Source organism: Camelus ferus, chromosome 35 (genome assembly GCF_009834535.1).
Source record: "Camelus ferus isolate YT-003-E chromosome 35, BCGSAC_Cfer_1.0, whole genome shotgun sequence".
Classification (NCBI taxonomy): domain Eukaryota; kingdom Metazoa; phylum Chordata; class Mammalia; order Artiodactyla; family Camelidae; genus Camelus; species Camelus ferus.
In genome coordinates, this window is record NC_045730.1 from 15,021,271 (window position 1) to 15,281,884 (window position 260,614).

Consider the following 260,614-nt stretch of genomic DNA (forward strand, 5'->3'; position numbering starts at 1 on the left):
TCTTTATGTGGTGGCTGGCTTTTAAGAAGGATGATAGCGGAAGCTACAAGATCTTTTAAAGCTTTGACTTTTCTCTTGGTCAAAGCAAGCCATTAGGCAGCCCAGATTCAAGAGGGAGGGGAATATAGTCTACCTCTTGATCGAAGGGATGGCCTCCATGTGCACGGATGGGAGGAATTGTTGGCGGCCATCTTAAGAAATGATGCACATAGCACATTATCACTTTCACTGGTGATCAACACCATGCTTTACCTCCTCTCCCAATTATTTAGCCTGACTTGGGCAGATTTTCTTTCCATTTTCATTGGTTCTTCAATCTACCAATGCCAATCCTTTCTAAATAATATGCCTCTTCACACATGTTCCACACGGCAGAGCAGAACCATTGGGCACAACAGTACCTCTTATACTAACAGCGTTGGTAGTACCCTTTGTAACAATTTCAAATAGTACCTTTTGTCCTTAGAAGTCAGATTAATTATTTGAAAACAAAACTTTGCAAACATCTCAAGGTAATATCTATTTTCCAAATGTCAACGAGTACCAGAAAAAAACTGGTATGGCTGTTCAAGTGTTCTTGTCATATAATCCTCCTCTTGTCATTTTGCAAGAGGCACATGTAGTAGGAAGTTAGAGCTGGCCACTTGAAAAATCAGCCTCCTTTTCCTGGAATTTTAATGGGTGAGAAATCTAAGAAACTTATAGTTGTACTTTTGGAGCTGCCACTTGAAGCTTGCTGCCTTGTCCTTGGGGAGATCTGCCAAGCATTTCTGTCTCATTATCTCCCAGAGTTTCTCCCAATGGAAAAGGACCATGGATCTTAACAATTTACCCTTCTTCCCCACCTCCGCGCCTTAGAGAGTCCTTGAATTAAAAACAAGCATGAGATGAGTCTTTGGCTAAAAAGTGTTTCTTTCTCTTTTATCATCCTCTCTTCTTTGTTTTTGTTTTTGTTTTTGGTTCTATTAAAAGATTGCCCTAGAGCCAAGAGAATTTTTGGACAGTGGTTTAGGGATTAATTAAAAAGTCACAGTTTCTGTATCTTTCGTACTAAATGAAATGAAAAGTATTTACTGTTTGCCCTTTTCTCAGCAGGGAAATCATTGCTCAGATGGCCGAAAGCTATGTTCTTTCACCTCATTTTACAGATATTTTCAAGCCTCTTTTTCCTCTAAGGAACAGTTTAAGAAGCAAAGAAATTTGCATACTTAATTTGTCATGTTATAACTGTAAAATAGAACCATCTAAACACTGGAGTTTTCATCCTCACATTACTGTCACTTCATTCCACATGACTTACTAGTCTCATCCACTGGATGGGGCGGACCCTGGGGAAAGTCCATGTCGGGGCAGAGGACAGGCTATCAACAAAGCGCCAAGGAAGCTATAAGTTGGGGGGTCTGGAAAGAGTGTTAGATGGCCCAAAAGGCTAGCAGCCTTGGCGAAGGAGAACACTGACACAATATTTGGAGCCTTAATTGTGGACCCTAGAGTTAGGGAAGTCTATCATAAATAGTAAGACCTCTGGACACTTCTTTTAAGAATTTTCCAAGCAGGTGATTAGCAGAAGCAAGTCAGGACCTTAGTCCAAGAAAAGCTTATATTGTAGGCAGATATTCTAACTTGGAAATGAGGTAAAGACCATTGATCAGACATGGAACACAGACATTAGGACGCTGTCGCCGGTGGAGCTAGTGCTCTTCAGAGTGCTTCTAAGTAAGATGCCTGCCATGGTGTCTTTGCATCGTCTACAGGATGATGAGGACTTCACGGATTAGAAACCAGGCAAGCCTCACCAGTCACTTTGTCTCATCTCTTGCACCAGCTGTGACAAAGTAGATGAGAAACTAGGGGTTGTTTTAATCCAATGGGATTTTATGAATCAAAGCCTTTCTTACTTGGGATCCATATAGCCCAACATTCCAGGTAGGATTTCGTCTCCAGAAAAAAACATTTTAAATAGTTTAGGTACAAGAATTCCTTTGTAGGGTCTTTGACTCTACACAATGAGATGTAGTATGTGACAGTAGTGGATAGGGGATGACAGTGACAAGCCTAGATCTTGGAGAGGGTTTGGAAGAGTAGAGGAGGAGGGAATAAACCTCACTTACTTCAGAGTTGCAGTGAAGGTTGGGATAGACATGGATCACTGTATTATCCATATCCCATATTTGCTAGACAGTAACCATCATTTCCTGAATTAACTATTATTTACAGAATACAAGTCCTTACAGTTGTTACCTTTGACTTAGCTGAGAAGGCAAGAATTAAATCAATTGCACAATCTGATTTCTCACCAAGATAAATTTTAGAATTTGATAGACTGCTATGGGAAGAATTGCTTCTTTTAATAGCATTAAAAAAATCCCTCTCAGGTCAGGAAAATGAGGTTGTAATATCTCTGCAACTTTATGTTTTTTGTCCTCAAGTCTGTAATCACTTCAAGTCAACAAGTATATATTAGGCATCTCTTATATACTAAATATTTTGAGCAAAGCAAAATAAGTTGAAGAGTTAGCCCTTGATAAGTCCCATTCACTGAGGGTTTATTTCGCCAAACATCAAGCTTGTTGCCTTATGTACACGTCTCAGTTGATCCTCATAATAATCCTTTGATGTATTGATCCAGTCACTACTGCTGTGCAGCAAGTAATCCCAAAACTTGGCAGCTTGAAACAACCGTTTTATTATGCTGACAGATTCTCGGTCAAGAATTTAGACAGAGCACAGAGGAAATGGTTTGCCTATGATTCATGAAGTCTCATGTCTCAGCAGTGATAACATAAAAGCTGGGGCTAGAATCCTCTGGAAATGCCCTTACTCACGTATCTGGCAGTTGATGTTCGCTGCCGGTTGGGGCTGTTGACAGGGACACCTACACCTGGCCCTGTTGTGTCGCCTGGCTTTCTTCCTAGCATGGTTGGTCTCAGGACCTCTAAATGTGAGTGTCCTAGCTAACAAGGAGGAAGCTGCGTAGACTTTCATGAATAGCCTCAGATGTCATTCTGTGTTATTTCAAGTGCATCCTGTTGATTACGAGTGAATTGCAAGGCTGCTCAGTACTCACAGGGAGGGTACATAGACCGCACCTCTTGAAGAGAGGGTATCAAAGCCACAGTTCACTATCATGCAGAAGTAGGGTCACCAGGCTTAAGCTTGAGGTGTACTGCCTCATAAGAATCAAGTCTATGTATTGATAAGGCTCCTTGGGTACAATTTCTCAGGTACGGCTCTTAAGAATGGGTCCTGTTTATGTGACAACCCAAGGACTAAAGAAACAAACTGTCTACCCTACACACACCAACGTACCGTGACCCAGTGGCAGGACAGCATCGGGTAATACATTCTGGTTCAAAACAGTAGAGAATGAAAGGCACACAGCAGCCACTGGTCCCTAGCAATTTTGAAATCCAGTCATGCATGAGCTGCCAAACCCTTGGTTAGGGCTCAGTTCTGTTTCTTGGGGATTTTTCTTGTGGTGCTTGACTTTTTCTTCTGAGCTCTTGGCTCCACATTTTGAGTCATTCTTCATTTTCTGTAACAATTGGCCCATGTTTATACCTGAGTAAACTTTTCATCCTACCCAAAGTAGTCTGGGAGTTCAGTCCCAAGGCTTCTCTTCATTTTGTACTGTTTCTGTTGATCCCTTAGTACAAGCTGACATGTTTTTATCAATATAACTTCCTTAAAACCTTGTGGGTTTTCTCTGAATCTTATTAGGTTTCACTACATTTGACAAAAGCCACAACCACAGATGTCTGTAAGACGAGCCACTCTTTATCCTGAGGAATGTGAGAGGCTGCTGAGTGACAAGATTCTTAAGATTACTCAAAGTCCTCTAAGACAGAAGGTCTATGAGATATGCCTTAGGAGTCCTTTTGTACGTCTGAAAGATTCCATGTGGCATAGCCTTAGATCTCCATAAGGCTTTAACAAATGATCTTACAGTTCTTCCTTTAGGTTTGGTCTTTGCCCTAGAAATACTCTTAATTTGGAAGTCACTTGGAGATGCCAGAAATGTGGAACAGTTTTAGTTTTGAGCCCAGCAACTTCCAGCTCCTGTGTCTTTCCTCGAAATTTCACTTGACACTAAACAGTTTGCCTGTTAGCGTGTCTCTCTCCTCCTGCATCTTATCATAGGCAGCAAGAAGCAGCCCGGTAGCCTTTTTAATATTGGGCAAAAAGTCTGCTTAGCTAAATCATCAAATTCCTTAGGATTATTTCCAATTTTTCACATTACCACATATGACAGTTTGGCTAAAAAAACCCAGTTTGCACCACTAGGTAATAAGATTTTGCTTACCATTTTCCTAGCTTTTCTTCAAGTTCCCACTAACAGCCTCCTCTAGCCTTGTCAGGCTGCTAATAGTCTCCTTAAGATCCATTCAGCTGCTTCTTAAGAGTGATCTCAAAGTCAATGTCTCGTGCTTTGGGGTTATGATATAGTAGCACTCTACTTCTAGGTACCAAATTTCTCTTCCAGTTATGGCTGCATAGTCATTTGCTCTCCAAATGAGCAGCTTAAAACAATTGTTTTTCTAGACTCCTGATTGTATGGCTCAGGAAGTTGGTCAAGGCCAATAGAAATGTCTTGTCTCCACTCCATGATGTCTGGGTCCATGAGCAGGCAATGACTTGACAGTTGATGGCTGGAATCATCTGGAAGTGACTTCATTCACATGTCTAGCAGCTGAGGGTGGCTGTTGGCCAGGACCGCAGCTGGGCTGCCATACTGAAATGTGTGAAATATGGCCTCTTTATGTGACTTGGGCTTCCTCACAGCATGGTGGCCTCACAGTAGTAGGACTTCTTAAAGTCCTCAAAGCTCCAAAAGTGAGTACCTCCATGAACAAAGCAGAAACGGCACAACCTTATTGGCCTAATCTCAGAAATCACCCAGGATCCTTTCTCCTGTATTCTATTGGTTACAGACAAAGTCAGAAACGTACCTCCCTTTAAGAGGAGGGCACGTGGAATCCGCCTCTGAATGGAAGGGTTGTCAAAGAATTTGTGAACATATTTAGAAACTGTAATGAGTGTTATCTTATTTTACAGATGAGATTGGGTTGCTGAACCCAAATTCAATTGACTCTAAAGGCAAGTCTTTTGATCATTAAGGGAGATTGCTTCTAAATAGTCTAGAGTATAAATCACATAATATTAATATTAATCACAGAAGGGAGATAATTTGGGGCTAAAAGATCCAGCTCTGGAGCTGAATTTGAGAGGAAGTGGTGAAACAAGAATTTTCTATGTTAATTAGAAAAAATGAGAAAACGAGTTTTTTGGTTTGTTTGTTTTAAAATTAAATGCTCATAACAATAATCATTAACAAATTGTATCTCAATATTAAACCGGGTTTGGAAGTATGTTAGATCAGTAAAAAGAGGAACAAGAGTTATTTTCTGTTTGCTTTGGAAAGAAGAGAAGGGGAAAAGGCTTCAGGGTGGGGAGGGAAGGGCAGGGTTTATTCAGAAATACATTGTACACATTTGCATGAGTGCAGAACACATTGGAGGTGGCCTGGGAGATAGATAAGGCTAGGCAGATAAAGCTAGACAGATTAGAGGTATCTTTAATCTGTAGGTAGCACTATCTAAGATGTCTGAGCAGAGGTGTGACATGATGTGATTTGTGTTTAAGAGAGACTATTAATTGCAAGGTGATAGATGGAATTAGAGTGTGGTGAGATTGGAGGCAAATAACTAGAGGATAACCATTAGGCATGATGTTATTGTATTTCAGGTATATTTTTCTATAAAAACATTCATTTTTTCATCTTAGTTATCCCACTTTAAAAAAACTCTAACTCTGAACTGCAGTCTGTAACTGAAGTAATTATTTATGTGTTTATATCCTTATTTATTCTCTGAAGGTTTTGATATGATGTAAAGGCAAAATAGAAGGTGAGAGTAATTTAATAAAAAAGATTGAGGTTAGAGAAAATACAAGTACATCAGTAAGATAAGCTGGAGAATATTATGGAACAAGGCAAGACCTCAGGCCCTTTGAGTTGACTAAACTGGGGTTCCAGGTGAACTCTGAGCTTCCAGGAAGCCAAAATAAAAAGGGAAACACAGACCACTACAAAATTCATATCATCCGTGAGATAAATCCAGATCACTCATGTCATTTCCTAAGGAGAAACAGGGCAACTCTAGTCATATGAATTCGAAGGCAGTTATCACACAGACATCAAATGAAATTAATCATTTGATTCTCATTTTAATAATAGAAGGAGCACATCTGTGCAGGTTTTTGATGAGAAATTCCCCAGTGAGACTAGTACAGACAGGACTGTGTTTTAAGCAGCATAAAGACAAGGAGCCACGTGAAGTATAAAGTCAGGGATTAGAGAGAGAATAAATCTGTCTGTCATGACTGGTCTCTTTCAGGGAACTATGAGAGGTCAGGAGAGACAAGGAGAGGTCTGTGTGGAAAGACTATATACAAACTGGTGAGCCACCAGTTTTTAAACATTTTAGTGGATATTTCGTGTGAGTTTGTTAAGTCTTTAACAAAAATGCACATATTAAATTTATAATGTCTATGAAATTAAAGGACATGTTGGTTTATTGACGGACATGAAGCACAGAACCCTATCAGTGATGACGGCATCTTAGCTGCAAATTTGACTTCATAGTAGAAATCATTCCAAGGTCCATAGAAAGAGACAGGATTCCTACAAAACCAAGTGTGTTACTGTGCCTGTTCTGCAAATCTTTGCCAGTAAGATATCTTTCATTAATATTCACACCTTCTTGCTTTTGTCTTTCCTTTTTTTTTCCCCAATAAATATCTTATTTTTGAAATATAGCTATTCAAGACAAATGGCCAGGGATAATTTTCAGGGAAACATGCTTAAAAATCAGACCTTTGATAGCCCAGTACTGAGTGGGAGTGATTATGCTGCGTGTAGGACTCTGATCTCTTGATTGACAGATTTCTCTCATCAAAAAACAATCTGTATCATCAGCATACAACCCAGACTTCATCCACTCTTTCCATTTGTAGCAAGAACAATTTGATGCCTAAATTTATGGCTTGTATTTAAAGCATAGGAATCTGAAATCCATAATTTGAAGTATACTGTATCATTGTTAACATCTTTTTTTCAAAGACTTCAAAGGAATGAATTTTTTCCCCTCTCATTTTTTTTTTTTTATGGTACATAAAGCACTTTTGGTTTGAGGTAGGAAAATTCTATTCTATGTGCATTTCCTAGATCCCTACCTACCAGGTGTAGGGAGCCACAGATAACAAAGGAGCGATAACAAAGGCTTAGTTCAGGAAATGTATAGTCTACTAAGGGCTGTGACAAGGGCCCAAACAACCACAACTCAAGAGAGGTACAGATGGCCATGAATTGTGGAGGAGTGGCTTTTGTTGCTTGAGTCCTAGGCAAGATCCCATCTGATTGGGAGAGGGAGCATCAGGAAACATTTTGTAAAAGCGGTAAGAAGTTTGGTATATAGAGACAAGAGTGACAACTTTAGGAAAATTAACGTATACAATTTGTCAACACGCTCATAATGGATATCTAATCCTTATGAAACATCTTCAGCTATGCTGCAAACTTAATACCCAACCAAATTTTAGGTGAATTAGCAGAAGAAAATATTTCCTTTAGAGTTATGGAAGCTAGTAAAGTGAATGTCCCTTCGTGTTGCTGTCAGGAATAAAACACCTCATTCCTCTTCCTGGATCAACTCATAGCTTTCTCTGGAAGAGAATTAAGTTGGAGTCATTGTATCTTGCACCCCCAACTGTGTAGCAGCTCATGGGAGGAACTGTTGTTCAGTCATTTTAAAATAGTAAGTCAGCTCTACAGTGTTTAAATTTGGGAAGATGGTTGAAATGCTTCCTTTAACGCCCATCTTCCTCCTTCCCTCCACTTTCCAGCACATATAGTTGTGGTAGCTTTTAAATTTTTTTTTGATGATCTGCAATGCAAGTAAAAACTATGCTAAGAATGACCCTACTTCTACTGAATTTTCAAGGGAAGGTGAACTCACAATCCAAGACAGTGTGACTTTTTATTTCAAACATGATCATCCAACTGAGGCAATTTCTAATGGAAGTTTTACAGATTTCTTGAGAAGAAGCTTGTAAAGAAAGCTTTAGCGCATAGATCTGTAGTAATGGAAGAATGACAGAGAAGAGAGTATGGTGCACATAAAAATGACTAAAAACGCTGGCTGGTCTTCCTTTTAGCAAGTCATTGACTGGCAGGACATTCATAACCTTAACAATCTGAAAAAGAAGGCTTAGTATGAAAGTAATAGTGTCTGTATAAGAGCGATCTGTTGGAATAAGAGAAAAAACCCAAAGGATAAGCTGAAGTCTTAAGCTGTAAGATAAACAAATCTGTACAAGTCCCCAGTCTGTGCTAAGATTCCTTATTTGTTCAAAGGTAAGCTAAAGTGGACCAAAGAGAATTGTGTGATGAGAGAAGGAAGGCTGAACAGGAAGCCAGGAGACTCTTTTCTTCTGTTCATTTCCTGTGCCCCTCCTTGAGCTCAAGTTTTCTCATTTGTCAAGCAGAAATAATAATAGTCATAAATCTCACAAATCTCTCCGAGGACTTTTGTTGGAATCAAATCAGATAAAGGATGCAGGAGCTTCTTTGAGAAGGGGAAAGGAAAAGCTAATAATAAGCATCACCATCTATATACAGAGTGTTGATACCAGGCACAGGCTTTAAATATGTTATCTGAGCCCCCGAACAATCTTGAGGTAGGTACATATATTAGTATTCAATAGGTTAGGACACTGAGGTTAAGAAATGCTAAGAATTTACATATGATCGTGGCAATAATAAATGGCAAAGCCAAGATTCTCTGATTCCATTCCTAACCAATTATATAAAAATTAGAACTGGAAGGATTTAATGGGTTACTTTATTTAATTCTACTACCTACAAGGTGCACCTCCTTTCTTATCTTCCTCCTTCATTCTAAATCATGTTTCTCCATTTTATACCCATTCTTTCCTCAGCATCACTGAACTTATCTTTCCCTGAACACTCCCCAACTCTCCACTCCAACAATTCTTAGACATCTCTCCAGTCTCACATGAAACACACTGCCATGAGGATGTGATCCTGCGTTTACCACTGTATTGGTAGCATTAGCACAAAGTTGCCCACTTCAGTAGGTGCGTAAATATCCACTCAAGAAAAGAGTGAATGGAGGAAGCAGACACAGAGAAATGAACTGAGCAGATCAATGCCATGCAGCAGAGCAGACGTCCAGACATCCAAATCTTCCGTTCTTTCTACTATCCCACTGGGTGAGTTTATTTCCCATCCAAAATAATGGATTTTGAAGCTGAATACTTTAATCATAATCCATTCATTAAAGCGTCAGTGGTTCCCTAAATTAGTCATGCGCTGTAAAAATAGAATGATGTATTATTTTGGTTAAGAAAAAGAATCAGCTGACAGAAATGTCGAGATGGCTAAAACAAGATTTGGGACCAATTAATGACATGAGAATGAGAAGCTGGAAGCGATATGCAGATATTAAAGAAAAGGCTCAAGGCTACTTCATATTAATTTTTTTGGCAGCATATGGAATACTTTGTGTCAACCCAGTTTGAAGACTATAAAATACTTCCTCCTACTTAACTATGCAAAGTTCAGTTTCAGCTTCTGCCTCCAGCCAGGGCACAGCTCTGTTAAAATAAACTGAAGGATGAAAAAAATATAAGAATAAAAATTACTACATACAGAGAAGTTTTAATAAATTATGTTTAGATGAGCTTGTAATGCAGAGGCAGAATAAAAAATTTTAGTGAAAAAAAGATTTTTTTCTATTAAGAATTGGGATAATTTCAAAAAGTAATGTCACCAGGCCATAGCATTGATGGGCGGTATTGTCCATGTCAGTGGGATAAGCCATTTTCTCTTTTGCCTCTTTAGTATAAAGCAATCACTATGCCCCCTAGTGTTTATTAAAATCTTTGACAAATGATATATACCAAGGTCAAAAGAAATGTGTCACACGTATAGTGTGATTTATTCCTTCAACTTAGAGCCCTTTTCAAGTGGCTTGGTAACCTGGAAAGTTAATCAATCCAACATGCTCATTGTAGATGGATTGGTTGAGATGAAATTGGAGTGAAAAAAAAACCATGGCCATGTGTGTGTTTTAAATTCTTCATGATGGGCAATTTCAAACTTATACAAAGGCATAGAGAATTACGCAAGAAACCCCAAGTTTCTTTACTCAGTTTGAACAATTATCAACTCAAGGCCAGCCATGGCTCATTTATATTCTTCTCCCTCAGAAGATTGTTCTGAGGCAAGTTCATTTTTTATTGAAGCAAATCTTATGATATTCTTTGATCCAAAAATATGTTAGTATACGTCCCTAAAGCAGAAGGAGCCTTTTAAAATACACCCAGACCTTCATTATTAAACCTAAAAGTATTAACAATAATTTCTTAATATTATCACCTATTGAGTTAGTGTTTACATTTGTCTGAGTCATAATTTTTGCACAGTTGATTTGTATGAATTAAGAGCCAAAGAAGGTCCATACGCTGCAGTTTGTTGATATATTTTTTAAGTTTCTTTTTATCCATAGATTTCTCCTTTCTCCTTCTCTCTTTCATTTTTCATTATAATTGATTTCTTAAAGAAACTAAACTTTCCATATTCTGAAATTTTCTAATTGCATCCCAGTAGTATATGGTTTCACATCTTCCTCTTTCTCGCATCTCCTGTCAACTGAGTGATGAGAGTTAAAGGTTTTTTCATTCAGGTTCATGATTTTGATGGCCAGACTTCTTAAGGGGCTTTGTGTTCTTTTATCAGGAAGCAGCTTTTCTGGTTGGCTCTCTGTGAATCAATAATCATTAATGATCATTACCTAGATTTATTTTTTCTTTTTTAATCTTTTTTTAAAAATGGAAGTACTGGGGACTGAACCCAGGATCTCACACATGCCAAGCACATGCTCTACCACTGAGCTGTACCCCCCACCTCCTCATTGCTTAGATTTAGATTCATTATTTCATTAAGGTTGGTGAATGTAGTGATATTCTGATTTTATCACTCTCTCTTCATTTATTATCTAAAATACTGTCAAATTACCCCTATCGATGATTGTCCTGAGGTGAGTTCAAGCATGTAAGGCAAGGTAACTACTTGCCTTCATTTTACCTTTATCAGTTTTCAAAATAACTATTTGATTCCTTAGATTTTTCCCAATGTGACCATGAGATTTTTTTTTGTAGTCTCATTACTGACTAATGGATTTAAATATACTTGACATGCTTCAATTCATTGCAGTTAATATTTCTTTGATGCTCAAATTATTTCACTGCTGGCCAGCTAAAGACTCTTCAGATTTGAACATAATATGTTAGGCTCATTTTGGCATTACAAGATATTTTAGGTTCAGCTTGTCCATTTCTTGCCCTAGACCTGGAATCAACCATTTATCCAAGAAGCCCTGGTTTCTTTTAGTACAAAATGGTATTTATAAACTACAAACCTGGACTGTATGGAAGCTCTTTGCTACTTTAGTCATTGTTAACAAGACCTTTTAATGGACAAAACTATGAAATATATGTGCATATGTATATATTTTAAAGTTACATTAATAGTATACATTAGTACTTTTTCAGTAGAAATTTTAGGTTATGGAGTTTTAACTTAATTCCTTGACTTTATCTTTTTTTCTCTCTTGCTGAAAATCTTGGATCCTAACAACAGTCATAGAATGACTAGATTTCCCCTATAGAATATGACAATAGCTACAGACTTGTATTACTCAAATGCCAATATTTATTTCGTTTGTTTTTAGAGTTTATGCCATCAGAGATGTATCACCAGATTGCCACATTTTAAAGTCACTTGAAATACTTTCTCTCTATAGCTTATGCCATCAACTGGATGAACAGTTGGGTTTCATTTCACTTTGCTTTCATTTATAGAGATTGCCCTTTAAAGAAAACTTTGAATTATAATTATTTATAGTTGGACTCTACCATATGAGAGTTATAACTGTACTGTCTTTCTCATGCTATCACATAATTTTACAGATTAAATATATATTCAGTGCTCACAGCCAGTCATTATGCCAAACCCTTTTTTCGTCATTTGGTTGTCCAAGTCATTTTCTAGTGGATTCTTCAGGAAGGGCCCAGGAGAAGCACACTCCAGAGTTCTTGCATGTTCATAATCATTGCTGTATGACTTTGAACCTGAACGCCTGTTTTACTGGATACAAAATCCTTGGCCACATTTTCTTAGCTTTTGTATTCTGAATGTTACTGTATTGTCCTGTGGCACAAAATGTTGCTATTGAGAAGTCTAATGTCACTTTATTTTCTTTCCCTAGTGAGAGGCTTGGTCCTTTTGCTTTGTTGTCCAAAGGGTCTTTATTTCCCACCTTTTTTTTTAAGTTCAAAGATTTACTAAAATACGTCTCATTTTGGCCACTCTGGGCTGATTTTCCAGGGTCCTCATGTGCTTTTTAAATCCATAGATTCAGATCTTCTTTATATCAGGGACATTTTTCTGAATAATTTAATACTGTCTCTTCAGTCCTTTTTATCTTTTTCTTTCTTTTCTTTCTGTTTTTAATTTTCTTCCCATTTGATTTTCCATCTTTTCTTATGATGTTGATTTGTCCTTGTGCTGGTCTTACTTTTGCTCATTTCTGAAGTTATTTTGTTCCTTTGCTTCTGATTTGTAAACTCTCTCAGCTCACTTTTCAAACTCTTGTCCAGTCATCTCATTTTCTAACCCTGGATCATGGCACTCTTCCATAACTTCTGTCATTTCCCTGAATTCTCTTAGCTCATTTGGAAACAGTAGGTGAAAGTGTTTACTGTTTTAGGCTCATGTCTTTATGACATGATTTCACCGTCTACAGGAATAGTTCCCTGTCTATTATTAACTTTAAAAAAAATTGAATAGATTTATTGAACCACTGTGCCTGGTGAGACATTTCTTGGGAACACAGAACTGTTGAGGGCAAAAGGGTCTTGTCTTTTGCAGAAAGAATTCAGAGACAAGATGCGGAGGTTAAGAAAGCAAAGCAAGGATTTTTTAAGGGACAGGTAGTATGCTCTTGAGGAAAGAGCGGGCAGACCCAGGTGGGTGGCTGCCTCGAGTCTCCTTGGCAGGCTCTTTATATGAGTGTAAAAATGAATGTGCAGAATATTCATTGGTGGGGAGGGGTTTGGGGTCATCTTTCCTGCTCTTCATCCCAGCTCCACCTTCCCAGGAGGGGAGGAAGGATTTTTCATCCTTATTTAGTCTTGATCAGTTAGTTGGATGAGTCATAATGAACAAAAGGTTACATTAGGATGGGGGTATCACAAGCAAAAGGTTACATTTGGATGGAGGTCATAATGATCGAAAGGTTACATTCGGATGGTGAGGATTCCTGTCCTGTCCCACTCTCCCACCTCCAGGACATTTACCAACCCAGAAGGTATGGATTTCTATTAGTCCAGAGAATCCTGCTTTTCTTGGCCTGTCCAAGGACCCCCGTTGTTCACAAGATGTATGACTTTCTGCCATTTGCCCATGTCCCCATTTCTCTGCTCTCATCTAGCTACCTACCTGCTCTAACAGAACGACAGGCCATGGAACCTAAGAACGATGTACAACAGAGATTAGACTCTGCAGGAAAATTAGAATCTGAGAATTAGCTTTACAATACAATGAAATTTCAGAGTGAAAATACTATTGCACTTGTCTTTTCAGTCTCATCTTAGGTATAGGCCTTCATTTGAGATTCCTTAATGTCTACCATCCATTGAGTTATTCAGACTGGCCTGCTCTTCCCCAGGACTCGACCTGTTCTGGTTCTTCCTGTGTTTTGTGCAGCCTGACAATGAGGGTGTTTTTCTCACGCCTTGTCTCACATGTACTCAACCTGCAAGTCTCAACTTAAATGTCGTTTCCTTCTAAAAGGGCAATCACTGGTCCTTCCTATTGCTTCAATTCAATCTAAATTAGTTCCCCTATGTTTTATAGTATCCTATATGTAGCTATAAAGTACATGCCAAGTTATAATTATATACTAAATTTTGTGACCTGTATGTCTCTGTGCTATCCTGTAAAATTCACAAAACCAGGTCTATTTTGTTCATTCCATATCCTCAGTATCGAGCAGAACTTGTCTCACATGGAAGATGTTCAGTGCCTATTTATGGCAGGGAGAGAGGGAGGGTGGGATTTTCTGTATGTCGTCATACAAGATACTTAATTTTTTTCTTAAAATAACATCATATGGATTCAACCCCAGTCACTGCAGTAGATCATCGATCATTGTTTTGTGCTCTTTGAGAGGACGGTGTCCAGAATATCTTTCCTTGATTAAACGATCTAGAGTTCCATTTTCTATTGTTATTGTGGTGTGTTCAGCTCCTTCTGAGACATGTTGCCTTTTTGCTCCCCCTCCTACCTTCATCTGGCTTTTTTCTCTTCCCTTTGCCTTTAGTGCCCCCAATCTGTTCTGTTTACATGCAATGCTCAGCAGTTTCTCTTCATTCTGGGGATTTATCCTGCAGTCTCTGCTTTATGAAAGCGGTGCTGAGTATTTGAGTGCAGAATTATTGATGCTTGTCGTCTCTTCATTGCGAGTGTTAGCTTTTGGAATTACAAAGACTTCTTTATCTTTTTAAATGCGTTGTGATCTGAGCAATCTGAGAGCTTACGGGGCATCTGGAGCCTGCAAAGCCCCTCCCAGTCTTGGCTGCTGTATCCCATTGACCTGAAGAGCTGTCCATGCTGGGAGAGGACTCCCTTTGCGAGTGGGCACCTGATGGCCATCCAAGTTCTGGGCTGTTGGTTGGAAGTCCCTTGTCTTTCTGCTACCTCCTGTAGTTGTCAACACTGTGTTGTTGCTGCTAGGGTTTTGGCCCCTCCTGCTCATGGGAATACCTTGTCACTTTCTTGTTTGATGTTGCACATGGTTTTTTGTTTTGCAGTCTCAATTTGTTCTGTCTATTTTTGCTGTGGGGTGATCTGGGGAGACTGAAAATCTGTGTGATTGCCATCCCTGCTATCTTCCCTCCTGTGAGTAATTTGGGAGCAAGTGTGCTGTTGTAGATATTTTTAAACATGTAAAACCTGAGGTGAGATTTCGTTTCCCTTTGTGATGGCTTTGTCCCTTCCCCAACCTAAACATTTCAGATAAGAGACATGATATTGTTTGAAAATATAATAAAAATCATTGAATGGGATTTGGAAAATATCAAGGATCACAGGAGAAATTGCTGTTTCATCTGTGTTTGTAATATTACGGAATAAATCATTCCAATCCCTTTCAAAATAAGTACTGAGAATTATGACCTTTTCCCCTATGATAAGCATCTTAGAAATTCGGACTTACAGAATGTATGAATAATAAGCCAAGGAACACAAACTGGATGAATTAAAAGAAAATGAATTTCCACATATTCAAGATCTGCCTGTTGCTATTCTGTTGCTGTGGAGCGTAGGATTGCCGAAATCTTATATCACTTATTTTCTATTCAAAATGATTAATGAGAACTTATAATTTCTTATCACATGGTATAACAATCAACTTATGTAACTGACTTCTTTTCTTTCAAATTTTTTTTTCCCTAAGAAGGATCTGATTCATTTTAGGGAGTAAATACACGTAGTATGCCGCATATAGAATCATTTCAGTCAACAACTTCTACTGTGTATACAGCTCGTGCCAAAGTCTCTTTGACTTGCCAAAGGTTCTCTAATTTCTAAACCAAAAAGACTCCATCAGGTGTTTTCTTCCCACTAAAATCCCATTTCCACTAAAGTACCTGGGCAGAATGCAAAATTTAGTCATACTTCTTTCCTAAAAAAGACTACTTATTTTTTTTCTCTTTTCATATTAGTCTTCTGTTTATTAATGGTTTACTCCTTGAAAGGCATTATACCAGATATTTTTTACATTTCCTATTTTTGCAACTATGCAATGTAAGTAATATTATCTCCATTTAACAGATGAGAAACATGAGGTTCAAAGACTTGGAGTATTTTGTGTGAGGTCAGAGAACTAGCAAGATGAATTTAGTTCTAACTTCCAAATCTGGGCCCTTGACATTGGACTAAGTTGTCTCATTTAATTTAGCCTTTCTTTACTTTCTTCCTCTCTCCCTCTCTCCCTGATCTCTCTCTCACTCTCTCCCTCCACCTCCCATCCTCCCATCCTCCCTTCTTTCCTTCCTCTCAAGAATATTTACTCTAAGTCTGGAACTGTTCTAGGTGCTGGAGAAAATAGCAGAGATTACACCATCCCTGCCCTCATGAAGCTTACATTTGAATTTGGATTGTATTTAGAGACAAACAATAAACAAATAAGCAAATCTGTATATTTATGTGTGCTTAGTGTATCGGATGATGGTAAGTGATAACCCTCACACCCTACTCCCCTACACCCTCAAGAAGGACAGCAGGATATGGGAAATAAAGAGGGTTGGGCAGTAGACGTTTGCTACTTTATGTAAAGTACACATAACTCTGTGTAGCCTAAGACTCACACATTTACTATTTACAGCAACTTTAAGTTCTTGCCACCAACTTCTCTTCCAGATGAATCTTTACTACAGTGAAAAAAAATGTGTCACTTTGTATCATTCTTGTCTGTATAAATTCTAAGTGCTTTTAATGAACATGTAGCCATATTGTATTCTCTTTTGTCGAAGGCTCCCTAAATAGGGTACTACACAACCTGTTGATAAGACAAAGTTTACTGTTTACCACAGTAAAGGGGAACACCATCTCAGCAGAGTTCTTATAGGGTCTCAAGGGAGAAAGGCAAGTCAGATTTTATTAAGAATCTGAAACTTGATTTAAGGTGGGTCTCTCAAAGTCAAAGCTTGATTAGGATTGTGATTTAACAGTTTAAGATTGGTGGAAACAGGAAGCAAGAAATTTCAGGCAAGGAATTTAGAGTCTCAGGGAAGTATAAACAAATGTTGATGCTTCTTAGGGAAGCCTCAATGGGTCTTTTGGGAGTTTTCTGTAATGATCAGTCAAGACATTCCCAGGTAATAGCATCCTGGAATAGTAAAGTTATGCTAATAGAATTATAAACACCAGGGGATAGTGAAGTCATGTTAATATAGATCCTCTGATTTATATGTAAGTTAAATACATAAAATCAGGGTTAAAAATTGTTATGGGATTCTGACACATCATACTATGGATACTTTAAAAATGTTTTTTGAAAAGATGGATTTTAAAATTATATGAAATGTCCTTATTAGAAATGACTGTCAGTTTCAAATGTGTTCTCTCTATTTTTGATCTGATAGGGCAAGAATTTTTGTTTCTGACCCATGTTAAATCTGTATAGATAGATGATGTGAAAATATATTGTTCTATTTGCCAATATTGATTGTGGTTCAAATAGGGGAGGTTCTAGGCCAAACTATTTTTCTTTGCCAACTTTGTAACTTGGCACTTGAATACTCCATCTTTACTTCTCACCTTTCCCCCTCTTTTAAACCTGGCCCTCAGTTTTACACACTGCTTCCTATAGTAGTGGTCCTTTTATGATGGTGGCAGTAGTTAGAATGGGGGTAAGGAGGAAGGATGGAAAAGACTTGGTTGGCAAGTTCCCCAAAATACTTTTAAAATGCTCTGGCCAATTTGGAGAAGTGGGTCATAATTCATGTGTGGTAGACTGGGTCATCCATCCTCTCTGATGCATTTCAGCTACAGAACAGCTGTCAGGACAAGGAAGTTATAAATCTTTCTACATGTTAACATCCACATTTAATTAATACTAATGGGCAAAGCTGTCTCTAGGGGCAGATGATATGATAAAGAATGAAGTCTGAGAAGCAGATAATAAAGGTAGCATGTGAAAGCATTCTTCCTGAATCAATCCAGTTTGACTGCCAGCAATGTTACCCTGGGTTGATATTTTCCAGATTTTAACTCTTTAGAATGGCCTTTCTGTGGTTTGGATTTGGGATTTTATAATGTTTATTTTAAAAGACTGAATAGCTCTACTGTTTCTTTAGAAAAGGCTGGAGAACAAACTCAGACCCATCAAATTTCTCACGCAAGATTTTAGAACTTTTACTCTCAGTCCTGACATTCGTCAGTTTCATATAGTTCCAGAGAGTTTCTTTTGGGCATTGAGCTAAGACAATGGCCAGAGGCTGTGATTTCTAAATGGTCCTTGGGTTCAGTCAAAGTCCTGTTGACTCAGCAGCACTGAGTTATGTAGGCATTAATTCATCCTGCACTTTTACACATAAAAAGGCAACCTAAATGATGACCTCCCTAAAATCCCTAAGACAAGCCCCTATTTAGATAATGGACAATCCATGTAGACTTCAGGAAAAACAAACACAGAGCACACCCAGGACCATCTTATTTCAGTTGTTTAATGTGCAATGTGCTTCTGAGATCTACTGATGGATGATGGAAAAGAAAGCTTTATTTCACTTCTCTTTCCACCATCAGAACAAGTCAAGGTGAAGCCTGGTAAGGTGACCCTCTAGGGAATTCCAAAATGTCGCTCTACTTTACATCATGTCTTTACTCAGAAGTAGCCTCACTGATGTAACTGGTAGCCACATGTAGGGTATGAATAGACTGCTCCAGCCAGGTCCCCCTTGGTTTAATTTATCTTCCTTTTCAGGATCTAGTTAAAGTCTCTTCCCTTCCTTCCAGGTGGATAAATTTTTCTATTAATATGCTACCATCTCCATAAGGCCATTGAAAAATTTTGGCTTCTCATTAGGATAGTGAACAAGGATGAGTTGCTGGCTTTCTCTCTTCAAATCAACCTTAGAGAAACTAGAAGTGAGAAGAAAGCACGGATTTAAGAAACTAACAAAAATGGCAGGAATTTTCCAGGGTCAGTTAATGTGTGGCAAACTCCTATGTGTGTGGTTGGGGTCAAGGTAGAGGGTGGGTTGGAGGGAACAGGGTTAGTTTGAGAAGGAAAACTTCAGGTGTGGTGAAAGGACAGGTCAGAGAAAAACTTTTATGTTCCGTTCTTGCTTCTTTCTTACGTGGCCTTGGATCAATCATTGATAGATCCTTAAGTACAGAAGTCCACTGTGACAGCCCACATCTCTAGTGCCAGGGCCTCTGGGGTAATATCAGGGCAGAGCGAAATCCCTACAGCAGTAAGGAATTCATAAAAATAGACAAAGAGTGCCAGACACACTCTGGCACTGTCTTCAGTTCTGTGCCACCAATCTACTACCACATGCAAAGGTGGGCTCCAGATGGATTAAAGACCTAAATGAAAGTATGCAATGAAAGCGTGAAATTGATATGAAGTGAAAAATATGCGTTAAAATGCAATAGAAGATAGTGTAGGAGAATATCTTCTTAACATGGGAATCAAAAGGACTCCTTACACTGTCACAAGCATACACCATAAAGCAAAACTAAGGATTTCCATTCAAGGAATCTCTTTCTCTCTCCTCTCAGGGTAGGGAGGGACCCCAGTCTCTCTTTATTTCCCCACCGGCCCTGGGTTAGGGAACCATTCCTTTCTCTGTTCACCCACCACTGCCCCCCACCCTGCCCTGGATTAAGAAGTGATCTCTTTTTCTCCACCCCGACTCCAGGTAGAGAGAGATCTCTTTCTTTCACCCCAGGATTTCCATTCAATGAAAGACACCATAGTCAAATTTAGACATGGTAGATATGGTGAAATTATTTAACAGTCCCTAAAACTGACACGGGGTGAAAACCTAGACTATAGAAGGAAGTGGGGATGTCTGCAGATTAACCAGAAGGTAGGAACCCCAACATAAAAAATGGGTCAAGAATATTAACAGCCAATTTACAGAAGGGCAAACTCCAAAGGTTAGGTAGCACCATTTAGTTCCCTAATGCCTTATTCATCAGAAATGTAAATTAAAATGATAGTGAAATATCACTTCCCACACACCAGCTTGGTGGAATGATAGGGATATGGAGTTCTAGGCGCTCTCATGCCTGGCTGATGGGAATATAGATTGGTGTGGCCGTCTTGGAGAGTATTCTGGCGGAAAATGATCAAATTAAATATGTATATAACCTAAGATTCAGAAACTCTCTTCCTTGGCATTTCTCAAAGGGATTCAAGCACAGGCCCACAGTGGAACATGCACAAAGAGGTCCATCATAGCATCATTGGTGGCAGTTGGAGGTAATCTGGGTGTCTATTACTGGGGTAGAGCATAGGTGTAATGCTCTGTATGGGAAGTTGCATGGTACAGGGCAGAAGGCAGAAGCAATGCATTGAACAGACAGACAGCAATGTGGATGTCGTTAAGACATAGTGCTGAGTAACTAAATTATGAAAGAATGATATCTGTAGCCCAATACCATTTATGTAAGACTTTACAAAATACACACAAAACCAAAATATCACTTTATAAGAATAAGCACAGACAAGAGAACATTCATCAAAGAAACTAGAAAGGTTTCAGGGGAGGGATGTTGGAGGGATAAGAGTGGGAATGATAAACAAAAAGATCACTAGGCAAAAGGAGACAGGTGCCCAGCATAGATCGCTCCTGAAGTGTTTCTTTTGTTTCCTTCAAGAATACATTAGAATGGGCTGGTCCAGCAAGAGTCTTGCCCTTGAAAGAACACGGCATTGAATATTTCAGAGAGCATGGTGGAAGATGCATTGATCTGAGCTGGGTGGAAGGATGAAGGGACCACTTGAAGGGGGATCTGCTACTGAGAAGCATCCTAAAGATAAGAACTGGACACCAAAGAGAGCACGATCTTCTTTCTGGTTCTGCCTGCTCTTCCATAAGGAAAGTGCATCATCTTTGGATTAAAAAAAAAATGCAAGGCCAAGTACCAAACCACAGAGGGGCATTTTTCTTTTAAGAAAAGTGCAGATCAATTATATGAGAAAAAGAAGCCAAATGTAGAGCACACGGTGGGGACGTTCAGTCTCACTCCACCGGGGAGTTTCTGGCTCCACAATTAATTGGCTGCACCTGGACTAATTTCCTCAGGTGTAATTTGTCTCCGCGAGTGGCCAATCTTTAAGATCTTGCAGTGCATCAAGTACAGCAGAAAAAGTGAAGTTGAAGGGGGAAAAAAAGTCATCCCAATTCTCATATCATCTGTGAAATAATGGTAAATGGTACAATACTAACACAGTGCTCTATCTGCTTCTCCAGATTCCACAGAAAAGCTTTGTGTTTATACTTCAAAAATATCCCAAACATTGGGAATTATAAAAGAGAAGACATGTTTGGGAAATGGTGAGTGGTCCCACCTGTTAGGTTATGAGGTGGGTCATAACCAGAAACACTGATAAAATATGTACTAAGTCCTTGGTGCCATTCTAAATGCTTAACATATATTAACTCATTTAATCTTTTTAAAAAAATTGTTGTGTCAATTTCTGGTGTACAGCATAGTGTTTCAGTCATACATATACATATGTATATTCATTTACATATTCTTTTTCATTATAGGTTACTACAAGATATTGAATATAGTTCCCCATGCTATACAGTAAAAACTTGTTGTTTGTCCATTTTATATATATCAGTCAGTATTTGTAAATCTTGAACTCCCAATTTATCCCTCCCACTCCCTTTCCCTGGTAACCGTAAGTTTGTTTTCTATATCTGTGAGACTGTTTCTGTTTTATATTTAAGTTCATTTGTTTTTTGTTTTTTGTTTTTTTTAGATTCAGCATATGAGTGATGTATGGTATTTTTCTTTCTCTTTCTGGCTTACTTCACTTAGTATGACATCCTCCAGGGCCATCTATGTTGCTGCAAATGGCATTATTTTTTATCATTTTTTGTGACTGAGTAGTATTCCATTGTATAAAGATACCACAATTTCTTTATCCAGTCATCTGTCGATGGACATTTAGGTTGTTTCCATGTCTTGGCTATTGTAAATGAGCTGCCATGAACATTGGGGTGCAGGTGTCTTTTTGAATTAAGGTTCCCTCTGGATATATGCCCAGGAGTGGGATTGCTGGATCATATGGTAAGTCTGTTTTTAGTCTTTTGAGGAATCTCCATACTTCTTTCCACAATCGCTGCACCAAACTGCATTAAGGAAAACTATTTGAGATAGCATGTGGGATAGATCAGAAGTAGAAGTAGGTAAAGTCAAGGGACCCCTTCTGATGCTGTAACAGGGACAGCAGTGACCGTGGGATGGAATTGAAGAGGTGGGAAGGGAGAGGGAGAAGTTTAAGATGAATCTGGGAAATCAAATCCGAGTGGCCTGCCAGTGATTTGATAGTGTCCTGATAGGAATTGGGGAGGCCATGGAGGAGGCTTGGCCTGGTGGGAGGAGCAGATAAACTGGTGGAAAATCAAGGTAGAAATATCCAGTAGGCTTCCAGAAACAGGAATTTTCTCTTAATGATAGGAAAGGTGAAATTAAGGTCAAATTTAGGAGTTATTCAGTTAAGGAGCAATGGAGCTATTCCATGTATGTGGATGTTTTCTAATATTCACAGTTGAGGGGAAAGGACTGAGAATTGAACTTTAGGGAAAAAGACGTCTAATTTTTTCAGCAGTTTTTGACCTTTCTTCCACCCCCCGAACTTGTTCATGTCACTGAACAGAGCCTTTAATTGATTGTAATGTGACTCACTTTGGTTTTAGGATAAGGTAACAGACACAAGCCATTGTGAAGGCCACTCTTGGATGGTAATAATGAAGCCCTCTTGTTTCTATATAAAAATCATTGTTTTTCTGCCTTCTCACACTCAGCCCTAAGGCACAACTGGGAGTGAATTTAACAGTGCATCCATTTCTTATCACAGTGGCTCTTCATCAACAAATTTCTATCTCATACTTTCTGGCTCTCCTGTTCCCAAAAGAAAGCTGCTCATATTGGTGCCATCACTTCTAAAATAGATTCTGTTTTTCCCCAGTAAAAATGGCATTCTAGTCTAGCTTGTCAGTGGCTACAGAAGAAAGTATCTTGCTCTGTGCGTTTGCCGCTCAAGTGAATTCCACAGATCTGCCATTTCTATGTTCAAGAAGTCACAAACATTTTTTAAAAGCTTGAGAGACAAAAGACTAAAAATAGACTTACCATATGATCCAGCAATCCCACTCCTGGGCATATATCCAGAGGGAACCCTAACTCAAAAAGACACCTGCACCCCAATGTTCATAGCAGCACTACATACAATAGCTAAGACATGGAAACAGCCTAAATGTCCATCGACAGATGACTGGATAAAGAAGTTGTGGCATATTTATATAATGGAATACTACTCAGCCACAAAAAATGATAAAATAATGCCATTTGCAGCAACATAGATGGCCCTGGAGGATGTTATACTAAGTGAAGTAAGCCAGAAAGAGAAAGAAAAATACCATATGATATCACTTATATGTGAAATCTAAAAAAAAAGACAAATGAACTTATTATGAAACAGAAACAGACTTACAGACATAGAACACAGACTTGTGGTTGCCAGAGGGGTGGAGGGAGGGAAGGGATAAACTGGAAGTTTGAGATTTTCAGATACTGACTGGTATTTATAAAATAGATAAACAAGTGTATACTGTATAGCACAGGGAAATATATTCAATATCTTGTAGTACCTTATGGTGAAAAAGAATATGAAAATGAATACATGTATATTCATGTATGACTGAAGAATTGTGCTGTACACCAGAAGTTGACACAACATTGTAAACTGACTATACCTCAATAATAAAAAAAAAAGCTCAAGAGAGTATGAAATTTATTTACACTTGGAAGACATCATAATAATGCAAATTTTGCACGTGAACTCAGTCTGTGTTTTGTATATGTCCTCTCATGTCAGTCATTCATTCTGCAAACATTTGCTGCTACCTACTTAAGTCACAGTGTGGTTCTGAGTGCCCAGGACAGAGGGTGACCAAGGGAGGTCACCTGCCCTCAGAGAGCTTGGCCTTACAAACAGAAAAATGCTGGGTTTTATATACTTCCTTAAGTGAAAAGCACTACTAAAAAGGAAAATTTTTAATTTCGTAAATATCTAGAAACACAAAAATCAATTCAATAAGGTTAATTGGTCACTCTTGGAAAAAAAGAGTGTGCGAGAGAACCCTCATTTATTGTATGTGGTTCAAATTAATTCAGGTAATTCCAGTGTCTCTATTGAAACATAAATTCTGACAGTGTGCCTTATTAAAAATCGGCTTATGAGAACAAGGCATGAGGAAGCTTCCTTCTCTCAGCAGTGTGGTAGAGGCAGCGTTGGATGATAGTTGCTGATCAGTTCTGCTTGAACTTGATGACTGACTATGAAAAGGTGTGTTCTTAAAATGACAACTCACCCTTAGTCTGTAATGTTAGATTTTGTGATCTCTTGTATTAAATTTTAATTCTCTAACCGTCCCTGCTTTTAAGTAAGTACCTAAACACTTTTCGGAGGCCCTGGTCTATTTCTAGATCTCTACCCCTGGATGACTGACAAATTCTTATAAGTTAGACTTACTTAAAAAAGAAACAAAAAAAATAACTCTGAGTAAAAATATTTTGATTTTTAAAGGTATTTTCACTGAAAATGTAAGTCCCAGTCCTAATGTTTTTGTACATATTTAAACTATTTTGGGGGAACAGATTTAAAATAATTAGGGCAAGATCAGTAATTCTAAGGTGGAATGTGATTGGTAACTGCTACAATATGCAGTTGTTTTCAGGAAGGAGCAGGGGAAAATGTCTCCTTCAACCCAGCGGCGTATGGGCTAATATTTGATGGGCATCCATGGCGTCAGTAGAGATGCCTGGGTCCACACTGCTAATAACTTGCTTTGGGACCAGGGAAAAATCATTTCACTTCCTTCTGCCTGGGATCTCACAGCTGGACTAGAAAGGGTAATTAGGCTGTTATTTGGATAAGGCAGAAAAGAAAATTCTGGCTCTTCTGGCCTTACTCCAATAATTCAAACACAAAACATGGTGTTGGCTCTGATGATCTGAATAACTCCTTCAAACTTTTATTTTATGTGCATGTGGGAAAATTAACTGAGCATACAATGTGGTCAAAAAAAAAAAAAAACTGTTGAAGAGAAACAAATAAAAGTGCCTACGGCAGAGAAACAGAGAAGTTAATTGGCTGAGAGAGGGTCAGCGTTAGTAACACGCCTCTCAGAGAAACCACAAAAAGACCGGGAGGGAGATGATGTGGGCTTGGGGAGATGATGCGGGCTTGGAGAGATGATGCCGGCTCAGGGAGATGATGTGGGCTTGGGGAGATTTGGGCTAGGGGAAACGACACGGGCTCTGGCAGATGTCACGGGCTTGCGGAGATGACACCAGCTTGGACACGTGACCCGGGCTCGGGAACATGCTGTGGGCTTGGTAGATGTTGCAGGCTTGGGGAGAAGATGTGCCTGTTGAGAGATGTGGCTTGGAGAGATGATATGGGTTGTGGCAGATGACTCGGCTTGGGGTAATGATGTGGTCTGGTGGACATGTCGCGGGCTTGATGACATCATATGTACTTTGGGAATTGACGGGGGCCTGGGAGATGTGGGCTTGGGGAGATGATGTGGGCTTTTGGAGATGATGTGGGCTTGGGGAGATGTGGGCTTGGGGAGATGACGTGGCCCATATCATCTCCTCAAGCCCACATCATCTCCCAATCCCGCATCATCACTCCAAGCCCACATCGCTCCAAGCCCACATCTCCCCAAGGCCACGTTATTTCCAAAAGCCCATATCATCTCCAAAGCATACGTCATCTCCCCAAGGTCATGTGATCTCCCTGAGCTGGCATCATCTCTACAAAACGGCATCATGTCTCCAAGCCTACATCTCACCAAGCCCGCAACATCTCCCCGAGCCCAGATCTCCCCAGGACCCCATGAACTTCCAAAGCCCCCGTAATCTCACTGAGGTTGCGGCAAGTCTGCAAGACTGCATCATCACCCCAAGTCCGAGTCATCTGCCACAGCCCGCGTCATATCTCCAGACCTACATCTCACCAAGCCCACAACATTTCCCCAAGCCCAGATCTCCCCAGGACCCCGTCAACTTCCAAAGCCCCCGTAATCTCACCAAGCCAGCGGTAGTCCGCAAGACTATGTCATCACCCCAAGCCCGAGTCATCTGCCACAGCCCGCATCATCTCTCAAAGCCCACATTTCCCTGAGCCCACATCAGCTCCCCAAGCCCGCATCATTTCCACAAGCCCGAATCATCTCCCAAGTTTGGATCATCTCCTGAAGTCGCCTCATCTCACAAAGCCGGTGTCATCTCCCTGAGCACGTGTCATCTCCCCGAGCCCACCTCATGTCCCCAAGCCAGTGTAATACCCAGAGGCCACGTCATCTACGCAGGCCTGTTTCGTCTCCCGGAGCCCACATATCTCCTGGATCCTGCATAATTTCCCCGAGCCACAATCTCCCTGAGCCCACATCATCTCCTCAAGCCCACATCATCTCCTGAGCCCGCATCACCTCTCCAGGTCTTCATCACTCCAAGCCCACATCTCCTCAGGCCCATGTCAACTCCCAAAGACTTAGGAAGAGGATGCAGGCTCGGAGACATGATGTGGGCTTGTGGACATGATGTGGGCTTGGGGAGATGTGGGCTTGTGGAGATGATGCGGGCTTCAGACATGATGCAGGCTCGGGGAGATGATGTGGGTTTTGGAAATCATGTGGGCTTGGGGAGATACTGCAGGCTTGGGGAGATGTGGGCTTGGAGAGATGATGCCGTTTTGGAGAGATGATGCCAGCTGGAGGAGATCACGTTGCCTTGGGAAGATGACATGGGCTTTGGAGATGATATTGGCTTTTGGAAATAGTGTGGCCTTGGGGAGATGTGGGCTTGGAGCAATGTGGGCTTGGAGTGATGATGCGGGCTGTGGGAGATGACTCGGGCTTGGGGTGGTGAAGCGGTCTCGTGGACACGCTTTAGGCTCAGGGAGGTGACGTGGGCTTTGGGAGGATGACAGGAGCTTGGGGAGATATGTGTTCTTGGTAGATTATGCTGGCTTGGGGAGATGATGTGGGCATGGGGAGATGTGGCCTTTGAAACATGATGTGGGCTTCGCAAGATGATGTGGGCTTCAGGAGATGTGGGCTTTGGGAGATGATGCGGACTTGGGGACTTGATGTGGGCTTGGGAGATATCACCGGTTTGGGGAGATGACGCAGTCTTTGAGAGACGATGGGGTTTGGGGAGATGACACAGGCTCCGGGAGCTGACGCAGGCTTGGTTAGATGACACGGGTTTGAGGAGATGACACCGGCTTGGGGATATGTGGGCTTGGGAAGATGATGCGGGCTCAGGGAGATGACTTAGGATCGCGGACATGATGCTGGCTCGCGGAGATGACACGGACTCGGGGACATGACGCTGTTTCAGGGAGATGACACGGCCTGGGGAGATGATGTGGGCCAGGGTGATGATGCTGTCTTGGGGAGATGATGTGGGCTTTGGAAGATGTGGGCTGGGGACATGATGCGGGTTCGGGGAGATCATGTGGCTTAGGGAAGATATGATCTCGGGGAGATGACGTGGGCTCAAGGAAATGACACGGGCTTGGAGAGATGACGCAGGCTAGGGGACATGATGCTGCCTCAGGAAGACGATGTGGGCTCGGAGACATGATGTGGGCTTGGGGACATGATGTGGGCCTGGGGAGATGTGGGCTTGTGGAGATGATGCGGGCTTCGGGAGATGTGGGCTTTGGGAGATGACGTGGCCCACATCATCTCCTCAAGCCCACGTCATCTCCCCAAGGCCACAATATTTCCAAAAGCCCACATCATCTCAAAGCACATGTAATCCCCCCAAGGCTGTGTGATCTCCCCCAGCTGGCATCATCTCTCCAAAACAGCATAATTTCTCCAAGCCTATATCTCCCCTGGCCCACATCATCTCCCAAAGCCCAGATCTCCCCAGGACCCCGTCAACTTCCAAAGCCCCCATAATCTCACCGAGCCCGCGGCAAGTCCTCAAGACTGCGTCATCACCCCAAGCCCAAGTCATCTGCCACAGCTTGCATCATGTCTCCAAGCCCACATCTCCCAAAGCCCACATCATCTCCCCAAGCCCATATCATTTCCCCAAGCCCACATCATCTCCCAAGCTTGCGTTGTCTCCCCAAGAGCCCTGTAAACTCCCAAAGTCCACGTTATCTCCCCGAGCCCACGACATGTCCGTGAGACCGCGTCACCACCCCAAGCCTGAATCATCTGCCACAACCCGAATCATCTCTCCAAGCCCACCTCTCCCCAAGCCCGCAGTATCTCCCTAAGCCCACATCATTTCCAAAAGCCCACATCATATTTCCGAGCCCGAATCACCTTCCAAAGGCAGCATCACGTCCCCGAGCCTGCGTCATTTCCACAAGCCCATGTCATATCCGCGAGCCCGCTTCATCTCCCCAAACCCGCGTCATTTCCTTGAGCCCACGTCATCTCCCTGAGATCATATCTCACCTAACACACATGATCTCCCCGAACCCGCATCATGTCCCCAAGCCCACATCTTCCAATGCCCACATCATCTCCCCAAGACAGCATCATCTCCTCGGCCCACATCATCTCCCCAGGCCGTGTCATCTCCCTGAGCCAGCGTCATGTCCGCGAGACCGTGTCATCACCCCAAGCCCGAGTCATCTCCCACAGCCCGCATCTTCTAGCCAGGCCACATCTCCCCAAGTCCACATCATTTCCCCAAGCCCAAAACTCCCCAGGCCCCCGTCAACTCCCAAAGCCCCCGTATTTTCACCGAGCCTGCGGCATGTCCGCGAGACCGTGTCATCACCCCAAACCCGAGTCATCTGCCACAGCCCGCATCATCTCTCAAAGCCCACATTTCCCTGAGCCCACATCAGCTCCCCAAGCCCGCATCATTTCCACAAGCCCGAATCATCTCCCAAGTTTGGATCATCTCCTGAAGTCGCCTCATCTCACAAAGCCCGTGTCACCTCCCTGAGCACGTGTCATCTCCCCAAGCCCGCCTCGTCTCCCCGAGCCAGTTTAATACCCAGAGGCCACGTTATCTACGCAGGCCTGTTTCGTCTCCCGGAGCCCACATATCTCCTGGATCCTGCATAATTTCCCCAAGCCACAATCTCCCCAAGCCCACATCATCTCCTCAAGCCCACATCATCTCCCGAGCCCGCATCACCTCTCCAGGCCCACATCGCTCCAAGCCCACATCTCCTCAGGCCCACGTCATCTCCCAAGCCCGCATCACCTCTCCAAGCCCACATCTCCCCAAGCTCACATCATCTCCCCAAGCCGGCATAATCTCCCAAGCCCACGTTATCTCCCCAAGCCCCTGTCATCCTCGCAAAGCGCACGTCATCTCCCTGAGCCTACAGCGTGTCCACGAGACCGCTTCATCACCCCAAGCCCAAGTCATCTCCCACAGCCCGCATCATCTCCTTAAGCCCACATCATCCCCCAAGCCCACATCATCTCTCCAAGCTCACATCGCTGCAAGCGCACATCTCCTCAGGCCCACCCACGTCATCTCCCAAAGCCTTAGGAAGAGGATGCGGGCTCGGAGACATGATGTGGGCTTGGGGAGATGACGCGGGCTTCAGACATGATGCGGGCTGGGGAGATGATGTGGGTTTTTGGAAATCATGTGGGCTTGGGGAAATACTGCGGGCTTGGGGAGATGTGGGCTTGGAGAGATGATGCAGGCTGTGGGAGATGACTCGGGCTTGGGGTGGTGAAGCGGTCTCGTGGACATGCTTTAGGCTCAGGGAGGTGACGTGGGTTTTGGGAGGATGACAGGGGCTTGGCGAGATGATGTGGGCTTCAGGAGATGTGGGCTTCGGGAGATGATGCGGGCTTGGGATTTGATGTGGGCTTGGGGAAATGTGGGCTTGGGAGATATCGCCGGTTTGGGGAGATGACGTGGGCTTTGAGAGACGATGGGGGTTGGGGAGATGACTCGGGCTCTAGGAGCCAATGAGGGCTTGGTTAGATGACACGGGTTTGAGGACATGACGCCGGCTTGGAGAGATGTGGGCTTGGGAAGATGATGCGGGCTCAGGGAGATGACACGGGCTCGGGGAGATGACACAGCCTGGGGAGATGATGTGGGCTGGGGTGATGATGCTGTCTTGGGGAGATGATGTGGGCTTTGGAAGATGTGGGCTGGGGACATGATGCGGGTTCGGGGAGATCATGTGGCTTAGGGGAGATATGATCTTGGGGAGATGACGTGGGCTCATGGAAATGTCTTGGGCTTGGAGAAATGTCATAGGCTTGGGGACATGACGCTGCCTTAGGAAGACGATGCGGGCTCGGAGACATGATGTGTGCTTGGGGACATGATGTGGCCCCATGGAGATTTGGGCTTGTGGAGATGATGCAAGCTTGGGGAGATGATGCGGGCTTGGGGAGATGTGGCTGTGGTGATGTTGCAGTCTTGGGGAGATGATGTGGGCTTTTTAAAATGATGTGGGCTTAGGGAGATACTGTGGGTTTGGGAAGACGTGGGCTTGGAGAGATGATGCAGGTTGTGGCAGATGACGGGCTTTGGGTGATGACGCGATCTCGTGGACATTCCGTGGGCTTGGGGAATTAACGCAGACTTTGGGAGATTATGGTGCCCTTGGGGAGATGACATGGGCTTTGGAGATGATATGGGCTTGAGGAGATGATGTGAGCTCGGGGAGATGTGGGCTTGGGGAGATTGTGGCTCGGGGAATTTATGCAGATCAGGGAGCTATGTGGGCTCTGGGAGATGACACAGGCCTGCTTAGATGACGTGGCCTCTGGATATTACGTCGGCTTGGGGACATGACACGGGCTCAGGGAGCTGACATGTTCTCAGGGAGACGACACGTGCTCAGGGATATGACACAGGCTTTGGGAGGTGAGGTGACTTCAGGAGACGATGCGGGCTTGGGGAAATGATGCGGGGTTGGGGAGATGATGTGGGCTTCGGAGATGATATGGGATTTTGGAAATAATGTGGCCTTGGGGAGATGTGGGCTTGGGGAGATGGTGTGGGCTTCAGGAGATGTGGTCTTGGAGCGATATGGGCTTGGAGAGATGATGCGGGCTGTGGGAGATGACTCGGGCTTGGGGTGATGTAGCAGTCTTGCAGACTTGCTGTGTGCTCAGGGAGATAACGTGGACTTTGGGAGATTCCGGGGCTCTTGGGGAGATAATGCGAGCTTGGGAGATGATGTGGGCTTGGGGATATGTGGGCTTGGGAAGATGCTGTGGGCTCAGGGAGGTGATTTGGGTCACAGACATGATGCTGGCTCGCAGAGATGACACGGGCTCGGGGACATGACACTGCCTCAGGGAGTAGACACGGCCTGAGGAGATCATGTGTGCTCCGGGACATGATGTCACCTTGGGGACACAATGTGTGCTTGGGGAGATATTGTGGGCTTGGGGAGATGTGGGCTTGGAGAGATGATGCGGGTTGTGGCAGATGACTCTGGCTTGGGGCAATGACACTGGTCTTGTGGACATGCTGCGGGCTTGGTGAGATCACATAGGCTCTGGGAGTTGTCGGAGTCCTGGGAGATGTGGGCTTGGGGAGATGATGTGGGCTTGAGGACATGTGGCAGGGGCAATGATGTGGGCTTGAGGAGATGATGGGGGCTTTTGGAGATGTTGCAGGCTTGGGAGATGGTGTGGACTTTAGATGATGTAAAATTTCAGAGAATTCAATTGCTGGGGTAGATGACGCGGGCACGCAGACATTTTCCAGGCTTGCAGACTAGATGTGGGCTCTGAGACATGACATTGGTTCAGGGACATGATGTGGGCTCAGGAGATGACTTGGCCTCTGGAAGTGGACGTTTGCTTGGGGAATTGTAGGCTTCTTAAGATATGCAGGATTCGGGAGGTAATGTGGGCTTGGTGAGATGTGGTCTTAGGGAGATGATGTGGCCTGCCGAGATGATGCAGGTTTAAGGAGATGATGTGTGCTTAGGGTGAAGTGGGCTTGGGGTGATGACGTGGGCTTCGGGAGATGACCTAGGCTCAGTGAGGAGATGCAGGCTTTGGGAGATGATGTGGGCTTGGGGAGATGATGTGGGCTTGGGAGAAGATGCGGGCTTGCAGAGATGACATGGGAGTTGCATTGACTTCATAATTGTAGTTACAATATCAATTTGACTAAATCTATATTTTAATTACGTACCTGTAAATGTCATTGAAAAGTCTTAATAGAGTTAATAAGTTGATAAAACAGGTTATAATACGTCAGTGATGTGGAATATGTAAGGTCCATTATCACAGTAAATGAAATGTAATAGTATCCGTCCTCTAACCCAGATAATCAACCCATTAGAAGCCGGTGCCTTTGAACACAGGTGGAAAATGGAACTCACTCAAATATGCAAAACATAATCAAAGGAACATTTTCCAAGGGAGAATTAATTAAGGTGGGTAAACATATGGTTATCTTCTAATTTAAAGTGAAATTACCATTGACACATCATGTAGATTTTAAGAGAATAAGAAATGCTAGTTTACAACACACAGGAGTTAGAACAGTGCAGCGAACCATGTGCTGGGTGTGGAACCAAATGTAAGACTGTAACAGAATGCTCTTTTAAAGGGTGGTGACTTTGAGCTGAAATGCCATGTAGGAGTCTCTACCCGTAGTTCTTCCGGGGTGAACACCATTTACATGTCTGCGTATAATGGAATAGAAAAGAAAATGACTGGAAAATAAAGAGTCTGTAATGAAGTAGTTCATTCACCAAGGATTTTTTTCGTTATCAGAATGGTTTTGACTTAAACACCAATTCTAGTACTGCTCTTGTGACTCTAAATTACAAGAGCAAAAACACTTCCAAATTGTAATTTTTCATCCCCTACTCTAGTAGAGTACAGAAGAATAAATATTTAATTTCTGTGCTATTTTCTAATCATACTAGTGCTGTTTGCTAATCCCTAAATGACTACCTTTGATTTCTCCATAGGGACATCCAGTTTTTCATATATAGCTTTTGGAACAATTAGATCTTCTGTGTATGTTTGATTTTTACCACATTGTGCTTTCCTAAGACCACAGGATTGCTTTTTTTTTTTTTTTTTTTTTTTGACAACATACCTAGTGATCCAAGAAACCTATTTTACCTGCGGAAAGAAAGGGTGAGATGTACTGAACTTTGAATAATTTACAGTATCTTTTTAGGAAAAAGTAAATATTTTATATATTTTATGGTAAATAAAACATGTGCTTAGAAGAACAACATAAATACTTGATAGGATCCTGGGTCTCTTACTTTGGAATAGCTTTGAACAGGATGAGTTATAGATTTAGATCCACAATAAAGTTCATAGATTTACTTATGATAAATACCTAACCCAGAGCGGTTTGTAAGTCACAGCGACTTCTGCATTTTCGTAGTTATTCTAGGTTAATCAATTCTCCTTTTCCAAGGACTTTCCTTTCCACCCCATGTTCAGTTTTCCCTTTCCTCTGTCGGTAATGGAAAAATGAACAGGTGGGCAAACGGGCTATTAATGGAGAGACTGAGTTGGTGAAATGGCTACTGGGAGCGAAGTGGGGAGAGCAATGGGATGACTTTAAGCAGGTGATGGTTAAAGAGTTGGAGAAGCTATCATAGGTGGCCATTTCCTAGTGTGTAAAAATGAGGGTGATTCTAGGAGTGCTAAAGAATTTCTTCTAATTTTCAGAAGCTCAGACTGGACCACCTTCACCTTGTAAAGGGTCTGAGTTCAGTGCTTAATATTTATTTTGTACCTATTAAACATTAAACTGTTATAGATTGAGGTATAAACCTGAGGACCCTCATACTTGATAACTTTTCTTGAAGATGATTTAGTGGTATGGTAACTTCAGCCTGATAGGTTCAAGTTCTCTGACTCCCATTCAGGGTAGACATGGAGAACTTACACACACACATGTATACTCAGACTAAAGCACATATGGGGGCTGTCACACACAGACGAGTGAGGTTTATGCAAGAAAGTCTCGAGCTTTCACATGAAAGCTGGATAATTTCTGTCCGCTTGCAAAGGGTAAGGGAATCAGGATGTATTAGAAATCTACCAGATGCTGGGTTTTCTTTGCAACAGCTTTGTGAGGCAGGTATTTGCATGCAATTAATTAATTAACAAGAATAGTTAAGACACATACCTAGTATTTAATTTTGAAAAACCACAAAGGAATATATAGAGGAAAATTAGTCTCGCTCCACTCCATTTCCACACTGTGGTCACCTGTTATGGTTGATGAATACACTGTTTTTGCTAAAAAAAGACAGAGGGGGCTATACTATCCACAGAGCTCTGCAACTTGCTTTGGGCATTTAGTATCGAGAATGGCATTTTATCCTTTTATTATAAATGAGGACATGGAGGCTGGGAGCAGTCAGGTCGGCTGACTTAGCAGTGGCAGAACTGACAATTCGAAGTCTGTCTGCTTTTCATCTCAGGTGCATTTCACTTCTTGGTGCCACCTGAAGCACAGGGACAAGTTTTCATTTACAACAGGTGGCAGCTGCGCGAAGCCTAAGTGGATTGACAAAGTGCTTGAAGTCCGTCTCCTCTCTCTCCACGGATCCTTCTCCCACCTAATACTGTAGGATTTGCTATAAGAAAAAAAAAATTCACATATTAGTGGACCTGTGAAGTTCACATTCGCGTTGTTCAAGGCGAACTATGAAATAGCTAGCTATTGGGCAATCCACTGGAGAAAGTACACCACTAGGGGGCAGCAGGAGAACAAAGGCCCTGCCCCCCAGGCCACACAGGTGGATGCAGGACCTGGGTGAGATCATCGCAGCCCCTTACCCTCATTATGAGAAAAGTGATCTCATGGCCCAGAATGGGTCCTGCACTAGGATTTTCCTAACAGCGGCTAATTAAGGGTCTCTTCGTGAGCCTGTAAAAATGCAGTTAGAGAGCTGCCTCTGACAAGTGCTCCCTGCTGGTTGAAGAGAGTCTCCTTACAATAGAAGAGAAGGAAGTTTGCACGCCAATGGAGAGGATTTTAAGCAGAGACAATAAAGCATGTCCAGAAGCAAGAGAGAACAAGCTGTTAGCCCAGAGGCAGGAAGGTGAGTGCGGCTGGTGTACAAAATCATAAGAGGAAGCTGGACTGGGGAGCATGCTTGAATCGCAAAACAATGCTAAGGCCACTGGAAGTGGGAGGAGAGTTTGCAGGAGGGGGTGGGTGTTTCATGATGTGCCAGGGTGGTGCTCCCGGTTGCCAGCTTACATAACGTAATTAGCATGGGCAGGAGTGGAATTTCGTGGACAGATTTTTTTTAAAGCAGTCTAGTTTTATTATATTTTTATTTTTGGGGGGGGGAGGGACAGGCAATTATGTTTGTTTATTTAGTGGAGGTACTGGGGATTGAACCCAGGACCTCATGTATGCTAGGCATGTGCTCTACCACTGAGCCATACCCTCCCCCGGGACAGATCTTTATTGGCTAGCTCTGGAAATATCTGGAGGGTTAGAGAACAGAGTTTGGAAAATGAATAGGAACCAAGGGAGACCGGGCAGCAGGGACCATCCTGCCAGGGCTTTGCAACTGACAGCGTTCCACATGGGCGCTAGTGCCGCCATGCTGAGCAACTTCCCAACTGTCCCTGCAGCTTGGTATTACCTCCTCAATAATCAGAGTTTTGGAGTTGAGTGTATGATTGCCCAAGCCTGGATCACGGGCTCATCAGACACTACTGCAATAATCCAGCTAGAGGGAGGTGGTGGTGACCAGGGTCACGGACGTGGCAGATGGCAGCCCAGATGGAGAGGGGTGAATAGACTCAAGAGATGTTAATGATGTAGAATTGAAATGGTCGATTGGTCAGGTGGATGTGGGGTGGTGGTGAGGAAGAGGAGGTGTGTGAAGGATGACAGTCAGTGTCTGGCTTGGGCATCTTGCTGGCTGCTGGTCCCCTCCAGAAAAACTTAGAAAACCCAGGAGGAGGAATTGACTTCATCTTAGCTGGGTTTACCCTACTTTCAGATGAGGGAAGTCAGAGAGATTAAATATCCTGCTGAGAGTCATACCCAGTGAGTGGCAGAGTCAGGAAACATACCAGATTGGTTTGAATGAAAACCTCACGCTCCTTCTTCACAACAGAGTGCTCTGCAAAGTGGAACAGGAGGATCTGGGCGTAATTTAACAACACATTAGTTCTTTATTTACACATTGCCATCTTTTCCAAGGAAACGTTTCCAAAGGAAATTTTCAATGGGAAGAAATGTTTTCATAGGAAAATAACTTGCTAGACAATTTCAGTCTGTGGCTAGTACATTTCTCTAGACTTTCATTATACTTTATTCTGCATTGTTTACTACTTAAGTCTTCTTCTTATATTTGTACTTGTGTTACTACTGTCATTGTGCCCAGCATTTTTAAAGGCGACTGAAGTTTTCAGCAATACTTGGGTTAGCTACAGAAAAATGTCGGCTATATATTCTAAATACTCTAGAATTTACATGTGTTTATTTAACACATATTTATTTTGTACCTTCTGTGTGTTCTAGGCACCTGGAATGCAGGAACAGGGTAAAACAAGTAACGTCTGTGCCTTCGTGAAGCTTCTCTTGTAATTGGGAAAGAGTGACAATATACGAATAAGCATGTAATGTATTTAGTGGTGATAAGTGCTCTGGAAAACATAAAGCAAGGTAAGAAAGTAAGAAGTGCTGGTCACCTGGGATTGAGGGGCAGTTCTTATTGAGTAAGGTAATATTTGGTCAGACTGAAGAAAGAGAGAGTAAGCTGTGGGCATATCTGGAGCAAGAGTTTTTCTGGCAGATTGAATAGAATCATCAGTGCAAAGGCACTGTGGTCAAATCATTTTACTTCATGTTTCACAAGTACATTGTATATACAGACGACCCCAGACTTATGATGGTTCGATTAAGATTTTCAACTTTAAAGTGGTGTAAAACCTTTTTTGAATTTTGAGCTTTTCTTCCAGGCTAGCCACACATGGTAGATACTCTCTCATGATACTGGCCAGCACTTCCTGTCAGCCATATGATCACAACGGTAAACAACTGATACACTTACAACCATTGTGTACCCAGACAACCACTGTGTTTTTCATTTTCACTACAGTATTCAATAGATCACATGAGATGTTCAACACTTTATTGTAAAGTAGGCTTTGTGTTAGATGATTTTGTAAGCTGATCTGTAAGCTAATCTAAGTGTTCTGAGCATGTTTAAGGTTGGCAAGGCTAAGCTATGACGTTTGGTGGGACAGGTGTATCAAACGCATGTTTGACTTAAAATATTTTCAACTTACGATGAGTTTATCTGGGAAGTGCAGGAAGATTTACATTCCTTTCATCACGGTGTAGAAGAGTGCTAGAAAGGAGGCAAGAAGGAAATTATTTGAAGTTTATGCCTGATTCCAAAATATTTCTAAATATTTCCCCTCAATTTTGAATTTATAAGATCATGTTCTAGAGACACGTCTGGAAGAAAGATGCCTTTAAGGATTCTGAATTATCAGTGAAAAACAAAAGTTGAATCACTAGTGCCAAGAGTGCTAGAAACTTTCTACTCGGTCTAAAATTTGCATGAATTCAGGTGGGGATCACGTTGGTCATCTAAATGAGTAGTGAGGAATATTACACAGGTATATTGCGACTGACTGTAAAATCAGACTGATTTTCAAATGTCCTCTTCTCAGGTTTTAGAGATATCTAGAAAATCAACCATAATTCTGAGGGCTAAATATCAAAATAGTGCAACTGATAACTTGCAGTTAGATGCTGGTTTTTAAACTCTGGATGAAAGTGTTGAGTATTTTTATGTGGTTCCATTTGGGTTCGAAGTTTTTAAACTTATGTTTAGCGTGTTCAGCAGTCAAAAAGCATGTCAGGAACCTGTGTGGAATGGCAGGTGCACTTTATTCAACGAATATTTACTAAGACCTTGTCTCATTCCTGATTAGAAAGAAATTGTTTTTATTAAATAATTAATAAAGCATGAGGTTGCCTTTTGATTCAAAATGTTTATTTTTTCTATCATTTTATTAGAAGCAGCTGTCAAATCCTGTTTTACTAAGGATTTTTAAAAATCTCAGAAATATTGCTAAATTTTCTTAAATGTCTCTTTCTTTTGCTAAAATGATTGTAGGTGTCCTGCTATAATCATATAATGATAAATGAAACTGGATTTTCTTGTGGTGAACCGTCATTCCATCAGGAGAATAAATGCCAGTGGGTCTTTTTTTTTAAACTTCATGTATGTATTTACTTCTAAAAGACTTGTTTGTTTAAAGCTCTTTTAGGTTTCGAGCAAAATTGAGAGGAAGGCACAGAAATTTTCCATATACTTCCTGCCCCTACACATGCACAGCCTCCCCTGTTATCAACATCCCCCACCAGAGTGGTACCCATGTTACAACTGAGGAACCTACATTGACATCATGATCACTCACAGTCCAGAGTTTATATTAGGGTTCACGCTTGGTGGTGTACAGTCTATGAGTTTGGACCAACACATAATGACTTGTATCCATCATTACAATATCATACAGAGTATTTTTATTGCCCTAAAAATCCTTTGTTCTCTGCCTATTTTTTTTTTTAATTCTTTTTTTTAAAAGGAGGTACTGGGGATTGAACGCAGGAGCTCATGCATAGGAAGTATGCGCTCTACCACTGAGCTACACCCTCCCCCTGTGCTTTGGCTATTCATCCTTCCCTCCCGACTAACTCCTAGAGACCAGTGATCTTTTTATGTCTTTATAGTTTTGCCTTTTCCAGAATGTCATAGAGTTGGAACCATACAGTGCTAATGGTTCTTTTAATGTAGTCCTTGAGATTTATGGTATGTTGCCTAGTTCATTCATTTTAATTGCTGAATGAGTAAGTGACAAAATATTTATCATTCTCCTTCTGAAGGGCAATTAGGTAGTTTCTCCTTTCCTACTTGGTATAAAATTCTAGGTTGGAAATAATTTTGCCTCAGAATTTTGAAGCTGTTGTTCCATGGTCTTCTCGCTCCCATTGCAACTGTTGAGAATGTAATAATAAACACCTATTTACATAGTGTTCACGATGTGCCTGGCATTGTCCTAACGTTACTCTTTCTACAAAATAGCTCATTTAATCTTTATAAAAACATTCTGAGGTATCCCCACTTCAAATATGAGAAAATTGAGGCACAGAAAGACAAAGTTGCTTGCCCCAGATCCTATAGCAGATAAGTAGGAAGACCTGTATGTGAACCCAGGTGGTTTATCTTGAGAATTGCTTCTCAAGCACGGGATTACATCACCTCTCATGACAGCTTAATTCCTGGTTCTTTGTGTACAACCTCGTTTTATATCTGGTACCCTCTGTTGAGACTGCCATATTTGTGCAGGTGTGAACTTAGCTGACCTCTACGTTTCCTGTTTTCTTCCTGGATCTTCTCTGATGCTGTGGTGTGATGGTCCTGTTCCTGCAGGAACCCTCCTGACCCTCACTTACGTGAAACCCAAGAGAGACTTTACAGCTCAGGAGACAACCCTTGACGCAGGGGGACACAAGCTGATGGATGAATACTTCCCCTGCCTGGCCTTTAGATGAACCATTCTCAGCGGCATCTCCAGTGGTTTCTTAGGGGGTTCCTACTGGGATTAATAAGCTCCGGATTCCCACAGCATGGACCAACCAAATCTATGATTTCTCTTTTCACGTCTCCTGCTTCGGGGGATCAATTCTCAAATAAGCTTTCTACTTGCAGGCCTTTGCCTCAGGCTTTCCTTGGGGATGGGTCAAGAGTTGTTATTAGAAGTGGCCCTTGGGATCGGGTTCCCAAACCGAGTCACTCACCAGTCAGACACCAGCCAGGATCCCACTGCTGGTGGTAGGTAGAATGGGGCAAATCCTTGACATCCCAGTTACCCAGACTGTCGCTGCAGTGGATGGGGGTGAAGTGCAGGTAAAGATGAAGCTTTCACTTGAGACAGATAAGGCCTTTGACTAGTCCGTGGCAATGGTAATGACATATCACAGATTGGCTGGTTTGGGTTAATGCTTTAGAAACTGACTGTCAACTCAATGCAGACTTTGAAAACTGGAAGACCTCCAAGGCAGGATTTAAAGGAGGGATCATCACTTGTGGCTGCAGAACATTTTTGGCCCAGGATTGAATCACATGGATGGTGGAGTTACAAAGAAGATTGGATCAACAGCCTTGACAGGTTTTCCGTGCAAATGCCAAGATTATGACAGGAAAGGAGAAGGATTTTGAGACCTGTCATGGGTCATCTGGGTGGATAAACCTGAGACTCTTGAATCCCCAGGTTCCCCTAAACTCTCTAGGATGGCAGAAACCACACCTCATTCCCGCCCTACCACCCTGATAAGAGAAAGAAGCTACACTTTGCCTAGATACAGGCAAAGACCTCAACAGAGGCAGATACCTCTTCTTACGATGTTTTTCCACCTTAATCTCTGCCCCTACCTCCCTCATTGCCTCCAGACTAATAACCAGGATCAGGTCATAGTGTGGCTTAAGCAAGAAAATAGAGTCTGTCCTCAGGAGGAAAGAGCATACACATCAAATTGTGGTACCTCCTGGCAGAAGCCAAGGGAGCACATTTGAGAGTGGATCTTGAAAATGCTGCAACAGACAAGGCAGCATATACAACTGAAGAGGGGAGAATTTATTAATAAGGGAGCATGCTCCTGTGATGTGAAGTCTGATGGGGTCTGGGTACCACTGCAGGGCACCTGTCACTCATCCTTGTGCAACCTGAAAATGCACTGTGCAGCAGAGGCTAATGGAGAAACACCAGCTTTCTTTCAGCTAGACAGTTCAGTCCGGGTTCTGTGTCTGTGGGTTCAACCAACTGTGTACTGAAAGCTGATCTGTAGAAGGGGCTGGAACATCTGTGGATTCTGGTATCCACGGGGGTCCTGGAACCAATCCCCCTCGGATACCAAGGGACAGGTATACTGAGACATGTTCTGTGAGGTTCATCAGAAAATCCCTGGCGTGTGGTATTCCGGCATCCACAGGGGTTCGCAGTTCAATGATGTACTTTTACATTGGCTTTCTTGCCTCGGCTTAACTTTCTCCAGTTTCTCTCTCCTGATCCCAGGGTTTTATTGTTAAACAAATTAGCTTCACAAAAGCTCCTGTCTCAGCTTTGCTTTTGGAAAGTAAGAGGGGAAGACCTGGGCTAAGATCATCTTTTACTTGGAAAATAGGTTCCTTAGATTGATCTATCAATTTTCTTTCCTTATAATGCCATTTTAGGGGTATATTTCCTATTCTTTGGGTTTGCTCTGCTGTTTCCCCAACATCTTGGTTTGGATGCTTAACTCATTGTTTTTCCTTTTGATTGTTTAATATGTACATTTAAGGCTGTGTATTTTCTTGCTTTCACTACAGCCTACCATTTGGTATGTTGTCTTTTTATTATTGGTTTTGTCTAAGTGTTTTAAAAATTTAGAGATGATCCTTTGACCAATGAATTATTTCAAAGTGTGTTTAAGAGTGAGGACAGTTTTATTAGCCTCTCTGTGATTGGTTTCTGATTTTCCTGCTTTGCGATCAGAGAATATGACCTCTGTCATATCCTTTCTGCAGGATTTGCTTGGACTTGTTTTGTGGAATCAAACGTGACCAGTTTTCAGAGGTATACTGGGTGAGCCTGAGGAGAACATGTTTTTTTCAAATTGTGTTGTTCAATCATTTTTTTCCAAATTTTTTTGTCCCGTGGAGAGAAAGGTGTGCTGAATAAATCAAATTCATTTTGTGTAATTTGAGATTATGTTGCTGTTTTTCCCATAGAGATTCAGGATTTTTATTTCTATTTAGTGAGTTATGCCTTTTATTATTCTGAAATGATTTTCTTTATTTCTAATAATACTTTCTACTTCTGGGTCTCTTTGTCTGATATTGTTAAGCTTTCTTTTATCATTTCTTTTGTATATAATTTCACATACTGTTATTTTATTTTTTTCTGTGTTATTTTGTTTGTCTTTACCTAATCTGTGAGTTTCTGTCTTTTAACTGGTAGGTTTACTTTCTTTATATTTATTTTGATAACTGATATCTTTGAATTTATTTATACCATCTTGTTTTATGCTTTATTTTTGACTTCTATTTACTTTTCCTTATACTTCCTTTCCATCTTCTGCTGAATGGGTTGATTTTTCTCTATTTCTTTTCTCCTCCACTGGTTTAAGAGTTATCATAGTTTTACTTTATAATGAATGCCATGTTTTCAGCTTTCTTGAGGTGTAATTGACAAATAGAGCTGTAAAATGTTTAGAGTGCACAACGTGATGGCTCGATATTTCTTACATTGTGCAAGGAGTCCCACAACTTAATTAACATATCTATCACCTCCCGTATTATAGTGGATGTCTTAACGTTGAAAAGGTGCATATTTGACCTAACAATATATAAAAGTAGTTACTATTTCTACTGACTTTCTGAATATGACAAGAAACCTAGTGTGCTTTAACTCTGATAGTTCTGTTCTTTCTTATTATTATCGTACTATTTTGATCAATCTTGTTTTGGAGTTCCCGTCACAGATGAATCATCGTTACTTTGTTTTATATAGTCCCTGCTGGCTTGCCGTTTTCCATCTTCACCTTTATTCTTGCATCTCATGCCTTTCTTCTGGGGCCAGTTTCTTTTCCTCTGGAATGTACTATTTATAGTTTTTCTTTCTAACAGGACTGTGGGTGGGAAGCTTTTTCAGTCTTTAGAAGCACTTTTTAGTTTACCCTCACCTTCACCTTTGCATGATAGTTTAGGCAGATATAAAACTTAAGAATGACAGTGTTTCCCCTGGCACTTTGGAGATTCAGTTAACTTTAGGTAGCTATTTTTGCTGATAGGAGTATGCTGCAATCTAATTACGATTTCTTTGTAAGTTATACATCTTTCCTCTTTGATTGCTTCTAGGACTTTGTCTTTGGGGTCCTGAAGTTTTATTACAGCGTTTCTAGACTTGGATGTATTTTCATTCCTCATGGATGGGGGCTGATTGATGGGGAACCAGTCGTGTGATTAGAGGACTGGAACTTTCAGTTCTATCTCCAACCACCAAAGAGGAGAAGTGATGGAGGTTGACTGGATCACCAGTGGCCAATGATTTGATCAATATTGTCTATGTAGTGTAGTCTCCATAAAAACCCAAAAAGATGAGGCTTGGAGAGATTCCAGGTTGGTGAACATGCAGAGACCTGGGGCAGATTGCATGGAAGTGCTCTGCCTCTTCCCACATACCATGCCTTATGCATCCCTTCCATCTGGCTATTCCTGAATTATATCCTTTTACAATAAACCAGCAATCTAGTAAGCCAAATGTTTCTCTGAGTTCTCTGACATGCTCTACCAAGTTAATCAAACCCAAGGAGTGGGTTGTTGGAGCCTGTGATCTATAGTCAGTTGGTCAGAAGCACAGGTAACAACCTGGACTTGTATTGTTGCCTCAAGTGGGTAAAGGGGCAGTCTTATAGGATTGAGCGTTTAACTGTGGGATCTGATGCTGTCTCCTGGTTGACAGTGTTAGAGCTGAGTTACTTGCTTACTGGTGCGGGAGAAAAAACCACACGCACACACTGGAGTTGCTGTCAGAATTAAATAAATCTAATTCCTCTTGTTGACTATATGCGAGGCTTAGCAACTTGTATGACCAATTGAATCCAGGAGAAGTAATGTCCTGGCACTTCAGAGACTAGATCATAAGAAACTTGCAGCTTCTTTTCCGCCCAGATCTTTTAGAACATCTTTTTGTTTGTTCTGTTTTTTAATTTTTTAAACTGAAGTACAGTCGGTTTACAATGTTGTGTTAATTTCTGGTGTACAGCATAGTGTTTCAGTTATACATATGTATATATTCCTTTTCATATTCTTTTTCATTGTAGGCTATGACAAGGTATTGAATATAATTCCCTGTGCTATACAGTGGGACCTTTCTGTTTTTCTGTTTCATATGTCGTAGTTAATATCTGCTAATCCCAAACTCCTTAAGTCCATTTGTGTGATTTTTTTTAGATTCCACATGTAAGTCATATCATATGGTATTTGTCTTTCTATGTCTGACTTTCTTCACTTAGTATGACAATCTCCAGGTCCATCCATGTTGCTGCAAATGGCATTATTTCATTATTTTTTAATGGCTGAGTAGTATTCCATTATAGTATGTAAACCACATCTTCTTTATCCAGCCATCTGTCAATGGATATTTATGTTGCTTCTATGTTTTGGCTATTATAAATAGTGCTGCTATGAGCATTGGGGTGCATGTATCTTTTCAAATTTGAGTTTCCTCCAGATATATTTAGAAGATCTTTGATGGGAACTGTTGGCCTCTAAGTAAGAAATCTGGCTACACTGAGATCACTGTGCTGGAGAGACTAAGGGTGTAGACACTCCAGTTGACAGCCTCAGCTGAACTCATCCTCTGAATTATCCCAAACAAAGGGCAAGATGTGTGAGTGAAGCCACATGGAACCCTTCAGGGCACATTCGGTACCTTATGAGACATTAGTATCACCCAGCTGAGAACTGCCTGAATTCCTGACCCACAGATATCTTGAGGGCTAATAAAACATTACTGTTTCAAACCACTAGGTGTTGGGGTGATTTGTTCTGCAGCAGTACATAACAGTACATGGGCTTCTTAGGTTTTTCTACAAGCCTTTTAGCTTCTATTTCAAGCTTTCCATCATTTTTTCTTTCAATGGAGAATTTTATCACAACAGTATTCCAGATCATGAATTCTCTCATTAGCCATGTTTAATCTTGTTACTTGACCTATCCTTTGATTATTTTTAAAATTATTTTTTTTTCTTCATTAATTATTTGGATATCGATGGCAATACAGTTGACCCTTGAAAAACACACAGGTTAATCTGAGTATAACTTATGGTTGGCCCTCCCTATTAAAGATTTCTCCACATCCTCAAATTCAACCAACCACAGATTGTGTAAGAACGTAGCATTAACACTTGAAAAATATCTGTGTATAAGTGGACCTGTGTGGTTCAAACCTGCGTTGTTCAGGTGTCCACTGTATTTTTTTCATAGTTCTATTGGTTCTTTATAAAAAAAATCTGCTTCTTTTTATCATAGCTTTTTTCTTAGTGTCTTGATTCACCCTTTCATGTCCCTAATGATTTTAAACTTGCTTATTTTATGTTCTCTTTCTGATTATTGTTTAATAATCCTCCCATTAGTTGCACGTACTGAGAATGTGCGTGGTGAATTCCTTACGTGTTTTGCAATTTTTAATTTTATGCTCATTCTTAGTGAGATTCCTTTTCTTTGAGTTTTTATGTAACTAGAATAATTAGCACTTTCCTGCCATGGACATTAGGCCAACATTAGCCAGGGACCAAGCTTTATGTTAACTTCAGGACCTGGTTAACACTGGGCCTCAAACCCAAAGGAAGCAAGGGTTTTAGATTAAAATTCTTTCACCCAGATCTCAGGCACAGACAAATAATTGTCATTGTGCACGTGTGTGGATCTTTGTTTTTCTAGTCCACCTATTTTGTTTTTAACAGCAACAACAAAAGCTTTATGCAGGAATTGTAATTCCAACTCTGTCTCACTGGGAACCCGGTCTTCCTCTTTCATTCCCTGCATAGATGTTAAAAGCAAACTTCTAGGTTACCAGGATGATAGTGTATTGCAGGTGAGCTGTTTTGGGTCAGCATACACACTTTCTGCTCTTTTTTTTTTTTTTTCCCAGTAACTGAGGTTTTCCCTTTCTTTACTGAGAACTTAGTTATGTATTCCCTTTTTACTGTTTTCTCTTATAAAACACTTCTAAGTGTCTGTAACATCCATATATTGCTTGAATAGGTATTCTTTCTATCTTTAGCTAAAGTCTGAGTTTCTTTTTCCCTCCTTCTTTGGAAAATATTTATATATATTTTTTCTCTTTTTAATTTTTTTTGTGAAACAATTATTTCACCCTGAAAGTCACTATATCCTTCACTCTTCTTATTTTATATTTTCCACTATATAACATGAACTGGAATTTTCCTTCCCAGATTTATTGTATCAATTTACTATCTTTTATTTCTGTAGCAATTTTAAGAAAATATAATGGTTATATTGTGGAATTCTATTATTTTGACTCACTTCCCTCTTTTTTTTTTTTTTATTAAGGTATAGTCAGTTTACAATGTTGTGTCTATCTCTGGCGTACAGCACAATGCTTCAGTCATACATGAATATACATATATTCATTTTCATGTTCTTTTTCACCATAAGCTACTACAAGATATTGAATATATTTCCCTGTGCTATACAGTATAAACTTGTTTATCTATTTTATATATATATATTAGTCAGTATCTGCAAATCTCTAACTCCCAGTTTAACCCTTCCCACCCCTTTCCCCCCAGTAACCATAAGTTTGTTATCTATACTGGGAGTCTGTTTCTGTTTTGTAAGTAAGTTCATTTGTCTTGTTTTTAGATTCCACATATAAGTGACCTCATATGGTATTTGTCTTTCTTCTTCTGGCTTATTTCACTTAGAATGACATTCTCCAGGAACATCCATGTTGCTGCAAATGCCATAATTTTTATCATTTTTATGGCTGAGTAGTATTCCATTGTATATATACCACAGCTTCTTTATCCAGTCATCTGTCGATGGCCATTTAGGTTGTTTCTATGACTTGGTTATTGTAAATAGTGCTGCTATGAATACTGGGGTGCAGGTGTCTTTTTGAAGTAAAGTTCCCTTTGGATATATGCCCATGAGTGGGATTGCTGGGTCATATGGTAGGTCTATTTTTAGTTTTTTGAGGAATCTCCATACTGTTTTCGACAGTGGCTGCACCAAACTGCATTCCCACCAACAGTGTAGGAGGGTTCCCTTTCCTCCACAGCCTCTCCAGCTTTTATCCTTTGTAGACTCACTTCTCTTTTTAAAATGACCTATTGCTCATCTGAGTTCTTTCTGATCACAACTTCTTTATTGTGAATTTCTTATGTTGACTCAAGTTTTATGACTGGATTATGGTTCAAGTTGATTTTTCCAGGATTTATGTGTAAGTATTGTATATTCTGAGTTCTTAAATATTTGAAAATGTCACATGCTTTTATATATGAAAACTCTTTGAGTTGGGTAAAGAATTTTTGGGTCACATCTTTTCTGCTAAAAAAAACTCACTAAAAATACTTTTGTTCCTTTTGAGTCCAATCTTGCTGAAGTGAAGTCAGAAACAAAATTAATTTTTACCTGTTTCTTCTTTCTGGATGGTTTCAGTATTCTTTCTTTGTTTTTGAATAATCTCTGCAAGAGGATAAACCATGAAGTTAGTTGTTCTCTATTAAATTTTTCTGGAATATCATGAGTTCACATAATGAGCTCAGACAATGAGAACATGAATTCTGCATATTTACATATTTCTTTATTTCAGTAAAGTTTTCTTCTACTATATTCTTAAATGTTTTTAATATTTCACTTTATGCTTTTCAAAAACAACCCCTAACCCCTACATGATATATATCTCATATCTGTCTTTACATATAATTGTTTTTCTAATCAATGTATTTTCCTTGTCCCTCTCCTTTGTGTATTCTGTAAATTTCATCAGTCTTATCTCTGTAACACTAATTCCGATTTTTTGCCATCTAAATTCTGTTCCTCAGTCTTCTAAAGATAGTTCTAAGTACAGCAATTTTTTTTTTTTTTTTTGGCTTCATTTTTCACTGTTGTCAGCTCACTTTGCATCCTTTTTCCTTGCTATCTTGTCTTTTAATTCTTATTCTTTGTGTTCTTCTTTCATGGTGTTTATATTATATTTCATTTCCTGGGAAGTACAAAATGATCCTTGCTAAAATTTTGGCTGTTCCCTGCAGTAAGTCTTGTTTCAACATATATTCTTCATTGGCTTTTCTACTGGTTGCATTTCCTTCCATTCTTCTTATATTTTGTGGAACTTTTGCATAATTTTTTTTCCTGCTAACTCATCTTTGAAATAAGTCATGCTTGTTTTTTTCCACCACTTGCCAGCAATATAGTGAATGGAAAATCTTTGGCAGTCCTTCTTTTTAGCTGCCTACATGTTGAAACTTAGTTTTACGTTCAGGGCTTACTATGGAATTTTTGTTTTTAAGTCATTTATCCTTTTAGTTTAGGTTGTATGGAATGAAGAGGTGCAAAAGAGAAGTTGAAGAGAGAAATGTGGCGGGTGTGGGTTTAATATCTTGATGCCTGCACCCTCCCCCCCAATTTTGTTGAACCTTTTGAAGTTCTGCCCAGTCTTGCAAACTCTGGAATTAGGCAGGATAGTCTGGGAGAGACCAGTATAAAAACCAATGTTTCAAGGGCCTTTTGTTTATCGACTAGGTAGAATAGGTGGTCTTTTTTCTTTAGTAAACTGACTTTAATCATCAGCCACAAAATTCTTTGACAGCGTCTCTCTTGAAGATTGGCACTCTCTCAAGGTCATCATTCCTCCAGCTAGAAAGCTATATTCACTGAAAGCAGGAATAAATACTGGTCACCATCCCTGTTTTAACTCTATAGCCCTGGCCATTCCCACTGATGTATTTGTTGTGTCCTGCTCCCAGCCTTTGGTCATCCAAATCGAGTATTAGTGGGACGTTCCAAAACTTTTCCATTTCTTTCCCACAAATCTAAGTTATAAATAAGGGAGATGAATCTTAAACTTGGTATTCTTGTCCAATTAGTTCATCTTTAGCAGGCATTGTTGGGGGGCTTGTGGAATGGGACTGTAGCCATTTTATAGTTGCAGGCTAACTATGTAGTTTCCATTTCTCTCTTTTGGTCCATTAGGATCTTTTATGTGGACTTCAGGGAAAGGAGTTTTAGAAATTTAAATGTTTTATGTATTAAAATCTATTTTATACTGTGAATAATAAGTTTATTTTTTGTTCTGTAATTTTAGTTATATTACAAATTGTTTTTCTTATATATTTAAGACCTATGTGGAATTTGTAAATCATCCTAGGTGTTCTATCTTTAAAGTTAAAATGACTTTATACATTGAATTGCTTCAATGTTTTTTGTATTCAATCAGCAGCAGACAAAATCTATAATAAAACGTATCTGGAAATAGAGCTACCCACCCCCAACAAAGTTGTTGATTTCTTGAAATTATTTCTACTTTCATTAATATCCTCTGATTTACTGGAAATATGTAGCCTTGGTTATGCTATCCTCATGAATTTCCTCTCCCAAGGAGCAGTTTAATATTTATGAATGTCTATTGTCCTGCAATCCTCACAAATCTCTGATATTACTAAAACCAATCAAACAGCCTGAAGACATCAGAAACTATCCATTCTAAACACAGAGATAAACATGTCACCCAAGTGAAGGAAAAATTCTTTGGTGCATCAGTTTTCTGTGTTTCTCATAGCCCTCCTTCCTTTCCCTATGTTGAAAGTTTCTACTCGTGTATACCAGTGGATATAATAGACACTTGATATTTAGGATTTTTCATGAACCCTCAAATGCATGCATATGGAAATGTTTAATACCTGACGTCAAAAATGAGCAACCCCAGCTTCCAAGAAGATTTTCAGTGACTTGGACATTTTTTAACATATCGAAACTTCCTGATCATTTTTATAAGTGACTTTATGAAAGTAAGGGCACTCATGATGGTGAATAAAAAAAAAATACAAAGATAAAATGAGAGGGAAATGCTGGGCAAACTGGGAGAGTGAGGTAGGTTCACACACCAGCATCAGTTTCTGAGGGTTCAGATCTTTGGGGTTGCTGGTCAAACTGGTCCATGTTAAGTGACCAAATGCCCATTTTTCCAGTATTGGTTCTCTAGCTGATAATATTAAATAACTCATGTTTTTGTCAGGTTCTTTGATCTCTCAAGGATAAGCAAGATAATTCATATTTTACCAACCTACATCTTCAATTACAATCCTTGTGCTAAAGATTCCTACTGTCAAATTTTAACTCTCCGTTCATAATTCCCATTGCACATTTACACTTGGTTTTCCAATTAAAATGGGCTTTTGTGGGTCCCCTGCTGATAGCCATTGGCTTGATAAAACGTAACTTCATTTGCAGCAAGGGTGTTTAGGGAGCCCCGTGCAAGGCTGACTCTCTTCCTGCTGCCTTAAGCCCAGCTGTGCTGAAATATTAAACTTTAGTAAATTAGTTGAAATTGTGGCTTCCTGGATGATACAATAATGCCCTCTACTTTCTTTTTCTGGAAACCGTCTTCAGCGTGAGTTCTCCACACAATTCTTCTGCTCTAAGAGAAAGAAAATTCAGGCTATCTTCCAAATCCAGACAACTTTTCCATTTTCAAGATAATTGTGCCCTCTCCCACTTATCTAACAGAATGGCTAAACTTTCAAACACGTAGAGTTGGAGTATGTTGTTATTTCAGCACTATCTGAAGACATCGTGACTTTATCATGCCATCCTCAGAGAAGCAGCTGGGCCCCTAAAAATGTCAGTCATAAGTAAAAGACTTAAGTAGCAACTTTTCCATCATTGATCAGTACACCTTTCAACAGCAACAGTGAGCTATGGGAGGAAATCATGTTTCTAGTTACATTTATTTTCAGATTTTTTTTTCTTTTTCTTTTTAAGAAGAACGTGAATTCTGAGGTGTTTTATTCATTGACCATTTATTGATCAACTACTATGTGCAAAGTTCTGGTTTGTTTTCAACCAAGTGTTTTGAATTGGAGTAAATGCGGAATTAGTAGAAAAGAACCAGGCAGCCTGGCATTTCTCTTCTTGACATATGTTGTTTTTCCTTCTGTGATGAACTCACCGGCGACAGCTTTATTGAGCTGTCTGGATGACTAGCTTCTCAAAGGCTCTCGCTGGCTTTTCAGGTTAAGACCTTAATGCCTCTAGGAGAGTCTAGTTAATACATTTTTGTTACTTAGGCCAGTTAACTGATTAAAACCTTTGAAAGTTCCTTTATCAAGGTCTTCACAAGATCGTAGAGTTCAAGGGTTGCTTTTGGAAAAATCAAATGTATACAAAAGCAAATTGAATAGTCTAATGAGTCCCCATACAACCATTGTGGGGGTTAGGGTTCACTGATGCCCGCCAAGGGGTCAGAGTCAGGGGCAAAGCGTGGGGAGGTGGCAGAGTGGGGCCACTGGACATGCGCAGAAAGGACAGCTTAGGGCCGAAAGAGGAGAGGCCCACTCCCAAATAAATAATTGGGAAGCCAGACTTTATACATTGTTATCAGATCACGCTCTTTTAGTACATAAGATACTAACTAATCAATGAGCTGCTAACCACTGTGATCTAGCCCAATACGACTTAGAGCCGGGGTCTGCCAACTTTTTCCGAAAAGGGCCAGATAGTAAATATTTTAGGCTCTGTGGGCCAACTGATCTTTGCCACCAACTTAATTCTGCCCTAGACAGAAACAACCGCATACAGCCTCTGATGACGCAGAGGACTGGGCGTGGAGGTGTTCCAACGGAACTATTTACGAAAAAAAAGGGCAGGGGACAAACTCGGCCTGTGGCCGGTAGTTTGCCCAACTCCCAAAGACTGCCTGGCCCCAGGGCATTCATTCGCTGTCCGTTTGAAACTGCCTTTAAGCAAGGGGATGTTCTTTTAAAGTCCCTCGCAGACTCTATGCGTGGGACGATCCAGCAGAGCGACTACACAGTTTTAAAAGTTTTTTGAAGTGGGCCCTTCCTTCCCTGCCTTTCCGCCGCTGCGAGCCCTCCTCTCCCACGCAGGGGCGCGGAGAGAGCTGCGGTCCCCCTGCGTGGGCCTCAGGGAAGAGCGCGCGGCCACTCCCGGGAAGGTGAGGGCGCAGAAAAGTTGGAGCCCAATCAGCACAGAGTCCCAACCTTCAGGTGACCCCGCGCGGCGGCGGCGGCGGCGGCAGCGGCGGCGGCGGCGACGAGAGCCCGCAGCAGCTCCGAGCGCCTCCGGGAGGAGAGGAGGCGAGCTGAGCGGAGCGTCACCGCGATCGGAGCGCCGGGCTCCAGCGGCGATCTGGAGCGGGGCGGGAGCAGCGGGGAGAGCCAGGAAGCGCGGCTGCTCCCTTTGCCCCCAAGAGCCGTGCGGGCCAGGCCGGGGGCGCCCGAGAGTGCGGGCCCGCGGCGCGCGCTGCCGCCGCCCCTCCGCGCCGCCTGTGAACGCTGGAGGTGTGCCTGGCTGCGGCCGCGGCGGCGGCGGCGGCGGCAGGAGCCGCGAGTCGGGGCCGCTCGGGCTGCGCTTCGCCGGGGCAGCAGCGGCGGCGGCCGCGCCTGTGGCTCAGGATGCGGCCGGGGGGCGCGCTCCTCGCCCTGCTCGCCAGCCTGATGCTGCTGCTACTGCTGCGCCTGCTCTGGTCCTCGACCGACGCGCCCGCCCGCTCCAGGTAACCCACCCCCCGCCCTCGGGCCGACCCGCGTGCCATGCACCCCCGCCGTGCGCCCCGAGAGCCCCAGCTGCCCAGCCGCTCCACCTGGGCGCGCAGACTTCTGGCTGCTGCTAGGACAAGCCGACGGGGTGGGGCGTGGGGTGGGATGGAGGCGTCCGGGAGACCTGGGTGGGTGAACCGAGGGTGGGGGGAAATCAGAGGGGCGACACGAGCACTGGCTGGGCACCAGCTCGGACGGGGAGGGGCCGGTCAGGATGCGAGAGCCCCAGCGTGCGTCGCTCTGGGTGAGGATGCTGCGGAGCTGGACCTGCCGTCGGGTTCCGCATCAGTCACCCGGGCTCTCCATTCTGGTCCGTGCTTTCCCTTCCTTCCCGCCATGGGCCTCTTCCAACTCCAATTGCTGCCGGAGGAGCCAGGGCGCGCGAGGATGTTCCGCCCGGGCTGCGAGCGCGATGCGGAGTACGCCAGCCAACTGCTCCCCAACATAGTTTTCTTCCTGGCTGTGCAGGCTGTGGGTGGAGGAAAGCAGGGAGGCTACCCACGGTACCCCCGCCGCGCTGAAGACGCTCAGGAGCCCGGCGACCCAGCCCCCGCGCACCATGAACAGGTACCCGCGGTGCCGGGCGGCCAAGGGGTGGGCGCGGGGAGGCTCCGTGGCTGCTTGCGGATCAGGGACGGCGCTCGGCTGCACTCGCAGGACTCGCTTTGAGTTGTCTGGCTGGGACCACACGATTGAGTGGATTTGAGCGTGTGTATGCGTGCGTGTGAGGGAGAGAAGAGAGAAAGACAATATGTGTGTGCACACGCGCGCGCGTTAACTCTCTCACACTCCCTCAACCTCCCCCGTAAAGCGTGTCCCTGGATGTGGATGTTCTTTGAACCAAGGGAGATATAAAAAACAGCTGCACTTTCAAAAAAAATGGGTACTGAGTGCCACTCTCCGTAACGGTGTGTTGAAAACCTGGAGAAGGAGCTCAGCCTTGTCTGTGGAGGGATTTGGTCGGTTTGCTTTGTGTCTTTATGTTTTCGAGTGCACCGGTGTTCAGATTGACGTTTAGGAGAATAGAATTCTGTGCACAGTGTTGAGAATGTTTTTGGCCTTAGTGAACGGAGACTTAAAAATGTTCTTTTTCACTCATGAGTATTTACCCATGGGCAATAGTTATTTCGGTTTTATCGGTTTTTTTTTTCTGATTATAAACATAATCCATTCTTAGTGCAGAAAGTTAGATGATATGAGAAATCTATTTAAAGATAGTCAATGACTTGAGACCCATTGCCCAGAGATCATATTAAGGTTTTGGTCTATATTCTTCCAGTAGTTTTTCCTATGTACATATATTTTAAAAAATACCCCTAAGATTGTATTTTGTTCTGCTTTTTTTTCCCTAAAAAAAGCAGACATATATGTCATTAAATTTTTTCCTCTCAAATATTGCTTTTATTTGTTGCATAATTCATCCTATGAATGCACCGTAATCTGCTTAGCTGTTTTTATTTTTAGACATTTAGATTGTTTCCTATTCTGTTTGCTATTAATAATTCTATGAAGTCCATCCTTGTATGGACATCTTTATCTTCATTTTAAATTCTCTGGGATGGATTCACACAAGTTGGATTATTAGGTCAAAGAGTAGGTACTTGCAGGTTTCTAAATACATCTGGCCAATTGCTTCCTAGATGATTTGAGTCAATTTACATTTACACCAGCAGAATGTACTGGTTTGAGCCTCAGCATGGCTCTTATTTTTGCTATTTTGTAATAGTGTACTGTCACTTTCCTGCTCTTGTGAATCCCTTTTCCTCTATGTATCTTTCTGTGTATGCTTGGCTCTTGGATCATCTGAATCTTCTGGCTGCTGCTCTGATGCAGTTCCTGCCTGATCAGGAGAAAGGTCTGGGGGAACCAGAAAGAAGTCTTGATATGCACAACATTGCTTCCTGCAAACCTCCTATTGAAATTTCACAGCAAATGAGAGGCACTAAGAAATCCTGGAGTAACAAAGCTTTAGAGAAAAATATTGGCCTATAGTTTTATTTTATGCAGGGTTGTGTATTATAGGTAGTAATTTTCCAATGAACTGGGGAGCAGTCCATCTTTTTGCATGTCCTGGTACTGTGGTTATGCATTCTGGGGTTGTCCCTTGGGAAAAGTTTGAAAGAATACACTAATTAAATTATCCAGACATAGGCCTTTTTTGGAGGTAATTCTTTGATCAATTTTTCAGCTTCTTTTGGCGTACTTTTCTACTTGGCCTACTTCTCAAGCTAATATAGGTAATTCATATTTTTTTCAGAATGTGGTACATTTTATTAAGATTTCAAAATTTGTACCATTCTGTTGTATTTTTAAAAACCTGTCTTTTGATCTATTTCTTTATCATGTATGATTGATTATTTATGTGGCAAGAGTACAGATGTTAATCTATAGTACTTGGTTGTGTGGAGAAATTATAATTTCTTGATTTTTCTGTAGCTGATCTGATCTTTTCTCAAGAGCCCCAGCCGTAGGTAACAGGTATGGGTAATAATGTGACAGTGATGCTAAAATCAAGACAGAGAGCCAGTAGTTATTGAATCCTTATTATGGGCACTGATCTAAGGACTATACATTTATTAGATCCCTTAATCCTTAAAAAATAACAATTGATACTATTATTATCCTCATTTTACAGACGAGGAAACTCAGGTGCAGGGAGATGAAGTAAACTGCCCAGAGTTGACAGATTGTGGAGCCAGGAGTCAGACCTAGGCCACGTGGACCCAGAATCCCACACACTTAACCTCCCTGCTGCGTATATCGTCTTTCACAGGTACTAGACAAGATGGTGTGTGTGTCCAGCTTAGTCAGATGTGCCAAAATAAACAGCTCTTTCTGGTAATGTTTATTCTCTGGGAGCAAATGCCCAGGCTTTCAGGTTGTTTCCACCACCTCTCCTTACTTTAAGATGATAGCCAGATGCAAGGGGGACAGGGGCTTAGATGGTGTGGCGGCAGAAGAGATGGGGAGTTAAGAGATGGAGTTCATGATCATGGTATCCTTTGACTCCTCAACCCTCCAGGGTCTGTTCGCTGAGTACCTTGTTGACAGCCAGTTAGGAAAGCTGCAGTTTGCAGTTCATTCTTTTTCCTCAGGCATTCCACCTGCTGCTACCCACTACTGTCTTGGCCTCACCTGAACTCCCATGGATGTTACTTTTCAGAGACCTGGTGAAGATTCTCTGTCCCGTCCTGGGTTGCCCTCTTGCAGCATTGGCCACAATGCTGTCTCACCCAGCTCTGGCTGGCTAGCTTCACAGTCAGTCTCCCCCCTATTTCCGGGCCCCATCAAAACACACAAGGACCAAGGTTGGTTCAGGAGACGTGGATGGGACCCTAGTCTAAGTAAGTTTCAGGATGGAAGGCTGCCCAAGAAGTGATGTATTTTCAGAGTCCTGAGTTGGGGAGGAGTCAAAGCCCCATCTACCCTTATTGTTACCCTCACCTTTCTCTCTTTAAGCCAAAGCTCTGATTTTCCTTTCTTTCTCTTCTTTCTGTCTTTGCTCTTGGCTGGAATTGTGCAGGCTTTCTCCCTGCCTCATATTTTCTTTGTTTTCCTGGCTCAAACCTACAGGCCTGGCTCAAACCTAAGCCTTATGAGTAAACTGTGGAGACTGGGAGTAAAAAAAAAGGGGAAAGTTCCAGAAGGTGGGTCTTCCAGGTGAGGCAGTTAACATGCTGGAGAGGGAAAATGGAAGGAATCTGGAAAATCTTTTCTTGGGGTTGTAGCAAATCCTATTTTGCCTGCCCAAGCCGAATATGACCTTATTCTTTCTCTTTGCATTCTTTCAAGAAAGTCTTTATGTCTTTATACTCCCTCCAAAGATGCTTCAAAATAACGAGGGAAAAGTCATGCCAAAGCCAGAAAGACAACAGAGAAAAACATACTAATAATTTTCAAAATATGACCCCATCACAATGGACTCTTTCCCTCTCTAATAAACTTTGTCAATGTGTATCACTGATTTTTGTTTTCCGAAATAACCATCTCTTGGATTTATTTCTCAATTCTGATGTAACTTCATATTCTGTTTCCTTTGTGTTATGTTTATCTTTTAAAATATCCTTCCTTTTTTTCCACTGTCATGTCTTGAGGTGAATGCTTCATTTACTGATTTTCCTCTTTTTCTTTGTAACAAAAATATTTACTACTATGGATTTCCCTTTAAATGTAGCTTTGCACCTGTTCTTTAAGTTTGGATACACAGTGTTTTGATTTTTTAAAATATATTTTAAATTGCTTTTAACTACATAAAAATGTAAAATTTATATCCATAGTTATTTAGGAGAGTACTTTTAAATTTCCAAGTGGTTGGAATTTTTTCTTAACTATTAACTTAATGTGTGTTCTTAATATTCATTTTATTTTGATTATAAATGAAACCAAATAAAATCTTGCCATAATGTCATAAGCAATCTCCAAAATATCCAATCATTAGAAATGAGAGATTGGATTATTGTGACATTAATGACATGGCCAGAACAAGTCTGTGTAACTAGCTGGCTTGGAATTCCAGGGTCCTTCCACAGGAACTGTCTTAGGTCCTGGTTCTACTTTGGCATCCTTTAGTGGCAGTGTCCCGTCTGGCTTTCATCTCCATGGTGATGATTCAGGATCCTATGTCTGGCTCAATTTTCTGGAGAGCAGCCACTATTCTTTGAACATCCTGATTAGTTGGTTCCTCTTTCATTGACCCACCTACGAATTCACCAGAGATGTGAGGACCCCACTTCCACATCTCTGCTTTCCTAGAGAGGTTTGCCTGCTGACCTTTCTTTCCACTCCCTGTGACCCTTCCTCCCTGCAGTAGAACTTGACCTGTCCCTGTTTGAGAACTGAGGTTCAGTACAGGGCCGACATCAAAAGTTAAACATGTTATATCCCAACTCATATTATTGTAGGGAGCATTTCTGCAGAGATTTTATCGTATGTTTTTACAGGAACACAAAGAAAAGGAAAACCACCTGTCATTTCAATGCCTAAAAAATGTTAGTATTCATATTTTCAATAACTTTTGTATGTACAGATCTAGTAATTTTGCTATGCATATTTTGGTGTGGGTTAGTAACTTTTATTTTTTTTACTTGTATTTGCATTTATTTTGTGCTGAATTTACTCCTGGGCCATCAGCTTTTGTTTCTTCAGTTTCTTCTGGGATATCTTTTACTTCTGTGCAACCTCCTCTTCTGGTTTAGGAACAGTCTGTTCTTTTTTCAGTAAGGATCATCTCAGTGTGGCTCAAGGATCGTCTCAATGTGGCTCACATAAGGGGTGATCTGACCATGAGCTCTGTTAAGTTCTACAGCACATCTTGGAGGCTTTGTTCAGCTGGGAATGCTCAATGACCAGAGAATCTACATTTAAGCCCATAAATTCAGCATTACTCTCTGCATTTTTGAGCATGTGCAGTAAAAAGCCAGCACTCCTTTTTTGGACCATAAAACCTGCATCCAGCACCACTGTTTGGCCTGGGCGCACCTGCCAGCTCCACCGTCTTAAAGACGGAATGGCACACGTTGCTTGTGACATCCTTCTGATACTTTGTGGCTTTTCAGATACGTAGACCCTTAATGGCTTGGGCAGTTTCACAAGTATTCTGAAGTTAGCACAAAGACTTGAATCTCTTGACTTGCATGATGTTGTGGGGTTTTCTGGGTCAAGTGAACAGCGAACCATTTTCTGAGGTCACCTCAGGCTGCTTACCAGAAAAGGAAAGCAGTAATACATATTTTTTTTTTAACAGCATCTGAACTTTTCCTCATCACGTCATTAGCGTTCTTCTGCAACAATTTTCAGAGTGTGGTTTTGCATGTATGCATGTCATCTATTTATTCTTCCCTTCTGCACACTTTAATACTTTTGATTTTGATGTGTCCTCTAATATGAACAACTTTATAGCCTTACACACATTCTTGATTATTCAGATAAATTCTAGCAGTGAAGGGGCTTGATCAAAGAATATATGAAAAGTTTAAAATTTTGCTATGACTCGTCCAACAACAATTGTTCCAATTTATTCTCCTGTGAGGAGTCTATGAGAGTGACCATTGTCTCAAGTTCTTGCCGGATTTGTGCATTAGAGTTTCTTTCCACTTTTCCTACTTTCGTACTCAAGAGATAGTATTTTTCTGATGTCTTAATATGTATTGATTTGTTCACCATTGTATTTAATTTGTAACATATTTGTTGACTGTTTAAATTTTTTCTTTTCTAAGTTGACATTTCATACCTTTGTCTATTTTTCTTTCAAGATAGTCTAGTTTCTGGTTGATTTACAAGAGGTTTATAAATATCAAAATTATCATGCTTGTATTTGCCATGCATTTAAATTGACTTTAATCTAATTTAGTTAACATTTAATTATGTCTGTGGTTACTTAATCTGTAGAAGTTTTTAACCTTTTTGTGTTCATGTCACCTATATCTACTTTTCATTATCAATTCTTTTGAATTAATACATTTATTGAAAATGTATTGATATATTTAGTACCCTGAGGTAAGTGGACATCTCTCATTTTAAAATATTTAAACCTTTCCTCCTTCTAGAACTTCTTTTACTATATGGTAAAAGGTTCTTTATTAAGTTATTTTTATTCTATTATAGACTTTCTCCTTCGAAAATTACTGGGTTTTTTAAAATTTGAATGAAGTGATTGCTTAGAAGTCTAGAAATACCATTTAGATTTTCTTTTCAGTGCTTGACATTTGTCACTTTAAATGATCCCCTCCTCATTTCCATAGTTTTTTGTTTTCACTCCTTTCTTGGTCAGTTGGTTTGTCTTCTTTTTTCTAATATTTTTAGCCTCGGAGTGTGGAAAATAGCATTTCTGAAACTTCAGATATTTAGGGTGAAATTACTATTTTTCACTGATGAGTACTGAATTATTGCATCAGAACTCCATTTAAAAATTGTTTTTCATCTTAAAACTTTTGTAAGATGTTGTTCCTCTATTTTCCGAGCTCTGAAAGAGAAATGAAGGCAGTCTTAATTTTATTTCCTATAAAGTAATCTGTTCAATGATTTGTTTTATTGGATCCTGCTACAATTTTTTCTTAAACTGGAAATTTTTAAAATTCATAGTGATACATCTTTGCAGTGACTTCTTTTGATTAATTTTGTGTATAAGCCTTTTTAATCCACTGGCCTGGTTATTTTTAAATTAAAAGTTTTTGGCATCATACCCTTGATATGTTCCATATATTCTGGTTTTATTTTACCACATATCTAGGTGTATCTGAGTCATCATTTTCATCTTCTTTTTCCTTAATGGAGGTACTGGGGATTGAACCCAGGACCTCATGCATGCTAAGCATGTGCTCTACCACTGAGCTGTAACCTCCTCCTGTGAGCCTTCATTTTCCCTCTTTTATCACTTTACCTCTTACCCACCATTCCCTTCTCATGTAAACAACTTAATTTCTCTTTCTGAGTTTGGTTCTCTTTGTCCTTTTCCTCTGCCCTCTGGGGTGGCTGCTCCAATTTGTCCTCAACTTTCCTGAATTATTTTTCTGTAGCGTCAGTTCTCTGTTTTGCCCGGTCTAAAACAGTGTGTCGTTTACATTTTTATTCTTTACAGTTTTTTCCTTCTTTCAGCCTGTTCCTTATCACCTTGGTTTATATCTTAGAAAGCATCTGTGTAATCTTTTAAACCTCACCTTCCATTTCTTTGTATTTTCTTATATTTTATGGAGAACACAAAACAAATGCTCTCTAAAGATTTCTTCTGTTTCTTATAGAAAATGTTTCTCTGAAGTATGATTTTTCTCTGCATCTTAAGAATAATATTCTATCCCTAAGTTAGAGAATCTTTTTAATAAGTTTTATCATTTGGGGGGCTTGCTTTTAGTTTATTTGTCCCCAGACAAGGAGTCCTTTCTCTGGCCTTTTCTGGCCTTGTGCTCATCAGACAGGACACCTTAGAACTCCTAGTGGCCCCCACCAGGAGACCAAAGGCCCCCCTTCTTAGAGCATACCCTGGAGAAGAGGTGGAGCCATGTGGCCAAAAAAAGTTTGGTTTTTAAAATTTTTGAATGAAAAACAAATGTAAAATACAGATAACATAAAATTTACTAATTTTATTTTTTAAATACTGGACCTCAAAGCTATCTCTTGCTCCTGTGTCTTGATATCATGATTGTCAGAAAGCCATGTATTCCTAGGTCCACACAAAAACTAGTAGAGCTGATCGAATAATTCAGCAAGGTAGCAGGCTACAAGATTCACATTCAAAAATCAGTTGCATTTCTTTACACTAACGATGAATCAACAGAAAAAGAAAGTAAAGAAACAATCCCCTTTAAAATAGCACCCAAAGTAATAAAATACCTAGGAATAAATCCAACCAAGGAGGTGAAAGAATTATACACAGAAAACTATAAACCATTGATGAAGGAAATTAAAGACTTTAAAAAACAGAAAGATATCCCATGCTCCTGGATTGGAAGAATCAATATTGTTAAAATGGTCACACTGCCCAAGGCAATCTACAGATTTAATGCAATCCCTATCAAATTACCCAGGACATATTTCACAGAACTAGAACAAATCATAATAAAATTTATATGGAACCACAAAAGACCTAGACTTGCCAAAGCATTACTGAAGAAAAAGAAAGAGGCTGCAGGAATAACTCTCCCAGACTTCAGACAATACTATAGAGCTACAGTCATCAAGACAGCATGGTATTGCTACAAAAACAGACATGTGAGCCAATGGAACAGAATAGAGAGCCCAGAAATGAACCCACAAACTTTTGATCAACTAATCTTCAACAAAGGAGGCAAGAATATACGATGGAATAAAGACAGTCTCTTCAGCAAGTGGTGTTGGGAAAACTGGACAGCAGCATGTAAATCAATGAAGCTAGAAGACTCCCTTACACCATACACAAAAATCAACTCAAAATGGATCAAAGACTTAAACATAAGACAAGATACAATAAACCTCCTAGAAGAAAATATAGGCAAAACATTATCTGACATACATCTCAAAAATGTTCTCCTAGAACAGTCTACCCAAGCAATAGAAATAAAAGCATGAATAAGCAAATGGGACCTAATTAAACTTACAAGCTTCTGCACAGGAAAGGAAACCATAAGCAAAACAAAATGACAACCTATGGAATGGGATAACATTTTTGCAAATGAAACCGACAAAGGCTTGATCTCCAGAATATATAAGCAGCTCATATGACTTAATAAGAAACAACCAAACAACCCAATGCAAAAATGGGCAGAAGACCTAAACAAGCAATTCTCCAAGGAAGAAATACAAGTGATCAATAGGCACATGAAAAAATGCTCCGTATCACTAATTATCAGAGAAATGCAAATCAAAACTACAATGAGGTATCGCCTCACACCAGTCAGAATGGCCATCATTCAAAAGTCCACAAATGACAAATGCTGGAGAGGCTGTGGAGAAAGGGGAACCTTCTACACTTCTGGTGGGAATGTAGCTTGGTGCAGCTGCTGTGAAAAACAGTATGGAGATTCCTCAAAAGACTAGGAAAAGACTTACCATATGACCCAGGAATCCTGCTCCTGGGCATATATCCAGAAGGAACCCTACTTCAGAATGACACCTGCAGCCCAATGTTCATAGCAATACTATTTACAATAGCCAAGACATGGAAACAGCCTAGATGTCCATCAACAGATGACTGGATAAACAAGAAGTGGTATATTTATACAATGGAATACTATTCAGCCATAAAAACCGACAACATAATGCCATTTGCAGCAACATGGATGTCCCTGGAGAATGTCATTCTAAGTGAAGTAAGCCAGAAAGAGAAAGAAAAATACCATGAGATCGCTTATACGTGGAATATAAAAAAAAAACAAACCATAAATACAGAACAGAAATAGACTCATAGACATAGAATACAAACTTGTGGTTGCCAAGGGGGTGAGGGGTGGGAAGGGACAGACTGGGATTTCAAAATGTAGAATAGATAAACACAATTATACTGTATAGCACAGGGAAATATATACAAGATCTTATGGTAGCGCACAGCAAAAAAAAATGTGACAATGAATACATATATATTCACGTATAACTGAAAAATTGTGCTCTACACTGGAATTTGACACAACATTGTAAAATGATCATAACTCAATAAAAAGTGAAAAAAAAAGATGACACATTAAAAAAAAAAAAGAAAGCCATGTATTCCTGAGTGATCTGAGTCAAACTGGACTTCTGCTGCTGCCAGGAATGGTGCATGACAAATGTCATCTGACATCTAGAGAGGGCCAGGCTCCTGGAGCTCTCCCTATATGTGGCATCCCTTTACATCCCAGGGTGCGATGACTGATTCCCTTTCTGTCCCCTTCCGTTCCTTCAGTGTTGCTTTATGATATGTTATGATATGATACGATATATGATGTGATATTATACATGATATATATGATATGATATGGTATGGTATGATATAGTATGATATAATATGATATATGATGTGATAACGATACACGATATGATAGCAGTTTTATCTCAGGAAGATGTAGGAAGACCGCACTGCCTAAGCACCCAAAACAGCTTCTGTGGCCTCAGGAAGTGGGTGCTTCCTGTGTGGGAGCAGCCACCTGATTTTCTGGTTGAGGCAGGCTCTCCACGCCCAGGGAAATAAAGGTAGACAGTGGGAGGAAGTTCAAAGCCACTCGAATTTTTTTTCTCCCTAGACTTGCTCTGTTTCTGGGGTGAAAATTTACATCAGCTGCTGGTAATTTCTCCATGCGAGGCACTATTGCTGATAATATTTCTTCCCCCAAACCTGACCCATTTTTGAAGCAGCAATCTGTTGCCATCAAAATGTGTGGTTGTCATTTTGTGTAGTCTTATGTACTTTCGTAAGAAAGTAAGTAGTCTGGAAGAAGGGGAATCAGGCACTGTTTACTCTCTACTGTCTTACAGTGTAAGTTGTAAATTATTGTTTTATTGGGCATTTTCCTGTTCCCTATGTTCACCCTGGGATCATAACTGTGAGCTTCAGAAGATTCAAGATGAGTGCAAACTAGAGCTTGTACGAAGAGCCATAGAGCTAAACATAACTCTCACCCCTTTCCTCTGCACCCCACCCTCTTACCCTTTCCTTCTACCCTTTTCCTCTGCACCCCACCCTCTTACCCTTTCCTTCTACCCTTTTCCTCTGCACCCCACCCTCCAAGTAGATGAAGGCTATTAAATTTTACTTTTGAGAACAATAGAACACACTTTTATGTCTTTACTTCTTCGCTTCTAGAAGTAGTGATACTCTAAGTGCCTTGATTTTAAAAATTCAGTACGTTTTAAAGTTGCCTTGAGTCTGGTTGCTGAATTAATTTAAAATGAAGCTTTAAATCTTGCATTCTGCCTCTTTTCCGACTTCCTAATCCTACGTCTTAATTGCAGCTCTTCTTTGAAGGGCTTACAGGGAGCTCTCCTCCATTTCTTCTCTGGGTTGCTTGCCTCTCTCCTGGTGTCCCTTGTTTGTAAATGGGTTTATGGTGCCTTCCAGATTGGCATTTTTCAGTCCCTTCATTCCCTGCTGCCTGTGTTACATCTTTGGCTGCTGCTCTGGTCTGGTGTAAGCTGCAAGGTTCAATTGTCCAGGGTAGGCGACCCAGAAAGAAGGCTTCAGAACTCAGGCTATAGTCCCTGACAAGCTTCTTTGGGCACATTGACATGTGGACGGAAAAGCCAGGATGAGCTCGAAGGACATGAAGAAATGTCCTGCTATTTTCTTTGCTTTGGGATACGTGGATGGGAGGTCAGGAATCCAGGGAGAAATGGTGTCTGATTGGTCCAGCCTTCACTTCGGAGGTGGTTGAAGGTGGAATTTAATTTTCCATTATGCTCATATCACTCCACTGCCTCCGTGACAGGGCCTCTGTTCACAAAGAGGCTGGGTGTTTCTTTTTGTGGCTTTGCAGATAATACTGTTCACACCCGTATGTTAAAGTGAAGATGGTTCCATCACAACATAAACCAGGGTTGCCTTAGTGTTGTCTGGCCTTATGTATTAATTCCCTGTGCCCTTAATAGACAATTTCCCTTGAACCAACAGGCATTACGATGAAACAACAGAAAAATATTAAACAGCCTGACTGCCTAGGGGAGGAATAAAGATTTTTTTTTCCCCAGGAGTTATAGAGACGCGCAAACACTTTGAAGGATTATGTGCTAACAGAGGAAAATAGTGGGAGGTGAGGCTGGGACACAGCAGAAGGGCTATGAAGAGAAGAAAAGAGAAGAAATTTATCTCCTCATCTGCCAGGGGAAGTCAGTCTTTTAGAGCCACTGATATAAGCTGCTTTGTGGTTTCAGGGTGCAAAGGTTCTGCAACCTCTCATTTGGAAACCAAAAAAGAGGCTCTTTTAAAGAGCTATTGATGCTCTGAGTAAACTTGAGGAAAGTGTTCTTGTGTCCTGATGTCTTGTTTTATAGCTTCTTTTGCCATTAAGAAGATGAATATGGCTGTGGTATACTTATCTGTATGAATTGAGGGAGTTAGCTTATCCAGAGCAGTTAAATCTATCTCGTCTGTACTTTCAGATTTAAAAAAATTATTTTGTTTCATGACGTACTAAGAATACTTTGTACATGTTGTAGATAGTCAGTTAGAAATTTCTTGGGAAGATTCATACCCATGGTCATAATTATTTCTAAAGAGAATTTTATAGAGCATCACCTGTGCTTTTGAAATTATTGTAAAATAATTTTCATTGTCAGTTACTGTTCTTAGTTGTTGTAAAACATGCTGGATTCACTAACATATAATTTTTGAACAGTCGTATTCCAAAAACCTGAAGTTGTAGGTTGTAAAGACCATTAATTTTGAAAATGATTAAAATCTCTCACTGGTTGCTGGAATCTTAGTTGGATGCAACTGTACCTTCTGTCACATGCTGTCTCTGAATATATTTAATATTCTATATATTCTTTTTGAGATTATACCTTATTATTTCCTTACTCTATGGGATATAGTATGTTATCCCTAAACTTTGTGTCTGGAATGTATCTTTTACTGCTGCAGTATATATATTTATGACATACATGCTAGTTTGTTACTTCAGGGGAACACCCTTTTTTTACATATTTGTATTTGTGGACATACCTTTACTATTTGTGCATTAAGTTAGTGGGAAGGTTTTTGTGGTTTTGGTTTGAGAGTTTATCCAACACTCCCCATTTATTTCAGGGATACCAAAATATTCATGTTTTCATGTCCAGGGAATATTATTCATACAATTGATTATAGTTCGATGAGGTCTGTACCTTGTCTGTTTCTTTCACCAGTTCTCTGGAACCCCCAATGTGTTAGGATTTCAGTCCTGTTGTCTTGTCTCAATAACGGCACCAGGTTTTAGAAGGTACATTTTACCATGTTGCATTGCCAGAGAGACACAGAGCGAGTTTCACATGGTAAAATACCAATGATAACAAAACCTGATTTAGAGTTGTGTGCTTTTGTGTGGGATTATAAAATAAAATTTAATAATTGGAGGAGGATGGATTAAACCTGGAGGGTTGAAGTCTCATATCTGTAATCATTTCTTAAAGGATGAACATACATTAAGAAATAATTTGAATAAACAGACAGGAAGTCTTATGATACGTGTACTTAGGAGATTTTTTTCTAATAAAACATTTAGAGATTAGTGATCACTTATCTCTGCCATCCATCATAGAGCTTGTGCTTCTGTGGGGTTCTGAGAACTCTTTGTAAAGCCACAGAGCACTGGAAACTTTTTACAGAAATGTAACTTTTGATAAATAGCAATTTAAAAACACATGTCCGAAGCAAAGATTTCATGTTACTCCTATTTATACTGGCCTTCTGCAGGAAGATCCTTTTAAATCAAGATTCATATTCTAAGCTAGGAGGTCTCCACATAAAAATTGACTTATAGTGTATTAACTGCTCATGTATATGGGCTGGTTTCTTAGAAAAAGATCTATCTAAAAAAATCTAGATTTTACAAAATTTTGAATGCTGTAAGATTTCCTCCATTTTTCTCAAGAGTGGTGAGAATAAGACATGTATCATTTTTAAAAGATTGTTTTATGTCATCTTCACTATAAAAACAAAAATCAGAACAGGTCTGATGTCTGGGATAGTTTTAAATGTGGAATTTTTGGTAAGTTTTTTTGATAAACGTAATTTATAAATGTATGAATTTTATTTGGTGTAAAAATTCTTTGAAATGAAACATTTAGAGGTGGGACTTCTAGATGGTGGAGTGAGGGTGGTCTCTCCATGCCATTGGATGGCTACATGCAAAAAGATGAATTTAGACTCTTACCTCACACGATACACACAAAAAATAACTCAACATGGATCATAGACTTAAGAGCTAAAACCATAAACCTTCTAGAAGAAAACAGAACATTTTCATGACCTTGGATCAGGTAAAGAGTTCTTAGATACAGCACCAAGAGAGGGAAAAAAATGGATAAATTATATTTTTAAAAAGTTAAAAGCTTTTGTACTTCTACCTACATCCTAAGGATATGAAAAAATAAGCCACAGATTATGGGAAAATATATGTAAATCATATATCCAATGAAAGATTTGTATGCAGAATATATAAAGAGCTCTTACAATTCAATAGCAAGAAGACAACGCAATTTAGAAATGGGCAGAAGATTTGAATAGACATTTCATCAAAGAAGGTATACAGATGATATAAATGTCCAATTAGTCATTAAGGAAATACAGATCAAAAGCTAAATGAGATCTCCACTTCACACCTTTCACAATGGCTTTTCTAGTAATTCTGCCATGACGTGGGGCAGCTCCCTCCGGAGACTGGATTCTACTACTGAAGTTCATGACATTAGTGCTTGGTGTAATCAAAGAAAGGTTTATTACGCAGACTGGGAAGTCCTGAGGTGGGAGGAGGGGAGGATGCTCTCCAGGAAAAGGTCTGGAACAGAGAGAGAGGTAGTATGTGCACAGGGGTTTTGTAGATTCCTTAGGAGTCCACGGGTAACACTAAGACCTTGAGGCAACTTACATTTGAGGAATTATCACAAGAGTGACTAAAAATCAGTATCTCTTTGGCTTCAGGGGACAGAGAGTAATTTCTTTTTTTTTTCTTATTATGAAAGCCATGAACTTTGCCATCTGGAATCCTGTAGCCATCCCTCTTCCAAATTGTCATAAACAGTGGGGCCAGAGCTGACATGCTGGGGACTAATTTAAGATCTTCCTTTTCCTCGTGGAAAGATGCACACGAGGACTGATTGTTATACAGCTGAGAATACCTAAACGTAGATCTGTTATACAGAAGATTGTGATGGGACCTGCTGTTACATTTAAAAGAAGGCATGAAGACTTCTTTTTCCTACAAAGAGGGACCTCTAGTTAACCAACCTTTAAAATTGTCATATTCAGGGTGGGAGAGGACAGCAGGCTTTGGCAGACAGCTTTCTTAGAAATAGAATAGCCTGTTTAGAGGGGTGGGTCCCTCATTTCCAGTGGGTCACATAATTTTATCTACCCCTATCTGGGCTCCAGGTTTCAGAAGGGATGGCAGAATGGGGAGTTAATTGGAAAGGGGAATTCTATTGGGGTTTTATAAATGTAGGCATGAGTTCCCTATTATATCTGGACTGAGAAGAGAGGCCCCAGAGAGGATTCAGGAGACCTTCCAACTGGCCTCCGGGGCCAGGTGAGGGGCCACCTTTCTTGAACAAGGACACTCCAGAAAGCATGAGAATGACTGGGTAGGGTTTTTGCAGTAAAGAAACCACCAGGTGCCACTGGTGACATTGTTATCTGGCTGGCTTTTTGAGTGGCCTCAAGGTCCTGCTGTTGGGGTGACCTCCATTCTGATTGAGCTGATTTTCTTGTGAATGCCTTAATAGATCTTAATGAAATGTGTAGATGGGAGATATGCTTTTCTAGAAATCAAAGAAGTGAGTAGATGTTGGGCTTGTTGGAGAGGGCGGGAAGTAGGGTGATTGATGGGAGATGGTTGGAGCAGCCTTCTGGAGACCAAATGATGCTCCCAGATTAAACTGAGGTGGTGGAGTCTTGGATCTTTTTGGGGTGACCCAACTCTGGTTAGTCAGCACCTGGACCACAGTTCGAACGTCCTGAGCAACAGCTTCATGAGTTTCTTCCCTTGGTACAACGTTGTCAGTGTAAGGTCGTAGCTGGGTGCTTGAGAACAAAGCAAACCCACGAAGGCTCTGTCTGCAAAAATAAATGGTGAGGATATTGATATACTCCATAGGTAACTTAATGAGGGTGTATTGGGACATCTCATAGGTGGATGCAAAGTGTGGTTATGGTGCTGGAGAAACAGGGAGTGAATAAAATGTATTAGCTAGATCAGTAGCTCCAAGGATCTACATTGTGGAGTGTATCCCCCATCAACCCCCCACCCCCAATGATATTTAGGTGATATTTATAAGCTTTCTTGTCTAAAGAGTCTTCATCTCAATTGTCAGGATTTGAGTTTTCGCCCTTGGGCCTCTCTTTAGTAGCAGAATTAATTTGTGAGGTTTCCTTTTCTACAGTGGAATCAGGCTGTGATGTGTGGAAATGCTGGGGCATTCAGGAAGATGCATTATCTTTGTTGATGACCTTTAAGAGTGCATTACGGTTTTTTTTTTTTTTTTTTTTTAGTTTAGCCTTTGTTTTTGGATCTTTAGGAGGCAAAAAGATAGAGCACTTAAGGCTGGTTAACATTTGCATTTTAGCTCCTGCAGGCCAGAGGTGAGTCCCTCTGAAGCCCTGAAGGTCGGGATCTTTAGCGCAGAAGCATAGGCAGGAACAGCTGCAGGTATATTTGATGCCCTCAGTGTTCTAATTAACCATTTCCCCTGGGGGATAGGCCTCAGCAGGCCACAGAGTGATCGCTCTGCTTCCCAGTTCACCTGCCCCCCCCCCCCCCCCCCCCCCCCCCCCCCCCCCCGCTCACTGGGGTGCTGGTGCTGGCGGAGTCAGCCTCGTTACTGTGCTGGAGGCAACAGACGCTGGTGGGAGGTGAGACTTAGAAGCTGCTGGCACTAGATCAGCCATCAGTGGAAGTCTGAATGCTACTACTTTGGAAAAGGGTTTGACAGTTTCTTAGAAAGTTCAACAGAGACTTGTCATATGATCCAGGAATTCGACTCCTGGGTATCTCCCCAAGATCAGTAAAAACAGATGCCCACACAAATGTCTTGTATGTGAATGTTTAGAGCAACATTATTCATAGTAGCCAAACAGTGGAAACAATCCACACGCCCTTCAACTGGTGAAAAGATAAAACACAGTGTATCTGTACACGAAATACTGTTCAGCAATAAAAAGGAATGAAATGCAAATACATGCTACAGCATGAATGAACCTCAAAAGCATTACGCTAAGAGGAAGAAGCCAGACACAAGCTATTGTATGAGACAGAGATCCAAGCAGATCAGTGGTTGCCTGGGATGGGAAGTCGGGTAGAAATTAGGTACCTTTGCACCTAATCTTTCAGGGGGTGATGGAGACATTCTAAAACTGGATTGTGGTGATGGTTGTGTAAATCTATAAATTACTAAATATCATTAAGTTGTGCCCTTCAACTTTCTATATTCAGGAAACTTCATGAGAAAATACATGTTTTCACCCGTGGTGTTGTACTCTGTGCATAAGCTTTGTAGTATTTGTGCTTCTGTGTGGGTGGGTTTTAGGCACAGGAAGCTTATGCATAGAAATAATGTTGTGCGGTTGGGACGGGCAGAGGATTGAAGTATTTCTAAAGACTGCCAACTTTAAAAAGTCTTTTTAGGTAATCTACATATCCACAACATGCTCAGCTGAGAACCAGACAAATGTGCAAGGTTCCCCATGGGTGGTGGGAGAGTAAGAGGAACAGATTGTTGGGTGTAAGACAGGTTCCAGGACGTATTATACAACACGGAGAATAGAGCCAATATTTTGTAATAATTGTAAATGGAGTGTCACCTTTAAAACTGTATAAAAATGAAAAAATAAAATTAAAAAAAAAACTCCAACCCCTCCACGAAGTTCGCCATGACCACTCAGATTTCCTGCATTTTTTCCTGTTTTCTACACAGTTCAAGTCAGGTTTGAAATGCAGTTGATTTAAGATAGAGAATAATCAGTCACTCGGATGTGAGTACCTATGAATCCCAGGGAATTGTATTAAGGTTCAACAAAATCAAAGTTTTTTTTTTTCAATAGAACAGCAATTATTGAGCTGTTCCCAGATGCTGGACTTAGCAGCCCTTATTTGTACGACTTCATTTAATTCTCTCAGGGACACTCTTCTGTATGTAAGACTATTAGTGTCCCCACTTTACAGATGGAGACACTGAGACCAGAGAGTTTAGTCACTTGTCCCAGGCGCAAAGGGGCAGATGCCTGACTTGTGAGGCTGTGCTCCAGAGGTAGGTCGCACTGTGTCCCATGTTGAAGGCAGGGTGATCTTTCTGGACATTTAGGGAAGTGGCCAAGAATGACTGAGACTTGTGGGGATGCAGGACCTCGAGGACATGTGAGGATGAGAGCCTGGGAGGCAGGGGACTGGCCCAGAGGGGACCACTGAATCCCTTCGGACCACAGAGGCAGACTTGATGAAGGAGGATGCGGAGTAGACCAAGTGTGGAGGGCGGGGTTTCCACAGCTGGAGTTGGGGCAGGGGTGGGCACATCCCTGAGCTCAGGATGCTAAATCCAGGCTCCAGACCATTCTTGAAAAGAACCCTGCCCCTCTCCTGAGAGCTTCCTCTGTGTGGAGTCCTTACCATCACGCTGGATGGGAGATTAGAGCCGCCCCGGTCTTTGTGGGTGGGCAGAAAGTCTGTGCCTGGCTGGAGGGCTGAAGCTGCTGGCTGGTGCCCACCGTCAGAAAGCAGCCCTCTCAGCTCACAAGGAAAACCACACACCAGGCCAGAGAGAGTGCACGGAGCCCGGGTGATTTACTTTCCCCAGGTTGGAACTAACCAACGCAGGCAGCTTACTTACGCCCAGCTTTATTTAATGCCTCTGTGTGTGTGTCTGCCCTGCGGTCATAAACACAGGTTCTCCTTTCTCCCCATCCCATAGTTCATGTTTGTGCGGTGGTCCTCTGCATGGAGGAAGATCCTAAGAACACCCCCCCACACACAACCACCCTCACCATGAATTTTATTAAGAGCAACTCTCCTAAGAATGAATTTGTATCCAAACGATTCTGTCCTGACTCACTCGAAAAAAGATGCATTTCTTTTGAAACTGTTCCTCCCAGCAGTGACTGATCCTGCACACAGTCAGAGGTTATTAATGGCTTCATTCATCCATTCAGTAGATATTCATGCTACAGGAAACCTCTGCTCTTATCTCAGACCTGGGTGCCGGGAGGGTGGATATGCTGGTGGTACCTAATTGGATGTGGGTAAAAACAGCCTTCTTTCCTTTGGGAGCAGTTGCTAAGTTCAGCTCAGTGTTTGCAGCAAAACACATCAGTCGTCAAATTCCACTTGTTTTCTGAGGCCTCACTCTGGGGAGCCAGATCTGCGAACACCCTGAACAAGCACCGGTCACTGTTCTCAAGGAATCCTTAGCCTAGTGGGAGTGGCAGGCACCCATGCTGACCATCCAGTGTAAGTGCTGTCATGGAAACATGTCCGGGCTAGTGTGGCAGCCCAGGGGAGGTTGGACAGTGAAGATGCTCGCATTGAGCCTTGAAGCCGAAGTAGAAATTCCACGAGCAGGCCAAGAGGGAAGAAGACATTTGTGATACGTGGAAGGCATGGGGATGTACAAACAAGATGTGTTTGTGAAGCTGAAACTCTTTCAGGGCCTGTGGACCCTGGAGCGTGAGCAGGGGATTGGTGGACAGGCGCTAGACGACAGAGGGGTGCTCTTAGTTAAATAACTCAGGTGTTATCTCCCAGGTTGGGGGGACCCACTGACGGGTTTTCAGGAGGGGCGATGTAATAAGCCTTGTAATTTGGAGGGCGGATTCAGGCTAGTGTAAGGCAGAGCTGACGTTCGGCCAGGATGGCCATACCTGTTATTCAAGGAGTAGGAGAGCCATGGTCCCTGCCTCCTGCCTTGTCTCCCAGGGACTACCTGTCCAGGTGGCGACCTAGTTGAGCAGGTATCTGTACTGTGGGTACCTTACCTGCCACCAGGGGCTCAGCATTTGAGCTCTGGATGGTGTGTGTGTGTGTGTGTGTGTGTGTACATGTGTGATGGATTATTTTGAGCCAAAAGAGATAAAAGTGCTAACGAGGCAGGGGGAAGTCAGATGAACCTAAATTCTCATCTTTCATCAGCCCATCAGCCCATCAATCATACCAAAATATCATGGATCTGGGGCTTAAACAGCAGAAATTTATTTTTCAGTTTTGGAGGCTGGAAGTCCAAGATCAGAGGCCAGCATGGTCAGGTTCTGGTGAAGGCTTTCTTCCTGGCTTGCTGGAAAAGATGTATATATGTGGTTTAAAATAGTGTTCGTGCCTGGCATCTATTAAGTGCTATTTGTATATATTTCATCTATCAATACTAAATGACATAATGAAAATTAGCAAGTCTCTGCCTCGTGTTCCCTACCTCGCCCTGTGGCAATAACTTCCAACCCCATTAGCTATATTTCTTATATTTACCTCCGTATTTCTCTATAATGTGCCCCTACTTCTGCTTCTTGAGTTTTGAAATTTAATTAACGTATAAAGTTTATTTCATTTCATTTCATAATTGAATTTTTAAGTTTAGTTGTCGTTGAAGTCTATTTATGGCAGAAAAAGATTTATTCCTCTTACTTTCCATCCTCCTCACCGAAAGACAGAAGGACACACACAGACCTCACTTCTCATTCCCCCGTTTCCCAGTACAGTTTAATCAACGTTCAAGTTAGTTCTGTATTTAGTTTATATTATCATGAGTTTGTAAATATTCCTCACAGCTGAGGTTTACACTGGACTGTGATTACATTTCCTTTTTATTCTCCTTGTGTGTGTTTTAAGTCTTTCTTTCTTTCTTTTTTTAGAGCAGTTTAGATTCATGGCAAAATTGAGAGGACGATATGGAGGTTTCCCATATGCCCCTTTCCCCTTGCCCAGCACGCGCACGCGCGCACGCACACACACGCACACACACGCACACACAAACACACACACACACACACACACATACATATGCAACCTCCCTCATTGTCAACATTCCCCACCAGGTGGTACATTTGCTACAATCGATGAACCCACAATGACATGTTATAATTACTGAGTCCATAGTTCACATTAGGGTTCATGCTCGGTGTTGTACATTCTGTGGGTTTGGGCAAATGTATAATGAATGTGCCCATCATTATGGTCTCATACAGTGTGTTTTCAGTGCCCTAAAAGTCGTTTGTGCTCTGCCCATTCATCCCTCCCTCCTCCCCAACCCCCCTCAACCACTGATCCTTTTACTGTCTGCATAGTTTTGCCTTTTCCAGAATGTCATAGAGTTGGAATCATACCATATAGCCTTTTCAGATTGTCTTCTTTCTCTTAGTAACATGCATTTAAGGCTCCTTCATGTCTTTTTGTGGCTTGATAGCTCATTTCTTTTTAGTGCTGACTAATATTCCACTGTCGAATGTACCACAGTTTATTAATTCACTCCCTACTGAAGGAGATCATGGTCACTTTCAAATTTCAGCAATAATGGAAAAATCCACATTCTCCAAAGGAGCTGTAAAATCTCACCAAAGTAGTCCAATGATCAGATAATCTATCACTGTAATTTGTTTTTGTAGAAAATACCCCTTTTGTAGCTGCCTGCTGTCATACTCCAAACAAGACTGACCGCTCTCAGCCTGCTGCCTCATTGTCATACTAGAATTTCATTTCAGCATCATTCTGAGAATTCTCTTGGTTGCTCCCTTAAACTAGGGTCCCTGTCTCCTGAATCTCAAACTTTTCTTTTGTAAATTCCCTCATTTTGATGGCTACATCCTCCAGCAGCTTCCTCAGAAAGGGTTCACGGAAGACAAACTCTTTGAGACTCTGCAAGTCAGAAAACATTTTAATTCCGCCCACCATTTCGTGAAAGTTAATCTAAGACTAGATTGGAAATCACTTTCAGTCAGAATTTTAAAGGTTTTGCTCAATTGTCTTCTATTTTCCAGTGTTGTTGTCCTTGGAAAATCTGTTGTCATTCTGATTGCCTTCACCCGGCCTCCGCTAGGCCACAGCCGTCTTTCTTCCCGGCTTTTTTTCCTTAGGATTGATTTTAGACGGATAATCCCTGTCAGCAGATATTAACAATTTTAAATCTTTGATACACATTGATGTTTTGTCAATTCTAGAAAAATTGTGCCAACTTAGACTCCTACTCCTGTAAAAATTCTTGTTATAGCAGACCTTTCCTACATGAAGTATTATGTTTTTATTTTTGTAAGTTAAATGGGTGAAAATGGTATCTTTGTTTTAATTTGAATTTCTTCGATTATTAATAGTTGAATATTAAAGCTATGTCTTATTTTTTGGTAAATGAAAGCTGTATCTTAAATCTTCACCCTTACAAACAAGTTAATGATGCCCTGTGATTTTTTTTTTTTTTTTGGTTGTTGGTATTCAACAATTATTAAAGCAAGGTTTTCTCTCTCTCTGTATGTATGTTTAATAAGTTGATATAGAAATGTGGTTATTTCTATATCATAGATGAAAGGTAGAGAACCTCTATTATTATTTTTCTCAGATGTAAAATTTTTGTTAATTTTTTAAATTTTATTTTTTAATTTTTTATTGAAGTATAGTTGATGCATAGTATTATATAGCTTGCAGGTATATAGTATAGTGACTCACAATTTTTAGTTATTATAAAATATTTGCTATATTCCTTGTGTTGTACAATATATCCTTGTAGCCTATTGCCCACTTGCTCCATGGATAACCACTAGTTTCTTCTCTATAACTGTGAGCCTGCTTCTTTTTTGTTGTTACAGTCACTAGTTTCTTGTAGTTTTTAGATTCTTCATATAAGTGATATCATACAGTATTTGTCTTCCCCTGTCTGACTTATTTCACTTAGCATAATGCCCTCCAAGTCCATCCATGCTGCTGCAAATGGCAAAAGTTCATTAGTTTCTTGAGTCATACAAAGAAGCCAGAAAAGCTGGGACGCGACCTGTTGGTGATCTCAGACATCTATTCCCTTGGGCCAGTAAGCAGGCTCCAAATTTGACACCCATCTGATGTCCATTCTTTAACCAGCTAAAAAGTGCTTCTCCATCTTTTTTTTTTTAATGAGCTCATCCTACAAAAAATTTGTTGGCTGCATTTTTTTCCTGCTAGCATATTTTTTAGCACAAAGGTCATAAACTAACAATAATAGTAAGCCCGAGATGCATATGCTGTTTTGAAATGGAGGCTTATGTGCATTACGTCTTAGGGATCTGGTGGGGAAGAAGAGGCCCACATCCACCCATCTCTCCGGACTGTTGTCATTGCCTCTGAGCCACCCAGTGCCCTTCGGAGGAGCAGAGTCTGCAAAGGATGAGCTGAGTTGTCCTTTCAGTGTAAGATCCTTTCGCATAAACTCCATCATGCCACTCTTTTCTCGTAACTCCCCATCCTGCTCAGAACAAAAGCCGAAGTCCTTCCAATGGTTTATGAGTCATAAAATCTGACCCCACTGCCTCTCTGACCTAATCCCTTTCAAGTTTCTTCCTGGCTCACTGTACTCCAGCCACACGGAACACCTGGCTCTTTCTAGAACACGCTGTGCTCTGGTGCCTTTTCTCGGACTGTATCCTCTGCCTGGACCATTGCTTCCCAGCACTCACCCCCAGACATCCACCCATCCTGTTCCTTCCTGTCATTGAGACCTTTCTCCAAGTTGCCAGCTCACGTGAGAAAGCCTGCTTCCCCCACTGATCACTGAAGTCCCCCCTTCCTAACCCCATCGTCCCATCACTTTGTCCCAGCCGTATTGCCCTTGGGCCACCTCATATTACATACACATTACTTCAGTCACTTTTGTCCATCTCTTCTCCTGCAGAAGTAAGCTCCACGTGGGCAGGGGGATGTGTCTGTCTCATTTATAGCTGTGCCTGGAATAATAAATACACGGTAGAAACCGAATACACATTTTCTGCGTTCATTCCTGTTCTACAACTGAAGAAAACGAGGCACTTTGAAATGATTTGCCCCACATCATCCATCACACAGGTGGCAGGTGTAAGACTCAAGACTTGGGCCAGAACTCTTTCCTCCAGGGATGTTTTTACGACAGAAAGGGACTAGGCACTGGCTTTCTGAACTCTTCTTTGTTTTTATGGTGGGCTCTGCTGTTTTTCTACTTTATCATTTCCTCGTTGTAGCTTGGATGGCCTATTGTTGTCCAAAATCCAAGTAAATCTAAATTACAATCCCCTCTCCCCTTTAAACTGTCCTTGTTTACTATAATGACCGCTTTCCAATCAGTGTATCATTATTCTGGTCACACCAGAAGTGATGTGCTTAAAACACCTTTACTACAGCCCCATGAAGACATCCCTTCTGTGAAAAGGTTATATAGATGTGCTTTAAAATATACGCCCCAGGGGAGGGTATAGTTCAGTGACAGAGTGCTTGCTTAGCATGCACCTGGCCCTGGGTTCAATCCCCAGTACCTCTGTTAATAAATAAATAAGTAAATAAACCTAATTACCTCCCCCTACAAAAAACCAAAAAATAAAAGAAAATTATTAAACAAACAAAATATATACCTTTCTTTTCTTTATCCTCCATCTCAGGATGGAGTCTTCTGAGCAAGGACCACAGAGCTTTCGCGTAATTTACGTGTCATTCTGTTAAAGCCACGTCTTCACTGGAGTGGACTCAGGAGGCCACTTGGCCTGAGATGCCAGGAGCCTCAGGCTTCCTCAGAGGAAGGCGATGGGGGTCAGATGGCACTGTGGCTCCCCAGGCTGTTTCAGATGGAGATGTGTCTCCTTCATCAATTTGATGTATGAAGCATTTGTATTAAATGACCCTTTCTGCTCTTCCCTGTTAGACCGTCATTCCGTCCCCTTCCCTTGCTTCTCCCCAACATCTCCGCTCCTTCAGTAGTTTTTTATTCATGCGGTGTGGGAGGAGGAGAAGCCTTCTTTTGTAGGTGTGACCCATGCAGCTGTATGCTTTCTCACCCAGGCAAGTTTCTGGGTCCTTCTGGGATTTTTGCCCAGAAGTCGAGCATCCAGAACTTGTCAAATTGGACCTCAAGGTTGTCGGATGCAGGGTCTTCTCAGCAGAAGCTGTGGGTGTACCAGAGGCAGCAGGGTAGCAACGTGCACTTTCATTGTATACACGTGGTGCTGCCAACTGGTGGTTCATAGCGGGGAGGTTGGGGGGGCTCTCCATCCTCAAGGGGCCCCACAGAACAAGGGTGACTTGTCTAGGCCTGCCTTTAGCAGGTCCTCACTCAGCAACAAGTCCCGGGGGAGCAATCCAGACAGTCACAGCTCCCCAGTGCCACCGGAGTCCCAGCGTCCTTCATCCCTGCTTTGCTCCATCCTCGGGCCTGTGGTTCTGGCCCTCGTGTCTGCACGTGGCGGCCGCACTGTCTGCACTGCAGTTGGGAGGAAGAGGGGAAAGGGCTTTGTCCTAACGAGGTTTCACCTTCATCCTTGGAAAGGAAGTCCCTGCCCGTAATTGTCACACGCTCAGCCTGACAGCAAGGAAATCTAGAAAGATAAATGTTGTGAGTTTCCCTCCTGCGTACTAGAGGAAAAGCAAGGAAGGGGCTTTGTGGATGGCCCCGGGTGGGGCTGTCCATCCACTTCCCGCCACAAGGGGAAGCCCCCGGTCACATGGAGCAAGAGTTTGGTGGACGCCTGTTACAAGGAACACAGATGGGGAACATAGATACTTTGCTGCAGAGCAAAGGGACAAGATGCTAAACGAAGCCGCAATGAAAGATGAGGTTCTAGATTAAAGTGGACCAAGGACACAGGAGGATGTGGGGGTATCAGTAGTGAGGTTAGTGGTGGTAGCGGTGTCCAGCCCTAAAGGGGAAACTGGCTGTACACACGTGGAAGGGGTCATAAACTGTAATCGCAGGAGACACACTGCAGAGTGTGAAGTATGGACGCCAAGGGCGTGTCTGCAAACACCAGCCATGAGCCTAGAGCAGTGCGCCTCTGGGCTTAACTGTTTGAGGTGCTGGTGTAACCACAACACCCCCCAGCAGGACTGGAGGTGGTGGGGACTTTGGTGCGGCTTAAGCCGCAGAAGCCACCTAGAATGTTTATGCTCAGCTGCAGTTTACTTCCCAAGTGACCGCAGACTGACTTCTGCCCCTGCAGCTCTCCGGCACTTTTTGCTGAGATGATCAGCAACACAGCCAACCAACCCTTACCCATTCCTGTCTTCCTTGCTCTTACAGATTGACCGGGTCCTTTCTTCTCTGAATCGTTGTCACCCTTGTCACCATGAGGCCAGCCTGGGGGCTGTCGTCTGCGTCTCTCATTCCTTGCTGCCTTCCAGCCCTGCTGAGCGCCTTCGTAGGTGCCCTGTGCTCCGCCCTCTGTGCCTTGGTCTTGCTGTTGCTTCTACAACCTGGCCTGCCTGTTTGATTCCTCAGCTTTGCCCAGGAGACCCAGCTCAGCTGCTCTTTTCCGTGGGAAGTCCTCCCAGCTGCCTTCCCTCCCGCTGTCTGACCTCCTCCCTCCACGTGTCTTTGGCTTATCTCATCATCACTTGAGAAAATGGATTCTATTTCTCCATCTCCTGGGTAGACTGAGAGCTATGGGGAAGCAGGGGCTGACCAACCTGTTTCTATTTCCAGCATTTACTGAGTGTCACATCACAAACTTCCTGTCAAATGAACGAATGAATGAAAGTATTAGGATTTATAAGCACTCCTAACTCTACAGGGAGAAAACAGTCATCAGCTACAGCTGAATGAGGGGGGGGCAGGGCGTGAGAGAGGAGGGGCAGGAATGCTGGCGGGTCGCACTGAGCTACCAGGAGGCAGGTGGCACCTGCTACAAGCTACACTTTACTCGTATTGTTAACGTTATCACCACAACAGCCTATGGAATACATGTTAGAGCGTTTGTGTTACTGGATTGAAAGAAATGGACATTCAGAGAGATTGAGCTGCTCAGCAAGTAAGTGAGGAAAACTTGTAGGAATAATACTAAAAATTAACAGAGCTTAAAATGAAGTCAAAAATGCCTCGAAACACTCTGACGATAAACAAAATGATCTTATTTCTTTGTGCAAGGAGAAAAGGGAGGTTTCACAGGGGTAGGGAAAGCCCTTCCTATGATTCCGTCCCTCGTTGGGTCTGCCTTTTGTTGAGACAGACCTCCCAGAAGGTACACGGTGTTGCCTCCACGGGCGCCAGGCGGCAGGAAGATGTGCCCTTGATCTAGAGGAAGGATTGTGAAATAGATCATTCAGAGCCTTCCTTCCTCTCCACAAGCACCCTGTGCTCCTTGGGTCGCCCACCACCTCTAGCTTCCCACTGGCATTTCGGGTTCTGCAGGAAAGCTCTTCGCCCAAGCCTGATCACTCACTGCTTCTCCTTGGTTTCTGTGCCCCATCCTCCCCACCCTCAAACTTCTTTGTTTCCACACCAGCCCAGTCTGGTCCTGTGCTGAGCCATCCACCACTTGGCCAACAGGATCATATATTAATTTCCGCCGAGGTGTTTCTGCAGGATTCTTGCTGAATGTTGGGGTACTTACCAGGCCTGTCTCACAGGCCACTGGGGGTCTCATCAGGACCCCGTGCCTCACTGGCAAAGCATGAATCTGAAATTGGAGAATGTCACATGGGTTGGATGGGTCTATTTGGATACAGAGGCCCTGGCAAGAGTCTCTTGGAATAAGAAGGCACATGGCCTATCACACACGAGGCACTCAATCAGCATTTGAAAAATGAAAATTGCAGGTATGATGATACTGGCCTTTGTGATCAGTGGCATTAGAAGCTAGAGCTTCTGCGGTCAAATTCTTTGAGGGGCTGAATTCTGAGTTTCAGCAGAGATTTGGCGGAGGAAAGTCTCCCTTCTGCTTTTATCAGTGAGCTCTCTCTTTCTTGTGATGGACTTCCTTCTTCTTTCTTTTCCCAACAGTAACTGATCTGGGAATAGATTCTTGAACTTGAATTCAGAGGCAGAAGGATAAAGGGCTAATCAGGGTTTTCCTGTTTCATGAGCAAGTGGCTTTCCATGAGACCAAGACACCAGGCTATTTCCAAAGGCAGGACTGGACTGTGGTTGGACTCAAGGGATAAAGGCACATGGGAGGCATTTGCTTGAAGACCTTTGGGGTCAGAGCCTTGGTCTAGAGCTCTGTGTGGTCTCTGGACGAGTAGCATCAGCTACCAGAGAACTTGTTAGAGATACAGATTCTCAGGCCTTACCCCAGGCTGCTTAATGAGAGACTCTGGCATTGAGACCCAAGCCATCCATGTGATTCCCATACGTGCTGACGTCTGAAACCCACCAACCTAGGCTGGCTCGCTCCTAAACGCTGGATGTTAGAGAAATGAGTGGGCCCTGTTGTTGATCAAACCATGGCATTCAACATTTTTTTTCTTTAAAAATTCTCTTTTCTTGAGGGGTGGGTATAGCTCAGGGGTAGAGCACATGCCGAGCATGCACAAGGTTCTGGGTTCAATTCCCCAGTACCTCCATTAAAAAAAAAAAAAAAATCCTCTTTTCCTGCAGAGAACTTTATCTGCACTAAAAGATGGAGTCTTTCTGAGTGCAAATTAATGAATTTTGTAGGAAAACCTGGAACTAGCAGGATTTTGGCATAATGGCCTGTACTTTTCTCACACCGTAGCCCATGTCCCCTCAGGCCTTAGCACTGTGGCGCCTGCAGGCCATCTTCCACCTGCAGGCCTCTCGTCTCTCTGCCCAAGGGCTGTCTCTGGCTGGCTGATCACATTGCCCATTTATAACGTGCTCCAAGTCTGGGAGAATGAATGCCCATGGGGCAGCTCTCAACTGGCAACTGACGAGAGTTGGCTCAAAAAAAAGAAGCCCAGCTCTTCTGCCACATGGGGTGGGTGTCTCTGAGGCTGGCTGTCCGCTGGCTTCTAGAAGTCTCCAGAGGCTTTCAGCTTCAGTTTTCCCGTGGCTATGGCAGTAACTTGCTTGATAATGCGCATTTTATGAGATCCATTTTCTTCTGGGTCTGTTTTAATTTTCTCCTGTTCACTCTACTGGTGAGGGCGGCAGATTCCTGACGGGACACACATCACCCCTGTAGATGAGGTGGACGGACAGCAGTTATAGTCCCCTATGCTCAGCCCAGGTGAGGACACTGCCTGCCACACAGAGATTGCAACTCTGGAACCCTGGTGACCCAGCAGGGGCTGTGGGAGGCGGGCTTTATAGCACCAAGAGGGTGGGGTGACTCCTGGTTCTTGTGGAAGGATGTGATTTGTTTGAATAATTCCATGGGCTGACTGGGAACTGAAGCCCACTGCTAAGGGATAAACAGAGACCGCACCTGACTCTGTGACCAGGAGGGCTCTTTGGCTAAGGGACTGTATCTGTGGGCACAGAGTGGGGAGGAGGACCTGCCATCAGGCTGCTCGAGGGCCCCGGGTTTTCCCCACATGTCAGAGCACACATAACACTGGGACTCAGTTTGGGTATTAAAGCACAGTATCTCAGTCCCCTCCCATCTTACCTGGGGTCGTCTCTCAAACCTACACTCTCCATTTGAATCCTTGTCTCATGGTCGGCTCCCTGGAGAACCTGAGAGAACCCCATGTAGAGCTCAAGCAGGTTCTGCTACCAGAGTGTTCATACACTAATCAGTAATTTCCATCCTTTCTGAAAGTAATCTTGCCTTATAAAACAATCCTGGTTATTACTCCAGTTTTGTGTCTCAAATAACTAACGGCAAGTAAGATAGTTCTCAAGATCACCACTTATTTACGATAGCCCTGAAGATGTTACACTTATTTCTTTCTGAAAGAAGAACAGAAAAAAATTAGTTGCTAGATACAAGTTGCAAGCAAAAACTGGAGATACTGAAATAATTATGAATGATTGGAATGAGAGAAAGTCTCTTGTTAGACCTGTTGAAATGTCTGTAAATTAAAATCCATTTTCCCCTTGTTCTGTAATTGATAAGAAGGGAAAAATCTTTTTTTTTTCTTAATTGAAGTATAGTCAGTTTACAATGTTGTGTCAATTTCTGGTGTACAGCACAATGCTTTAGTCATACATGAACATACATATATTCATTTTCATATTCTTTTTTACTGTAAGCTACTACAAGATATTGAATATAGTTCCCTTTGCTATACAGTATAAACTTGTTTATCTATTTTATATATGCCAGTCAGTATCTACAAATCTCAAACTCCCAATTTATCCCTTCTCACCCCTCTTCCCCCCTGGTAACCATAAGTCTGTTTTCTATGTCTGTGAGTCTGTTGATGTTTTATAACTAAGTTCATTTGTCTTTTTGTTTTTTGTTTTTTGTTTTTTTTTTTTTTTTAGATTCCACATATGAGTGATATCATATGGTATTTTTCTTTCTCTTTCTGGTTTACTTCACTTAGAATGACATTCGCCAGGGCCATCCATGTTGCTGCAAATGGCATTATTTTACTACTTTTAATGGCTGAGTAGTATTCCCTTGTATAAATATACCACATCTTCTTTATCCAGTCATCTGTCGATGGCCATTTAGGTTGTTTCCATGTCTTGGCTATTGTAAATAGTGCTTCTGTGAACACTGGGGTGCAGGTGTCTTTTTGAATTAAGGTTCCCTCTGGATATATGCCCTGGAGTAGGATTGCTGGGTCGTATGATAAGTCTGTTTTTAGTCTTTTGAGGAATCTCCATACTGTTTTCCACAATGGCTGCGCAAACTGCATTCCCACCAACAGAGTAGGAGGGTTCAAGAAGGAGAGAAATCTTAAAATGAATAAATTAGCAGATGACAGACACACACGAAAAATAGTGTCTTTTGCAGTGACAGTCAGGCAAAAGCAGAACTTGGAAATACTGCTATGAAATTTGTTAAGGGTAAGGTAATCAGCATAAAGCGTGAGGTGGGGGTGATGGAGGGGTGTGGCTTCCAAACCAGGAGTTGGAAAGTGTGAGAATGACCATTGCTGGACCAAAGGATCCAGTGAAAATCTGTTGTATCTCTGTTCTGATTTTGGGTAATTTTGTAATAACTGGCCATAGCAGGGGCTCAATTAGTACCTGTGATTTCCGCATCACTTTAGTTAACTATAGAGGCCCAATAGAATATATGTGTACTTATATATGTAAATATATTATTTATATATATATATAGAGAGAGTATCATTCTGAAGATAATTTCAGACAAAGATTAAGATTCCCATTAAGATTACTGCTTATGGGGGAGGGTAGAGCTCAGTGGTAGAGCACCTGCTTAGCAGGCACAAGGTCCTGGGTTCAATCCCCAGTCCCTCCATTAAAAGTAAATAAATAAACCTAATTACCTCCCCCACTAAAAATAAAAATAAAGATTACTGCTTACGTATGTATATCAGGACCCGTCGCAGGTGCCTGAATGCACTTGAACAAGGGGTCTGTTTTCAGCATGCAGAGGGGTGGAAGAAATGTGTCCCTTTCCTGTCAGTGTCACTTTGCTCCTGGGATGCTGTCTGCTCCTGTAGTCTCATCACAGTGGGAGCAGAAGAGAAAGTAACACTGTCTAGAGGACAAGGCCTGCAGCCACCAAAAGAGACGAGAAAAGGGAGAAAACCACTGATGGTGTCGAGAAGATATTCCCCTCATTTAAAAAGTGCATTTGGAGAGGTACAGACTACCAGTGGTAAAAATCAGTAAATCACGGCGATATAGTGTGCAGCACAGGGAACATAGTCACTGTTTTATTTTTGTTGCTTGAGCCAGAAAAAAAAAGTTCTTTTTACACTCTACTATTACATGTGCAAAAGCATTCTCTAAAAAAGCCATGTGCATACCTTAATTTAAAAATACTTTATTGCTAAAATTTTTTTTTTTTAATTAAAACTGTTTTTGGAGCACTGGAGTCTATCCCACACCCACTTGGCATTGCAGGGAATGGAACAACCGTGGGGTCTCCAGCTTCATGGAGCTGACAGTCTGGCTGGAGGAGGGAAACATTCATCACAGAACCCCAGAAATTACACAGAGGAAAAAAAAATAAGGGGTATGAAAACATCTAACAAGGGGGTCAGCTCTGGAGAATTCCAGAAGGTTCCCAAGGAGAGGATCAGAATTTGGACAACAGGAAGGAGCGGTTGTAAATACATTAAATTTCACAAGCATCCTCCTCCCTGTTTTCCATGGTTGGACTTCATGGAGTGGCCGCTGCTTCTGGTGTGGTTTCCATATTTCTATCTCATTACCTGCTAATTTGCCTGCATCATATGTCAGACACATAATGTTTGATACCAAACTCTCTCTGAGTATCTCCTTGGCTCCGGAACTGCCGAACGAATGGCAACAGTATTCTATTAACAGTTGCTCCCATGCGCATTTATTTTCTGTTGTGTTGAAAGAGATTTTCATCATTTTCCAGGTGGCTCTATTCAACGTGAAATTACAACTGTCAATCATCCTGTCTGGTCCATACTGTTAAACAATTTCTGTGTTTTCTTTCATTCCCCTCTCTCTTAGCATGCTTTAAATCATTCCTTTTTTGGGGGGTGGGCACTTTTAGCCAAATGTAGTGGACTTTAAGTGGTGTCACATCCACGAAACCGAGGCACTTTTGATCGTTTTTAAGTGCCATTGCCTGTGAAGACATAGATACAGCACTGCCATTAAAGTAGGAGAAGATAAATTGCTGTCCCTGAGAGTCAGTAAAATAGTTTTTTTCCAGTCCATTTCACTAAGTGTTTAGAATGTGTATTACCTGATTAATCAATGTGTTGTGAGCCGTAACGACATCAATGCATTTTACCTGTTCAGCCGGGGATGGTGGAAAGGGAGGGGCAGAATTATTTAAGGCTCTGTTTGCCGTGGAGCAGTACGTTATCCTCTGTTAATGTCGAGAGGGGCTGTGGGCCTGTGGGCCACCCTTCCGTAAAGAGAAGATCAGTATTGTGGCAACACAGAATATGATACGATAGGATACATTTTGTCTTTCTGATTCACAGCCCTTGCCTCTGACTGGCTAAATTCTGTCCCATAAAACAACTCTTAATTGCTACTTGTGGGGAGTTACTTTAGGGGAAAAAATAACCCAGAGTATATATATATGCAGTATTTTGGAGATTAAAAATGATATTTCCTAGAAGTTTTAGAGTTGTTGACCATTTTAAATAGGAGCTTTTTCCCAAAGTTTTGTTTGTTTGTTTTTTCAATTTATTTTAAAATACCATGTTTCTCCTCATGTGGCATGATTTCTATTGGCTTAAAGACTGTTGTTCTCTTGAGTAAAAGTGAAATGAGGGACCTGATATCATTAGTAGGTGCTCATACTGTATCCCAATTTAAAATTTAAATTATATACATGAAATTATAAATTCTAAACTGTTAAAATTAACAAAATCTAGAATAGAGTCTAAAAAGGAATGTATAAAGCAAACATTTGCAGAGTTTTTCATTTCTCCACTTGTTTTCTTTATATCTAGGGGCTGTATACCCATGGAAAATGTCCCCAAAAAGAAATAAAATTCAGTTGAAGACTTGTTCTAACTTTGTATGCATCCTTTGAATTCTTGTATCTTATTAGGTCTAATTAATTGGACAGTTTACATATATGATTTTTTTTGCATACCAGTTAGAAGCACGGATGAATTAAACTCCATACTATATAATTTTGATTGTATTAGGGATCCTTGGAAGTTGGGTTCCCTGAGAAATAGACTCTGGGATGGAGATTTGTATATAGGACATTTATTAGGAAGTGATCCCGGGGACAATGCCTATGAGGGGTGAGGGAAGCAGGAACGGCAGGGGCAGAGCTCACACTTTAATGCTGCTGCAACAAAGGTCTTGGCCACAGGGAACTGGGAAGCTGGAATGTCTCCTTGGAGTTGGGCTGGATTGAGGTAAGGGGCGAGGCACTGATCCGCCATGGGATGCAGCTGCCTTCTGGGGCCATGTGATCTCAGAGGAAGCAGCTCCTTCATCCAAGAGTAGTTCCTGAGGAAGGACCCACGTGGGTATCAGCAGACCACGGTTCTGGCAGCTGGAGAGACAAATGCCCCAGTTCTGAAGGTGTCCCGACACCACGGCATCTTCGACACCTGTGAGCACTAACTTCCTAGCACTTGCATATTTAAGCATTTAAATTGGCTCCAAGAAGTAGTTATCAGGATCTGTTCCTGGGGTGACCCTCATAGAGAGATTTGGGGGATGATCATGAGCGATGAAAATATTCACGACTTCATCATATGAAAGTGCACCACCTCTTTTACAAAGTATTTCAGAGTCCTTAGTCTTTGAGATGATAATTTTTAAAGAATTATCTGTATCATGGTTATCACTTTATCACCTCTTCCTTATCTATTTGGAAAACACATATGTCTATGTAAGGCTTGCCAGGCAGAAAAACTCTTTAAAAATAAAATTCTTTTTTTTTAATTGACATATAGTCAGTTTACAATGTTGTGTCAATTTCTGGTGTACAGCATAACATCCCAGTCATGCATATGTATACATATATTCATTTTCATATTCTAAAGGTTATCACAAGATATTGAATATAGCTCCATGTGCTGTACTACTAATAAAATTCTGATGCTATAGATGCAAATGAAAAAAAACTAGGAAGCATCTTATGAATGAGAGCATGATGACATGATCTCAGATTCAGAAAATTTGTGTGGAAAATTAAAGGGTGTGTACAAAAATTTATGCAGAAGAGGGGCATAAAGATGTTAAAAGGTCATGGAAAAGGCTAAAAAATAGAATGAACCTCTGCTTTTTTTTTTGGTAGCCGTGTTTTAAGTGAAAAACCAAGGAAGGAAGGAATATGCTTGTTGCTTGGGGCAGCTTGGCTTTTGTTCCCAGAAGTTGGGGAAATCAGAACTGCTCCATTCCTACTTGTTTCCAACTTCTGTCTCAAGAACCATGATATTCAAATAGGAAACATCAGGCACAGTGAAGAGACTGGACACCCCAGACAGTTGAAGAGCTAATCAGAGATCACCTTGTCACTTTAAGTAAATTCTGTTCTCCAGATGGAGACAAATTATCTGCCAGGAACTAAGTGTTCCTTACCCATGTAATTGGATGCCCACTACTGGTCATCTCTGAGGGATCTCAGGGAAGAGGAGAAGTGATAGAAAACTAAAGATGGAACAAATGTTATTGTGATATTTGGAGGGAGGGTACAGATACATTTTGGGAACCGTAAATTGGTGAGCTTGGCTTACATTACCCTGAGCAATTAGAAGGAAAAGGGGTAATAGAAGGAGGCCACGTTGTTGGAAACAAGACATGTCCAATTAACCTCATTTCTTGTTTTGGAAAGAAGCAGATGGTGTAGGAATATAAGCCCAGGCCATGTAGGCAGAAGTCCTGTGTTTGAACCTTTGTTTGGCATTATTTACTCAGTGACTGTGGTTATGGCCCATAACCTCTCTGAACTTCCCTTTCTTCGTATGTCTGTAATTCTCTTGGAGTCATGGTCTCAGATAGTTCAACCTTGGGCTGGCGTTTAAGGAAGTGAAATTCAACAGGCAAAAAAAAAAAAAAAAAAAAAAAAAAAAAATGTGTGTGTGTGTAAATTATGTCCTTAATTTTCCTTCCTCTCAAGATACATGAAAAGGGGTCCAAGTCAGAATTCCTAGCTCTGCTGCTCATATCCCACTTAAGTGTTTCAGTTTTTTCTGTCCCACCTGCTCCAGAGACTCAAATTTGACAAGTCCTGAAAAGAGCTCACTCACACCTGGACCCACATGGGTTTTTTCCCCTCTTTTCAGTGCTCCCTCTCTTCCCTTCCTCACCCAGACCTCTATTCTTTATTATTTCTGGCTGACAACCAATTTCTCTAAGTCTTTCCCTTCCTAAGCCTGAAGGATCTATCTTCCATTAATTCTCTGTCAGCTCTCTGACTCAGACATACAAAGAGCCCAGGACCAGCCTGGCTGAGATAGCCTTCCTTAGAGACAGTTGGAGCGGGGACAAATGAAGGATCGGGGGAAGACAATTATGGGCTTCTTTTGGCAGCTGGGAGGGAGACAGTCGGTGATCAATTTCATTTTTTCAATGAGTTTTTATTATTAATGTGCCAGGAAGGTGCTTGGTGCTGGAGATACGGCAGGGAGGTGACGGACCAAAGCTCTGCCCTCTTGGGCAGATAAGTAGTGATAAGTAGCATGCGAAAATAGAAAGTCAGTGCTAGAAATGGGAGTAGGCAAAGTCACTTTGAGGGGATGACATCTGAGTTAAGACCTAAAGGATGAGAGGTAATGTTCAAGGCAGAGGGGACCATGAGGGCCCAGATGCTGGTTTGGCGTGTTCAAGAAGCAGAAAGAAGGGAATGTGGAGGGCAGAGGGGAGATGCGGGGAGAATCGTGAGACAGCTGGTGAGTCAGACAACCGTGTAGGATGCTGGCCTTGGTGACGACTTTGAGTTTTATTCCAATAATAAGTGAAATCACTGAAGAGTGTTGAGCAAGGGGACAACAAAACATGATTTACATTTTGAAAAGTTTCCTCTGGTAGGTGCATGGAGAATGGATGGGAGTGGGGCAAAAATGGAGACAGAAAGGTAGGTTCAGAGGCCCTGGCTCCAGTCCAGACAAGAGAAGATGTGCCATGGGCTGCAGTGATGGAAGCAGAGATAAGGAGATGTGGATGGATTTGGGGCAGAGCTGCCAAAAGACTGGAGATAAGAGATGAGGAGAAAGCAAGGGGGATACAGTTTTGACTTGAGCAGCTCATTGCCATTCACTGAGATGGGGAAGCCTGGAAAAGGAAGTCAGGGGTGTCATTTTGGAACCCCTACATTTGACAAGACTATTAGGTGTCCAGGAGAGACCATCAGATAGGCACTGGGACTGTTTAAATGCATCTGGAGCTGAAGAGAGAGGTCAGAGCTGCACGTATAAATTCAGATTTATGGCCAGAGAGGGACAGTGTTCAAAGCCAAGGAATGGGATGAGATCACTTAGCACTAGAAATAGCTGGAGAAGAGAAGATGAACTTTGCGGGAGCAAGTTCTAAGGCATGCCAGTATTTAGAGGTTTGAAAGAGGAGTAGAAGCGAGCAGAAGAGAACCAGGAGGGTGTGACGTAGTGGATCTGAGAATAGGAGAGTTTTCAGGGAGGAGAGTGGTCACCTGGGTCAGATCATGCTGGAAAATTGAAGAAGATGAGAAAAGAGACGTGCCCATTGAATTTGGAGCATGGAAGATGTTGAAAGTTTGAGGCAAGCAGTTTTAGCCAGATATGAGTGGTCTAATGAGTGAATACATTGTTGGCAAAGGGAGGCAGGGATTTTAGATAATTCTTTGAGAATCAGTGTTTCAAAGGGAGGTAGAAAATTGAGTTGGGAGATGGAGAAGGACTATGGAGTCAAGGGAGGAGAATGTTTAAATTCTGGTAAGAATGATCCAGAGAAGAGACTCTGGTTATGCAAAAGGAGAGATGAGTGGGGTCAGTGATATTCTTGTGAAATGATACAGGCTGGGGATCAGAGCAGGTTGGGGAGGGGCTACTGGCTTTTGATGGGAGCAAAGGACTATTTTCTGTTGTAACTCACGGTAAGAGAAGATGAGCAGTGTTCAGCACTGATTTGTGTCTTCACCAAACTTTGTATGCTGAAGCCCTAAGTTCCCCCGACCCCAACGTGTGACTGTATTTAGGGACAGAGTCTTTAGGGAGCTAATTAAGGTTAAATGAGGTCATCAGCATGGAGCTCCAACGCAGTGGGACTGGTGCCTTTGTAAAAAGAGGAGGAGACGCCAGAGAGCTCTCTCCTCACAGGCACAAATAGAAAAATGGCCATGAGGACACGGTGAGATGGTGACTTATCTGCAAGCCAGGAAGAGAGGTCTTACCAGAACCCAATCCTGATGGCCCCTTGATTTTGGACTTGTAGCCTCCAGGACTATGAAAAAATAAACATCTGTTGTTTAAGCCACCAGCCTCTGGTATGGTTATGGCAGACAAATGGAAGCACAGAAGGTAAGAGGGTCTTGATACATTGGAAGATGTATGAAGGGGCTACCCTTTGTGGGCTTCTGTTTTCCCAGTGAAGTGCAACATAAGGCCATCAGCTGAGAGGGAGCCCGGGAGTAGGGGGTGTAGGAGGTTGGGGCAGAGAGAAGAAATGAAGTGATGATTTTGAAAGAGAGTGAAATTTAGTAGGGACACATTATAAGATTGGCAATTATTACTAAATGCCCATTTAAAGTCTGCAGAGCTGAATTTAAAGTGAAATCATCCAGCAGAGTTATATAATTTTTCTCCAGAGGTAGTTGGCTGGTCTGGGGTGGGGGGGGTCATCCCATTTGGTAGAGTTGGGTACATCCAGGGCTCTGAATTTGCCAGGCAAGAGTGACAGAGAGAGAGGCAAGAGAATTAAGAGGGTGTTTTGAGGGTGTGAGTCGAAGGAAGGAGGGAAAGAAAACACATAGGATGTATGTGTTGGGGGAGGTCTCAATGAGATTAAAGAATTATTGCAGAGCAAATATTAGAGTAAGTGAGCTGGACAAACAGAATATATTAGATTAACAGCAATGAATTATATTTACTATATGAAACTGGTGATAAAAATATTTGACAGCGTTGTTCCAGAGATTAAATGTAAATACTTGGTAGATTATAAAGTGAATTATCCTGGTATTATCCAGCCCAGTAGACTGAAGTAATGTAATAGATAAGATCTTGATTTCTCAAGGCATTCCACTATAGCTGTCATTCATAAACTAGATTAATGGATGGCTGCGTAATTGCATCGCAAATTGTTGATTTCTGTTTATTTTTAGCTCCGTGCCTACTCCCTTGGCAAAATGGTCAGTACTTCCATGTCAGACAACCCGTAAGTGAGAAGTTTCAGGTCGGGACACAGACTAAGTAGGGCTTCTGGTGTTTTCCAGAAGCCAGCAATGACTAGACGGAAAAGATGTCAAAGAATCGTCATTTTAATTTCAGGAATCTTAAGCAAAGTGTTGCAGGAGCACTGAAGAAATGTACACAGGCTGTACTTTCTGTATTTAGAGTTGCTCAGGCAGAATGAGACTGTGATAAGACTTGTAAATTCCAAATTACATTCAATTGTATCTCATAGAGAGATTTAAGAAGTTGAGAAAATATGTATTATTACTGGGAAAAAATACAGAAGAGTCGAGGGAAAAAAAATGATAAGTAGTTGAATTAGATGGAAGCATTCATAGCCTAAGAAAAACTCACAGCTATAATAAAAATCATCATTCCAAATATTGTATTTCTTGAATTAACAAATACATTCAAGTTTTGGTAGAATTGAAAAGAAAGAATGTTAGATAACAAAATGCTAACATTGTGTGGGCATTTATCTCAACTTCTTGGTTCTCTTACACAGGCAGACCTCATTTTATTGAACTCCACAGATACTTGCATTTATTAAAAATTGAAGGTTTGTGGCAACTCTGCTGAGCAAGTCTATTGGCGCCATTTTTGCAACAGCATTGGCGCACTTCATGTCTCTGTGTCACATTTTGGTGATTCTCACAATATTTCTAACTTTTTCATGATGATTGTATTTGCTATGGTGGTCTGTGATCAGGGGTCTTTGATGTTACCCCTATGACTTGCTGAAGGCTCAGATGATGGTTAGCATTTTTTTGCAATGAAATACTTTTTAATTTAAAAAGTGTGTACTTTTTTTTTTTTAGACATAATGCTATTGCAAACTTAATAGACGACAGCACAGTGTAGGCATAACTTTTATAAACACTGAGAAGCCAAAAAATTTGTGTGACTTACTTTATTGGATAATTGCTTTATTTGGGGGTCAGAAACCAAACCCACAGTATCTCCGAGGTATGCCTGTATTCACATACACTTAATGCCTGTAAAATTCTTGTAGATTAAGTTCCCTGAAGGTCTGTATATCAGGAAAATGAACAGTTCAGACCAAAGGAAGACACTTTGATGCAGCTGTTTTGATGCAGCAGTGGTTGGGTCCCCTGGGCTCAAATTAAGAATCCACAGCCAAATGGTTCCCACTCAGGGTCATCCTGTTCATGGCCTTCTTAGCTCACACCTTGGCCCCTGCCTGTGGCCTGACATTTATGGAGGAATGAGGGCTCACATGGGGGCTTGAGGAACCCATTTCTCTCCAAAACTTGGCACCTGCTTCAGAGGCCAACTCCCGACTTTAGGGCCTTGGCTTAGATGACTGACTTCTCTGAGTCTCAGTGAGGGGGCCTGGGGCTGGCTTGGCAGGGGGTCAGGTGACGGGATGGAGTGAGGCTCTGGGAGGCCAGAGCTGAAGGTGGACAGAGGACACGTGTTATCCAGGGCAAGAGGAGCCAATGGTGGTGCTGTGAGTGTGGTCACAGTCATTGTGACCCATGGCCAAGAGAGATCCCCACGGTGAAAAGTGAGAAAGGCCAATCTATCCAGTGGAGTTGGGGGGAAGTTGAGAATTGGGTGATGTAGGCACCAGAAGTGGAGGAAGAGGGGCTGGAGCATCTCTAGGAGGCTCCAAGTCGTTGCAGTACTAGACTAGACCAGAATGGGGCTCTCGTTGCCAGCAGGGTTGGATAGGAGGGCAGAAAAACATTCCTTAAGGACACACTTTTAAATGCAAATATGTTCATTGTGAAGTGGGAGCCGTTAAAAGCTCATTAGAACTCATTACCATGTATGATCCTACTCACAAACTAGTTTTTCGGAGGAGTCAGAAATGGGAACGAGGAATTAGTCAACCAGCAAGAATGAATATCCTCTGGGGGGGGGGGGGTGCTTTAAAGGAGAACCGGGATGTGGCAGGAAAGAGGTCCTGTCATAAACGGAGACAGAGCCCATCAACTCTGCCCAGTTACAAAAAATTCCTAACCAGATGCAGCAGCTCTGATTTAACTAGGTTCCTATTGTTCCAAATTTTCAGTGAGATAACAGCAGGACACTTTATCAGCTGGGAGATTGTAAATATGAAGATATGAGATTAATACACGTTAATGTAATCGAAGAGTTCAGTTTTGTTGAGTAGGTATATTGCTCCTGAGTTTCGTGGAATGAGACTTGATTGACTGCCTGCTCAGCTGCCAACACCTCATTCGAGTAACTGTATTTCCTCTTTTCAAGGATTATTACGTTGTGCTGTTTCCTTGTTGAATTTCATGTGTAATTATATTGCTCCATTTTGAGATGGACTGGTCTACGACACTCATAACCCTACTCAATTATGGTTTACCTAAGCACAGTAAATCTGGTTAGCTAGTTTTCATATGCTTTCATTCATTATTAATGAGAATATTTGGACATCATTTTAAACGCAGTAAAATCTCAATTAAATAGAATGAACAGAGACTGGGCTCTTCTGGTTAATTAAGTCTTGTAATTAGCTGGGGGGTTAATCGGAAGATCCTTTTGGTTCTAATTCTTCCTGTTGACATTTTTTTTTCCCTAGAATTTTATTTTACTTTTTCTGACCAGCTCTGGAATCTGTTTTTCCCTGGATAAGTTATAATCTCGAAGTATCTCAGGCTCGTTGATCATTTATACATTCATCCATTTGTGCAAATATATTGGGAGGGGGCTACTAACAGATGAGGAAGACACAATTATGTTCAAAGACAGATGTAAAAATGTATAACAGGAAACTAAGGGAAAATTCTGGAAGTTGCTTTTTGAACAAATTCTAGTTTATAGTTTTCTCATCATTGTTTTACACAATATGAGCCACAGAAAAAAATCTTTATTGATAGCAGGATTCTAGCATGTTTTCTGTTGACTGAGTGAAGTAGGTCCCCTCTTTGCACTTCAGAATTTCAAAAATCATTGTTATTCTGTGATAGATCATCATGATTTTGCCTCCTCTTACATTTATAAAATTGCTTTAGTGAGATGAGACATTCCACCTGCTGTTTTTTATTTTATTATGACATATTCTTCTCCCCATTTTATTTCATAATTCAAGTGCCCCCAGATGTCTGCACATGATTTCTGAAAGTTTTTTTTTTTTTTTTTTTTTTTGCACTGGTTTTCCTTCTGATAACACTAACCTGAATTCCACAAGTAAACTCAAACTGCCTTTATAAGAGCCACCGGTTTTGAAGAGATCAGTCAATTAGGAGTTTGCTCGCTGTCCAGATGTGTTCAGTGACTGGCTTTTGGCGAGTTTGTGTTTTGATAGCATGTAACTTCCTTGCAGCCTCCAGCATTGCCTGGGCAACTTCGCCACATTGGCACGCCGTCTCAGCATCAGCTTTTCATTGCTTCAGAGTTTCCTTGCTCTGATGATCAGAAGCCATTGTGCCGCCCTATTAAACTTTGTTTTTTTTTTTTTTTTTTTTTTTTGAGGAAGAGTCTGTATGTAAAATTCTCTACACGATGTCCCCAGTCTTTGAACCTAATGTTACCAGTTGGGATCTGCTCGCCCACCAGGCAGCAAAGCTAATCTGCTGCCACTGGGTTGTGGTGAGAGGAATATAGCATTTATTGCAGGGCGCCAAGCAAGGAGCACAGTCAGATAATGCTCCAAAGACCTGGACTCCTTGATGGCTTTCTGATGGCAGGGGCTTTTCTTTTTATTTTTTAAATTTTCCTTTTAAAATTATTTTTAAAACACTTTATTTTATTTATTTTTATTGGTTTTTGTTTGTTTGGGAGGAAGGTAATTAAGCTTATTTATTTACTTACTTATTTTAATGGAGATACTGGGGATTGAACCGAGGACCTCATGCATGCTAAGCATACACTCTACTGCTGGGCTATAATCCTCCCTCCTTCTCAGGGAAGGATTTTTAAAGGCAACATCTGGGGCGAGGGGTGCAGTGTGCATGTCTTTCTTCTGATTGGCTGATGGAAAGGTAACAGGGTGGTGTTTGAGGAATCATAATCATCGACCTTCTGGTGCCAACCAGGCTGGGGTCTGCGTGCTTGTTCTCAGCTTGGAGTCACCATCCTCCACCTGGGTGGGGGTGGGTCTTAGTTCCCGAAGAACAACTCAGAGATATCCTTCAGACTGTTATCTGGAGGAGGAACAAGTGAAGGAGGAATAGTAAAATGGCCACACTTAGGCTAACAGGTTCTTACCTTTATGGTTGCCCTTAAAATGGTCAACTAACCTGACTGACCAGTTGCTACTCACAGCTCCAGGCCCACAGTTAAGACTAAAGGTATTGATCTTACTGTTTCTATTTCATTCCCGTAATCAAAAGTTATAGTCGTGCTTGGCTTCTGAGTTGCTCTCCAGGTAGAAGGTCATGGAACTGTAACCCTGCAAAAATAGGCTAAATCATCAAAAAAAAAAAAAACAAAAAAACCATGCCGCAGGCATTTGCAAGATGAAGAGATTGAGAAAGTGACAGTCGCTAGCCTCTGTAGAATTGTCTGCCTGGAGACACCATGATGTCGCGCTAAACCTTATGACAAGAAAATGATTTTGCTCATTGTTATCAATGTTTTATTGTTTGAGCTATGGCTATGTAACCACCCTGCCTCATCCCCAAGGTGGGTTCACCGTTTTGAAGGCACTAGCCTGCTGTGGGTCCCCTTTGCCTGACAAAATCATAAAGCTGTCTTTTTTCTTCTATGCTCTAAAACCCTGTCTCTGAGTTTCAATTTGGCTCGTCAGGGATGGGGGCCGATCTTTTGGCAGCACGAGGACTCTGACCCTGAACTCTTTTCATTACTTTCCTTGTTTAACTGTTTTTCCTTGGTTTCTGTGTTCCCTCACCCCCCAGTTAGTACCTGAGTGTGCCTCCTCTTTGGAACTCAGGGAAACCCTAGGAAACTAAAGCATTTTTCTGCAAATAAGAAATGGGGGATTCAGAGGGGCTTTTATATCCAGGAGGGCCCCACAAAGTCCTGCTCAGTTTCACCAATGCTTTCTTGAAAATGAGTATGCAATATGAATATATAAACATGAGCTATGGACTTACAGGTTGTAAGATGGCTTCCACTCTTTGGTGGTTAAACTTATTTTATAGCTGTTGTTATGGTTCTAATATTTAAGCATTTTTAAGTTCTCAAGTATTATCCAGTGCCATGTGGCTATCTCAAACACCATCCTGGAGTCAATGTGGAATACGGATAAAAGTTATTTTCTTGTTAATGGTCTTATTTCAGAATTCACTTATCCAAGTTTGTTGGAATAAATATTTAGTTGACAGAAATTTCCCTTTATTTTTTGGTTGGGATAAAGAACGGTTTGATTGGGACTTTGATTTGGTTTGAGTGGGATTACATAGCTAGTATGGGCACTTAAACATGGATTTTTATCTGATATGTTCGAGTTATTTCCAACTCATGTCCTTTGACCTTCTCTCAGAAGAGGCTGAATCAATATGGATGGTCCTGAAGATTGTCATTCTAAGTGAAGTAGGCCGGAAAGAGAAAGAAAAAAAAAATGCCATATGACATCATTTATATGAGGAATCTAAAAAATAGTAACAATAATAAGGACACAAATGAACTACTTATTATTTATAACTAAGATGATGGATTTCTTAAATATGTGTAAGCACATCTTGATTAGATTATTGCATTCTGTTGATTCTTATTTTGTGGTTGGCACTATTCCTTTGATAACTATGTAAGTTTAAAAGCTAAAGCACTAATCTGTTCTTAGAAACAATCATCAGTACATACATGTAACCTAAAAAAAATGTGCAGTATACTGTATATATGCATTTGCATGCAATTTAATGTGTTTGTGCAGTCAAACTGTAATAATTCTACCTAGTAAAACTGAAAAAGGAAAAAAAAAGAGGCTGCAGCCTCCAATTATCATCCCGTTTGCTTGAATGATGCCCAGTGGAGGGCTGAATTTGATGGGCGGGTCAAGCCTGAGTGGAAGTGTTAGCAACAAGGGGGGCTACTTGTGTGTTTTCTGTAGCAGAGCTCCTGGGGGCATGAATCCCGCATGTGACTCAGAAAAGCAATTATGTTAAATATTCTCCGTTCCACAAATCTCCTCTTAGATTGTTTCCTTTGTCGAGCCCTTCATCTGGGAAAAACCAAACCAAAATGAAACCAAAAACCCACCTCTTGTTCATTACATGGTAACTTAGCTTGTTTTACTCTTGTAGATTTTCAAAGTGTTTCTTTCTTTTTCCCACTAATGCTTCTGGCTGTAAGACCCACCCCCATGTCTTGAAAGTTTTACTCTAGGCTGTTACAAAACTATCAGTGCAGATGAATTTGATCCATGAGGGTTTTAAGACTTTGTGACACAGAGCGTGAGCCTCAGTCCAGCAGGAGTGGCGTCACCTGGAAGCTGGTTAGAAATGCAGACAAGCAGGTCCCATCTCGGAGCTGCTGGACCAGAAACTGCATGTTAGTAAATTTCCCAGGCAATTCCTGGGCACATCACAGTTTGAGAAGGACTGCTTCCAGAGGCCGCCTGTGACAGTGACAGCCACCGTGAGGACTCCTGCTGAGGGCTGCTTGTGTGGGCTCTCCGTTCCAGTCACTGTACTGAGTGTTTTAATGCATTTTCAGTCATAAACTTTGCATCAGATTTATTGGGGAGATAGTATTATCTCCATTTTGCACACGAAGCTGAAAGCATAGGGGGTGCTAAATAATTTCCAAGGGGCTAAGCATGTAGTGCGTAGCGGGGCACCTGAACTGTGCTCAGTTTGCCACCGAAGTTTATCCTCTTTGTCAGGGTAATCTTTATTCAGTTTACAAGTGCTTCTGGCACTCTCATTCAGAGTGTTGAAAGATAACTTTAATAAAAAGGTAAAATCATGTCTCTTCTACAGATAGGAAAATGACTGCTCTTTAAAGAGATTATTTAATTCATCAGTGAGAAGACTGGCAAAGTGTTAAAACCAGTTCAAAGGAACAGACACATTTCTAGCTTAGGGATATTGAGATGAATCTGCCAAGGGAGGTAAAAACAGACCTTCTGGCTGTGCAGGAGGGATGTGTCTCCACTGGACATAGCTCATTTGCATACCTGTAGACAAGGGTTGTTTTATGTTGCTATCCCTTATCTACAGTGTATAAAGTTGCAAAACAGCTCTGTTAAAGGAAAAGTTATTCATGACACTTGTTAAAACGATAAGGCAGACTATTCAGTTCTGTTGCAATAGGTGTAGAGACTGCTGCAATGGAGTTTTTAAAGGTTTAAATTTTTTTTTAACTAAAAAAACTTTGGGAGAGGTAATTAGGTTTACTATGTATTCATTTATTTTTTTAACGGAGGTGCTGGGTATTGAACCCAAGAGCATGCACTCTTACTGCTGAGCTATACCCTCCCCACTGCAATGGAGCTTTGCAGTAGGGGAGAGAGATTGGACCAACTCTGAATACAACAAGAAAATGTGGGAATTTATAGCCAATGCACAGGGCGAGGGGCAGTGGAAGAAGCATCAAAGGTAATGGGCGATTCTTTCCAAACCGGCCTGATAAGACTCTTGCTGAAGGCAGACCAGGGTGGTTGGATATCACCTGGGGGATGGCGGGGATTGAGGAATTTGGTCAACTATCCAGGGTGATCATACATGGAGTGCTGACTTAGCAGGGTTCTTGTGGAATTGGGGTGCTTAAGGACACACCCACAAATGGAGCCTAGTTGAAACAGACCTCAGAGGAGCCTGAGTTTGGTCAAGGAGAGAATCTTTGTCAGTTCCTTTAGACTAAAGAGTCAGGTAACCTACAGTGGCAGGTGCTGTGGACAATGACTGGCTCTCCATTGAAAGACAATTTTTCCCTCTAAGGGAAGGTTGAATAGCTCAGTGGCTAAGAACACAGACACGTGGTGTCTGGATTTGAAACTCTACTCCAGTTCTAACTAACAGAGTGACTTTCTGTACGCCCTTTCATCTTCCAGTGCCTTATTTCCCTCATCTGTAGAATGGGCACAGCCCCTGTCTTGTGTATTCATTGGAGTAAATGAGATGACACGTGTATAAAGTTTGAAACAATACCTGGCACCTAATGACCATCTACTAGATGTTACTGTTATGATCTTCATGCATAACCAGGAAAGCAAAGCAGAATCAGGGAATGTGGCTATTAGTATTAAAAATATACTCAGTTTATCCAAGGTTTTCAAATTCAAAGCATATTAAAGAAAGACCAGAATAATCTTGGCTCTACCAAGTGAGAAAATGTTGGAGGTGGGTTTAAAAAGACTTTTAGAAACACTGCATTGAGACCAATTCCACCCTAAGTCTACACTTTTGAGTTGATCTCAAGCCCCTAAAGATCTCATACTTAAGAACCAATGAAATGAGACACAAATGGTCCAATGTTAGTCACTTTTTTTCTTCCATTTGTTTCCAATCTGCTCCTCTTTTATTTTATCTCTACTTTGACCCTACTCTTGCCCATCTGGATTTGACGTTTTAATAAGTCTCCATATCAGACTTGTCCTTTTGGACCAGTCTTGTCCTTACTTCAAGCTGCTTAGATAAGCCAGTGCTTCCTGAGTACTTCAAAGGACCTTACACCTACACCACGTCCACCTGTTCGCCTTGGGGAAGCTGTGGAGTGAACGGGACTGAAATTCAGACTAAGTGAATGTCTCTTAGGTTCATTATTACTGACCCTTCCTTTAGCGTCATAGTGATGGGCAGTGATACTGTGAATGGTTTAGGGAAAATCGTGCGCTTCGATGAATAAGTTTGCATTGTTCAGATAACACAGCTCTGAGTTACCTGATTCTAATTCTCCTGGAAGCAGTTTTACAACTCTGAAGGCTGTAGTTAAGTCAGAGTAACACAAAATAATTCTTATCTATAAATATGCAAATTATGTCCTATCTGGTGGAGGTCCAGTGGACCTCCCTCTGTTTGCACATTCATTTCAGTATTCCTAATCTATAAATTTGTCTATTCTACGAATTCTCCTTTGAACTGGTTCCCTCATGATGAGTAAAATAAAATAATGTGTGTTCATTTTAGATCTATCTTTCAACAATGGTAGAGGGGCCAGAATACATCAGGGTAACCGAGTTAGTAGTAAAGAGCTAGCTAATTAATATTTATCAAGGGTAACCAAAGACAGGTCAAAGTTAAGGTAAAAAACCAGGTTAGCAGAGATTATTTGCAGAAAGGCCTGCAGTTTAAGGTGGCTGCAATGTTTATGTTTAAAGGAGTGAAGTTCTATGTCATCATTTGAAAAGCAGTTCCTGTATTCTGAATTAAGTGACAACCACCACAACACAGATTTGTGGTTTCTTGAAATTAATATGATGGTGGGAAATAGCCAGCATCCCTTCTGCAAACTCAGTGTGGTAAGTGTCTGCTCATTTGTCTGTCCTCCTCCCCAGACTCTTCTTCGCTCCAAGCAAAAGGACACTGTTTTGGCCACTGTCCTTTCTCCAGTAGCCCCTGTTCTCTGTGGCACAGATGCCTGGTGAGTGACTGAACAAAAAGGCAGGCTGGGGTCTGCCCCTCATCTCTGTGGGCACCAAGACTTGATTTTGCCAGTTCTTGAGTATGATTGGTATTTCAAAGGCAGACTTATGCTAACAAAACTCATAAGAGGGTGATTTATAAACCTGAAAATTAATTTGTCAATTAAAGAGAGCAATCCAACTATCCCAGTGGGCTGGGATCTTGCCTTTTTCCTTCAGGGAAATTACACACCAGGGGGGTGCACATTCTAATTAAATGTTTGCTTGATGAGCTTGAAGTGAACACAGTTGGCCACTGTCCCCTCTATCCTGGAGCTAGCAGGCCAGTTGTTACACCAATCTATGGGGGGGAGGGGTTTCCTCTGATGATCAGGATGCACTCCTGGCTCTTCAGTGCCTCTTCGCAGGAATGGGGAAGGAGCGGGAGTGGTACATATATGGATGAATTCCTCTTCTTTGGGCTTTCCATTTTTAGCCCGTATTCCCCATCTGTTAAGAAATTCTTTCTTCAGAGACATTAAAATTAATTCACTTAAAAGCTTTTCATTTAGATTCTCAATTCAGATTTGTCCCCTTTCTGGCCACTGTAAGTAGAATTTGGATGTTCTTGAAACTCCTTGGTCACTTACAAGCAAATTATTCTTTGGGATGTTTGACTTGTCCAGGGGGCTGATTGCATGATTGTAGTAATTACAAGGCATGCTCAGAAGGTGACACTAACTCTGTGTTTTAGAGGTCCTTGTGAATACCCACTAAATACTGGTGACATTACTTTGCAGGGATTGAACCACTCGTTTTATTTAAGAGATATTCTTTGCATTATCAGGGCCTTGGTTATTATTATTTTGCAGTAGCCATTGTAGTCTCCAAAGCTTCTTGCTACTTTGTGAAATCTTGCCAGTCGGTTTTCAGCTGACTTACGAGGAGAGCATTTCTAAAAAGCAGATCAGCCACAAGATAACAATGATGGCAGAGATGCTTGTTTTTTGTGTATCTTTTCCCCTCAATCTTATTAAAGATTTTTCCCCCTGAAATACTGAAGTGATGAAAATGTGCCTGAAGGCTTGGTTGCCAGACCAAACAGATAAATTCTATAATTATGTAATAAAAGCAGGCAGCATCCACAATATAAAACTTGCAAGGAATGGAAAAAGAGGAATTTGTACCATTTAATGACTAGCAAACTGTCAGTAAAAGGTGAGACTGCAATCATGGTCAGGGGCCAGCTTGTGCATGGCTCAGCTAAGGAGCATGTCTTGAGGCTGACAGAGAGGTCACAGAAGGTCCTGAGCAGGGAAATGACAAGATCAAACTTGCACATGAGACTGCCCACCTTGGGGGCCATGAGGATGGAGCAGAAGGGAAAAGAGTTTGGCTGAGATGTTTGGAGGAGACAGGCAGGCTAAGAAGACAAGAGGTCTAGAGAGTGTCCTGGGGAATACTGTAACTGGATGCCAATCAGTTGCTTTAAAATAAAAGGCAGGAAAGGAAGAACCATGGGAGACACCAGTGCTTACTGGACGGGTCCAAGAAAGAACCTGCCAAAGAACCCTGATCAGCAATCAGAGGCAGAAGAACAAAGAGAGGACTGTGATGGGGACCATGTGCCCAGCAAGTGGCCAGCCACTCAGATGCTGCGGGGAGGGAGAGTAAGAGCCCTAACATCCCCTGGACTTGGTGATGCTTTCCAAGAATGGTTCAGTGGGTTTGCAGGTAAAGAAAAGAAACAGCTTGTGGGAGGAAATTTGGAGAAGCAGGGCAGTAGGCAGAGGAGAATAGCAGAATGAGTTGTTTTGTTTTTGACTTTGAGATGGTAGAGAACTGAGCCTGAGGAGCAGGAGACAGTCGCAGGGAAAGGGTGAAGGTTCAGGAAAGAAAAAAAATGAAGGGATGGACCTGGATCTTTGAGGAGAGAGGGAGGGACAGGATGGCAGGTGTAACAGAAGTGTCAAGGGACAAAAGGCCTGGCAAATTGGACACCGTAAATCTATCAAACCATCTACATGGGTGATTTTTTTCCCCCAGCCATCCTCAGGGGACAGGTATAGAAATGTATTAGGCCAGAGGCTGTATTTCTCCCTTGCAGCAGATTTGCAAGGTGGATGTGGCAGAATGTTGAGGGAGCAGGGACCTGACAGTGTTGGTGAGATGCTACAAACGAGCAGACAAGCAGTCCTGCAGCGTGACGTGTGAGCGGAGGCTGTGACCTTGTAATGGGGCAATGAAAGGGGCCCTGGCAGGGCAGTTAGAGCCCCCTCCACTCTCTGGTCTGGAGTCTTCAAGGCCAACTTGATGCATCAAGTTCAAGCAGATGTCCAGGAGGAGAGCCTCGTCCCTGTCATGACTTGTCCTGGGAGGCTCTCTCCACTGTACGGTTTGGCAGACCATACATGGGCTGGTTCTTTTCTCGTCTTTGGCTAATTCTGGTAAGACTTTCTTAAAAGGGGCTTTCACCAGAAAGTTGAAATTTAAAAAAAAAACAAAACACAAAACTATCAGAGGTGACAGAAACAGAATTCTTATTTTGAACCCATGAGCATCTGGCCCCAGATTGTGGCTTTTACAGCTTATCTGGCAGCCTTTCTGACTCTTGTGCCTTTCCTCTTCCAGATCTGACTGCTCAGGCTGCCAACTTGAGTTCCAAGTTTTAGGGGGTCCCTCGCCACTTATATCCTGGACTTCTCCCTAAATGTGAGATCCCCAGCCGCAGATCTCATGTTCTTCCTCTGTTACTTCGGGTCCTCCCTGACATCCAGTCCTTTTGAATGGGCCCTTCGAACCTGGTCCCCAGTATTCCTTCCTTGGGTTACAAATCAGCCCACACGTGTCTTGTAGCAATCTCTTCTCCTGCCAGGTTCCTTGTGACTCCGGGTCTTGGAAATTCCTACTTTCGTCTCAGTCAGTTTCTCTCTGTCCCTTTTGACTCGTCTAAGAGATGTCCCCATATCAGAAATTCAGGAGGGTTTATTCCAACTTCTTCATCTGTGGTGGATGCCAGCTTCTCAAACAGGATCTGTCCACAGGGCATGACCTCTCTCAACTCAGAACTGGGAAGTTTCTTTTTTCTCTCTCAAGAGCAAGTAACTCCCTCATGGTTCTCTTCATGGGCTCAGATGCAGGAAACACCTAATTCTCACTTACTCCCGACAGAGAGGACTGACGATCTAACACTTTCCCTCCCTAGGTCTAATGCCTTCTACTGGTCCAGGGACTCCTGGCATCTCTTACAGTGTCAGGTCTTCAAGCATTTTAAAAGCATGGCAATTCTACTGTTAACTGGTATTTCTTTCATTCCAATAATCAACATTCTTGGAAACAGCATGAGCTGGGAGTCTTGTCTCAGAGACACTGAAAGGTGCTGCATTGGTCAGATGTCTAATGTAGACAAACATTTGAAGTTTATGTATTCCATGTGCATTTTTAATGTTTTCCTGGGAAGGTTTTAATGACATTAGGTGAAAAGGAAGAGAACTATGAAGTTTCTTTGAATGAAATGAATGAAGCAAAGAGAACTCGAGGGGCTTCTCTTTCGGCTTCCTTCTGCTGTGAAGTGACTTTCTGTGGGTGGGAGGAGTTTCTGACCCCTAGGGTAATGACGGCGACTGCTCCAGGAAACAACACAGTGATGCATTGACGAGAACACAGCCTTTACTGAGTAACGTCCATGAGTCAGCTGTTTTTATACACATCCGGGACAGTCCTTCCATGCAGTCGTCGTCCATTCAGGCTGCTGTGCCTGGACTGGGTGGCTCTGACATAGCGGAAATTTATTTCTCACAGTTATGGAGGCTACAAGTCCAAGATCATAGCACCTGCAGACCTGGTGTCTGCAGAGAGCTCGGCTCACCATAGACAGTTGTCCTCTCACTGGAACCTCACGAGGTGGAAGGGGACCAGGAAGCTCTCTTGGGCTGATTTTATCAGGGCACTAATCCCATTCATGAGGGCCCCCCTCATGACCTCCCAAAGACCCCACCTCCTAATACATCACCTTGGGGGCTAGGATTTCAACATATGAATTTTGGGGGGATACACACATTCAATCTATAGCATCCCTATGGCTACATTATTGAGTAAAGATTTAAAAAAGAAAACCCTTGGGTTCAAAGGCCAAGGTCAGAGAGTGGAGCTCAGATTCAAGGCTGACCCTGCTGACATCTAAGGACCCCCTTTGCCCTCTGACTTCATTCTTTATTTTCTCCTCTCTGCTTTACCCCAAATACCCTCACTTGCTTTCTATGGACCTTCTGTGATTTCAGATGGGCAAAGCTGTTTGGACTTTTTAGTAACAAAGATAACTCTCCAATTTAAGGAAAGTTATGTGACTGTAAATCCTATCAGAGGCCTGCTTGTCACCATTTCACAATTCAATCTTGCAAAGCCATCATAATTCAGAGCACTGCTGGCTTGGTAATTCACTTCATTAACGGGTGCTGCCTGAGTGAAATACACAGCGAATTAGAAATAAACAAATCCTTGGAAAGAATGGTAATACATTCAGAAAGCACAGGAGGTGGGGCACGCAGACAGAAGGAGGAAGGAAACGGGGAGGGGGAAACATACCTTATCGGGGCAAAGAGGGATTTTGTGAGCCCATCTGTACTTTGTGCTCCGTGGTTTTGGAAGGCTCTTCTGGAGGATTAATTATGAATCTGTCTTGTTTATATCTTTACCTTGATTCCCCTCCTGCTCCCTCACCTCCTGTATCCAATTGATTATGAAGTTCTGTCAGCTTTATCTCCAGGAGAGATCTCAAATCTGTCAGCTTCTCTTTCGGCTGATGGACAGGGGGTGAGGACTTCCGGTGCCCTCCTGTGTCCTGGTCTCCTCTTTTCTCTGGGCACAGAGGATGGTTGCCCTTTTCTGACAGTAGGGCATGCAGCTAGTTCTGGCCAGGCTGAAGCCTTCAGACAACAGACTAAGACCTGCCAGCCCTTTCTTCTCCTGACACAGCAATTATGGAAGCAGTTTGCTGAAACCAAGTGGCCCCAAGACTGCAGTACGTGGTGTTTCTAAGTCATGTGGAACATAGCCGCCCTAGAAAGCCACTCAGATGTCTAGTGGGCATTTCATGAAACAAACCTTTGTGATGTAAAGCACCTGCCAGTGAGTGATGTCTGTTACCACATCATAGTCTATTCTATCCTGGCTGGTAGAGCAATCATCTCTCTCCCAGCACCCAGCAGAAGCCTCTCACTTTCCCATCCTTTGTTGTTTGTTTGTTTTCCCTGATTCTCAGGGATTTAAAAAAAAAAAACAAACCTCACAAACCCAGATGTAAATTGCCCCCGAAATCTTCCTGAAAGGTTATTCCCTGAGCTTTCCATTTCTTTACTTTGCACTTTTAAAGTCCCCTCCTTATTTGAATATTCTTGAAAGTTCTTGATTCTCGAGCCTGATGTGTTTGTCTATTTTTCAAAAAAGAAAATATTAAAGCATAGAAGTTTAGCCACTACAAATGTTCAACTCTAAGTTATGTTTCAAACTGTGAAAAGCAAACTGTTTTTAAAGGCTGAAATAAAACCCAAAAACAAAACAAAACAAAAACTCTGTAGTCTGGCCTTCTCTCATTTCATGTCTCTGCACAGTCACCTTCTTGAAACATACATGAGGTCACACACATACATCACTCCCTTGCCCCCAAACCTACTATGGCTGCCCACCGCATTGTTATTAGGGTGAATTGTAAACATGGATTACCAGGTCTGTGAGCTCTGGCCCCTACTTACTCCTCCACACACCCTTTAGCCCTTCAGCCTTGAGCCCCGCCTGCCTTCTTTCAGTTTCCAAACACTCTGGGGCCTTTGCACCTGCTTCCCCCTCTATCTGGAAAGTCCCCCCCACCTGCCCAAAGTAGCTCCCTTGGATTACCCAGGGGATCTCCACCTAAATGACACTGTCCGGAGGCCCCCTCCATATGCAGGTGGCTCCCCGTTACACTCCTGCGTGGCATCTACTGCTGTTTTAATGATCCCAAGCACAGATCATAATTCTGCCTTCATTTGTGTGGTCCTTTGTTTGATATATATCTTTCTCCCTAACCAGATTGCAAGCTCCACCAAGGAAAGGGACCTCCTTTGCCTGGCTCCCAGCGCATATTAGCTCCTCAGCAAATACCTTCAGGGTGATTAAATCAATGCGTTAATAGGAAGTCAGAGTTGTGTGCCTATTTTTGAGGTGTAAGGAAAGTGATAGTTGCTTTTTGGTTTTTTTGTTGTTGTTGTTGTTGTTGTTTTTTTTGAGCATTTATTGTGGCAGGCATGGTACCAAGTGCCTTTTATTGTTTCCTCTATCATGTACATATCCTGACCATGACACTGTGAGGTAAGGACCAGAGATGCAGAAACTGAGACCTGGATCGGTTAAATAGCACACGTGTGTCTCCAAGGCTCGTTAGGCAGCTCGACTCCATAACCCATTTCCTTAGCTTGCTTTTTGATTTGGTTTTGTTCCAACTCCAGTTTTTTCCAGTTTCATAAAACAAAAGCAACAGGCCCTGATATCACAGATGTTGTAATCATCAAGGGCCAGATTTATCTTGCCTTTGTTTTTGGAGAGAATTATTGATCTCCTGTGTCTGCATGCTTCCTACCAGAGACGACATCTTTTAAAAAATAAGGTCTGTTTATATACACAATGATTAAAAATGTCCAATAATCTGTTCATTGCACATATGAACCTGAAAATATGAAAACCTGAAAAAATAAAGTCTTCCAAATGGAGAGTTCTTTTCCATTTGACTTTATCATGTCAAGTTTCTTTGTTTTTTTGTTTTTTAATTTAGACCCATCGTTGGAGGTAAAAATATCAATTTCCTTTTTCATGGACACATCCAATAATGGAATGAAAATCATCAGACTTCATTTGGGCACACTTTATCAATTAAATCTGATTTTTGTTAACCGTATCTTACAAGCTCTCCTTTTAAAGCAATCACTTTGAATAGATGGAGCACTAGGGATTTTTAGGGTAATGAAATTATTTGGCATAATACTATAGTGGTGGCTACATGCCATTATGCATTTGTCAAAACCCACAGAAAAAATGTGATACATCAAGAGTGAACCCTAATGTAAACTACAGACTTTGGTTGATAATAATGTGCCCATGTTGGTTCATTAATTGCACCAAATATGCCACACTGATGAGGATGTTGAGGGTGGAGGAGTATATATATGTGTGAGTGGAGAGGGCTGTGTGCAAACTCTGTATTTTCTGCTCAATTCTGCTGTAAACCTGAAACTGCTCTAAAAGAATAAGGTCTATTTAATAACTAAATAAATAAAGCAATCAATTTTTAATCTCTTTCATGAAACAGCACATACCTGAATGAGAAGTCACTCCAGCCGTCAGAGAGATGCAAAAATCTGCAAGCCGGCTTGGAGACTTTATCTAACAAAACGAAAAAGTAAGTTCTATTCTTTGCATTTAATTTAATTTTCAAATAAGTGTTTTGTACTCAAAACTGTTTCACAGCTCTTTGAAATCATTTGGAAAATAAGATTGTTTATGCATAGGCATGACCTTGGGTTTGGAGAAGCCCCAGTGGGTCAGGACAGATGGACCAGAGGCCGAAGAGTGCAGACCAGGGTCGGCCCCTGGCAGTGGGGACTCTAGCTATCTGTCTCTGGATCCACACAGTCACTGGAAATTCGGTCATTTTGCCAGCTAAACTTTTCTAGGCCCTCACTCTTTTTGAGAAAACTTTCTAGGTGTTAATGGAGTTGCTTACAATCCCTGAAGGTAAACAGGCTGACCCCCAGTCCCAGCTGCGGTTCACGCCATTTCCCCACACCTGCGTACAGTCGGAGAGCTTCCAGCACTGTCTTCTCCAAACTAGGGGAAAGGAGATCTAAAAGCTCCTAGCTTCCTACAGAGAAGAGTCACAATCAGTCTGACGGGGAGGAGGAAGTGCGTGTGTGTGTGCACTGGGCCTGTGGTCACACCTGTCAGTCTCCCTCCCAGGAGCTCGCGTTGCGGATGGCGTTTGGCTGAGCGCTTGCCTGGCAAAGTTGGACAGTTGTTCAGGGTACGAGGTGTAGCAGATTTCCTCACAGCAGCCTCGTGCAGTGGAGACCCAGAGAGCTTTCTCCTCCGTATTTTTCTCCTTTTCTTCCTAATAATCAATCTCTCCCTCTCCCCTTCTCATTGTTCTCCCCCTCTCTCCCACTCACGTGAACTGACACATCTCGTCTTCTTTTAATGTTACAAAGTGTTTGTGGGAGGAAGCAGGTAAAGCTGCCCTAGAATCCATTTCTTTTTTATTTCTAAACATTTTGGCTAAGGAGAATTATATTTTGCTAAGCTTTTTTTTTGGTGGGGGTGCGTAGAGACCATTAAGTCTATTTATTTATTTCTTAATGGAGGTACTGGGGACTGAACCCAGGACCTCCGGCATGCTAAGCATGTGCTCTACCACTGAGCTATACCCTCCCCTCAATGGTGTCTTCATACCCAGTTGAGAGATTGAACTTGGTAACCATATCAGTAAATGCTGGCCCCAACAACAACCTTGATAAGGTATTTAACCTCCCTGGGTTTGTTTCCTCCTCTGTAAAATAGGAGATTAATGTGTAATTCATAGGACTATTGTAACATTTAAATTTTTATTTATTTTAAATGGAGGTACTGGTGATGGAACCCAGGACCTAGTGCATGCTAAACATGCACTCTGCCAGTTGAGTTATACTCTCCCCCCAATTACTTTCTTCCTTGGTTGACCTGGAGGAAAGGAAACCAGGGTAGACAACCTGGTCTAAACACCTTTCACCTGGACCGCTGGGTAATAGACTAATGATATTTGTTGGGAGGAAGAGACCTTATGTATTGAAAGTCCTAGCAGGCTGCTCCCTGCCTGAGGTATTACATACATTAAATGGAACCCAAGATCCATGATCCAGGTGTCCCTGGAGAGTGGCACACAGGGTGGCTGTCTAACTGTCTGGACATTCAGGGAGATGTTTCAGACTTTAAATGTTCCTGCTGTGTAAGGGACACCATGGATCTCACTTAAAGACCTCATCTGCTATTCTGGGCCAGAGAGGTGCACATCCAGTGCAGGAAGACAGGACCCAGACGGCCACGCTTGGTGTCCCAGGTGCCTCTCTGCTTTGTCTGAGCCTCCTGACTGCCTGGATCCTCGCAATTATTACGAAAGCCTGATACCTGGTTAGAGCTCTGATTTGAGAGAATCTGGTTTGACAATCCAACGCTGTATGTCCAACACTCAGTTTATTACAAAGGATAGCGCTATTAATATTTTTGTTCTCTTTTCCTTAAATTCCAACTGATGGGCCCTAAGCTTCTGAGAGAAATCCACTGCGCTGAGTTCCTTTGATTGGCTGCACCTGATGCACTCCCCCCCCCCACCCCCAACCACACTTGAGTCTTTCTTTGCCCTGAGAGGCCCACTGACAGGGACGTCATATAGGCCCCTGGCTCCTTTGTCATCTGGTTTTCTTTGGATTTGACCCAGAGAGGTGGGTACTAGAAACTGATCAGAAAGAAGGAGCAAGGGAAAGAAGCTTTCTTCTTTTGTGGTGTTGCTGCAGGTGAATGACATCCTTGAAGGAAGGTGTTAGTTACATCCTGAATGAAGGCCATGACTTTTGTTAAGTGTCTCTCTCTCTTCTTTTTCTCTCCTTTCCTTCCATTGGACTCTTGCCAGCACAGGAGTAGCTCTTAATAGTCCCCTGATATTGTACTTGCCTTTTCCTACATCCAGTTCAGGCCTTTGGAAAAAGTCCCTTTTTTTTTCCTTTTTTTCTTTTTTTTTGTATTGAAGTATAGTTGACTTACAATGTTGTGTCAGCTTCTGGTGTACAGCATAGTGATTCGGTTATACGTATCTATATATTTTTCAAATTCTTTTTCATTTAACTTATTACAAGCTATTAAATACAGTTCTCTGAGCTATACAGTTGGTCCTTATTGTTCATCTATTCTGAATATAGTAGTTTGTACCTGCTAATCTCAAACTCCTAATTTATCCCTCCCTACTCTTTCCCTTTGGGAACCATAAGTTAAGTTTTTTGTGTCTGTGAGTCTCCTTCTGTTTTGTAAATAAGTTCATTTGTGTTTTTTTTTTTTTTTTAGATTCCACATATAAGTGATATCATGATATTTATCTCTCTCTATCTGACTTATTTGACTTAGTATGATGATCTCTAGGTCCACCCATGTTGCTGCAAATGGCATTATTTCATTCTTTTTTATGGATGAGTAGTATTCCACTGTGTGTGTGTGTGTGTGTGTGTGTGTGTGTGTGTGTGTGTGTGTGTGTGTGTGTGTGTGTACACGTACACCATGTCTTCTTTATCCAGTCATCTGTCAGTGGACATTTAGGTTGCTTCCATGTCTTGGCTCTTATAAATAGTGCTGCTGTGAACATTGGGGTGCATGTACCTTTTTGAATTGGAGTTTTTTCCAGATGTATGCCCAGGAGTGGGATTGCTAGATCATATGGTAACCCCACTTTTGGTTTTTTAAGGAATCTCCATACTGTTGTCCATAGTGGCTGCACCAAATTACATTACCACCAACAATGTTGGAGGGTTCCCTTTTCTCCACACCCTCTCTAGTATTTATTGTTTGTGGACTTTTGAATGATGGCCATTCTGACCAGTGTGAGGTGATACCTCACTGTAGTTTTGATTTGCATTTCTCTGATAATTATCGATATTGAGCATCTTTTTTTAAACTTCACTTTTTGTTAGTTTGCATGCTTTTTAAAAAAACAGTCTTAAAAATAAATTTATTGTTTTATTTTTACATTTTATTTTTTGAAGGGGACAAGGTAATTAGGTTTTTTTATTTATTTACTTATTTTTTAATAGAGGTACTGGGGACTGAACCCAGGACCTCGTGCATGCTAAGCATGTACTCTACCACTGAGCTATACCCTCTTCCCGAGCATCTTTTCACGTTCCTATTGGCCATCTGGATGTCTTCATTGGAGAAATGTCTGTTTAGGTCTTCTGCCCATTTTCTGACTGGGGGGAAGTGCCTTCTCTAAGCTTTTCTTAAATGATGCAGTTTGAGCAGGCCATTGTTTTTGCCGGGACCCTCGCTTGTCATAGATTGACTCGATTGAATGCTTATAAATGCTCCTCTTCTTACACAAGAAATTAACTGAATTTTCAGGTGGACCTAAAGTAGCTCATGCATCGTAGATGACACTGCACACCTGTTTTGATCATGTTGGAGGCATTGTTTTGCTTGTTGTTTGTGGGTATCTTACTGAAACATTTCTCTAGGGACTCAAATTTCCAAACCTCTTGCAGCGTCAGACCTGTGGCACCACGCCTCATGAAAAGTAGAACTTGGGAAAATTGGTCCTTGCCCCACCATTCCCTGTGACAAGCCAGTTGTATTTCTTGCCCGACGTGTGAATCAGTGTGTGGAAGTTACAGTTGACTCTTCACAGGAACTGCTTTTTCTCTCCCAAGGTGGCAAAAGTTCTCAACATAAAGGTGACCCATAGCTGTGCTTTGGAGCAAAGCACTTGAGTCGATGTGGCAGAAAGTTCCTTAATCACGGAAGGTGATTTTTGTTTTTTTCAAGGCAGAGAATTTTACAACTCTTTTATATGCATCAGCAAGCATGGCTAATTGCAGTATGCTAATGAAATTTCTTGTGAGTATCCTCTTATGTTTTCCCCTGTCCGTTAAACCATTGATGTCGCTCTGTTGCTGACTCTGGGCTCTTTCTTCAGTCTTCATTGGTCTGAAACATTGTGGACTAAGATGGACAGCTTGAATATCCACACAATCATTGTAAAAAAATAAAACCAGCAGAAAAGATTACAAATAACCTTTGCCATACTGAAAAATGAGCAAACTGTCAGTGATAAGAAGGCTAGGTAGCATTTTTAGTACAGTATAATATTTTATCTAGGAAATAACCTGGTGAAAAGGAGTGGGATGGAGAAACACAGAGAAACATTCAAGGGAAAATGATGAGGTAGGAAAAATACTTAGAAAACTTTAGATTTAAAGTGAGACAAAGAACAAGAGAAGTTAAAAAATCTGCATAGTGGCTGCACCAAATTACATTACCACCAACAACATAGGAGGGTTCCCTTTCCTCCACACCCTCTCCAGTATTTATTGTTTGTGGATTTTTGAATGATGGCCATTCTGACAAGTGTGAGGGGATACCTCATTGTAGTTTTGATTTGCATTTCTCTGATAATTTACCAATATTGAGCATTTTTTTAACTTTACTTTTTGTTAGTTTACACGCTTGCTTTTTTTTTTAACAGTTTTAAAAATGAATTTATATATTTCATTTTTACATTTTATTTTTTGAAGGGGGTGAGATAAGGTTTCTTTCTTTATTTTTTAATAGAAGTACTGGGGATTGAACCCACTTTTTTCCGGTTGTTTTGTATTTGGTGCTAAGACTTATTCTTGGCTATTCTTAAGGGGGATGCCTTTCCCTTAAGCACACAGTTTTCAACCAGCTCGCGTAATTAGCCTGAACTGGTATTCTGTTTGGCGAAAGTCTAGAGAAAGTAAGCATGAATTGCCCCTTGTTATGAAAGTATTATTTTGCACACAGGAGACTAATTTTTTCAATTGTATTGTCTGTTGTCAGGATTCGTGCATTTTACAATCAGTGCTATTACAGCCTTACAGGGGACAATCGGAAAAAGCCATTCAGTGTGTGGTGATAAAAAGCAATTTCATTTTCTTAGAAATAATTATTTGGCTCTGTTTTTGTCACGGTCTGTTAAAGACTTAGAATTTTGTGTTTCTCCAGCCTGTTTGTCCCTTTCTGATTGCTAAAATAGAATTTAGGAAGGCACCATTAGAATGGGAGGGAAACAGTCCTCTTTTTCCACTGGTCTTGACTACATTTTTTGAATAAAAGAAAATTAAACATTTGCCTTTGAGAAGATCGCTGAGATGGGGTACTATGTATCACAACCCTTTGTTCTGTGTTTAGGACTGTGAGCTCATGGTGCTGTCCATGCTGCCATTAACAGGGCTCCACACATAGTAGTTGCTCACTAAATATTTGTGGATTAAACTAATGAATGAATAAATATACCTCTTAGGTCTTCAGAGCATTTTCTCTACCATCTCTAGTTTCTAGCTCTTAAAAAATTATCCTTAAACTTCAACTCCTTGGAGCAGATTTTTTAACTTCTCTGATTCTTTCTCTTATTTTAAATCTAAAGTTTTTAAAGTTTTTTCCTACTTCATCCTTTTTCCTTGAATGTTTCTCTGGATTTCTCCATCCCAGTCCTCTTCACTACGTATTTCTTAGATAAAATATTACTATTTTAAAATGCTATGTAGCCATCTTATCACTGCTAATTTGTTCATTTTTCAGTATGGCAAAGATTATTTGTAATCTTTTCTGTTGGTTTATTTTTTAACAATGGTTATGTGGATATTCAAGCTGTCCGTCTTAGTCCAATGTTTCAGACCAATGAACTGATTTTTCTAAGAGCAGATACTTCCCAGGGGCTGACCCAGTAAATGAACTCATTTCTCTCCATCTTAGGTTTTCCTGCCTCTGTTGCTGTGCTTTTTTCTTCCTGTGTTCCTCTTCCATTTTCCCAGATGATCCTGCATCCCAAGAAAATGTACTTCTGTATTGGTTCAGGGTAGATGAACTGCTCTAACAAAATCTCCCAAAGCGCGATGTCATAATGCAATATTGTAATCTCTCTTCAACAATGAACGGTATCCATATTCCTTCCTGATCAGGCAACTCTCCTCTGAGTATTGATCAGGGATTCTGGCTCCTTTCCGTCCTCCAGTGCAGCCCTTCTTCAACAGGTGACCCCAGGTTCCTGCTGAAGGAGGTGATACGGAGGAAGCACACAAGGATTGGAGGGGACACACATCACTCCCGTTCACATTCCACTGGCTGAAACTAGCCCACCTAGATGTTTGGGGTCATGTGGGCAGTTTCGGCCAATAGAATGTGAGTGGAGTTGGTGTGTGGTTGGTGTTGGGGAATGTAGCGCTTGGCTGGGAAGCTTCTTAACAGCAGCAACTATATGCTGTGGAAAGGGTGCACCGATCAGTGACACCAATCAGATATTTCTGCACCATGTAGATTAAGTGGCTTTACCATCCTCATCCTTCTGTAGGCCCCTCCAGTGTTTCTTAAAGATGAAAGGAAACATTTTTCTTAAACAACAGCCATCTCTTACATCTTTTGAACACTTGAGTAGTTTAAATAGAACTTCTAGAGAAAGGAGAGATTTCAAGACCCGTTCCTTAGAGACAGAGGATGAGCCACTGCCCTGTGACTTCCTGCGCAGTCACTAGGGCGTGAAGGGTTCACTTGCATTCAGATAGTTTTTCCTGGTAAGCTCCAAATTCTCAGAGTTAAGGTCTGGAACACAGCTTCACGCAGGCTAGGTGTGGCTTGAACCACACACTACCTGATGAGTGTGTATGTTCGATGAGCTGTGTCATGCCATGCCGTGTAAAATTGCTGATAACAGTGGAATTTTCTGAAAAGATCACCTTAATGGGGCAATGAAGATGCTAGTTCAAAGGCTCTGTTTTGCAGGGTGAAAGGCAAAGTGAACTGAAGACTAACCTCAAGTTGTCTTCCTGTTTACTGTTTCAGAGAGTACAATGTGACTTGAATTGCAGCTCAAAAGGAAGAAATATAAATTACGGCATATTAGACTTCAAAAAAAAAAAAAACCTGACTCTGAACATATCACTTGACAGCCTGCTAACAAAGCAAATATTCCTAAGTTTTCAGTCTGTCAGGAAAAGTGGTTTGTGGTCATCTACAAGATTTTCTTGGCATAGAATGATGTTTGACTTGCTTCTCCTCACCTTGAAATCTGTAAGCTTTCATTGCTTCTTAAAGAGATATTCATTCTTCTGTCTGTCTTTTCATTTCTCACCTTTTAACTTGCCTTTTCTGGTCAGCTTTTAAGGACTCCAAAATCTAGCATTCCTTCCTTTCCTTGGTTTAGAGGTTAGAAAGACATTAACACAAAACAGCTAGTCATACCAGCATAGTCCATTAGTATCTTGGAAAATATCTCTTGGTAACCAAAGCAGTGACTGACACAAAATTTTAAGTTGGGGCAGGTGAGCCACTATCAAGGTGATGGTAGAAGTCTCTGAAATTTTTTTTTTTGCATTTATGCCAAACTAGTTATGCCAAATCTATCAAAAGATGGTTTAACCATCATTCTGTATCTCAAAGAGTACATAAGAAATAAACAATCATACAATTTAAGAACTTGAAGGAATAGTCTCTTGAATTTTTCTAATCCATATGCTTTTTTTCTGTTTTTACCATGAGCATATATAACTTTTCTTTTTCTAAAAAAAATCTAATTCCCTCAGCTTAAAGATTAAAATGGGATTATGATTTGTTCAAAGTCAGGCAACCAGTTAATGGGAGGGTGGGAAATAAAATATTTTGTCTGTAGTTGTTGATGTTGGGAGATAACCAGCATAATTCTAATCTGAATTCTTTAGTTAGTACTTGGCAAGAGTTGCTTAGTATTATTTGTTGCCATGTTGAAGATTGAAATAGGGTATTATTTTGTTACAAGTGTTTGTCAGCAGAAACAAAGCTGAATGTTCCCTTAGAGGAAAATTGAAACACTGACTTTCAAGTTATACAACAATCTTGATTATGTATTCACATCAGAAAGCTTCTTCACACTTGCTCAAATAGCAAGACATTTGAAAGAAACCTTTACTAGGAAGACAATGGCAATAAATATAATCACACTTATTGAAGGTCATTAAGAAATAATTGGAATTATTTCCAGTTTTAGAAGTGAGATGGAGAAAGAAAGCAAATCTATTACTTCCATTCACCATTTTCAAAGGTAACAGGTAACATTAAAGGTATAGTTTAGTTACTGTTTGTGGTAGCCAGACTTCCAAGTTGGTGCCCAATGATCCTTTCCGCCTGGTGTTTATGTATTTTCCCCTACCTCACTGAAGGGGGCTGCCCTGTGTAACAAATACGATATGACAGAAATAACGATTTTTTATTATATATTTATAGCGTTCCTATGTTGAAAACTTTACACAGTGAATACCTGGAGCGTCTGGCCCACCCGTCTCCTAGATATTTATCTCCACCTAACAGCCTGCTCAACCCCTATGGCACAGAGACACCCTGCGCAGTGCCCACTTCAGACTTTGGTGCAGAGCCTGTCCAGCAGGGGGAAGGAAGTGAGAATATCCAGCAGAGGCACAGCACAGGCAGGTCCTTGTCCCAGCGAGGAGGAAGGGAACCCACCAACCCCTATCGCCTTTCCATGCCAACTGCAAGGCCCTGGCGTGGAGGTGCCCTCAGAGTGGAGGGCGGGCACTCAGGCCTGGGAGCTGAGGGTCAGGGGTGCGGAGTGGCGCTGGCGGGCGTGCTTCTCACAGTACAGCTCGTCCCCCACCCAAAAGTGCCCGCGCATCTTCAGGTTCAGCCCACAGTCGGTGCAGGTGTAGAAGCTGGGATGGCGGTACCGCCCCTCCTGGATGCGCACAGCCTGGTTCTGGATGCTGGCACTGCACTTCTCACACGTGTGGAGCTTGGGTGGGGTGGCCAGGGCCCTGGAGGTGCGCAGGGCAGACTGGGGACTCAGCGAGCTGAGCAGGAGGGCAGGCGTGCCACCTCTCTCCTCAGCCTCCAGGGCCTCCTGCAAGAGCCGAAAGGAGCTGGACTGCCGGGGGGGTGGGGTGTGGAGCCGCGCCTCACGATTTTCCTGCAGCATCTTGAAGACTTCTGAATCCTCGCTCAGGAGATGGCTTTCCCCTTCAGAGGCCACACTGAGCCTGGGGCTGGAGGAACGGGGACCTGGGGAAGGCGGTGGCGGCAGCACCAGCGCAGCCGAGTCGCCAGCGGCCTGTTGGCTTCCGGGGCGACCCCCATAGCACAAGCGGCCCTCAGCAGCGAGTCCCGGTGAGCGGGGCAGCCTCTGGAAACTGTGGCTGGTCACAGCCTCTCCAGCGAGGGCGTGTGGGCTGCTGGTGGGCAGGGTAGAGAAGGAGCTGCCTGGCCGGGGTCCGAGGGAGGCTGGGCTGGAGCCTGGTGACCGCAGGGAGGACTGGCTGTCTGTGTGCGTCCTCGGGGCCCTGGAAGCGAGTGGCCAGCACCTCCACGGAGCTTTCCCCGTTGGTCTGCCCGGGAGAGGCAGCTCGGGACCGGTCCAGCTGCAGCCTCAGGAGTGAGGGGCTCTGGCGGATCTTGCTCTGGGCCTCGGCATGAAGCATGCCCTCTGCACTCTCCCCACTGATGGCCACAATAATGTCACCAGGCCGGAGGTCAGCAGCTTCAGCCTTGCCCCTCTCGGTTACCTTGGTCACCATGATAGGCGTGTGGAAATCCCTGCCCCCGGAGATGCGGAAGCCCCAGGGCGCTGGCCCCACCACATCCACCATCAGCGCCATACCCGGCGGGCTGGGCGGTCAGGCCCAGGAGGGAAGGGAAGGAGGGAGGCAAGGAGACTTTAAAGGCCAGGTTGTAGAAGAATTTGATAGTTCTGCCTTGCCTTCTCTTGGATTGCTTGCTCTGCGGGAAGCCCCCTACCATGTCATGGGGACACTGGGAGGTCCACAGGGCTAAGGCATCCAGCCAATAGGCAGCACCAGCTTGTCAGCCACGTCAGTGAGCCTCCTTGGAAGCCTATACTTCAGCTCCAACCATTATCTTGACTTTACATCCTAACAAGAACTTCTCAGCCAGAACCATTAAGCTAAGCTACTCATGAATTCCTGACCTACAGGAACTGCAGTCATAGTTCATTGTCATAAAACAAGTAAGCCACTAAGTTTTGAAGTAATTTATCACATAGGTACTAATTGCCTACTCAATTCACAATTCTTTACATTATTATATTTTTATCATAATGACAATTATGATTACCAAAATTGTCAATAGTAATAACAATGACCATTTTTGTGAGTCTGCTCTCTGCAAGATAATTTAAGTCTGTCTGTAGTCTTTGCAATATTTTTCAGAATAGGTTTCATTATTCTAATTCCACATGTGAAAGAGATGAGCCCAGAGGGTTTATATGGGTTGGAGAGCTTCAGAAATGGCAGTTAGAAATGGCAGAACCAGGGCTTGGATGAAAATCTGACTGTTCTATTCTTACTACTCTATGCTATCACTCTTAATGAGAACAGAATTACAAGTCACAAATACAGGAAGTGAAAGGCATTTGACTATATAATGTGAAGCTAGTTAAAAGCAATCCATCTCCAAAATATTATATACTTCCCTTGCTTTTTGTTACCTCTTTTTCTGTAATAGAAATATGCATAGATTTTATTCTCTTGCACAGTGGTTACCTTAATTGCAACTCGGGGATCAATGTGGCTTCTCTTGGTAAATCATGGTGGATAGCTAATTATTATCATAGTTCAAAATTAATACCTGAAACCTTTGGGTGTTTTTGTGTTCTAATCATACATTCAGTTTCAGTTTCAGAAACACACAGCAACTTCTCTGTGCCCAGCACTATGACAGGCACAGAGGCAATTGTTCTCAACCTGGAGGTGTGTATCAGACTCACTGAGAGCTTTTTCAAAGTTTGCATGGTTGAGAACGCTTACATAAGGGACACAACGATTAATAGATTATTTCCGCTCTTAAGCAGCTCACAGCATATTAAGGAGGTCAAGTATTTATAAAACTTTGGCTTTTCCTTCTCTTTCTTTGTAGATTCCTCCGCATCTTCCCTTGCTTCTGACACCCAGAACTCAGCCTCATTTCTCTTCATTCTCAGACCTGAAGGAACTCATTTAGTCTCATAGATTTAAATACCACCTGTATACTGATGATTCTCAAATTTATATTTCCCACCTGGACCTCTTTCCCGATTTGTATGATCTCTGCCCAGTCAACACCTCCCTGGGGTAGTCACAAGGAGTCTCCAACCTTATACATCTCACTGAATCTCCTGGATTTCCCCCTGAACATCGTACTTCCACACTGTTCCCCATTTCAGTTAATGGCAAGTCTGTTCTTCCAGTGCTTAGTCCTAAAAGCTTGGGGTTATCCTTGATTCCTTCCATCCCATTATCTGTCATTAAATCTCACTGGCTACCTTCAGATCATATTCAGAAGCTGATAATTTCTTACAAACTCTACTACTTCCAGCCTGGTCCAAGCCATCTTTATTTCCAACCCTGGATTATGGCAGACATCTCTAAATTGTCTTCTGACTCTTCCCTGCTCTCTTAGAGACTATTCTCAATGAAGTATACAGTTGGAACCTTTTTAAATGTAAGTCAGATCAGATGGCTTTTCTGTTCCAGAGTCTTCCCATTTCACTCAGGAAAAAGGACAAAATTCTTAACAACAACCTACAAGTTCCTTATAGGCATCCTCTCAAATATGCATGTAATGTATTTGCCAATAACAGCACAAAGTGGATGGGTGGGAGTAAAGTTGTATTGGCTAAGAAAATGACTAAAAATGGTAAAGTAATAATTACAACAATGTGTAATTGCATTATAACATTAGTAGGTGTAATACTGTGTGACAAAAATTCCACAAAAAGAAGAAAAAGGAATGAGAGCTATATAAGAATAATGTTTCTGTATATCAGTGCAATTAAGCTAGTATAAATTGAAAGCTGATTCTGATAAGATTATGTGGTAAACCCTAGAGCAACCACTAAATATATATATATTTAAAATAATTAAATATGTTAAAATGCTACATTAGAAAATTTTCACTTAAGACAAAGGAAAGCTGTAAAGGAGAAATAGAGGAACAAAAAATACATGAGCCATAAAAACAAAAGTAAAATGGCAGAAGTAAATCTCTATCAATAATAACATTAAATGTGAATGGATTAAATCATGTAGTCAAAAGGCAGAGATTGTCAGACTGGATTAAGAAGCGTGATCAAACTATATGTTATCTACAAAAGGCACATTTTGGATTCAAATATACAAATAGATTGAAAGTAAAAGGCTTGAATAATATATATCATCCAGACAGCAGCCACAGGAAAGCTGGAGTGTCAATCCAGCAGGAAGCTATAATAATTATAAACACATATATATCCAATAACAGAGCACCAAAGTACACAAAGCAAAAACTGAGAAAGGAAGAAGTAAATAATTCAACAATAATTGGAGACTTAAATGCTCTATTTACAATAGTAGATACAACACCAGACATCTATAGAATACTCCACCCAACAACAGAATATACGTTCTTCTCAAAGGCACACAAAACGCTGTCCAGGATAAATCATATACGAGATTATAAAACAAACCTCAACAAATTTACAGAAATAATAACAAAGTCTGTTATCTGGCCACATTTTAATGAAATTTAAATGAATATTCAGGAAAAAATTACAGAAACTCATAAATATGTGGAAATTAAACAACATACTCCTAACTCTGCAGTGGATCCAAGAAGCAATAGAAAGGGAAATCAGAAAATACTTCGAGATGAATGAAAATGAAGGCACAATGTATCCAAATTTATAGGATGCAGGGGCAGTGATAGCTAAAGTGTACAGGACTTCTTTTTGATGTGATAAAAATATTCCATAATTGACCTAGTGATTGTTGCAAATACCTGTGAATATTATACAAAACCTTTGACTTGTATGTTTTAAATGAGTGAAATGTATGGTGTACTAATTATACCTTAATGAAGCTGTTAAAAACTTTAATGTGCCTGCAAATCATTTGGGGATATTATCTCCATACAGAATATGATTTCGTAGGTCTGGGGCAGGGCCAGAGAGTCTGCATTTCTAATAGTCTTGTATGTGATGCCAGCACGGCTCGTCTGAGGTCCACACTTTGAACAAGGTCTTTACCATCAGATTACTTTTTATCTTTCTGACCTCATCTCCTGTCATCTTCATGCGTGGATTCCTGAGTGACTCATATGTGATTTCTAGCCAACCTGACCATCTTGTAGTTCCTTGAACATACCATGCCTGCCTCTACCTCTGGCCTTTGCCCTTGTCATTCCCTTTGCCTAGAATGCTCTTCCCATTCCCACACCCCCATAAGTGCAGAGCAGGCTTAATCACCTTCAAGTCTTTGCCCAGCTCTTCCCTCCCAGTGAGGTCTTTACTGACCATCCCACATCAGTTGCAACCCAGTTTCCCATACTTTCTTTCCCTCTTTTCCTGTTTTATTTTTCTACATAGCACTAAGTAAGTAATATTTCACCATGCTGTTTATGTGTTATTTGGTGTATAGTTTGGTAGGATGGCCATAACAAAGTACCATAGACCAGTTGGCTAAAACAACAAAAATCTATTTTCTCTCAGTTCTGGGAGCTGGAAGTCCAAGATCAAGGTGTGAGCAGGTTTGGTTTCTCTGGGGTCTTTCTCCTTGGCTTGTAGATGGCTGCCTTCTTGTGTCCTCCTCACATGGTCTTTCTGTATGTTTGTCACACTCCTGGTATCTCTCTGTAGATACAAATTTCCTTTTCTTAGAAGAATGTCAATAGATTGGATTAGGGATACCCTAATGGCCTCATTTTAATTTAATCCCCCATTTAAAGACCCTTTCTCCAAATATATTCTGAAGTTTCTGGGGGTTAGGAATTCAGCATGTGAGTTTGGAGGAAGACAGTTCAGCCTTACTTTGTCTTTTTTTTTTTTTTTTTTTTTGCCCATCATCCTTTATTATGATATAAATTTCATGAGAACATGGATTTATTTTTAATAATCCATTATTGGTCTAATACTATTGACCTAATACTAACACTATTGTATTATTGGCTTCTAGAACAGTACCTTGCACATAGCAGATGCCCAATAAGTATTTATTGAGTAAAAACATGAAAACAAAAGGGTAAGTGCTGTAGAGATATTGAGTCAGTTTAGGTATAAAGGACTCAGGGGAGGTAGAGGTCAACTCTACTTATGTGAGTTAGGAGAATTTAAATTCCAAAAGGTAGTCACTCAGATGGTTTAAAAATCTTATCATATGTACTCTCCACACTCACTCCTTCACTCTTGTAACTCACCCTGACTGTATACTATATTACGCTGTTGCTAGCTTAGTGTGCTTCACCACTCTGTGTAGCCTTCCTGATACCACATCCCATCCCCTTATAAATAGACACCCCATTCCCTCTTGGTTGGCCAACATTAGCCAATCAACTAATTGGTTGCAGTATTTCCTAGCATGTGTCTTAAATATGTAATTACTATCCAAACCCTAAGATGTAGTGTTCCAGGACAGAGAAAGTGTTCCCTTAAAAAAAAATTCAATATTTGACTTTTTCAAATGTGGCAATTTAGAGGTTTGGAGATTTCACTGGGACTATGAAGAATTACATTGGCATCATTAGAAATTAATTCCTCAAGCTGTTTTGGAATGTTTAACTTGTCTTAGGGACACTAAAAGGTATAGGGGGAATAAATTTGAGATCCCTTTCTCCTATGCCAATTGACAGGAACCACAGCATTCTACTTAGAAGAGTTCATCATGCAAAGTTAAAAACAATGTAAATTGAATTCTCTTAACTTTAGTGGATGAAATGTCAGTATGTCAGTTCTATTCGTAGCTCAACTCAGTCTACCTGCTACCTACTTCTCTTTTTTAGCTGTCATACAGTCATCAGTCATTTCTTTAAAAAGTATTGCCCAGTGGAAATGATTGGCTGCACTGACTAAAAATCTTATGGCACTGTATTGATTCGCAGAATTTATTCTCATGTAGACCTGAGCTCTTCTGGGGTTTTGTAGAAACTAGCTTCAAAAGACTGTTTGGTCTACATAGAACACCACTTACCAGCCTACTGACTTTTTATTCCCCACCCATTTCAGTAGACAAAAACGTTGGCTTTCACTGTGAAGAATGTTTTAGGAAACCAAATCAGTATCTCAGCTGCTTAAATAGGACTAATAAATGAACGTCCTCAAGATAATGTCTAGGCATCTAATAAGCACCCAAGAAATATTTAATGATTAAATTAATTAATCATAAATTATAGCTTTTAAAGAGCCCCTTAACTGAGATAAAACTAGTCACAGAATGTAGGTCTTCATCTCCAGAGAGACACTTTTCTAGAAAAATATTTCATTATTTATTATTTTTTTTATTGAGGTATAGTTGATTTATAATATTAGTTTCAGGTGTACAACATAGTTAGTGATTCACAATTTTTAAAGATTATACTCCATTTATAGTTATTATAAAGTATTAGCTGTGTTCCCTGTGCTGTACAATGTATCCTTATAGCTTATTTATTTTATATATAGTTGTTTGTGCCTCTTAATTCTCTACCCCTATCTTGTCCTTCCCCCCTTCCCTCTCCCCACTGGTAACCAGTAGTTTTTTCTCTCTATCTATGAGTTGGTTTCTTCTTTGTTATATTCACTAGTTTGGGTTTTTTTTTTTAATTCCACATAGAAGTCATATACAGTATTTGTTTTAGAAAAATACTTTAAATTTTAATATATTTACTTAGTATCACTTAGCATGTTATTTATAATTTGTAACCACTTTGAGTATTATTAATAATGATTTAAATAGGCATTATTTATTCTTTTGAAAATAACTTGCTGTGTTATTTAGTATGATTTACTGTATGTCTTGGTACCAGAAAATATTTCTGAAGGGATTAATTTTCAGTTTCATTAGGAAAATAGATGAGATGCAGCATGATATATTGGAAAGAGAGCAGACTGTGAATCAAAAGCCAGTGAGTTGAATTCCTAGCTCATCTGCTTAAAATATAATATTGAGCAAACTGTTTATCTTCTCTGAACATTTAGCTTTGTCATCCATAAAAATGGGGGTGAATAACATTGGAATAGCATAGGGTGAAGGCTGTACTTTGCAAATGAAAACCAACTATAAATGTAAATTTGCAGAAAGTAAGATGTGATTTAGATCATTTTACTCAACAGGAAACTTTAAAAGAATCACATTTATTTCACCAATTAGCCCACACTTACAGCTTATGTGTAATTTTTCCTTCTCCAGCCAGGCTCCCACCTTGCAAATCATAATGTTACTGTGGTTATCTTAATTTTCTAAAAAAGCTGGTTGGTGATTTATTTTTCAGTAGAAAAGGGCAAGCATGTAGGGGGGAAAAAAAGCCCTCCATTTGATATTCCTTATTCTTTAGTCTTCCCATATATAATATCAGAGGATAATGTATCAATTCTAGGCTGGACCTAAAAAAAGATTCTTTGAAGACCACAGTTTCAGGAAATAAAGTAGCTTGAGTACTGTCTTCTGATTATAAAATGGCCAGGAGTATTTCTTCCTTTACAAGAGATAGTCTGCTGCAATGTGTTCAACTTGGTTTTAAATATCAGAGGTTGTAAATTCAAAAGCACTTTTACGCAGCTAACTTACTAGTATAATTAGATACATTATGATTTGACATCTTTCATCATTAAGCTAAATTGGAGCCAGCCACAATTTATTGGGGGGTATATGTCATTAAAACAAAACGTTTTAAAAGACCGTATGTATTTTACAATGCATTTTTATTCTAATTGGCAATGGATGATCATTTTAATGTTCTAGAGTAGGCTTGATATAAAAGGAAGAATGATAACAAAATGGCACAAACTCTGCTTTTCAAGTAAGCCAAAGTTAATGTGTAATATACATAAGAGCATTTGCTCAAAACCTTGGGAGAAATAAAGTCACCTTTAATTTCCTAAGATAGATCTAATATGGTCATTCTGTTTCACTGGGGCTCAGGACCACTCTGAATAAGCCTTCTTGATGAGTCAGGTTTGGCAGCAAAGTCTCATCTGGCCTTCTCAGCAGACCTCCATAGGGCTTAAACTGGGGAAAAACTGGAAAGTTTGGAGCCAGACTAAGGGTTTGGGGGATAGGGGTGGAGAGGTATCAGAGCAGCAGTGCACTCATGTTTCACAACTAGCTTGGGGAGGAGGGAGCCTGCTAGGTCGCATTTGCTGATTCCCACAGTGTAAAAGCTCCCACCTTGGCTGATTTCAGGCTCCCGGGTTTTACAGTGTGCTCACGACGTGGTTCAAAGTTTGACAGGGGACTCTCCCCAGCTTGTATGAGCCAGCTCTAGTACAGGGCGGACATTTTCTTTCCAGTGTTTTTTGAAAAGTCACTTTTTAATTTTGATGAAGTTCAGTTTATAGATGTCTTCTTCTATAAACTACATTTTGTGCATAGTATGTACAAAATCTAAGGTCATTCAGAATTTTTTCTTCTATTTTCTTCTAGATGTTTTCCAGTTTTAGTTCATACGTTTAGATTAATGATCATTTTTGAGTGAATATTTGTAGATGGATGAGATAAGACTTGATGATTTTTACAAAAATAGATAGCTATCCACTTGTCTAGCAACATTTGTTAAAAGATTTTTCTTTTCCCATTGAATTGTCTTGTTGAAAAACTTTATTTGTGGATTTTCTATTATTCCATGAATTTATTTGTCTTGACATAAATAAGAAACTGCTCTGATATTGTAATACTGTAGTAAGTCCTGAAACTGGGTAGAGCAACTGTTTCAAATTTGTTGTGAATTTTAAAATTCTTTTGGCTATTCTAGGTCTTTAAATTTCCATATGAATTTTTGAATCAAATTCTCCATTTCTACAAAAATTACTGCTGAGATTTTTGGTGTAGTAAATATATTTTGCAATTAGAATCTATTGAAAATTGTCATCTTAATAATCTGGGGTCTCCTGACCCATGGACATGGGATATTGCTCCATTTATTTAGGTCTTGTTTAATTACTTCACTAATATTTTGTGCTTTTAAAGTGCACAGGTCTTGCACATCTTTGGTCAGATTTGTTCCTAAGTATTTCACAATTTTGATGATGTTATAAATGGAATTGTTTTAAATTTTAATTCTATTTGTTTCTTGCTGGTCTATAGAAACATAACTGATTTAGTAGGTTGACCTTATATCTTGAAAATTTCCTAAATTATTAGTTCTGATAGCTTCTTTTTGTAAAGTCTTTAGATGATCATATCCTCTCTGAGTAAAGACAGTTTTACTTACTCCTTTGTAACCCGGATGACTTTATTTCTTTTTCGTGTCCTGTTGCTCTGCTTGGACCTCCAGAACAACATGGGATAGAGATGGTGAGAATGGACATCCTTGCCTTGATCTTGATCTCAGGGGGAAAGTGTTCAGTCCTTCACCATGATATATGATCCTAGCTGTACAATATTTTTTTGTAGGTACCTTTTATCAAGTCGTGTAAATTCCCTTCTATACTGGATTTACTGAGAATTTTTGTCATGGCTGAATATTGAATTAAGTTAAATGCTTTTTTTCCCTCATGTAATGATTGAGATGATTATTTGGTTTTTATTTTTTATAATGTTAGTTTGGTGAGTTGCATCGATTGATTTTCAAATAAACCAACTTTCCATTCCTGAGATACACCCTGTTTTGTCATAGTGCCTTATCCTTTTAACATACTGTTGAATTCAATTTGCTAATATTTTATTCAGGATTTTTGTATCTATATTTATGAGGAATATTGGTCTGTAGGATCTTTTGTTGTTATTTTTTTTAATGTCCTTTTCTGGTTTTGGTATCAGGATAACACTGTTCCCATAGAATGAGTTGGGAAGTATCCCCTGCTTCAGTTTTATAGAAGACTTTGTGTAGAATTGGTATTAATGTTCTTTAAATGTTTGATAAAATTCTTCAGTGACACCATCAGGGCCTGGTGTTTTCTTTGTAGGACAAATTTTAATTACAAATTCATTTATATTAATGACTGTAGGACTATTCACATTCTCTCTCTCTTCTTGAGTGAGCTTTGGTAGTTTGTCTTTTGATGAAGATGTCCATTGCATGTAAATTGTCAATTTTTTTGGCATTAAGTTGTTGTTATACTTTTAACATCTGTCGGACTGTTAGTGCTGTACCCTCTCTCATTACTAATATTGGTCATTTGTACCTTCTCTTTTACTAAATCAGTACAGTAAGCAGCTTATCAATTTTATTGATTTTTCAATGAACCAGCTTTTGATTTCATTAATTCTTTCTTTTAAATTTTATCTCCTTCTGCTGTTAGCCTAATTTTCATGTTAATATTCCTTGCTCAGAACTCTGCTTTGTCTGGTGTGAATATAGCCATTGCAGTTTCAGGTTAATTAGTTCCACTGTGGTATATACCTTTCTCTATCTGTTTACTTCAAATTTATTTGTTTATATATATGCAGTTAGTTTCTTATAAACAATATGTGGTTGGTTCCTGCTTTGAAAAAAAACAGTCTGATATTCTCTGCCTTTTAATTGGTACGTTTAGATTACTAATATTTAATGTGATTATTCATATGGTTAGATTTAAATCTACCATTTTGTGGCTTGTTTTCTATTTGCCTGCTCTTTGTTCCTTTTCCCTTGGATTGAGTCATTTTCTGATTAGATTTTATCACTTTCTGTGGTTTGTTTTCACTAGTTGCTTTAGGTGAACAGTTTACATCTTTCTCTTACCACAGTCTGCTTTTAAGTGATTTATATTATACCACTTTATTCTCCTCTCCCCTTTCTAGCCTTTCTTCTATAGTTGTCATGTATTTATTTCTACATATGTTAATACATTCCTCAATATTTTATTACTGTTATTACTTTAAATAGCCAATTATCTTTAAAAGGCCTAGAAAAGGAAGAAACAGTCTTTGATATGTATTTACATATTTACCATCTCCCAGTGCTCTTCGTTACTTTGCTTTCAGTTCGCCTTTCAGTCTGATTCCATTTTTCATCTGCCTGAAGGATTTCCTTTAGCATTCCTTGTACTGAAGATTTGCTGGTATGATTCACTTCAGCCTTTGTACAACCTGAAAAAGTCCTTAATTTATGTTCATTTTTTTGAAAGGTTTGCAGACGGTAGAATCCTAAATTGACAGTCGCCCTCACCCATTCCTGTTCTGTATTTTAATGGTATCATTAGGCTGCCTCTGACTTGCACTGTTTCTGACAACTATGCTGTAATTCTCATCTTTGTCTCTGTGTACACAAGGTGTCTTTTTTCTCTACTACTTTTACAATTTTCTCTCCATCACTGGTTTAAAGAAACTTTATTATTATGTGCCTTGCTGTAATTTTCTTCATGTTTCTTGTGCTTTGGGTTTGTTGAGCTACTTGAGTCTGGGTTCGTTGAATTTGGAAAATTTGCCACCGTATTTTTTTGAAATTCTTTTTGTCTCTTCTCTCCTGCTAGGACCATAATTTCTTGTATACTGGGCTCAATAATTATGTTGAGTTGTCTCACAACTGAATGATTCTCTGTAACTTTTTCATTCACCTCTTTCCCCCTTTACCTTTCATTTTCAATGATTTCTATTGCTATGTCTTCAAATTCACTAATCTTATTATCTTAGCTAGATGTCATGAGAAATGTAATTTCTTTTTAATCTAATAAATGACATTTAAATAAAACTTTAGACTCTGACACATTGGGTTTTTATGATGATAATAATTTCCTATTTACTGTACTTCATGAAATATTTTATCTTGATGACTTAAGATACAATTCCAATTCTCCTTGATTTAATCAGTATTTGTATTTGGCCCCTCCCTTTCCATTTCCTCTTTAGTTGAGCTTTGTGGGACAGCAGTTTTTTGTTACTTTGCCTGATGAACCCTGGTACACACAGTGCTCTGATTATTGTCCTGTTCCCAATATGGTCAAATGGCTAAAAACCATGCCTTGATGGTAGACAAGACTTCTCTGGACAAGAGTGGATAGTCATAATGTTATGTCTCTCTTGAAGAACCAGACATTGGGAGAGCTGTGAGTAGGCTGCTGGATGTGCATGTCTTTTATTTTATTTTTGAGCTTAATGCTGCTTTGCAGAAGGTCTTTGGCTATCTTCCACCACATGGACATAGGCAGTCCTCACTCCAGCTAGGAAGTGTCACATCTAGACAAAGCTTTGGAGCCAGAGTATATAGATCTCTCAAGCCACCTGGTGTACCAGGACAAGTCTTAAGGCCCGTGGGAGAGGTAAACCGGTTAAGGTTGGACGCCTGTATGCAAGTACAACTATTTTTCTTCTCTCCTGTGGTAGCTTTTCGCTTTGCTTCTCCTTTAATATTCAGCACAGTCTTCCAAGATTCTCAGCTTTTCTTAGCTGGTCCAATGAGAACCAGGAGAAAATGTTTTTGATTAACCTTGATGGCAACATTCACAAGAGAGATACCCAAAAGGTTGGTAAATTTCAGGGGCAAAGGAGTTGCTTGATTGACTATCTTCCCCACCTATAATAAATACCTCCTTTAAACTTTGGAGGATCCACATTGTACTGTGTTGGGGTGGGTAAGGAATGTTCCTGACAAGATTCTTTACTGCCTTCCCCACCCACTCACCAACACACACTCTTTCTCTTTGTTACAGAGCCTTGGTCTCAGCAGCCGGCAACTAATGACTGTGATATTAATCAAAGGAAAATTTAAGGGTGGTTTTTTTTTTTCCACTCAAAAGGATATATGCATTTAATTGCTAACCCTTAAATATGAGAGGCTATTCTGTGATTAAAGGACTTATTACCTAATGACAGAGTATCAGGTAGAGGAAGATTGACTGGGGACTGGGATCCTGACCAGCTCTACCACTGTGCCTGTAGAGTTTTATACCAATATACATCTCTTTCAACTTGGCCTAATCTAGTTTTTTAATGTACCATTCAGAATGAACATTTAAGATGATTATTTTGGGGAAATGTTATCCATATAGCCCAAGATAAATCTATCAATGTAGAGTCTGAAAAAAATGATTGACTGTATATTTATGTTAAACATCTAGAGAAAGATCTACTGATTTATTAATGAGATGCTAAGGTGAAATGGCCCTAAGATATGAATGTGAACTTGTGTGCTGTCATGGTTTGTTTGTAATACTACACTTGGCTTCTGATACGTGCAAATTATACATTCCCAAATCAACAGAATAATTCCTTAAGAATTGCATGTTCCTAGGAGTTTCAAAATGGGTATGATATTTACTTACTTCCACGTCACCTTATTTCAGAAAAGATGTAAAGGGCTAAAGTGAATAGATTATAAGTGTCCTTTGGGACACATATATTTGTTTAGCAAAAAAGTGAGATCTTTATTTTCTAATTTCATTAACATTTGACTTTTAGGTATTCAGAAGATGACTATCTTCAGATTATCACAAATATCCAGAGCTGTCCATGGAAACGACAAGCAGAAGAATATGAGAATTTCAGGTAAAAACATTTCTTCATAAATAATAGGTGATAAAAAGTGTTTTGTCCATTTGCTTTCTAGGGAAAATAAGCAACAGTGTTGTTAAAAAGAAAAGTAGCAGGGGCCAGGTGACAATCAGGAAGATGTCATTCCAAGATCGCCTCATAAGGCACATGGTCCTCTGTCTCCTTCTCTTATATGGAAGTTTGTATTTGTAATTATGTGACTGAAATTAATTACAAAAATCCCATGTTCAAAATGATAGTTTTTGTTGTACTTTTTATTATATTTTAGAGGCTACTGCTGCTGCTCTGTACCACTTGTATTTGACATTTATTTATTTTGTAAATAGAATGTAACAATGTTAAGGAATGTTTGGAAAACATAGAAGGCAAAATAATCATCTGTGGTCCCATCGATTTAGAACAAAAACTATTCCTTCCTGCGTATTCCCTTCCAGTTTGTCTCATTAGCTTTTCGACACCAGCAACGTACAGGGACATGAGATGCCTCAGGTAATTACCTGGGAGGTGCTGTCAAAAGCCTGACAAGACCAGGTTATCCATTGATGGTTACAGAGCTATCCTGTGCGTGGATAACTTGGAGCCCACCCGACAGAAATCAGTTGTGTCAGAACAGTTCTCTGCGGCAGGTGCCTGGATATTTCCCTGGCACCTCTTCCTCCTAACACCTGCTCATACGGTGCCACTGGGCCATGATCTCTGTGCTTGCCTGGGCTCCATTTTCCCTGCTTTTCTTTGCCCACATTCTGATTCTTTGTTTTGCATCAGTACAAGTTTTGTCGTGTGCTAAGTTATGACAGTATGGAAGCATGTGTTTTTCTTTACTGGTTCCTGTTTTCAAAACTGACTCGAAATAGCAAGCGTTTTCAAAACCCTATTAAAGAGACTTTGCTGTCCTCTGAGTTTCTCTAGCAAGTATCTGCTGCTGCACTGTCTTTACTGTGGGAAGGCAGCTCTTCTTGCTTGGACAGGGCTCTGGCTTCTGCCTGCACCTCATCCAGTCAGTACGCGCAGGGGTCCTTGGACCAACGGCCTGTGATTCTGTGGCCAATTCAAGAGGAGGGAAGGTTCTGGTCAGCTCCCATTGGGTGAAGGAGTAGCTTCCTGATTGCATACAGCTAAAAGTGAATATCCTTCCTCCACTGGGCAGACACATGAATTGTCATGACTTCCTATGAGATGCCATTACGTATTTTTCTGAACTGAGGGATGAGAAAAAGGTTGAGATATTTAGCTATTTGATCTCCAGAGTATTTTATGCTACCTAGTCTCCTGTAGACTGAATGGGTCCCCTCAGAGTCATAAATTTCATCAAAAAATAAATTAAAAATTGAAAAACTGAATCACCAGTATGATGGTATTTGGAGGTGGGACCTTTGGGAGGTGACTGGATTATGAGGGTAGAGTCCTTATGAATGGGAGACATGACCTTATAAAAGATGCCACGGACTACTTCTCACCCCTTCCATCAAGTGAGGACACAGTAGGAAGACGGCTGTCTCAGAACTAGGAAGTGGATTCTCACCGGACACCGAATCTGTCAGCACCTTGATCATCTTCTACTTCCCCGCCTCCAGAATCGTGAAAATAAGTTTCTGTCTTTTATAAGCCACCCAGTATATAGTGTTCTGCTCAAATGAACTAAGACAAGTTCTACTAAACAGCAGACTAGATTTGAGAGATCGTTGTAACAGGAAGACCAGGTAGAAAGTTGCACAGGCAATTATAACCGAATTGATCACAGAGTCAGTGAACGAGTGGCAGGCGAGTCTGGTTTTGAGAGACCTTTCTACATGTGCAGAGTAGGCAAAAAAAGAAAGAGAATATGGAGGTTTTGAACCATTGAGGATCAATCCCAGATCATTAGCTGGAAAAGACCAGATGAGTGGTGACGCTGATAATTAAAGTAGGGGGTCAAGGAGCTTCTACATCTGACTGTAAAGTTGGTGTAGATCAAACCTCCTGAGAATAACACAAAGGATACCAAACACCTCTTTGAGGCCAGTGGAGAGCTACCAGGGCAGATCCAGAAGAAGAAAGAAATCTAGGGAGGAGGGACCTGCATTTGGAGCTGCTTTTCCTCACCGAGAGCTTGCGGGATGCACAAGCCAGAGGAGGATGGGCGCCAGAGAAGCTGAGCAGTGCTTCTAGCAATCCCTAGAAACACCCAGTTTTCTCAAAGACTGATGCCCAAACTGGAGTCATCTCCATCCTCAACTGGATTTCGATCTGCCCTTGGCCTGGATGCTTGATGAAATCAAAATAAATCCTCTCTGGAAGAAGGTAACCTCACTCTGAGTCTTGGGTGATCTCTGTAAGCCTTTATACACAGTCTAGCTCAATTAAAAAGAGAATTTTTTAAAAGGGTTTTTCCTTGTGTGTGTGTGTGTGTGTGTGTGTGTGCTAAAAATCTGGAGTCTCTTCGAATCCAAAGCTGCATGAAAGTCACTGGGTGCAAATTAGGATGAATAGATGCTGTATAGATGGGGATATGCAGACATAATGGCCATTTCCCCCTTAGTACCATCTCAGTACAAAAAGTGCATCTATAACCTTGATGAGTACCCAGTGGCCCATCTATCCCTTCAGGGCGAATCTAAGAAAACATCTGGGACTATAACACTTACTGTTTATTGTCATTCAAGAGAACAGTCATGGTGACATTTATGTATTTCTTTGAACATTTATTATATCAGGATGTTCTTTTTATGGGCATATTTGTAAACTGAATTATACAAACCCACAACAGAAATGTGTGCAATTAAACCATAATAAACTATCCACTTTTCTCAATTTTTAGTAATATAGCTGGCCAAATCTGGAGAGTTTCTAGCTTATTTATAAAGTTGGTGTTATGGAAATGTCCCCGAGTTTTATAGATGCCAAGTAGCTAAATTGTTTCCTATTTTATTTATTTATAGCAATTTATACCAAATTGAAGAAAAGTGAAAGGTGGTAATATTCTTTAAGCAGGAATTACTAAAGTTACACTAAATTCTGGAGAATATGTGCAAGTAAATATATTCTAAGTCCAGCTTGATTGTTGAAACTCCCAACAGTTGCTACCTAGGAACTATTTGAAGATGGCCTTTTGTGGTCACATGATCTAAAAATCAGACAGCTTTCCACAGGGAACTATATTCAATATCTTGTGGTAACCTATAATGGTAAAGAACGTGACAACGAATATACGTATGTATAGGTATGAATGAAACATTATGCTGTCCGCCAGAAATTGACACAGCATTTTAAACTGACTATATACTTCAGTTAAAAAAAATGCAGATTAAAAAAAAAAAAGCAGAGAGCTTTTCTTAAGTAAATATGCTGCCTGCTAGCAGAGAGCATACATTTTATTTATCAATAAATATTTGTTTCGGGTTTACAATGCCAAAGCACAATAGACCCCTTGAGCCTGGGACGGTATGAGACATGTGCTAAGTAGGACCTCAGTAAATGTATATTAAATAAATGGTTGCATGAAAATAAACCAGAAAAATGCAAGGTTTTCTTACTGACTTTGAAGAAATTGTAGCCAGTTTGGTGAGACAAGAAATAAGAATATGAATATTCATGATTTAATGTCAAAATGAGTGAGGTTTACAAATACCATAATATATCAATGCACAATCAGTGCGGGATGTAATTTCTTGAAACATTTTTGTGGAAAGAAACAGGACTTGAGCTGTAGCTCTGAAGATAAGTGGAAAGGGAGGGAGAAACCAGGAGCGATGGGACCAGGATAAGCATGAATAATTTTGAAGACCAGCTTCACTGGAGCTGTGAACTTGTACTAGAGGGAACTTGGGAGGAAGGGGGTGCTTATAGGTAGACAGGGGCCGGCCTGATGAGACACAGGGCTCTGATTATCAAAGTCCACAGGCTTTCTGTAGATACCAGGAACCCAACAGAGATATTCCCAGCAAGGGAATTACATGATGAATTTATTATTTTAGGGAATGTATTCAGTCAGCAAAATGTTATGCAAATTAGAATCTTAGGAGGGAGTGAGCAGACGGAGGGAAATCAGAGCAGTCAGGGTTGGTTATAGAAAGATGACTGCAGAATGATGATCTCAAACATCAGTGGTTGCTATAGAACTATCAAGAAGGGATACTTGACTGTCAGCTCCTTGAAGACCTGGTATGTTTTATTTATCTTTGTGTCTCCTGTGACCATCACATAGATGGTACCCAGTAAATAGCCGTGGTATACATGACTTGAAAGAGTGGGGAGGGTCTGGTTGCTTACTGATTCCTGGTTTTCTAATTGAAGGAGAAGAAAAATAGAGTCAAGGACACACAAGAAAATTTGGGTTTGGTTGATTGGGATATTAGTGGTGCTAGGGACAAGTAGAAAGATTTCAAAGGGAAGTTGCTTTTGAGAAGATAAGCTGATTTGGGGCAGGCTGTGTTTGAGATGACATTGGGACAACCAGATGCAGAAGGAGTTTTCTTGGTCTGGGATCAACATTTAAGTGTTAAGAGAAAATGGGCTCTCCTGGAAAAGGAAGTTTAAAAGCTAGATTATATAAGAAATAAGGCTCTCTAAAAGCCTATCTTCTCAGCAGTCTTTTTTCCCCTTGTTTAACAATGTTTGTCCTCTTTTCATAGATTCCTTAGCTTTTAATCATTCAGTACTTTAATTGTGAGTCTGAGAACTTATGCCTGGGGTTTGAGTCCCTGACTTCCCTCAGCCTTTACCTGGGAACATCTGAGGTGTATATCGGTGGTTCCATGAAGCCCTTGAAATTGTGTGTGACATTTTGTACATGTTTCTGGGAAAAAGATACCTAACTTTCATCAGATTCTCTAGGAGTTCTGGGAGCCCCAGAATGGACTAAAATATTTCTAAGAACTCCTCCAGACTTGAGGCTCTGTTTGCTTTGGCATTTGTTTGTTTCACTTTCCCTGTAAGCATTCTTATCATAAGCTTAAGTGTGGCCATAGCTCAGATTTATCCCTCCTAAAATCCAGACACTCTAAATTTCAGTTATGAACTGACTTTTCTATGAAATCTTAGTTGAACCTAGCAACGTACTTAAGAATTGAAGATGTCCTACCCACTGTTTTTTCCTTGGTATGTAGTTCGATTTATGCATAGCTACAAAGTTAAGAATGTTGAGCTGTCTGCCTTCTGCTTTTAAAATCATTGAGTAGAGTAGCTCTCCTATTATACTTATTTCCCACAAGTGCAATTTGATGCACGTATAATTATTTGTGTAAAATCTAACCTGGATTTCAGTTTAAGAAGTTCAAAATCTTGTAATAACCTTTAATGGAAAAAAATATGAAAACAAATAATATGTATGTATATGCATGACTGGGACATTGTGCTGTGCACCTGAGATTGACACATTGTAATTGACTGTATGTCAATAAAAAAAATAAAAATTAAAAAATTTTTAAAAAAGGGTTTAAGAAGAAGTAGAGGAGAAAAAGTTATAGGCAGTCCCCAACTTACAAGGATTCAGCTTAACAATTTTTTAACTTTACGATGGTGCGACCTTGATACACGTTCGTTAGAACCTGTACTGAATTATGATCTTTTCCGTGGTGTCTGAGGACAGAGGGAACAAAATGTGCCCACCAAACTGAAAAGGTACCTTGAGATTGGAAAGTGAGGCAAGCAGCTCCATATAATCAGTGGATCTGTTATTCTGTGCTAACTTATATCCATGGTCGGAGCTGGTGGACCATGATTCAGGAGCATTCACAGCTGCATTCTGCATCTCCGAGGGGCCACTGGGACAATTTTATAGTTAACCTAGGGTGTGAGGGTATATGCTTGGAGACAGCAGGTGCATCCTAAGTCAAGGTCAGTGATGAGCAGCTAGTCCCATGTGAGCCAGGAATATGTCAGCGAAGGTTTTTATCATTACTCGGAGACTAATATAGCATAGAAACCACCTGGATCTAATGATTATTAAACAATGTCTGTTAACTACAAAGTCCTTGACAGCAAAGAAGAGATTTACTCACAGTACAGTCCTAGGTAGGGTCAGTAGAAGGACAGGAGGAAATGAACAAGCCTGGCATGGCGTCACTATGGTAACAGCCATTCACCGGGATTCTGACATGTGCTCTGATCCTCTCTCGTGATGTTGGGCAGTGGCAGCAGCCACAGCTCCCAGTCAGCACGACAACACAGCTCCCTGACAACACGACATCACGAGGGTGAACAGCTTGACAACCATCCTGGACCCAGACGACCATTCTGCTTTTCACTTTCAGTACAGAATCCAGTAAGTTACATAAGCTATTCAGCACTTTATTAAAAAAGAGGCTTTGTGATAGATGATATTGCCCAGCTGTAGGCTAATAATGTACATGTGTTCTGAGCACATTTAATGTAGGTGAGGCTAAGCTATGATGTTGGGGAGGTTGTGTGTTAAATGCATTTTCAACTTAAGATATTTTTAACTTACAATGGTTTTATTATTGATGTAAACCCATTGTAAGCAGAGAAAGATCTGTATTGCTTTTCACGCTCTCGTCCTGTCATTTTTAGAAACTGATGGGTAATCATTGCTTGAGCAGGACACTCGGATATTTGAGGATAATGTTATTGAGTCCAAGCTCATACTGCTTGCCATGTGACAGGTCAGTAATTGCTGGGGCAAGGAACAGTGTCTTTATTCAGAAAGTCAACAGACCAAGAAGATAGTGGACCCAAAAAACCACGATTCTTGGTTTGGATGTTAGTGAACTATAGAACAAAATGGGGGAGGTGAGGGAGTAAAGTAAAAAAGTGGTAAGTTGTTGCAAGTGTTGTGTGGTTCTGCTAGACTCCTGAGGGGGGTATGTTAATTTCATCTTGCCTGCAGCCATTCACAGGTGGGCCTGGTCAGGATGTTTCCTGTAAGTAACAGAAGGTATTTTGGCTTAATGTGGGGGCATGGGAGGCAGGGTTCCTGGAGATGGGCCATTTTAAGCTCTAGGCAACATCCTGTTAATGACTAACTTGTAGCAAATGCAAGACAATACAAAGGTTAAAGTAAAAGAAACATGGAGTCTATGGAGAACAAGATTTGTTCTTGTTTACTACAATAACATCAAAATACTTAAACGTGGTAGGAATTGCTCCCTACTTCTCTCTTCTTCAGCCTTGAAAATTCCTTTGTGAGAAGTCTGGAAATGTTTGGAAAGCAAGTTTTATCCCAGCAGATGATCTTTGAGGGTCGATAATTAGTTTTAGATTCCCTAGGTAACTTGCTTGGTAATTACTGTATTCACATTCATGAATCGTTTTTCTAACTTAAAAGAACTGTATTCATTTGTGTACTCAATTACAGAACGCTAACAGGTATATATACACAACCGTGCTTAATTTTCATTTTACTATCATATTTTTTCAGAAATAGTCATACTATTATTTTGGTTTTGGTTTCTTTTGGATACTCTAGTATTTGATTTCTTTAGACATCCCTGTGTTTCAGAGACATGAGTTTGAATCCAAAAGTGGCTGAATATTGTCAACCACATATTTACTGAAAACTTAGTGGCAGAAAATGGTGCTATTATATAAACGCACTTTTATTTTAAGACTCATGCAAATGAGATACCTTTCAAATTACTTGTAAAACAGGTATTTTGTGCCTGATTACTTTGTTACAGATAACTATTACAGGGTAGCAATTTTATTAAATCTCAAATTATCCCCTCAGGTTTGGTTAGATTAAAATTTCTTGAAAATAACTTCGTCTTTCTTTATGTTGGGTATATAAGAAAATATTCCATTGCTGTCTTAGTAGATTCATTGATATTTCTAAAATAACAGCCAATATATTGCTTTCATTTTTATTGGCGCTCCTTGGAGGAAAAAAAAGCGTTTTAAACAAAATGAACTTCCAGATTGCATATCACATATGTTAATTTTTTTACTGCATTATACTGTCGACTGAAATAAATGCACAGCCTAAAAGTTGAGAGTTATGGGGTTTTTTTTGGCGGGAGGGCTTGAGCCAGGATGACAGCCTCTCAATCGCTCTGAGAAACTGCTCCAAAGAGTTAGGGGAGGAGCAAGGATATATAGGAATTTTATAACAAAGACCAGGTAGTCCGAACATTGAAAGATTACTTGTTAACTGAAGAAAACCAGACATCTCAAGTTAAGGAATTTAACGCTTTTGTATATACGGGAGGGCACAAGCGTTTGGGCTTATTGAATTCATTCCTTTGACAAGCATCTAGCTATCTAGGGCCAGTATCCTGTCCTTTCTTATTCTGAGTCCCCTCAGGGTACACCACTGTGAGTGGCTGCAGAGGCTGGGCTGCAGGCCTGTCCTCACTGGGGGGTGGCGGCAGCCGCTGATGACTTGGTGGCTTTAGCATTCTTTGTTTATTGATAGGCTTGCAGTAGTTTTCGTTCAACAATAGTTACATGATTGAGTGCCGTTTAATGCTTTAGCTTTGTGAAAGGATATAAATTGCACAAATGGATAAGTTAATCAGTATTTTTCAAGAAATCGTAAAACTGAACAACCAAACTTCATTTAACTAGCAAAGTTTTCAACTGTTTTCTGAAATATGGCTCCCAGAAGCAATAGCTATGGTTTGATTTTGGTTAGCATTTGGTGAGTTTAAACTACCCCCCCATTCAATCAACACTTAACAGCATTATGCCCCAGGCATTTTGTTTTGTAGCACAGATTTCTTGGAGGGAAGCAAAAGTCATCTCTACCAGAAGCTTCTTTTGATTATACAAAACTGTGTTCATTTTTCTGAACCTATGTTCTCCTCCTCCTCATTCCCTTTAAATGTTTGTGATTCATCCAGGGTGACTATGATGACGGCTCAAAGCAATACTTTTTTTTTTTTTTTTTTTTTTTTTAATTTAAGATGTTTGCACTTGATGATAGGTGTTTTTGGTCAGTTGTCAGATTGAAAAAGCTTCTTTTCCTCGTTTCCTCTGTATCAAGACCATTTTTCACTGTTAATATCCTGTCATATTATCTTCTATCCATCACGCCGTACAGCATGCCTGTGCATTAAGAGAAGCAACAAAAACCACACCATGTCATTACGCCTGCCGTATTTAATGATAGAAACTGGCTCTTGTACATTTAAGGAACTCATTCCTCTATTAGTCTTCAGAATATAAACTTTGCCATAAAAGTGCATCAGACCCATACGGGATTCACTGATCTTCTGAATTTTATTTCAAAACGTGTTTCCAGATTGCCCTGCCTTTCAAGCCCTCTGCTCCTTGTCACAATGCTTGGGGCTGTCTTCACTGGTACGTTGACATCATTTAAACACTGTTACAATGTTCCTGAATACATATAGATCTTTCTCCAGTGTTTCAGCATGTCTCCTTCACGTCTCAGTTGACATTTCAATTGAGCTCCTGTCCTTTGCCTTGACAATCATATTCTTTTGTATTTTATTTTACCTTGGGTTTATTTATGTTCTACTCAAATATATGAGCTCATCTCTCATAAACTTCAAAATAAGAATGTACACGTATAAGGGGAAAAAACCTCAGTCATCCAAGATGCAGACTGGATTTGGTCTTTATTCATTCTCTTCCTTAGCCTGAAACTAGGGTTAATCCCATGTCAAACATGGAATCACATACCTTCTTGGATTTTTCTGTGAAATAGAACTTGGAGTGGGTTGAGGTAAAGCTAAAATTGTGAAATGAAATGTTCACTTATTTATTTTATATTTTATATATATTTCAGACTCGATAAAATATCCATTCTGGGTCAAGTGCCCGGGTTTCCTGCCACCTCCTTTTTTTTGATCTTCTGTAAATTGCCCCAGTTCCTTCTTTGCTTCTTCTCTTCCTTCTCAGTGCAGTGCCTCAGGGGTCCAGGGACACCTTGTGATGTCAAGTTTCCATGTTCCTTAATGTTCTCTCCCTCATCCTTCCTCAAAACTCTTTCTCCATGCTAGACTTCTCCTGACATGGGATGTACTAATTCATGTTACAATATGAATGATTAATGGAATGGCTTTTCTGTCTGGCATGCCTTGCATTCTGTATCTAATGGGATTCATTAAGGACCATCACTGATGTCTGACTTTAATTCTAAATGTATGGGCCACCACACTTCCTAATTTTGTGAGAGAGCCAGTGATTTGAAGGTAAAGCTCTATGATTAGTATCATGAATTAACCTGACAGCTATCAATTCTTCCATCCTACCTTTCAGAGCAATTCCAAACTGATCATCACACAAACTAACTACAGATCCCCTCTGGGTTGCTGGAAGTTCTCCGAGTGTTCTGGGAGGCTAGCTCAACCTCATGGATGGTTCTATTTTAATTTAGGCATAGGCATGTTGCTAAAAAGAGGTAGCGTCTCTTTGAAGCCCTTAATTTTTCCAATCTGTTGGAGCTGAAACAGAATGTTTTCCTGCCTTGTGAATCCCTGAGAATCCCTGGAATTCTTAGATCATCATATTCTTTTTTTTTTTTTTAATGGAAATACAGTCAATTACAATGTGTCAATTTCTGGTGTACAGCACAGTGTCCCAGTCACGCATATACATACATAGATTTGTTTTCATTTTTTTCATTAAAGGTTATTACGAGATATTGAACATAGTTCCCTGTGCTGTGCAAAAGAATTTTTAAAATATATTTTTATATATAGTAGCTAAATCTCAAGCTCCCAAACTTATCCCTTCCCATCCCCTTTTCCTTGTAACCATAAGACTATTTGATTTAACAGTCTTTCAGTGTGAAACATTCTCTTAGTGTGAAACCATTCATTGTGAGCCTGTTGATTCTTAACTTTCAATATTTTGACATGGCAGCTTGATTTTCTTTTTCTTTCACTCCTCACCCAAAGACTGTTTCTCCTCCACTACCCAACCGAACCCTGGAAAGAGTTGTCTGTACTTGCTCTGTCTTCCACCCATATCTTTAAGTACAGCATTTCACCTGTGGTCAGCAGTGACCACGCCCCCCAACAGCTAAATCCAAAAGGCATTGTTCCCGTTTTGCTTGACCTCTCATGTCTCACAGTATTTTGAAATTGTAGCCTATTCCTTGCACTTTGAAAGATTCTCATACTTGGTTTCTGTGTCACTCCATTTGTTTTTTGGGGGTTTGGTTTTGTTTTGCTCCTTCCTCCTCATCTCCATATCAGTCCATCCTCGGGTTCTGTTTGTTTTGGAAAAGTCTCTCTAAAATGTGGGAATCTTTGTCAGCACATAGCAGATACTCCATGACTGACTGTGGTTAGGGGGAGTCTTTTGGCTTCATCGCCATTTCTCCTTAGGATTATTGCAGTGACCTCCACCCTGGTCATCAACCACCACGCTGGTATCCTTCTTGTCCGTTCTCTATACAGCCGCCAGATGGATTTTTTTTAATGGAAATTGGGCAGTGATCTGTGGTCACAATTCACTTCCATCACGCCACCTCTGCCCCAATCTGTTTGGAATCTGCTGCTTTTTTGTTTCTGTTTTTCTTTTAATTGCATTTAAAACAGAGACTAAACTCCCTTAGGGCCCTATATTGCTTGGCCGCTGCCTACTTCCTTGGCATTACTGGACCCCACACCCCTCCTGGCTCTTTTCTGCTCCACCTGTGTTGGTCTTCGGCTTCATCAGATGTCCGATCCTTGCTTCAGCCACAGAACTTGGCAGTTCTGTGCCCTTCTCCCTCCCCCACCTCCCTTGCTCATGTGTTCTAATCTTTCAGACCCCAAATCAGCCACCTCTTGCTCAGGAAGGCCTTCCCCAAGCCACCTGATGACCTCTTGGCCACTGTCCTGTAATGAGATTTTTCCTTCCTAAGACTGGTCCTATGTGAGTTTCCATCTTGTGTGTGAAATTAATTTACAGACCTGGTTACCTGTGATCCATGTTTTATAGAGTGCAAAATGATGATGGGAAAACATTTTCATCAGAAGGAAGCAAGACTCTTTCTAGATGGTTCTAAAAATGGGTCAAGACTCAGTACAGGAACTAGGAGTTGGAAAGCAGAGTCAGGTTTCTGGGCTCAGAGCGTAGGCTCAGCTTCATGCTGGCTTCATACATCTTATTTTATTGACCTTTCTTGTTTGGTTTTCCATCGTCTTTGATTTTATGTTATATTTGGTCTCTCTATGAATGCTGAGTTCCCACTAGAACATGTTCAGGGCACTGTTTTACCTTGGACAGGAGACTTTTGGGCAGTTGGTTATCTGTGACATCGTTATCATTATTATTAGGCTAAACCACTTCTCCCAGCTAGTCTCTTTACTGGTATGGTGGAGATGAGATCATGCCTTCTTCCATGAGCCTTCATGAATATTCAGTGTGTAAAATGTTCAGTACAGAGTCCGTTATACGTTACAGTCTCCATACTTGATCACTATTATCATTATTATCATGAGTTTGTCATTTTCCTAGCTTACAATGAATATTTTACTTAAAGTAGTTTAAACTCTTGGCATCTGTAATAAATACAGCAAGTCCATGAGTAGCAATAAAGCTGTTTCAGGTTTGATTCTCTGCCTGGGGAGACATGTAAACATTTGTAAGCCCCATGTTTGCTTTTGTGATGCATTTTTTAGGGATTAGACAGTGCATTTGATGAGGACCAGCCCTTCCTATTCGGTTTGCTTTATTTGAACTTGTCTTTGATCTTTTCTTGATGGAAAATAGGTCACACAGAGCAGGAAGTAATAAGCTTCAACTTTCTGGGTTGCAATCTTCCTTTGCATTCTTCTTTGCAGCAGAAAAGGACTTACCTTTACAGGAACAGTCTGTCTCTTGTTCCTCCCTTTCAAGACAGCTGGTCAGATTGTTTGGTGACTTGCTCTGAGGTCCCTCAAGGAATGACTGAGTTGCCTGGAAATTAATCAGCCTGATTATAGGCAGAGCACAGAGCTACACATCTTGTTCTTTTCACAGAATAGTTAGTCCCCTCCCTCCCCTATTTGGAACTAAATAAAGGGCTGGCAAGCTCAGGGTAGGACTGGATAATTCTTTTCTATTGGGTGAAGCCTGAGAGAAGAGATGAAAAGTCAGGATGTGGAGGGAAACCAGAGGCCAAAAGCCAGAAAATAAGTGCACCGTTCCGAGGCCAGGTGGAAATAGAAGCTGAGTTTGTGTCTGAAGCCAAAAACACAGAAGATGCTGAATTCCTCAGCGAGCTGTGGGAGTGGTCCTGGAAGAGTGCTTGAGATGTAAGCCACCACAGTGGCTTCTGGGAGCACGTACGGCTCATTTGTCCATGTGAATCAGGCTCATTTAACAACCTGGCCTCCTACCTGTCCCTCCATCCGTGCAAGACAGCAACTCCCACCTGTAACCCAGAAGAAACCCTTTGCAATAACACCTGCATCGCTTGTCAGTGAAGTGTGCAATTAGGACTTGGTTTGGTTAAGTTTAAAGATCAGGAAATAATGAGACCTTTTATAAAAGAAAGTGGTGTAAACGCAAAATAGACAGGAAACATTTTTCCTTTGGAGATGCTTCACTGAACAGTGTATTGGTGCAATTACGCGTAAGACTGATTCAGCATTAGAATAATAAATCTCTGTTTTCGTCGGATTCAGAGTGTAACTTCAGCATCTGAAATAATGTTGCCAGACGATGTCTGCAAAAAGGAAAAAAAATTTTCTTACTCCTCTTTTTTCTTCCTCTACGAAATATCTCACCAAATACAAGTATCAACGAACAGCTTCCCATTTTCTTCACACACTGAATAATAATGGCAGTGACCTTGATTTTTTTTTCCCATCTGCAGAGTCAGATATTTTCAGAAATCCTAATGTTCATCTTAACAGTTGATTCTGTATCTTTAGAACTTGTTTTTTTCCACACTTATGTCATTGGCTGTTGATTTGAATGTAACACTTTTTTAAAAAGGCAGGAGCCAGTCCTGTGATCGGGCAGCAGGAAGGACCTGAAGAAGTGGTTTTGGTCATAGTTTTTGCTCATTCACAGTGACTCTGAAGCCAGCCAAATGGTGGGACATCCCTCCTGTTTTGGGAGACCGCACAGCCCTGCTTTTTCACAGTGTAACTTCTGGTTCCACTGCTGCGGTGTGATCTCATTTTCTGAGTCTTAGGATGAATGAAGATGATCACAGGTCACTCCTGCACTAGGAAAGGGCCATTCCCACCCTACCCCGTTTTGTTGAAGCTTCTCCCTGTGTCAGGGAGGGGACCACCCTCTCCCAGGATCAGAAACTTGTGTATCACCCTTGACATCTTTCCCTTCAGTGCCCATCTGCAGTCTGTCAACAAACTTCAAGTTTCACATCCTAAATATGTTACAGAGTGATCTACTTTTTTTCTGTCCCCTACCATGATTTGGGTCCAGTTTACCAGGATGGTTAATTTTACATGTCCCCCTGACTAGACTGTAGCCCTCAGTTATTTCATCAAACGTGCATCTAGGCATTGCTGTGATGGTGTGGTTAACACCTACAATCAGCTGACTTTAAGTAAAGGAGATGACTCTGGATAATGTGGGTGAACCTCATCCAATCAGCTGATGTCCTTTAGAACAGACACCGAGGTTTCCCAGAAAAGAAGAAATGCTGCTTCAAGACTGCAGCCTCAACACTTGCGTGAGTTGCCAGCCTGCCAGCTGCCCTGCAAATTTTAGACTTGCCAGCCCCCACGTTGTGTGGGCCAATTCCTTAAAATAAATCTAGATAGATGGATAGATAGATATCAATATTGATAGACTCTTGGTTCTATTTCTCTGGAGAACCCTGACATAGTTACTCTTTTTTTTTTAATTGAAGTATAGTCAATTTACAATATAGTATAATTTCTGGTGTGCAGCGTAGTGATTCACTTATACATACATACACACACACATATATACCACATACATACCTGTATATGTGTGCGTATATATATATATATATTCCTTTTCATATTTTTTCATTATAGGATATTACAAGGTATTGAATATAGTTTTCCCTGTGCTAGACAGTAGGACCTTGTTGTTTTATCTATTTAATATATAGTAGTAGCTGCAAATCCCGAACTTCCTTTTTATCCCTCCCCACCCGTGTCCCCCCTGAGTAACCATGTTTGTTTTCTATGTCTGTGAGTCTGTCTGTTTTATAAATAAGTTCATTTGCATTGTATTTTTTTTATCCCATATATATGTGATACTATATAGTATTTGTCTTTGGTTTACTTAGTATGATAATCTCTAGGTCCATCCATGTTGCTACAAATTGCATTATTTCATTCTTTTTTATGGCTGGATAGTATTCTGCTGCATATATATGCCACATCTTCTTTATCCTGTCACCTGTTGATCCCACTCCTGGGCATATATCCAGAAGAAACTCTAATTGGAAAAGACACATGCACCCTAGTGTTCATAGCCACACTACTTATAATAGACAAGACCTGGAAGCAACCTAAATGCCCATCTAGTTGTCTTTTAATTGTTACCTAGTTATCTCTTAACTGGTGTTCTGGTTATCTATTGCTGCATAATAAACATCCCCCAAAACCAAATCTTGATGACTTAAGGGGACAATTTCATACTCTCTCACGGTTCCATTGGCTGAATGGGCTTAGCTGGAGCTTCATCGAGGGCTTTCGTATGGTTCTAGTCCAGTGGTGGCCAGAGCTGGAGTCATCTAAAAGCTTGCCTGGGCTGACATCCGTGATGACTCCCTCGCACAGCTGGCAGATGACCTTGGCTTTGGTAGGAGTTCAGCTAGGGCTGCCAACTACAGCACCTTAAAAGGAGCCTCTGCTGGTGACTTGTGCCTCTTACAACATGGTGGCTGGGTTCCCTGAGTCCAAAGAGTGAACGTTCTAAGAATCCCAAGCAGAAGTCCCAAGACTTCTTACGACATAGCTTCAGAAATCCTAATGCCACTTCTGCTGTGTTCCCTTGGTTGAATAATCATGAAGGCCAGCCCAGATTCAAGGGGAGGAGCTTTCAATTTCACTTCCTGATGTGAGGAGCAATGGGAGTGTGTAGGGACAGAAGGGATTGGTGGTGACCATCTTTGGAGACCATCTTCAATACTGGATCACTGCCATGTCCTTCTCACTGATCACACCACCTTGTTCAGACCCTCCTAATCTGTCCTCCTCAGTGAAGCCAGGGGACACTCCTAAAATACGTATCTTATTGTATCACTACTGTAACTAGACCTCCAACAACTTGTTCTTTCCCGTAGAAGGAAGCCAGATTGTTCACTTCCTCTTGCTTATAAGACTTCTGGTGGTGTAGTTCTGCAGCATTCTCCACCTAGTACTTTCTCTCCTGACCTAGACAGAGTTTCTTTCAGCATTTTTGCATGTTCAGTGCTCTTTGTGCCCCCGGCTTTCACACTCCTTGTTCTCTATTTCTCTTCCTCACTCTCTTCTCTCTCTTGCCTTACCTAGCTACCCTCTACTCATCTTTGGTTTTCAGCCTAAGCTTTGCTTCTTCTGGGGAGCTGAGCCCTGACACCCCAGGTTTAGATTGGATTCCTATGTCTTCCTGCCTGGAGGGTTGGCCCAGGTCTTGGGTTTGCATGAATGTGTAATTGGACTTAGTTAAACTTGCTTTCACTTTGCATTATTACTGAATTAGCAAAATGAAAACACAAGATTAAGGATTCAAGTGAGCGGATGGTTCTATTCAGATTAGCACTTAAAGTTCTTGTAGTTCGTGCAGCCCTTGGGAATGAGTGAGCTCACATCTCAAACTGCAGGCTCCTTGCCTTATTGGCAGCTTGCCAGTCTCCAAAGTTCGTGCTGCAGTCACAGAAGGAGGTTCCATTGGGCTGCAGTCTCACCCTTCCAGATTGTTTTTCTTAAGCATCAGGGGTAACAGCAGGCCCAGTTGACCAGCCCAGGTCCTCAGCCTCTGCTTCCCTCATCACAGTGGAGGACTGATGGCATAATGATGTAATCGTTGGCTCTTGTTTCTCTCCCACTAGGTGACAAGCCTTTCCTGGGCACTTAATTTTGCCTATTTCCTGTCATATCCCTGGTACTGAGAACAGTGCTAAGAGCTTGACTTGCTGAATAAATATACACATGAATGAATGAATAAATGGAAGGAAGAAAGAGAGCAAGAGAGAGGGAAAGAAAGAAAGAAACAAAAGAAATGGAAGGAAGGAAGGAAGGAAGGGAAAGGGGAAGAAAGGAAAAGAAGTCTTTGGCTTACCCTGAACACTGTTCCATGTCACTAAACTTGGTTCCCAACTCTACCTTCTTGGTGTTTGCTGTTCATATCAGTTCTTGTTAGCGTCACACTCGATCATTTTCTTAGGAGTTGTGTTTGGTTCCTAGCCCTAAGCAGTCTGTTGCCTGGGCAGGAATTTTGACCTTGACCTTGACTCAGTGGACCCCAGTTCCAGACCCTTAGCCCTTTAACCTGTGGCCAGCTGGGCCTCCTTCTGAGGGAGGGATTTGTCTTCACGATGTTCTTCTCAGTCTCCCCCTAACCCTCAACTTTCCTGGTGGAATTCATCCATTTCACAAGTATTCATCAAAAGCATCTTGATATTTAGTTCTTATTTTGCATATAACCCTGGAAATTCAGCACAGTTTAGAAATATTTAATCACAATTTACAGAATGTCTCAAGATGTAGCTATTTGCCCATGAAGGTCATGGAGCTTATCTACATGTCTTGTGACAGTGGCTGTGTGGGCTGCAATTTTAGTTTGCTTTCTCCTTAACCTTGTTACCTCTCTTCTGCAGTTACTCATAATATAAAAACTAGAATGTAAAAAATATTTTCTGAATTCATTGAATAGCTTTCTCTTCTTTTTCATGAATTTAGAAGCTTAAGACTACAACATTCTCATTGCTCTCTAGAGAGGGAATGAGATTGTCCTCTGCTTATACAGCCTTCTGTGGATAGACTTTTCCTTGCAATTCAGCGACACTTTACACAGAAAAGATCCCCTGATTTTGCTGACCTTTCCCTCTTGAACAGAGTTAACCAACTGTTAATCACCTTTGTGGCTTTGCCCTGAAGCCTTCTTCCGTTTTCATTGTGGTGCCCCACGTTCAAGACGACAGGAAAGACAGGGTCTCGTTTATTCCTTGAGATAGTCCCAGGGTCTAGCATGGTTCCTGGAGCCCTGGCTGCTCTTGGTGAATAGTTGTGAGATGCATGAATCCCTCTGGGGGACGCTGAGGGCTAGGGGGAGCCTGAGGAGGGCATCGTGTGACGGAGCCATTGTCCTGTCTCCCGCAGCCTTAGTTCATCCCTTACCCTTGTTCTGTCACCTACCCAGTAGATCTTAAATCTTCCCCACCCAACCCTTTTCACCCTCAGATCACTTGCTTACTGTGGGCCCTTTCAGTCTTTAACTGGATAAACTCTAACAACAGTTGGCCTTCCTGCTTCTGGTCTTCCACCACCAACCATCCTCCATTACCCCAGTGACTGTTCCCGAACACCAGCTTATTCATTCACTGAACAGCTATTTATCCCGTGACTCCTGTGTGCTGGGCAGGTACTAACACCTTCACGAAATCTTCCCTTTGCCCCCCGGTTAGCTGAAGTGCCCTTCCTCTGTGTGCCTACCACGCTTCTTCTCACGTCAATCTGTGTCATATTGAAAGTATGTTGAAGTACCCGTTACATTTTGTGTCTGTCTCTTCTAATGTCATTAAGCTCCCTGGAGAGCAGAGTCCATCTATGCTTTATTCATTTTTGTATTTAATAACTTATAAGTTGCAATCCTCATGACCTTGAACCCTAGAGAATGGATCCCAGGAAAGGCAGCTTTTTCTTAATACTTGGAAGGTGCCTGTAGCCTCTGCCTCACCCCGGCTGCCCCATATCTCATTAGGGAGTCTTATAGAGTCTGATAAACAGAAGAGATTCCTGTGAGCTCTGGGCTGGGACACTTAGGTGGTTAGTATTCAGAGTGTCCTATAGTGTCTGGTACACAGTAAGCCTTAAGCAGTCATTAACATTTCATGGAAATCCAGGAAGCATCCCATTTAGAACTGAAGAAGAATTTTGACCTGGGACTTGAAATGACTCAGAAAAAAAAATCAAAGATAAAAACCAAGGAAACACTCAGCATCCACGGTGTGAAAGAAAAAGGAACTTCTCCAATCTGAACAACAATCTCTTTCTCAAAAGTTTATCATTAGACCAACTGTGATACAAAGATGATTTTGCACATTCTCAGATTCTGTCTTTATAGATCAAGGCTTAAAGTATTAAGCCAGATTCTCCTGGGACCAGCTGACTACTTGAGCGTTAAGCCCTTTTGGAAGTATGTGGACTCTTTCCAGTTCTGGAACTCAACACAATGTAGAGGGTCCCCATGCTTTTCCTGGGGGTGGAAGAGAGATTTCCTTTTGGAACTGGATTGCGTGGAGGAGCTTGCTGAAGGTACGACACAGCAAGAGTAAGATCATCATCGTCCTCCACGAGACCGGCGCCTGGCCCTCTCAGTGCCAGCCCGCGGCCGCGTCCACCCAGGAGGCTCTGCGGTCACCGACGGGCCGATGGAGGCCGAGGCCGGATATTGGCGCCCCCCGCCCAGTCCCGGAGCCGGCCAGCGGCGCTTCGGGACCGCAGCAGGGGGGCCCTGGCGTGGGGCTTGGCCCTGCTGCGTGCCAGCGCCGCGCCCTTCCTCCGGCTCTGCCCCTGTGGCCGTGAGTTCGGGCGGGCGGCGGGCGCGGCGGGGCCGGGCTGGAGGACGTAGACTCCAGTGTGCGCGCGGACCAGGAGGTGCGGAAGCGGCGGGAGCTGGTGAAGAAGCGGAGAAGCAGAACGAATAGCTGAGGAGCCGCTCCGGGGCCGAGCAGAGCAGCGCGCCGGCTCCCCGGGGCCCGGCAGCCCTGTTCGCGTCGGCGGGTCCACGCCCTCCTCTGGCGCGGCGGCCCCTCGGGGCTTCCCCTTAGGCCTCAGCGTCAAGCCGGGCAGCGGGGACGGGGCGGGCCCAAGGTGGGCGAGGAGCGAGGGGCTGCGGGACGCCACCTCCTTGCTGGCAGTGGGCGAGGGCGGCTTGCTGGACGAGGTGTAGCCGCTGCGGCCCGAGGAGCTGGAGCGCCTGTCAGGCTGGGAGGAGGAGGAGGAGGAGAGCTGGCTGTATTCATCACCAAAGAAAAAACTTAACACCAATGCAGAAGTCAGTCCATTAGTTTGGTGCAGGCAAGTTTTGGATTACCCAAGTCCTGATGTTGACTGTGCTAAAAAAAGTCTCTTATCCACAAACTTGATCAAACTATGTCAGCTCTCAAGAGGCAGAATTTATATAATAATCCTTTCAACTCCATGAGTTACACAAGTCCTTGCAGTCCAAATGCCAGTAGCCTCATACAGCAGCAGTTTTAATTCTCCATCCTCAACGCCAGTGCGACCTCCTATAGTCAAACAGCGAATACTTGCTGGAAATTCAGGTAATTTGAAAAGTTCATCAGACAGAAATCCTCCACTCAGTCCTCAATCCTCTATAGACAGTGAGTTAATTTCTTCAGAATTAGATGAAGATTCAACTGGATCCAATTATAAGCTAAATGATGTAACTGATGTGCAGATTCTAGCTCGGATGCAGGAAGAGTCTCTGGCAAGAATATGCAGCCACCACATCTCGTCACAGTTCTGGTTCATCTTGCAATTCGACGAGACAGGGTACTTTTAGTGATTGGGAACTTGATGCACAAAGTTTAAATGATGAAGATGACAATATGCATCATGCAGTATACCCTGCTGTTAACAGGTTTTCACCATCACCACGCAATTCTCTTCGACCATCACCTAAGCAGTCACCCCAAAATTCACCTCGTTCTCGATCTCCTGCTTGGGGAATAGAATATAGTAGACTGTCCCCACAGCCTATGATTAGCCGCTTACAGCAACCTCGGCTTTCACTTCAAGGCCATCCCACAGATTTGCAGACAACCAATGTTAAAAATGAAGAAAAACTAAGGCACAGTCTTCCAAACCTGTCCTGGACATCTAATACACAAGTTGACTCAGTGAAAAGCAGCAGAAGTGACTCAAATTTTCCAGTGCCAAATGGAGGAATACCTCGCATGCAACCTCAAGCTTCAGCCATACCTTCTCCAGGCAAATTCCGCTCCCCTGCAGCACCATCTCCTTTGGCTCTCCAGCAACCAGTAAAAGCATTTAGTAACCATAGCTCTGGTTCTCCTAGTAGCCAAGAAACAACATAACTTACGCAAACCACCTCCTCGCCTGGGCCTCCCATGGTTCAGAACACAGTCCCAGCAAATCCTCCCAGCAATATCAACAGCACTACTCTAACCAGATCTGCAGGGACAACCATGCTGAGAAGCTGCTTGCCCAGACCCAGTGCCCCTTCTGCGGGGAGTATACCAGTGCCTCGCAGCAAACTTGCACAGTGTGTTCACAGATCCTTGCCAGCTCCTAAAACCTATGGTAGCATGAAAGATGACAGTTGGAAAGATGGCTGTTACTGACCAGCAAAAACAAGAATGCAGAGGTCCACAGCTTCATGGATACCCCTTCACCAGGCTAAAAGACAACTTTTATATGCAGACTGTTCAGGTAACACTCTTCCGATTTATAAAATCCCAGCTCTCTCTGTCTTAATTAGCACAGACTGACAGACATGATCAAGCATCACTTTAATGACATTTAACAGCAGATGTGTTTGGTAATCATACAATCACTCCATGGAATCACTTTTAGTTTTGTTACTAGAAACTAAGTTGATTTTTAATATTTGAAAGAGGCCGATATCTGGGCAAAAAACTTAATGGATGCCAAAGAGAAATGCCCATTTATAAATGAGAGAGTACCTTTGTGCACAAGAAAATGGTGTATTCAAGCTATCCAAAACGTTACATTCAACCTAATTTACTGTATAAATAGTATCAATAAATATTTGTGTTAATGAGAACTAAAAATAAATAAAGTAAGATCATCATCAAGCCACAGGTTTCTTTTCCATTAACTCCTGGGGCATGTTGACTGGACCACGTGATAACCTTGATCCCATTGGGGACCATGTACATCCTCCATATAAAGCAAGAGCCTTGAATGTCTCAGTTATAGAGAGAGTTTGAAGCATTTATATGTAAAATCTTTGGGTTTTGTCGGGGCCAGTTTTCAAAGAGGTGTGACCAGCATTATTTGGGGAACCACTGTGTTGTCTTAGTGTCATTATGGAAAGAACCCTAAAGGAAGAAACTCAGGTGAGAACGTTAACCCCCATTACAGTGTACTCTGGTATAAACTGCAGAGATGTGATTGTCAAAAGACATATCTTGGAGTCGCTAGCTACCTGGGTGCCTTGGTCCTATCATGTAAACTCTCTCAACTCCAGTTTTCTCATCTCTAAAATGGGAATGATTGGATGGACCTAGAGATGATCATACTAAGTGAAGTAAGTCAAAGAGAGAGAGACAAATATATGATATCACTTATATGTGAAATCTAAAAAAAAAAAAAAAAATGAAACAAATGAACTTCTTTACAAAACAGAAACAAACTCACAGACATAGAAAACAAATTTATAGTTACCAAAGGGAGAAGTGGGGAGGGATAAATTAGGGGTTTAGGATTAGCGGGTACAAACTACTATATATAAAATAGATAAATGACAAGGTCCTACTGTAGAGCATAGGGAACTATATTCAAGATCTTGTAGTAACTATACTTTAGTTAAAAAATAATAAAATTGGAATAATTATATTTTCTACCTCCCTGGTTGCTGTGGGAACCAGATGTCATGAAAGTTGTGAAAATTATGTGGGAAGTGTACAGTGCTTTACAAGGGTAAGCTTTGTGCATACTGATCTGGTTGGATAGTTAACTGTGCATTGGAGAGAGTGAGCCTTTTGACTCTGTGTACCAATTCAAATGCTAATCCCTACTGGAAACACCCTCACAAACACCCCCAGAAATAATGTTTTAGCAGCTATCTGGGCATCGATGTGGCCCGGTCAAGTTGACACATAAAATTGACCATCACATCTCGTTAATACCAACAGTGTCCTTCATTTCTTAAGGTCTCTTGCTCTTTTTACCCAGGAAGGAGGAAACCACCATGTCGGTTATTGTGAACGCATCTAGTTGACTTTTGAGTCACCAAGGATCAGAACTGACTCTCTTCTTAAGGATGATGGGAAATGGAAGAGCAGACATAGAATTCTGTTTTATTTTGTTTATTCTAAGCATCTCAGCTTTATACTAAACTCTGGCTATTACAGGGGTCTTTACCACGTGGATGAGCTGAAAAGTGACAAAGAACATAGATTTGTAATTCTGCTACTGAATATTAAGGTTTAAAAAGTCCGGTTGGTCAGTGACTCCATGTAAGCTTCAGAAATGACATCTTGGATAATTATTCTGATGTTTTTCCTGGGAAGTTACTATGAGTAATTTGGTGTTTAACATTGATTTTTGATAGTGATTTCTTTAAAAGTGCAAGGGAGAGATGGCTAAATCAGTTCTGGCACATTCATGCACTGGAACTCTACTCCAGCAATAAAAAGGAACACATTACCAATAAACACAGCAAAATACATGAACTGCAAAAACATTTATGCCAAGTGAAAGAAGTCTTACACAAAAGCATATATACAATATGATTCTGTTTGTATAGATTCTAGAACAGGCAAAATTAATCTTTGATAAAAAATAATCACAAACATGGTTGCCTTGAGGTGAGGGAGGGCTGGAAGTAAACTGGGAAAGGATTTGAGGGAATTCTCTGTGGGGTTGGTAATATTTATATCTTGATAGGGAGTTGGGTTACAGAGGTACACACTTCTCAAAACTCAATGAACGCACTTAGAATTTTGTTGTATGTAAATTCTATCCCAAAATACAAAACAAAATAATTATATACGTGCTGAAGTAATTAGAGGTGAAGTGGACCTGTAATCTACTTTGAATTGCAATAACTATAATAATAAAAATGGATTGATGGGTAAATACACAATAAAGCAAATATAGGAAAAAAATTACTTGCAGAATCTAGCTAATAGTTTTTCAAGTGCCCATTGTCCAATTCTTTCAACTTTCCTGTAGGTTTGAAAATGTTATAATACAACCATTGAAAATATAATTTCAGGGGAAAAAAAACTATTTAAAAACACACAAAGGGTACTCTGTGTTCTTTTCGTAATGCAATATTCTTTCAAGTACCAAATATCCTTGGAGAAATCAAGTTACTTGTAAAAGGTGAATGAGAATATTCTGTTGCCTTTCGCAACATCCTGCATGAAAGAGACATTTAAAATTATAAACGGGGTAGGGAGGCAGAGAGGGTATGTCTCAGTGGTAGAGCACATGCTTAGCATGCACAAGGTCCTGGGATCAATCTCCAGTACTTCCATTAAAAAAATTAAATAAACCTAATTATCTCTCCCCACCAAAAAATAAAATTATTAACACATGAAGATTTGTGAGTTTGCAATAAATCACATGCATTGTTATGAAATTAAATTTATAATGAAAAATAACATGTTTCTGACTACACATTTAATTTTCAATTTTTTTGTTAATCTTCATGAACTATCTTTTAGAAATGGAGGTTGTATAATACAAAGTGAGATAATAAGGTGATAGGATTCAATTAAGGTACTATTTTAAGTATAAGGTATAGTATAAGCTAACTAATAAGTCTTTTGGAAAAATCTTGATTTTAGGGTACAAATAATATCACAGTACTGACTTTTCATACCCTGAGGATTATTGGAATTCAAGAAGACTGGAACAGAATTGGAAACAACCATGACAGATTAGAGCACTGTATTCTTTCAGCAGAACCAAATTCGGTAGGAACGTATACAAAGCATACCCTCAGGAGACCCCCCCAAAAAAAACAAAAAAACAAAAACCAATGAACGGTGTGGGCTGGGGAAGGAGCACCGATGAATCTGTCCGTGTGTCAGTCCTGACCGCAGTCAGCTCTGCTCACTGACTGTTCAGCATTCCTTGTACTGTGATGGGACCCACCTTTCATACATATTTTTAAGTGAAATGGAGAAAGAACTAAATGTTTACAGAGGGGCAAGGTGACTTAAATAAATGAAAAGCTGGTCTTAGGAAAATCTGAAGTAAGAGAATAGGAAATTCTCTCTAAATTCCTTCAAGATTGAAAAGGTTCGAGTTTTGCTTGATTTGTTACCACTTTGAATTACGTGACGTGTTTGTATGGAGAGATTCTAGGAAGAGCCGATCAGGGAAATGGATTTAAGTTAAGAGAATTCAGTTGTGTAAATGAAAGAGTCTCTTGACTTTAAGATGGATTAAGTTCTAGAATAGTTACCAAGAGATGCGGTGGAATCTCCATCCCTGGAGAATTACGTTAGCATAATATAAATTCTGAGTGGTTCTAGATTCCCCTGCCAGAGGTTGGGGGCAAACTTAGATGATCCCTGGAAGGACCTTTGTGGATCTGCATTCTAACAATAATGTAATGGTTTTGAAATACAGGTTGATACTAAGTTATGTTTTTCTGGGCTTTCTGTAAGGAAGGGCAGCTTGTATTAACATCACTTAAAAATTCACTGTATTGATGAACAGCACGGTGATTATGGTTAGCAGTACTGTATTGTATACTTGAAATTTGCTGACAGGGTAAATCTTAAGTATTCTTACCGCAAAGAAAGAAGGAAAAAGATAACCGTGTAAGGTGATGGATGTTTATTAGCTTGATAATGGTGATCACTGTATGCATATCAAAACATGAAGTTTACAGCTGAACATAAACAATTTGTATTTGTGAATTATACTTAAGTGAAGCTCAAAAAAAATCACTGTATTGAATGGTTCTTTTTTTTTTCATTGAACTTGTCTCATGATAAATGATTACATATCACTTTGGTGATGATTTGCTCTTAATTGAGTTCCTGTACTTTTTATTGAAATAATTATAAGGTATTCTGTCATTTTCTCTTTGTTGTTACAACATTAAATTAGAAAGACATTTTTATATTTAAACCATTGTATAATACGTTATTTCCTGTTAGGGAGACGGTCTCTACCTGAATATAAGTATGTTTATATTCTTTGCTGTGTTTTTTTTCTGACCACATCACCATTTCACCATCCGGGGCCAGTTAGAATGGCATGAGATAAAAATGTCATCTCTGTGAATGATTTAATCATCTTTCTGAAATTAGATATATGGCAAAATCGTCCTCTGCATTTTTCCATTGTAGTCTCTATTTTTGGCTTCTTAATCTTACTCCTTGACTAACTCTTATCCTTATCCTTTGCAGAGCCAAACTTGCTTCCTGTTGTGATGCCGTTCAAAACTTCATTGTTTCTCAAAATAACACTCCAGTTGGGACTAACATGAGTTACGAGGTGGAAAGTAAAAGCGAAATCCAAATCAGAGAGAACGTTTTTGCTATGTTGCCAGTGGTGAGTGAAGATTTGTGTGTTTTGTTCTATTTGTGTCACCTTTCCAGGTGAGCGTTCTGTCAGATTAAGTCCCAGCATAACAATGGACGAGCTGATGAGTTAAAGTGCCACCCTCCGTTGTTCTGTTGTCTAACATCTGTATGGTGGTCCATTTTCACAGGGCAGCTTTGAATGCTTGTGGTGCTGCAGGGGATGGTATTTACCTAAGCTCTTGGAGCCCTTGTGTCTTGATGGCTCATCCTTGAGTGAGACGAGTTAGTTGGGCTTCCTACACAGTAATTACTAGGGTATGGGAAGTTGACCATTTTTTTCACCTGGAATAAGATTCTTCCAGTTGTCAGCTTTGGTGACTGAATCAATACCTTCACAAAGAACTGTAGGTTTATGTGGCTAATCTTTGGGAAGTAAATACATAAGAATTTGTGGTCAGTAAACATAATCTTAACAAGACAGGGATTTTTACCTAGTGTGTTCCCTGATGTGACTCAGGCTCCTAGGACATTCCTCAGTGCATGCATACATTCATTACCTAGTTGTTAATTAAACTAGTGAGCATTGATTATATTGTAATGAGTACTGTTACAATATAAATCCAAATCTTGGGGGAAATTATTCTCATGAAGGATATCCTACTGCTTATAAACTACACTCTCAGGCATCTTTTTATGATATGATTAAGAGCAGTGAGGCCAAGACAGTCTGGTCAAAATGGGATCATTTTATATCTGCAGTTTACCAACTGTAGAATATTCAGTTCTTGCAATTAATTCTATTTTGTTGGACCCTTGACTTCTTTCAACTATTTTACTGTCATGTAAGTTGTTCCAATTTTTAAAAAAAAAATTACAGTTCAAAGGAAGTATGATTTGCTGAGAATGAATGGAAAATCAATATAAAATGTTAGAGAAAAAATATTGCAAATTTTCTGGGAGGAAACGAGGGCAAAAAGGTAACTCCTACAGCATTCTAAAACTCCCCTTGTGATGCACTGAAATTACCAGTAGTTGGAAAGATATTAACTAAAGAATATTTATGTCGTCCATCAGTGAGGGCCTTGGGGAGTTCCACAGAAAGCAACTCTTGGCAGTTTTTGCTAGTGTTTTCCTTGCTTTAGGCTGGCCAGGACAGAGGAGTGGCAGGTATTTTTGCTTCTAATTGACATTTTGAGAAGGATAACAACATAGGCTCAGTAATTCTGGCTGCAGTTAACAACAGCATCCATTTTCCAAATTGATACTAATGTTTAAAAACTGGGGGGAGGAAATTCTGAAGTCAGTGCAGTAAAGATCGCAAAGGGAGGTCAGTTTTATGTGTTGCTTCAATATCCCTCCCCATGGACACAGCATCTGACCTCTTTCCCACCTCGCTTCCTGCACCCCCCACCCTGCTCCACACTGCGGGGCTCACAGAGAGCAGATCAAAATAGATACTTCTGATTAAGTGTTGTGGAGTCACTTCCTCCAAAAACATCACAAAGTTACTTGAGAAAAAAACACAAGGTTGGCTTTCAACCAGAGTGAGAGACCAGCAAGGCAGCTGAATTGCACAGATTCACGTTTTCTTAGGCAGTTTATTTTAAGGAACATTGAAATTCTCTTTTATTTAAACTCTTCCTGAATGTGAGGTCCCGAAACATATGGATTTTGTTTTCTCCGAGTTGACCAGGAAACCAGAGAAAAACATTCATTATTCTGAGTGTTTAATTGGAGATGCTTCCCTCAATAGTCTTTTCTGTTGTACCATAAAGAGCCTATTTGCAGCCTGCCTTATCCATAAAATTCAGCATGTACGGTGATCCTGCTTAGTAAACACTGAAGACGTCTTGAGCTTGAACTTCAGTGACTTGAAATAGCCTGAGGTGTCTGGGAACCATTTATTTAAGAGCCAGGCACTCTGCTGGGCATTGCAGCTATACAGGGAAATACGGCACACGCTTAAATTAACACTTCACCCCCGAACAAGTGCAGTTGTGTGATGTATAGTTGGTTAAGACCATGGACCCTGAAACAGACTGCCGGGGTTTGAATCCCAGCTCTGCCACTTTCCATCATTCTGTCTATAAAATGCTCACCAGGTTGTTGTATGGATTCCGTGTATTGATAAGTTACCCACTTGGAAAAAAATGCCTCTCACACGAGAAGCACATGGTTTTTCATCTTTTAGGGACAAACCTCGACGTCCTAAAGCAGAGTTATCATCATATGGTTAGAGTGAGGTAGGATCTCATGGGCAGCTCAGAGCCACACTGGTCCTGGGGTGTTGCCAGTGAGGCTGGTACACTGGGCAGGTGCATGCTCTGTTGAATAGCACTGTAAATACCCACACTGTGGCAGATTGTAGTTTACTAGTGGTTTAACAACCAGATGACAGAATTCTGAATATGTACTGGGTGGCTCCCATAAGCTAGTACCACTGGGTTCCAGCACAGCATTGGGGTTGCACCAACGTGGCCACTGGGCCAGCAGACATCATTGAGAAGTGACATCCTTCTGGGCTAGGTCTGTAGGAAAAGGGAAGAGAAAATTAAAAGTAATAGACACACTCTGTGCCCTTGAGGACCTACATTTGAATTTAGAGACCAGGTAGGTGAATCAGGACCTGTTCACTGTGGACGTCTGAGCTGGGCCCCTTCCTTCTGGTTAAGGTCACATCATTATTTCTGGAAAAGTGACCCACAAAGGCAAAGTGCACTGTCAAACTGAGCAGTTATGTTTCAGACTGGGGAGGATTTGGTAAAAGTGGGAAGTCTTTTGGGGTCAGCCAGTTGGGTCCTTGGAGGAAACAAAAATGATTCCGGCCTTGGAGATGAACTTGAAATAAATCAGCACAGAGTTACTAGATCTCCCTGAAGCACCGTGTCTGGTCATTTGTGGAGATGACAGGCATAAATCCCCTGTCATCACCCAGCCTGAAGGTCCAACTATTTAAGAAAGACAACGAGCTTTCACTAAATTAACTATTAATTTTATGGCCAAGAGTAGAGAATTTAATGCCCCTTTCTAATTGCTTTATTTTCTGGGGTTTTTTTTTGTTTGTTTGTTTGTTTGTTTGTTTTGCTGAAAATGGTCCTGTCTGTCGGAAAGACACCATGTGGGATTTTGCCTTTCTCATTTTATTTACTTAATTATGTGATGTCATATGTGTCAAATTACATCTTATAAACAAATATATTTTTATTATTACATTATATTGTGGGTGATATGCTGTATACTTCTTGCAAGAGAAATGAAATGTAGGTTTGCAGGATTTTTTAGGAACTTTTAGTCATAAGTTGATCAGTGTACTGTGGTGTCGCTACTTCTGCCCCTCTTTCTTGTTCTCTCTTGTTCCTTAGCAGGTGTAATAATTAAGCTGCTTGAATTAAGCTGCTGCTTTTTATGGTCCTAAAACTAAAGACATCTCATGGCAGTTTTTCACTTTCTCCTGATAGTCTCAGCCTTTTGTGGAGTACCCCTACAATCAGTGCGCAGTGGTCGGAAATGGAGGAATTCTGAATCAGTCTCTCTGCGGAGCTGAAATAGATAAATCTGACTTCGTGTTTAGGTAAGATCTGTCAAATGGGATTCTTTGAAATCCCAGATGAGTTGGATATTTGAAAGGAATAGGGTAAAGACACTCCATGTCCATTTTGACCTTTGAGCTGTGATGCTTAAGGCTACAGCTGATCTAGTGTGTTTCTTGAAGTATTAAGTGGATCATGAGTTCCTCTGAATGTTGATATCAGAAGGGTAATAAAAATGTGCTACAGTCAATTTCCAGAAACCCTGCTTGAAATCATGGTGAAAGAGGGTCTTCACTGCAGAACTTGTCAGAGCCTCCAGTGTATTAAGGATACCTTCCTTCCTTCCTTTCTTTTCTTTCTTTCTTTCTTCCTTTCTTTTCTTTCTTTTCTTTTTCTTTCTCTCTTTCTCTCTTTCTCTCTCTCTTTCTTTCTTTCTTTCTTTCTTTCTTTCTTTCTTTCTTCTTTCCTTCTCTTCTCTTTTCTTTTCTTTTCTTTTCTTTTCTTTTCTTTTTTTTCTTTTCTTTCTTTTTCCTTTCTTTCTTCTTTCTTTCTTTCTTTCCAGAGCATTTCAAGTAAGTTTTGTTCTCAGATAATACTTGGAGCATGCTGACCTAGGCATTTTACAGCCACACAATATCATCATTTATTTAGGTTTCTGGCTTGAAATATTTTTTAAAAATTGTGCAGCTTCTAAATTCTGGTCTTGTTACATGTTTATTTCTCAGTACAAGCAAGCTTGCAAAAACAGTAACAAAAAATGGTTTCCGTGTGTGTCTGTACTAACAAAGCAAGGGATAGAGCATCTCCACTTTCAGAATATATGGACAGGTGACTCATCCCTGTGAGGGTGGATTTCAGTTGAAATGCACCTTTTTTATAAAGTAAGTCGAAATCTGTTTCTTCCTATTTGGGGAGCATTGACTGCATACATCAGAAGAGATCCTTTGATCCTGATCGATTTAATGCTGCCCTTTTTAGCACATGAAAAAGAATTATAATTTTGAATCAGTAGCTCCCCTGACTTTAATCTTATTTAGAATTTTGTGCTGAAGGGAATGCCAGAACCACAGACCTGGCAATCCAATCATTATTGAATATGTTCCTCGTGATTAATGTGACAGTGACCAGTACCTGCGTGATTTAGCCATTTTGTTAAAGTACTCAGTATGAAAAAGCCATAATGACAATAAATAATTCTTCTTGTAATAGACATTTTATAGACTGAAAAATCCCCAAAACATCTGTGGTGAGTGTTATGTCTAAACATCCATTTTACTTTATAGCAAATACAGGAAATACAAGGTTTTTGTTAGATTTAACAATCAGGGGAGAGGAAAAAAAAAAACCCTAAACAGCTACTTAATTTATATCTCCAAAATAAGCGCATATATTTCCAGATTCTACATTTGCTGATGTCAGGAATTTTTCTGAATACAGAGTTCCTTTTGAAGTTGACCTTCCAACCTGAAAGGCCAAATGAAGGCTAGCTGTGGTTGGTGTCATTATAATTTATTTACTTTTTTAAGCCCAAATTTATTTTGGCCATGCATGTATTTCATAGTTTATAAAACCATCTGGAAATTACTTTTTTTTAAATTTTCCATTTCAAAAGATCAAGAGCTGTCAGCTAAGTGTCTAGGAAACAGGAATAGGTGATGCATGGCTTTGCTGTACCGTGTGTGTACGGTACCTAGCAGTTCCCCTAGGAGCCACATCTGATACTATTGGGAAAATCACCTTTGAGTCTTCAAAAGAATGTGAGACTGTTCTAGAAAGTGGATTTGTTATAGGAAGCCCACTGATAAAGACATTTCTGTGGCCTATTATCTAAGATTTTCCCCAAGGTGCCACATTTAATCATGTTCTGATGTATTTTTTAAATCAGTGAGGGAAGTCCATGTCTCATTATCTGTATGTTTTATATCACATAGAATAGAATCTTTCTGCCTCAGTCACATTACAGAACACCTCAGGTTTAAATAGCCTTCCTCACTGATGCTCCGTTTATATGGGCAGCTTTAAGGAAATGGTCTTCTTGAAATTCTGTAAATGATACTTTGGGATCATAACCAACTCCCCGCCCCCCCCCCCTTTTTTTTGTGGCAGGAATGTATTTAGCCCCAAATTACAATTCTCAATTTGTTTTCCAATTTAAAAACAAATTAGCACTCAAAAGGAGATGAGAACATCAGTAGGAAAACATCATTATAAGAACATTAGGGTTTTATTTATTAACAGCATGATTTGGTGGGAAAGTCCATATGGGAATCAGGAAGTTGTTTTTTTTGTTTGTTTTTTGGGGGGTTTTTTTTGTATAGCCTTTGCTTCTGGCAGACCCTATAACCCTTAGTCACAACGCCTTCATTTTTAAATATCTGTAAATTGGTGATCATACTATTGTGGGACTATAATTAACATAAATAATAATTTTAATAAAAGGATCATGAATTCTTCAAAAGCTACACGAGGTGTAATTGTCATTTCTTGCTTTGTTACTTATAAAGGTCTTAATCAATATTGAAAGCCTTTATCAAATTCATATATTTCATGTAGTGTTGAAATGCCAACCAAAAGTTCAGTACTTATTAAATGGTTTTAAATGAAAATCAGATGAATTCTGAGATCTCTTAAGAGCGATGATTTTTCTCCAATGAGAATGATCACATGTATATGTGTGAATGTGTGTGTATTGTACTTTTTTTTTTCAGAAGTTATATTTTGAAAATAGTTTTTCTTTCAAATTCCAGGTGTAACATCCCCCCGACCACAGGGAATGTTAGCAAAGATGTTGGCAGTAAAACCAACCTGGTAACTCTAAACCCTAGTATCATACGACTAAGGCAAGTACCTCCAAGTTATGTTTCTGTTCAGGAACGTTTTTCCATGAACTCTTGGTCTGAACATTAATCTTGGTGCTGAGAGTGACTCCCAGTACAGATGGAGTGGCTTTGGGGGAAATACGCAAGAATACGTTATTGGTAATTTGGGTGTTGGCTCATAAGACATATGACTTCCAATGTCATAGTTGCTGATCAAATGAGAACTTATTTTACCTCCTCATCTTTTTTTTAACAGCAAAGTCCCTTTTTTCAGTGTTCTTTCAGAATTTTACTGCTTTACTTTTATCTTGATAGCACTTTCTTGAAGAACACTTAGTCTGTTTAGAAGCTTTGGAGAGCAAGCCTTAGGAGAACCTGGCAAAAATCAAGTTTTCGGTTTGGGTAGTTTCTTACTGAAGGATAATTTCCATATTTCCTTTTCCCCAATGTAGCTACTAGAAAATGTCAGCTGTTTAATAAAAATCCCATTCGTAGTTTTATTCTACAGTTTTCATCAAAAGTGACTCATAATTGTTATTAGTAGTATGCACCCCTCAAATAGTTCTAGTATGTCTTAAGAGAATATAAAATATTGTTCCCATCTCCCCAATGTTTATTTTCTAAACACACATAATCATAAACAGGATATTTACTGAGGTATTATTTAAATCAGACATCACAATCTCTGGAGGAAATTTTAAGTATGTGTGTGTATGTGTGTAGACATTTTAGGTTTTCTAAAGGAAACATTTTATAATAACATTTGTATAAGTTTACAGCTCAATGAATTCTTAAAAATGTATAGATATTTAAATATTGTCCTATGTTTGAGAAAACAGTTCAGCATTATAAATTTGGGAGGTGTTTCAGCATCAAAAAGTAACCCTAGGAAAAAATGACGTGAGTTGGAAGATAAAATAATATAAAACAATGCATGCTGAGTGAAAGTATTGCCTCATAAGAAAGTAGGAAGCATAGATGTGCCGAGAGAGAGAAAGACCAGCCCCGATATGCACATGATGTTTGCTTAACATGTGTCTTCTCTAAGTCTCCAGTTTATCTCAGTGATATAAATGGTTCTGCTTTTTGGCCAGTGGTGAATTCAGCCTCATGTCACCAAACCTGCTCATTTGAGTATTATTGTTAAAATTATGATTTTTTAAAAATTTGGCAGATATGGGAACTTAAAGGAAAAGAAGGCAATGTTTCTGGAGGACATGGCCACCTATGGAGATGCATTCGTCCTTCTACCGGCATTCTCCTTCAGGGCCAACACCGGGGCCTCTTTTAAAGTGTACAGCACACTGAAGGAGTCTAAAGCAAGACAAAAAGTTTTATTTTTTCATCCCAAGTACCTGAAAAACCTAGCCCTTTTCTGGAGGACTAAAGGTGTGACCGAATATCGCCTGTCCTCCGGCTTGATGATCACAAGTGTGGCGGTTGAACTGTGTGAGAGCGTGAAGCTGTATGGCTTTTGGCCCTTCTCTAAAACTGCAGAGAACACATCTGTCAGCCACCACTACTACGACAACCATTTACCTAAACGCGGTTTCCATGAGATGCCCAAAGAGTATAGCCAAATTCTCCAGCTCCACGTGAAAGGAATCCTCAAATTGCAGTTTAGCAAATGTGAAGTAGCCTAAGCAGAAGGTCTTAAAATGGGAATAATTTTTATATAATGCAGTAGGTGAATATCAATGTTCCAAACACCAAAAGACGTGATTATAGGGAATAATAGGAAAAGTCCTGAAATTTGGTTGGATCAAAGCTCCCTGCTATGTTTGCAACCTCAGCATCTCATTTAATTGTTCTAATCATCAGTTTTTCTTCCTGTAAGATGGGGACCATGATATCTAACTCATATTAGGGAAATGTGATAATCTTTGAACACTCTTGGCAAGTATTTGGCGTTAGGTAGGAACACAATGACTATTTCCTTGTTGATATTTGTAATAGCCATTTCCACCCTCACCAGACATAGTAAAAGGCAGGCTGTCTCGAAGACCCTTTCTGGAGAGAACAGCTGAATTGCCAATATTCACTGGAGTTCTTTCTCCAGCAGATCGTTTTATTGTCAATAATATCTTTCTCACCTTTCTTCATGTCTTAAAGGGTGCATATAAGAAAATTGTGGGTGATCTCTTAAACAAGAAACCCTTGGTTATTTAGGAATGAATTCTGTCTCTTTGTAGGCCTAATTACATTCATTTGTGTCTTGAGCTGTGCTGACATGGTGGTTAGATTAAGGCCAGTTCTTTTCCTCTTTTATCTACATTTTAAAGTCACTCTTTAAGTTCTACTCACTTTCTGCCTCACTCCCAAGCCTTTTCCTCTCCCACTGACAGGATTTGCTTTACGAGTAGGAATAGTTACAATACTCAGTTATTCTTACCTGTTGTCTTGCCTCTGGGGCCCCTCATTCAATTGATTTGTTTTTAATGATTGAGCAGTGACTTCATGAGCCTTTCACAGGCTCTATGAGAGGGACGTGAGATACTAAGTTCTGCAGGGGGACACAGATGTGTGTATTGTGAACTGTGATGTGCTGTTCTAATCGTTACCACAAAAGCTGAGTAAAGCACTACAAGGAACGGAGGCAAGAATCATCCAGCCAATTTCAATGGAATCAAACAGTAAAAGTTCTCAAACAATACCAAAACACATTTTCTGTTTTGTTCCAAGAGGAAGAGGACAGATATCCTTTGGTAGAAAAATAACAGTGCTAAGGAGGTACGTTTTACAGAAGGGGAGACACTGCACAAATGAATAGGAGAAGAAAATACATATGTGAAAATGAACATTTACATGGTGCCAAGTACTATGCTGGGTATTTTATGTATGATATCATGTTTAATAAAGCAAACCTTTGACACTTATGTTCTTATCCTCACATAACAAATAAATATAGAAGAGGCTCAAATAGGTAACTTTTGTAAGGTTAAATTATAAGAGTGGAGCTAGTATTCATTCTCCTGTCTGACCCGAAACCCATGTGTTCACCCATGAAGGCATCCTCACACTCAAGATAATATACATACCCATTATCCCAAAATGTTTTCTTATGCTTCCTTCACTCAGCGTGATAATACTAGGATTCACTCATATTGTTTGCGTGTCAATAGTTTATTCCTCTACTTACTGATACGGATGTACCACAGTTTTGACCCGTTTACCCACTGATGTACATTTCAATTTTCTCCAGTATTTGGCTATTACAAATACAACTTATCATGGACATTCATACAAAGTATTTGTGTGGACGTATATTTTCATTTCTTTGGGGCCAGTATCTAGGGTTGGAATGGCTGGGTCACCTGGTCAATGTATGTCTCATACTGTTTAAAACTACCAAACTGTTTTCCAAAGTTGTTGTAACATTTCATGTTTTCTATCAGTAGTCTATACAAGTTGTTAAGGCACATCTTTGATAAAATTTTGTATGGGCAGTGTTTTTTAATTTTAGGCATTCTTTTGGATGTGTGCTTGTTTCTCATGATTTTAATTTTGATTTCCCTTATGATTATCTTTTCATGTGTTTATTTGCTTCCTATCTATCTTCTTTGGTAAAGTGTCCATTCAAATATTTTGACCGTTTTTGATTGGATTGCTTTATTATGGAGCTATAAGAGAATTTTATATATTCTAGATACAAATCTTTTGTCAAAAGTATGACATTTTTCTAACAATTTTTAAATTTCACTAAAATCTAATTTATTGATCTTTTCAATTTTATGGTTTGTACTTTTGTTTCAAATTTAAGAAATCTTTGCCAAATCCAAGGTCACTAAGATTTTCTCCAATGTTTTCTTCTAGGTTTATACTTTGACTCTTATATTTAGTCTTACGAAACACTTTGAGTTAATTTTGTGTGTCTATTTACAGTGTGAAGTAAGAGTCATTGGATTTCATGACTTTTGTTTTTATAGTTGCTTAAGGTAATTAATATGAGACCTATTTTTGTTTTTAGCATGGGAGTTTAGTGCTATAGATTTCCCTCCAAATACTTTAGCTGCTTTCCACAAATTTTGATATGTCATGTTTTGTTCTTCATGCAGTTTAAAATACCTTCTGACTTTTTTCCCCCTTTAAAAAAAACTTTATTGAGATAAATTCACATACCACACAGTTTACCCATTTAAAGTGTATAGTTCAATGGTTTTGAGTATATTCACAGAGTTGTATACACATTACTATAACCAATATTTTAAAATGTTCATCACCCCCTTCCCCCACAAAAAAAAATAAACCCTACACCTATTAGCAGTTACTCCCAATTTCCCCTCAGTCCCCCAGTCCTAGGTAATTTTTTCTTTGTACCAAAGTTTATTTAGAAGCATGTAATTTAGTTTCAGATATTTCTGAATTAACCAGACATATTACTGTAGATTACTTTAAATTTCAGTGTGGTCAATGGACGTGCTTTGCATGATTTTAATCCACCTAAATTTATTGAGACTTTTATTTTTATGACCCAGAATATGGTCTCTCTTGGTAAGTGTTCTGTGTGCACTTGAGAAGTATGTGTATTCTGATGTTGCTGAGTGGACTGTTCTAATGTCACTTAGATCAAATTGATTAATATTATTGTTTCAGTCTTCTGTATATTTCCCGATTTTCTGTGTATTTGTCCTGTCAGTTATTGGGAGAAGAGTGTTAAATCCTTGACTATAATTATGGATTTGATTATTTCTTCTTGCAGTTTTATCAACTTTTGCTTTGTGCATTTTGAAGCTCTGTTAATAGGTGCTTGAATGTTTAGGATTGTTATGTTCTCTTGATGAATGACCTCATTATCATTCTGAAATTATCCTCTTTATCTCTAGTAATATTTTCTCTGACATCTACTTTCATATTATTATAGTCACTCCAACTTTTTAAATATAATGTTAGCATATCTCTTTTAGCATGTCATTTTACTTTGAACTTATTTCTTTATATTTAAAGGGATTTTCTTACAGATAGCAAATAGTTGGGTCTTGCTTTTTTATTTAATCTAAACATTTGCCTTTTACTTCGTGTGTTTATATCATTTAGATTTACTTTCACACATTTTACTTCTACATATATGGTAAACCCAGCAATACTTCATTACATTTTTTGCTTTAAACTGTCAATTACCTTTATAAATTTTTTTCTTAAAAATTTTTATACTTAACCCAGATATTTCCATTTTCAGTACTTTTTATATTTTTAGATCTGCATTTTCACTGGGTATAATTTCTCTGAAGGATTTCCTTTAATATTTCTTGTAGTGCTAGATGGCTCAATGATAAATACTTTGTTCTGTATATTTGAAAAAATGTTCATTTCACTTTCATGAAAAACATTTCTTTTTTTGTTGAATTGATAGTATATGTTCTCTCGGTACTTTAAAGATGTTTTTCCACTCTCTTCTGATTTGCATTGTTTCCAATGAGAAGTTTATTGCCAGTTTTACCTTTGTTCTCATGTATATAATGTATCTATTTTTCCCTCTGGTTCCTTTTGATTTTTTCTTTCTGTCACTAGTTTTAGGCACTTTTATTATTATGTGTGTTCATATAATTTTCTTCAAGTTTTTTGTACTTTTTTTTGTTTGTTTTTGGTTTTTGGTTTTTGAGCATTTTGAATCAGTGGACATACGGCTTTCATCAAATTTGGAAAGTTGGGGCCATTATTTTCAAAGGTTTTTCTTTCCTACCTCCTCTCCAGTTTTCAGAATCTTCAGTTAACATAAACTAATCCACTTGAATTTGCTCTGCAGGTCATTGATTCTCTATTAATCCTTCTTCTTCTTCTTTTTGTTTTTGTGGTCTGTTTTTCATTTTGGATAGTTTCTATTTCTACATCTTCAACTTTACAAATACTTTCTTTTACAGCATCTGATCTGGTGTTAATCCCATCCAGTATGTTTTTCATTTTAAACATTGTAGAAGTTTTATTTGTGTCTTTTTATGCCTTCCATGTCTATATTTAGTAGGCTTGTTTATTTCTCTGTCTTCTTCAGCATGTGGGATATACTTATAACCCTTACAGTGTCTCTTTCTACTATTTCTATCACCTGTGTAATTCTTTGATCTGTTTCTACTGATATCTTTTTCTTCTCAATCTGAGTTGTAATTTTCTGCTTCTTCGAATGTCTGGTGATTTTTTATTGAATGCCAAATATCATAAATTTTACTTTCGTATGTGTTAAATATTTTGGTATCCTGTAACTAGCTTAAGATTTGTTCTGGGAAGAAATTAAGTTACCTGTAAAGTGTTTGTTCCTTTAGAGGCTTACTTACAGCCTTTGTTAGTTGGAATCATAGCAGTGCTTATTCCAGGGCAAAGTTTTTTCTCCTACTGAGGCAATACCCTTATGAGGACCCTATTCAGTGTCCCATGAATTACAAGATTTTCCTTTCTGTGTGGTGGGAACATGAATTATTCCTGGCCTTTTTTTTTTTTTAATTAATAACTCCCTTTGGTAACTGATACATTTAAGTTTTATTTTGTCCTTTAAGAATGGGCAAAGAGGAATGTAATAACATTCACCATTTCTGTGAAAAAGACCGTTCCGATACAGAGGCAGAGGGGACTTTGTTAGCATATTCTCCAGAATGCTCTCTAGTGAGTGGATATTTGCAGATGACTTTGGAGCAGAACTTCTCCTGTGTGTGTCTCTGCCATGGGCCTGTGACGTGGTGTTGCCCACAGGGCCTCTCCATGTCTAAAGCATGTCTCCTGGTTGTCTCCGCCTTTCTCCAAAGAGCAGTATTTTCAACTCTGCATCTTGGTGAAGCTGTTTCCACCAAGCCCGTAGGAACAATGCATATTCCATCCTGGATTCCTAAAAGCCTGCTTTGTGCCAAGTTTGCAGTGGCCTGCATCACTGTGGCAGCTGCCTCCTGTGCCTTACAGTTCATGGTTGGGATTGGTGGCCCCATTCCTGGCCCTCCCTGCTGAGACATGCCAGGAGAACTGGGGGTCATGCTGCTCATATTTCGAGGAAACGGTCTGTTCTGCATCGCAGTTGATGGCATTCGTCCCAGGGAGCATAGCACCACATGGCTGGCTTGGCCCTTGTCCATGCATCTGGTTCTTGGCATTGATGCCCATGCCGGGCCCTGGGCTGCTGTAGCTTGCACTGGGCACCCCACTATACGTTGGGAGTCTGGAGTAGTTACTTTGTGGTCCATATTGGCTCATCTGTGGACCGCAAGTCCCACTTGAGTTACTCTGCTGAAAGCTACTGGTTCCAGGATGCATCTGGCCTCCAGGACAGGGATGAGGCGACATGGATGGTCCTGTCTGTTGAGGTCCATATTGAGACATCTGAGGGTTTCTTTGTGTGCCTGCCATAAAACCTCTTTCCTGTGGCATAGGTGACTGGCTCAAGGCAGGATGGGAACTGGATTCTGACTGGCTCCCAGGTGGCTGAAGAGGTATCTGACTGCCTGGAATACTTGCAGGAGAAGTTGGGCCAGACTGGGACTGGTTGCTTCCTACAGGAGAGCCGACAGGAGAAGGCGATGGGCCCCCAGGGATGCTGGAGAGATGGGGAGATGCATGCGGAGAGAGAGGTGACTGAGCCAGATTGCTCTGATCTCCTTGGCTGCTCGTGGACCTGGATGCACTGGCTGCTGAGCTCAAAGTTGCTTCTGTTCCAGTGGGGAGGTCATCAATGGAGCCAGACAGATCCTTGATTCCAAAGGCGGTATCCTCCGAGGTCAAGACTTCAGCTGGTAAACTTGATGGTCTTTCTTGTTGTATTAAGTTCAAGTCTTCGTGGTTAGGTTTTCCGGGAGCCAGAGGAGGTTGAGACCTAGTTCCATAGCCTTCCTGACACATGTCCTGCTGCGGCTGGTACCTCTGCTGGGACTGGGATGGCGGGTACTGCTCCTGCTGGGGGAGGTGCGGAGGCTGTGGCTGCTGGTTGTAGTAAGGCTGCTGGCCCTGCTGGCAGTAACCACTCACGCCTTGCTGTCTGTCCATACTGAGGTGGCATCTGCTGCTGTGGGTACTGCATTCCTCCGATGGCCCCTGGGGTCCAACCTTGAATGCCAGTGGGGTACTGCTGTGGGCCTGGGGGGCTGTAGGAGCCTCCTGGGTAAGGGCTGCTCTGCTGTGGCTGAGAATGAGGGTTGCTGCCCATCCCATACAGCTGAGGTCTCTTCATCACCATGGGATCCATTGGGCTGCCCTGGGATCTGCCCACGGTTGGGCCAGGGGTGTCGGGGCTCATCGCCGGGTGGCTCCTTTGTTGCGTGGCTGCCCGGGCCAGGCTGGCAGCAGCGTACTGGGTGCCCATGTCCTTGCCGAAGCCCATACCTGCGGCCGCCTGCTGGCTGCCCGCCCGCTGGCCGGCTGCCCCTGCCGCCGCCTTCAGCATGCAGCCAAAGACCAGAGGAGAACATCTTGCAGATATTTCTCTCCATGAAGCCTCCACTCTATACCTACCTTGGCATCCCCAGACTCCTAGATCTATATAACCTCTACTTGTGGAAACCACTGGACTCTACCTGAGTTTCCCTTCCCTGTGGTTTGGCCTGGAAACCACTTAGCAATAAGTTATGGCATTTGTAGGACTGCCCTCATTTTCTTCCCTTTTCTCAGGGATCACCACACTGAATTGCCTAATGTCCAATGTCTGAAAACCATTATTTCACTCATTTTGTCTGCTGTTGCTTTTTAGCTTTTCAAATAGGCAGTTAAATCAAGTCCTTGTTACCGTCTTATCCAGAAGGAGAAATTCCCACGTGATATATTTTTATAGTGTTTGTCACCTGTCTTTTCTTGGAGTTGCTGGAGGTATCTTTGAGGATTTCCCTTTGCCTATCTGATATTTGAGCCTGGTTTTTTCAACCCAGCATTCTATAATAGACTACCAGAAGTCAGTGAGCTCCCATGGAAGTAATTTTATTATAAGAATATAATTAATATATTTTATTAAGTGCTTACTCTATGCTTGGCACCATTACACAAGAACTTGCCTTACAGTTAATCTTATTTAAAACCAAAGTTTACCTCCAATTTATATATGAGAAACAGGCTAAGAAGGCTGAGAAACTTGCCCAACGTTATACAGTATACAAATGTCAGAGCCCATTTTCAAATTTAGGTTGTATACCCAAAGCCTATGTGTTTAATCAGTATTGTATCCTCTCTTTAGTTTATTATTATTGATGGTGTTTTGTTTGGAAAAATGAGGTTATCTAACATTTTTAAATTTTAGACTTTTACCTTCATTATATTGGGTCTTTTTTAATCACATTCTTCTTCTTGATACCTTCATTACATTGGGTGTTTTTTAATCACCTGATTCTTCTTGACAAGTTCTAAGTTTTAACTTTTCTAAATTAAGAAATTATGACTCAAGCTTACACTATAAATTTTACATATTCTACCATATTCATTTTAAAGTTGAATTTATTTTGGAAGTATCCAATATGTTAAATTCCCCTGAGTTCTTTTTGAAATGAGCATTTAATGCGATAAATTAATGTCTTTTATCAGCCTGAATTCTATTTCATCTGCCTTGAGGTATGTGCACATACGTGTGTGTGAAATGCAATAAAATGCCAATGCGTTATTATTCTGTTCCTCATCTTTTGGTACCTCAAGGAGACTTAGAATCCTTACCTCAGCTATAACAATGTGTTCATTGGAGGCTAAATATCCCCTGTTTTCTTTTGTATGGAAATGTGAGCAATCAGAAATTGTTAAAGATTTGCCAAAGTTAATTATTAGCAAGGTTAACAGCAGGTATTCAGTGTGCCAGGCAAGCAGCACTGCAAGCCTGATACCATTTATTGAAAGCTTGAATTGCACCAATCACTGTGCCTAAAACTTTACATGTATTATGAATTCTTGCAAGATGGTAATGTAGCTCTCAGTCTGATTTTCACAGATAAGAAAATGACTCAAAGATCAAAGTGCCTTCAGCTGAAAATATCAAAAGCCCCATCAAACTGTCTTAACACATGTAGAATTCTTGAGCACCGATCTGGAAGTGCAGAGATAGCACAGTCTGAGAACTTTGGTTCTGGCTTCACTTCCCTGCTAGAGTCTTAGTCTGGCTTCCTTATCTCTGTGTTAACTTCATCTTAAGACTAATTTTGAACAAAAGCATCACATGTAGGCCTCATACATGTACATTTATACATCTGAACATGTCCAGAGAAGAGGAGAGAGTCTCTTCTTGACACTGTCCCAGAAGAAAGAGGAAGAACTTTCCCCAAAGTCCCAGCCAACCTCTCCTTGTTTCTTTTTGGCTTAGAATGGTCACATGTGCATACCTGAACCTACCATTGACAGAGGGAATAAAGGGAATTTGGAGTTAACCTTTATAATCAATCTTATTGCTGGGAAGTGTGGACTTCAAGGGGGACAAGCGTGTACCTGAGCAAATTCAGGGTTTTGTTGGGAAGGAGGAAAAAAGGGAGGATTTTGGATGGGCATCTTAACAGTATTTGCTACAGTTTTCCCTGTCTCACTCATCTCCCAAGTGACTGAACTTGCGTTTGAGCCCAAGTAGTTCTGACTCCAAATCCCGTAGTCTTTCTTTCAAGCGCTGAAGCTTGTTAGTATGCCGTCATGCTGATAACAGAGAAAAAACACTAACTTTTTTTTTTTGTAAAATAAGTTACTGGGCACTAAATGTATTCATTCCAGAAACAGTTCTTACACGAGTGGCACATTTTTCGTTTTCATTTCAGGCACCGATCCCTCTTCTGTATTAATCAAAATGTAATATGTAGGACCCCTCCACCCACCCCGCACTCTTATTTGTTTTACTTGTAAGACAATGACTTGATTCACTTCCATCAGATGTGTGAAATGAAATGTTCGCTCATGTGTGAAGTATGAGAAATCGCTATTAAGACTTTTTCCTTTTGAGTAGACTTTCTGTGCTTACTGATCTTTGGATAAAGAGAGTGATATTTTAACAACTTTGTCTAAAGAACTCAAACCTGATGGCTTCCCAGAACAATATTTACCCATTAGGTATTTACCCAAATTACTCTTCCAAGAATCATGGAATTCTTTGTATATTAGCAACCCCAGAGTAGTTCTAGGCATAGAGTCTAGTAATAAACATTTTTGAAGAGAAAGCTTCCTTTCATTTGCCATCTAAGGCTCATTGAAAGTTTATTCTTTTATTTTTTAAACTCATACATTTTTTTGGTTGGGTGGGGGTTAATTAGGTTTATTTTATTTATTTTTAGAAGAGGTACTGGAGATTGAACCCAGGACCTCATGCATATGAAGCATGTGCTCTACCATTTGAGCTATACCTTCCCCCCTGAAAGTTTATTCTTAATAATCATTATGTCTTGGTTCGCCCAGATGGTCCTAGTTTATCCCCCTTTATTCTCGTAAGTGTCCAATTTGATGGCAACATATGTGGTCACCTGGTTCTTGGAAGTTAAAATTTCATAAACAGGATTTGGTGGGGCTATAAACCATATAACTTAGTCAAAAGTTTGAAGTTTGGGTTTTGAAAACTTAGCGATACTCTACTTTTACCTCTCTGAGAGTCAGGAGAACAGTGGTACCTCGTCCTACTGGAGTGTGAAGTTGATGAGAATTTCTTGACTTTTAAATGCTTTTTGTCTCCATGGTGAATGGATTTTGTTTTCTGAATGTGAACCATTCTAGACAATGAAATAATTAGAAGGCTGTGTGATGAGTTCTGGTACTACCCCAGTCCAATCTAATACCAGCTTTCTATTGGGGTCTTTGAATATATTTAATCTCCTCCTTTTCCTGTGCTAAGAAATCTGGATAGAAGTCCCTGTCCCATGAATACTGTCATAGATTAATATGTTCAGTGTTTTAAAGGCAGAGCAACCTATCATTTTAACTTTTAGCATATTTAACTATTGCCAGTCTGGCAGAATATTTCTAGGTAGAATTAAAGGTAGACACTGAAATGCTAGAGTAATTATAGCTCTCATAAGGATAAGAAAAGTTATCCATTATATGAAAAAGAGCACTGATCTTTAATATAATGCTGGCATCAGCTTACTCAAGAGAAGGTATTGAAAGTTATTTTCTCTATTGGTAAAATATTTCTTCCACCACCTTGGCATAGTGATAACAGTAAATGGCTTCATTGTCTATAAATGCTGAAAGCAATTATTAACATTTCAACTGTATCTAGGAAAACTTAAGGAAACATTGCTTCCTGTTTTTGTCTGTATTTTCTGGGATTTTTTTTTTTTTTTTTTTTTTTTTTTTTAGAAACTGCTAAAAATTGCATGGTTTCAAAGTAATTTTTCATGCCTGATAAATTTCCAATCCATTCAGTTTCACTTAATAAATATCTCTGGACCTATATAATTGTTTTATAATTAAACAGGCCACTTCAATAATAGATTGCTTTATAATGTTTGTAATTTAAAAAATTGAATATTTTTGAGCATTGATGATGATTTAATAAAGCATCAGCATATTTTATTATCATCGTGGATCGCATAGGGACTCAGCTGCTTCTAACTGGCCAAAACCAAAATTCATGATCAAGCATATGTAGCAAATAACTTTTAAGATTTGTGTTATTCCTACCTTTTTTGAGTTACTGATTATTTCATTGAATTCTTTGAGGGTGTCACCAGTATTATTCTCATTTTATCGATGAGAACATTGAGATTTCAGAACAAGAAGTAACTTGAACTGGATTATATAACTAATACACAGAAGATTACAGAAAACTACTTCTTTTTAAAACTTTTTATTTTGAAATACTTCAATTTACTTACAGAAAATTAGAAGAAATAGCATGATAAGTACCCCATATAACCCTTCACGTGGACTCAACTATTGATTTAAGGGCAAAGTGAAGATATCATGATTCTTTGCCCTAAGTCAGCACGTATTTTCTAAGAACAAGCACAACGTAAGTAGTAATGGGTTTCAGGAAATAAATTTCCTTCTTAACCAATATCCTAGATTGTTTCCCCAATCTCAATGAACAAGACTGTTATTGACATATCCAGCCATTGAGTCAGTGCACTGATTTTGTCTTTGAGAACAAGGTTTCCTAGTTTTTGCTGCACTTTGGCATCTTCGTAGTCAACCAGTGAGCACTATTTTGAGCTGTCAGTAAGTGCAATCTAAAACCTGTTCACAAAATTTGTATTATTAGAATTCACTTTGAGCTGCTTTTTAACAGCTTATATGGTCTCTGGATGTACACTTGGGAACTGGGTAAGAGATGGGAGTCCATGGGTTTCCTCTCCCACAATGTTATTCAGTAAAGTTAACTGCAGTGAATCAAAACTGAATCCTTGAGTCTTCAAAAGTCTCTGACTTATGTACCCGAAGAAAATATTAAGGGAGCTCATTTTTGCCACTGGTTGACTGGAAGGATTTATGGTTCCCCCAGTGCGACTCCCCTTTCAACAGAACAGTGATTGTGCTTTAACTGTTTCCTTGAGCAGGGAACTCTGAGAAATGTATTCCGGGATATTTCCCTTTCCTCTCCATAACGTATGTTGGCACCAGTGTGAATTGTGACCTTCATGACTTCGTAAAATGTCCTGCGTCAAGCCACAAACTTACTGGAATTTTGTGATCTCAACATTGGCACCACTGCAGGGCAAAACACATCCCCAGCTCCCCACATAATTCATCCCAAGTGACAAATCTGACTTTTAATCCAAGCTCCTCAGTACATATGCAGTAAAAGTGTCTGTTTAATATCAGACATGTAGAGGTATGGCTTGTTAATCTCAGAGACATATGGGGCTGCCAAGCACCTTTGTTTAATCATGAATAGCAAGAAACAGCATTTCTGACACTACCCATAACATCAGTCCTTCCTCAGACACTTCATGTAAGGTAGATTCCTGCGTAGACAGTGTATTTTTCATATATCTAATGTCTCAAAGCTTAAAGCTGTCATATTCTGTTTCCAGTGTTTCTACCCTGTATCAGATTCACTGAATTTGTGAAACTCCTTTCCCCTGCTTAGCAATCTGCCATTTCAGAAGAGATCTCAGGGATGTGCTGTCCTGACCTCTGAAGTTCTTAACTTTATTCCAAAAAAATTAGGAAGGCAGGGTAGAGTATTTTGTCCCAGGCAAGAACAAACAAACCCCACACAAGGGACATTTCAGAAGCAAGATTGCACTTGGAATAATTTTAGATACAGCTCATTATTTCCTCAAGTTGCCTTCAAAACTTTTAGAAATAGTTGGCTCTAAACTGTAAATGAATACCTTTTCTTCAACACTAAATAATCTGAGAGCTAAAATTAGTCCAAACTTGAGGAAACGAAGACCTCTAACTATAATAAGAGAACATATTGGGGTTTTTTTTTTACTGTTAAGTTTGTCTTAATGTGAGATATACGATAACTGGTTTTTTGTTTTTTGTTTTTGTTTTTTTTTTTTTTTTGCCAAATAGCCATACATAGTCCAACTCCTGGGATTTCATGATAAGGGCATTTGTTTAGAAAGCTGTCTTTCATGGTCAAGTAACATTTTCCTCAATTCCCTTTCAGCTGACTTCTGAAATGTGTTGAGGTTTTGGGTTTCAAATGTGATGGATAGAAAACCAGTTTTTAAATACACCATTGTTCTATGTAAATACTAACATCCTTTTCATTAATTTGCAAAAAAAAAACTAATAGAATATCTGTTACGGTCTTTTTTTAGGGATACAAATATGGGATGGTTCTTTAAAAATTCAGATTGTAGAGGGAGGACTGGCTGGTTAAAGAATGACAGTATAATGCAGTGAAATGCCCAGAGAGCTCTAGGAACACGGAAGAGGTGCCCTAGCTTTTCCAGTTGCTGGTCAGTAGATGAAGGTTGTCCCACTCACTTAAAGGCACGTGTCCAGGAATGGGCAGTGGGTATAGACTCTTGCCAACCTTAATTGTATTATTTTAATACTTATTAGCAGCACAGCCATTGTCTTTTCAAAATGAATTGATTTCAGTCCTACCCCTCAAAGACAGCGTCTGGTTTAGGGTTTACTTTCTTAAGAATTTGTTTTCTTCTCTCCCTGTATGACCCTCAGTTTCCTCATCTCTAACGTGAGAATAATAGAAGTCAGGATCACCACATGTGGCTTTGGAAGCTGTGCACTGCACAACTCCAAGAGGCAGCATGTACATGGACCATTATATGAGTGGCACCCCCTGGAGTTGTGCAGCTGTAGTAAATGGTACTTACCCACAGGGTTGTGGGGAAGATTTTTTTTTTTAGCAAGGTGGAATCCAACTTTTGTTTTGGATGTACAGTTGATTTACAATAGTAGTTTCAGGTGTATAGCATAGTGATTCAGTATTTTTACAGATTATACTCTGTTAAAATTTATCACAAGATAATGGCTACAATTGTGCTGCACAATATATCCTTCTTGCTTATTGATTTTAATCATAGCAGTTTGTATCACTTTATCCCATACCCCTATCTTGCCTCTCTCCCTTTCCCTCCCCCTACTGATAACCACTAGTTTGTTTTCTGTATCTGTGGGTCTGTTTCTGTTTTATTGAAAAAATACTCATTTGTTTTATTTTTTAGATTTCACATATAAGTGATATCATATAGTCTTTGTCTTTTTCTATCTGCCTTATTTAACTAGGCATAATATTCTCTGGGTCCATCCATGTTGCTGCAAATGGCAGAATTTCATTCATTTTTAATCGCTAAGTAATATTCCATTGTGTGTGTGTTTGTGTGTGTGTGTATGCCACATCTTCCTTATCCATTCATCTGTTGATGGACACTTGAGTTGCTTCCATATCTTGGATATTGTAAATAATGCTGCTGTGAACATTGAGTGCATGTATCTTTTTGAATTAGTGTTTAGATTTTTTTCCACCCAGGAGTGGAATTGCTGGATCATATGATAGTTCTGTTTTCAGTGTTTTTGAGGAACTTCCATACTGCTTTTTATAGTGGCTGCCCTAATTTACACTCCCACCAACAGGGTACAGAGGTTCCCTTTTCTCCACATCCTTGTCAGCATTTGTTCTTTGTGGTCTTTCTGATGATGGCCATTCTAACACGTGTGAGGTGGTGTCTCACTGTGGTTTTGATTTGCATTTCTCTAGTGATGTTGAGGATCCTCTCATGTGTCCATTAGCCATCTGTACATCCTCTTTGGGAAAATGTCTGTTCAGGTCTTCTGCTCATTTTTTTGTTTGGATTATTATTATTTTTTTAATATTGAGTCGTATAAACTGTTTATATAGGTGGATATTAACCCTTGTCAGTCATAGCATTGGCAAATATTTTCTCCCATTCTATAGGTTGTCTTTTCATTTTGTTGATGGTTTCCTTTGCTGTGCAAAACTTAAATTTAACTAGATCCCATTTGTTTATTTTTGCTTTTACTTATTTTGGCCTTAGGAGACAGATCCAAAAATATTGCTGTGATTAATGACAAAGATGAAATGATCTATGTTAAGTGGTGAGCACAGTGGTAAGAACATAAGGACTCAATACATGCAGCCATTGCTGCTTTATTTCTATAATAATTATTATTAATATTTCACATACATTCTTTTTATAGCCTTTAAAAACATGAAACAAAGATGTGTCAATGAAGAAATCCTAAAAGCTATGATATATAAACTTAAGTTCTAATGAGATAAAGCCAATATTATGTATTTAAAGGGACATCTGGGATTATATTTACATTAGAGTTAATCACGACAACATTGTAAGATGTCTCATACTTTTTTGTGGTTTATAAATGATTGCCTTCTATTTTTTATTTCCAAGTGGAGGAATTTTAGTAGGTACCCTCAGCTTCTCCTGCATAATTTTTCTTACAGTGTAACCAACTATAATAGCAGCTTCTCATAGGTCTTAGAAATCTATACTTGTGTTATTTTTTTAAATAAATGAATAGTAACTGACCTCAAAGACATTAGAAAAAAAGATATATTAGGCTGAGTTTTTAACATATGAATATGTGTAAGAGACAAAATTAATTGCTGCTTGCTTTTAAAATATAAATCTAATATTGTTAAACTATTTCAGTAAATGTAGTTTGTGCTTAAATCCTTGAAGAGCTATGAAGATGCATTTGTTTCAGTATAGATCATTTCCTTATAACTCCCTACCTATTATTGTTACTTTAGAATTTGTTTCATAATAATAAAGATGTGCTAAACATACTTTGTGCTTTCATTGATGTAGTCTAAAACAGCATGTCTGTGTAATGAATTTTGCCAGGTATTTAATTTCATGGACTATTGCTAAGTAGAAAATACATACTTTCTTGCCATTTACCTTTCACGAGGTTTCTGACATGGAGCACATTCACTTTCATCAGAAAATTACAACAAAAAATTAAATGAATTGGGAACATTAAATACTGATTTTGGATAAGGATAGCAAGTATAACCAACAAAACTCACAATGTATAATGGTTCAAATAATATTGAAGTTTATTTCTAATTTTTGTGAAGTCAAGAGCAGGTGTTCCTGATTGGTAGGAAACTCACCTCCAAGACAGTTATTCTAAGACTTTGACTCTGCATTTTGTGTTCTGCTGTCTTCAACACATGATTTCTAAATGTGTCCATCCACGTATATTCAGCTAAAAGGGAACAGACATGGAGGAGTACAGATCAGTGTATTTTTTATGGCCCAGATGTAAATATGGTGCCTAACACTTCTTCACATGTCATCAACATGGTAACCTGGCCATACCTAACTGCACAGGGGGGAGAGAAATGTCACGAATGTGTCAAGGAAAGAAGGAGGTTTGGGTGAGCAGTTGGAAGTCTCTAAAAATCAGACATCATTTTGGCATACTTTTCCTCCATATGAGAACAACCTCAAATATATTCATATACACACACACACACACACTCATGTAAATATGTATGTATGTACCTATATATCTATATCTATATATGTGTGTGTTAATGGGTTATTGAGGAATTCCTCTTTGGGATGTGTTGCTTTTGAAGTCCATTTACTACTTGTGTTAATTGAGGAGATGAAGGAGTATCTTAAGTAATGAACAGTCAAGGGCATTCTTTTATTCTGGGCCCAGAATTTCTCTGGCACTGTGGTTCCTTCAGAAACTTTAGAAGCCTCTGATGTTTGTACTTCTGATCAGTTCTTTGTGTTAGGAACCAAACCCTAATTCTTTCCTGGATACAATCATCAAGACGAATTTCATTTTGCTTCCTCTCTTGCCTCTTTCTCTCCACTTTTTCTGGCTTACCTTGAGGCCATGAGAAGCAGACACGACAGGCTGGAAGGCGGGAAAGGCTTGTTTGGCAGAACCAAACATTTGGCAAAGCTGACCCTGCAGGAACTTGGAAAGCAGACCAAGTACTGCTGCAACTCTAGCTCTCAGGCAAGAATTTGGAAAGCAGAATATTAGGAGTGTTAGTTGTTACCACTTACATCTAGCAAAGTATTTGAGAGGCTCTCAGGCAAGAATTGGCTGGTTGGAGACACAGATGGAAGGGAATAGAATGAGATCAGAAACCTGGTGACTTGAAAGATGGGGAAGCCCCTGCTTTTGAAGCCCCTGTGCAGTAGGTGATCAGATGGAGACTTTTTTTGAAAATTGCTGCTGGCCAAACATCATGATTTTAAAATACTGACTGCTGCTGCTGACTACTTAGTTTTAGTTGAAACTTTTCACATTCATAAATATAACTTTTGTAATTCCAGTTAGTGATTGTATAAAATGGAATAAGCATATAATGAAATCTAATGTCATATTCATTAGATGATGTTCACCTGCCCTTATAACAGTAATCTGAATTCACTAAGTGATGAAAGTGTATTATCTTCATACACACGCGCACACACACACACACACACACACTCACACACAAATGAGATCCCTGTGGCCCATTAGCAGTGCCATTGAGAAAGACAAATTCTGGGTTACTAAGAAAGTATGTTACTAGCATCAATTATAATTATGTTTTCTACCAATTTACTATGGTTTCCCTCTATTAACATACTTTAAAATCTCTCTCCAATATTTGTCTTTTCTTGCAAATGTATTCCCATTTTGCTCAAGGAAGAGTGACATAATCACAGTAGCCATCATTTATTGAATGTAACTGAGCTGGCATTTTACTTACATAGTTTAATGTTCACCATTACCCTTATACATAGCCACTATTTCTATAGTGGGCATGGTTACTTTCATTTTTATTGGCAGGAAATTCATTTTAAATCTAAAACAAAAAAGGGAAATTTACTGCAATTTACAATCTCACTCGAGCAATGTGGCCTCACATGTGAGTTAAGCCAAGAACTTGAAAGCTGTCACATGACAAGACAGTCACTTCTTTAGTCCTTAATCCCTGGTTCTGAACCACATAGACTTTTATTTCCCTCTCTGGCTCCTAGTGTCTTTTGCCTTTGCTGTCTTTTCCTGCTTCTCCTTGTGTGGGCTACCCTACCAACCTCTGGTTCCAGCTGCCAGCAGAGGCCTGTTGACTGCTACTCCATCTAAATAATACACAGAGAGGAAATCGATGGTCCTGGGTCAAGTATCCACTCCAGGCATTAGCCCCCAAAATGGCCTCTGATGCCCCAGGTTGAGGAGGGGCATAGAAGGGGCCCAGGGGGCTGGTCTCTGAAAAAGAGTGTGTTACAGGCCAAGCAGACACTGTAAAAATGTGCACTACAACCACCATTCTGAAAATAAGGAAACAGAGACACTGGGAAGGTAAATCATTTAGCCAAAACTGCAAGTAAGAGGAGAAACCAGTGGGATTTCAACTCAGGTCCCTGTGACTCCAAAACTCACATTGTTATATTTTGCTACTCAGCCTGCTGTGTAGAGTATGAATCAGCAGTTCTTTGAACCACTGCCTTCTGCTTTCACTGTCTCTGTTCAGGTGTGGTAGATCTTAAATGAACAGATAGCCCATTGTGGTCATAGCAATTATTGTTAGAGATCTTAATTTTTCAGTGAACTGGTGTTCTCCTTCAGGATTTATCTGACACTAGTATGTGCTGAAAAAAATAGGTAAAACTTATGAGTCTTTCTGTTAATTTATTTTCCCATGAAATCCAGTTTGTTTCCCAGAAATTAAATGCAAAAAATGTTTAATTCATCAATAGGCAGAAATATGAGACCCCTTGAGTGGGTTATATGGTTCCCCATGTGAAGACGCTTTAATTCTGGAGGCTGGTTGTTGGTTATTGTTGGAGCTTTGTCATTCTTTATAAACAAAATGAAGGACTACACTTTGAACCATCTGGTTTCCTAGTTATGATACTTCTGTTTTACAAGAGGAAGGCAAGGTGAACAGAGGGTGAAATGTTTGCTGTCATCAGGAAACAAAGATCTTATGATTCCAGGAAAACCAGGGTAATAGGGGAGCACCAAGTGAAAGTGTGTTTAAAAGTGGTTCCAGTTTTAATCTAATGAGGAGGAGGGAAGTGATTCTGTTCCTTGGTACTTGAACCTGTCTAAATGGAAACAGGCTGTCCCATAAAGTCAGCACCAGTTCATACATACAATGACTTTTGATCTGAATTTACTATCCTGTAGGGCCCTCCATGGACTGCGTCACCATCTCCAGAGCTCATTTCAATCAGACTCAAGAATGAGAGGTGAAATGATAATGTTTCAAGTCTTGTGGGTCTTCAGCTCAATCTTGCCATCAAGAGATTTTCCTCAATATGTTATTTGACTTCGTTCACTAAGTGCAAAACAAATATTTGAGGGATGAAGGAAGGGAGCACAGTCTTCTTTTCTTAAAGGATTATTATTTCTTAGCTGAGAATGGCCATCAAGGGACAGAAGTTTCATAAATCACCACTGTCTCCTAAGAACTTGCACTGTGGTTCAGTCAGATTCGCTACTCTCCTGAGATGAAGGATTAGCGGGATTGCAGGGGTTGAAATGGCAATTTGATGTAAGCTTCTATTTTCTGCAGTTTAATAGGGGTGAGAGTTGGCACTCTGTGGAATGCCTGGTCAAATGCAGAAGGCTGACAGCCATGTGGAAATGGGTCTGCTCGAATAACAGAAGAGGCTTCTTCCTTGTACACAGAATGCTACTAACAAGCTATAAACCCTGGATAGTCAAACAGTTGGCACCACTATTTCTTAGATCCTCGTATTAGGACTCACTAAGAATTAAACCAAGCTCTCTAGACTGCTAACTAGTGATTTGGGATAGCAGAAATCTCCAGCTTCTGATTTCCTAAGGTTTCTGAAGATGTTTTAGTTTGCTTTGGGCTCAGAATTCCTGTTTGGTTCACAGGAAAATGGAATTCTCACCTCTGTGAGGTGGGAACAGTTTTATATCCTCCGATATATGTGCAAGAGAGGAGATATTTCCTTTCCACTTGCTCAGGCTTTTGCTTATCAAGCCCCCAGGATTGATAAATTTCAGCTCATAGATCTGTATTGTAGACAGTTAAGAACATTCTAGCCTAGATCCCTTTTATGAGATGGGTCTTCTGTGTTGTAAACGATTTAGTGGGAACTAAAACATATTTACGGATTCATAATTGCATGTGATGCCAGCGACGGGGTTGGGAAATGAAAGAAGTGTTTCTTTTCAAATAAAATCACACTCAATGGAATGTTAGCTTCTTCCTTCCTTTCTCAGGCTAGATGTTAATCCTGCGGTGCTCCTGTCATTCTGAAATTCAAAGGAAATCTTTCCATGCATATACATATACTTGAATGTAGGTAAGCTACCTTGCGTGTTTTTAACTGATGCTGAATGTTACTGGCAAATCAGTAATAGTAAGTGAGATGAGGAGCCATTGGACCAGAATAAGTAATATTGACACCAGACTGTAAAAAAGAATTACGGCTTCTTACCCTTCAGTTCTTTCCATGAAGCCTTCAGGGTGGCAGCTCTTAGGAGTTAAAAGAAGAACTTTTACATTTTGACTTAAAAAGGAAAAATTAACTATAGACCCCAACAATAGTGACCTAATATTTCTTAAAGGATCATAGAGAGGACAAATCGTTTGACTTGCCCCAGTGTGTGTGGCACCAGTCTGCTCTTGCAGACCAGATGGTGCAACTACCATGTGAGTACAAGCATGCCTTGTTTAATTGTGCTTGTATTAGTTTCACGGATAATGCATTTTCTACAAAGTGAAGGTTTATGGCAATCCTGCATCGAGCAAGTCTGCGCCATTTTTCCAACAGCATGTGCTCACTTTGAGTCTCTGTGTCACATTTGGGTAATTCTCTTTTTCATTATGATCCTTTGCAATGGTGATCTGGGATCAGTGATCGTTGATGTTCTTGTTGCAGAAAGATTATGACTCCCTGAAGTCTCAGATGATGGTTAGTGATTTTTAGCAATACAATAGTTTTAAAGTATGTACACTGTTTTGTTTTGTTTGTTTTTGGTACAATGCTACACTAGAGTGTAAACAATATTTTTATATGCACTGGGAAACCAAAAAGCTCCTGTTACTCACTTTCTTGTGATAATTTGCTTTATCAAGTGGTCTGGAACCAAACCCACAATATCTCTGAGGTCTGCCTGTACAAGGAAAAGTTGAATGTGGTTTATTCAAACTAGAAATATTTATCGAGTGCCTTTTGTAGTCTGTGTCAACTATATATCTAACTTGAATGCTTAACAAGTTCATAGTAAAATGTTGATAAATGTCTAAAATTAATGTACATGCGTAGTGTCAGATGGAATTTGGGGCTGAGTGGATTGGGAAACGTGGTATAAACTCTAGCTTAACCTCACACCACTGTCAAAGAAGGAAAAGGATTTAGGAGGCAGGTCAACTCCCTAGTAAATAAGAGCATGCAGTCAGGATGGTAAACTGTGTCCTCAAAAGGTGCTGAAGGCAATGGAGAAATCATAGTCACCGAGGAAAACCTGACTTCACACCATAAGGCATTACGTATCAGAGAAGTGATTATTCCTGCAGAAAGAAATTACTGGCAGTTTGTTTTGTGTTATAGTCTCTGGGTCCCTCCAGGCATATCACAGCTTTGCACATTACCACGAGTAAATCAGATATGGAGCTTATGCCCAAGTCCCTAACAAGCTAGATGGGGAAGTACGATATATAATAAATGATTCTAATAATGATGGAAAGGAAGATAAGTCTCATGAGCTATAAAGTGTGACAGTCATAGTGCGCTGCCCAGATCTTCCTTCTGCAAGGCATCTGTTGCGGAGAGGGTAGTTAACAGGACCCACTGCTGGGCTTCTATCCCGTCTTCCTTCCTCCTCCCTCCATCCCCTCCTATCACACACTAGGTACCAGACTCGAATCTTGGTCTGAAGCCTCCTGTCCTCACCTCTTTGCCTTTCAAAGGAGAGTCTCCTAGTAAAGCTCTTGCATGTCTTTTTTTTTTTTTTTAATTGAAGTACAGTCAGTTTACAATGTTGTGTCAGTTTCTGTTGCACAGTCATACATGAACAGCTCTTGCATTTCCAATTCTATCTTGACATCTCTTTTCTGGAAGCCTGAACTGACATTTAAAGCTGAATTACTTTGAGATTCAGAAAATAGGTTTGTTCCTTCAAGTGTAAGGATTAGGAAAGACTACAGAGATACGAACCCTTTCAAGGTCAACCTTTTATGAAGTAGGTATAAGTAGGAATAGTCTTTGAGCTATTGAAAACTAAGCCTGAAAGGGTTCATAACAATGCATCTTAACACGATTCATTAAGACTCCTGGAGTGATTCTTCATTCACTTCCACACCAATAATAGAAAAATTCCTCAGTGAAATTCCATGAGGTCTCTTTCCCACCGTGGATGCTAGCAGATAGTTTATATTAACTTAATTTCTCCTCTTCTTACTCCATAGATAAGGAAACCACAAAGTTGCAAAGTTCCATAAATCACTAGGGACAACCAAGTATCAAAGTGAAGAGAAAAAATGTTCCACTAATGATCTCAGCCTGTGAAATACCCAGATATAAGCCTTTGAGAAAAGAGAGCATTTGTGTCTAGAACACCACTCTTCATTAATTTTCCTAGAACATGTATCACTTGCTCAAAAATCTTCAGTGGTTTTTCATTTCCCCAAAGAAGTTTCAGGGAACTTCAGAGTTTCAAAGTGCTCCTCACCCACAAAAAGACAGGGGTGAAGAGTTCTGTGGTCAAATGAGATCAGGAAACTTTTTGTACCACGTTCTGTTCTGGTTCTGAAAGTTCCAGAATAAAGTCATAAGACTCCAATTGATTTCAGTGTTTCCTAAACTTACTTGATCCCAGAGTTCTTAATTCAGCTACAACAAATAACTAGTTCACAGAATTCATCTCTTTTTTTTTTTTTTTTTTGAGAAATTCCAGCTTAGAAAAGAAAGTAAAATTTACTGCATGCCCACGGATAGATAGATATTTTTACTTCACAAAAGTTTTGTTTTATTCTAGTCAAAACATAATACATATTAATTAATACTAAAAAATGAAAGAAAAAAGTTAAAATTATCTCTTGATATCCCATCAACCTACACCATTTAATGTTGGAGACTTTCCTTCATATATCTCTTGATACCCACACATACAGAAAATAATACAGAAATACCATAATACTATTTAATCATAATCACCACACCTCTCTTTCCTCCCCTCCCTCCCTCCCTCATTTTCCCTCCTAAATGGTGCCATTGCCCCATTTCTCCCCCCACCAGCTGGGTGACCATGGTAAAATGCTGCTGTGTAACTTTTGTACCTTCTCCAGGATTTTGTGTAAACATATACATGAAGACAGTATTTAGAAAAACTTTTCTTACTAAAATGGAGAATTACATACACACCTCTATATTTTAGTTTTCACACTTAATAATACCTTGAGAAAATCCTTCTGAGTTAATCATTGTTAAATGGCTGCACAACTGTATATGGTATGAAGGCACCAATATTTCTTCAATTGTTTTCTTATTGATGGGAATTTGCTTTCAAAGAAAAAAACCATCTACAACATTGCTTTAAAGTCATCCTGAATATATATTTCTATAGACTTTTGCACTTACTTCTATGAGATGGATTTTAGGATGACTGGGATTTCTAAAGCTTCCAGGATTGGGATTGCTGACAAAAAAAAATTCTATATATGTATGCTTTGAATTTTAATGGGTGTTATCAGATTGCTTTTCAAAATGTTGTAACAATTCTTATTTCTACCACCAAGTATAAGAGAGCCTTTTCTCCTGTGGTGTCTTTCATTCCTTTTTATAATTGCAAATATTACGGGGTTCTCCGATATCTGTTATTTTAATTTGCATTTTCCAATCTTCCAGGGCAACTGAACATGCTTTTGTGTTTAATAGTTGTAGCAGATAATATTAGTGTCCTAATAAATGCCAGCTGGACTTCCAGATGCTAACACCTGCCTTTCTTTATCGGGGAACTTTCTTTGGCTGTGAGGATCCACGTGACAGGCCAAAATGCTGGGGACGTAACGGTCGCTGGGAGCAGTCCTCCATCAGTGAGGGATGAGAGCCCTCTGCCCTCGAGTGGGATACTCTGCAGTATGTGTCTGGGCTGTTTCCCAGAGTTCCCCAGCAACATTACGCTCCGGTTCCTAAAGGTGGTGATTTACTTAATGGTGTACTTTTTACTGGCCCCTTAACTTCCCTGTCTTACTTCCCCACTCCCAGATACGCCCCTTGAACCCTGGTGTCAGAGTCTGTGTCTTGGGGAACCTAGCCTAAAAGAAAAGTCATTTGTATTATCCTCTAGGAATTGTCTGTTGGTGCATTTCCTCGACTGAAGCTTGAGTCCCCAGGAGACCTGTCGCACAGGAGCTGAAGCTATTATGAAGATGACAAGATGCAGCTGCTGCTGGAGATGCCCCCTGATGCAGAGAAATACCTTGTCTCTCCCTTCCCCCCTGAGGCCCAGGTATCACCCACAGCCTCCCCCTGGCTGGAACCCAGCCAGACTACTTGTCAAAGGAGAATGGAAAAGGCAGCCTGGAAGGGCTCAAGGAGTAACAGAAGGACAGGAAATGAATCTGAGACCAAATGGACCCAGAACTGACACGAGATTTGCAAATATTAACTACTATATATAAGATAGATGAACAAGTCTCTTCTGTATAGCACAGGGAACTATATTCAATATATTGTAGTAACCCATAATGAAAAAGAATATGAAAACAAATGTATGTATGTATATGTATGACTGAAACATTATGTTGTAAAACCAGAAATTGACACCATGTTGTAAACTGACTATACGTCAATAATAAAACAAAGCATTACAGTATGTGAATCATAAATAAAATAAAATGAAATTATGGATAGCCGGTTATGTCAGCACCAGTTATAAAATAAATCGTCTTCTCCCTCCAGTGAACTGAATGTTTTTATATTAAACTTTCATACATCCTACCTAATGAGATCTATATCTAAGAAATCTGTTTCATGAATGTATTTGTCTAATCAAATGCAAATAGCATACTGTTTGGGTTACAATGACTGTTAAATACGTGTCAGTCAAGTTTCCTCTCACTGTTTCTTTTTATAATCTTTGGACTAATTTCAAACTCTTGTTTTTTCATATGAACTCTAGATTATTTATGTAAATTAAATATACAAAAATTATATTCATATGAGAATTGCACATATAAATTGTTTAAGGAGTTACATCTCTATGTCTTCTCATAGTGTATCTTTGTTCTGATTAGCTTTCTGTCCTTCAATAAAACTTTATGGGTTTTATTACATTATAGGTCCTTTGCTAGAATAAATTTATTCTACATATTTTTTTACTTTTGATACAAATGAGAATTCAATTTTCCCTGTTTCAATTTCTAGCTGGTTATTATAACACAGAGATGATTATTACTATAAGGACTTTTGTATATTTTTCTTGTCTCTGTATACCTTAACCTGATTCCTTTATTAATCAAATTTTTTTTTTTTTTAACCAGGGCTTTTGGGTTTTCTAGGCATACAATTTTATCTACGACAAAAACTTTCCTTTCTTTTTTTCAAACACAGTCCCAATTTGTTTTCCCCTGGTACTATTCTATTTACTAGATTTTCCAAAGCAGCATTACATCTTCATCTAAATAGCAAGTGTCCTTGCCTTGTTTCTGGTTTTAATGAAAATGGCTTTAGTGCTACACCTTTCAGGTTGACTGTTTTTTGTAAATACAATTTATCTTATATATGTACTTTTTTTTCCCAAGGAAATTAACTTTATTTTTCTTAGGATTTTTTTAAAAAGCAACGTTTCCCTAATCGGCAGTAACACTAAAAGTAATTCAGAAAGTAAAACTTTATCACTTGAGTACATTTTACTCATAATGAGGTAAGTTTTTTTTATTCTTTCTACAGGACTATGTTATATAGCAACACGGGTTATGGAGATGTTAATTGTGCTTGAGGGTTACACTGAGTTACAAAAGTATACATTGCTCACAATTTCTCTGCTTGTCCCTCCTAAACCAATCATGTATTTACATTATTTCCTAATACCTAAAAAGACAGAAGAACTGGACTTCACTCCCTGCTCTGTGAGTCAGCGTCTCCCCATGCCGTGGGGAGGAAGAGATGCAGATTCCTAGGGCCAGGGCTCTGAAGCCCCTCTAGAACCTTGGGTCCCTAGCCTAAAGGAAAAAATGACCTTTGCAATCTCTCAGGTTTCTCCCAACTCTAGAGCGCCATGATTTGAAAATAAAGCTACCTCGTGCAGTGGCTTTTAGTTCTTTTTTCTTCCTCTTTCTTAAATCTTACCCTCACCCATTTAATAGACTTATCTGTGTGACTTCAAAAAGGTTACATCTAATCTTTCTGCTTTGGTTGATCTACTATTAGCTCCTAAACAGTATCTGTCTAAAACTACTATAGAAATAATATAAAACTGAAAGAAATAAACATTCATGCTATATTCCACTTAACATTTCTATTAGGAATAAAAAGTTAATCATGTTATAATTTTTAATTTAAGAAGATCTAGGGTTTAAAGAATTCAAGTACTATTACATGATTCTATTAGGTTCTTTAAAATTTAAATTCAATCTGAACATGGTATTTTAATGTATCAAAAGTAGCTAACATGTCAAATCCAATGCTGACAGAGGGAAAAAAGCAGAATGATATCAGAAGCAACGTATTTTTGGGGGGTGGTGGGGCTACTAGCTTTGCTGACCAAAAAATCTCAGGTAGATCACAATATTTTACATATTGCTACCAGTTGCTGTGAAGGCATTAATATGACAAACAAGTTTAAAATGAACATTTTCTTGTCACTCCTATAGCCCAAATTTCTCATGAAACACATGAAAAAAGTATACAAATTCTAACATTACGTAAGCTCCACTCCCCCAAACATAAAACCTCTAACCCCCAAGCACACCAAAGTCTATAATTTACATTTACTAGTTTGACTTTTTATATAATAGTGAGAAGGCCTTTATAAATCCCCAGTAAATCTTTTAACTACCTTTAAAGAACAATATATAGAACCTGAAGTTTTATGTGCATGTTATCTTAGACAACCATATAATTATGAGCAAATATATTGGCATTTCAACAGGTTAACCTCCTCACAAAGAAGGGATATTTGCTCATGAAAATAATGCACTTTATAATGAACAGGAAGTTTAATATACACAAATAAAATAGAAAAATTAATTTCTTACAGACTGGTTAGTGTTGATATGCCACTCAAAAACTGCCTTTCATGCCTGAAAGACTTAGCCTGCTTTATTATTTTTTATACTATCAACAAAGGTCTTGCCACAAATGCATAATGGACAAAGAGACAGGAGGCCACTGACATGTTTACAATTAGAAGTATCTAAAACCTATTTACAGTTTGCTAAAAAAAATAGTTAAAAGTAATTAAAACAATGATTTTAAAGGAAAAAACTAGTCTGGTTACAGTTGATTTTTTGTTACATTTTCAGAGTATGCGTGGTGGGGAAGTTAAATTGCTTGAAACATTTTATGTTTTCATTTAAGAGTATGAAAAAAAGAAAATGTGCCTACATGTGGCTATATTGTTAAAAGTCAGAGGAAACTGTCAAGTCATGACCCTTAGCAATAAACAAACAAAAGCAAACCAAACAGACTCCCTCAGCTGACATACTTTAGAATCTCTTCTCAGGAGTTTCCATCATGTTTCTGGTTAATGGTAACAATTCTACAAGTGTAAATAGAACAAAATACATTTTTCACTGGCTAGGAAACCTGCTATTTAGGTGGTTGTAGAAAACCGTTAAAGGAATTTGTAAAAGTCATTCGTAATTTAATTAAGTGTTGCGGTTTTTCCACTCCCTTGGTATAAAAGTTTATAGATGGATTTTCATATTCTATCACAGTCACATGGTCCAGTGCATTTCAGAGTATTTGGACATTACCAAAGCTGTCCTTTCCCGATGAAAACACTCAAGAAACCTTTAAGCATTTCTCACACAAGTGACATGATATGGAACTACCTACATTTTGGGCTCTCACTTCTTTTAAGTACAAACATGATTATTCACCAAAGCAAAACGGTCTTGACTATTTCATAGTGTCTATCAACAATAAGTTCTCTGTTGGACAGAGGGGGCTACAGTGTATTCTGAAGCTACTTCCCAAGAGCTAGTTTAGAAGACAGAACTTTGGGTTCATCTTAACTTTTCCTTCTTTTTTTTTTTTTTTTTTTTTTTTTTTGGTGAGATAAACTTTCCATGATACACATACTATACTGTTTACTATCTTTCATTGGATTAAGATTAGCTGGGAAGCAGCTTCGGATTTTTATCGTGATAACTGATGGCGTGGACCTCTTAAGATTGTGCTGGTGAAAGTGCCTTTTTTCTTTATACAATTCATGGACCTCTTTCTAGCCCTTTGTAACATATTTGGTGACAACAGCAAGTCCTTCACTGGAAGGTTTAAGATGCAACAATCTTAACAGATCTTTGTGAGACCAGCCATTTCTTTGTTTACACTTAGTCAGGGCCAGGGCCATGCCACCTTTCTCATTGTACCAGTCTGCTATAGCCTTTCCTTAGCGCACGGCCCCACATGCCACATTTCATGCTTTCCTTACGCTCTTTCTTGAACTGGATAAAAGTGAACAGGTGTGTAGGAATGCGACTAATTTCAGAAACAGCTCTGAAATCGGCTTGCTTGGTGCTCCTGTCAGGACACTGGGAACAAATGGCGAGGGCGAAGAGCAGAGGCTCCTGCTTTGCGGTTCTGTCTTCTTGACTGAAGGACTTTACTTCCTGGACCACTTCACATCCCCTGCCATCTTCAGTCAACTAATTAAAGCTTCAGCATTCTCAAGGCCCAGCTTCTGTTCTTTGATATAGTAAATCCCACCTTCAGACCCAAAACATAAGAACCGGTGCAGGCGATTCATATGGGTGACTTGCCGCACATACCCGTCCTCAGAGTTGGCCACCTGCTGCTCACGCAGCCGCTGCGTCTGGCTTAGCGATTCCTCCATTCCTCTGTCTTTTAGGAAACCTTTTCCGATGAGAGGACGCCGAGGCTGAGGTTCAGAGTTCCATCTGGAGAGCTCTGCCTGGAGGCCGACCCTCCGAACCCGACGCGCCACCGGAGAAGCTGTGCACCGCGCCGCGGAACGTCGACTAGCGGCGGCCTGATGGGCGGCGAATACTCGGCGGCGGCCGCCGCCGCAGCCCGCCCCCCCACCTCCCGCCGCCCCACCTCCCGCCGCCGCCCCACCTCCCGCTCCCCGCCCCCCGCCGCCGCCGATATGTACTTCTTTCTGCTCCTCTTACATTAGTTAGAATTTTGTTAGACTAAATTGTTTAATTTTATTAAGTAACTTTTTATCATCCAATGTCATGATATATGCTTTTACTTTTTAAAATGATTAATGTAGCAAATTATGTTGATAGATTTTATAATATTAAAACATCCATGAATTTATGAAATAAATCCTACTTGATCACAATGTATTATTCCTTTGATATGTTGCTGGGTTCTACTTGTTAGTAGAATGTTTTACATTTGTGTTCATGTGAGATTTGTCTGTTTTTCCTTTCATACAACTTTTTATCAATTTTATTTTTTTTTTTAGTGTGTTAAATTCATTTATTAATTTAAAGAAAAATATATGACCCCCATCACAAAAACAGATCATTCTAAATCTACTTTGAAGCTGAATCAATCAAGGAGTATCTATTTGGAAACTATGTACCCATCATATCATATCAAAGATAAGGCTGCTGTCCTCACAGAAGATATGGACCTTTGGTAATCATTCATTAACCTAGTCAATGTTCTACTATTTTGGAAACTATTGGAAAACTAACAAATTTCTCTGGACATGGTTATCTTGCCCTTCTGAGAGTCTTGTAGATCTAGATGAGATTAGTGTTGAAAAGGGGGTCTCATTTAGTCCAGAAAATTTCAGAGTCCAATATAATTCTGGGCTAATCAGAGACTAAAGAACCTGTAGAAGGAGAAGTAGGCTTGGAAATCAAGCAGTGTTATTTTGAATGAGCAGGTTTTAGTCAAAGATACGGAATTAATGATCACGCATCAATTAGGTATTTCTGCAATGCACTCCAATGCCAAGTGACCACTAACATTCTATTTCCTATTCTGATGCCTCCTGATGAGAGGTAGAGGCTTAAAAATACTGCCAGCTATAAAATAAATCATACTCTAATGCTTATAATCTCTGAAGATACATCTTTTTTTTAATATAAGAAACTTACTAAATCAAGTGAATGCCAATTAAAGCAAAGATACTGTAAGAAACTTCTAATAGGAAATCCATGAAAGGAGTAATCATTTTAAGAGAAGAACCATTTTTCCAGTAGCGCCACTGCTGTGAATGAGATCTTCATGAGCCTGGGACACCTTCTTCAACGGATACTGAGAACCTATTACAGGTCTCAACCAACCGATTTCCATTCCAGCTTGAAAGGCTGCTGCAAACTGCTGAAATTCCTCCTTGGTTGATGAAAAGAGAGTAACTCCTTTTATGCTAGATTCCTTTGCCATGGTGTCCCGTGGATTTATTTCAATAGGACCTTTGCTGCCAACAATTATTACTCGTCCTCCTTGGGACAAAAGGTTCAAATCGTTGCTAAGATTTACATTAGCTAACATTTCAATAATCACATCAATTCCTTTTTCACCAACAGATTTCTGAATTTTATCAATATAATTATCTTCTCTGTGATTAAACACTTCATGGGCTCCATTTTGCAAAACAACCCTTTGTCCTTCCTCAGTAGCGGCCGTGCCCAAACCCTTTAAGCCATAAGCTCTAGCAATCTGGCACACTGCTAGTCCAACTCCTCCACTAGCTCCGTGAACCAGAACACTTTCTCCAGCTTTCGCGGAGGCGCTGTGGAGCAGAGCGGGATAGGCCGTGAAGTACAGGACCCCGATGGCAGCTCCTTGCTGGAAGTCCAGCTTCTCCGGCAGCTTGTAAACGGTGTGATCGGCGGCCAGCTTGTACTCGGCAGAGCCGCCCAAGACCGTGCTGGTGGTGAAGACTCTGTCACCTTTCTTGAAAGCAGATACACGCTCTCCAACAGCTTCTATCAGCCCAGCCACATCTACACCAGGAGTAGCGGGGAGGCGCGGTTTCCCACTGTAGGTACCAGAGCGAATATATGTGTCCACTGGGTCCACACCACAGGCTGGCACTTTGATTAGAACCTGATGTTCTTCTGGAATCGGTACAACAACATCCGACTGGAGTTTCAGCACTTCTGGTCCACCAAATTCAGAAACTGGAATCGCTCTCATCAACCTCTGGCCAGTTGCCATAGTGATCTAGATACCAGTTCTAGACTGGGAAATCAAAATCTAGGAGGGCTCGCCCAGATTCCACCTATCAATTTTAAAATAGAGGTTATCATAACTTCATAAAATGAATTTGGAAGCTTTTAATATTTTCTTGTGGTCTAGAATTGTATAAATAATATCCAAATTAGGCTTTTATTGTAAGAACAACTCAGCTGAGACAATACATAGTGTTGCTGTATTTTTTATAGTAAATATTTAATCATCTTTTCAATTTCTTCTATTGGTAATTTGTTTAATCTGGGATCAATTTTGGCAGTTTATATTTTGCTCAAAAACTACATTTCCTCTCGGCTTTGAACTTTATTGCTATGAATTATATCTAGGATTCTAAAAAATGATTTTAATGCCTTCCTTATCTTGTTTTCTTTCTCAGTCCTAATTCTGTATATGTTTTTGATCTCTTTTATTTTTGGAAACTTTATTTTTAACAGATTTACTGAGGTATAATTGATATACAAAAACTGCATATATTTAATATATATGTATTTGATGAGTTTGAATTCATACATACACTCATGAAATCATCACAGTCAAGGTAATATATATACACATATATGTATATAACCATCACCTCCGAAAGTTTCCTTCTATCTTTACCCCCTTTTTTGGTGGTTGAAAACCCTTGACTTGAGGTCTACTCTCTTATCAAACTCTTTGTGTATGTGTGTGTACGTGTGTATGTGTGTGTGTGTGTTTGTGTTTCAAATATTTATTTTAAGTAGTAAAGGCTTTTATTATTCTGAACCTTGATTACAAGTCACATGATCAAGAACAACTGAAAAAGGAGATTCAGGAGCATGTATATTTAAAAAAAAAACAAAACAGCATTTTACAAATATCCCAGAAAGATAAGTGCTATTGAATAGTTCATAGTAGAACTACTATATAATTGACTTTGTCTAAAGATGAAAACTTTTGGGTTAATTTTCTTCCCTTGATATAAACAGGTAGAATTTATTTAAGAGCTGCCAAAGACTATCAGTGGGAAGATAAAAAAAGAAAGGAACCGGGAAGAAAGAATGGGTAACAATTTAAATTCATTCCATTAATTATCATGGCGTCTATAAAACAAGACTCTGTAAAACCACAAGATTATGAAGAGGTTATAAAAAATGTGATACTATGCTTATAAACTAGCCGATTTAAAATGGCTTGTGGTTATACCATCAGAGGCTGAATTTTGAAATAAATATTCAGTAAATTTCTCTGCATAAGCATCAATGTTCTTATAAAAACCCTTCAGTGTACAATACAGAATTGTTAACTACAGGCACCGTGTTGTACAGCAGATCTCTAGAACTTACTCATATTGGGTAACTAAAACTTTATACCCATTGAACAATTTGCCCATTACCCCCACCCCCAGCCCCTGGTCACCACCAGTCTACTCTCTGCTTCTATGAGTTGGACTATTTTAGATACTTCATATAAGTAGACTCATGCAGTATTTGTCCTTCTGTGACTGGATTTTTTTCATTTAGCATAATGTCCAGGTTCATCTATGTTGGTTGCATATGACAGGATTTCCTTCCTTTTTTACGACTGAATAATATTCTGCTGTATGTATCCACTACATTTTCTTTATCCACTCATCTATCAGTGGAAATTTAGTTTGTTTCCATATCTTGGCTATTGTAAATAATGCTGCAATGAACACAAGAATGCTAATATCTCTTTGAGATACTGATTTCAATTTTTTTGACTAAATACCCAGAAGTGGGATTGTTGGATCATATGGTGGCTGTATTTTTAATTTTATTGAGGAAATGCCATACTATTTTCCATAGCAGTTATAATATTTTACATTTCCACCTACAGTGTACAAGAGTTCCAATTTTTCCACTTTCTCACCAGTATGCTATCTTTTGCTTTTTGGATAATAAGCATCCTGATGTGTGAAGAAGTTATGTCTTAATGTCTCCTCATAGTGTATCTTTGTTTTGATTAAGGTTTTAACTTGCATTTCCCTGATCATTAGTGATGTTGAGCATCTTTTCAAATGCCTGTTGGCCATCTATAAGTCTTCTTTGGGGAAATGTCACTTTATGCCCTTTGCCCATTTTTTAATTGTGTTATTTAATTTTTGACTATTGAGATGTAGGAGTTCCTTGTATTTTTGGGTCTTATTTTCTCCCATTCCATAGGTTGCTTTCTCACTCTGTTGATTTTTTCCTTTGCTGTGCAGAAACTTCTTAATGTGATGCGGTCCCACTTGTCTAATTTTGCTTTTGTTGCTTGTGTTTTTGGTGTCATATCCAATAAATCATTGCCAAGACCAAAGTCATGAAGTTTTTCATCTGTTTTCTTCTAGAAGTTTTATAGTTTTAGTTCTTATGCTTAGGTCTTTAATTCATTTTGTATTGATGTGTGTGTGTGATGTAAGATAAGGGTCCAATTCCATTCTTTTGTATCCAGTTTCCCAGCACCATTTATTAGGAGACTGTCCTTTCCCCATTGTGTATTCTTGGCACCCTTGTTGAAGATTCGTTGCCTGTATATGCATGGGTTTCTTTCTGGACTCTACATTCTGTTCCATTGGTCTATATGTCTGTTTTTATGCTAGTACTAATCTGTTTTAATTACTATAGCTTTGTAATATACTTTGAAATCAGGAAGTATTATGGAAAGTATTATGTAAGTATTAAGTAAAACTTCTTTCTCAAGATTTGGATTCTTTTGTGATTCCATATGAATTTTAAGATTGTTTTCTCTAGGAAAAAAAAGTGCCATTGATATTTTAATAGGGATCGCATTGAATATGCATAGAGTTTTGTTTTGTGTGGCCATTTCAACAATAGTGAGTCTTCCAATCCATAAACACAGGCTGTCTTTCCATTTATTTGTCTTTAATTCCTCTCATCAATGATTTGTAGTTTCCATGTACATGTCTTTCACCTCCTTGGTTGAGTTTATTCCTAAGTATTTTATTCTTTTTAACTGTAAGTGGGACTATTTTCTTAGTTATCTTTTCAGATAGTTTGCAATGGATTTTTGTGTGTTGATTTTGTATCCTGCAGCTTTACCATATTTTGTATTAGTTCTAACAGTTTTTATTTTTTGTAGAGTCCTTAGGACTTTCTACATATAAGATCACGTCATTTGCAGACAGCAATAATTTTACTCCTTCCTTTTCAATGTGGATGCCTTTTATTTCTTTTTCCTGCCTAATTTCTCTGGCTATGTTGAATAGAAGTGGCAAGAGTGGCATCCTTGTCTTGCTCCTGATCTTAGAGGAGAAGTTTTCAGTTGTTCACTGTTGAGTATGATGTTAGCTATGGACTTTTCATATATGGCCTTTATCATTTTGAGGTACATATCTTCTCTACTTTGTTCAGAGTGTTTATCATGAAAGGATGTTGAACTTTGTCAATTTTTTCTGCATCTAATTAGACGATCATCTGATTTTTATCTCTCAGTCTGTTAATATAGTGTATCATATTAATTGATTTGCATATATTGAACCATCTTTGCATTTGAGGAATAAAATCCACTTGGCCATGTATATGATCCTTTTAATTGCTATTGAATTCAGTTTGCTAGTATTTTGTTGAAAATTGTTGCATCTATGTTCATCATCAGAGATATTGACCTGTAGTCTTCTTTTCTTATAGTATCTTTGGCTCTGGTTTCAGAGTAATAATGGATTTATAAAATGAGTTTGGAAGTGTTCCCTCTTTTTCAGTTTTTTGGAGGTGCTTGAGAAGGGTTGGTGTTAATTCTTTAAGCCATCTGGTTGTGGGCTTTTCTTTGTTGGGAGGTTTTTTAGTACCTTCATCAATTATTAGTTTGTTCAAGGTTTCAATTTCTTCAAGGTTCAGCCTTGGTGGGTAATATTTTCTAGAAATGTATTTCTTCTATGTTATCTAATTTGTCAGTGTGTAATTGTCTCTTAAAATCATTTTTACTTCTGTGGCATCAGTTACAATGTCTGTTCTCTTTCTTACTTTATTAAGCTCAGGAGACTTTATCTATTGTACTGGTCTTTTGAAATAACTGGCTTTGGGATACATTCAACCTCTTATTATGTATTTTTTCTATATTATTTTGCTATCTGAATTTCTTTTTGTGCTCTTTTGTTTTTGATTTTGTTTCTAGTTTCTTAAAACTAACATTACACCTCTTTAATTTTTTCCCCCTACAATCATGAAGGTATTGTGCAAGAAACTTAGCAGGTCTGGCTGCTCAAGCTCCACACATTCCCAAGGAAGGCTATCTTCAGGGCTGGCCCTTGGCCAAGTGCTGGGAGATGAGCTCTGAGCCCTTAGAAAATTCTGCCTAATCAGAGTGTTCCTGCATGTCTGGAGCCCTGGGCCATGCAGTACCAAATTTCATCAGATAATTTATGCTAACAATGTGATTTTTTTGTGAATGCTTGTTTTTGCTCTGGAATGCTGGAGTCTAAGTAGCTGAGATCAGTCATGCAGACACTGTGTGCCTGTTTCTGATTCTCAGTAAAACCCTGGACACAAAGCTCAGAGGAGCATCCCTGGTTGACAACACTTTGTGTGTGTAGTCACACATCAGTGCTGGGAGAATTAGGCACATCTGTGTTACTCTACTGGAAGAGGATACCTGAAAGCTTGCACCTGGCTTCTCCTGGACATCATCCCATTTCCTTTTGCTGATATTAATCCACTTCTTTTTCCTGCACTAACTGTGAGTATGATCTTTTTTTTTCTGAGCTCTGTGAGTCTTTCTGGTGAATCATTAAGCCTGAGAATGGTCTTGGGGACGCCCTGCACAGTATTCAAGGTTAAAATTTTACACCAAGGACAGTTTTCATTGTGTTCCAGAGGCTTTAGAATGCAGTGGCCTTCCTTTCATTGCTTTCTCCACCGTCCATGGTTTCATTTTAATTGTTCTCTTTTATCTGACTTGTATTTAGAAGTGAATTTCTTATTTTCTGAGTCATAGAGGCATGTTTTTATTTTTTGTCAAATTTTATTGGATGATGATCAGAGAATATGGTCTTTAAATTTTCAGCCTTTGAAAATGTCAGGTTTTTTCTCTTTGTGAAAAGTACATTCATAATCAAACATCATGACTTTACTATTATATGAAAACAGAATACTATTCCTTTACACTTAAAATACTCTATTTTACCACTGTTTTTTCCCCATGCACCAGAAAGAAGATATATTTAGAATACTTTTAATTTTACTTAACCCTCTCCTCTCCTCAACTCCTAGGTCTTGCTGAATTTATAACTTTTAGTACAAGACTGTTATTAGCATTTTACAGTGTGTGGAAGAAAGAAACTCTGTGCTGTATATGAATTGGATCTATCAGAAGCGGCTTGGATTATTTCTATAGCTGCTGAGAAAAGAACTGATGGGGGGACAAAACCTTTCTGAGAAACAGGAGAACATGTAGTATGATAGGTTCATTATCACAAGGCCAGAAAAGTTCACATCCTGAGCAGTACGTCATTTATCCCAAGTCTGATGAGTTAATTCACAGCTGAAGTGAACAAAATCAATTTCCTACAACAATGTTTTCAAGCTTTGTGGTTAAACCATTATATTTCCAAGTCTGATTGTCAAATACTCATATTTCTCAAGAAGTCTTATTTTTTTCTCATAGCTATTAGGAAATTTGAGGACTGTATCTCTAGCTGAGTTACTTTAACCTCAAAGACTGTGGACATTTCTAGGTAGTTTCCAACACTGTTGTTTGTTTGTTTGTTTGTTTGTTTGTTTGTTTGGAGTGCTGTAGTAGCCAGCAGGATGTAAATATTTTTCTTCATTCTCTTTCTTGTCTTGCAAAGAAAAGCAATATCAACATAACCCTTGAAGACTTATGTCATCAAAGACCACCTTCCTTTCAAGGCTTCTCTTATCAATTAAAATTACAAATTAGATTTCCATAACTATGGTCAGTCAAATAAATGAAGTCTCTGATTTCTAATCTTCATGTTCTACTGTTCTTTATTTAGGTGTGATGATTTTTCAATTTCAAGGTTCATTACTGAACACTCTTTTCTCTTTTTATTTTTCTGATCTCTATTCTGAACATTGTTTGGCTAAAGGTTTTTTCCTTGAATATTGTCCTTGGATGAAGTTCATGGAATGTATTTTTGGAACCCTTGCATATTCATAAATAAATATCATTATATTCCTTGGTGGGCAAATGATGTCTTAGAAGGACACACATTTCTTGGATTGTGGGGTGTTCCTTTCCTCGGTAGCCTGCAGATGTCTGTCATTTTCCATGTTCATTCTACAGATAAACTTAATACCAGTTGGGAGTGTGTGTGTGTGTGTGTGAATCACTATAACTTCCATCTAAAATCTTGCAAAATTTACTTCTAATTATAAGATTCAGGAATTTTGTCAAGATATGCATAAGGTTGCCTCCAGAACTCTCACTTATTGAATTCTAGACTCAGTTAATGTAGTAGGTGGAATAATGGCCTCTCAAAGATGTCCCCTGGAACTGGTAATTATGTTATGGGGGAATTAAAGTTGCAGGTGGAATTAAGGTTGCTAATCAGTTGACCTTGAGATGCAGAGATTACCCTGGATTATCTGGGTGGGCCCAATGTAATCACAAGGATGCTCCTAAGTGAATGAGGGAGGCAGCAGGGTCAGAGTCAGACAAAGACTGAAGATTTTACTGTGCTGCTTTGAAGATGGAGGAAGGGGCCATGAGCCCTGGAATGCAGACAGACTCTGAATGCTGGAAAAGGCAAGAAAACAGATTTTCCCTAAATGCCTCCCTGCTGACTCCTTGATTTTAGCCTCGTGAGCCCCCTTTTGGACGTCTGACTCCCAGAAATGTAAGATAATACATTCATGTCACTTTCAGCCACTACACTTGTGATCATTTGTTTCAGAACAGCAGGAAATGAATACAGGAGATCTTGCCACAAGAGGAGAAAAATCTTGCTTAAGCTTTTCCTTATTGGCCTGGGCAGAGGTTTGCTTATGTCCTCCAGGCCAGCTCATGGCTAGCAGGTGCCGGGCTGCAGAGAAACAGCTGGAAACTGGAGTTAGGAGGAGAGGACACCAGGAAAGCACTCACCCGCCTGCTTGCTACAGTCCTCACCACTTACATTTTCACCCTTGTGTCCTGCCATCTCCAGCACAGCATCTGCACCTCAGACTTCATTTCTCTAGTGAAGCCCGCTCCTTATTCTTCTTTTGTGTCCTTTGTTTGAATTTTAATATTCTATTAGGTTAGAAATGTAGAGGTTCCAGGCAAAAGAGAAAGAGAGAGAAAAAAAAAAAGAATAAGACCTGAAAAACAAAGCCATGGTCAGGTATTGCTCTTATTGCCTGGGAGATAAAACTAGCAGAACTATGCATCAGAGAGTCTGACATTCCCTGAGCTCTCTAAACTTAGAGGTCCTCTACCTGCGATAAACAAATACATTAGTGGGAATAATTAACATGACCTACAGGACAACCGAGATTAGATTTAAGAAAAGAACTGATTGGATGGGGATAAAGCCAAGCCCAAGACTTCCAATCGGGGAATTAAAAAGCAACAGATCAAATTAAGTAGTCTGGCACACCATTTAGAATTCAGCATTTGTTAATTAGAAGCCTTGCTCTATTTGGCAATAGTTAGTGATGGCTGGAAATTTTACAAACACAGTAGTCCTCATTTAATGCAGGAAATGTGCTTTCACTTAGAAAGTTCCCTTCTCTAGCCAAAGTGTGTATCACCATGGGTAGAAATAAGACAGAAGTCATAGGAATATGTTCCAGAATATCAGACTGAAGGAAAACAGCCATGTAAGAAATGTAAATGAAGCAATATCAAATGACCAGGAAAAGAATTATCTATGTATTGGGGAGATTCTGTTTAAAGAGGAGAGGATGGTATATTGAATAGAAAGGGAGAAGGCCACCAGAGATAGGCCAAGACTGGATAAACTGGGAAGCAGTCCTATCTTGAGTCTGAGAAGGGGGTGAGAACTAGTTAGAGCCCATGGGTCCAGCGCAGCCTCCTTCTTGTTGTAAATAAAGTTTTAATGGAACACGCATGCTCATTCATTTAGGTCTCATCTATGGGTGGTTCTTTGCTACAATGACAGTTGAATAGTTGCCACGAAGACTGCATGGCCCACAGAGGTGATGATATTTACCCTCTGGTCCTTTGCAGAAGACACTGGCTGATCCTTTGGTTAGAGGAAGCTTTCAATGGAAACACTGGGGATGGCTCTGAGGTCCATTCTGAGTAAGTTGTAACTAACAAGAGTTAAATTGCCCAAGTTGGCAGATGATTTACTTTTTAAAAAATAAAATGGCTTGTAATCATGGTTATCCCCATGAACAGCTCTAGTGTGCTTTCTGTGGGAGAGAAACAGATCGTTACAGCTACCAAGCAGAATTTCGTGTTTCCTGGGTCACCCTGAGAGTGAGTCACAGGAGAGACAAGACTCGTATTTATCACAAACATCCGCTGAAAAGACAGAATTGACAACTGTTTTCCTGGAAAAGCCTGTGTCTAGGGCTTGGGGATTTCATAAAAAAATGTTTTAAAGATGTCACTGACGATGAGAGCCAGCGTCTTTCTTCTTTAGCAACACAACCTGGAGTAGGACTCTACCAGCAACACCCCCACCACCCCCAGCCCCCCTCAGCTCTGCTGGGGACACAGCCTCAAACTACTTGTACAAGGGAGAGAGATTTTGGAGACTTTAAGAATTTTAAGTCTCAAGTACTGCCCTATTTCCCTTCAACTGGACCAGGGCAAAGAGAATCTCTAAGTCGAAACGTTGTGTCACAAAGCAGATCCTCTGCTTTATGTGACTTAGATATTTGGATCCGTATCTTTATCTACTTCAGACCTGTTTATGCATTTTTCACGTGTGTGAATTCCAAGTGCCTTAAAGGCTAGGGATGCTATCCTCCCTCACACTAAGTGCATCTTTTTCTGGTCTTCAAAGGACACTCAATGAATTAGTTAATTACAGTTAATCGCAGAGCCTTGCAAATGAACATTTAACCAGAGGACGTAATACTTGTCCAGGTGGTTAATAAAGAGAAATGTTTTCATTCCTAGAGTGAGGGTGATATTACTATTTCATTTGTGAGAACTGAAATATTTTTTGGTGTCTACCTCCATAAGAATATTGTTACACAATTTCCCTTAAACTTATAGCCTAAGAAAAGAAAAAGTAAGAATTCAATGTATATTTTTTGATTTCATGTTAGCAATATTTTAAGTGAGCCTGGAGGGCAAGGTCTTTGTCTTGTTCACTGTGTATTCTCCCCCACTTAAAATATTATCTAGCACACAGTAGAGACTAAGTATTTTTTGAATTTTACCCATGGACTTTTTCTTGTAATCATCTTACTATAGCTTTAAATCTTTGAGTCAAAAAATTTGATTTTTGAATGTCTTCCTCAATCTACAGGGAACTCCTTGCTGCATATTAATATGCATGTCAAATTTCAGATGCTAATAAAACAAGAATGGAGTAGACTCTATATATTTGATGTCTCAGTAAAGCTTTCATTTGCTTGCTTTGTGTTTCAACTTATTTTTATTCATTTTCCTTTATCAATTCAAGTATATCATTTCCAGCATTTATTTTCACAGGAGAGCCCACAAGGTCTGGGTAGTTACTCCTTATTTAAAGAACAACAGTCAGCAACTACAACATACAATGGATTCCTTAATTTAGACAAAAATCTGGTGTAAACAGAGAGTGAGCAACGTATCTGTGGCGTTTATAGAAGTCTTGGGGATGAGATCCTAAAAACTAATTTTCTCAGGCTTCCAAGGAATTGTCACTGTGCCTCATTTTTCTCTCTTTAACAGGAAATAAATATATAAAAGTGGAATCTATCATGAAGTTGATATTTTAGGAGTATTGTGATCCTGTCTGTTTGGTAAGAGAGAAATAGGACAACCTTTCACATTTTAAAGTTCTTTTAAAAGGATTTGAGGTAAGTGCAAGAACATTAGTGAACTCCATAACTTTGATCTACTGCAAGTAATAGTTATTTTAGGGTTCTGAGGAGGAATGATGTACACCATGGTTAAGCATACAGAAACAAAAAATAAAGAATCTTTCATGATCATATATGTGTTAGTTTACCTCTAAATGTGAGATACCCATCAACCTAAGATTTTTATATTTACAGTTCAAGATGGCTGGAATGAACAAGAATCCACACAAAATGGGGATAAATGTGGAATGATTGTTTTATGTTTGGACCAAGGACTGGATAAGATCTCAGATTTGAAAATAGCCAAACTAAGATTAATAGAATTTTAATATTAAATTGGAGCCCAGAAGATGAATTTTAAAGAATGGAATAAAAATGCTTACATTTCTAAATAAAATAAGACTACACTGTTACTTTACTTTGAATTTTTCTGACTTGATCATGCCCAGCTCTTCTTGTGGTATCAAAATAAAGTGGGAATTTGAACCTTGTCAAGATACTGGGCTTTCTACATTCCCAAAATAAAGAGTTCAAAAGAATATGAAAATGAATATATGTATATATCTGCGCATGACTGGGACATTATGCTGTACACCAGAAATTGACACATTGTAACTGACTATACTTCAATTAAAATAAAAAAGAATTGTAAATATCATCTCATTCTAACTTTGAAATTGATTTCAGGTAAACTTTATATTTTATTTTATTTTTTATTAAAGTACAGTCAATTACTCAGGTAAACTTTAAACTTTAAATAAAAAATCATTGTAAATCAAATGGAGCTCAAGTTTAAGGAAGCAATTAGAAGGTTTGGAAGAAAGGAAGGAAATAGCTATTTTGACTGAGCCAGTTTCTTTCTGAATAATGCTAAAATTGGGATTTAATCTTCTGGCAGTGTGGCTTATTATGCAGTAGGCTGTAAGGCTTTCTCAAAATATTGAATATTTTTATAGCGTTCTTGATATGCCAACTATAGATTATCTCATGGTAACATGGTTTTTATTTCTTAGGTTAAAATGAAATTCTTATTCTTGAAGAAAGAAAAATTCATCCTGTTGATCCTTTTTCACTCATGCTTTAAGCCCTGCACCATCACAGTAAATCATGCTTGCTTTGTTTTTTTAAAATATTAGGAGTGTTTTGATATAAAATGCCTTTAATTATCAAGCTAATAGAGCAGCAGTGTGTTCTGATTGGAAATGAGGCCGCCCAGCTCTCTCGTGTGCATTTGATAGGAAATAATTGCCTTCCCTGCACGTCACCTCAGCTAAATGGATTTCATCTTATTTCTGGGGTGCTTTCTGTATCATGATCACACAGAACTTGAAAGGGACATAACTGTATGATCTCACTCATATGTGGAATCTAAACAAACAAAAACACAAGCTCAAAGATACACAGAACAGATCAGTGATTGCCAGAGGCAGGGGGGTGGGGAAGTGAGCCAAATGGATAAAAGTAGTCAGAGGTAGAAACTTCCATTTACAAAATAAATAAGTCTTGGGGATATAATGTATAGCATGGCTCTAGTTAATAATACTGTATTGCATATTTGAAAGTTGCTAAGAGAGTCAGTCTTTTAAAGTTCTCATCACAAGAAAAAAAGAATTCCGTAACTATGTATGGTGACAGATGTGAACTAGGTTTACTGTGGTGATTGTCTTGCAGTATATACGAATATCGAACCATGTTGTTTACTTGAAACTAATATATTGTTGTATGTTGACTGTACCTCAATAAAAAAAATTTCTAAAATAAGTAATTAAAAAAAAGAGGTGGGGGGGCATCGAAGTTTGCCTGAGCTGGCCAATCTCTCCATCCTCGATCATTTAAATCTCTACTCCTCATTAATTTCCTTCTGTGAGTTTTCACTCTTGAGGGGGGATCATGAATCAGTCTTTTCTTTTTTACTTACTGGTCATCAATAATAATGAGATGTTGATGAGGGGTAAGGTGGAATATTTATGTTTTTGTTGATTTTAAACATGTCATCACCTTAGTCGGCCCACTGGGTTGGGGGGGGGTCTTCTCCATTTTGCAGAAGGGGAAGTTGCCCCCTGGTGAGGTTCAGTGACCCTCATGTCAACCCCACAGATGACGAGTGGCTAAGCCTGGACCAGGGTGTTGAGTTTTAAGATGTCCACTATAAAATGCCTGCAGTGATAATCTGTGTTCATCACTACTGAGGTTGGAATGAAGCTTCAATATTCTAGTAGCCTTTCCTCCAAAGGAGGCACTGCTGTATCGCACAGGAAGGTTCCAGTTCCTCATTCAGTGTGACCCAAGAACCAGAGGCTTCGTCCTGGAAGTTCTCCAGAAGATCCTAAATTCTTTAAACCAGAGAAAAGCTGTCCCAAGGAGAGCCAACAAGCCACCTGAGAGATTAGATTGATGTTGAAGAATAATGGCACAATTTGCTGTATTTAAACCACCACATTAACAAACCAGGTGCAAAGCTAATAAAGCCTCTAGGACCATGGTTCACCACTGCAGACTGAGGCCTGTTACCAGGTGTCTGATTTCTGTTCTTCTGCTTCAAGAGTCTGCATTTCTCCCAATGCACACGTGGACCACTTCATCTTGGGGAACTGCCTGCCGCTCACCCTCATGCTGTGCCCTTTTGTGCTTGATAGTCCCATTAAAGGGACTCCCGTCTCCTGCCACCAAATTGTCTCTTAAGAGGTATCTAATGCCTCGATTGTTGAGACACACGCACACTTTGGCGTGATGAACTGTGCATTTTCCAAAAAGATGGATCACTGTTGTAAATTCCCTGCCTGCCTCTGTTGTTCTCCACAGAGTATGTGTGATAATTGTTGAATGGTTGGTGATTAAGATTCTCCAGCTCCCTGTGGCAGGCACAGATGTGAGAAAAAGGTTTAGAGCTCAAGACTGCATTCTGAAATCAACTCTGCAGTCTATAAAAGTGAGGTCAAGAGAAGGCAGTTCAAATAGCTTTCTTCTTCTAAAGGAATCACTTGTTCACTTATCCATGAGTGTTCTTATTACAGAGGACCTGTCCATTAGAGATGATGCTCCTTGATACATTTAACTTGTGAAAGCACCTCTCACAGAATTCATGTCTTGACACTAATTTCTAGGAAATATTGGCTCTGAGCCTGGCTACACCCCAGATGCCACAGAACAAAAGATAAGTAAAAACGAAAGAAGCAGTGGAGGAAAGGGTTCCTTGAAGAATCCATGTCATAAACCATCCTACAAAATACCAACTGAACTTCTTTGAGGCCTGAAAGCTCTGAACCAGGCCCCTAGACAATCAGATACGTGTACCCCCTGGAGTCCTACTTTAAAGAGGAAAGAATGGTAAAGAAATCAGATGGGGATGAAAATCTAGCTAGTTCACCAGAGATAGAAAACTAATATTCTTTTTATCTTATTGTCCTTTTTTGAAAATCTTGAGCAGAATTTCTTTTCAAAAATCATCATTCCCTTCTGACAAAGTCCATTTCCAGGAACCACAGTATAGGATACAGCAAGTCCATGAAACTTCAAGCCCATGAAATTCACAGATGAACTTCTTTTTTTTAAACCTTTGGATCATAGTCATAGAATTTACTCTGCCCATGAAGGGAAGGAAAGCGGTAAGGAATCACATCGGTGAAGACCTCACTGAGGCTGGCCCTGTGTTAAATGCTTTCATACATCTTTGTCTTTAAAGTGAAGAACAAGGCTTGCAGGGGGACAACGAGGAAAGATTACTGGGAATAACCAGAGTGCAATATGCCTGCTTGAGTTTAAAGCTTTATTGCAATGTGCAAGGTATAATCTCAAACCAGAGAACAATCTTTCATATTCCTCCCCTCTCTAAAATACAATTTCTATTTAGACGACTAATGGTCCTTAAAATGTCTCATCAGGAAGCTGCAAAACATGTTTCAAATGTAGAAATGTTTTTCCTTTATTTTTTCCAGGTAATAAACACTTGACATCTAGGAAATGTACTTCTAAATTTACAAAAGCACATAGACCTTTTCAACTATGCTCACTGTAAGGTGCCTGTCACATCCATAAATATATCTTATTGAACAGATTTTTGTTTATTAGTGTGGTGGTACATTTTAGAAAGGAACATTAATGCTTGATTCACAGAGGGTGCAGTGGCATTCAAATTAAAATTTTTAAAGGAAGGATCACTACTTTTTAATTCCTTACCCCTCCTTTCCTAGTGTCCTGTGTATATTGCATAATTATGAGTGATGGTTTGAATTGTTTGCTCAGCTTATCACAAGAATATTGGCCTTAGCTTTAGCAAAGAAGAAAGTACAAGGGAGATAATAGTCTCTTGTGATGTTAGTCTGAGTCTTAGTGGTAAGTAAGAGAATTTAATTCTGGTTTCCTTCAGCATAAAGGGAACTTACTGGGATGATATGGGAGCTGGAGGACCAAGTTTGGAAAAAGCCAAGCATCACAGAATCATGAGAAAACGAGAGAGCAGGAATCCTATGAGAGGTCACGCGGGAGTCTGGTTCACCATCGTCAGTGATGAGGCCATGACTATGGACCTGCCATCCCTCTGCTTTCCTAACACTTCCTGAAGCCCAAGGAGAGGCTTGGTTCCCTGACTGCTTTGTAGGGGGAAAGAGGAAAGACCTGGTCATGCAGACTACAGTAGGAAGGTTTCCGTAGTATGGGAAGTTCCCTGAAAGGGAGGATGGTGGGCTAAGGGAAGGGCAGTGTGGATGCCGGACATCCCCCTGGATATGTGTATCCCCAACATTCAAGGAGAAGCGATAATGGAAACTACGATACATTCTTACATTCCACCTTCTCTCTTTTCTGCTGCCAATGACTACCACCCTTATGACCAATTAAAAACAAAAAATGAATCTCAAATATCATCCAGTTCCAAGTCTTATCAGTTGGTCATGCCAACCAAGTCACAACCATCCGACCTTAGGCTGCAATTTTAGTGGTGAAAACATAAAACCTCTTCATGAGCTCACTGAAATAGGACTTTTTGCTTCACAAATCTTTATTATAATTTCTGAGAGAATGAGGACACTTGAGTTCATTTGTTTATTTATTTATTTGCCAACTCCATGGTCTTAAACAAGTTACTTAATCTTTCTGAACCTCTGTTTTTTTTAATCTGCCAAAGATGCAAATATACCCATCCTTTCTACCTTATGGCATTGTGGTACAAAATAATTGTGACAATGCAAAAGAAAAACATCCCGTCTGCTTTAAAAAGCTGCACATGACTGAACATACTTTAAAATACAGTTTAAGCCATGATATTAACCAACTAGTTAAAATAAAATAATAAAATAGTTAAAATAATAAAAAAATTTTTAAAAACTTGACTTGCTCAGTTACCCTGTGACCAGCAGATAGGGCCATGATTCCTGTCTCTGCAGTTGACTAAGGACATTAATTGATTGGCCTAAAATGTTGTGAGTCTAGGTAGAACAGTCAGAAAAATGAGGCATTCTAGAACCCGAGTCTTCTGATTCTGTATTCTAAATCAGAATATATTATACATACATATATATATATATACATATATATATATATATACACATACACACACACACACACTGTTTTTCCCACTGATATTAATAACAGCTGATTTTAAGGGCTTGTTATGTATCAGTTCAACTAATACTTCTAATTCGCACACCACCCAGGGAAGCTGTCATTTCTCTATTGTGCAGATGGATCCTGAGGCCCAGAGATGTCACAGAACATTGCTGGAAATTATCGCAGCTGATGGTGGAACTGGGATGTAAACCTGCACCTTGGCTTTCTCCAAAACCTCACTCTGTGATGTCCTGCTGTTCTAATATACTTTTTCCCAAAGTGGTAGCTCTATGTTTTTTTAAAAAGGGGAAATGACAGCTGTGCTATTTTGTCATGAAAACAATAATAACATTATCATTTATTGAACAGTGTATGTGCTAAGGCCTTATCTATATTACTTTGTTCAGTTTTTTGCAAAGTACTCTGAGAAAACTAGGGCTTGTACAAGTTAAGGAACGTGACTGAGACCTTGCCGACGGCAGATTGCAAAGCCAGGATGCAAACTCCCTTGTGATTCCAAGGCCCGCGATCTGAATCGCTCACTATGGCCAGATTCTGCAGAAAGCCCAGAATTGCAACAGAACAAATTAACTGCTGGGCTTTAATTTGCCAAACCTCTCTTTTGGGCATAGCTTGAACAGAATCAAATGCCTCGTCTCTCTTATGAGAAGTGAAATCCATAAATTGGAAAGGCATGAGAATGAAATTTTCAATTTTTCTACATCAGCCAAATTCATCTTCGTCCAGAGTGTTCTTATGCACTCTTCATCTGTGTATTGAAATGACTGAAGTTTTCAGAGCTATTTACCATCATCTAAAAAATTCCCTTACATCACATACAGAAATAAACTCAAAATGGATTAGAGATCTAAATATAAGACCTGAAACCACTTAACTCCTAGAAAAGAACAGAGGCAGAACATTCTCTGACATAAATTGTAGCAATATTTTCTTGGATCAGTCTCCTACGGCAAAAGAAACCAAAGCAAAAATAAACAAATGGGCCCTAATTAAACTAAAGAGCCTTTGCCCAGCAAAAGGAGACCATCGACAAAACAAAAAGACAACCTACAGAATGGGAGAAAATATTTGCGACTGATGCAACTGACAAGGGGTTCCTATCCAAAATATACGAACAGCTCATACAACTTGGTATCAAAAAACCCCAAACAATCCAGTCATAAAATGGGAAGAAGACTTGAATAGACATTTTCCCAAAAAAGATGTACTGATGGCTATCAGGTGCATGAAGAGAAATTAGCATCACTAATTATTAGAGAAACGCAAATCAAAACCACAATGAAATACTACCTCACATCTGTCAGAATGGCTATCATCAAAAAGACCATGACCACAAATGCTGGCAAGGACGTGGAGAAAAGGGAACCCTTGTACAGTTGGTGGGAATATAAACTGGTGCAGCCACTATGGAAAACTGTATGGAGGTTTCTCAAAAAAGTACCATATGATCCAGCAATTCCACTCCTGGGTGTATATCAGAAAAAATCAAAACACTAATTCAGAAAGATAATGCACCCCAATATTCACAGAAGCACTATTTACAACAGCCAAGGCATAGAAGCAACATAAGTGCCCATCAACAGATAACTGGATTAAGAAAATGTGGTATATATACAGTGGGATACTACTCAGCCATCAAACAGAATGAAATATTGCCATTTGCAGCTGTGTGAATGGACTTAGAGAATATCATGCTTGGTGAAATAATTCAGAGAAAGACAAATACTATATGGTATCACTAATATGTGGACTCTAAAAAATCATACAGCTGAATGTACATGCAAAACAGAAACAGACTCACAGACATAGAAAACAAACTTGTGGTTACCAAAGGGGAGAGGGGAGGGTGGAGGGATGGATCAGGGGTATGGAATTAACAGATACAGACTACTAGATGTAAATAGTTAAGCAGCAAGAATATACTGTCTAGCACAGGGAAATATACCCATTATTCTGTAATAACCTGTAATGGAAATGGAGTATTGTCTGAAAAAATACTGAGTCGCTATGCTGTACACCTAAAACAAATGCAATATTGTAAATCAACTATGTTTTAATAATAATAAACATCATCATCATCATCATCTTCTTCTTCTCTCAGGGAGGAAGGCAATCAGCAGAGGTGGTCTGAAAACTCCTGACCACCGGAGACAGTGAACCCCACAGATTGCTGCTACTCAGTACAGCCCAGGACCAGCCGCAGCACCTGGGAACTTGGTAGAAATTGGGTATCTCAGGCCTCCCTGTTCCCGACTGATTGAATCAGAACCTTCATTTTAACAAGGTTTCCCAGTGATTTGTGCACATCTTAAATTTTAAGAGGCACTCTCCTAATATTAGCTTGGTCAGTCAAGAACCGAATGGCCCCCAAAGTCTCCTGTTCTTTAAATATGGTGATGACTCTACTGTTGACCATTGACTGTTTAATGTGAAGAAGGCATTTTGTGTTAATTGGCTCTCGTTGTCATCTGGGCAGGTGTTCTTAGTCCTCTTTTTCAGCTGGGAAGATTGAGCCTCAGAGAGATTAAGTAACTTGGTAGAAATGACGAAGCCAAATGGAGTTACCTGGATTTGAACACAGGTGTAACTTCTGACAAAGCAATATTATTTTCCATTGTTCTTGCTGCTTTTTGAAGCACTGTTTTTGAAGAGGTGTGTCTGGGGATCAAAAAAAGATAGTAATTTTATTTATGTTCCTCTTGCTTTAACTGCGCTTTCCCTCTGGCGAAATGTTTCAGGTACAGGAGTTTCGCCAATGATTCTCTGGTAGCGAAAGGATTAGAATAGATAATAGAAAAATTCAGAAATAGTCTTAATGGTCATAATAAATTCGTCTTTTATTTAGAATAGTTGAGTTGTATATCCAGTGGATATTAATTCCTCCAGTACAGCTCAATGTGGCTCTTGAAAAAGCCCTGTGATTTCTACACCCACCAGTAGATGTCAGTATTTCTTTGAACACCGAAATGGCCATTTAGGGTTTTTGCCCCACCACCCCCTGTAAAGCAATAAATTGTTTTTGAAGAACGGGTTTTGTAGTTGTTCAGTTTTCATTTGGTTGGAGCAATCTTCTTAGCCTGGTATCTTCAAAGGTGTTCATGATCAGGAAGCAATTTACCCTGTCCCTCTCCCTTTCTCTGTCTCTGTCTGTCTTTCTGTCTGTGTCTTATACACACACATGTTTTATATGGAAAAGATTCAAATAATGGATTTTCTCTCAAGGAGATCTTTCTTTGCATAGGTTGGGAAAAGGCATTTGAAGATACTAGAGCCAGATTTCATCAAGCCTTTGGCTTGTAAATCAAACCCACCCTCCTCTCCAGGAATTAAGCAACTACCACCACACTGAACGCCAATCTAAGAAGAATTGCCCTTTGAAGAAAATGACTCAGGAATCAGCAGGACAGACAGCTCGCTTTGAGTACTTTCATCAGAGTTACCTGGGGTAAAACCATAGCCTCCTACCAAGGCTTTATTTGTTTCTCAAATTATATTTTATATGCAAATGTTTTCTGGGACCGGTTTCAGAGCTTTATTAAATGTGTAAGAAGGCTGAATAATTTATGAGGTTAACAGAAGGCTGGGATTTAAGTTTGATTTTAGACGCTGGTGTTTGATTTGTGCGGCTTTTTCATGCTCCTGCCAGCAGTGGATGTGCTAATAACAATTAGACTCTTCCCAACTGAGGGCTTTTTCTTGTTTGCTTTCCAGAATGATTCAGCTCCTTTTTTTTTTTTTTTTTACATTTGCTTTAGATTAACCACAAAAAAATCCCTTGGCAGGTATCTCCAGAGACTAACTTCGCTGACAAGGGAGGTTATTAGTAGCTTCTTGGTAAGGAAAAAGTCCTGAGAGGGATTAAATAAGAGTAACACTTTCTGAGACAGGTTAAAATACCAGGAAAATATACTGTTGCATTCATCTTGGCAGTAGGTGATGACTTAATGGTTCTCTGGATTTCTGACACTCTGTGTGGAATATTTAAGCCTTCTGAGGTCTGGTTAGCAAGTAGTTTTAGCTCACTTTTCGAAAGAGGGCGTAATCAGCCCTTAGCTGTAAATTTTCCAAGTGTTTTAGTTATTCACGATGCCTGTTTTGTGATTTAGCAATTATGTAGATTGATGGAGACAGTCTTCCTTTCAAGAAGTTTGGAAATGGAGCTAGGTTGGTGTTTCTCAGAACTCTTCTATTTACAAGCTGGGTTATGGGGTTTTGTTGTTGGTCTTAGTAGTCCACAGTGGTTGAGAGCACACACCTTGGATTTGGAGTCAAATCCCAGCTTCATAGTTTACTAGCTGGATGACTTTGTGACTATTACTTAACATCTATACAAACCTCAGTTTACTCATCTGCAAAATGGGTATGATAATCATTGATTTATAGGATTACTGTGAGATATCCATAATATTACCGGAAAAACATCTTTTCTTTGTCCCAGTGCCTCCTCCAGGGCCTGGTTTTAGACTTGTATGGGGATACTGGCCTGCCTACGATTTGATGAACTCATTTAATAATCATATATTCAGCACACCCTGTGTGTCAGGCATGTGTGTGCTGAATACTAAAGACATGACAGTTAGCAAGACAAAGGGGGCCTCATCCATCCTGGAATTTACATTCAAAGATGGGACACAGAAAACTGATGAAATCCACAAACACAGAAATATATAATATTATAGACAGTAATAAGTGTGGTGGAGAAAAAAACAATAGAGTAAAGGAAGAGAAAATGAAGAAGAAAGTTAAATCCCTTTGAGGAGGTGACATTAAAGGAAAATGATCATTTAAAAACTTGAACAGTGCCTTCCTGTAGCTCATGAGAGGCTGTCAGTAGATGGATGAGTAAGTAATGGATTTCTTTTCTCAAACTCAGATAGAGCCAGGACACTGTCTGAAAAACAAGAGGATAAAAAAGGGGCAGACACTGCTCTGTCTAATAGTGTAATAGTTTTTCTTCAAAGGAGGTTAGAGGAATCTTTGCAGGTTGTGCTACATCTAAGGAAATATTCTTCTTTGACAAGAATTACTGTGTGGTCCTGGGTGAGGCAACCACGATGGTTCAAAACTCCCTTTGAGAGAACCCACTGTGGAAAATAGCTCATTGACTGTCTCAAACTGTCACTCTTGGGGTCCAATTCTCTATTCATTCTCAACCAATGCTACCATTAGGTCATTCCCAGCCAGCGATTGAGCATAGTGTGTGTGCTGGAATGGGACCATTTGTTGGATGCAAGATTTCTCCAAAGGATGACTTTTGCTCAAGACTCCCCATTAGTCTAACCAAGACTTTTCTTAGAGCAGCATTGCACTCAGACTCTTCCTAACCAATCCTTCCTTCCCTCTCTCCTTTCACAGACATCAGACCTGTCTTGTGTTCTCAGATTTCTCCCTTCCTACCTCTTCTCTGGCTCCCTTTGGCTCTCAAAAGTTGTTCACCCAAGAAATCTTTTGTATATCTAATCCTGTTTGGGCTTCTCCTTCTTGGAAGACCTGAACAGACACAGGTGGGACCAGGATTGGTCAAAATAAATAGATGGTAAGATGAAGTTTGTAGGCCAGGGCTCTGTGAGACAGTCCCAGAGTGGGATTTGCTAACACACTTAAGGATGGGACCATGAGGGGTACCTTAACCATCAGAAGCTGCACAGCCACGATTACCATCATGGCCGGCAAGGCTGGAAGGGCAGCCAGAGAGGCTCGACCCACAGGAAGTTGTGAAAATGGTTAATAGACTCTGACTTCCTTATGGGCAAAACAGACAGTGAAGACAAGGGTTCTTCTTAACTTCTCCAGCCCGAAGAAGGCAAGAATTGAGGAGTGAAAGTCAGATGGCAATCACCCAATAAAAAGTTTTGATCCCTTACTCAGTTCTGCCTTGAGTCAACGTTCAGATCTAGAACACATGGACTCTAGAGATGCCTGAGGTCCTAGAGGAAGAACCCTGAAACGCTGCAGTGATAATTCCTGCAGTTACCCCCAAATCCTGCCTTTGAAATGATGTGCAGTGGGGCATCTCCCCTTTAAGGATCCATCTCAAGATGATTTTCCAATCAAGTAAGTGCAGTCATTTACCTGAGTGACTGTGTTGGGGAAAGAGGAATAACCAGACTTTTTAAGGGCTTTTGGACACAGGGTGTGAACTGGAAATCGTATCCAGAGATCCCAAAGTAATATCATGTCCTCCTTGCTGGAAAGGAGGATTATAGGGTCCAGGAGAAAATAGAGTCCTGGATAAAGTTCAGCTCACAGTGGGTCCACTGGGACCATAAACTCATCCAGCTGGTCATTTTCCTAGACTTTGAAAAGTGCATAATTGCAATGGACACATATGACAGCTGGGTTAGCCCCGCAATGGGACTCTGGTCTGTGAGGTGACAGCTATCATGTTTAGTTAGGAAAGGCCAAGTGCAAGTCTCTGAAACTACCCCCTCCACCCTCCCAGCCAAGATAGTCAATCTCAAACAATGTCATATTCCAATGGGGATGGGGATGGCAAAGATTTAAAACCAAAAGAATGTGAGGCTGATGGTCTCTATCATATCTCCATTCAAGCCATCAGTGTGAGCCAGGCAGAAACTAGCCGGATCCAGAAAAATGGCTGAAGACTCCTGCATGCTCAGCCAAGTAGTAGCCTCAATTTCATCTCTTGCGCTGGACAAAATAGTTGTTAGAACAGATTGATCAATGCCTGAGGGAAATGGTGTGCAGCCATCAATTTAGCTGAAGTGGGTGTACGCTATTTTCTCTTCTTATCAGAAAAAAATTGCATTCGTATGGAATGGGCAGGAACATTTATTTACAGTTTTGCTCCAGGCTTCTGTTAACTCCCCCTCCCTCAGTCACGGATGTAATCCAAAGAGTTCCAGAGATCCCACCCACCAGCACATCAAGCCACTCCATCAGTGCTGCCATGCTGATTGAGCGGGGCAAGGAAGAAGAGGCTAGCACACTGGAGGCCTTGGTGGGAAACGTGTGCTTGGAGGGTGAGAGATAAACCCTGTTAGAGTCAGAGACCTGCCACTTCCATGAAGTACTGGGGTCCAGTGGTCAGGGGTAAGCCTGGTTATTCCCGCCAAAGTGAAAAACAGTTATTGCATCTTGCATCTTTTTTTTCCGGGATATTCTGCTGTGGTCCAGACACCAGGTGGCACACTAGGCTGCCTGCTTTGTGGAGCCCAGAGCAGGACAAGACGCTGCAGCAGGTCCAAACTGCGATACCAGAGCTGTGATGCTTTGGCTATAAAATCCAGGCAGCTCTATAGCATTGGAGGAGTCTGTGGTCCAGGGTGTAGTTTATGGAAAGCCCTAGTGGGAGGACTAGTACACAGACCCCTGGGTTCTTAAGGAAGGCTGTATCACCTGCAATGGAGAATTATATGTCTTCTGTGGTGCAGCATTCATCATGGGCTCTAGTAGAGATGGAAACGGTACATCCACAGTCGAGCCTGATCAGGACCAGACAGCATGGGTAAGCTGCGGTAGCTGGTAGCCCAGATGCCCGTGTCACTGTCCATGGTTGCATTAGTCGTCCTTTCCCAGCTCACACCTATGGCCATTTCGGGGAGAGGTGCCATACAGCCAGCAAAAACCAGAACTTGGTGTACAGATGGGTTGGGTAGAAGCTGAAATGCCTGACGGATCTCCTGCAGCCATGTTCAGAGGTGGCCTTGAAAGATACTGGGGAGAGAAAAAAAATCTCCCTAATGAGTAGGGATGCCAGTGATGCACCCGGCATAGCAGGTGAAGCAGCCCCAGGTGAGCCAATGCAAAGATTCCTGGGCTGTAACGGATGGTGTGGCTGTCTGCCCAAGGGCCTGGAAAGAAAAGGGCTGGACTATTAGACACAAGGAAGGCTGGGATAGAGGCTTCTGGATGGGAATATGGGAGATGCACGGTGTGAAGATTTTTGTATCAATTAATGCCAACCGGAAAGCATCCCACCACAGAAGAGACACCGAACCACCAAGTAGACAGAATGATGTGGTCACTGACACTAGGCAGCCATCATTATCTACCGTCTTAGAACTGGTACAATAAATAGTCCTATAAATGGAGTGGACTCAGAGGCTACCCATGCACCCAGCAGCATGGACACCCACTCACCAATGGTAGTCTAGCTACTGCTGACTCTGACTAGTACGTTTGGGCCATGTTTTAGCTTTGGGGTTCCTCTGCTTTTAAAATGCATGCTTCTCTCTCCTCCGGGCAGCTGGTTGGAAGCTATATGTCATCTTCTTAAGCTTTGACCTAAACACAATCATCCATCCTTAGCAGGAGCATGTTTACAACATATTTTTAGAACGCAAACACACACACACAAAACCAGTATTTGAAATTTCCCTTTGTGTCAGTTTGGTAGGCTCAGATTTTATGAGCTCAAACTTTATTTACAGAGATCTATTTAAAAGAAGGTCCATTAGCCAAATTATGTGAAACTGAGTTGCTTTGGAATAGGCCGCCTCATATTTTTTTTTTCTGATCAACCGTTTTAGACTTTTGTTCCCATCGCAAAATCTCACTTGTTAATTTTAGTGGAAACCATAAAATCTCATCAACACGGCATTGTCAAGAAGACTTTATGGTCAAGCCAAGAAATGTCATTAGCCCATGGTATTGAAATCCAGGCATAGGTCTGAGTATATCACATTATTGGATGGAACGAACTGGGACTGCCTGGATGACATTCTGTTCAGCTCTGCTCTGACAATTGAAGCAAAAGAATCAAACAGTAACTCGTGGGCTCGAACGGTGATCGCTCAGAACAGCCAGAGTGATTTGCTGAAGCACGTGGCAATTGGAACAAAAATTGCCTGTTTCTGTCAAACCCCACGGGGAGAAACATTTTGAAATGTATTCTGCTCAGAGCTGATTGCATTGTTTCATAGACAGTTCACCCTGCCTACCCACCGGGGACAGCTTCCACCTCACCATTTTTAGTTCTCACAGTAAACCAGTTTATGATCAATGAATCACAGAGGGGAAGAATGTCTGTCTGGAGAACATTCAGTCATCTGCCTGTACCCAAAACCCAGCACACATTAGACTATACACAGAGGTTGACCACAGTATCCATATTTAATTGGAACTGAAAGATAGGATTTGTTGTGCTGGGGTGATATAGGCAATGAATGGGAAGAGAAAGCTTTTGAGATTGTCAACCATCATGCAGGCTTCCTGGAGTTCAGTGTAGATTTTTATGTTTATATAAAGTTAATTTTGCATGTAGATGGTGAACTATTAGGTCTGGAATTTGTATACTGTTAAAGAAATCATTGCCATCTCATAAAGGAACATTAAAACCATCCACTCATCCTCTCTTTTCCTCAAGGAGACATAACATTGCTTCAAGTTTAGGAAGACAGTGGCCAAAAGAGAATATTGGGTCTATGTTACAGAAAGCCTTCAGAAAAAGCCTTGGATGTACAGTGGGGCATCTTCCCTTTAAGGATCCATCTCAAGATGATTTTCCAATTAATATATGTTGGAATAATGCTCACTCTATCATAAAGCAAATTTCCATGTACTTGGTATTATGAACTGAATGTTTATGTCCCCTCAAAATTTGCAGGTTGAAACCCCTAAACCTCAATGAGAAGGTATTTGGAAGTAATTAGGGTTAAATTAGATCATAAGAATGGGGTCCTCCCAATGGGACTAATGCCTTTATAAGAAGAGACCAGAGAGCTACCTCTCAATCTGTCTGCCGTATGAGGACACAGGAAGAAGATGGTCATCTGCAAACCAGGAAGTGGGCCCTCATCAGACACCAAATCTTCCATCACCTTGACCTTGGACTTCTCAGCCCCAAAACTGTGAGAAATACATGTTTGTTGTTTAAATCACTCAGTTTCAAGTATTTTGTTATAGCATCCAAACTAAGACACCTGAATTTATAAGACATCGCTTTCTAATGTGATATTTATCTTATCTTATCCAAAAGAATATCCTATCTCTTCTTGGCCCTTTGCTTTATTTTGCATGTAATTTGTCTGTAGATAGTTTTGGGCTTTCCAAATAAGCAATGATATTGTTTGCAACTAATGACAGCTTTATCTCTTCTTTCTATACCATGTCTTTAATTATTTTTTCCTGTAGTACAATATTAGATAGGAGCAGGAATGGTGGGTATCTTTGTTTTTCTTGATCTTAAAGGGAGTAATTATATTATTTATTATTTTATGTTTACTCTTGGTTTCTTATAGCTACCAATGTCAAGTTTAAAAAGATCCTCTATATTCCTATTGCTCTAAAAGTGTTTGTAATAATTAGCTGTTGACTTTTATGGAATTTATTTTCTGTATCTATTAAGTGGATCATATGGTTTTTCCCTTTAATATGTCAAAATGTTAAATTATGCTACTCAGTTTTTAATATTAAAATAATCTTGTATCCCTGGGCTATACTCAACATTTATTATTTTTTAGATGTTTATAATACCTAGGTATGTTTTTAAAATATGTCACTTGGTGTATTTATACAATGGAATACTATTCAGCCATGAAAAATGACAACATAATGCCATTTGCAGCAACATGGATGTCCCTGGAGAATGTCATTCTAAGTGAAATAAGCCAGAAAGAGAAAGAAAAATGTCATATGAGATCGCTCATATGTGGAATCTAAAAAAAAAACCAAAACATAAATACAAAACAGAAACAGACCCATAGACATAGAGTACAAACTTGTTGTCAAGGGGAAGGAGGGTGGGAAGGGACAGACTGGGAGTTCGAAGTTTGTAGATACTGACAGGCATATGTATAATAGATAAACAATTATACTGTATAGCACAGGGGAATGTATATAAGATCTTGTGGTAGCTCACAGTGAAAAAAAAGTGACAATGAATATATGTATGTTCATGTATAACTAAAAAATTGTGCTCTACACTGGAAATTGACACAACATTGTAAAATGACTATAACTTAATAAAAAAAATGTTAAAAAAATATGTCACTTGATTTGTGTAGTGGTAAGGAAAATGCATTACTTACATCTCCTGTGTCAAAGAACATAATTGACTGATGGTCCCACTGTCATCCCCCTGGAATCACCATCATGTTTGGGTCAAGGACACACTTCCCCTGGGCTGCTCCCAAACCAATGACTGATCACCATAAAGATAATAGTACTGACCCGTTCCTGTGGGACATGAGACTCCTCTAACCAGTGACTGAGTTGAGTTGAGGATCTTCCATAGACCTTGCTGAAACTCTTAAATCTGCACTGCAGTCTGAGGCTACCCCTATTATTCCGCCCTTTCCTCTCTCCTTTCACTCGTGTCAGACCTATATTGCAGCCTAAAGGCTCACCTGTCTATTCCTGTCTCTTCCCATTTACCCATCAAAATAAATCTCTCATGCATCTAATTCCACATTTGGCTGTTCAGAAACCCCTCAGCTGACACAATTTGGTTTGCTGATGTTTTGTTGGGCTCTTTTCATCTCCATCCATGAATAAAGTTGACCTGCAATGTTCATCTCCTGTTGGTTCTTTGTTTAGTTTTGGAACTAAGGTTATGCTATATTCATATAAGGCGTTAGAAAATGTTCTCTCATTCTTACAATTTGAAGTGTGTGTGATGATTTGGAATTTATACATTGTGTGTTTGGTGGAATTCAACTGTTGGGATATCTGTTCTTGATATTTTCTTTTAAGAAAGACTATTCAGGTTTTCTTTATCTTCTTAAGTCAATTTTGACTGGGACTTTTGGGTTCAACTTCAACAAAGTAGCTTGCATCTATGGTAGCCTATATTTTCCAGAGATAGCCACAGGATTTCTCTCATTCCACATGCTCTTCTGTCATGTGACCTTGCCACTCCCACGTTGAGAGGTGAAGCCTATTTCTCCACCCTTGAATCTGGATGGTCTCTGAGTGTAATTTGACTGATGGAATGGAGTGGAAGTTGTGCTGTATTATTTACAGACCCTTATCAAACCTGGACATTTCTGCTTCCTGCCTCTTAGCAGTGAGTCACACTGTAAAATGTAGAACTATTTCGAGGCCATGCTGTGAGATGCCTAAGCCACGAATTATGAGACAGTATATGACAAGTGAAAGGAGTCAAGGAGCACTGAGGAAGGAGGCTTAAGAATGAAGAAATCATCTTCTATGTCCAGTCCAGTTAAGGTTTCAGATGGCCCCAGCCCCAGCTACACACTGACTGCATTTGCATGAATGATCCTAAGTTGAGCCTGGTTAAACCACAGAACCTTAGATGGTTGTGCTAAGCTGCTGAGTTTTACAAGTGTCTGGTTTCTAGTGGCAATTGAAAACTGAATACCTGTCTACTTCATGAAAAACTAGAATAGCTAGAACATACCACACACACACACACACACACACACACACACACACACACACAACTGTGTACATGTTTTGGAGGGGAACCAATACAGTCAAGAATTGAAACTAAGGGCTATATTCCTTGAGAGAAGCAAAGAATCCAAGGTGAAATCAACCTTTACTTCGTTTTTCCCAGGAGGACAAATTCCAAATGAGGGAGAAAGCTCAAACATAAACTGGTATTCTTACTGGGCTAAGTTGACAGCAGTTCATTCAAATTGTTGGCCAGCTCCTAAGCTGCGATGTTTGGGGTGAAACTCCAAGAAACCCAGCAAAATATAGTAGCAGGGAAACTGAAAGCTGAACAAAGATTTGAACACCTGCATAGCCTTTGAGAACCAGAGGCTAGAGTTTCTGCCAAAGTGGAAGGGCTTTTTGATAAATACGTCCAGTCTGCAGTTGAGACCCAGAAGTGACCCACCCAGGAACACACCTGAGAGGTGAGAACCAGTACCAAGATAATGGAGTTAAAATACATGAGGCCTAACAAAAGCTAAAACTAACCCTTCCCAAGATCAAGGTGACCCACTGGTACTCTTTGCCTATAAAGAAAACTTTTCTTTCTTTTTAGAGAATGAAAACATTGTCCGGAGCTAAAAGAAGCATTCATTTAAAATGTTCAGCATCCAGTTAAAAATTGTGAGGTGCACTAAGAAGAGGACCAAATCATCAAAAACCAAAAAAGAAAACAGAGAAGATAAACAAATTCACCTGCAAACCACATATTTCCATTAGCAGACAAAGACCTTTAAACAAATATAAACGGGTAATATAACTACCGTTAATATGATAAAATAGACAAAAAGACAGGGAAATTTTCATATTCTGGAGAGACAGGGGCCCATACTAAGTGACGATTGGCATCGGGACTAGAAGCCACAGTCTGAACGCCAAGGGCAGAAGGTGACCCTTATCTGTGATAGGTTAGTCTGAGGCGAGCCAAATTGAACTGAGGTGATCTGTGTAGCTGTTTGCAACATTTGTGAATCAAAATGCATTCAACACCTTGGACTGAGTGTTCCCTGTCAGTTTGGGCTGCTATAACAGAATGTCACAGACTGGGTGACTTAATAGAAGTTTGGAGGGAGGGTATAGCTCAGGGGTAGACCACATGCTTAGCATGCATGAGGTCCTGGGTTCAATCCCCAGTTCCTCCATTAAAAATAAACAAAAGAAAAAGATGGAAGGAAGGAAGGAAGAAAGAAAAGAAAGACAATAGAAATTTATTTCTCCTGGTGCTCTTCCTCTTTGTCGGCTGGCTTTTCATTGAATCCTGTCAGAGGGGAAAGCAACAGAGCAGAGGGAAAGCAAACTCTCTGTGTCTTTTTTATAAGGGCACTAATCCTATTCCTGACGGCTCCACGTCATGAATTACGTCCCACAATTAATTAATTAACCACTTCCCAAAGGTCCCACCTCCTTATGCCACCATATTGGGATGAGCATATGAGTTTGGGCGGGTGGGACACAAACATTCATGCTGTTCGCGTAGCACTGTTCTTCCCCACTAGGCTGGTAGATGGTGACCTCAGTCAGGGAGCAACCAGTGGTGGGACAACCAACCCCCAGTCCAGTGCCTGATACATACAGGGCCCTTGACCCTCCTATGAGACCATAGCTTTAGACTGGTCTTCTTGGACTGGGGAAAATCTTCATCTGAGAGCAGACTATTAGATTACACTGACTCTTCCAGAGCCTTCCATGGCTGTCTGCTCACTGCTTACAGTGTCCTAAAAGAAACACTTGCCTTACATGGTAGCTCTTTAGGGAAAGTCTCCAGAGGACTTATTGCAAACAGTTCTCTACCTTGAGAGGGGATTTTGAAAAACGGAGAGGTTGACTAGTCACAGATGGCCATGAATCTTTAAGCTGTGTATTAACCATCAGGGAGATTTGAAAATCTCCATCACAGACCTGTTTCAAGTACAGACAAGGAGGCTGTTCTTCAAGTGTTTAACTGGGACCCTCTCATAGCTGAATTGTGTGTCTCTTGCCCCCATGTCTCCCCACCCTGTTCCCATATTCATATGTTGAAGTCTTAGCCCCCTGTTACCTCAGAATGTGACTGTACTTGGAGACAGGGTCTTTAAAGAGGTCATTAAAGTAAAAATGAGGTCATGTGGGTGGTTCCTCATCCAACATGACTGGTTTCCCTATAAAAAGAAATGACTAAGGACAGAGGCCTTTGAAGAAACCAACCCTGCCAGCACCTTGCTTTTGGGCTTCCAGCCTCCAGAACTGTGAGGAAATAAATTTCTGTTGTGTAAGCACCCTTAGTCTGTGGTGTTTTGTTAGGGCAGCCCTAGGGGATTTGTGGAGACCCTTTATTTAGCTGAAGCCTGGTAGGCTGGAGAGTGAGCCTTCTTTGGGAGCATCGTGTCTGCTCAACCTTATTTTCTTCAGGAAAAGACGAGGGGAATCCGGTGTCCTCACTAACCCCCTCTCCCTCCCCGTGCTTCACTGTGCACACCCTTCCTCCCTTCATCCCACAGCCTGAGAAAGAGATCTCACTTTCCTAGCGCCTTTGTCAGAGGCGAGTCCTGGGAGGGTGGATCCCACATCAGGAAGCTGTAACCCAGTCAGACGTTTGTTCTACTCCATCTGTCCCCACTGCGAGAAACCCTAGCAGGGCTTAATTTTCACAGTATTTCCAGGGACTGCCCACTCCCCTTGGTAACTTTTTTGAGACTTACACTTATGTCATCATTTCCTTCTCCCCACCCCCTACTTTTTTTTTTCAAATCTCCTTTAATCTTGGATTAACGTTACACATAAAAGAACCAAGCATTTATCTTTGGCTTCCCCATAGGCAATGAGAACAGAGTTTCTTTCTATGAGTTTTTCAAAGTGGAAGATAAGGAAAATGCTAACAAGTATAATGAAAGGTAAACATGAAAAAATCTTAAATAGATTTGAATTCCTGTTAGGTGGGCCCCCAGGAGACTTTTCTCTAAAGGCTGATTTCTGACAGGTGCAGATAAGGGAGGCCAGCTCATCTTTTTCCATTTCAGGGAGGTGATTTTAGAAAGGGCTAGAAGAGATATTCTTAAGGGTGGGAAGCCCACTAGTCTCAAAATGTTTTGGCAGAATTTGTCACCTTGGTTCCTTCTCCCCTAAGAGGAAAAAACCCAATTGTAGCTCGCTTGCTTGCTTGCTTGCTTGCTTTTCTTTCTTTCTTTTACTTTCTTTCTCTCTCTCTCTCTCTTCCTCCCTCCCTCCCTTCCTTCATCTTTTAATCATGAAGGGTTATATGAATGAAGAAAACCAGTGTGGGGCTGGTGTCCTCCCTGGATGATCGTCATAAGCCAATGGTGGGGCAGAAATGCAAGAAGAGACTGGAGAAATAGGGTTAAGAGTCTGAGAGGAACATGGTGTCAATGGCTAAAGAACAAAGAACAGAACTGAAAATCAAGTAGTTTCTTCAGGGCCCAAGCACTTGGATGTTTGCTCTGGCAATACTGATTACACCATCTAACATGGCAGTTGTTCATATATGGGGGGGGTAAGGGAGAGGTTGGGGATGGTGCAGGCAGACTCAAGGAATCTTGGGATGAATATCCTTTCCTGTAAGATTATACTGAGGGTAAGATGACCACATAGAATCTATTGTCCAAACTAGTATACTCTTGTGAGTCTGAAAGGGGGCACTATTTAATAAGTCAGCAAGAACCAAGACCATCCTACGAGGTGATGTAAATCGCCCTGATGGAGGTCGCCTCCCCGGCCAATTTTTTCTTTATGCATGCGGTACCCACAGTAAGAAATACGATGAAAATCACAGCTATGTTACTTAGCACAGTGCCTGGTACTTAAGCTAAGGGTAACTGTCTTACTTTCCCCTCAGCAACTCTACGGGGGGGAGATGTAAACACTTAAAAATTACAACAAATGCCTGCCACCTCATTCCTAGAGGAGAGGGGTCATGGGTATATGGGAAATCGCGACTCAGAGAAGCAGGGGAACTTCTAACTCAAAGAATTTCCCTCCAGGGCACACAATGGACCATTACAACTCTATTGCCTTTGGGTGATACCTTCCCTCTTTTATTTATCCAAACTATACACCTCTTCCTAAACTCTGCTCACATCCTATGATCCATAGGAAGCTTCTCAAGACCACACGACTACGTTCTTATCGCTCCAGCTTTTGAAAGCTAAGTAGAGAGTTTGCTTCATTTTACGTGACTCATGTGTGTTAATTTCAACTCCCAACGAACATGTAAGAATTTTCCTGTGTGTCTAACATCACTTCCCCAAACACAAAGGTCTTTAAAAGTATCTATAGGTAGATACATAGACTCAGAGATCACATACACACAGAAAAGCAGGCTGGTTTTCCATGCTGAAACAAGATGAACTTGTCCTGTTGCTCTGCATCTTGCTAATGAAAGATTCAGCCCTTACACCCTCGCCACTGCCATATGCTTTAAGCCCCACAGTGGAACGTACTGCCTACATGCTGCATGTACCAAAAAGCAGTTTTAGTCAGTTTTTCATTTTAGGAGGTCTCTTTGTTAGAACTGAAACCACACATGGACATGGACCCAGATGGATTCATTTCACTGGAAAGACCTATCATCATTTTGTGTACAAGTTATTTCTTTCTATATCTATTTGTAAATTTAAAAAATAACTTAATTGCAAAGAAGTGAGGTACATCGAAAATGACCAAATTAAGAACTATACTTCAAGCGTAAAGTTGAATTTCTCAAATTCACCAAACCTTGCTTTTGTGGCAATTTAACCAAGATAAAAAAAAAATTAACTAAAACATATATTCCCATAAAATTTGGAGGATTGCTTAGATATTACCAAATAAGTAAGACACTAAAAGAGTTTTCCAAAGATTTATTGAAGCAGAAACAAGTTGGATCAGATACTTGTTGGAAAAAAGCAGTTTTAATAGTATTCAAAAATACTTTTTAAAAAGTATTCTAGCACAAGGCTCTTTCGGTAAACTAGATTATGTTGTAAACTTTTTTCTAAATCTCTTACAAGTGTTGGTTCTTAAGAACTAGAGCTTATTCCTATTCCGAATCTATCTTGCGCTCCTGAAAAAACTGCAGAAAGGCACTTGAAAGCTGTTTCTTTAAGATATGAATTTCTTTTTTTATTCTTGCTGGTCATATTTTGCTGCACTGAGTATGTGCAGTTTTTATTCCAGGTCATCATGATGCTGGGAAGTTTCATTGATAACCTGTTAAGAAAAATAGAACTCAAAATCAAATATAATACTATATGTGGATGATTAAATTACCCCATAAAATGTGTCAAAGGAGAATCCTAAGAACACATAATTTATTGTGAAAGTTGGAAGACTGTGTTAGTTCTGCATTGGTCACGGTGGCGGGGCTGGGGGAGGACAGATAACATATGTAAAACGCTCTTCACCTACAGGCAAAATATGTATCCAATAGATTGTTACGACTTAAAAAAAGAAATTTAAAAAATACGGTATCTATAAAGAAGGATGCTGTAATAACCCCAAGCAGCAAAATTCAAAAGCAATCAAAACATGTCTTCTAGGGATAAATTTGGGAGTTTGAGATTTACAAATGTTAGCCATTATATGTAAAAATAGATTTAAAAAAAAGTTTCTTCTGTATAGCACAGGGAACTATGTTCAGTATCTTGCAATAACCTCTAATGGAAGAAATACGTAAATGAATCTATGTATGAATATGCATGACTGGGACATTGTGCTGCACAACAGGTATTAACACATTGTAACTGACTGCACTTCAGTTAAAATCGATAAATTTAAAAAGAAACTTAAGTGTAGAGCAAGTATGTTTTGAGTTTCTGTGCAAGGGAAAATTACGGGAAGGTTACAATACATTTTGACCCTTTCTTCCCTGGCACACAGGTAATAAGAAACTACCTGATCCTAAGCATGTCCTTGTATTACATCATAAAAGGGCCTAGCAGTGTTCAAGGGAGGCCATATATGTCCAAGATCAAAACATTCCTGGTACTGAGGGAGCCTAATGAAGCTAGTTTAAGGAGTAACTCAAGGAAGCTATACTCCTGTTTCAAATTAAGCACCAAAGCAAATCACTAATTTTGGACCCCAGGAAGGTTGCCTATCTCATCTTCAAATCTGGCAGCCAAATAATTAGCTGGCTGTGTGGAGGGCTGGAAAAAGAGGCCCATTCTCTTCTTAGGGGGCATCCCCGAAACTGAAACCTCCCAAATGAGCTAGCTGTATCGGAGACAGACTGATTGATTTAAAAGGCTATCACGGCCTGTCTGAGATTACTCCCGTTTTGATTTAAAGATACCAACCTGTCCATCTCTGGTTTCCACCGTCTTAATCAGAAGTGTCCTTTTGGAATGGGTGTCAACCAGAGGAATTGAATCCAGATTGGTTTCTGTATAAAGAAAAGAAACCCGAAATAAGTAAAATGAAAAAATTTTTAAAAAGACAAGAAACATTTTTGTCCGAAGAATTATGATTTTTGTTCACAACTGTTTAAAGTGCTATTCCCGAAGTAATTCTAAAGACTGTCACCTATTTTAAAACTCAGGGGCTGACACCACTGTAGCATCAGAACGAGATGGACTACTTGAGTGCACACTCCATCCAGAGGAAGAAAAATGGAGTTGCAATTTAATTGGAAGTAGAGGATTTAAGTTAGTACTTGGGCTTGAAACTTATGGATATCCTATAGCATCTTCTCTTGTATGGCATTTTTCACGTACCACTTAAAAAAATGGGTGCTTTATAAACAAAATGGTTGCAAGCTGCTGAAATTATTCTTAAAAGACAATCAAATGCTTACCCCTCAGGTTCAGGGAAGAAAAGTTTGGAAGAGGCAGAGAGATCCTGTAACAAGATGAAGAAAAACAGTAAAATGTTTTGGAGAACAACTTGAACAACAAGGAACAAAGTTATACAAATTTGTATTAAAATTATATTTTTTTCTGGTTTTTGTCAAATAAGAAAATTGACTCCTGTAATTTATAGGTGAGGGACTTGCTTCAGAAGCATTAGCCCACGACTGGACCCATTAGTACATGTAAATATTTTACTCCAAGCATTTTCTCCAAGGGGCTGGAGATATAACAGAGTTGATGTCGGTTTTCCCAGAATCATGGGTTCAAATCTCAGCTCTGATATTGGTTAACTGACTAGGATAAGTAACTCAGTCTCTCTGAAGCTAAGGTCCCTCATCTGTCAAAAGTGGTAAGTAGCCACCTTGAAGAAACGTTCTGAAGATTAAGTGACACAGTATCTGTAAAGCGAGGGGCATAAGACTGAGCAGACAGCAGCTCTGAATGCATTCGCTCTAGCCCTGGCTCCATACCTGCTCTCCTCTCCTTCCAACAGCTTCCTGTAGGTGGCAATCTCGATGTCGAGGGCCATCTTGACATTCAGCAGGTCTTGGTATTCGCGAAGGTGACGCGCCATCTCTTCCTTCATGTTCTGAATCTCATCCTGCAGGCGGCCAATAGTGTCTTGGTAGTTAGCAGCTTCCACGGCAAAGTTCTCTTCCATTTCACGCATCTGGCGTTCCAGAGATTCGTTCTGCAGCAGATCGGAGAGGTGGCCAGTGTTATTTCCCAGAAAACCAAAACCAAGACCCACCACTTCCAGACCATGGGCAATCATTTTCCCTAGTAGAAAATGGGAAATGCTCCAATTTTCAGCAGAGAATTCAAGTACCAAGTCCCTTTCTAATAGAAGCAATGATAATAATACACTAAAACCTTCAGAGCTCCAAGTTCTTTTTGCATCTGTTCTGACAGCTCATTTTCTTGGGATTAAAATGCCAATTTTTCTTCCTTTGAACAAAGCTGTTTTCCAATGGCACCCTGAGCTTGGCCACCTGAATGGCTCCAAGCTGGCTATCTGCCCCCTTGCCCTGTGGGGTGATACTCACAGTCCCTTTGAGCGCATCCACTTCACAGGTCAGAGACTGCACCTGTCTCCGGTATTCATTGGACTCTTGCTTCGCCTGGCGCAGGGCATCGTTGTTGCGGTTAGCAGCCTCGGAGAGGTCGGCAAACTGCCAGGGAGGAAGAGGAAACGTGGGTCACCCATGTGTCTTGTGCACAAATCCCCTAAGGTGCTACCTGGCCTGGACAAATGGGAAAGCTTAAAGATGGCCAACAGACAAACAAATAAGGCAGGATAACCAAACTGTAGGTTCAAAGTTCAGATCTCAACATCTTCCGGAAAACGTTGAAATTTCTGTTTTGAAAATCAGAGAACATGAGGTGGAAGGCTGATGTTGAGATTTTCAAGTAGACATTCATTCTGCTTTCCCCCATTTTAAAAGCTGGGAAGGTCAAGGGCATGGCCTTGGGGTTTACTTCGAAGGAGGGTGACAGAAAGGGAGTCTGCTATTCTAAAGGAAGGCATGTGAGCACTGCTTAGGGTTCAGCAAGAAATAAATAAGAAAGCAAAGGCAGCTACACTTGGGGGCTAAGAGGTATTTAGGAATCAGAGACAGGTAGGCGTTTGCAGAATAAAATGCTTTTCTTTTGTTCTGGCCATGCGTCCTTGTTTCGGACCTTGGACTTGTACCACTCCTCGGCCTCCTGAAGGTTCTTGGCGGCCACGCTCTCGTACTGCTGACGGACGTCACGCAGGGCAGCCGTGAGGTCAGGCTTGGAGACGTCCACATCGATTTGGACGTGCTGTTCCTGAATCTGGGCCTGCAGCTCCTGGATTTCCTGAAGAGAGAAAAGACAGAAGATCAGCCATGCCAAGGATGGAAGCAGCTTCACCCACATCCATTCCCCAACAGTGACTCCTCTTACCTCCTCATGGAGTTTCTTCAAAAACGCAATCTCCTCTTGCAAGGATTCCACTTTACGCTCCAGGTCAAGACGTGCCAGAGAAGCATTGTCAACATCCTGTTTGAAAACAGAAGAATGTGGAGGAGATGGTAAAGTCCATGGCTTGTTCCATTTATTCATTTTAAATGAACCATCTGCACTTCGTCTCTTTACTATACAGAAGCCACTGACACATTTCATAACCTTTGAATAAGCTGATTAATCACACAGCACTATAATATACTGTGTTTTCTTCTCTTCATTAACAATTTTGAATTGTGACCCTACTGAGTTGTACTCAAGGTGGTTAACAGACAATTTAAAAATAAGTGTATGCCAATGTGGCCAACTGTGTTCAATCAATTATTAATCAGTTAATTAATTAATTGAAGTAAAGTGGATTTACAATGTTGTTAATTTCTGGTGTACAGCATAGTGATTCATTTATGTATATAATATGTATTTCTTTTCATATTTTGTCATTTTAGGCCATTGCATAGTATTGAATATAGTTTCCTGTGCTATACAGTAGGACCTTGTTGTTTATCTGTTATACATGGTAGGTAGTATCTTCAAATCCAGAGGTATAGCTCACAGGTCGAGCATGAGGTCCTGGGTTCAATCCCCAGTCTTTCCATTTAAAAAAAGGTTAAGGTGGTTAATCTATGATTTTGGAGTCCGCATTATACCCATGAAGGTTTTTTTTTTTATTACTTTCTTTAATCTAGAAGATCAAAGCCACAGCATTTTAAAGATTTGGGGGAGGGCGGTAACATCATGGAATAAGAAATGCATGCTTCAGAAATTTCACAGATAATACTTAAGCTCTTTTTTTCCCCCTCTGCTCAGATCTCCTGATTTATTCTTAAGCTCCAAAGCAAATTATCTGGCATTCAGGTTACAAGGCTAGATTTATACTGCAATCCAGGATGTGAAATGGCAAATATGCAGTTCAATGTGGTTCAGGCATGTAAGGAAAAAAAAATGTAACTCTGAAGTGTATTTACTTCGTTTTCTCTGGCAGATTTTTCTCTGGAAACTCCCCTATGTTACACCACAAGGGTGTGTCCATCCTCTGACACTTCCATGCAATTGACAGTTTGCACTGTGTCAATTCAGTTAGTTTGTTTCAGAATGAAGGGTAAAAACGCACAGAGGGTAATTTACCTGTAAAATTCTTGCTGCTTCCTTTTGTGTTTCCACCATTTGTAAACTGCTACATCCCAAATATTTTATTTTCCCTCAAGGAAATGTCATGAGGACTTTTATACCTCATATTTTGTAAACAAATATATTTGTTGTACTGTTTATAGCCTTACAGGGTTAAAACGTTGACAAACTTCTATCACCTTCATGGAAACGTGAATGAGGAATGGGTAATAATTAAAAGATCAAGCATAGGAAAAAATTCATTTTTGCTTGTCCTTAAGCCCTAAAAAAGATACACAAGATGATTTACTAATCTCTATGAAAAAAAGTTCAATGTGTCATTCTCTTTGAAGAGAATAGGAGAGGTTTTATCTAATCCCTAAATAGGAGGGACAATTTATACTAAAATTATTTTATATTAACTTACTACTCAGTAGAACACATTACAGATATGATGATCATAACTGCTCCATGGCAAAAAGAAAGCACACATTGCTGTTTTTAAATTAATTTGGTCAATGTATTTCTGCTTCAAAATGTTATTGTAGAAATTGATACACTGTAGCTGACTATACTTTAATAAAAATTGTTTTAAAATGTTATTCTAGGTTATTAATCTGGGAAAGTATTTAAAGCCAATGCCAGTAAGTGTTCAGGGGAAAAAAAACTATGCTGGGAACTCTTCCTGAAAATAGGCATTGCAACTTTAAGTTAAAAATCCTATGGATAAAAAATAAAACAAAAAAAACCCTTTTACTTAAAATGCCATTCTTTGGTTTCAGATTTATTCTTTCCTTACTGGAGAGAATGCTAAAGAATCCAAAGATGCAGTAAAGAAAGGCATTTCCAAATGTGAAGTATGACTATAGCTTTAAGAACTTTTCATATCACATACTTCACGAGTCTGGGCCAGATAATAGATAACGGATGTTAGCAAATACTTGTGCCCAATTAGAAGTGTGCTTGCATCATTACATATTCAATAAGAATGTAGCCTGTTGCGAAGCTTCTCTGGGAGCACAAAGACTCCTATTATTTCTGTCCGGAGCCATCACACTTGCCAGAATGTCTGTATCTACATTCCGTCGTGAAGCCCGTAGAAACCATTAATACCTTTCAGCCAAGGGGACAGATGGCTCCTATCCACCCTTATTAGGTCACAAAGTAGTTGTGCATAGCGATACTTCCATCTAATCTTAAGGCCACAATAGAACTTGGCGAAGAAAAGAAACTCGCTGGCTTAAGTCCAATTAAACTGAGTTTTTTTATCCTCCAATACATTTTACGTTTTCAACTATAGGGCAGAATTGCGCTTTTTGTGGCCTTGTAAAAGTTAGCCAACTTGACTTTAGCAAAACCGCAAACTAAACCAAACTGTAATTGTTCGAAGTCGGAGTATCGACGTGTTGCAAAAACGAAACGGAAAAAAAAAAAGATTGCTCGGGGAAAAAAAAGTCTTGAAACAAAGGAAAAAGTTTAAGACTATATCCTAATGAACGCTTTAATTATTCAAGGGTTTTTATGCGGAGAAGCTCCAAACTGTGCACTTTCTGCCACTAGGGGGCTTGGCGCACAGACGTGAAGTTTTGCACTGTTTAGACTTGGGTTAAGTAACTTTTAGAATTGCCTGTGGGTTGGGTGGGTGGGGTCCAGTGTCTTCGAGTGGGACCAGAATCTACATACCTGTCTGAAAGACTGCAAGGTGCTCTCGGCCTCCTCCCTCTGGACCATCTCCTCCTGCAATCTGGAAAGTCGGATATTAACTAAGTGAGAATCGGTAAACCGCCAGGGGCGGGGCGACCACACCCAACCACCACGTCCTCGCCGCTAGACAAGAATTGCTGCGCCACCTCCCCGGGCGACCACGATAGCGGCTTTTAGAACCGCTGCTTTCGGCAAGTTTTAGCGGGACATTGGCAGCAGCGGGGAAAAGCAATCACGGTCGCCACAACGACCAGCGAGGGGATCGCCACCCCTCCCCTCCTGGGGGAGACTCCGCAATCCCTTTGTCTGGCTCCCTCCACGGCCCGGGGGCTGGTAGCCCGCTAGAGGGAGGCCAAGAAACTTTGCAAAAGTTTGGGGAAACCGCACTCGTCGTTTGCAAGGGCTTTCGAGTACAGTGGTTGTTTTAAAAATGTGAAACTTGAAACGGGGCGTTCTTGGGTGATGAGTGGGGGTAAAGGTGAAATGCTGACTTGCAAGGTCTGGGCTCAGGGCGAGGCTGCGCCGCTGCAGCCACAGCCTTGTCCCCCCGCAGTCCCCCAGGCAGCGGCTGCCGCGGCTACATCCCCAAGGGCGTGGCAGCTCCCGTTCCCCTCTTTCCCTCCCAGAGCCCCGCGTGGGCGCCGCCTTACTTCTCCCGGAGCCGCATGATGTCCTCGGCCAGGTTGTCGCGCTCCACCTCGACGCGGGCCTTGTCGTTGGTGAGCTGATCCACCTGCCGGCGCAGCTCACGCATCTCCTCTTCATAGAGGTCCCCCAGGCGCGACTTGCCCTGGCCCTTCAGCTGCTCGAGCTCGGCCAGCAGGATCTTGTTCTGCTGCTCCAGGAAGCGCACCTTGTCGATGTAGTTGGCGAAGCGGTCATTCAGCTCTTGCAGCTCTACCTTCTCGTTGGTGCGGGTGTTCTTGAACTCGGTGTTGATGGCGTCGGCCAGCGAGAAGTCCACCGAGTCCTGCAGCAGCCGCACCCCGGGCACACTGCTCCGCAGGCGCACGGCCGAGGAGCGCGTGGCGTACACGCTTCCCGGGGACGAGGTGTACAGGGTGCGGCTGGTGCTGGGGCGCAGCGCGCTGCCCAGGCTATAGGTGCGGGTGGACGTGGTCACGTAGCTCCGGCTGGAGCTCGGCCGGCTCGCTGTGCCCGGGCCGCCGAACATCCTGCGGTAAGAAGACGAGGACACGGACCTGGTGGACATAGCTGCAGAGGGTGGCGGTGGTCTGGGCGGCTGCGGTGGCGCGGACCGGCTCGGGGAGGAGAGGCGAGCAAGGGTGCGGTGGGTATGGGCGAAGGGAGTGCTGCTGCGTCTCTGGCGCGGGGACCCCGGAGCGAGAGTGGCAGAGGACCGGACCCCGCCCAGGGCGCAGTTTTTATACCCCCTTTGGAAAGAAGGTTTCCTCCCACTGCCATCCCGGCGGCGGAGTGCGCCAGCCAATGGGGACCCGGCGAGGTGCAGGAAGGCTGGGCCGGGGGTTTGGGGCGGGGGAGCCCTGGGGCCTTCCTCCTCCCCCATCTTCAGCAACTCAGACTGGGCACCGTCCCGTTACTTCTTTGCTGGAGTGGGGTTTTCAGGAGCTTTCCTGATGATGGCCGGAGCTCTGCTCACCCCTGGGTGCTGAAAAAGGCGGGGTCACTTGGTGGTGGGAGAGCCAGCCCCAGACCTGACAAGAGGGGTCCCGGGCACCGCGCCACAGAGGCGTGGGGGAAGGCGAGCGGGTGGGAGGGGCGCGCGGCAACTCGGCCACAGGCGGCTGGGAGTGGGGTGGGTAGACCCCCGGGCAAAGAGGCAGGAAGAGGGGGAGTGCGGGATCCAGCAGATCGGAAGGCGTGGAGAAAGAAACAAAGAGGGCCTGAGATTGGAGCGTGGGGTGGGGGCGCGCACAGCCCAGGACAAAGGGCTCGGGCCCCGCGCAGCCTTGCGCATCTCCCATTTCGAAAGGGAGACCGATCAGGTCTGCAGCTCTCTTCGTCCTCCGGTCTTTGGGATCCCTGTTCAGGGACCTAACGGGCTGGGTCCGGCTTTGGACGGCGCGAGCTGCGAGACGGCGGCCGAGGAAAGCCCGGGGGAGAGGGGTGGGGTCGCTGAGTCACTGGCAGTTAGTCAGTGAGCCCTGCTGTCCCGCCGGGCTTGAGGGCTCCTAGCGGTTCAGGGAAACCGTTAGACGAGATTGACTCAAGTCTCCCCGGCTCCGCGCGCGCTGTTCTAAGTTCCCCCCAACTTCGAACTGGGCCTCGTCTTTCTTGTGTGCAGTTCGCCTGCGTGGAGACTTAGAGCGCCCCTAAGTTCTTAAGAACTCGCCAAAGCCTGGTTTTGCTCCAATGTACGGACTTCTTCTTAAGCAAGAAACTTCTGCAGAGGTTTCTTTCTAACCGCGAAACATCTCTCGCACCAGGAACCTACTCTGGGGAGGTTTTTCTTGCAAAGTTCGGTCCCACCCTTCCCTCCGGTCTCTTCTTGGTTTCCCCCTCCCCCCATAAAACCACACCCGACTTTTTTTTTTCCCTTACGAACAGTCTTTACTAGTCTTTTTGTGTGTGTGTAGTTACAGAGATTAAACTGTAGAAAGATATTGTTATGCAATATAAAAGATCTCCCAGAAGATTTTCTTTTTGTAAAAGATTTTTGGAATGACCACAAAAGGTTCTTCATTTTGCTTCTGGTTTCACTACCTATGAATGTCCCAAAACGCTGTAGTGACTTTGATGATCTCAATCTGTCAACACTAGATAAATATTTTATAAAATATATGTGGGTAGAAGTCAGCGGGTGTGATACCATTCCATTTAATTTTGATTTTTTGACTGAAGTATACTGATTTACAATGTTGTGGTAGTTTCTGTTGTATAGCATAGTGATTCAATTGTACATATATATTCCTTTTCATATCCTTTTCCATTATAGGCTGTGCTATACAGTAGGACCTTGCTGTTTATTTTATATATGTAGTAGACTTAATGCCATCCCTATCAAATTACCCAGGACATTTTTCACAGAATGAGAACAAATAATTCTAAAATTTGTGGAATAACAAAAGACCCAGAATTGACAAAGCAATACTGAAGGAAAAGAGCAAAGCTGGAGGCATAACCTTCTCAGCCTTCAGACAATACTACAGAGCTACAGGAATCAAAACAGCATGGTATTGGCACAAAAACAGACATATGGATCAAGGGAACAGACTAGAGAGCCCAGAAATAAACTCACACATCCATGGTCAATTAATCTTTGACAAAGGAGGCAAGGACATACAATGAAGAAAAGACAGTCTCTTGGGTAAGTCTGTTGGGAAAACATGTAAATCAATGAAATTAGAACACTCCCTGACACCAAACACAGAAATAAACTCAAAATGGCTTAAAGACTTAAACATAAGACAAGAAACCAGAAATCTCCTAGAAGGGAACATAGGCAAAACATTCTCTGATGTAAATCATAGCAGTGTTCTCCTAGGGCAGTCTACCCAGGCAATAGAAATAAAAGTGAATTAAACAAATGGGACCTAATTGAACTTACAGGCTTTTGCACAGCACAGGAAACTATAAACAAAACAAAAAGACAACCTACAGAATGGAAGAAAATGTTTGCAAATGATGCAACTGATAAGGGCTTAATTTCCAGACAGAATATACAAAAAGCTCATACAACTGAATAACAACAACAACAAAAACCAATCCAAAAATGGGCAGAAGACCTAAACAAACATATCTCCTTTGAAGACATACAAATAGACAATAAGCACATGAAAAAAATGCTCAATATTGGTAATCATCAGAGAAATGCAAATCAAAACCACAATCAGGTATCACCTCACCCTGGTCAGAATGGCCAGCATTAAAAGTCCACAAATGCTGGAGAGGGTGTGAAGAAAAGGGAACCCTCCTACACTGCTGGTGGGAATGCAGTTTGGTGCAGCCATTATGGAAAACAGTATGGAAATTCCTTTTAAAACTAAAAATAGATTTACCATATGATCCACACTCGACTTTTGACATGATCTGCAACTTCTGGGTGAAAGAGGAAACTCATTGTCCATAGTTACAAAATCAAATTGAGTGATCTCTGTTTCATTTTTTTTTCTTTTCTTTTTTTTTTTTTGCTGTAGTAAGAGTCATTAAAGGTATAATTTGCACCAATTATAGTGTTGCTTTAAATGCCTAATTTGATTAATGAAAGGCAGTCACATAACTCAAATGATAGACTGTTTGAGGGAACTAGATTATGTGTTGATTTTAGTTCATTTGGTGATGTACACTGCAGGATTCTGGTGACTTGTCTGGGAAATGTCACAGGTCCCTTGGCCTATTTTCCAGAAGAATTCCTGCAACTGGTCCTGGAAGGAGGGGGATAAAACTGTCTACAGAGCAAAAAACTTTTGGTCCAGGGCACCAAGGGAGTGTTCAGATTCAAATACTAAAACCTTTCTAGGTAAATCACTCAACTGAAGGGTTTTGGTTGCAATATTAGTAGCGTGCAGAAGAGTGTTTATCCCCAAAGGGAGCTGAAGAGAACAAATCCAAGTCAGTCTTTTAGTGACATCTTAGCAATTTAAAAATCACAGTTAAAAAACTATTTTGAAGACTTAAGGAGTATGGAAAGGGTTAACTCTAAAATCACTTATAAAAATAGAAACATCTTGGTTCTACAGTGGAAGAGGGGAGGGAGGTAAAATTCTTCCCTCTGTTTTTGTTTCTTGTTTTGGAAGGGAGGGTAATGGAGGTTACCTGGCATTTAAGAAAAATACTTGAGAACCAAATGAAGGGTTTCTTCTACCTTCTTTGTGCAAGCCTCTTTTAGGCAGTATTTTGTTTACCTCATTTCAGTTAGTTCTGGTGAATGGGGCAGCCAAGTTCAAGCTGCAGGACCCCTTGCTGTACGGCTTTCCTGCTATGGATTTTGTGAAGTCCCTGCTTCTCCGGGAGGCTGTGAGTCCCTACCCAGGAGCATTCCTGGGGCGTCACGCTCTGGCGGACCAATTTATGCTCCACTGTTCCTTCTTGCTCTCTGAGAGCCCTTTATTCCAGCCACTGCTCAGCAAATGTCACCATTGTGAGTTTGCCTGGAACCCTGAGGATGAGAAAAAGCCATCTCCCCCTGGGGGGAAGGGAGTGTAGCCCTTACTCCCACCTAAAATGCTGATCCCAGGGCAACGCTCTGGGGCTGTCAGGGGACGCCTGCTGACTGACTCACCATGGACATGAGGGCAAGGCTCTAGTGCGGTGTGGCAGGGTGCCCTGTTGGTGACCACAGCAAATTCCTCGGGCCTGTGGTGACTTCCTCTGGGCTGGACTCTGGCCCTCCTCCTCATCTTGGGGGATCCCTCCTCCTGTCTAACCTGTCCCCAGTCTGTCTTCTCAGGACTGTGATATGGCCACCTGCTGTCTTACTCAGCCTAGGCTGCTCTAACAAGATACCATAGACTAGGTGATGTGAGCAAGACACATTTTATTTCGCCCAGGTTTGGAATCAGGAAGTCCAAGATCAGAGTGTCAGCTGACTTGGTGTCTGATGACAGCCTGCTCACTGGTCCGGAGATGGCCATCTCCTTGCTGGATCCTCACGTGGTGGAAAGATGGCAAGCTCTGGTCTCCTCCTTTTCTTATAAGGACACGAATCCCAGTTTGTGGCAAGCTCTGGTCTCCTCCTTTTCTTGTAAGGACACGAATCCCAGTTTGGGGGCCCCACCCTCATGACCTCATCTAAACCTAATTACCTTCCAAGGGCCCCACCTCCAAATATCAGCACATTGGAGATGAGGGCTCCAACACATACATGGGAGGGGGGAGGACACAAACATTTAATCCATACGACTTGCCGCCCAGCACGCACACGTGTGTGTGCGCACGCACAGACACACACACACAGATATACAGTATCTAGTGTTTTATTCCTATTAGAACTCGCTGGAGCTTGGGGTGATTTGTAGAGTGTAGAAAAGTGAAAGTTACAAATACGCTTTTACTCATTCATGTAGAACGCATGAGACTTTGAAAAGAATTCATTTTATTCTGAGATGAATTCTACACTGCCCAGCCCGGTGCCTCAACCAAGGTGGGGAATAGTCATCAACAGGGGAAATCAGTGTCTGAACGCACATCCTTGGGTGTGGTACCTAATATTCGTGCCCCGTGTTCTTAGGAATCTTTCAGAAATAAACAGTCTGTAGACCTAGCTTTCTTGGTTTTCGTATTTGTTTTTTGATTTTTAAACACTGGCCTGTGAAGCCGCTTTAAACACCACGTGCAGCAAGTTGTGTTATAAATAAGGACACCAGGCCAGGCGGAAACATGACCAAACCTAAAGTCCTAACAGTGATTTTGGAATTTGCAAGCTGTGGTGATGTCAGTCGAATCGGGCAATTTGAACTGACGGACCAGCCAGCCATGCGGTGGGGAGCTTAGTGGCCTGTGAAGGCTTTAGGGGAGCTGGCCAGCTGGAGGCCATGCCAAGAGGACAGCTCCTAGCTGGGTCGCCTGGCTGGAATGTTTGCAGTGAGAAGATGGATAAAAGGAGAGGCTGAATATCACGCCAAAATCTAAAAGGCATGGCATGAAAGAATAATAATAATAGTAGTAGTAATAATAGTAATAATAATAATAATAATAATAGAATAAGTGCTTCAATTTTCATGCCTACTGGATGACAGCAACTTTAGATGCATTTAATTTAGCTTAACTCTCTTCCAGCATCTGCGGGCTAAATTAGATCATCCATTTTAAAGACTAGGCAACCAAGAAGACATGGGCCAAAAATCTGCTCGTGGTCATATCACTGGCTATGGAGGGAGGAAGTGGGCTTCATTTGAACTGAGCCCTTTCTGACTGCAAATGCACTTTCTTTCCTCTTTGCCTTGATGATGGAGTTCTGCTTGCTATTAACCAATTCAGTTCCCAAATATTATTTAGGGGCATACCCATGTTTCTGAAGCTGAACAGGTAGGGTAACTACCAGATTATGTTGTGAAGGAGCAGAATCCTAAAGGAATTTGGCAGACATGGAGAATGTCATATTAGAAGCTATTCAAATGACAGTGACAGTAATTCAGAATAGATAAAATGAGAGTTTAGGTTTTTCGCCTGGCTCTAAATCCTTACTTTGAGAGTTAAATATTTTCACCCAGATTCTTCTCTGTCTCTTCAAAGGCATCATCTCCAAAGCCAGACTTAGCTCATCTCACACCCTGAAACCCACCAATCACAGCAGCTTCCCCTCCGAACTTCCCTGCTTATTTAAGGCAACACAGCAGACTAACGAGGTTGGAACCTTTCATCACCCCTGCCACTTCCTTCTCCTTGGATTGCTCAGATCCCGTGGGTGTCCTGCCCATTGCTTCCTGCACCCGTTCCTCTTGTTTTTTTGCTGTGACTCACATCCAAGCCTTTTTATACCTCATCCCTCCAATACTGTGATTGGCTTCCCTTCCTCCAGGCTCTGCTTCCCCCCAAAGCACTTAATAACTGCATGCTTAAGGCTCCCTAAAGATCCAAAGTGAATCACTCACTCCCTTGTTAGAAGGTAAGCTCCGTGAGGACAGGGACTTTTCTCCCTTTTGTTCACTATGCTAGCTCCAGTGCCTACAGAGGAGCCTGACACACTTGTTGAATGTATGAATTAATGCATAAGTGGTTCATAGAGGAAGGAAGGGAAGAGGGGAGGGAAGGACGGTGGGAGGGAGTGAGGAGAGAAAGAGGAGGTTAGCATTTACTAGTGTTTACTATGTTCAAGCAGTGTGCTAGACATTTTGCACATGGCCGCCCCTAATCTTTACTGAGTATCATGATCCGCAGCTTTTATTAACTCACTCAAAACCCATCTATTGAATGTTTGCCATGTTCCAGGCCCCCTGACAGACAGCGGGGAAAGTGAACAAGGCAGATGTAATCCGTGTGCTCTTGGGTTGTAGAGCTGAGTCTGTATGTGGGTGTGTGTGGTACAGAGAGACAATGCTTAAAGAGCAAACTAAATAACTACAGTTTGCAAAAAAAAGATGATGAGGGTAACAGAAACTTGGCTTTGGAAGAAGTTGAGGCTCATAGTTTGACTGTGAGGCTCAACTCATAGGCTCATAGTTTGAAAATCAGGTTAAGTATGTCAACCACCCTCAGTTCCCACTGCTCCCCACCAGACAGCAATTTCAGTGGGGCTCTAAGCTTCTCTCTGTTCCGTGAATACACCACATTCCCCCACCATCACATCTTTCCTCCCATGCTCCTGTTCTGCAGTGTCTGCAATGCTGCTTAGTATATTCAGGTGAGTTAAGAAACTTTTCACACCTCTAGGGAGCTCATAGCCTTGAAAAGGGATTAGGAACTACACAGAAGCGATGACTACAGCTCTTTTATGAGTGAATGCTCTGGTAGAGGGATGAATGAAATGCCTAAGAGTTTAGACAGAGAAGTGATCATGTCCATTTGGGGAAGATCAGAAAATGTTTTCAGAAAAGGTGGTGTTTGAGGATTGGGTATGATTTCTATAGCTTATCATGGTAGAGAGAGGATGCTCAAAGCTTATGAAACAGGATAAGCAAAAATTGGATAGGTGGCGGAGTTCTGGGGACCTTTAGATAGCAGCAGGAATCCCGGGGTAGCTGGATTATGAAGCAATTGTAGGAGAAAGGTCACTGAAAGCTAATATGGGACCATGCATTGGAGAACTAAATGCCAGGGAGAGGAGTTTATAATTAATGTGGTGGGCAGTGGGAATTCACTGCAATTTTTGACGAGGAGAAAGACGTGCTTGTAGCTGTGTTTTAGGGAGATTGTTCTGGCATGTGGCGGAGGAAGAACTGGAGAGACTGATCTGAAAGCTGTTTGCAGTAGGTCCTGTGAATGGTAAAAGTTTGATCTTGGGGGACACAGTGAAGAAGAAGGGATTGCTGGAGACTGAGTTAGAGAGAGAATGAGCAAGTCAAGGGCTCTGAGCTTTCTGGACAGACTAACTAAAAGAATGGATGTGTTATAGATGGAAGAAAAAATTTAGGTGGAAAATTGATCTGAGATGAATGATAATTCATTCAAATCCATTTACCTGGAAGTATCTTCCTGTTCCTAGTCTGTATAAAGTAAAACCTCGTGAAGAAGGTGGGGTATAAACTGGGTCATGCTGTTTTACCTCTTACAACACTTCTAGACTATTCACATAAGTTCATGTCAATTGCTTTATATTGTTCCATATGTGATTTAAGCGTGTTGGTATGGTTTTCACAGTTGGTGCAAAATCGGGGATTTCGTCCATATCCTCCAAGATGGTTTCTACAAGTTCAGAGACACAAAACACTTCCATGTCCATCATTTTTCCATCTCAAAAGAAAAAAAAGTTCAGAGAAAAAGACAAACTTCTAGAACTCTCTTTGAATCTTTTTTGGGGGGAAAGCAGATTGTAGTTTCCCATAAAACTATAAATGCATATAATGTATAATTTCATCAAAGTCTAATGCACCATCTCTGACTCTGGGGATGTAGGATGGACAAGGATGTTAACTAACATATGGAGGGAAAACCTAGTGCCAAAAAAAAAAAAAAAAGTTCAAATCGATGTTAGACAAAGACATGAAGTGTTACTGGTTCACTTGATCCAAAAAGCAGGACAAAACCAGCCGAGTTCTAAAGCCAGACCTTATTTGAGAGAGAGCTAAGTGATGCCATCACAATTTTAGTGACTGGCTGAGTGAGAGCCTAAGAAAACAAGCAGGTTTTGCCCTGTGTCCTATAATGTTGTTTTTACCATTTTTTTTTTTTTTCTGGATAGAGAGGAAAATCATGCCAGTGCTAGAAAATTTGCAAGTGCTTTGGCATCCTGGGAATTTACTCAGCTTATTCTGAGAAGGTCATTGAGTTCCCAAGGGGTAGACTTTTTTTCAGAAGATATTTAGGTAATGGGTCTAAATAATAATAACTTTGTTTAATAGCATACTTTTCTTTGAAAGAACCAAAGAATTTTTTTAAACAATTTTTGATTTGTCTTGATGGTTGAGAAGGGAATACTACTTATCTTACAGCCATGATCTCTTTTCTGTCTATTTGGGAAAAATAAAAGAACTCCATCCCACTTACTTCAAAACTGACTACTGAATTGACCAGTCCTTCCAAAAATCTGGAGAAGCTTTAGCTCTACTATATCACATTCATTTAACCAGAGAGATGATTTTCTTCAGAAACCTGAATATTAAATTTAATTTTGGCTATGTTTGATTAGTTCAGAGTTTAAAACATACCCTCTCAAAACTTTGGTCTCTGTGTATGTTTATGAAGATCAGTATGATTTGTAGGGGTTAGAAATGAAAATGAAAAACACTCTGCTAAGGGGAAAAAGCTCAGTACAAAAGATACAAAACTATGTTCTTTTAATTACGAAAAAGACAAAGTAGTAGAAAAAAATAAACACATAAATTAAAGTACTCCTACACAAAGCCATGTGGCAGATGGAAGGAAATATAAGATGGCGTAATGATAAAACTAAGAAGGCAAAAGGATTAAGACAATTCATTAAAATGATAAGAAATAAGTAAAGAAAGACCGTTCTGAGTTAACTGTAGCAGAATAAAGGGATTGGCAGCCCTCTCTATTTCTGCTGCAGTGGTTTCTAAAATATTGAGTAAGGCTTTGTGTTTCTAATTAGCTCAATACTAGAAATACGCCCTCTAATGTGACTCATATGGCTATGTGGAATTGCTAGAACAGAATGATGGAATTTGAGCTTAATATAGATTAAAATATACTTTTTCTATCATAAATTATGAAAAACTGTCCTGAAACAGTTTTGTCATTTATTCACCTGTCATCTCTAGCACTGTAGGGGTTTCTGCATGTGTGCAGGGAATGCAGTGTTGTGATGTTGGCATGTCTGATCAGGGGTTTTCTTTTGCTGACTTTGGGTTGGTTGTCATCATCCTTGACTAATGAACTCTAAGCAGTGATAATGATAACCAGGCATAACTTGGATGTCCTTACGGGAATTGGAGTCTGGCCCAGATAGGAAAGCTAATGGTAATCATGATGGTTGCTGATGTGTATTTAGTGTCTACTACTTGCCATGTGTTAACTTATGGAGTCCTCACAACCCTGTTAGACATATGAAGAAACTGAGGCACAGAGAAGTTAAGCAACTTGCTCAAGCTCACACAGCCAGGAAGTGGTAGACCTGGGATTTGAACCCAGGACTTTCTGCTACAGGCCCCACACTTCAGACTTCACTGGACTGGGGTATTTCTGCTGGTGGGTTTTTTTGTTTTTTGTTTGTTTGTTTGTTTGTTTGTGTTTTTTTTTGCACTACTGCTGGTAGTGTCCTGAAGTCTCTGGAGTTCTTATCATATTGTCTTGTCTAACTCTTTTTTTTTTTCTTTCCTGTTCAGATGCAGCCACAAAATCCTTGTGATTCAGAGAATATGGTGCCCTTAATGAATCATCAAGACATCTATGGGCCTTGTAGGGGTTTTCTGTGGAGATCTCATTTCTTAATTCTGACTCAGTCCACCAGAGTGATTTGATAGTTACAGCATATCATCCCTGCATGCAATTAAATGAATAAAAACCCTTACCCACATTTGCTAGTGGAAAAGAAAGAAACTGACCACATTTCTGGAACACATCGCCTCTGTAAGAACAACTTCTGTCCATACTTAGTCACTCTCTATTTGTTTGAATTTTAGGGAGATTTATTAACATTTGGGGTACTAATATTGTACAGGCCAAGAATAATGAAAGACTTGTGTGAAATGAGAGATTCAGTGAACTACAAACCAAGATTCCTAAAGCCAAAGTCAAGACATGTTACTGATAACACATGTGAGCTTACCACCCAGTTTTAAACATTTCTTGCACAACACTAATCCTATTGCTGTTGTATATCAGATTTTTCCAAGTAATGCTCACTTACACCAGCTCTATGTCAAAACGGAGCATCGTTAAAGTACTTCATATATGTCTAAGGGCAACGTATATCACAGTCCCTTGGAGATACAGAAGAAAAAATGCCTGAAAATGTAATAGCCCAATGAAATTCTAACTCAGCAGTGGCACAATTACTTAACAGAATGGAATATTCTACAGAGAACCAGTGACCACCTTCAGTCAATATATTTTGAGTCCTCCTGTGGGTCAGGTTCTCTGCTATGTGCTAAGGACCTTGAAATGAATAAAGCACCTACTTGTGCACAGAGGGCACTCAGTCTGCCCAACACATCTCTGCTAAATCCTTTTGTCTCTGTGTCTTGCATGATCTTGCCATCACGTTGAGGTCCGGTTCAGGAGTTCCAGAATGCCCCTGTTCAAGTCAGAGTGAAATAATAACCACTCTTACTCTGAAATCCATGGAAATGTCAAGTTCACTGTTTTGTTCCCCTTGATAAAATAGAGCATAATAACTAGTTGCCGGGTTACTACATAAAACACAGGCCCCAAACGGCAGCCAGGAAGAGCAGTTAGCAATTAAGTGAAGGAAATGACTAGTGGGTTTGAAACCCAACACACTGCCCGGGTACTTCTTAGCAGAGTGAGGCTTCTAGGTTACTCAGGCAACTTTTATCACTAAGGAAGTCGTTTTGGTGACTCATGCTCATACAGAATGACTTCTTCCCAAATCTGTGTATTCGGTGACCTTACCATTATCCTTATGTTTTCTGTCTCTCTTTTTCTTTTTTTTTTTTTTTTTTTTTTTTTTGGCACTGGGACATAAAAACTACATTGGGATGGCATTGGTTTATCACTGAGGAGCCTTATCCTTCTCTGGCTGGACCGTATTTTGAAATTGAATGGACTCGTGGTGATCAGAGTGAAAGCTCAGTGGTTCCCTGCAACATTTTGCTGTATGAAAGGTAGAACTCAAAGCATATTTTCTAAGCAGAAATGTTGTATCTTGTAATAACAACACTTCCTGTCAGTTATTTTAATGTTTCTGTAAGCAGGGCTGTCACACTTTTGAGAAATACACTAGAATACTGAAGTAATTTATACCATACATAAAATGTCTTCGTTTTCCCCAAAGAGATGAAAAATGGAATTAAAATTATCTGAGATTACCTAGAGATGATCATCACAAAAATAAAGGAAACTGAAGAAAACACTTTTGCCAGCTTCTTTCTATGGATTTTCGGTCTACCTGTTTGAGTTTCCAACAGTAATTTGTTCATGGACAATTGATATATTTTTTTCTGTTAAAAAATGGTGGAAATGGTGTAGAAAAAATGAGTTAATTAAAAGAGTTATATGTTGATAATGTGTTTGGAGGATTATATGGAAGAACTTACTATTGAGGGATGAAGAAAGCTGGGAGGCAAGTGTCTGAGATGACGCTGGGTTAGAACAGGAGCAGCCTGGCTTGGTCCCCAGATTTTTCTGGGAGCCTCATAATGCCAGCCTTCAGTGTGGTCAGCCTAGGGCTCACCTGAATCATTTTTGTGTCTTTTGTCCTAACTCCAGAAACCATGCCGTGCATCTCAAAATTTGGACAGTGGGACTTGAGCTATTTTCATTTTGCTTTCAATTTAGTCTTTTTCTGTTTTTAATTTTGTGGCTGGAAAAGCTTGAAAAAGGCAGTGAGTCATGACAGCTGTTTCTTTTTCCTCCACGTAGAAGGCTTAGCAGCCGAACACTTTTCCGTGGGGACCCTTTAAGGGAACGTTTGGGAGGAAATACTTGGCCAGGGGTTCCCACAAAGTGTGATCCCCAGACCAGCAGCACATTAGCATCACCTGGAAATCTGTTAGAAGTGCCAAGCACCAGTCCCCACTCCAGACCTGACTGAATCAGAAATGGTGGGGGCTGCACCCCAAGATCTGTGTTTCAACAAGGTATCTAGATGATTCTGAGGAACACTGAAGTCTGAGAACCACTGTGCCAGTGAATTGTTCCTATTTGTGGCCATGGAGAGTGTGAAAAATACAGTGGTTGGAACGTGAGGATGTTTACGAGTCTCGGCTTATGAGGAGCTGAAGAAGGGATAGAAAAGTGTGCTTTAACTTCTGCAATTCAAAAAAGGGGGAAAAAAGTAAAAGAATGGAATTTAGTTAGCAGGACTAATTCCTTGCTTGAGGCTTGTTTTCTCAGAGAAGAGCGATTCAGACAGCTAGGTTACTGTGAAATATATTGGCATGGTTCTGAAGTTCTAGAATAATCTCTCCAGTGAGAAAAGGCATGCCTTTCCATATTAGGACACAAATGCAGCTCAGTTTTGTAAAATCCTATAAGATTCTTGGATTCCATTGACTTGGCCAGCTCATTAACTTGTGGGGGCCCTAGTGTCTACATCTGAAAACCATATGCATTATTACTTGCCATGAATTAGCTCATCGGCACAAAGTGAGGGATAGAGTATATGTAAGAGGATTTGTGAAGCCTTTTGATTCCTGAAAAATGCAAAGTATAAGCATTCCAGTCAAGAATGATTAATATAAATATTGATGGTAAAGAAGGGATTCAAAGGTGCTACAAAAATAGGTTGATATGACAATTCCCCTTTTAAAAAAATTTTTTAGGGGAGAGGAGATACATAGGCTTTTATTTATTTATTTTGGGGGGAGAGGAGGTAATTAGGCTTTTATTTATTTAATTTTTAATGGAGGTACTGGGGATTGAACCCAGGACCTCATGCAAGCTAAGCACACGCTCTGCCACTGAGCTATACCCTCCCCCCTCAGTTCCCTTTGATATGTACTCCTTTTGGCCTGGCTCTGTCATTTACTCAAGTTTAATGTTGAATAAATCACAACTTTTTAAAAGCTTTCATTTTAATTTCCTCATCAGAAACAGTATTCCTGATACCTACTCATGGGGTTGGTGTGCAAAGACAATTAGGTTAAAATACGAAAATGCAGGTTTTGAAGCTCAAACATCACAAATTTTAGATCTTGTTGTGATTGTGATTATTTCATGGTTGGATTGAGAAAGCTCCGTGGCTGTTGACAAAACGACATCACCCAGGAGTTGGGAGTGGGTGTGTACGTCAGCAGGTTTTATGATTACAAAAAAAAAAAAACAACGATGTTTACTTTTCTACTAATTCTCCTTCAGTGGAATGTTTCCATTTTCTCATGAAACGGGGGAGATTCACGTATGCTTTATTAAGGAAAGCAAGCCTGATATTTTTTATCCTTTGAACTGCGAGGCTTACATATCATTCATTCTTTCAGGGAAAGATGGCAGACTCGAGTCAGGCTGGGTAAATTCCCAATCCTCAACTGTGGGTAAACCTCAGTTTCCTCATAGGTGAAATGGGGGTGGTAAATAATACAGATTTGTATGAAGATGAAATGAGAATTGTATATAAAATACACATTAGAGCAGCTAGAACAGGGTAGGTGCTGAATAATATGGGGTTTTGTTACTATTACTGTTAAACTGAAGCATCAAGAAGACGGGAAAAGGTTATGTTTGAAAGTCAAGGGCAAGAGAGGATAAGTCAAAGGCAAGGGGACAGCTTTTCAAATGGTCTGATCACCTTGCACATGAAAACCCAAGCAAGTCCCATGGCTGTTCTGGTCACTTTGATGAAAATCAAATGCTTCTCTGATGGCTTCTACTGAGAAAATTAACAATAGTAATTTATAATGTTCATGTCCGTGTAATCATCAAAATCACAGTCTTGCTTTAAAGTTACACGTCTTCGCTCCCCCAGCTTGAATGCACAGCAGGTAAAGGGGCTGTAGGAAATGGGAATGCTGGGTTTCTCTCTCTCTCTGCTCCCCCTCCCCCCTCCCCATCTTGCTAATGGAAGTTTCTTGCCCCTCTATAAAGGGGAAAAGGTTGGGGAGATCAAGTTCTTACTTGACAAGTACTGTCGGTGATCTGGTGCTTATATCTCTCCATTTGGCATGTGTTTAAAATTGGCTCTTTTTCTAGCAGGTGCTTCTTTGGCTCCCTAAGGCCCCTTAACTTGCAGAAGTGCATTTGTATTTGGTCATCCACAGCCTCTAGGATGTCATTCAGAAGGACATTCCTCATTGCTTTTTGCTTTGGTACCTTCTTTCCAGCAAGTGGTCCTTGAACAGGATCTGGGAAGGCTAGCTCTCTCCTGCGTGGCTCAGATCTGGTCCAGGGGAAAGACTTGACCTTCCAAAGCTCAGAGGGTAATGAGGAGACAATTTTAAACTCCCTGGGGTGGAGGGGTCCTTTGAAGCTCTTTGCCTTACACTTGCAATGAGTAGCAAAACAGCCCCCCAAAGATCTTCTAGGAGAGAAAGGTCAGTCCACACAGCCTGCTGGCAACTTTCTCCAAAAACCTTCATCTTCAGAAATTTCCAGCACACTTTACCTTTGAGATGGGCAAACAGTTAACATGAGTTACATAACCTTCTTGGAATGCTTCCTTTGAAAATGTTGCTTTATACTGTTGTATTTCACTTTGGAATGTGGAGTCTAGCGTTCGGTGCATTAGTCAAAACTTGCACTTTAACTCGTCTTAAAGTCAAAAGGGGAGAGGATCGCTTTGGGGATGCTTTGACTTCACAGACCATCTCCCCAGAGTTACTGGTGATGCAGAGGAGAAGATGGTTTATCTATGCAAGTGTTGTAATTGGTACTCTCATGCGTGTCCACCTCTAATCACAAGGAAAGCTGTAAATGTGAGTGAGCAGTGTTTCCTCATAGGCAGGTTTTTTTGGTTGTTGTTTTTTGTTTTTTAAGCAACTGACTTTTATCACTTGAGACTGATTTATGTTATTGTTTTGGGAGCTAAAATATGTTTTAAAATGCTGTTCCCATGAAGTTAAATGTCAATTTTTATCAGTTGTATAATGATCCTGGAGTCCCATATGTATTAAAATAAACTCATTTCAAGACAAATTTAAAAAAATATTTTATGTATTGTGTTTAAATTATTATTTTGCATTTCAGGCATTGACTTTTTTTCCCTCTGGAAAGTGTAATGATTTATTGATGACAGCTCAGAATAATGTGTAAAAAGAGGTGGACGAGATACTTAGATTTATATTTAGTGTTTAATCATGGCAAATGTCAAGGACCATTTTTTTTTTTCTGTTTATGTCCAGCAATCATCTCTTCACGTTCTTTATTGTCAAATGTGCCCTTCCTGGATAACTTTATATTTGTCACCCCTCAAAAAGGGAGTGATGGAATAACTTTTAAAAATGTAAAACACTCATATACATATGTGTACAAATATATGCCACTCTGAGCTTGTGCCAAAAATTTCTGTGTTTACCTTACAATGGAGGTGACTATCTAACTATAATATGAATATGGACTTGTAACTGGAGTGCCATGTAAGCTTCCTGTGTTGGTGTTTTTATAGATCCCAGATATTAATGTGAAAATTTTATAGACCTATCAAAATTTGCTGAGAATTTGAAAACTTGGTCTATGAATTCCATTTCTCTAATAATTCTTGATATCAATTTGGTTATTTTTTTAAAGTATGCTTAAATGGCATGGTAAATTTAGGGTATTCAAATTCTGAGATAATGACTAAACACACAACACCTGTCCATGCACCCATGTACCCAAGATCTCCTGAAATATTAGAATTTAGTGCTAAAATTGCCTTTAATTAAAAGCAAGCCATAATAGCAATAATAAAAACCTTGACATTAATTTGAATTGAAAATTAAAGCAAGGTCTGTATTTTGGTTCCTAATTAGGAAAAATAAGAGAAAAATTTCATGTCTTGAAATACTTTCTATTTTATTACATTTTTATTATAAGTATATGGGGACAATATTAGTGAGGCTTTATACCTTTGTGATTTTTTTCTTTCCTCCCCTTTTCATTTTGTCTTCCCTCCCCTCCTCTCTTCTCCTTTCTGTTTCTCTCTTGATAGCAGATGATGGGTTTCGAAGACATGACAGTATCTGGTAAGATTCTCTGGACCTGTCAATTTTGAGCAATGTGAAGATATGGGGGCAAGAGTCGAAAAGGCAAAGAGCGTGTGAGAGAGATGGATTCTTACAGATTTTGTGCAACACTAATTTAAACAATGTTAAACGCACAGCGTGATGCATCAAGGCTGGTGTAGGATGGCCCCAGTAGGTCTGAAAAGGATGGAAATGAGTAATAAGTGATACATTAGATAGAGCAAGATTTTAAAAAGGTTTTATTAAATTGAAAGCATCCATATGGACTTAGGACTTTAAAACTTTCCCCTCTGAAGCTGAAAGGGTTGGAAGAATCTCTGGTATCACACTGCCTAAACCCAGAAGGTGTGTGGGAAAACCTAATGTGTCTTGCTAGCCCTGGGCTTTGGTATCTTCCACTCCTCTCCTTAGAAAGGAACTTAGAGGATGACTGGTACCAGATCTTAGGAAAATATTGGAAAGAGCTTAGAACAGGAAGGCATAGCTAAGAAATGTTTGCAAAAGAAGAGGAGGAATTGTGAGGCCTCCTACTAGATGTGAGAATGCATTTCAAAGCATCAGTAATTAAAGGTGTGTTTCACCAGACTTTTCCAAGAAGGGACAGTACCCCCAGATCACACTCACTTATAGTGTGTGGGACTGGAAGTATTAAAAACCAGTGTGAAAGGGGAAACTAGATTTTTAGAGAAAAGTTGAGTCTTAAGCATCACCTTGCATATTGTTGCAAAATAAATTTTAAAACTGAAATGTAAGGAAGAGAATGATATGTAGGTGAATTGAGCCAATTTTTTCTATGTAAAGGGCCTTCTAAGCCTAAAAAGGCATAGCATAAGCCACAAAGGAAAAACATGCATATTTGGCTGCAGAAAATTAAGCACTTTTTTGTGTCATAAAATATTATTAGCCAAATTAAATGGAAAATGTGGAAATGGGAAGTGTTTTTGTAATTAATACATATGGCTGGTAGCTATAAAACTAACAACAAAAATAAAATTGTGATAATTCAAATAAGAAACACACATTATCCCAGGTAGAAGTACAAATATCACAAACAATTGACAAAAGAAAAAAACCTCCAGATGATAATAAACATATATAGTAAAACATCCTAAATATATAATAGTTTAGTTTTTGGATGTTCAGCAAAAAAAGGAAACATAAAAATGACATACAAATTTTTGATCTATAAGATGGACTAGGGTTAAAAATGGCAGCATTTCTTCATGAGGATATGGTGGGTCAGCATCCTTGGCTCCCGCTGATGGGAATTTGGGCTCTGCGGTCTTTTTGAAGATGAGTTTTGACCAGTTGCATCAAGGGCTTATGTAATAATTATCAACTTTTCACCAAGTAACCCCACTTTTAGACTCGATCTGGTGAAACTATCAGAGAACATTTGAATAGTAACATACGAGCGTGTATATCACACTGTTGATGGAGTGACACACTAAAGCCTCTTAAATGTTCAATACTGAGAGAATAGAGAAATACATCATTGCTTATGTGTTACAGAAACAAGGCAGGAAAGGGATTCAGTAAACTGTTACAAGTGTTTTTTTTAGGGGTAAGGGTGGAATCAAGGTTTCATAGAAGGACGTATCTTTTTCCTTTTTTGTATGTTTATAATTTGTCTTATCCCTCAAAATTAGCATGTATTATTTCTAAAATTCAGGAAAATGAAGATAACACTTAAAAATTATATATCTCTTTGATATATTTAATGAAATGCAGAACTGGTAATGATTAAATGTTTGGTGCAAAAACTCAAGGGATAAAATATATATACAATAAGATTATGATTTTAGTAAGATACAGTGAGTGCAATGACTGAAAGGAGATACTTCAAAATATTAGCCCTAAGTCTTCCCTGTAGTTTTCAAGTTTTCTTTTTTCTCTTTCGTATATCTCAACTTTCCAAATTATGCATAATGGGTGTAAATCTTCGATCATTATTGAGAAAGAGACAGCATGGTCAGAAGGGAGATTCTTCCAGTTGGTTTGGGCTTTCCATATAATGGGCATTCTGAAAGTACCTTCATCAGCTCTCTTTCATGTTTGGTGATAATCAAAAATTTGTTTTTCAAATAATAATGTCTCATCTCTGCAGGGAACAAGTAACATGATGAAACGACAGTCTGAAGCTTTTGGATTTGGAAACTGTGCACTCTACAAAGATACCTAAATACTGTTCTCTGCTCCTTTCTTTTCCCACTCTCTTCCAGGATTTAGATCTAAAATGAAAGGAGTGGGAAAAAAAAAAAAAAGATATGATATGCAGATTCCAGACACTTTTCCCCAACCAGAATGACTTTTAACTGCTAACATGAATTTTTTTCCTCAAAATATATCAACTCCTTTATTTCATTAATTATTTGGTGCCTTCCAGACTTTTTTTTTTTTAAATACTGGTGCTATTTTATAATTTCTCTTCTTTTAAAAATGTGCTTCTGTGATTTGTAAATAATCTGTTAACCCAGAGAATATTGGTTGATGTGACATTGAGCAAATCATGTGAAGTGTTTTTCATTCTTTGTAATAAACTGGAATATCAAAAGAGAAAACCTGATAGGTCTAAAGTAGATTAATGAGCATTTTAAACATTCATAAAGTTCTTTGAGACTTATAGGCCTATATTATCATTTATTATTGATATCCTAGTATTAAGAGATACTTTTGTCTGTTTCAGTCATTCCTACTCCCTGAATGACTAAACTTAGAACAAATCCCTTTGGAACTTGTACTATATTTTAACTTAGCAGTAATTACCTTAGATGGAAATGAAACACTAATAGCCTTGATCTGCAGGAGTAAATTTAACTCCAGAATATAGGGGTTAATGGCCTGTGGTGCATTACCAAATGTGAACAGAAAGTTTGGGGGATAAGCTGGCTTCTGTTGTATATTTACATAAATGACTTTGAAAGCTGATAAAGTCAGTTTGAACAATTTTAAGTAAATACAAAGTTGGGTTTTTTGCTTGCACAGTGAATAAATATAGTAAGGGCAGTATTACATGATTTTATTATATTTCATTTATTTTTATCACCATTGGATCATATGAGAACTGATTCTAAGTGATACGGTTGTGTATCTAAACTACTACTTAACTAGCTAGGGTAAAATGATCCTTGTGTATGATTTTTTCTCTGGATTGTAGTTTGTCAGTGCTGATAACTATATCAATTTTTAAAACAAGACTATGAGGAGGAATAAGGGCTTTTATGGAGTGTATGTGTGTTTTCCTTTTCCTGGTATTGCTGGATCTGATTTGTGTGATTTGGTGACATCAAACAGTTCTGAATATTCGGGTAAATTACTAGAGCAAAGGAGAAAAGAACAGCTCTTGAAGGCATTACACTTTTATCTCCTATCTCCCCAGCATGAGTCTTGTTTTCACACCTGAAAAGAATGAAGGCTGTAATAGGAAACAACAAAGAGAGAGATCTTGCTGGATAATATGCAAATTAGTCTCCTGGTAAGATAACTTTTTTGAAAACATACTAGAAAAATAATTCTCTACATGTAATTATTAGAAAAGACTGGGTTATATGTTACATTATGATACAATTTGTTGTTCAGTTGTTAACTGAACAAAGTTCAAACTGCACAAAGTGGAAGGAAATCAGAATCTATTGTTCTAGGCATATTACTGAGTTCTCTCTCTAGATATAGATATAGATATAGATAAATTATAAATGATTGGATACAGATAATGAATTTGCTCACAAATATTATCCTGGTTTCATAGATGTAGAAAGTGAGTTCTAGAGTTGGGATTCATATTAACCAATTTATTTTTAAGGACCATGTTCCTTGCACTGTATCAAGCTGCCTTTACAAGAGTGACTGGTCAGAGAATCTATTATCAATGTTAGTAATTAGTCTTTGAGATTGATGCTCTTTGGTGATGCAGAATTAACCTTTGTAACATGCTTTGCTGGATGAGTTCGGCTTAGCTTTGTAATCCTCACAAGTTGCCTTTGTTCTTCAGGCCAACCTGTTCTCAGGAAGCACTGTATTCTGGTGACTAGGGCTGCTTTAGTTTGGACGCCTGGCTTTGCCACTGCGTATAGGGGCCCAGCAGGCATGGAGCAGTGGAGCCTACTAAGTATCTTTATTTTTGCTTTTATTGAAGTACATCAGTTACAATGTGTCAATTTCTGGTTTACAGCACAAAGTCCTAGTCATGCATAATATACATATATTTGTTTTCATATTCTTTTTCATTAAAGGTTATTACAAGATATTGAACATAGTTCCCTGTGCTATACAGCAGAAACTTTTTTAAAATCTATTTTTATATATAGTGGCTAACATTTGCAAATCTCAAACTCCCAAATTTATCCCTTCCCACTCCCTTTCCCCAGTAACCATAAGATTGTTTATTATGTCTTTTGTACTAAGTTAGGATCTTTCCAGTGAGTTGGAATTCCCTGTTCTCCACCTGCCTGTGGGCCCAGGCAAGTTACCTAATCCTTTTGATCTCCATGTCTGCATCTCTCAAACTGAGGGTGACTGAAATCAGTGGTTTTCAATCCATGTCCCACAGTGGGGCTTAGAGGCAGTTAGGGGTTGGAGGGGTGTGGGTGTCGATGGGGGTAGGGGATATCATTTTGGGGTGCCTACTGACTATGCTTCATCAACAGAACAGCTGTGTGTGTGTGTGTCTGTGTGGGTCTGTGTATGTACCCATGGCACACCCTCAACCTCTCTGTCTCTGCCCTGATCCTAGATGAGATTTTGTTTGAACAAAAGGTTCTACATCTAAAAATAGTTGGAAAAACACTGAACCAAATAGTCCTTAAGATTCCTTCCAGCTCTGACTTTCCATGAGCATATGAAAGCAGTTTTACAGATAGAGAATCTCCCTGTCTTTAATTTAATTAAAATGTAATCTTTAAAATTTGCTGCAAAACAGTGTTTGATTGGAAATTTCAGAAAGAGCCTCAAAGAGAAAAATCAATGTCAAAATCTAGGACTGAGTCCTTTGAAATGGTAAAGCTATAAGGCACACTGTGTGGTGTCTGTGCTTTTCAGTGGAAAATCTATGATTAAATATCCTCTTGATGACAATTAAAATTTTTTTTTCTTTTTCTTCTTCTGGGTTAAGTGTAAGATTGTATTCACAATCAGAATTCCCTAAAATAGACTCCACATCAGAAAAGTATTATTCTATCCAGACACCATGAAGTTCCTATTTTTCCGTCTGTACTTTTTCTCTTAGCAATTTATGTCATTGACAGAACACACCTGCTGTTTCCTATTTCCTTTGTGTCTCTGAATAAGGTGACTGGATGTCCACCAGAGAAAGAAGGGAAATGTTTGGCTACAAGATTTGCTTTTATTTGAGTTCCTTTTACTCTATATTTGGGGGGGCACTTAATTTAAATGAGTGTTCAGTATGCAGTAATCAAACAGTTGCTGCATAGTTCAACACTGTCCAGTTATTGGTGGGCTAACTATGAAGGTCTAGGCTTCAAGAGACGTCACTCTTGAGTAGTTCTGTCCAATAGAACTTTCTGGGATGATGGAAACCATCTCTATTTTTCCTGAGCCTGTGCTGGAGCCACCAGCCACATGGGCTACTCAAAACATGCCTCGGGCAACTAATGAACTAAATATTTGATGTTAATTAAGTTAATTTAAATGTAAGTCACCAGATGTGGCTAATGGCCACCCTATTCGTTGTAGCTTGGAATCAATGAAGTTGGTCAAATAGTCTTATGCTTAGGGAGATGGTATTAAATTGTTTTTTATTATTGGCACTTTTACAGTAAGACACAGATGACAGATTTTACCCTTAAATGTTTTTAATTAAAATTTTCTTCAGTGCCTGACACATCAGAGGATCCATAAGTTGACTGGATGGTGTTAGTAAGTTTCCCCTCAGGTCCACCCCACGTCTCACCTACTCATGCATCTGGGGTGAGGTCACTTTAACAAATTTTTCCTAAGATGGCCAGCCCCGTAGATGCACCTTCACAGCTGCTGTGGTTTCCCTGGGAGTTAAGAGCTGAGATGGGGTCTCTCTTACTAGGGACACTGCTGTCTGTCTTCCTACTTTAGATGCATCTGTGCTCAGCACTCCCCCAGTCATGCCTATGGCTTCCCACATCCAGCCTGTACTCCACGCTGCTCCCCGCCCTGGCTACCCCTGGATGCCTCCCACAAGCTCCCTCGGAGCCCTTAAATCTCAGTGTCCATCTGGACCACCCTACATGCTGATCTGACCTTGTTTGGGCCCGGAGTTCAATTCTGGCTCCTAAAACAAGTATCACCAAACTGGAGCGTGAGTGACTCCAGGGGTCAGAGTCATGCCCTATGACACGGTTGAAGGGACTGAGAAGGCAGCACTTAGAGAATGTCACTATATGGACACTATTTATCACACACACATAGACATTTATTTTGGGCTCAGCACTGGGCAAAGTGCTTTTAATTCTCACTGAATCCCCATAGCAACTGCATGTTCTATTTTCACACATCTTAGGCTCAGAGAGGTTAAGTGACTTCCCCAAAGTCACACAGCTAGGAAGAGGCAGAACTATGATTTCTGATCATCTACATTCTTCGGCTTTCGAGCATCTAGTCTTAACCACAGTGCAATTCATTACAGAAGTGGGGGTGGTTCTTCAAAATCAGTGCAGAGGGCAAATCTAAAAGGGACTGGATTTTACATGACTATAAATAAGAGTTTTCTAATAATTCAAGCTCTTCACCACCAAAGAGCTTACTTTGTGCAGTATGCGGGGCCCCTCATTAGCATGCTGGTTGATCAGGAACTGGTCAGAGGCATTCTGGAATAGTCACGTGGTTGATGAGCTCTCTGAGTCTTTCCAATTCAAATTTCTTCTGAATATGATTTCCTTTCATCTCGAGGGCATTCGTTGCCAATTTATTCCCCTATGACTACATTTTAATTTTCCAGGCAACTCATAAAAACCATTCTTCTTTGTAAAACCAGAGTGTAATTTATTCACTACTCAGATTGGCATAAGCAGGGTGTTCTCTCCCTGCAGGCAATCGTATGTAGGAACCTGCATCATGTTTCCCTGGGGAATAAAGAATGGCCGGGATCACGGAATCTCAAAGATGGTGGCAAAAAGTATTTTAAGCATTTGGCAGGCTTTGTTTAATTTTGTTAGATATTAATGATCAGTGACAGGCAGGAGAGGAAGAATAAAATATCATCAGATTTTAGGTTTACAATGAGCCCTTTAAATAAGTGAGAGTGTGCTATTACCATTTTAATGTGCCCCTCGGTCTTTTATTGTGCCCCTTAATTATTTCTGATATGCTTCATATATGCAAGGTATTAAGTAGCATTTTTTAAAGCAAAGTGTATTTTCTATT

General features: G+C 40.4%; 5 protein-coding genes, 1 long non-coding RNA gene and 2 pseudogenes across 7 annotated transcripts; 3 read left to right on the forward strand and 5 right to left on the reverse strand.

Moving 5' to 3' along the window:
* The first annotated feature begins 51,971 nt into the window (after positions 1–51,971).
* On the forward strand, positions 51,972–189,351 carry ST8SIA6 (ST8 alpha-N-acetyl-neuraminide alpha-2,8-sialyltransferase 6). 2 transcript variants are annotated; one of them, XM_032473656.1, is made up of 9 exons: positions 51,972–52,206; positions 52,718–52,816; positions 107,925–108,014; positions 130,660–130,746; positions 156,863–157,007; positions 160,438–160,550; positions 163,257–163,349; positions 164,503–165,015; positions 188,934–189,351. In XM_032473656.1, exons 1-8 carry the CDS (start codon positions 52,106–52,108, stop codon positions 164,969–164,971), a joined length of 1,197 nt encoding a protein of 398 aa, XP_032329547.1. In that variant the 5' UTR covers positions 51,972–52,105; the 3' UTR covers positions 164,972–165,015; positions 188,934–189,351. The 2 variants fall into 2 exon arrangements, with proteins under 2 accessions (XP_032329547.1, XP_032329548.1); XM_032473657.1 differs by lacking the exon at positions 164,503–165,015.
* On the reverse strand, positions 57,362–57,979 carry LOC102514798 (annotated as a pseudogene).
* LOC102512710 (PDZ and LIM domain protein 2) lies at positions 116,888–118,051 on the reverse strand. The gene is given in 2 exon segments (XM_014562817.2): positions 116,888–117,678; positions 117,680–118,051. Coding segments are annotated over 2 exon segments (1,071 nt in total). The 5' UTR covers positions 118,000–118,051; the 3' UTR covers positions 116,888–116,927.
* LOC102512465 lies at positions 149,913–152,529 on the forward strand (annotated as a pseudogene).
* LOC102513194 (AT-rich interactive domain-containing protein 1B-like) lies at positions 170,153–171,813 on the reverse strand. The gene has a single exon (XM_032473655.1). The coding sequence runs from the start codon at positions 171,447–171,449 to the stop codon at positions 170,205–170,207; it is 1,245 nt and encodes a 414-aa protein (XP_032329546.1). The 5' UTR covers positions 171,450–171,813; the 3' UTR covers positions 170,153–170,204.
* Positions 189,352–194,919: 5,568 nt separating the features above from the next.
* LOC102511983 (quinone oxidoreductase) lies at positions 194,920–195,998 on the reverse strand. The gene has a single exon (XM_032473593.1). The coding sequence runs from the start codon at positions 195,953–195,955 to the stop codon at positions 194,963–194,965; it is 993 nt and encodes a 330-aa protein (XP_032329484.1). The 5' UTR covers positions 195,956–195,998; the 3' UTR covers positions 194,920–194,962.
* A 6,244-nt stretch (positions 195,999–202,242) lies between these two features.
* On the forward strand, positions 202,243–213,156 carry LOC116661538. Its single transcript, XR_004317423.1, has 3 exons — positions 202,243–202,253; positions 208,774–208,779; positions 213,082–213,156. It is a non-coding gene; the product is annotated as an uncharacterized LOC116661538 (long non-coding RNA).
* A 15,485-nt stretch (positions 213,157–228,641) lies between these two features.
* VIM (vimentin) lies at positions 228,642–236,881 on the reverse strand. Its single transcript, XM_014562822.2, has 9 exons — positions 236,096–236,881; positions 235,425–235,485; positions 232,575–232,670; positions 232,326–232,487; positions 231,692–231,817; positions 231,116–231,336; positions 230,591–230,634; positions 230,094–230,179; positions 228,642–229,005 (listed from the first exon to the last, which is right to left on the reverse strand). Exons 1-9 carry the CDS (start codon positions 236,656–236,658, stop codon positions 228,964–228,966), a joined length of 1,401 nt encoding a protein of 466 aa, XP_014418308.2. The 5' UTR covers positions 236,659–236,881; the 3' UTR covers positions 228,642–228,963.
* Between the last annotated feature and the right edge of the window lie 23,733 nt (positions 236,882–260,614).

Coding starts and splice junctions, on each gene's coding strand:
- ST8SIA6 (XM_032473656.1), top strand. CDS start 52,106: ATGCGGCCGGGGGGCGCGCTCCTCGCCCTGCTCGCCAGCCTGATGCTG. Junction 52,817..107,924: donor CCCCCGCGCACCATGAACAG/GTACCCGCGGTG, acceptor TTCATGAAACAG/CACATACCTGAATGAGAAGT. Junction 108,015..130,659: donor TTATCTAACAAAACGAAAAA/GTAAGTTCTATT, acceptor TTTGACTTTTAG/GTATTCAGAAGATGACTATC.
- LOC102513194 (XM_032473655.1), bottom strand. CDS start 171,449: ATGGGATGGGCAGCAACCCTCATTCTCAGCCACAGCAGAGCAGCCCTT.
- LOC102511983 (XM_032473593.1), bottom strand. CDS start 195,955: ATGGCAACTGGCCAGAGGTTGATGAGAGCGATTCCAGTTTCTGAATTT.
- VIM (XM_014562822.2), bottom strand. CDS start 236,658: ATGTCCACCAGGTCCGTGTCCTCGTCTTCTTACCGCAGGATGTTCGGC. Junction 231,337..231,691: donor TGGATGCGCTCAAAGGGACT/GTGAGTATCACC, acceptor GATCTGCTGCAG/AACGAATCTCTGGAACGCCA. Junction 229,006..230,093: donor TGGAAACCAGAGATGGACAG/GTTGGTATCTTT, acceptor TTTTCTTAACAG/GTTATCAATGAAACTTCCCA.